This window comes from Euleptes europaea, chromosome 16, assembly GCF_029931775.1.
Source record: "Euleptes europaea isolate rEulEur1 chromosome 16, rEulEur1.hap1, whole genome shotgun sequence".
Taxonomy (NCBI): Eukaryota; Metazoa; Chordata; class Lepidosauria; order Squamata; family Sphaerodactylidae; genus Euleptes; species Euleptes europaea.
The window spans coordinates 47,962,391-48,250,748 of NC_079327.1; the positions used below are offsets into that span (position 1 = coordinate 47,962,391).

Sequence of the window (288,358 nt, forward strand, 5' to 3'; positions counted from 1 at the left end):
ACTCCAATTTTGATGTTAAAAGATGCCTTTAAGCAATTGTGCAGTATTTTCACTGTATTACACTAATCACTTGAGGCAATATATTGTCTTCAAAAACTTGCAATTCAACCAGTGCTGTACATCTACCCTGAATTTTGGCCTGCCAGGTACTTGACAACCTCCAAAACAAACAGTTACAGGGCTGGCTGGGCCTTATGGCAGGAAGAGAGAGAGCAGACATTCTTTGGAGATAAACAGGTTATATTAGGGCTTGTGAACTAATGTTCCCCGCCACAAGAAGTCTGCCAAAGAGCCTGGTGTGATTCATCCATTTTCATGTTAATATTATATTGGAAGATTTTAATAACCTTCTAAAATTGTAGAAAAGAGCAAGAGTCCAGTAGCACCTTAAAGACTAACAAAAATATTTTCTGGCAGGGTAGGAGCTGTGGCTCACGAAAGCTCCTACCCTGCCAGAAAATATTTATGTTCGTCTTCAAGGTGCTACTGGACTCTTGCTCTTTTCTACTACTGCAGACAGACTAACACGGCGACCCACTGTGAATTATCTTCCAAAATTGGTTTGGGCCACTTACTTGCCTGTCTCCTTTGTGACCTCTGATTGGTTGGTCTAGTACAGTGATGGCGAACCTTTTAGAGAGCGAGTGCCCAAACTGCAATCCAAAACCCACTTATTTATCGCCAAGTGCCAATACAGCAATTTTACCTGAATACTGGACATTATTGCTAGGGTTGCAAGGTCTCCAGCCACCACCTGGAGGTTGGCAGCCCTAGTAGGGGAAGGGGGAGGGATGGAGAAAGGAAGGAACTGGGAGAGGAAAGAGAATGAAGGAACTGGGGAAGAAAGAAAGAAAGGAACTGGAAAAGGAAAGAGAAGGAAGGAACTGGGGAAGAAAGGATGTAAGGAAGGAAGGAAGTGTCCTGGGTCGGGCCTCAAGCCCCACCCAGGACTTGCTCCAGGATGCACACCCGAAGTTCCCCCCCCCCCTTACCAGCAGCTCTGGGGAGGCGACGGCGCGGGACAGCGGAGACGTTGGGCCCCGGCGCGGCTGCATTGGGCACCTGCTGTCGGGGGCAGGGGAGGAGGGGGCAGCGAGGGTGAGCGCGCCAACACTTGTGACCCCGCCAGCCTGCGGGCAACCTTAGGGGGCGGGGAGGGAGAAGGCAGAGGCCACGCAGCCACGCCCAAGCCGGAGGACTCGAAGGTGGCTCCGGCTACCCCACAAGCTTACCGCAGGAGTCAGGGACGAGCGCGAACGGGGGAGAGGGGGAGGATGGTGGGAGATGGCAGGCCTTTCTCCGGCGGACGCGTGGCTGTTGAGGGGCCGCCTGGCCCTCCACGAGCGCCCAGAGGAGGAGGCGGGCGAAAACGGCAGGGGGAGAGGCGCCTGAGGAGGAGGACGATGGCGGCGGCAGCCTGGAGCTGGACTGCTGGGAGCCGCCTGAGGGGGACGAGGAGGAGGAAGGCGGTGAGGAGGAGCTGCTGCTGGAGCCTAGAGAAGGAGGCCCTGCCTCGTTGCTGCTGGCCTCCCCGCCGCCTATCAGCTGTTGCGGGGCAATAGGGGGGGAAGAGGAAGAAGCCAGCCGCGTGCGTGCGAGGCAGGAAGCTGACCCGCTGACGCACGCACGGGGGGGGGGGAGCTCAGCTGGAGAGGGAGGGGCACAGACAACCCAGGAGGCCTTTTGGAGCTCACCTACGTGTGCCGGCAAAGAGGGCTACGCGTGCCAGAAGTAGCACCCGTGCCATAGGTTCGCCAACACGGGTCTAGTACATGGGTTCTCAACAAGGGAGGAATTCCCCCCACCCCCGGAAAAAGAAGAAATGCAGGGTTCCAGGGGGTGGGAATTGGGACCCCTATTCAGCAAATACGCAAATTATTTGGAATGCACCTTTTGAGTTAAGATTATTTTGGGAAGGGGGGAATTATATTCTGAACGATGGTGAAAGGGGGGATTGGAGCAAAAAAAAAAAAAGGTTGAGAACCACTGGTGTAGTAAAAGTTTGAACTTGGCAAGCAACCCTGGCTGAAATGCAGGGTTGCAGCCTTCTGCTGCGGGGGGGGGGGGGGCAGTCAGTACAGCCTATAATAATAATAAATAATAAATAATAAAATAATAAAACAATAAAACTCAGGGGCGCCGCCTCCCTGCAACCCAGTGGCGGCTCCCCTCCCTCGGCAAAGCGCCTCTGTGGCTGGCTGGTGGGGAAAAAAAAAAATTTTAGGGTTCCAGGGGGGTTGGAATTGGGACCCCTATTCAGCAAATACACATGTTATTTGGAATGCACCTTTTGAGTTAGATTATTTTGGGAAGGGGGGGGGAAATTATATTCTGAACAATGGTGAAAGGGGGGGATCGGAGCAAAACAAAACAAAACACAAAGGTTGAGAACCACTGGTGTAGTAAAAGTTTGAACTTGGCAAGCAACCTGGGCTGAAATGCAGGGTTGCAGCCTTCTGCTGCGGGGGGGGGGGGGGCAGTCAGTACAGCCTATAATAAAATAATAATAATAAAAAACAGTAATAATAATAAAAAACTCACAGGCAGTCAGTACAGCCTATAATAAAAAATAATAATAAATAGTAATAATAATAAAAAATAAAACTCACAGGCAGTCAGTACAGCATATAATAAAATAATAATAAAAATAGTAATAATAATAAAAAATAAAACTCACAGGCAGCCAGTACAGCCTATAATAAAAAATAATAATAAAAATAGTAATATTAATAAAAAAATAAAACTCACAGGCAGCCAGTACAGCCTATAATAAATAATAATAATAAAAATAGGAATAATAATAAAAAATAAAACTCACAGGCAGCCAGTACAGCCTATAATAAAAAATAATAATAAAAATAGTAATATTAATAAAAAATAAAACTCACAGGCAGTCAGTACAGCCTATAATAAAATAATAATAATAAAAAACAGTAATAATAATAAAAAACTCACAGGCAGCCAGTACAGCCTATAATAAATAATAATAATAAAAATAGTAATAATAATAAAAAATAAAACTCACAGGCAGCCAGTACAGCCTATAATAAAATAATAATACAATATAGTAATAATAATAAAAAAATAAAACTCACAGGCAGTCAGTACAGCCTATAATAAAATAACAATAATACAATATAGTAATAATAATAAAAAAATAAAACTCACAGGCAGCCAGTACAGCCTATAATAAATAATAATAATAAAAATAGTAATAATAATAAATAATAAAACTCACAGGCAGCCAGTACAGCCTATAATAAAAATAATAATAAAAATAGTAATAATAATAAAAAAAATAAAACTTACAGGCAGTCAGTACAGCCTATAATAAAATAATAATACAATATAGTAATAATAATAAAAAAATAAAACTCACAGGCAGCCAGTACAGCCTATAATAAAAAAAATAATAAAAATAGTAATAATAATAAAAAAATAAAACTCACAGGCAGCCAGTACAGCCTATAATAAAAAAAATAATACAATATAGTAATAATAATAAAAAAATAAAACTCACAGGCAGTCAGCACAGCCTATAATAAAATAACAATAATAAAAATAGTAATAAATAATAATAATAAATAAATAAAACTCAGAGGCGCCGCCTCCCTGCAACCCAGCGGCGGCTGCCCTCCCTCTGCAAAGCGCCCCTGTGGCGGGCGGGCGGGCGGGCAGCCACCTCCCGCCCCGCTCCCCGGCCGCGCCGCCGCGGACTCCCTGGCTCCCTGCCCGGCCCTGCCCGGCCGCCCCTCCCTCGCTCCCTCGCTCCCTCCCTCGCTCGCTCGCTCCCTGCCGGGCTGTCCCCTGGCCACGCTGCGTCTCCGTGTCCCAGAGCAGCCCCGGCCCGGCGCGCGCCCGGCTCCCTCCGCTCCCTCCACCAGGCATGGCCCAGGGCTCCGGCTCGCTAGGGCGATGGCGGCGGCGGCAGCAGCGGCAGGAGCGCGGCACGGCACCCTCGACCTCCTGCTCAGCGCCACAGGTGAGCGGGGAAGGGGGCGCAGGGAACCCCCCCCGGCCCCCTCCTCTCCCCGGCCCCGGGCGGGGCGGCGCGCTCGCGGCATGCCCAGCCGCCCTCCTCGTGGCAAGGAGCCGAGCAGCGGCCGCTGCTCGGCTCCTTGCCACGAGGAGGGCGGCTGGGCATGCCGCGAGCGCGCCGCCCCTGCACGGCTCGCTTGCAAGGCCTCCCGGCGGCGGGCTGAGCCGGCCCAGGGAGCAGACCCCCCCCCCATATTCCCTTTCGCCGCCAACTCCTGCACCCTGCACCCCCCCTCCCCGTTTGCAATCCTTTCTCCCCCCCTTCGCGCGCGCGGCTCCTCCCCTCCAGGTGGGCAGAGCCCCCCCTCCCAATAGCCAGATTTTCTTTCCCCCCCCACCGTATTATTGCCCCCCCACCGTGCTTTTCCATGCATTTCCCCGACCCCCCCCCCCGCCCCAATATGGTCTGCGCCGTATCCCTTTTGCACCCCGGGAAAATGCTGCGCGGGGGTCGCCCGGGCTTGCAAAAAAGAAATGCTGTGCAGGGGCCGCCCGTGCTTGCAAAATGGACTTTCCAACGGCCACGTTGCGGTGGGAGGCTTTCACGCAGCCCGGACAACCTGCAAGAACCGATGCAACGTCGTTGGGGTTTTGTTTTTTTTGTGTTGCAAAAAGCATGCGTGCTGGGTTTTGCAGGGAGGGCTGCTCGTGCACGCTCGCAGGCCGCGTGCGTGACCCTAATCTGTCCCTTGGGCGGGTGGCTTCGCTTTGGGCCCCTCCCTTTTGCAGCCGGGGGGGGGGAGGTTTATTTTCAGTTTATTTTCTCCAGTCGCCCTGATGGCTGGGGGAGGAGATGGTCGATTGCTATGGGAAATTGGGGCTGGGGGAGAAGAACCCCCCCCGCGGTTAAATGGATGATCGGTAGAGGGTGTGCATTTTTCAATAATTTTAAACAATTAGCAGGAAGTGCCCTGATTTGTGAACTGGGTTAGCAATGTCTCTTGTTAAAATTGGGTGGCATTAAAGAAAACAGGAGCATGTGATCACTCCTCTCCCCCCCCCCCCAGGTGGTAAAAGAGCTGTGGAATGTGGTCTCATCCTGTATCTTGACTTGGCAGTGAGTAGCTTAATGCGCAATACAGGGAACTATCCATGTTAATAATAGCAGCCTGTATTTTAGATCTTCAGTACAATTTAGTTGGAATAGTTTAGCAACCATATTAGTTCCAGAGGACTGCATCTTACCTCCTCTAGAGTTTTAATGGCATTTGGGAAGTTTAGTCAATTATTTACTCTCTAGTAAAATGGCCTGGCCTGACCTGCATGGCCCAGGCTAGCCTGATCTCGTCAGATCTCAGAAGCTAAGCAGGGTCAGCCCTGGTTAGTATTTGGACGGGAGACCACCAGGGAATGCCAGGGTTGCTGTGCAGAGGAAGGCACTGGCAAACCACCTCTGTGAGTCTCTTGCCATGAAAACCCCTAAAAGGGGTCAGCTGCGACTTGACTACACTTTACACACACACACACACAAAATGGCCTGCATTATAATGACTGAGATATGTGTGGAAGGAGGGCCTGTACACCGTACCTGCTCCATGGGGTATGTGCTACCAACACGCATCCCCATGCCATAGGGTTATTTACCATAGGGTTATGGTAAAGCCTAGGCCACTTACTTCTATAATGGTGTGCAGGTCGTTGTCCCCTCCCCCTTTAAAAAAATCCAGACTTAATTTTTTTTTGCACATGTATGTGAAAATACCACTTATCATTGGGAAGTGTGAACTGCACCACAGTATAAATGGGACTTCCATTTTGCAATGTGCACATGTGCTTGGAAGCTACAGCTGGCCATGGCTTTCGAACATGAAGTGGATGGATCTCAATACTCAATGATTTTCATGCAGTTGTCCTTTTCTTTCTTTCTTCAGGTGCACAGGTTTCCATTAGCGTGAGAGACCATACAAATATACCTAGAATGAGAGGCCTGTTCTGAATCTAAAGAACGTATTTTAACCTGGATTTCTTAATAATAAGCACAATCCCCAACCTCAACTAAAATTGGTTTCTTAATTAATGACAAGCAAAAGAGACTGCGTATATCATCCTATAAAAGCACAAATTTAGGACGTCATGGGGGAGGGCTGTTCTACCATGCTGCGTGTCAGCGGCAACTGCAACAACTCAAATGATATCAATAGTATTAGCTGATACAATTTATCTATTGTATTTTTACACTGCTTTTTGTCCCAAAATAGGTTCCTAAAATGGCTTACATTAACCAAAAGAAGAAAAGGCACAAAAAGATTGGTGCAGTGGGCAAAACATGTTTATGACTCGCCCTATGTGTTTCGCCTGTACTTTATTAGGGGGCGTTGCCAGAACAGTACAGTTTCCCTGATGAAGCACGTGGGAAAAGCATCAAGTTTAATAAATGCATGTTTTGCCCACTGCACTGATCTTTTTGTGCCTTTTCCTGTTTTGGTGTTTGGTGGGGCCCCTTTTGCACTATTACAGTAACAGAAAATAGTACAAATTCCAATTAGAGAAGGGGAGAAAAGGTGTTCCAAGATGGAACAGTGAGGTCTCTCTACAGCACTGGTTCCCAGGGGTCCGCGAGAACTAAATTAAGGTCCGCAAAACAAAGTTATAAACCCATCATAAATTAATATTTTCAATTAAAAGTTTTCTATTATAAAAATATATTCAAATATTATTCTAAGTTTAATGTTTAACTAACAGTTATGATTAAATTTTATTTTCAAATTCTCAGAATTTTTATTTTGAACCTTGGGGTCCCTGCACTAAACAAAAAAGTCCTAGTGGTCCCTGGTCAAAAAAAGGTTGGGAACCACTGCTCTACAGGCACGATGAAGGGATGCCTTATTCTTCTCCTTCTTGTGTCTTGGGAAGAGGGAATCCCTCAACCAGAGTGGGATCCAAGCATGATGGGAAGGTGTTGCTATGTGTAATTGCAATGTCTCCAGGACCAGAGGAGCATGCCTATTATCTTAGGTGCTGTGGAGCCACAGGCAGGATGGTGCTGCTGCAGCCGTCTTGTTTGGGGGCTTCCTAGAGGCACCTGGTTGGCCACTGTGTGAACAGACTGCTGGACCTTGGTCTGATCCAGCATGGCTTTTCTTATGTTCCATTTTTATTCAGTTCTGTGCTACAAGATGTCTTTGTGCAGTGTTGCTGTACTTTATCTACAAATATGACTACTGGGGGTAAAGGGAAGATGACTGGGGAAGGCACTGGCAAACCACCCCGCAAACAAAGTCTGCCTTGGAAACGTCGGGATGTGACGTCACCCCATGGGTCAGGAATGACCCGGTGCTTGCACAGGGGACCTTTACCTTTACCTTTACAAAAAAAAAATCAAAAAAAGTACAGAGTTCATAATTTAGTTGAAAGAAACTGGGCGTCACTGCCTGTCTCTCTGTACCCATTAAACTGATGTCCTCAGTGCTGTCTGCTTGTGTTAGTGTTCCAGTGTGTATATAATGGAAAACATGTGCCTAGAACAAAGAGAAAGTAAGTTTACATCTTTTTCTGAGTAATTTTTTTGTTAATTTTCTGCAAGAAGCTTTTATTCTTGTGGATTCATTAGTTGTTGATCTTGTCCAAGTAAATTGTTAAGATTGGCTGAATGTAGAAAAACAGATTCCAATACAATGATAATGGATTCAACTGTCAGCAAAGCCAGTCAGTAGAGCAATGAGGGTTTATGACCATCTGACCTTTGGTTCTGCTCAGGGGCTCTTGCGCCGAGCTCAGTCTTGGGCTGCTGCTCAATCTGGAGCAGAATGGACATTGCTGCAGATTCGGCCTCCTTTTAACTGCATAATCAACATTTATTGGTGACGGGAAAACTTTCCCTCCCACCCTTTCCCTGTGCTGTGTGTTGTTTTTTAAAACAAGGATATATCATAAGATGGAACGGGAACACTGAGGCTGGTGTGAGTGGGAAAGCGGTTGTGGTGGGAAGGGGCAGACCAAGAGTGAAATAGTAGGTGAATCTCATTGTTACAATGCAGCTGTTAATCTGAAACACAGATGTGTGTGTGTGTGTTTTCCCAAATTTGTGCATGCTAAGAATATTGTTGGCGTGTAAGCAAATTATTCTTGTTTCTTAGCACCCTGTAGTGTATGTTTAGAATACAGCAATATTCTTGCATAAGGCTATGTACCCTATTTTTCCGTGTATAAGACGCCCCCTATTTTTTTTACCCCCCCCCCAAATAGGGGTCGTCTTATACATGGAGGCGAAAGAGTCTAGCCGGCCAGTGGCCAGCTGCTGGGCGGTTTGAACACCGGCCAGGGCGACCATCCTCTTTCCCCGCTCGCTCCCTTCCCCGCCTGTCAGCTGACGACAGGACTCTTTGGCCGCTCGCTCTCTTCCCCACCCGACAGCTGACGGGCGGAGAAGAGAGCGAGCTGGGAAAGAGGCTGGTTGCCCTGGCCCGCGGTCACCACCGGCCCGCTTCCATGTATAAGATGACCCCCAATTTTGGGGCATAATTTTAAAGAAAAAATCGTTGTCTTATACACGGCAAAATACGGTAATTCCTTGGGCAAAGGTGGTGTGTAGCTAAAGCTGACCGAATGAATTCTCCTGATAACAAACAAGACAGACTAGATTCGTAGTGGCTCTGCAGAAATAACAGCACTACAGATGTTAACTATACAATCAATGCATGCAGGTGTTGTCCTGAGTAAGCACAGATATGATACCTGCTGACTAAGTGAGTCAGCAGATACCAACCTTTTGGTTGAGTCACTTAGTTGAAGGCTGTCTGCAGTTATATAGCATAATTGTTTTTGTAGATCACGATGGGTAGCCGTGATTGTCTGTCTGTAGCAGTAGAAAAGAACAAGAGTCCAGTAGCATCTTAAAGACTAACAAAATTTCTGCCATGATTTGAGCTTTTGTGAGTCACAGCTCACCTCTTCAGCTACAGCTAGATCATATAGCTGTATCTGAAAAAGTGAGCCGTGACTCGAGAAAGCTCATATCCTGCCAGAAATTTTGTTAGTTTTTAAGGTGCTACTGGACTCTTGCTCTTTCCTACTGTTTTAATAGGTTTACTATGCTTTTGGAAGAATACATTTATTTTCTCAAGTAGAATATAGATACCTAGGCTGTCTGATTTTTTTTTTATGGTGACACCTTTCTAACCCTTCAGGGCAGCTTATAAAACATAAAAGCAACCGCAATAAAACCATACTAACCATATGAGCTATAAAACCTCCAAACCACAGACAGGTGTTTGGGACTGGCATTGTAAAATAAAGAGTAACTGTGAAAGTTATCAACCTCCTTTAAGAGATTGCTCTGACTTTGATTGATTTCGGGACAGGTCAACACCATATGGGTAATTCCTAAGTTACCATAAACCATGTGATTGATAGATCTGCAAAAAAGAGATAGGAGGGAGTTCTGTGAAAACCTGAAGGAAGTCATCCCAGGTTTGCAGGAAAAAATCTGAAATCTGAAAAAAAAGTACATCGGGGCATTAAAACTCCCCAAAATAATTGAAACATCTCCTTTAGCTTGAAGAAAAGAATGCCCATTGAGCTCTCAGTGGCCATTGTGAGATTGCTAGGGAACCACATCATTATAACTGAGCCTTCCAAGCACTGGCTTCTATAAAGCAAAGTGTGGGGGGAAGCAGGGGTAGACTTGAAGGCAAAAAGTCGTCCAGGAAAAGCCGTCTCCCTCCTCTCCCATGTTCCTGACGGAGAAGGACTCGCTGGGGACGGACCCAGAGGCAATCACTGGAAATTTACTACCTACCCAACTGGGCTCAGCCTAGCAGTGGCAGCCACTGTGCAGCTGGGCCTGGTGGCAGTAGCCACCATAGCTCAGCTAGACTTTTCCCAGGGAAAGACTTCCAGGGGGAGGGAAGGAGGGAAAGCTAAAGATGGAGGGTGCGACAGGTAGCTTTGCTGATGGGTGGGGAGGAAAGGAAGCAGGAAAAAAGGAGAGGCGATGGGAGGGCCCTACCAGGGAATGGAAAGAAGAAATAGAGGAGGAGGGGATATAAGGGGAAATGAGATGCCTCCGCCAAGTCCTTGTGGGTCCCCTAAGTGTAGCCTTCTCATACAAGATTACTTGTAGTAAGATGAGTAAGTTGATGGGAAAAAGTTTGCTCAGAGTGAGGACCATTTTTGAACTCTTGGCATTTTTATATTTGCCCTTTTGACATAGGTTAACTTAAGCTTTGTTTTACTTCATCAGCAGGTTGAGGTCAACATAGCTAAAATGCTTTCTGGTGCTGTCTGCAGTAAGCTTTGTTTTCGATAAATAGTGCATTGCTGATGTGTCAACAGGGTATGAAAATAAAATCTGGCTCATCACTGTATTCCAGGAACATGTGGTTTTAGAACAATCAAAAATAACTATAACATTATACATAGTAATATAACAGACATGAAAACGGTTTGAACAGATAGAATAACGGTTGAGTTCCTTTTTCCTCAAGTCCCTTCGTTTGCTAGTGTAGGCTGCAATCTTGAGAAAGATAGAAGGTATAAAAATGATATAGACATACCCAGACAATTGTTAGTTACATGTTAGAGCAGTAGTTTATTGTTTAGTCTTGTTAATGTATGTTTGTTTGTAATGTTTGTAGCGTGCAGTATGTATTGATTGTATTGTGAATTGGTGTCTTGTATGGTATTTTTAAATTTTTTAAAAAAAGTTAAAACATAAAAAATAACTATTAATGCATATTACTTGGTATCCTAATTTTTCACATTCTGTAATCAGTTCAGGACACACCTGAAATGTCCAAAGATCTTGTTGCACTATTAAGAACCTTAGCTTTCCCTCTTAGATATGGAGATGTTTACCCTTGTGAAGTAATTCATTCATGAGGGTATCAGTGTTATTAGGCTACTTCCATTGCAGATAAGAAACTGAACTTTGGTTCAAATGTAGTGCAAGGCACTCTGATGATTAGTAAGTCTGAAATTGTGTGCTGCAATCCTAAGTATAAGTACTCAGAAGTAAGTCCTATTAAGCTCAATGGGACTTAGTGCTTAGTAACTGTCTTTAGGATTGCAGCTTTCAACTCGCATTTCAGGTATAGACCATGGTTCAGAATCTGCATACAGCACCTACCAACAAACCATAGTAATTAATCAGCCTGCATTCGGACATTCCGCTAAAGAGGAGCTAAATCAGTTTAATGAAAATCAATATATGGCAAAGCTATATGGCTATGGAAGCAGTTTTTATTGCAGCCTTTTGCAAAATCATCTTGTTTATTGAGGCTGGCAAACCAACCAAACTTTGGGTGACTGCATCTGACTTGCAGATGAATAAAATTCAACCTTCAGATGCTGGAAAGTCTGATAAATGAGCTTCCTGTTGGTTTAATCTATAAATAGCTAAATGGATAGAAAACAAAGGTGTTTCCTGTTGCTATTTCTTACTCATGAATATGTTTAGAAAATGGTTCTAATGTTAGCATTTTGAATGCTTGCTACGAAGTCCTGATGTTTTAGTAGACATGATTCCACAGATGAGGAGTACACATCCATTTTGAAGAAAACTTTCAAAGAAATAATCAGTTTATTTTGCATACATATTGTGTCAAATAGGGCTTTGCATGACACTTCAGATATTGTGTGTATGTTGTATATGTGAATTATAATGTATGTGGAGGTATGCAGTCATGTGCCCAAACTGGTACACGGACCAGGGAGCAGGGATTGCCTATGGTCGTATTCCTTAAGAGTACGTAGCAGAAAACATTTTTTGCTACCACATAATGCATAACAGTATTTTTTCCTATTATGAAAGTACCTTGCCTCTGTTCAGAGCACTTTTATTTCTTATGTATTCTTAGGTTGTAATATTTCACAAAGTTATTCTGCTTGTATAGCACTGAGTTCAATTCAAGGAGGTGTGTATAGGATTGCCACCTTGAGGATGGTATTCAACTTTTTGTATCACAGATTGGTATATTAGCATATCATGTGACTCTGCTAGCTGGAAGACTGGCTTATATAATTTTATTTGTACAAGATAATATAATCTGGGTCCTGTCTAGCAGAAATGATATAAGCACCATTTGTCTATAGGCATTAGATTGGAGTTGGATTCAGTGATTAATCCATAGTATGATAAGAATGTAGAGTAATAAATCAAGTCTTGGAGATGGGAACAGGGATAACATCAGCAGGTGTACTGGAAAGTACCATATAGAATAATTGCCCCCCCCCAGCTATAATTGTGTTTACATTGAAAACAGAAGAGTTCATGAACAACAAGTACAAAATTAATGGTAAATATTAACTCACACCCAGATGAACATCAGACCATCAAGTCCGAAAGCCAAATGAATTTTTACTTTTTTCAGTAATCATAAATCACACAACAATATGGTTACATTTATGGCTTTCATTTCACCTCCAAGTTGCACCTCTTGTATCTGGGTTTGTGTTTGAATGTTTTAATTTTAAAAGAACAAGGAACACTGACATGGTCACTTTAATTAGACATGCTATGGTTTTCACTCTGGTTTTGTTGTAATAGACACTCAGTGCAGTCCTAAGGGGGGGGGATATTTGGGAGGCAGTGTGACCCTGGCGCCATCATTGCTGTTGCGGCACCAAAGGGGCGGGTTTGACAGTCAGCTCCGTGAGCCCTTTCGCCCTGGGAATGCCCACTTTTGCCAGCTTTAACTTACGCTGGCAAAAATGGTGGAACTACATACAGCAGTTCCATGGGCGTTGGGGGAAGCTTTCATTTTCCTTTTGTTGGCCGCGATGCTGCAAGTCACTCAGGAGGTGGCTCAGCTGCGTGACGGCTGTGCCATCCCTGGCAGCAGTGCAATTAGCCCCCCTCCCCATATTATTGTGCTGATTAAATCTTACCAAAGGCTAAGTAAGCTTTGCACCTATTTAGAAATTGCTTAAAGAACAATCCAGTGGTTTTAACTATAGACAGGCTGTTAAGAAAGTTTGGTATTGGAGAATTTTTGCCTATAATATTTGGGAGTTGAAAAAGCTAGTCTGATCAAAGATAGATTTGCACGGTTCATGAGTCTATATTCATGAAAGCTTTAAAACTATCAGAAGGATTATTATATTTGATGTCTGTATTTGTTGACTATTGGTCTCTGTCTTCTTTCACTTTCTAGTTGATTGTAATGCCATTTTTAAAGGTCTACAGTCCATCTTCCAAGAGCAGGAAATGACAGAGACTATTCATAACTGGGGAGATCTTGGTTATTTAGCAACGTATGTCAATAAAAATGGCAGGTGAGTTGAATTTTTGACCCATGATTTGTGAAGATCATAATGATTACCAAAAAGTAAAGATATTGTTGGACTATATATTCATTGAAAGCAGGTAAATTAATAGTACTTTTAAAGATTTTATTATTTTTTCATTGCAGATTCCTCACTAATTAGTTATTGTGAAAAATTGATTGCTTGCTGGTAAAATGAGATTGTACTGATGTGAGGCTTCAGTGTTCATTATAAAGCAAATGTAGGTTCTTACTCCTGGGCAATGTGCATGCCTTGCTAGATGAATATAGTTCTGTCCTGGGGCCAGGGTGGATTTGATTTAAACCATGATTAAGAGCCCTTCCTGGGTGGGGGGTGGGGGTGGTTCCGCGGCGGCTCCAGAGCCGCTTGCTACCAGTGCAGCAAGCCAAAAAAATAAAAATAAAAACACTTTATTTCAAGAACCCTGTGGAATTCCCCATAGAGTTCCACAGGGCTGTGTCATGATTTTGCAGGCGTATCTCGCCACCTGCAAAATGCCACCTGCAAAATGCCCCAATCACCAAACGTCCAGACAAAGTAGTCTAAGAAGCTGGTTTATTCAGGAAGCAGGAGGTGAGTAGCAGAAACTTACAGGGAAAGGTACGAAGACTCTAATGGGGGGGAAAGAGCAGGTTGGAACATATACAGAAAACCAAAGGCACAGTTGGATCCCAGGCCAAGCCTGGTTCTCATGGTAGATTACAGTTATCACGCAAACAGAGAGCGAGCAGACATAACAACCTTCTGAGTTACACAACCTTGGAGGCCAGCTGCACTCTCAGGCCTGGAGCTCACATTCTGCCCCCCCTATAGCCCCCCCTCTCGTCCGACGGTGCGGGCTTATCCGGGTGCGAGGCATGGAGCTGACGCAGTAGGCTAGGGGCAGAGACATGACGATGCTTAACCCATTCGTCGTGGGAGGGGCTAAAATGCTTCCAACAGACCAGGTACTCTAGCCCTCCTCTTGTATACGGGAATCAAGAATTTTGGACACCTCACAGTGTTCCTCCCCCCCCCCCCACCATTTCAGGGACCTCTAGGGGAACTGTTGGATGCCACTGAGGCGCCGGCACATACTGTTTTAGTAAACTAACATGAAACACTGGATGGATTCTCTTTAACGCTTTAGGAAGTTGCAATTCCACTGTTACTTCGTTAATGATCCGAGCAATACGAAAAGGCCCAATGTACTTCTCACTTAATTTTCTAGAGGGTTGCAGGGATCGCAGATTCTTGGTAGAAAGATACACCAGATCACCCACCCTGAAGGTCCAACCAGGAGTCCGATGCTTGTCCGCCTGGGTTTTGTATTTTCTTTTGGCCCGTTCTAAGTTTTTAGTCAACCAAGGCCATGTAGACTGTATGGTCTGAATCCAGTCTGATATCTCAGCACCCCCTCCTCCCCTGACACATCTACTGTCTGACCGACAGGTCCAAACTCCTTGCCATGGACAATGTGAAAGAGGCTGAAACCAGTAGATTGATGAACAGAATTATTATACGCATACTCTGCAAAAGGTAACAGGTCAACCCAATCATCCTGGTGGTAATTCACATAACAACGGAAATAACATTCTAGGACAGCATTAACTCTCTCGGTTTGTCCATCCGTTTGGGGGTGGAACGCACTTGATAGCCCTTGCTCCACTCCAACCAATTTGAGGAATGCTTTCCAAAATTTGGCCACGAACACCAATCCGCGATCGGAAATTATCTTGCGCGGGAAGGAATGATATTTGAAAACATGTGTCACAAACAAATGAGCCAGTCTTTGAGCAGAGGGCATGCCAGCGCAAGGGATTAGATGTACCTGTTTGGAAAAAAGATCAGTAACCAGCCACAAAACTGTTTTCCCCCGACTCAACGGCAAATCAGTCATGAAATCCATGGCAATGACTTCCCATGGTCCCTGAGGCACCTCTAAAGATTTTAGTAGACCGGTCGGCTTGCCGGTAGGGCGTTTTGCGGTGGCGCGTACTGGACAGCTGCGGATGAAGGAGTCCAGGTCTGAATGTAGTGTGTACCATTTTTTGCTGTTATCTTAATAGCAAAATAAAATGCCTTCCTGTGGGGAGGGGGGGGGCAACCTGTTGTTCTAATCTGGAACTGATTACTACCAAGCACTCTGCATGGAAACCTAACACAGTTTAATTTACCGTTGTCACAATTTTTGTAACGTTCAGATCATTCTGGAACATCTTTTCCAATTGTATTTTCTTTTGTATCCTGATGAGCTTCTGTTTCATGTTAACAAAACGTAACTCTATGCATACTTGAAGAATTCTTTTGAGAGTGGGGATTCTTTTTTTATATATATATATATAAATTTTTTATTGCATTTTTTTGATAAATCCAAAAAAGAAAAGAATAAAAGAATAAAAAAAAGAAAGAAAAGAAAAAAGAGAGAGTGGGGATTCTTGCAAGGTAAAAATAAAAGCTTGTGTCCTTGGTATATTATGTGTTGAAACCTTGGAAACGACTGGTAAGACTGCTGAAGCCAGGTGAGACTAGTGCTGTGTAAACAATTGGCTGCTCCCTGACTTATTTAAGACCGCCTTGTAAGGGGAGGGAAAAAGACTTGTACATATTTTTATTGATTTTATGTGTTGACTGTGATGCGCAGTATTTAGTCATTCCATTTAGTCAAAGGAAGCCTGGAGCCTAGCCCCCAAACCGGTTGCAACGTTTTGGTGTGTGTGAACCAAGGACTAAAAAGTCTTGTCTCCCTTGAACTAGAACCAAATCCCTAAACAGCAGAAGAATTGGGGTTCAGTTCAAGGGCAAGTGATTTGACGCTCACGTTCTGCTTCACAAAATAAACGCCCCTGAATTCGGTTCCTGTTCAGTTTGGTTTCCCAGCCACGGTGTTTTCCCATGGGAGTGAATTGTCGGTATTCATTTCTTGGGGCAAAACAATCAGAGCCTGGCACCTGGCAGTGAGGCTGTGAGGGAGCAAAGCCTGTACCAGCTGTGGCACCAGCTGGCCAAGCTACCACCAACTTGAGACCCCATGGTGGAAAGCAGCGCCCTTCTTCATTGTCCTGAACTTGTTGCTAGGGGGGCAGAAAATGGAATTTGTACTGATCATCCTGTCTCCGTGTCCCTGTGCCCGACTGAAAGGAGAATCTGGCTTACGGTCGTGGCAGGGGGAATGCTCCCATCTTCTCTCATGCGGAATAAAGAGAGAGTTCTGGAAAAGCAGCCTTTCTCTTTCTCTTGGGTCTTCTTGCGACCATGACATTAGAAATATATGGATGGACTCTATATACAAGTTCTTACTGTACAGTTTGTCACTGTGGGTATTGCAGTTGTTAGATTTTAAAAAGTATTTAAAAAAATACTTAAAAATACTTTAAAATACTTTAAAATACTTAAAATACTTAAAATACTTTTAAATACTTAAAAAGTATTTTAACAAAAATTTGAATGAGTTCTGTTTCTCTACTTGAGTGTGAGTGGTGAATTGGGAGGTTGGTAGATAGGGAGAAGATGAGGAATGAGTGTTAAGTCTTTTCCCCCCCTGATATATTCTTACCTGTATGAGCCCCGTGGCGCAGAGTGGTAAGCTGCAGTACTGCAGTCCAAACTTATCACGACCTGAGTTCGATCCCAGCGGAAGAAGGTTTCAGGTAGCCGGCTCAAGGTTGACTCAGCCTTCCATCCTTCCGAGGTTGGTAGAATGAGTACCCAGCTTGCTGGGGGTAAGGGGAAGATGACTGGGGAAGTGTCAGGCTGCTATCTCGGTTTCGTTATTGCCTCTGTCTCTGTGCTGTATTGTCTGCCCCCCAAGGTCGCATACCGAGGCCTGGGAACTCAGCTCCTGGGAAACTGTATTCATGCGTGTAATCTCCCGCCTTGCCTGCCTTATAATATCTCCCAGTTAGTGAGCCTCTCAGAGCTGTCATTTTATTCGTTTGCACTGTATGCCTATTTGATCAGTAAAAACCATCTGTTTGGACTCTATATGACTTTGTGGTGATTTCTGGTTCTGTGGGCCAAGGGCTGACATTATGACAGCTCACCCTCATCTTCACCGTTCTTCTAGCCAGGCTGGAGCCCAGGGGGGTTCGCCTGCCACTTGGATGGGAGCTGTGCAGCTCTCCAGGTGATCTACTACCCTGGAGCCCTTCTCAGAGGATCCTACTCTGTTACAAGACTTAATCGCTGAACTTTTCCGGACGACCCGAGAGGTTTGCCGCTTGAGGGAACTGGTACAGGCGCAGTGGCAATCTCTTACAGGACGTCTCTGGATGTTAACATCGGAGGATACTGATGCTCGTTTAGATCTTCAGGACTTGGATCAATTACTGGACGATGCCCGATTGGCGACTGAGGATTTACAAATATTAACTGGACTTTTGGATAATCTTATTTCTCGACAAACTCTTTCTACCATGGCGGGAGCCCCGCCGGAGGGTTTTTCCCTGATCCCGGATGCGGCCAGCTGCCAGGCTGAGGCCAAGCGAGTCGCTATTAGCACCGCTCTTCTCCTTGTGGAATGTACAAAGGACACCCCGGTAGCCACCTTGGCTCAAGTTTTGACCCCGACGTTTGGAGCCGAGGCATCCGCACTGGCGGTTCGAGTACAACCTCTGCTGGGCGGGGAACCTGACCCCATACTCTTGCTCCTCGAGACAGAACTTTTGCCGCGCATTACGGCAGAGGCTGCCCTAAGACTTGAGAACGCCAAAGTTCTTGCGGATCAGCAAGCCGCCGAAGCGGCTAGGGTCGCAAGAGAGAGAGAGGCGGCGGAAGCAGCCAGGGCGGCTGCAGCAAGGATTAGGAATCAGGCGAACGTGGACACGCGCCCCAAGGACTATGTACTGGGACTATCAGGTCTAACTTTTTCCCCGGCGTTTGTCCCGTCGCGTGCGACCCAACGCGCACGCCGTTTGGCTGGCCGACGTCGAGACTCAGATGAGTCTGAAGACGAAGATTTATATGGGGATAGCTCTCAATGGGCCACGAGCTTCCGAACCAGTAAGCCTCATCTTACTGGTGGCCCAAGTGAGGAGGTTCATCTTTTACGAGCCCAGAATCGGGAGCTCTCCGACCGTGTTGATCAACTCCAGGGAGTAATGGAACTTATGCTTCAAGAGAACAGGCAATTACAACACACCCTGATAGCTCAGAGACAGCCCGTTCCGATACCGGGTCAGGGGGTACCCGTACAACCACCCGCTAATGTGCCTGCTCCACCCTTACCTCCTGGAGCTCCTGTTGCTCCTCCGCCCGGACCACCCGTGCAACCACCTGCTAATGTGCCCGCTCCACCCTTGCCTCCTGGAGTCCCTGTTGCTCCTCCGCCCGGACCACCCGTGCAACCGGGTCAACCCGCGCCCGGCCCTTGGAAGCAACTCAAATTGAGGACTACGTATGACGGATCTCTTGAGACTTTGCCTTGTTTCTTGCATCAAGTGGACAGTTATATGCGAGAACAAGGTCAACTTTTCCCCACGGAAGATAGCCGGGTGCGGTACGTAGCTTCCCTCCTGACAGGCAAAGCGGCTGACTGGATGGTCCTCCAGTTTGACACCCGCTCTCGTGCGATTCGTTCCCTCAACAACTTCATGACTGCCCTGAGAAGGAGGTTTGAGGACCCCTTCCTGGGGGAAAGAGCCAAAACGGAACTCTTACAATTAAAACAAGGCTCTGCTACAGTTCGGGAATTTGCCGATGAATTTCAGCGACTGGCAAGTAAAATTGTAGGCTGGCCCGAGACCACCCTAATCCATCATTTCAGGGAAGCCTTGCATCCTGACATTCTGAACTGGTCTTACATGCGGGGCGATCCCGATACCCTCGAAGGCTGGATCCTATTAGCCGAGGAAGTGGAAAGCCGCCGCCGCTTTATTTCTCTCGTACGTCAAAAACACAAGGAGAAGGGCACCCAAAAGCCTCAACCCAAGGCACCACTGCTCGTCCCGCGAAATCCCCCACGTCCGCTCCAGGAACGTGAAGCCCGATTTCAGAGGGGTGCCTGTCTTACATGCGGAGAAATGGGCCACTTTGCAGCCGTTTGCCCACGCCGCCAGGAATTATTTCGTCCCAGCACGACAACCCGCGCCCGAGGTCGCCCACCACGCAGAGGCACCGCGGCCACCCGCAGCGCAGCTCCGGGAAGGTCCACACCCTCTGCACTCCATGCCGGGGACCCAGCCTCCCTGCCTGCTTCCAACGACCCCGCCGGGTCTCGGATTACAAGTGCCCCATTGGGGGACAGCTTTCCCTCTTCGGATGAGGAAAACCCTTGGATTTCTCCAGCCTTAAACCTGGAATCTCCCCTCGACTTGTCAAAAAACGGCTCCGGTCTGTGGTGAATGGAGCATCTCCACAGACCTCTCAGGATCTTCCTATCAAACCAAATGCTCCTACCAAAATCAAAGAAGTGGACTCCACCGTCTACGTGGATGCAGTTTTACAACAACTTAACGGAGGTCCACAAATCCCCGTCAAAGCACTAATTGACTCCGGTTGCTGTCGCACTCTCATAAGTGAAGCCACGTTTGCTGCACTCAGAGCCGACTCAGAGGCTTTACCCGCCCCCGTCCAGTTTGCTCAAATGGACGGGAGCCAATTCCAGGGGGGTCCAGTTGATCACCGCACCATAGGGGTGGCAATGGGAATTGGTTCCCACTGGGAACAAATAGACTTCACTATAGCCCCTATCCGATTTGAAGTGGTCTTGGGAATTAACTGGATTAAAGGACATAGTCCCAGTATTGATTGGGAAACAAACACTATCTCTTTCACTAGTCCCACCTGCGACCAGCATCGGCAAAACTTTGCTCTGCCATTTCCGCCCGTTCCAGCATTAACCTCTACTGCCCCAGTACCACCAGCTCTACCCGCTGTATACCGGGACTTTGAAGACGTCTTCGACCTTAGGGAATGTGATGCCTTACCCCCCCACCGGGCCTCAGACTGTGCGATTGAAGTAGTGAAGGACTGCACATTAACCAAAAGTAAGATTTACCCTATGAGCGCTTCCGAGCGCACTGTCCTCCGGGACTTTTTGGACAAAAACCTCGCCAGAGGGTTCATTCGCCCTTCGAATGCCCCAAACTCGGCCCCCGCGTTTTTCGTCCGGAAAAAAGAAGGCGACCTTCGCCTATGCATTGACTTCAGAAAGCTCAATGCGGTTACCCAGACCAACGCCTATCCTATCCCATTAATATCGGATATTTTGGGACAATTACAGGAAGGCCGTGTGTTCTCTAAATTAGACTTGGTGGAAGCCTACTACCGAGTCCGTATCCGCGAAGGAGATGAACACCTCACTGCCTTCTCTAGCTGTTTCGGAATGTATGAATTCCTTGTAATGCCATTCGGATTAAAAGGGGCCCCGGGGGTCTTCATGCAACTCATCAATGAAATCCTACATGACCTTCTATATCGTGGGGTGGTGGTCTACTTAGATGACATTCTCATTTATTCGAAAACTATGGACGAGCATGTGACTCTGGTCAGAGAAGTTCTACAACGCCTGCGTAACCATCAACTGTTCGCTAAACTAGCTAAGTGTGAATTTCACCAAAGCAAACTCACGTTTTTGGGATACATCATCTCCCACCAAGGTCTTCGCATGGACCCCGCCAAAGTCCAAGCCGTTCTCGATTGGACTCCCCCCACCAACCGTAAGCAAGTACAGCAATTTCTGGGATTTGCAAACTTCTATCGGGGATTCATCCCTAACTTCGCCCAAGTGGCTCTACCCATTACGGACCTGCTGAAAACTAAGGGAAAAGTAAGCTCGGCTGCCTTGCCCTCCGCAAAAATCCTATGGACTGAGCGATGCCAAGCCGCCTTTCTGGCCCTCAAACGCCTCTTCACTTCGGAGCCGGTGCTACGGCACCCAGACCCAAATCGAATGTTCATTGTGCAAGTCGATGCTTCCGATGTAGCCATGGGAGGGGCTCTCCTCCAGCAAGGACCGGACGGTCTTCTTCACCCTTGCGCTTACTTTTCAAAAAAATTTGCGCACGCTCAATTAAACTGGCCCATCTGGGAGAAAGAGGCTTCTGCAGTTCATCATGCACTGACTTTATGGCGGCAATTCTTGGAAGGGTCTAAAGTACCCTTTGAAGTTTGGACCGATCACAAAAATCTAGCTGCCCTCACGGGGTCCCATAAGCTATCGGCGAAACAACAACGGTGGGCGGAGTTCTTTGCTCAGTTCCGTTTCACCCTGAAGCACGTCCCTGGGAAGCAGAACGTTCTCGCGGATGCCCTCTCCCGTTTACCACAATATCCGGTAAAACTCGAAAGACCCACCAACTCTCTGTTCACCCCTATGCAACGTGGGGCCCTACCTATGCTGGCTGTGCAAACCCGATCCCAGCATCAGCACACCTTCCCTAACTCGCAAGCTCCGCCAGCCCAACCGGCTGCCCAGCCGCCACCGCAACAGACCGGAGTTCCCGCCCCTCCTACCCCTCCGACCGCTCAGCCGCCAGCAGTCTGCGCGCCGCCGCACGTAAGCACTAACCCTATAACTGTTTCCCAGATCTCCATGACCGACGGGGGGGCTCCCTCCAAAATCCCCATCTCCGAATCCTTTTTAACTGTCCTTCGGGACCAGTGCCTTTTAGAACGTTCCGCTCATACCCTACCTCCTGGTGTTTTGGAACAAGGGGGGTCCTGGTACAAAGACTCAAAATTGTATGTACCCAAAGCTCTCCGGAAAGACGTTTTACATTTAGCTCATGGAGCCAAAACAGCTGGGCACTTTGGGTTTCTGAAGACCCTTCACTTATTGCGCAGACAGTTCTGGTGGGGGGGAATGCGTTCCGACATTGACTCCTTCATCCGCAGCTGTCCCGTTTGTGCCGCTGCGAAACGATCGCAGGGCAAACCCCCGGGACTGCTACAACCTCTTGAAACGCCCAGCAGACCTTGGGAAGTGATTGCTATGGACTTCATGACTGATCTCCCTCTCAGTGGGGGTAAAACTGTGTTGTGGGTTGTTACTGATTTGTTTTCTAAGCAAATACATTTGATTCCATGCGCAGGGATCCCCTCTGCTCAGAAACTGGCCCGCCTCTTCGTGACGCATATCTTTCGTTTACATTCGTTTCCGCGTAAAATAATTTGTGACCGCGGAAGTGGTTTCGTTTCTAAGTTTTGGAAAGCTTTCCTCAAGTTGGTGGGGGTGGAACAGGGATTGTCTAGTGCATACCATCCTCAAACTGATGGTCAAACTGAACGTGTCAATGCTGTACTTGAATGTTATTTGCGTTGTTATGTTAACTACCACCAGGATAACTGGGTGGAACTGTTACCTTTAGCAGAATATGCCTACAATAATGCCATGCATCAATCCACAGGTTTTAGCCCGTTTTTTGCTGTGTATGGACAAGATTTCAGTCCCATCGCTCCTACAGATGATGTAGAGGGGGAAGGGAACCCCGACATTGCCTCCTGGGCACACGCCCTCCGTACCACTTGGCCCTGGCTCGTTAGCAACCTCGACCGGGCCAAGCGTAAATACAAAGCGCAAGCTGACAAACATCGCTCCCCCGGGGGTGATCTGCAAGTGGGTGCTTTGGTTTACCTTTCCACCAAAAATCTCCGTTCCACCCAACCGTGCCATAAGCTCAGCGCCAAATTCATTGGCCCTTTCCCCATTACTCGGGTCATAAACCCTGTCACAGTGGAACTGGCTCTCCCCAAATCCTTGAGGCGTGTGCATCCTGTTTTCCACATAAGCCTCCTCAAACCCCATGTTGCTTCTCCACGATGGCATCCGGACCCACCGCCTGCGCAACCCATCATGGTGGGGGGGGAAGAACACTTCGAAGTCTCCAAGATCCTTGACTCCCGTATTCACCATGGCAATCTGCAATATCTAGTTCGTTGGAAACATTTCCCCCCTGCCTATGACGAATGGGTGCGCGCACGGGATGTCTCCGCCCCCGACCTCGTCGACGCCTTTCACATTGCTTACCCGAACAGGCCAGCCCCCTTGCGAACTGGGAGGGGGCCTTGAGGGGAGCAGAATGTCAGGCTGCTATCTCGGTTTCGTTATTGCCTCTGTCTCTGTGCTGTATTGTCTGCCCCCCAAGGTCGCATACCGAGGCCTGGGAACTCAGCTCCTGGGAAACTGTATTCATGCGTGTAATCTCCCGCCTTGCCTGCCTTATAATATCTCCCAGTTAGTGAGCCTCTCAGAGCTGTCATTTTATTCGTTTGCACTGTATGCCTATTTGATCAGTAAAAACCATCTGTTTGGACTCTATATGACTTTGTGGTGATTTCTGGTTCTGTGGGCCAAGGGCTGACAGGAAGGCACTGGCAAACCACCCCGCAAACAAAGTCTGCCTAGGAAACGTCGGGATGTGACGTCACCCCATGGGTCAGGAATGACCCGGTGCTTGCACAGGGGACCTTTACCTTTTTATATTCTTACCTAATTGGTTTAATAAATTAGAACTTTGCTTATTTCTTGGAATTTGTCTTGTTCTTGCTTTGTAGTTTTGCCAATCTGAGAATATATCCTCACGGGTTGGTGTTGGTTGATGTTCAGAGTTACAATGACATGAAAAGAGAAGAAGAAACAGAGCAGGTATGTCTTTAACTTAATCAAAACACAAGGCAAAGTTCCAGGAAAATGGAAGTAGTGGTGCATGAAATAAACCCAAATATGCATATGAACTCCTTGAGATAAATGAGGTAAAAATGTGACTGATAACTTTTCTGGTTTAGAAAGGAATAATAATATTAGATTTAATTATTAATCTTCAGGAATAACAGGGTCGTGACGCGAAGGCAGGCACTGGTAAAACCACCTCTGAAGTCTCTCGCCTTGAAAACCCTACAGGGTTGCCATAAGTCAGCTGTGACTTGACAGCATTTTCCACCACCAGGAAGATACTATGCAAAAAAGAAGACAGGTTTTTCCTTGCACTTTTCTTTCCACATTCTTTAATCAGGTTGCATGTACAGTGAGCCAGCCTTTTGTAACAACATCAACAGTGGTTGCAGTTTGTCTGGATCTCAGCCTTGCTGGGAAAGAAATGCAGAGCTCTTCTACACCCTCAGAATAGCAAACAAAAGTGAAAATTTTAAACAAATGAAATGGTAACAGTAAAATAGGAGGCTATAGATATGTGAATGGCTACTACAGTTTTGTATGACAACCAGTGTGGTATAGTGGTTCCACCATGTTGAATGGCCTGCCCGTGGAGGTCTTCCGCACTTCTATCATCCCGCAGAAAGTGCAAAACAGAAATGTTCAGGAGGGCATTTCGCTTTTATTGCGCTGTCTTCTACTTTTGTAGTCTTCTCTGTACATTGTTTATGGTTTATCATGCTTTCGACAGTTTGGTGTTTGCATTGTTCTCTAAATCTGTACTGCTAATCCTGTTGCATTGCATATGGGATGTCTCATTATGTCTGAATTAATTAAAATATTTTGTAATCCTCCTTGAATTTCAGTGGGAAAGGTGGGCTATAAATGAAGTAAATAAGAAAATAAAACCTCATATTGCTCAGTGGGAGAACTTACGCTGCTGTGATGGTTGTTGTGAAAATATAAAAGGCAGGAGGAGATTACATACAGCAGCCTGAGTTCCTTGAAAGATTGATGGGATAAAAATTCAATAGAGATTGATGTTTGTTTCCTGGAAAATTGGCTTCCTCATAATTCACATCTTAGTCAACTAAATATTATTATCTGAGGGCTGGGAAAATCGTTTATTAGGAATGCCTATGGCTGCCCTAAGATTCGGAAATGCAGGATACATATAACCTGATAAATATAAATAGTAATTCAAATTCCTAAGCTCCAGTATAAAAATTTAAATTTTAAAAGTTAAGATTTATTCTTTGACTTAATAGTGAAGGACCTATATTGTGTTACTCTGTTCTAATTTCAAACTATCACTTTAGAAAATATATTGGAGCTTTTAGATTGTCTAATACTACTCACATTAGGTGCTTATTATTTCTGTATATGCGTTTTGTTTTGTAGCTTTTAAACAAGGTTGAAGAAAGAATGAAAGAATTGTTTAGCAAGGACATCAAAAGGGTGAAACGGTAAGAAATTTTGTACATCTAGTACTGAAACTTAAGATTTGATCAACAAAGTCTGTGTCGATTCACTGATGTGACTGCCTAAACGAATAGGAAGTAGTGTGCCCATAATAGCACTATGAAGTACTCACATGCATCACACACACATGAAACCCTTAACACATACTGATTAGCTTGATTCATACACTGAGTTCTCACCGGGTTAAAGGTGACATTGTATATGGAGTTCATTTTCGATCTTCTGTGCAGTCCCAAATAAGGACTGCACTTGAGCAGGCCTACCTTGGAGTAGTTGTAAGCTAAAACCCCCCACCACGGGTGCTGTGTGCTGGAGTCGACGGGAGCTTTTCCTGCCCAGCCATCACAAGCTCCAGCACACACGTGCCCCTTCCCTCAGTTCCTTCTTTTTGCCACCTGAGGATTAGGTAGTTCCTAACTAGTTCCATTGCGTTGGAATTGGTTCCTGGAGACTTCCAGCTCTTCTGCGTTGTCTCTGGCTATTTCATCAAGTGGAAAGAGTAGGACTGGAACCTACCTCTTTCTGCCATTCCCTCCACCATCATGTGGTGGGCTGCAGGGTTGATTCTATCAAAATGGCTCCAAAAGCACTGTTTAAAAAGTGCAAGGACTGCAAAGCCAAAACGACTCAGACTGTTGAACGTGATTTGTGCCTCTCATGTCTTGGTGAAGGTCATAATGTTTCAACATGCAGGGCCTGCCAACAATTCACTCCAATGGCTCGGAGTGATCCGGCTTCTAAGCTAAAAGTGGCCCCCTGGGAGAAAGCCATCCAATCTACTGAGACACCCACAAAACTCCTTGAAGTCCGTGCTGGTCTATGACTGTAACAACAATAAACTAAACTAAACTCCTTGAAGTCATCCTCATCAGCTTCTGTGTGATCGGTTCCATCCTTACAGCATTCTGAGCCGCAACAGTGCAAGTCCCCTTCTCCATCTGCAAAGAAACCTAAGCTTAAAACTAAGCATAGGGAGAAGCACAGACCGGAACTGAAGAAGCAGGTGTCAGTGTTGATACGTAGATGCCAAGTGTCCCCAGAGGTTGAGGAGATCATTGCCCTACCAAAAACATTTTTGTCCACATGGGTTCACCTAGGTTCTCATTCTTTGAGGGCGAGTCAGGGACAGAATGGAAACTGTCACCAATTCCGGTTCTGACCAGACTGAATTGGCACCTCCTGTTCCGTGGTGACAGGAACACCCATCAATGCTGTGGCCACCTTACCCATTCTTTATGTCCACAGTGTACGTTGCTGAGTGGGGTGATTACTGTAGTCCACCCAGATCGGATATGAGCAGGGGTCGACAGCAACACGGACCTACGTCCTTGGCCCCGGCCACTGTATCCAAGAGGATCCTATCTTCTGTGCCTGACGAGTCAGCACTTCTTCACCACAAGGTGAAGTGCCCCCACTTAACAGCATGGAGACTGCAGGGCAGTTTTTCCTCTGAAGTTAAGGCCATCTTACTACACACCCGTCTACCAGGTGGCTCTATCAATTCAGGTGGGAACATTTTTCAGCCTAGTGAGCAAACAAAGATGCTTCTCCTGTTGACACCACACTCCTGGATGTATTTGATTATTTACTGCCTCTAAAATGTGAAGGTTCAGCGCACTCCTATATTAAGGTTCACCTGGCAGCCATATCATATCACCTCCCTGAGACTGAGGGATATGAAGGTCATGTTTAAATTTCACAAGCTCCTATGTCCACTAGAGGTGCATGCCCACTCTACTTGGGCACATGCTTCTTCCACAGCCGTCTTTGACAGGGTCCCCCTGGTGGAAAACTGCAGAACAGCCACGTGGTCCTCAGTGGATATGTTCGTTCGGCACTACGCACTTGACCTGCAAGCCAGCAGAGAGGCACAAATGGGTAATGTGGTTCTACTGTCATTGTTCAAGTAGATTGACATTGAGAGTGTCACCCCACCACTTGGTGAGCAGCTTACTAGAATCCCTGTGTGGAGCGTACAGAAGATCGAAAATAAAAACAAAGTTGCATTTACCTGTAAATTCATTGAGTATCTTCTGTGCATGCACGCATTCCTTCCCTCCTGCCATGCTGTGAGCTCTCTGGTTAACCTTGTGAATGGCAGCTCAGAAAAGTGAGGGAAGGGGCGCGTGCATGGTGACGGCTGAGCGGGAAAAGCTCTCTTTGGCTACAGCACGCAGCGCCCCCCTAACGGGTGTTTTAAAACTTTAAAGTATATGTGTGTACACAGAAGATACTCAATGATCAACAGCTGCAAGTAAGTACAACTTTGTTTTTTCATGATAACATAGTTTAAATGAAACATTGGGGGAAAGATGCGGATGAAGTCATGTTGTAGTCTTCAGTGATTTCCCATTATTTCATGCCCCCCTTTTTCTTTTTTTGGCATTACATTTGCAGTGAGAGGCAAATGGGTGTAGGCAGAGACTGAGTTGGACCCTACTAACCTTTCTGTGAGTTAAAAAAAGGAGGAGCCCTTTTTGACCATCAGAAAGCCCATGCTAGTGATTGTGTGAAGCACATAGACTGCATGGGACAATGGCTGCAGTGAGGACTGGAATTGAGCAAATCAAGCAGAAAAATTAGTATGATCCAACCTAGCTTCATTTGGAAGAGTGACTTGACACTCTTCTTCATGCTTATGAATTAGTGGGAAGTGTAACAAGAACTCATCTAGGTATCCTACATGCAGTTCTTCATTCTTTTCTAATACTTCAGTGGTTGGCAGAGAGAACAGAGAGCTTTCTAGGTTTTCCTCTCTGTCTCTGCCTTCTGAAGGACCAGGCTGATGGATGATGAAGATTTCTAGGACTCCTGATGCACGGGCAGTGTCTTACAAGCAGTGGGAGGTGGGGTGTCAGTATATTTCAGTTAAGAGTGTAAAGAGGTTTTTTTAAAACAAATGCAGAATAGCGGTTGTGGACAAATTTTGATGTCAATACATTATGGGGTCCTGATGTTACGGCAAGATGCTGTCCAGGTAGGGGAAGAGAAGACAACCAGGCCTGGTAGCAAGTTGGCAGGAGTAAAACGTTACCGATAGTGATGATCCTTGTTTTCTACAGTGTTGTCTACTCTGAATTCAGTATAGCACACTTTATGCGGTAACAGAGAAGAAACATTCGCTTCACCTGTCTCCCGCTTCAACACATTTCTGACTCTTGTGGCCCCACTGTTGTGAAAGGGTTTTGTTTTCTTCAAGATAATTCCTGCTGTCAGGTAGAGGAGGCAACATTGGAAACAGTCCCAAGCAGGTCTACTCAGAACACTCATTTTATTCAGTTGGGATTACTTCCAGGAAAGTGTTGCTAGGATTGCAGCCGTAGTCCTGTGCTTTGAGGCTGCTGCTGCTTTGTCTTCAAAGTATGAGGAGGAGGGAACAACCCTTTGTTGAGCTACAGTGGCCATTCTTTGCTTAGGCAGCATGAAGGTGAGGATCAGTTGGGTAACAGTAGTGGGCTGAATAATGACAGTACAAACAATACACAGGGCTTTCCTGCCATACAGCCAGGAGAGAGGTAGTAAATTGTGTCTGTGGGATCACATCTGGCAGATGCAGTGCTTCACTCTGAGAAGCCCCCTCTGGCATCCCTCGAGTGTTCCTTGTTTCATGCCCAACTAACTACCTTGGGAAACATTCAACAATCAAGTTTCTACCCTAATAATGAATTAATCGTTGTGAAAAGTGGTTATGATGGAATTAAATGTTAAGATGTGTGTTTGTTCATCACAGTTTAATTTTTTTTACATTTACTATTAAGTAATTTGTCCCTATCTGAGTTCTGTATCTGTTAAGTACTTCAAGTTTCTATCCTTCTGTTATGCCTTCAGAATATGCAAAAGGCAGCTTGTAAAATATATGAAAACCTTGAAAGCAAACATAGATACCTGTCATTCTTTGTCAGTTTCCCAAGCTATCAAACAGTGTCTCTTGCATATATGTACCAGTCTAAAGATTTCCGATATGTATTTTTAGTATAATTCAACCAGAGAGTCAGTCTAAACAACAGAATGTAACCCTCTTTTTAAAAAATCGCTGGGTGTTGAAAGTCTCTTGTACTTGTATGATAAATAACTTTTTGGTAATATAATATATTTTATTTGGCTACAGATTTGTGGCTAATGATTAGTGACTCACAATTACCAATATTTTTAAAAGTTTTAAAAGAGCATCCTTTTTTTGCTTGGAACACTTGGATGTATGTGTGCAAGTTCTTCTAGGAGGTTAACATTTTGTAGACTTCTTGTCAACTCAGACGACTGTCCCTAGCATTCCAAAAACCAAACACGCTCAAGCAGGAGTTTCTTAAGCATGCTAGTTTATTAAAAGCAAAAAGGCAGTTTGTACAGAAGGTGACTGCCCGTGGGCAAAGAAGGGATCTAACGAAGCTAGGGTGAGCGTGATACAATTGAAAAAGCATTCTAGGCAACAAGCAAGATACAGTGCAGCCATAGTAACGTCCAGATAAGGAGTTTCTCAGAGACTTCAGACATAATAGGAAGACAGCGTAACACAGGCCTGGGAAAGTAACCTTGAACAGTAGCCAGGCTTGCACCTGGCCTGCAATTACCAAACTTCAACTCAAACGTAGCCAAAGGCCTGGCAGTGCAGCAAGGGCCAGAGTTCATTGCAAAGGATCTGTCATTGGAGCAAAGGCCTGACATTTATGATTAATATCTCCTTACTAAGTTGCACAAACTTAACTGTAAAACATCTGTTTCGTTCTCAGATTGCCAGCCATTGTGAGAGGAGATGCCATTGATAAATACTGGCCCACAGCAGATGGACGATTAGTGGAATATGACATTGATGAAGTTATTTATGATGAAGACTCTGCTTACCAGAATATAAAAATTTTACATTCAAAACAATTTGGAAATATTCTCATCCTCAGTGGGGATGTTAGTGAGTATTGTCTTATAATATGCAGCCGATTGGTATGGAGTAGGCTTGCACAACTTGCGTGAGCTGAAATACAACTAACAAGCCATGTATTGTGGCCTGCCAGGTGTTTAAACATTCCACCACTTCCTCTTTCTTTTCCTCTTTCTCTCAACAACAAAAACACAAGGTATCCATTGCTTGGCCTTACCTCCCCCCTAGTGGCTAAAATGTGACTTACAATTTTCTATATTAAAGATATTTTTTTTGAAAATCTAAAACAACTGGAACTGTGAAGCAAATAATGCTAATTTCTTCCACGATATTATGTTCAAAATTCAACCTTAATGGGGAACGCTGAATCGGATAAAATGCTTTCTAATCCACAAAAGCTTATGCTTCAATAAATATGGTAATTTTTAAGATGGAAGGAAAAATAATGGGTAAGAAGTGGCCAATTACTTTATACAGATTTCTTTTGTTAACGTAGGTGTATTAAATGACTATGTGTAAGAGTCCTCCCTCGACACTGTCACCCTCTTGTCCTCAGCTGTCACGTCTGGTCAGCTTGGGGCTCCCCAGGTGTCAGAATAGGAAAAGAGGGGGTTGGCTCAGGAGTTGCAGCACCCAAGTCCGTCCTCTCCTCCTGGAGTGAGGTCCTCTGGCTGAGGTCAGTGCTCCTTCTCACTCCTCCCTGGCCTGCTGTTGGATCCTCCTTCAGTGCTCTTACCCGACCTGCTAATTATCTGAGCTATAACCTGGGCTGGCTGTTGGAGCACCACCCCTTTTAGGTGCCCGTTCCTGCCCCACCTGCTGTTTCCCTCCTTCTCATGGGCACACTGCTGAATGGCTTCCTGCTGGGCCATCTCTCCCTCGCCCGCCTGGCGATCTGTCCAGCTGCAGCCTGGCCCATGTTCAGCCAAGGCTGTCCCAGCCAGTTTGTGGCTGGCTGCAGGAGGGGGCGCGGGTTTGCCTAGTGGCCTTTGTTGAGGCCTTTTCTTCCCAGATGCTATGACTGGCCCTGTAGGGCAGAGTGGTGACATCCCTCACTGTTGTCCCTGGCTCTGCAGCCTCAGAGAGAGATGACCTGGTTCTCTCCTTGCTGGGGCGTCTGGTGTGCTCACTAGATTCCATCCCAGGGACTCCATCTCTGCTGGGGGCCTCTTGAGGCATGAGGGGGTGGGTAGGGCCCTGTGTGGCACTGGAGTCATTGGTGGCAGTGTCAGGCTTGGTGAGGAGGCCACAGTTGAGTCCAGGATGGGTGTTGCTGGCTCTAGGCAATATGCCAATAGGAAAAACCATGCCATAATATTGAGGACTTTCAAGGCAAAAATTGTAATGTAGTGGTTGGTGTAGTGTTAAAATTCAATTGGAATGTTAGTACGGTATAAGCAGCATGTGGCTGAAAAATCTTGTAAACGTTTACTGCATTTTCGGTCTTACGTGCAGCCCCACGCTGGGACTGTACCTGTTTCCTAATGTGTGTCTGTACGAAGATCTCGATGAATAACAGTTACAAGTAATTGCAGCTTTGTTTTATAGTGCGCTGGTGGTTCTCGCTTTGTCACTGATAATCTCTGACAAGCTGATCACAAAGTAAAGCCATGAACTATCTGGAGACCTTTTAGGGAGAGGCAAGGGTTCCACTCTTGTCAAGAGCATGAACTAAAGTTGGTTTGATATTTTCTGTTAATGGTTTTGGAGGATGAAGGACTGGTTACCTTTTAGAATTTCTGATCAAGCATGTACAGAAAAAGAGGTGAACTCCATACAACAATAATCTCCCAGTGTTGGGGTGTTGGCAGAACTGTTTAGAAACGAATTCTGACGGTCTTAAGGTCTTTATTCAATTGTGAATAAATTCAAACAATCCTAAGCAGAATTACATTCTTCTAAGACCATTGATTTCAGTTGACTCAGAAGGGTGTATCTGCTTAGGACCGCCCTGTAGTTTTTGTGTGTAAATTTATAAACCCTTTTAGTGCACTACTTTTTAATGTGATTTATTGTGTTACTTCAAAATAATAATAAAAAGTCATTGGATTCTGTAGAACAGATTTATGAGGATTTATATTCTGATTTTTAAAAATTGTTTTGTAAGATAATCAGCTTCATATCTATTCTAAGTTACACAAAAGTACATGGCGATGTAGCTAGCATGCACACACACGTATATTTTTAATCCCTGTGCTTTTGAAGATCTTGCTGAGAGTGACCTGGCATATACACAAGCTATAATGGGCAGTGGAAAGGAAGACTACACTGACAAAGAAGTGCTCATTCTTGGAGGTGGTGATGGTGGAATATTGTATGAAATAGTCAAACTGAAACCAAAGATGGTCACCATGGTAGAGATATCCTTTTAACAAGTAACCTGGGATCTGTTTTTTTTTTTTAAATCATGATCAGTAGCAATGGATGGTGCTGGTATGTGGGGGGGGGATCAAGGCCCAGGGTATATGTTTTTTCATACCAATGGTAACATGCAGGTTTGAAGAAGAATAAGAAATGTTAAAGGTGAGGTAAACCTCCTTCCCCAAAGAAAACAACAACATTTGTGCATGTATCATGGGGAGAAAAGGTGAAAAAAATGTAGAAGATTGACTGGGGCAAGAGAACACCAGGCAAAGGTGGAGAAATGTGGGCTGCTAGACAGATGGTTAAGAGGGAAGAAAAAAGATTGGGCATATAGGAAACAATTGGATGAGTGAGGGTAGCAAAACACAACTGTGTGTGTGTGTGGAGGAGTGGAACTTGGTGATCGTGTAGGTGGGTAATTGGGTAGATGGTTAAAGGTAAGTAAAGGTAGTCCCCTGTCAAGCACTGAGTCATTCCTGACCCATGGGGTGACGTCACATTCCAACGTTTCCTAGGCAGACTTTGTTTACGGAGTGGTTTGCCAGTGCCTTCCTTCTTTAAAGGTAAGGAAACAAAATTAAGTCAGTAACTGGCAGGGAGAATACGGCAATCCAGCAAGTGAGTGGGGAAATAAACAATTAAAAATAAACTACCATAAGAAGCAGCGGCCAGAGCAGGGGAAATAGGATTTATTATCCCCGTAAGCCCTTGCTGGTAAGAACTGGGCTGATGTTGATATATAAAAGTTAAGATATTCACTCTCTATGGGTTGTGCAGCCTTAAAGTAAATTAAGTAATATGAATGTAATATTAATAGTATATTGTATGGTTACTTGTTGGAAAATATCTAGATTATTAGATTGAGTGCCTTTAGAGTTCTGTGCCACTGTAGAACCTACATGCTCTTAGACGAACATGTTTAAGGTCAATATGTTTTGGTATTTATTTATCAGTTTTGTATGTCTCGTTCTTTAAAACAAATATCACAATTGTCTATATATTCTGGAAAATATGGCTTGATTTAAATTAATGATGGTGATGGGACAAAATTGTTAATCAAGCACAACTACTTAGCACAGGTAAATAAGACCTTGTGTGAGTACAAAATCACATAGGTAAGTTCTTTTGACCTCATCTCTATCATGTTTAAATCAGACCCAAGTCTTGCCATTTAGAGGGAATGCTATAACACTATAGAACATAATAAGCACAACAAAATAATTGCTAGATTCTTAACTGTGATTAAAACATTGATCAAATGGTGATCGACGGGTGTCGAAAATATATGCGCAAAACATGTGGAGATGTCTTGGACAATCTGAATGGAGATTGCTATCAGGTAATATTTTCTTCAGAGCATTCTACGTGAGTGTTTTCTTTTTCACCAGCGAAAATACATGTTTGGGAGAGCTATTTTTGAAAATGTTTGCTTGATTTCTGTTATAAAATCATTATTTTTATGGTGCCAGGTATCCCTAATACTGTGGAGAAGAGTATTGATATAGTAATGTGAATTACATGAATTATATAAGATAACTCGTTTAAAAATCTTAGCCACATTATGAAGGAGCAGGGAACTTAAGATTTTGAAGCAATTTGCTTTCATGAAAAATTACCAAAATGTGATTTTTAGAAGGAGACTGCATATGTGCATCTTTACAAGTCAGTGGTGCCGAAATATTATTGGTAGGGTCTTTCAAAAACAATTGTGTAAATTTGTCCTTAAATATTGTATAATTTAGAGTTGCTCAGTGAAGAAGAGTCATCCTATATTCAGCACAAGCAGGCTGATAGATAACACAGATAATAGACATCAGAGGTAAATGTTACACGCACCTAATTATTACCGTAACTTTGTAGGCTCTTATGTGAGAGTTATTCCTACTGTGTGAATGTTAGGTTGAAGTGAGCCACCTTTGCATACGTATCCTACCCTTCCTCCAAGTTAAGTAACACTTTTTTGGGGGCAAAAGAACCACTTCAGTTGGAGGAAGCCTTCAAATGTTGCTGACTCAGGGATAAGGATAATGTTTAGGTCTCTGTGTATTCTGATCATTCTCTTTGTCATATTTAGCTTGACTATGATGGAAGAGATAGTCTTGCCTACTAGATCCCACCCTGCCCACTTCTGGAAATGCTGCGGCACCTCTCCCCACCCCCCAAGTACTACTACTTGACAGCTGTTGCCATAATAAAAAGCCAAAATTGCACTACCCTTTTCAGGTTCTAATAGAAGACTGTATTCCAGTACTGAAGAGGTATGCCAAAGAAGAAAGGATGTTTGATTATGTAATTAATGATTTGACCGCCATTCCAATCTCTACTTCTCCTGAAGAAGGTTAATATTTTTAACCATGTATGATCTTTGTAATGCAAAATCTTGCTTGCAGCTGCATCTGAATTAGAGAAAGTGCTGGATGGGGATAGGAAGTACACATGGTATCCCATGGGGGCGGGGGGAAGCTGGGTGTGTATACATTCATGGGTGCCCCAAAGGGGCTTGGAGGGCTTTATATGCCATAAAGCAATCCTTATCCAATCCCACGGCATGTGGGTGTTGTTTGCACTGGGAAAGATTGTGCTCTGTATTTGTTTAAGAAATGAACTGTGAATTGTAATTTAAAATTAGTGCTTGCAATTTTAGATTCCACTTGGGAGTTTCTGCGGATGATTCTGGACCTTTCAATGAAAGTCTTGAAACCTGATGGGAAATATTTCACACAGGTACAGCAGATAAAAGTAATTATTCTTCTGTAACTAATATCACCTCAGTGAAGTTTGAAACAATGCGGCAATTCAAACTGTAACTTGTCCTCAGGGTGAGATTTTGATTATCACTCACACATTGTAGTAGTAGTAGTTTATTGTATAATACCATAGGCCATTACAATCTAAAAGAATGTAGCAGCAATTTTAAAATGTACAAACCGATATCATTTTAAAAAATAAATTAAAATGTGCCCATTCAATCCTGTCCAGCATTCCATATTTGCTTCTCTGACTTTCTTGGCTGCCAGGATGTAAAGTGCCATTTTTTTTTAAATATAGGGATCCATATCTGATAACAAATGAATTAATTTATCAGCATCAGATAATGATTGTAATGCAGATAGAATGTTTGCCAAGAACTTATTTCGGGGTTCAATGTATAAAGGGCAGGCCAAGACGTAACACAGCTCCACCACATAGGTAGATATGTTGAGCCAGGTTTTGTTTTTGTCTTTTTGAGAAACGACCTGCAAGACGTTCCGTGGGCATAGTTTGGAAGTGCAGCGATGTAAAGGCTGCTCTAAGACTGTGATATCTGCCAGATAGGAGGTTCTAATGTGGCCTTTTTTTTATCATTTTAAACCATGGGACAATTTTTGTCTGGGAAATTAAATAGCTACCAATTATAGCATCTTCTTTGTAGAGCCAACGCCTTAGTCCAAGGTTTCTCCCCGAGGGCCAGAGCAAGTCATCTGGAATAGAATAGTGGGAGATGATGTTACTAAGGTAATTGGATCTGTCATTATCCTTATTTTGCAGTAGGTGGGAACTGCTTTTACTGAGTGTATCATTGTTTTTTAAGTTGTATTTTTTTCAGTGTTTTCAGTGTTTTCAGGATTGTAAACTGGACTTGAGCTTTAATTGACAGAAGGCCAAGTTCTGCTCTCATTAGGGTCACTGATGTTCCTTTTGGCAATGCCAAAATGCGCTGTATAACTATATTTTGGATTATTTCCAGATTGGATAAAATTTGTTCTTTCCACCCCCATATTTCAATGCCATACAATAGGTGTGATATAATCTTGCTAGTATAAAGTTTAAGAGCCGAGTCTATAAGCAATCCACCCCGGTGTAATAAAATCTCTTGATCGCTCCTATGATCTTTAAGACAGAGGGCCTAATAATTGAAAGGTGGGCATTCCAGCGCAGGGTTTCACTAAATGTAATGCCCAGATATTTAAAGTCTTTGCATTGCTCTATCTGGGATCCTTGTATGTTCCAAGAGAACTTTTTAGGTCTTTTCTTAAGTTCAATCCCCAGCATTTCCAGTTAAAGGGACTTAGGCAAGTAGGTGATGTGAATAGACCTCTGCCTGAGACCCTGGAGAGCCGTTGCTGGTCTGAGTAGACAATACTGACTTCGATGGACCAAGGGTCTGATTCAGTAGAAGGCAGCTTCATGTGTTCATGGCTTTACTTACGTTCTGGGGAGGGGTCATGGCTCAGTGGTAGAGCCTCTGCTTGGCATGCAGAAGGTCCCAGGTTCAATTCCCTGCATCTCTACTTAAAAAGGACCAGGCAGTAGGTGATGTGGAAGACCTCTGCCTGAGACCCTGGAGGTCTGAGTAGACAGTACTGACTTTGATGGACTGAGGGTCTGATTCAGTATAATCATGCCCCCCTTGATTATCACTCAGTATCACTTGTTCCATGATCCCCTTCTGTCTTCAAAGACAGAAGGTAATTTAGCAAATAGGGAAAATCTGTTTATTTGATTACAGAATCTATTAGGGGGTGAATACTGAGAGGTTTCCTGACTCGCTAGTCAACATCTGCATGGGAAAGGGGAGGGTGAAACATCTTTTTTTTGAGATAAGTATGTAATATCAAACATTCCTCATGTCAGTCATACTTCATTTCAAAACAAGTTGCTTGTCCCTTAATTATGCTTTCAGATTAATTTTCTTTGGCTTGTGAAAAAATGTAGTTAGGTTGTTTTTGGATTAGTTTGTCTTAATTTCTCTATTTTTAATTTAATAAAATATTTTTGGCTTCCCAAAAGTAAAAAATAAACAAACAAGAGCTGAAGTGAAGGGGGATTGCTTTGGCATGCATGTAGCAAACTTTCCTGTTCCTCTGTGTCAGCATGAAAAATCTTTCTTTTAAAACAACTATTATATATAGATAAAAACAAAGCCAAATATCTCTTTCTGCTGAAAAGAAGTACAAGACACTCATGGTCTGTGCTGCATAGATAAAGCTGTGCTGTTTTGCTCTTTACTGATCCGTGATAGTTTTTTTTTTAAACTTTTAAAATGCCATTTCTCTTTTTAAAGCATGCAAGTTACTAGTGTGTGCACTATACAATTCAACCACTAGAAGGAGCTGGATAACTAAGAAATGTAATTGGATTTTATACAATCCAAAGAATGTTGTTTACATATGTACCCATTACTAGAAGTTAGTGGAACACACAGGTTCCTTGACTACATCTGACAATCTTTGTAACTTTTTCACAGACTATGGGCTTAAAACCTTTTTAAAAATAAGTGTCATATAAACCTGACAATTACAAAATACAGTCCTGTTCAAATGGTTAGCTTTATTTCCTGTTATAAGAATTTTAAATGGCCTCGTTATGATTCTCAAAAATTAACATTTTCAGTGTTGGCCAGATTTTTAAGCTAAAAGTGAGAATAAAAATCCTGAAAACTGGAAACATATCCATGCCTTCATGGCCTAAAGAGATGCAGTGAGCTCTTGATCTGTACTGTTTTTTTTTTTGCTGAGAGCGTATATATTTTTCATGTGCATACTGCTTTTGTGTAAAAACAGTTTATCACAATGAGAATATACTCTCAATCTGAGAGTCCAGAATTCTGCATATGAAAGTTGTTTTTTAAAAAAAAAAAAATCTGAAGGTTTGGCAGACAGAACCAACATTCCCTTTTCCATTGGTAGCCAATCTCCTGTGTATCCTGGTGGTCTGGAGAGAAAGCTGGAAGCAACCAGTCAGAGCTACTGGAACGCATGGAGGGAGGAGGAGGAGCAGTGGGGAAAATAGCCGTTTAACAGAGGGTTGAATCAAATGGGGGTTAGATGTTCCTTAGGGATGCCTATGTCACTTGAGGCCTGTGTCTAGTCCCTTGAGGTGAAAGTGGACTAGTTAGTGTGGTGGCCTGTTGTGGAACACACTGGTCTATGGGTCTCATAAACAAATAACCAGCACGATGGCCAGTGTAAATAAATAAGCAATGTAATGTGCAAACAAACCAATTCAAAAAGATAAATCCATCAGTCCTCTGGTAAAGCTTAAACATATGAAACACCTGACTGGCTAGTAAAATGCAAACAACTGTGAAAAGTTCCTAGACATCCCACAATTGTCAAAAAACAAAATATCATATAATAAACAACCTCATGCGTACATCGATCAATGCATTGGTACAACAATGTGATGAGGTCAGTAACAAGTAGGTCCTAAATGATGAAAAACAAATTCTTATGCGAATGAATAGAGGAGCCTAGAACTAACAGCAAGTAGCTAAAGTTTATAGCCTGTTGCCCGTGGTTTACAGCAAGTAGCTAATTCACAAAGTTTGTCGCATAGTCTATAGCCAGTTAAAGAGATTACTTGTGGCTTTGAAGCTGATAAATGAAGAGGAAGAATGCTTGCAGCTTGAAGCTGATGGGAGAGAGAGATGGGACTCCGGAGTGTCCAGCGTTTCACTGATAGCTTCCTCAGTCCATATATAATTGACATAATATTCTGCTCTTGTAAAGTATGGAGAGCCTTTTCAGTCAGAAGCACATATAGTTTTCAGTCAGAAGCACGTATACAGTTTGAAGGTTGGAAAATAGCTATCTCTCCATATTTCAATCTTCCTCTCCATACTTTAGTCTTTATATAGAGGAAGACTGAAATATGGAGAGATAGCTAAGAACTGCTAACTCAGGTTTCTTTTTTTATATATTTTTAAAATATTTTTAAAACTTATATTCAACATACACGTAAAACAAAACATAGAATTTAACATACATCCTAACTGCATTCCATCTAACATAACATAGGAAATGCGCCTTATTATCTTCTAAATTGGCCAACTATTCCACCAGTTCTTACTATTATCTTCCTTTCCGTACTATCATGTTATAACATTGTCCATAGTTCTTATATTCTATTATGCAGCATATAAGGCTAATCATTAAAGTTATATTAAAATCTACCTTATATGGTAATAATGAAACTTCTTAGTGTACTTAACTTTCTTACACAACTATATTAAACTGTTAATACCTATATTTTATCCTCTAATAATAATAATTATTTGATATTTGATATGGATTATATATGTTTATGTTTCTCTTATCCCACTAAATGACTACTAAGTCTGTTACTTTTCAATAATAATATTAAGAAAAGCATATCAATTACACAGATAGCATATTTGCATAGCCACCAACTCAGGTTTCTTAACTCGGGACATTCAGGACCAATTGGTTCTTGTAGGTTATCCGAGCTGTGTGACCGTGGTCTTGGTATCCGGGTCACACAGCCTGGATAACCTACAAGAACCAATGAACTCTGACCGTGAAAGCCTTCGCCAATATTCAGGACCAACCTTGTACAACTGAAATGTGTATGCACCTGTCTCCAGTTTAGTTCCCCAACCCTTTTTCTTACTGTGTTCAGTCTCTGTTCTTCTCCTTGGTATTAAGGGCAGAAAAGGTTGTGACCAGGTTTACCAAGGCAGGGAAGAGGGTACATCAGGAAGTGTGATGTGGATAGTCTTCAGTTTATCCCAAAATCATTACATGCTACCATTATGAGGACAGTGGTGTTGGACAGTGTGGGTTTTTTCCCCTACCAATATATTTTAGTGACCATTCCTGCCACCCTAAACCTTTGATTTTTAAAAAGCAACATTTGGGATTACTTTTGATAGAAGTGTGAGATTCTGGGCTGGAGGGAATAAGAAATTAGAGTATTTTGGGAAGCATATGAGGAATGGCAGAATCCTATCTGAATTATACATGTCCTTTTCTTCGCCCACATAAAATATACCCTGCGCTCATCTGATTATTATTGTTTTAGGTCTTGTGGCTGTTTCCATTGAATCATTCGGTCTGTCTTACTTTAATTAAGATGTTATCCAGTGTTTGTCATCTTTATGCGCTCTTTCCTACTTCTTATACTATCACAGGGATGTGGAATTGTATAGTATAGCCCGATCTCATCAGATCTTGAAAACTGAGCTGGGTCAGTACTTGGAAGGGAGACCAAGCAAAACTCTGCAGATCACCTCTGCTTAATCACTTGCCTTGAAAACCCCATCCACCAGAGATCACTATAAGTCGGCTGCGACTTGATAGCACTTTACACATAACACACACTATCACAAGCCTTTTTCCCCTCAGTTATCTCCTGCCTTCTTGGGCCCCTCTGCCCAAATAGCATGTCGCTTCTTTCACTGCAAGACTCTGTTCTCTATCTTCATTTTGTCTCTTGGTTGGCTTCCCTTCTAGGTTATCAGCTTTCCAAAGGTCAGCTGCCTAGTCTCCCTCACTACCCAATTCCATTGATAGCCCAACCCCAATGGAAGACATGCCTTTTCTCCTTCGAGCTTGCTATAAAGTTCTTGTCTATTCACACCCACCTTCCTTCACAGCAGTTGAACTGATCATCATGCTTTGAGTAATGACTTTCCCGCTCTGAAGGAAGGGCATCTTGTAGTTTGGGTTTTCTTGCCCATTGTTTGGGGAGGCAGGATAACTTTTTCTACTTCCTGTCTCCCTGGAGGGAAAGCCTATAGCTTCCAGTTTCCCTCCTGCGTTGCTGGGGAGTGCACGCATGCAGTAGAGGTCTGCTGTGCTTTTTCTCTTAGGCTAACTTAGGGAGTTTTTTCTGTCTTCTCATTGTTCCCCCCTATTTCTTTACCTTAAAAAAATATTCTTTGTCTTTGCTCTATTCTCTTTCTCTGTCCCTCTCCTTATCTGTAATAGCATTGGCATCGCTTTAGGCAAAAGGGCGGCTGACACTCTCAGGGATCACAGAGAGGACGACCTCCTCTGAGAAAGCCTTTGACCCAGTTCTTCATCCCCAGGGGGCACAGAAAATCAAGGATACCCCCATCAGCCTTGCAGGCAGTCTCTCGGAAGGTACGGGGCCAGCCGTACCCGCTGCTGCAAAGATATGGGCAGCAAAAAAGGCAGGAGGCCACAAACGGCATCATTCCAGTATGCCTAGTGGAAAAGGCGCCAAAAAGCTGTGGGGCCCAAAGCTGAGCTTCCCTCCAGCAGTAGGCAAGCAGAAGAGTCGAGTGCAGGCTGGTGTCACCTCCTTAAGAAGACAACTGATGGTAACATACCCCCCATCGAGTGCAGTCTTAGGAGGTAGACCCGTTACTGCTGAGCAGGTGGTGGCCATGATTGAAGTGGCCTTCACCCAGAGGGAAGCCAGTCTAGCCCCTTCCTTTCACAATCCCCTGTTAGAGGGCCCCATTGCTGGTTCAGGCTTTTCTTCCTCCCACTCCCATCTGGGTAGCAAACCCTGCTGCAACCAAGGGCAAACACCAAAACCATAGCCTACTAAAGCAGCCATGAAATCAGTGGGCCACCATTCTCAGCCCCTTATGGACTACTATCCTTCCCTTGACTCTAACTCAGAGCAAGGTGACAGGGAAGAGGGAGAATTCACCTCTGAGGTTGAGGACCTTCCCACTGAGGAGGAAAATCAGCCCAGACTGTTTTCATCAGATGACTATCAATCTCTCCTATCTAAGGCCCTTGCAGCCCTAGAGCTATCTGAGGAGCCTAGCTTCGCAGAGGAGCCTAAGGTCCAGCCCACAGGCACCAAGGCATATTTTCCCAGAGTGTCTTCACAGAATAAAAAAGTCCCTCTGCCAGAGTATTTTGAAAGACTTATTAGGATTGAGTGGGATAAACCAACATCCAACAGTTCCCTTTGGCCACTAAGAAATTATACAAGATGTCTGCATCCGCTAAGGAGCTCCTCAGTCTCCCTTTAGTGTAGATGCTTCAGTGGCGGCCTTTCAATCTTCAGACGTCCTGTCAGAGGATGGGGTGGGATCCATCCAAGATCAGCTGGATCGTAAGATGGGAATTCTTATCCAGAAAGGTCCACAAGTCCTCCTCCCTGGACATCAAGGCCACTACCACAGCAGCCATCATTGCAAGGGCCTCCCTTGCCTGGTCTAAGAAGCTCTCGCATCTTCTTTCTGGTGCTGACAGGAGAATTGTTGATGGCATTGGAAGAGTTATAAAAGCTTCACAGCCTTTCTCGCCAATGCTTCCTTAGATACATAATCGTTCTTGGCTAGGTCTGTGGCATCCAGTGCGGCCATCCGCAGGGCCCTTTGGTTAAGGCCATGACAAGTTGATATAAAATCCAAGTCCATCCTCCTAGCGTACCCACTTCAAGGAGGTAAGCTCTTTCAGGATCGCCTAGATAAAATGCTAGCAGAAACCAAAGATAAACGTTCCATGCCAAAAACCTTCAAGAAGGAAACCAAAGGTTTTCCTCAGACTTTCCGATCCTCCCACACCCTTCCCCATTTTAGGCAGGATCAGAGTGCTCCTCCTGGACAAATAATAGTCCTTTCGGCGCCCAGGACATTGCAGTCATCCCTCTCAACAGCAACAATTCAGAGAAAACTAAGGGGACAAGTCCCCCAAGTCCGTAAAACAGTGACGCCAGTGATGCGCCTGTGGGAGGAAGGCTCCAGTTCTTCATCTCACAGTGGATAGACTCCCAGCCAGATGCATGGGTCTGCCAACTAGTCCAACAGGGATAGCTCATCAAATTCAGCAGCATCCCACCAGATCTATTCATCACATCCTCGAGTTCACGATCGACCACAAAGCGCCTAAGAATCCTGGACACCATGGATCATCTGTTAAAGATAGGAGCAGTAGAAGAGGTACTTGTCAAAAGAGCACTTTTCGGGCATGTGCTCAATCTTCTTCATGGTCCCCAAGAAGAACGGGGACTGGAGGGCCATTCTAGACCTGTTCATCAACAGGTATATACCTCCCAAGCACTTCAGAATGGAGACCCTTCAGTCCATCGTGGAGGCTCTACAATACAGATTCTACATGACATCCATTGATCTTCAGGAGGCTTACCTCCATATTCCAGTTTATCCCTCGCATCGACGGTTCCTGAGATTCTGCTACATGGACCTTCATCTACAGGGCATTACCCTTCCTCCTGGGCTCAGTGCCGAGGGTCTTCTTCCAGGGTGACTCATCCTAGAAGACCATGGATATCTCATAAATTGAAAAAAAAGTCAGCTAGTACCCCTGCAAGGATTTTTCACCTTGGGGTGATCATAGACACAGCGACAGATACCATCTTCCTTCCAGAAGTAAAGGCAGCAAAGATATCCCTCGTGACAAAAACCATTGCCAAGGCTCAACAGTCCCGCCTACTGACTCTATCCAGTATACAAGGACTGATGATATCCTGTATACCTGCAGTTCCATGGGCACGTTTCTGAGCTCGACCCCTACAATATCTTCTGTACCCCCACCAGCACCTCATCACTCAAAGAATCAACAAAGTGATTCTCTTGTCCCAAAAGGTAAAAAAGAGTCTGCTCTGATGAGGCAATCCTTCAAGTCTTCTGAATGGCAAGCAGTTCATCCTCCCAGACCCAACACAGATTTTACAGATGCCTCCCTATATGGTTGGGGTGGTACTGCCAGGAAGGAAATGGTTTAGGGCCTTTGGTCCAGTACAGAAAAGAGGCTACATATCAACCTCCTGAAACTGAGGGCGGTTCGCTTGAGCGTTCTACATTTCCACTCGGTCTTGCAACTCAAACATGTCCTCATCAGAACCGACAATATCTCGGCAAGGCCCACCTCAACAAACAGGATGGGTCCAAATCATCCTCCCTCCATCAGGAAGCCCAGAAAATTTTCTTCTGGGCAGAGAGGAATCTGCTACACCTCAGAGTCGAGTACTTCCAAGGAATCTGAAACATCCAGGCCGACTGGCTGAGCCTTCGCTCCATAGACAAGGGGGAATGGTCATTATGCCCACAAGCATTCCGGATGATAACAACCAGGTTTGATCTTCTGTAGGTGGACCTCTTCGCCTGGGGAACAAATTATCAACTGCCCAGGTTTTTCTCCAGGCTCCATCACCCTCAAGTGAAACAGGTCAACGCTCTCCTGTGTCCCTGGCCACAGGGAACTCTTTATGCCTTCCTTCCCATTCCCATCCTAATGAGAGTACTCAGAAAGATCCGAGCAGAGAGAGCAACAGTGATATTAATAGCCCCAGACTGGCCTTGTTGCCCATGGTACGCCTCCTTGACAGTGATGTCCATTCAGAGACTCTGGTGCCTCCCTGTCCTACCGAACCTTCTACAGCAGGGGAACCATGATCCTTCCCAATCCTGGATGATTCAAACTAACAGTTTGGATATTGAAAGGCTCAAGTTAGCCCGGCTTGGCCTGAGCGATGACATATCCACCATTTTAGCAGCCAGACATCTCTCCAACAAAAAGAATATATGACTACACCTGGAAAGCATTTGTTAGGTGTCAGAGAAAAGCGAAGGATCCTCTGTCCATCTATCTGCTATCCTTACTCACCTTCCTGCAAGACGGGGTAAAGCAGAAGCTCAGACCAAACACTCTTCACAAGCAGGTCTCAGCCTGTCATCCCAATCCTCAACGGTTTCCCATTAGCTGCTCACCCTCAGGTTGGAGCATTCCTCAAAGGAGTCACTCAATCCAACCCTCCTCCCATTCATAAGGAGCTCTGTATTTTTCATAAAGAGAAGGTGGTTCTACGACTCAACCCCACCTTCATCCCTAAAATTAATACTGTTTTTCATAATCAACAGGAGATTCAGCTGCCCTCTTTTTGCGCCAATCCAGGTATACCTAAGGAAAGGGAATGACACACTCTCGATGTCTGCAGAACTCTCAGGATTTACATCAACTGGACTTTTCAATTCAGAACTTATGATGCTCTCTTCGTGACCGTTTTGGCCTCTAATAAAGGGCACAAGATGTCTTGGCTCTCCTTGAGTCGTGCAGTTAAGCAATGCATAGTGGAAGCCTACCGCACTACTAAACTTCCAGTGCCAGATGGTATCACTTCCTATTCCATCCACAGCGCAGCAACTACTGTGGCCTCTAATAGACGCACCTCTGTAGAGGAAATATGCAGGGCGGCCGCCTGGTCCACCTTTGTTCGCCACTACCATATTAACACCTAAGCCTCTACCGAGGCAACCTTTGGCAGAAGAATCTTGCAGCACGTATTAGAGGAAGAGGATGATTAAATCCCACCTGGGAAATAGCTCTTGGACATCCGAAGCTACAAGATGCCCTTCCCTCAGAGTGGGATGTAGCCTTGTTTACTCACTGAGAGGGCTCTTTCCGCTCTGAGGTTGAAGGGCATCTTGCCCACCCAAAAATGACTAACAAACCTCGTGGGTGGCCTCCTCCATAGTAAGGGATGATCCATTTATTAGCTATCCTCATTCCTCATCCTATCTTAGAAAGTGCTGACACGTTAACTGTTATATATTTGTCTCGGTTCAGTTACGTGTTGGGAACTTATTTACATACCTTTTCGCTATCTCACGCTATTCTTAATGTTATAGTTGTTACACCTGTCTCTATTAGCTTGCTTTTGCAAAACTGGAAGACAGGAAGTAGATAAAGTTTAGTCCTGCCTCCCCAAGCAATGGGCAGGAAAACCCAAGCTTACAAATGCCCTTCAACCTCAGAGCGTAAAGAGCCTTCTTGGTGAGTAAACAAGACTACATTTTGTCAGTAGTTAGCCTGTTCATAAACACATATGGCGTCATAGCAGTCCAGTAAATGGCAGCAGCTCATAGATAAGCAACAGGTTTCTCTTCCAGTACCTTCCTTTTATAAAGAAGAACCTCCCTTTTGCTGCATCTCATGAGCACCATGACATCAAAAAAGAACTGTTACTAATCTAACTGCTCTTCATAATTGTGGAGTCAACAGTAGTTGGTTGGACACATAACTCATGGCCGACATAGTTATAAATCATGTTAATTAATTAATTATAAACAATAACAGGGTATGTATGTTTGGATAGCTTTGTAAAGATGTTAGGGTTGTGTAGTAAAAGAACTGTGGTTTTGGTGCAAATATTTGCACTGGTAGGAGTATGGAATGGGTTGAACAAATGGCAGATATGGCATATAGACATTCATATTCATTCCCATGATTTGCTTGCCACACTGTCTGCTGTGGAGACTAATTACCATTTGTGAAGATGATGAAGAGAGTTGAATACCCAGGACAGTCTCTAAAGTAGACTGCAGATTACACTCATACAGATGTTGGTCATGCCATTAAGCTACCTTGGATGTCCCATAAATTACCTAGCAATGTTTTCTATTTGTGATTTCTAAATTACATGCACAGGTTGTTTATGCACTATCCCATTCAATTTGATGCTGACAAAATTATATGCTTTGTAAAAGGCAGCGGAACCAAACTACTGCAGGGCTTTGGATAATAATAGATTACTAAACAAGTTTTATATGCTGCTCAATTTTTTTTACCTTGTCATTAACCTTTTCATTTCCACTTCCTGATGCTTACAGTATCTCTGTAAATTCATATCATTTGTGAAATACTAAATTCTTTTTTCATTATCTTACATTATCAAACATAAAAATCTACAAATCCATGTCATTTGTGAAATACAAAATTATTTTTCATTATTTTACAACATTATCAAAACATGAAAATCTATTAAGAAAAAGCAAACAGAAAATTAAGAACGATGAGAAATTGATTACCTAATATTTTCCCACCTCACCATTTATCTTAATTTTCATTTCTGTAATATATATGTGATCTATTGTGATAGTAACATACTTGGTTAATGACTTTGCTTTGTTATCCTGCCCCATGCTTTTTTTTAATTGCTAACCATTCTTGCATAAAATTGTTTTGTTCTTTTGTCTATCATGTTTCACCCTTACTTGTGGGGGGAAACTTATCCATAATTATTTTTCATCTGCCTTTCCATCTGAAGGCTCTTGAAATAGCTTACAACATTCTAAAAGCATGTAGAACAGTTTTGTTTAAACAGAATAATAAAACTCCTTGGCAACAAAAAATGGCGAATTTGTGGTGATGGCTAGATTGACTAGCTTGATGAAAGAGAAAACAACTGAAGAATTTCAATGGAAATGGGAATGCTATTTTGATTATGTTAAACAAAAGGGATAAACTGTTAGAAGTAAAAATCAGTTAATAAAACATAATAATTAGGATAGAAGGAATTCAATATCTAAAATGTAGATCATAATGATAACGTATGAGTTTTTTAATATGTAAGATGAAACAGACCCCCCAAAGGAGTATAAACTGTGTGAACGTATGTACATTTGTTTGTTTTGAAAATTTTAATAAAAACATTTATAAAAAAAGAATAATAAAACTCACTTCTGTTCTGAATAAATACTATTGATGAAATTGTGCTTTGATTTTTAGTATAACTGTGTATAGGTAATATTTTTTCCTTTGTCTTGAAGGGAAATTGTGTCAATCTGACTGAAGCCTTGAATCTCTATGAAGAACAGCTTGGCCGGTTGTATTGTCCTGTGGAGTTCTCAAAAGAAGTTGTGTGTGTTCCTTCCTATATGGAACTGTATCCTTGATTAATACAAAATCGTGCCATACAAGTAATAAAATGGTACAAACAAGCCTCATGAGTAAATAATATGACAAAAGAATTGACTACACATATATGCCTTTGTGAAACTTTTGTCTGTAAAATGTTGCATGGCATGGCAGGAACTCATGGAGTTATGAAATTAGTACAAAGTACTGTAAATAGTACAATTTATTAAAAGTATGTCTTAAAGTTTTAATGACACATTTATTTACGAAGTACAGATTACTTTTGTTGATAATCTAAGTTATGGGTTGGCTAATATAGGTGAAAACGATTCTTATCATATAGTAATTGTTTAAAAAAGTCAGAACCAGCTTTTACTGTTAATTATGAGAGCCAGTTACGGTAATTGTTTCAGAAGTCACGTAATATGTTCTTTGCTACTCTTCCTTTTAAGCAGTATGGTGACCAGATTCTGGATAATCTGTAGCATCTAAGCACTTTAAAAAGGCAGCCCCATGTAGTTTGCATTGCAGTAATCTAATCTGGAATTTGCCAGGACATGTATGGCAGTAAGAAGGCCCCTGAGTTGGATCCAGGCTAACTTTTCCACTCACATGTTATACTTTTGTCAATGGAACTTGATACTTCCTGTTCCAATAAAACATTTGTAGGTTATGCAACAGATGACGATGCACCATTTTCAGATTATTGTATTAGAGAAATGCATTTGAAAGTATAGTTATGAGAGAACTACATAATCCAGAAAGCATCATTGTTGTGCAACTTGTGTTTGTTTTAGTGGACCTTGCATGGAAATCTTTTGTAAGCCCCACTGGTTGGTGGAGTGTCCTTGGGTGATTCTCCCTAAACTGTTCATAGTGGGATTATTTCTGACTAAAAATGCATATGATTCAGCAGTAGACTTTTATTTTTATGCAACGTAAGAGCATAAAATTATGTTAACAAGATGGCTCCTTTGTAAGGTCCTTAGAATTTGCATCTAAATTCACTTTTAACCAAAAGAGTCACCTCTTGCACAGATCCAGAATTCACCTTCCCCTCTATCATGCTTTTCCAACATACCTGCTGCTGTACATTGGTGACAGAACTGCCAGCTGTGGACAAGAGGGAAGGGGGGAGAAAACAGAAGGAGTCTGGGGGCGTTGGGCATCCTGAGCATCATGTTTTCTAATATACACTGGTGGTCTAGTTGATGATGCAACAGGTGAGATGCTGGAAGAAGAGACAATCCCATTCCTTCCCTCTGTCTCAGCTGGTTGCGGCTGGCTAGTCTGCTGCTGTTGACACTGCCCCTGCAACCAATCAAAAAAGGGGATCAATGCTGAATGAAACCAGCATAACACAAGCAACAGCATAAGTGGCTAGAGAAACTGAACAATTTTGCTGGTAGCTGATATTGTGTGCTCAAACCAACAAAAATTACTTTGCAAGGTAACAACAGCAAGTCAATATACTCAGAAGTAGAATATATGTGCTAATAGACCAAGTGCAATATAATAAGTAACAATATAATAAGCGCCCCAGCATCATCATCATCATAAACCTTTAATGGCATAAAAATTATTACAATTGTTACAAAAAGGGATCATAAAACATAAAATCAGTGAAATAAAACAAAGAACAATATAATCAAATATCAGAGCTTGCAAGTTTTTGCACTTTCATCAGATCCACTAGAAAATTGGCAACACCCTCAGTAATCTCCGGTACTGAATCATTCAATAAAAATTGACATTTTACTTTATTAGACAGGTGATGTTTTGAATATAACCAAGTTTTTAACCATTTCCCCCGGGATGTTTTGTATAGAGAACAGTCAAACAGTATATGTTCAATTGTATCCAGGGAGTTGGAACCACAGGGACAAATCCGTTCCTGTATTGGGATTTGGTGGTACCTTCCATACAGCATCCTTGATGGAAAGGCATTGACCCTAGCAAGAGAGAATGCTCTACGGAGGATAGGGATATCCAGATTGTAGAAGAAGTGGGGGATACTGTCAAATTTTATTCATAAGACCCAACATTGCTGAAGAGCAAACATAAGGTTGGATTGGGTGCATCTTTTGAAGCTCCATATCTAAGAGACGTTGTTTAATAATTTTTAAAATGTGGGCTTCAGTAGTGGGAGCCAAATCTTCCAAAGAAACTCCATTAGATCTAATTTTGGTCAAAATTATACAATCCCGGGAGGTATTGTGAAGTTCTTTTAACAACAGTGATAAAAGGGAACCATGCTCAGTTCTAAAATATAGTTTTAGCCAATATCGAATAGTTAATAACCAAACCTTGGTTTCACACAAATTTTGGCCTAGTTCAGAGCAAATTGCAAAATGATAAACACATTTGGGGAGACCCAGAATTTGTCTAAAAAAATTTGCTTGAACAGATTCTAAATCACGATTAAAAGCATTGACCCAAATAGGAATACAATACAAAGTCTGGGGGTAAAATTTTGGAGTTGAATACCTTTACTGCTGCAGGAACAAATTGATTGCCCTTATAGAAGAAGAATGACTTCAGTTGACTTGAAGAGATCCTTCCAAGTTTGGCAGTACTATTTCTGTGTACTGCCCATTTAAGGTTATCATTGAAGGTAATACCCAGATATCTGTAGCTCTTTACCAGTTGAATTTTGGTCTTTCCAATGTGCCAACTAGAGGGTGACCAATTCTTTGAGAAAACTAAGACATTAGTCTTAGAGTAGTTAATTTTAAGAAGGTTTAGATGACAATATTTCTCAAAGGCCCCTAGATAACGTTTGAGTCCAATTTTAGAGAAGGATAAAATAGCGGTGTCATCGGCATATAAAAGGATAGGTACTGCTTTACCTCCTAGTTTTGGAGGATGACCATTGATAGGTTCTAAAGCACAAGCCAAGTCTGAAAGAAATAAATTAAAAAGAAGGGGAGCAAGGATGCATCCTTGCTTCACTCCTTTATTAGATGGGATTTTCTCAGTAAGTCCGCCCCAGCAATTAAAGCTTTTGTGGGGAAAGTAATACCGCAGTTGTTATATGGAATTGAGATCTGGGGGCAAAAACTGAAAATATTGCACAATTTGGAGAAAATCCAAAATAGTTTTATTAGGAAAATATTGAGTTTGCCCCAAGGGGTGCCTGCAGCATTCCTTAGAGTGGAGGCAGGCTTGCTGTCAGTTGCCATGAGAGCCCATGTAAGAATTTTACTTTTCTACCTAAAACTGAGAAAATCGACTAACTCAGAATTGGTGTATTACAGCTATATGTTCTATTCAAAGGAAAACCATTGAGATAAGGTCTTATACCCATCCTACAATTGTATAATTTGCCTTTGCTAGATATCTTAAACACATGGGATCCAAAAGATATCAAAAAATGGATTGCTGACAAAGAAACTGATAATGATATGTGCCTAATACACAAGTCCAAGTTCTCCCCATGGTATCCGTTATTCAAATCGAATAAGTTCTTTTCAAATTATTTAATGGAACTTTTGGACCCAGGGTTAAGGAGAGCATTTACTATGGCACGGTTCTAAATGATACCTTCAGCATTCACCAATTGTAGATATAAAAAAATTCCTCATAACCTAAGGCTATGGCCCTGCTCCTCAGGTTCAATAGAGGATCTCCCACATATTTTGTTTAGTTGCCCATTTTACAACTCCATTCGTTTTAAATTAAGCCAGCATATCCCAGATGTTTTAGACACAGTTGAGGGCCGAGTTAGATTTTTAATGGCAGACATTAATTCAAAGATCACCCTTAGTGTGGCCTTTTATATCATGTTAGCTTCTAAGCTAAGGAAGAAATTTGTTGAAAATTAGACCCCGAAGTTGACACAGAAAGAATAATTTAGGAGAACTATAACATTCAATTCAGTAATCAATATGTATATATGTGGCAGGCTGTAACATTTTAAAAATGTTATTCATGTAATTCTGGGTGTTTTGGGTTATACATTTGGTATGGTTTTAATCTGAACATTGTTAACGTCTGTGACTAAAACATTAATAAAATTGATTGATAAATATAATAAGCAGTATCAACCAGTTACCTTGCAAAGTAATTTTTGTTGGTACTGCCCCTGCAACAGCCATTAAGTTGGGTTGGGTTGGACTCAGGAATCCTGTGGCACTCGCAGTGAAGTCAGTGGGAGGGCTGTGGATTTCTAAGAGTTTGACTGCTCAGAATCAGGCTTGGAGTAACCCGGCTATGTGTCATTTCATTGCCTTATCAGTGCATCACTTGATTTATCAAGATGCTATGAGGTGATCCTGAGGGACAAGGAGTTCATTCATCTTGTGCTATATTCTGAAATGCTGTTGCTAACAGTGGATTCCTGCAGCCAAATCAGGTGTTTTCTTCACTGATGGTGAAGCCCAGTTGTGAAAAGTGTTCAGGGAACTTTTGCAAGGGATTGAGAAAATACCTTTGCTATACTTGAACTGTAGCATAAGCGTAATGCATGATGCAATTGGTAATAAGGCTGATATCTGTGAAACACTGTAGAAATAAAGATACTTTATCTATATTACATTACAAAGATAGTCCAGTGAAACACCAGGGAGTTTCCCATCAGCTAGCTATGACATAAGGGCAGTATAATGGAAACATTTGGGGGGATTTCTGTTTATCGTTTTCAATTATAATTAATAATTTTAAAAAGCCTTGGAAACGTTTCAAAAGGCAAGTGATAGATGTTCTGTTCTTATTCTGAGAACTAATGAATACTGGAAGAAGCTTTTGGAAACTGTTCTTGTGACATTGTACAAGATACTTATTTGGTTCCTTGACTCAGCTTTTGTTCAGATGGGTATTTTATACTGTTCAGAAGAAGACTGATGTTTGAAGCTCGAGGTCCCCCTGCCACACATGCTGCATGGAGCATGTAGGCTTGCCACGTGCTGTCTTGGCATCTGGAATATTAAATTATATGCTGTAGATGATCTGAAACTTAGTGAAACTATCAATTTTTGTGGATACTTTAAATGTTTTTATTATTATTTTAATTTAAAAACAAATGGAAAATGTATATTTTGATGAGGTAGGGTGTTATTTTTTGAAAGTTAATGTAGATGAACTAGCAGCAAAACTATAGCTGCTGAATGCACTGAACTTCTAGAATGTGATCATTTTTGTTGTTTTGAGTTTGTTGGTTTTTTCGTTCTTCAAAAATGGATTTAAGAAAAGACAATATTAGCATTTTAGTGTGGTCCTTTAGATTTTTTTCTTCCTTCAGACATTAACTAGTTTAATAGGCATGGTGCTTTAAATAGACTTAAGTATTTTTTTTAACAAATTTATCTTCAAAGTGCTTCCATTAGAGGAGAAAATAAGGGCAAATTTATTTTTTTTAAGGATACCCTCAGGCCCACTGTGATGCAAAGCTACAATGACACAACATTTTCTTATGGTAGACTTTTATTTTAAGTACCCCCTTAGTCAAGATTTGGTATTTAATTTTAGTCTGTCTTTGTGATGGCTCTTAACATATGCCGGCTCTTAACTCTACAAGGATTTGTTCAGAAGAAAATCATATAAAATTATAAGGAAAAGTTACTGTGCCATATCAAAACTGACATTAATTGCGTCCGCTCCTTGTTTTAAAAGGGAAGAAGCTAACTTGAGATTTTGTTCATCTATATCAAATTAGTCTTATTCTGCAGACTTTTCAAAAAGTTTAATGTTGCTACAAATAAGGAAGTTCAAAAAGTAGATCTGCTGAAGTAGCACGACTGACTTAAGTAGCCTAAGTGGCTAGTGAACTGTCACTTGTGTTACATATTTTATGGGTAGGGAGTAATGAACAAATACTGTTAGCACTATACATAAAACTGTAGCCTGGCCTGTCCCTGCCCTGCTTCAAGTTCATACAAGAAGCTGAAAAGTATAGTGAGGAATTTTTCTATTGGTCATACTCTCTTTTTTTAATTTTAGTGACAATGCTCCTCAAGTATGAAAAGCCATTTAAAAGGGAAATCAGAGAGTGTACCTGGAAATTTCACCAGCCCCATCAAAATGAATGGGAATAGTACTTCAGAACACAAGTCAAATCCCATTCAAGTAGTGCATGTGTGCAGCAGGAAGTCCGGGTGGGATTGTGCTCCTAAGATTCTTGTGCATCTCGTATTTGTATTTTATGCATGCCTATAAATGAGTATTTACTCAACAGAGATAAGTCTATCTGTGAACCTTGTGACTGACCTTAAGAATCACTACCCAATACACTATATCTACATGTGCATGTTGAAATATACATTAGTCCCTTTCTGCTTCTCCACATGGTGGTAAAATTATATTTTGTAAATTCTTTCAGTGTACTTACTGGTCTTTCCCTGATAATTTTGCTGAAAGCAAATCCTTATAAATAACTCAGAAATATAATTGTGTTCTAAGTTTGGGAGGTGGGGAGAGGATTAAATTGTACCATCTGGCCTTGGCTGTTTAAGGTATTGGAACAAAATGACCTTCCCCTGCCAGGATTGGTAAAGTTGGTTTTGCATTTAACTTCTTCAGAGGATATCTCTTTTTTTGTCACTACTAGACTGTGTGCCCAAAATCAATAAATATAATCACGAGGTTTATTTTGTTTCTTGCTAGCTCTTTTTTATTGTGACAAAACTCAACACATTCATACAATGTTGTTTCTCCATGGAGAATTTCTATTTTATTTGTAAAGACAGGCTTTCTCTGCTCCTTTATAGTATATGAAATAATTCTGCAATGAGGCACAGCATTGACTGAAATGTTGTGTTTTGTTGCACTAAAGCATATCTATGGCACCTTGGGGTTCTTATAATATTAACAAAATGGTCATATAAAACAGGTGTACTTATGACTCATAAGTCCTGAATTGTGTGTCATATAAATTGAAGCTACCTAATAAATCCTTCAAATCTGTATAGACATCAAAAAATTTTTAAAACTTTCTGGTCTTGCTGATAAAGAGCAGTTTTCACTAAAGGCAAGCAAAGTATTCCTACTCACTAAAGTCATTTCATTTTCTGCATATTGTTGCTTCCCTTGTTTGAGTTCCTAATTCAAATATAGGGCATGACTGAGCATTTACGTTGGGTCAGAAGTAGAGTACACATGGGAAGCTCAGACTTATCTTTCCCCTACTATTAAAAAGTGTACAACCGTGCCCCATTTATACTGAATTACCTTACCTCCTTTTGAGTTGTGCTCATATAGCATCTTATTTTTCTTCCTCTTATAAATTTACAACAGAAGACGAAGAACCATAAAATGTACATTAAATGGGGCACTTTTTTCCTGAATTTGATCCTAAGAAACTTCAATATGTGAGCTTCTCCAATGGAAGAACTATGTCCAAAGTGTATAAAAACTTGCCAGTACTTTCCGTCATAAATTTGGTATGCAGAATATGCAGTGCCCCTAATAACTGTACTGTTTTTTTTTTTTTTAAATCCAATTATATTACAATTTTGTAATCAAAACTAGCATGGTTTTGATGGAATTTCCCACATGAGTTAAGATAGTTACTGTACAGAGGCTTTATGAAGAATGGCCCAGATTGTCATATTACTTTGTGTTCAAAAAGAAAGAGTAAATAATGTGCTGAGTATCCTAAGAGTGGAGCATTGTTTTCTACCTTAGCTACTGACTGAAATAAGGTTCAATACACTGATGATGTTTGAGGAAGAAGACGTTGGTGTTTTCGTTTTTCTTGCATACATAGAGTTCATGAGCATAGTATTTAGGGCTAAAGGGATATTGTCTTGTTACCTCCCTGACACATTATAGCAAGAGCAAACTTAGGCTTGAATCTGAAGAACACCAAAAGAGAGAGGAGTGATATTGTTTGGAAAACTTACTTTAATTCATATACCATCCTCTCGGTGAAAAGGAAACTTGGGAGTAGCAAGTTAAAAAAATACACTTGTGTAGAGGCTCATTATAACATACCCTGTGTATGTAAAACAAGACTGGAATAACCTGATATCTCCCCTTACACACACACACACACACATACAGAAACTTTTCCTCCCTTTCCACTACTGCTTATAGTTAGAAATATTTAAATAAAATGTTGTCACTCTTTATTTAGATATAGTTGTTGCTATAATATGCAGTATGAAAATTCACTTTCATTTTTGGTATATAAAACCTGGGACCGACTAACATATTGTTATTTTATACACATGAAACTGAGTTGGAACATAGCTGTGAGTGCCTCACTACACATGCAAATTGATCCCAAAGATGGTTGGCATGGTGGTGTTTCTTTTTAAATTCTTTGCACTAAATACTGCTTCCATCTAGAAGTGAAATTTGCCTATTTATAAAAAGAAAAAAAGTTACTAATCTGACTTTTCTAAAAGAAAGTTGCTGGTGTTGTACTGACTGCGCTGGTACTGTGCATATATTCAAATAAAGGTACGCTGTTATGACCTGTGTTGCCTGGATTCTTAATTTCCATTTGGGTTCCAGATTTCAGTAGCTGAAAATGCACTTCTCAAGGAAGGGAAAGAGAAACTAGGGGGGGAGAAGGCCTTGGTGTAGGCGCCATATGACAACTACCACTGGAAACCAGGGCATAGTGAGAATCAGGGTGGTGTAGTGATTACCTTTTTTTACTTCATTTTCTTCATTTTTACCCTCCCTTTCTCCCCAGTGAGGACCAAAATGGTTTACATTGTTCTCCACTCCTCCATTTCATCCTCACAAAACCCCTGTGTGGTAGGTGAGGCCGAAAGTGTTTGACTGGCCCACAGGCACCCAGGATCTGGGAGATTTGAATCTCCACTCTGCCGTGGGAGATGGTTGGGTCACCTTGGGCTTCACAGGGAAGTAGGATGTAAGTCACGTTGGGTCCTCATTGGGAATAAAGGCAGCTGAGTATAAATCAGGAAAATAAAAGTAAATAAAAAATTGAGCTCTGTCACCACTACTTTGTGCATATGGTTTCCTCCTGATAGCTCATATGAATAGCACCCTATAGCATTTTTAGGTAGAACTCCTGTTCCTTTTGGCAGCTGTGAGTTCCTATTTATTTGAGGGTTCGGTAGTGATGTAGTGCCATTCTGTGATTGCTGGATCATTCATTTTCCTCTTCCAAGCACAGCCCATTACTGAAGCTCCTTAGGAGCCAGCATGACCCTGCACAGGCATAGTTGTGCCTTATCACGGAATAAGGTGGCATTATGGCAGCGCGGGGGAGAGCATGCGCTGGTACGGAGCTGCCGTTAGACAGCTTTCTCACCCCTTTCGCCCCGGGAATGCCCCCTCGTGCTTCGGCGGTGCTGCTCTACTTTTTTGGGTGGCGCAGCCCCGTTGGAGGCAATGGGGAATTTCCCCCCTTTTTAAAAAAAATAATTTTTTTGCCTGCATGGTGGCCGGGAAGCCTCTGTGGAGGTGGCACAGCTGCGCCACTCCTGGCTGCCACGGATCTGCCCCCCCTTCAGGATTGGGCTGCCTAATGTGGTGTTTTAATCTATAAGTCATGGGCAGTCCGTTCCTGAAGGGGGGAGCAGTTGGGGAGCGGCACAGCCACACCGCCTTCACAGAGGCTTCCTGGCCAGAATTAAGGTGAAAAATACCCATTGGAAATTTAAAAAGTAAGAAATAGCCGCATTGCCTTTAGCAAGGCTACACCAGCAAAATAGCCGCAGTGTGAGGGGGCATTCCCTGGGCCAAAGGAGTTAGGAATCCCTCCCAGGACGCTGGTGCCATTGGAATGTGTCTGAGTGCCACGCTGCCACCGGTGTCCTAGGGGGCTGGCAAAATGCTTCCATGCCGGCATAAATGCCAGTTTTGCACTTACACCGGCTCCTCTGGGCATTCCCCCCCCTTTCAGGATTGCACGCCTGAGATTATTCCAGGAGTCTCACTTTTATTCAAAAATTTATTTTTGCTTCTTTGGATATACTGGATGAACATAGAAAATGCAGTAAAAAAGTTCCTTTGCTCTAATATATATTTGTATTCTAGGGTAAGAATACAAATGGGTAAGTGAAAAGTGTAACTTTTGGGTAGAAGAAGTCATGGCTGTTCACACAATAGACATTTTAATTAGATTTGTCACACATTTGAGAGAAAAGAAAATTTGAAGAAGGCATTGCTGTATTCTTTGCATAGACTAGTATTCTTTTGTGCTTTATTTCAGATTTTAAAAAACGTTTTGGAAAGTGCCTAGGAGCATAGCAATTTGGTTTACCAGGATAATTATATTTAGTTCTTTAATGTTCACTTGTGGATTGTGTGTGTGTGTGTGTGTGTGTGTGTTTAAGGAAGGCAAACATTTAGCCTCATTGATTATATCCTGTGGGGCTTTATGTGGTGTTTTCAACTAAGAACCACCTTGACTATGGGAACTTCAACAATGGGATGCCTTCTGTATCTTCCTAAATGTCTTCAGACTGCAGATGATACCTCTGTACGTTTTTCTAATTCATTGGTCTTGAATAGATTATTCTTCGTTTTATCTAACAAGCTTTCAAATAGGAAAAAATGCAAACTATATATGGGGGGAATGAGGCATCCCTCAGGTTTACCAAGCCTCCTACAATCAGGAACAGTAAAGGTGGGCATGTTTCCTGAAAAAAACATGTTTACCTTTATTGTCGAAGGCTTTCACGGTCAGAGTTCATTGGTTCTTGTAGGTTATCCGGGCTGTGTAACCGTGGTCTTGGAATTTTCTTTCCTGACGTTTCGCCAGCAACTGTGGCAGGCATCCTCAGAGTAGTAACACTGAAGGAGAGTCCTTCAGTGTTACTCCTCTGAGGATGCCTGCCACAGTTGCTGGCGAAACGTCAGGAAAGAAAATTCCAAGACCACGGTTACACAGCCCGGATAACCTACAAGAAACATGCGCATGCGCAGTCCCAAGGTGGGACTGCACAGAAGCCTGTAGATGAACCAATGTTTACCTTTGTTCACTATTCTACTGAAGAAGAAGAATTCATTTATTTGTTTAGCCATAGGTCGTTACAAAATATCCTTACATATGTACAAAAAGCCAAAAAAGGGATAAAATTGCATCAGTATACATTGCCTGGATAAAAACTATTTCATACAAAATCTCTATTAAAAGAAAGATCGCACTCATTTGCTTTCCTATACAAAAATTTTCTTAATAGCTTCAAGAGCTCTAATCTTCCTGGCCGCAATAGCAAATTGAGACATTCTGAAGGTGACATGTGAAGCAGAGTCAGAGAGTAAAAATAACAATTTATCACTGTTCTACTGTGTAATTCTAAGGGTATGTTGTCGTGTTTCTAGAGCCAACTGTCCGGGACAATGCCAAAGCCAAGCAGGCATAACTAGATGCACACGAATTGTGTGCACCCTAGACAGTCTTCTGCAGCTTGCTGATTTTGGCAGCAGACTCAGTGGTTCCTGAGATGAATTGGTCTGGAAAGTTCCCCGAGCATAGTTCCTGAGAGCCACCAAAGTAGCATCTGGAAATGTGATCCAGAAATAAAACGGCATGAACATAAGCCACACTCCTTTAGGCAGCAGGTGCACATGTATTTTGGGACTGAGAGAAACAAAAATTCTTCACTGGCATAGTGAGTAAGCATCTGTAAGTTAGCCTGTAAGTAACCCTAGCCATCTTCTTCATAGAGTAATTCAAGTTTGGCATAAGAACATACATAAGAAAGGCCCTGCTGGATCAGACCAAGGCCCATCAAGTCCAGCAGTCTGTTCACACAGTGGCCAACCAGGTGCCTCTAGGAAGCCCACAAACAAGACGACTGCAGCAGCATTTATCCTGCCTGTGTTCCACTGCACCTAAAATAATAGGCATGCTCCTCTGATACTAGAGAGAATAGGTCTACATCATGACTAGCATCCATTTTAACTAGTAGCCATTAATACCCCTCTTCCCATGAATATGCCCACTCCCCTCTTAAAGCCCTCCAAGCTGGCAGCCATCACCACATCCTGGGGCAGGGAGTTCCACAATTTAACTATGCGTTGTGTGAAAAAATACTTCCTTTTATCTGGTTTGAATCTCTCGCCCTTCAGCTTTAGCAGATGACCCTGTGTTCTAGTATGTGTCAATACACACCTACTTGACCAACTCTTTATAGAGTGTAGACATTTTAAGAAGAATGCTTAACAGACTTGCTGGGGCCATTAATTATCTTAAAAAAGGAACTGGCTCAGCATCCAAGTATCAACCAAAAAAATTCCCAAATCCTATAGCAATACATTTGTTGTAGTTTTGAAAGTGCTACTCAACAGGTCCCCCCCTCCCCGCACAATTTCTTCTGTAAGCATTAGTTAGTTGGTTGCTTGTTTGAAACTACCACACCATTTTATGTAATAGCAAAATGAAGTGCATGAACATGTACAGAGTGCACTTACCAATGTACAGAGTTTCTTACCAATGTTCTTTCTGTGCTGATCTGCATCCACACACACACCCCAATCTTCTTCATGTGGATGGGCTTTCTCTTTGCTTCACAGAGGCAGCACCCAGGCTGCCATTTTAGGAATTGTTCTTTTCTTCAATAGATACCACCTCATCATTTAAAAATGAAATGAGAATTGAATGGCTGAAGTAGCCCCAGTCCCCCTACAATGACAACAATAACTGTTCTCAATCAAGAATACATAGACCCATCCTACACCCAGCAAAAGTCAACAACAGCAAGCAAGCAAGCAAGCAAACAAAAAATGCTATTTCAACAAGGAAACGTAGGCACTATGCTTCCCCAGTGTTCAGTTTCCAAAATACAATGTAATGATAACATAACTGAAAAGTAAAATAAAATAAGAGACTCACTTTTCCCTGAAATGTAAATTGGAGCCAAGCAAGTATGTTGGGCCCAACATAGGTCTGACTGTTGCTGCATTGAAAGCGGGTGAAGCCAGACAGGGGCAAGGACTAAGCTACTTTGTGTGGGCAACAGGAACAGGTCATTTAAGGCAGTGTATACATTCTTAATAAACATCTAAATAAAGGTAAAGGTCCCCTGTGCAAGTGCCAGGCCATTAGTGGCCCGTGGGGTGACGTCACATCCCAATGTTTGCTAGGCAGGCCATGCTTACAGGGTGGTTTGCCATTGCCTTCCCCAGTCATCTACCCCCAGCAAGATGGGTACTCATGTTACCGACCTCGGAAGGATGGAAGGCTGAGTCAACCTTGAGCCGGCTACCTGAAACCGACTTCCGTTGGGATCGAACTCAGGTCGTGAGCAGAGCTTTTGACTGCAGTACTGCAGTTTACCACTCTGTGCCATGGGGCTAACTCCAACACCCCATTACATACCAGCAAACAGGAACAAAGCCCCAAAGAATCAAGGAAATTATAATATGATACAAGAGGAAGGTAAGGCAGACCTGTGCTTCAGCTGCCATTATAACTGAGATGTGAGTGTCAATATTGCCTGGGGAGGCGGCGCTCGAGCCCCTCAGTCCCCCCAAAGTTTACACCTATGGACCAAAGGAACATTTTCAGTGGTAGTTACACTAGAAAAATAGCACTGAAGCAGGAATAATACACTGTATGGTGACTGGTTATTGAAGCAGGAATAATATATTGTGATTGTATGGTGACTGGCTGTCAAGAAGTTGAGGTCCCTCAATTCCTTGGGTTTCATGATTTCCTTGGTTCAGGCCTGGAGGCCTATGGTTTTTGTGGTATTGGGACTTTGTGAACAGTAAAATAGTTTCCTTTTGAAAGCTGCTTCTGGGGAGGAAACAAGATAGGCAACCAGCTGCTTCTCCTTAAGCCTTTCTCTCCCCTTTCTGGAATGCAAGGCCGTGCATCGGCCATCATGACGATGTCCAGGTGCAGGGAGTTCCGCAGGCTTCATCACCTGAACACGTCAATTAGTGAGTCAGCATTCTGACCAAGCGATTAATTAACAGCTAATCACTTTCGTTTTCTCAACTGGCCTCTATGAGCTCAAGCCATTGAGAAAACGGATATAAGGACAGATCAGTCCTGAGCAATGTATGCACGCTTTGGGGTACAGCAGGAGAGCTGTGCTGGCGGCATCAGAACCCATTTGATTTTGGCCCTTGAGGGGGAAACTCTGGTCCAGCTGACCTTTTGGAGAAACCTTTGGACAACCTTTTGAAACTCTTGTATGCTGAAAGAACTCTTGAAACTGGTAACTATTGGAACATTGCTTTTGAAAAAGCCTTGACAATTTTGTGAACCTTGGAAAACTGAAGTGTTGTATGAGTTAGCTTTGCTAAATCATTTTGTTATTTGCTTGCTTAAAACTTCATGACTTTTCTTTTCCTGTAACCAGCATAAATCTTATAAAATAAATCATTAGCCTTTTAAATTGGCTGCGTCTATGACTCTGGGATTCCAAGCTTAAATCTAAAGTGCCTTGTATGTGTGTGAGTGTGAAACCACCTACCAAAAACCTAAGACAGTTTTGGGAAGTGTGAACAGTCCTGGCTAGGTCTCAGCCTGGCAGGAAAAGTGTCACACTGAATTTGAAGCTTGGCAGGGGTTACTCTGGACCCCATGCCTGGAGGCATAACTTTTGGTCCAGAGTTGGTGGCAGCTACTCATTAAACTTGGGGTGAAGACCCGGAGTTTAATTTTTTTTTGGGGGGGGGGAAACTTTTGACCAAACTAAAGCAGCCCAACTGGTGGAGGCTGGTTGGAGCTCTTTGACACTGGCTGCTATGCTTCCATATATATTGTTTCACTTTTCTTAGTAAGAAAATCTGAACTCCACAGACATCTGTGTTCACAAAAATCCTGTGATATGCGACACCCTCTGATTTTTGGAGGTGATGATTTATGTTTCATCTGGAAACTTGTCACGCATGAGAGGTTCTTGAAGCAGAATAGTTTGCCCTCATCATCATTCCTGAACTGGTAATCCTTTATCTGGGATAAGTGATATTTTTTAGTATTCTGAATGTAATCTGATCAAATGGTGCTACAGAGCAGGGGTCCTCAATGTGGCACCCATGGGCACTATGGAGCCCACAACTCCTTTCCTGGTACTCATCAAGTGTTTAGAGAGTGGGCAGGACCTGGCAGGGTTTTTGCCCCATAGGGCTTCTGATTGGCCATTGGAGATCTGATTGGCTATACATTTTTTTTTAAAAAAACTTGCTTTGCCAGCAGCAACTCCCACAAAAAGTATCTTCACTGTGTGGCTAAAGGTAAGCTGTTGTACGCAAAAAGTAAAATAAATAAATGGGATGTTCATTTTTAAAAGGCACCCTATTAAACAGACATGTTGTGGTTGGCAGCAGCCTTTGTATGGTTGGCTCCACTTCCTGCAGCTGCCATTTAGTGGTTGAGCCCCACCTCCCTGTATCAGAATTCCAAAAAAACCTCAAAACTCAAAAGGGTTGGGGACCCCTGCTATAGAGAAAGCACTTCAAAATCCAGACTTCTCATTGTCCATGTTATATTAGCTTTGCTAAGGTCACATGAGGGACAGACCCACATCACTGAGGCACATTCCTCATCCAAGAGTGATGTGTAGCAGCAGCCACCTTTCTGGGGGAGGTAGTTGTGAATTTCCTGCATTGTGCAGGGGATTGGACTAGATGACCCTGGTGGTCCCTTCCAACTCTATGATTCTATGTCCTTTAAAAGAAAGAAGTCATACCATATCTTATAACAGTTTTCTGGTATATATTGATAATGGCCATGTGCAGCAATTTCTTTGGCAGTGGCTCCCCCCACCACCAAAAAAAAAAAAAAATCCTTCCATGCCACTGATACTACTATGGTGTAGCTAGGCAACACAAAGGACTAAGAATTGCAACTGGATCTTAGCTCCAGCTGGCTATTGCCATCTTGTTTTCTGTAAATATTGTAAATAAATGAATAATTATTTGGAAACTTCAGTGTGCTCAATATTTAAAGCTTTACTTACATCACAAGATACCATTCCTTATAGTTCTGTTCTCTGTGCCATGCTCCATGAAGTTCAATCGGTAGTTTGAATACTGTGAAGGTGAAATTTGTCTCCATATAAATAAAGTTCTCACATGCCAAGTAAATGTTAGTGCATGTGCCTATGAGCGTACATAGAAGTATATGCAGTGTGCTGCAATTCATACAGATCCTAAGATACAAGTCATTTTGCTTTGAAGCAGTAGCTGTTCACTGAGATCATACTGAAGAGTGAGTATACATGTCTGTTTTCCAGTGTGGTTATGTGGGTTGTGCTAAGGCATCAATGCCATCAAGAACACACCTATGGCGTAGTGTTTAGAGTATTAAACTAAGAAAAGAGAATTCCAGGTTCCAGTCCCTGCTGAGTCATGAAGGTCATTAGGATAATTTGGACCATTCACTTTTAGTGAATGGTCCAAACAACCTCTCGGACTGTTGTAAGGGTAAAATGAGGCATGAACAATGTATGCCATCCTGAGCTCCTGGGAGAAAGAAAAAGATAAAAATGTGAATGATTTTGCAGATGAATAAGGTTTCTCCGCATTCCAGATGAGAAAAGAGTCTGATTGTACAAGTTGAACTGTGAGTACAATGTCTGCTCAACATTTTCCAGCCAGACCTCCTGTCAGGAGTTCACAATATTAGGTTTATTCATCTGTTAAAAAGAAGAAGAAGAGTTGGTTTTTATATGCCGACTTTCTCTACCGCTTAAGGCAGAATCAAACCGGCTTACAATCGCCTTCCCTTCCCCTCCCCACAACAGACACCCTGTGAGGTAGGTGAGGCTGAGAGAGAATGACTTGCCCAAGGTCACCCAGTTGGCTTCGTGTGTAGGATTCCTAGCTGGTCTGAAAGTACTTGAAGCTGCCTCATTTTACAGAGTGGGGGTTAAGGTCTGTCTTACTGTACTGTACTGTACTGTACTCATTGTACTGAACCTTTGAGGAAAGGTTTGATTTTAGGGCTGGAGATTCGCCCTGAACCATGATCTGACCTCTGCCTGCTCCAAACCAAGGTCAATGTGGCTCCAATACCCTGCAGAACAGGGCCTTCGGTTACCAATGTGGCTCCAATACCCTGCAGAACAGGGCCTTCGGTCTACTCTTGGAGGCTTATAACTCCTACTAAATTCCAGAATAGGGGATTTTAGGATTCCAAATAGGTGCTCTCTTGAGGTCGCAGTAGAAGTGTGGAAGCTCCTTGAAGCTACTATTGCATCAGCTAGTTCACGGCCATCTCAGTGGTTTAAGGTAACATGGCATCTGCTGACTCCCAAAAGTGAGCCTTCATTGTATCAGGCCAAGACAATTAGTTGTGATACTTCTGCAAAGCTTTTTTTCTAATAAAATGTCAAGAATATGCTCTGATTTAGAAGCGGACTGTAACATAGGTCCACCAGAAAAAATGCCTAATAAACCACCTGTTCTATTAATGGACCACTTTCACCCAATTTCCATGAGGGATGTTGACAAGCTCCTGGGATCAGTGAAGGCCACCACTTGCACCCTGGATCCTTGCCCATCCTGGCTTCTAAAATCATGTAAAGACCGCACCAAGGAATCCTTAGGATCTGTTATCACTAATTCAGGGCACCTTCCCTTGACCACTGAAGGAAGTGGTTATCCATCCACTACTTAAAACAACAACATCCCTACAGGAAAACGATGGAGCCAATTATTGTCCTGTCTCTAATCTGTCTCTAAAATAAAATACTGAAGGCGCAATCCCAAACCATTCCTATGAGAAGGAAAAATGGGAGGAGCCTAAAGAGGCCAGGGTGGCTCCATAAACAGCTTTTTAAAGAGTTGAGAAATAAAAAAGACTCATTTAAGAAGTGGAAGGAGGGCCTTATAACCAAAGAGGAATATACTGTAAGCAAATAACTAGTGCTTGTAGGGAGAGTGTTAGGAAAGCTAAAGCTCAGTATGAACTTAGGCTAGCGAGAGATGCTAAACGCAACAAAAAAGGGTTCTTTTCCTATGTACAGAGTAGGAGTAAGAACAAGGACAAGATAAGCCCATTGCGTGGACCGGAGAGTGAAATTGTAACAGGAGATGAAGAAAGGGCAGAACTCCTCAATTCCTATTTTTCCTCAGTTTTTTCTCGTGAGGGAAGTGGTGCTCAACATTGCATAAACAGAACATGTGATGAGGGAAGGGATTTGCAGCCTAGAATTGGCGTTGGGGTAGTGCAAAAACACCTGGTTTCTTTAAATGAAACAAAATCCTCTTGGCCAGACGAATTGCACCCAAGGGTAGTCAAAGAACTTGCAGATGTAATTTCGAAACCTCTGTCCATTATTTTTGACAAGTCTTGGCAAACAGATGAGGTGCCAGAAGATTGGAGGTGGGCAAATGTTGTCCCCATCTTCAAGAAGGGGAAAAAGGAGGATCCAGGTAACTACCGACCCATCAGCTTGACTTCTATACCAGGAAAAGTGTTCAAACAAATAATCAAACAGTCCGTCCTTGAGCATTTAGAAAGGATGGATCTGATCACTAAGAGCCAGCATGGGTTTCTCAAGAATCAGTCATGTCAGACTAATCTTATATCCTTTTTTGAGAAAGTTACTACCTTGCTGGATCGGGAATGCTGTAGACATAGTTTATCTAGATTTCAGTAAGGCTTTTGATAAGGTTCCACATAGTATTCTAGTTGACAAATTGGGAAAATGTGGGTTAGATCCTATTATTGTTAGATGGATCTGCAACTGGTTGACAGATCATACCCAAAGAGTGCTAGTTAATGGTTCCTCGTCCACTTGGAGAGAAGTGACTAGTGGAGTTCCTCAGGGATCTGTGCGGGGCCCTGTGTTGTTCAACATCTTTATAAATGATTTGGATGAAGGAATAGAGGGGATGCTTATTAAATTTGCAGATGATACTAAATTGGGAGGGGTAGCAAATATGGTAGAAGACAGAGCCAAGATGCAGGACGATCTTGACAGGCTGGAGAAATGGGCTAGAACTAATAAAATGCACTTCAACAAAGACAAATGTAAAGTTCTGCATTGAGGTAGGAAAAATCAAATGCATAATTATAGGATGGGGGAGACTTGTTTGAGCAGTAGCGTGTGTGAAAAGGATCTTGGGGTCTTAGTAGACCAAACACTGAACATGAGTCAGCAGTGTGATGCTGTAACTAAAAAGGCAAATGCAGTCTTGGGCTGCATCAACAGACGTATAGTGTCCAGATCACGCGAAGTGATGGTATCGCTCTACTCTGCTCTGGTTAGACCTCAACTAGAGTACTGTGTTCAGTTTTGGGCACCACAATTTAAGAAAGATGTAGACAAGTTGGAACGTGTCCAGAGAAGGGCAACCAAGATGGTGAGGGGTCTGGAGACCAAGTCCTGTGAGGAAAGGTTGAAGGAGCTGGGTATGTTTAGCCTGAAGAGGAGCAGACTGAGAGGGGATATGATAACCATGTTCAAATACTTGAAGGGCTGTCATATAGAGGAGGGTGCCGAGTTGTTTTCTGTTGCTCAAGAAGGTCGGACCAGAACCAACGGCTTGAAATTAAATCAAAAGAGTTTCCATCTAGACATTAGGAAGAATTTTCTAACAGTTAGAGCGGTTCCTCAGTGGAACAGGCTTCCTCGGGAGGTGGTAAGCTCTCCTTCCCTGGAGGTTTTTAAGAAGAGGTTAGATGGCCATCTGTCAGCAATGCTGATTCTGTGACCTTAGGCAGATGATGAGAGGGAGGACATCTTGGCCATCTTCTGGTCACTAGGGGTGTGGAGGGGGGAGGTAGTTGTGAATTTCCTGCATTGTGCAGGGGGTTGGACTTGATGGCCCTGGTGGTCCCTTCCAACTCTATGATTCTATGATTCTATGCCCTTCCTAAACAAAGTTTTTGAGAGAGCAGTAGCAGACAAGCTCAAGATATTCTTGGATAACTCATCTTCACTAGACCTTTTTCAGTCTGGTTTCAGACCAGTCTGGTTTCAGAACGAAGACAGTTCTGCTGGCTTTAGTTGATGACCTCTGTCTCAATGTAAACAAAGGTCAGGCCTCCCTGTTGCTCCTGATGGATTTATCTGCTGCCTTTGACACAGTTGGCCATGCCATCTTGTTGAGGTACCTGGAAGCCGAAGTAGGTATCAGAGGTTGTGTGCTGGACTGGTTCAAATCATTCCTCACAGATGGGACCCAAATAATTGCCATTGGAGACCAGTTATAAGTGTGGGACCTATCTTATGAGGTTCCATAGGGCATAATGCTATCCCCCATGCTCTTCAATCTTTACGTAAAGCTCTTAGTTTTGGGGTTGCTTTTGTTGCAGTTGAGGTCCCAAACAGCTGCCTGGCTGCTCTGCTTAAATAGCTAAGAGTTAACAAATAGAACTGGAACCCCGAAAAGACAGCCGTAATACTGGTTGGGAAGGCAGAGGCCTTGAAAAACCCAACATTTTTACTGGAGAAGCAAGTTAATGCGGTTGCAAAAAAAGGCTTCCTTCCAACTCAGTCTACCTTGAAAAATGGCCCCTTACCTTGATATGGCTGACCTGGTTACCTGGGTCCATGCCATGGTGACATCGTGACTAGATGCACTGTGCATTGGTCTCCCCTCAAAATCAATTCAGAAACTCCAGTTGGTACAGAATGCTGCATCTCGGCTATTATCAGGAGCAAGATGGAGCATGCGTATTACTCCCATTCTACAGACCCTCCACTGGCTGCCCATCAGTTACCAGGCTCAATTTAAAATATTGGCTATCACAGTCCTTCATGGCCGGACCCTCATATCTGTGAGACCTTCTCTCCCCCTATGCTCTGTCATGACAACTTCAGTCATTTAGCAAGGCCTTCTGCAAGTGCCATTACGCAAGTGGGCAAAGTCTCTGTTGTGACCTCCACAAGCAAATGTGCAAGTCTATGTTGTGCCCCCCACCCCATGAAATGGCCTGCCTGAGGAGGTCAGGAAGGCTCCCGCTCCCCTGGCTTTCCTCAAACTATGCAAAATAGAATTATTCAAGAGGGTTTTTCTACACAGGCAATAGGGTAGCACTGTTACAAAAGTTCACAAGTTACTTGGATAAATTATTTGGGACTGTTGCCTGTACTATATGTATAGTTTGCTGTGGGTTGGCTCCTGTTGTGTAATTTTGCATCATTTAATGTGCTTTGCTTCATTTCTGTTTTTTAGGCTTTTGGTTGGATCAAATAACTCAAATCATATTTCGTTGAATGTTCCCTCTTGTTGACTGTATTTGTCTAATTGGGTGTAATCGAGCTTCAGTTCCAGTGAGAAAGGCGGACTATAAATAACGTAAATAAATAAATCTTGCGTAATCTTCTGTGCGGCTATACTTCAATTTGTTTCTCAAAGCCTTCACAGCACATTCAGATTGGAGTGATCTCTTTGTGCCATCATGGCTTTATGAAACAAATGGAACAAATCCGTTCCAGCCACTCTACAGTTCTGCACAGAAGAGGATCAAATTACAGCAGCAGAGTGGGCATTCTGTGATATTGCCAGGATCCTAAATGTTCTTGCAGACTGAGCCCAAGGGTCAATCATTACTACAGAACAGACAAAGGTGCTTTACAGGAAGACATTTCAGAGTCTGAATGTGCAGTTTGTCTGCAAAGCACAAGGTCTGGTTACACATGTGTGGCACATTTTTGGGCAGTACAGATGATGCCCTTATCTTCTAAATGTCACCAGTTAAAATGGAAATGCATCCGGGAACGCTCACTATTTAACTTTCCATCAACCATCGGCCAGCTGGTTGCCCTCCATTTGGATCTAAGTAGGAGAACAACTTGACAGGAGAGTGATTGCTGGAGAATATGCCTTGATGAAGAAGAGAGCCCCCAGTTTCACATGCTGCCTGCAGTAAATGTATGACACAGCAAGTTAATGTCAAACAGTTAAACTAGATATGAACAATTTCTTGACAGAAGCTATCCTGTTTATACTTTCATTTTATTTGAAAATAAGCACATTTTTAGATTTTCCTTCCCGATCATGAAAGAATTCTGGTATTTTAAGAAGCCAGACACTGTGTTCTTCACTATGTGGGACTTGCATGGAATTGTCCGTACTGCATGCCATATCTTCTCTCAGTCCCTGCTGGCTCACTGCTTTCAGCCTGGGAAGCAGGCCAAATGTAGTACTCTGTGCCACCCCACTGTAGAGGGAACACACCACAGAAGCTTCCTGTGTTCAGACCTTCATGCTACTGCTTTAACTTGATGCCCGATCTTTAAAATGAGAGAATCATAGAGTTGGAAGGGTCCATACTGGCCATCTAGTCCAACCCCCTGCTTAATGCAGGATCAGCCTAGAGCATCCCTGACAACTGTTTGGCCCGCCTCTGCTTAAAGACTGCCAGTGAGGGGGAGCTCACCACCTCCCTAGGTGGCTGATTCCACTGTCGAATGGCTCTTACTGTAAAAAAAAAAAAATCTTAATATTCCACCCGCAATTTAAATCCATTATTGTGAGTCCTATCCTCTGCTTCCAACAGGAACAGCTCCCTGCCCTCCTCTAAGTGTCAGCCCTTCAAATACTTAAAGGGAGCAATCATGTCCCCCCTCAACCTCCTCTTCTCCAGACTGAACATTCCCAGCTCCCTCAGCCTTTCCTCATAGGGCTTGGTCTCCAGGCCCCTGATCATGCTCGTTGCCCTTCTCTGCACCTGCTTGATTCTTTCCACATCCTTTTTGAAGTGAGGCCATGTACAGCGGAACTATGACATCTTGTGACTTGGATGTTATGCCTCTGTTGATGCACCCCAAGATCGCATTAGCTTTCTTTGTTGCTGCATCGCACTGGCTGCTCATATTTAACTTACGATCCACCTATGCATAGCTCAAGACCTTGTCCACACACTGCTACCCAGAAGTGTATCCCCCATCCAGTATGCATGTCCCTCATTTTTGTTACCCAGTTGTAGAACTCGGCACTTATCCTTGTTGAATTGCATCTTGTTCACACTTGTGCCACTTTTCCAGTGTGTTCAGATCTCGTTGAATTCTATCTCTGTCTTCTGGTATGTTTGCTGCTCCTCCCAATTTGGTGTCATCTGCAAATTTAATGAGTAGTCCCTCCAAACCGTCATCCAGATCATGTATAAAAATACTGAAAAGTACTGGGCTCAACACCGAACCCTGTGCTACCCCACTGGACACCTCCCTCCATTCAGATAAAATGCCATTGACAACTACTCTTTGAGTGTGGTTCTCCAACCAGTTCCCTATCCACCTAACTATACTAGAGTCTAGTCCATAGTCCTCTAGTTTACTCATCAGAACATCATTGGGGACCCTGTCAAAAGCCTTACTGAAATCTAGGTAAACAACATCAACCACATTCCTTCGATCCAGTAAGCTCATCACTAGATCAAAGAAGGAAACAAGGTTGGTCTGGACCTGTTGGGGACAAATCCATGCAGACTTCCCCGGATCACCAAGTTGTCCTTCAGATGCTCACAAATTGATCTCTTTAATATCTGCTCCAGTATCTTCCCTAAGACAGAGGTCAAACTGACTGGCCTGTAGTTTCCTGGGTCATCCCTCCTCCCTTTCTTGAAAATTGGGATAGTGTTTGCCCTCCTCCAGTCTTGTGGCACATCTCCCATCCTCCAAGAGGTCTGGAAGATGATGGACAAAGGCTCTGCAAGCTCTCTAGAAAGTTCTTTGAGCCCTCTTGGGTGCATGCCATCTGGCCCGGGGGATTTGTACTCATCCAATGCAGCCAGGTGCTTCTCAACTACCTCCTTGTTCATGTCAACCAGCAGCCTTGCCTACTATTATCTCTAGATGAGCCCATTCTCTTTTTCAGGGGAAAAACTGAGGCAAAATAGTCATTGAGCCTTTCTGCTTTCTCTCTGTCCTCTGTCAGAGTTTCTCCATTTTCACCCAACAGTGGGCCTATGGCCTCTTTTCCCTTGTGTTTGCTCCTCACATATCTGAAGAAGCTTTTCTTGTTGTAGCGAGCCTCCCTGGCCAGTATCAGCTCACTGTGAGCTTTGGCCTCTCTGACAGCTGACCTACAATTCCTAATAACCTGCAGAGACTCTTCTTTAGAGGTATGCCCTTGCCTCCATTTCTTGAACATTTCTTTTTCTCCCTTAACTCATCATGGATTCTCTGTTTATCCACACTGGCTTCTTGGATCCTCTACCATGTTCCCTTCTTGTTGGAATAGTGAGGGCTTGAGCTTGCAAGAGCTCTTGTTTTAGGAGTGCCCACCCTTCAATTGCTCCTTTCCCTTCCAGAAGTCTTGCCCATGAAATGATTCTCTGAGCTTATTAAAATCTGCCCTACCAAAATTTAACAGACATGTGTGGTTACGAACTTCCTTGGTCTCCCACAGCTTAAGGAATTCTAGGAGGATATGGTCACTTCTCTCTAACGTCCCCACCACCTTCACCTCATTTACCATCTCTTGCCTGTTGGTCAATATTAAGTCAAGTATGGCTGAGCCCCTCGTAGCTACCTCCACCATTTGATGAAGGAAGTTGTCAGCCAGGCAGGTGAGGAACTTGCACGACTGTGGTCGTTTTGGAGAGTTTGAAGATGACACAAATCAGGAGTACATAATGTTTACCTGTGCAGAGATTTTAAATACCAATGTAGTCCCAATTTTTCTAGGCCATAAATATCACTCCTTCAGGTATTTATCATAGAATATAAAGAACCTTAGTGATGCTGTTCATAGAGAATAACCTTTGCAAATTGTACTGTTGGGTAGACTGCCTTTTCAAAGTCAACTGGCCCAAGCAAAGCCCAGACAGAACTCAATCTCTTCTGCCTCAGGTAACAAAAAACTGTGTTAATGCTGCGTGGGGAAACTGAATGTGTAAAATCATAATGTTCATGGAGGTGCTTCATGAACCTGGACAAGTTTAGATCACCCAAGTCTACAGCAATGTATTCACTATGGGCTCAGTACACAAACAAATTATTTAATGGCAGGGAACTATGAAGTCATAACCAGAGTGTGGAAGTTTCCTTACCAATGTAATGTAATTCACCAGCAGATAAAGAATGTGCCTTGCCCTCAAAGAAAGACAACCTCCCCCCCTCCCATTTTTTAAACTGAACAGCAGATTTATTGAAAAGTATGAAAGTAAATAAGTTTTATATGAAAAGCAAACAGGCTAAAATTAGGCCAGCTAGGGGCAGCAGAAAGGTGAAGCAAGAATAATTTTTGCAATGGGATTAAGGGTGGTGTGAAATCCAAGGTCAGCTACTGATTTTGAGAACTTCAGCCAATGTCAAAGTGAATTAGACAGAATCTATTTTAAGAATTTGTTTTTAATCACCCTTTTCAGTGAGATGACCCAGAAGAGGAAGATAGCAGTGCCAGATCTTTGCACAAGCAGAATATAAGACAAAGCTGAACTCCAGAATCTAATTTCAATGCTGAGAATCATTCTTGGAATGTATAAAAATATTATGTGTGATACTTAACACTCACCATTATGTAAACAGCTACAATTTTTTTCACACATCTGGTATATAGGGTCTCAGCATTAAAGGGTGAGTTCCACATAATCTCGGTATCTTCCTCTGTCTCTAGATATGAGTCACTGGGAGGGAACCTGAACCTATTTGTTCCAAGTGAGATATTACTGTTAGCATCAAGCATTATTAAATGAAAGTAGGACGTTTTAAGCACTGTCAGAAACATTCATCATTACAATGCTGTTACTTTTGGATCCAGCCTTTAAAAATGTAATATTATTGAGACCACATATGTCTGAGCAGGGCCACTGAATTGGGTAGCCGACTAGGGGAGCCAGGGTAGGAAACCAAGGTGCCACTGGGGAAGACAGCAGCAACATACCTGTTCCCATAACAACATGTCATATCCAATGGGATATGGACCTCACCTTTATGTTTCTATGGTTCTGAAGCTACAACATTCAGCAAAAAACTGTGTTTAAGATACATTGGACACTACAGTGTAAAGTAAAGACTAAGTGGCATGTCTAACTGCAGGCATTGCAACTTATAGTATGCATCTCTTAAACATACACTTTGGGCGTGCCCACTTGTTCAGTCCTTTGGGGAAGAAGTAATTATTCATATCAATTTTGTATTAGAATATTCACTTATTTTTGAAGATGCTGATGTACTAATATTTTCCTGTCTCCTGAAGGCTAACTAATGGTCAACAAAAATGACCTTGCCCTTACTGTTGCTAAAAGACTTATATTGCAACTCTGGAGAGGTAAATGCCCACCTCCTATAACCAAGTGGATTGAGGACATACAAGCTTATCAACATGTGAACGTATGGCATATAGATGACATTTGTGTATGGACATATTTTTAGATATTTGGAAACCCTTTATAGATGTTTATATGTAGATTTGGCACCACTGTTTTAGTGTCCTCTTTTCTTTTTTGAGATTTGTAATTTTTAAAAATAAAAATAAAAAATCTTGTGTGGTTTCATAAAAATGCAAGGGACCCCAAATGTGGTGTGTGGAGAGGGGCTCCGGGAGCATCTTTCTCTGGTGATTCTCAGCAGCCGTGTCTGTGGGGGTCGTCCTCAGAGAGCAGAATTCTTTATTCGGTGCACTGTCCTTCCACTCATGCCTGCAGCTTTTCTGTCCTCACTTCTATCCTCACAGTGCTATGTTTGGCTAGGATTTGCAAAAGTACTACAGACACTAAAATATAACTTATGCATGTTTTTTTTTAAACCTTGTGTAGGTTGTCTTAATAACTGCTTTGCCCTGCACTTAAGCATGACTCTGATTTTTGGCACACGGTATAGTACACAAACTTCCCAAAATAAATATGCTCTAAGATATCCCAAGGAGTCCTTGCAAGCTTTAAAAGGGGATTTGTGCATAATGGTGATGTCTTTCTTCAATGAAGTCAAATGGTACAGCTGAGGCAGGAAGGAATTACGGTCAGCAGATAATTAGGTTTCTTAAATAGGTGGCAAGACAACACTCTTGTGAATTTAGCATCTGCAAAACTTTGTCAGAAGTTCAAGGGTTTTTTTTTTTTTTGTACTTTTTAAAAAAAAAACTGGATAGGATATTTTTTTAACCCTGGAAGTTGGACTAGCTAAGCCATCTGTTTGGGCAGCATTGTGAAATGTTTATGCCCTGAATTGCTGATAAAATGTGTCTGGCTAACAGAGGCTCATAGAGACTTCGCAAGAGGCAAGAGCTATAAATTAAATTGTCACTGCTTGGCTTTCCAAGCCCTGCTTGGAGGTGAAACTTAAAACTGCATTGGATGTGCTTCCCCACCCCCCATTTTGAAAAGACTGAAGGGCTAGGAAATGGGTCCTGACAGCAACTTTTGTTACAATAAGTAAAAGAAATTGGAAAAGTGTAGTCATGGTTGGGACGTCTTTGTAGCTGAACAGCAACAAACAGCAGTAGAAAGAAAAGTAGACTTCTTTCAGAGAGTTTTGTTAATCTGTCCTGATGGAAGGAGAGATAGCTGGGAGCTCGGTGCCAGCCAGCAAGACAGCAGCCAGCAAAATTATCCGGATAGTCCTTGGTGTGTTTGTGAGTAGCACAGTTGTGCTTGGCATCGCACTTTTCCTGGGTAAGTTTCAATATTTGTGGCTAGAATAAAGGCAGCTTTTATGAGGCTCTTCAAGAGCCTCACTGGAATTGCTGTTTATATACTGGGTTTGCTATGCTGATCACATTCTATTTTCTACCCAACTGGATCTATTAATGAAATTTAGATGGTGGAGGATCCTGCTTCTATGCAAAGGACGTTAGATGGTTTAGAGTCGTGGGTTCCCATCCTATTATTTTAGGATTCCGAGAATGCTGCAACCCAAGATTAATTTAACTGTTTTTATTCTGCAGAATGTCAATCTTGTACTGTTTAGATAGAAACTGGCATAACTGTGTCTCTCCAGAGTGCTGATTATTTATTTAAAACTTATTGATTATTTATTTAAAATATTTATGTCCTGCCCGCTGCAAAATCTGCCTGAGGTGGTTGTAGCATAAAACTTCTGAATAAAGGGGTCTAATGTCCCTTCCATGACAACTATGGAATTACAATGCATACATTTTGTTGACACATTGGGTTTTAAATTTAATTATGACTAACTGAAGGTACTACAGGTGGTCTGGATAGGGCATAAACACATTTCCTAACAGTTAAAAGATTGCTAGATGAACACTGGAAAGGATGTAGGATATCAAAAAACTTAAATGTCTAAAAAAGTAATGTTTCTTCTTTGATAGCTGGATGCTTTTGAACATGAGTAATGCTGAAAATACCGTATGGAACTCATTGCCAATATCCATTTATCAAATACTCCAATATATATATTAATATTATGGTCCAATGGGCTACTTATAAAAATAAAAATAATATAGTGAAATAATGCTGTGATTGTATCAATATATTTTCCCATACCCAAGATATCTTGGAACTATAGTTTGTGGACGGTGGGAAGTGGGCTGGGGGCATTACTATATGATTCTCAACATTCTCACAAAACCACAGTTCCTAGGATTCTTTAGGTGAATATATGGTAATTAAAGTGGTATAAAATCTAATTGTAATGCAGATAGCCCTGACACCATTCTACATTTAGGGGCGAGGCCGTGGCTCAGTGATGGAGCGTCTGCTCGGCATGCAGAAGGTCCCAGGTTCAATCCCCGGCATCTCCAGTTAAAGGGACTAGGCAAGTAGGTGATGTGAAAGACCTCTACCTGAGACCCTGGAGAGCCGCTGCCAGTCTGAGTAGACAATACTGACTTTGATGGACCAAGGGTCTGATTCAGTATAAGGCAGCTTCATGTGTTCATGTGTACTTAGCAGGATTTGGTGGTCAGTTGCCAAATACACATGAAGCTAAACCTATTAACCTTAAAAAAAAAAAAGGTTCTTGTGTGTTCACAAAAACTTAACAGGCAGTCAATCCAGGTGCTTTTACCAAATACTTGAACTCCTTTAACAGATTGTATAGATTATACACTGGGTATATATATTGTGCATTAAAAATCAAAATTAATTCTAAGGCTTATGCATACTTTTTTGGAATGTTTATACATTTTTGGAATGAGGCTTACTGCTCATAGTTGGATTTTGTGGGATTTTATGGTTTTCCATTTTGTTGTGGCATAAAGCTCTTTCCCCAATTTTAAGGCTTTATAATCTGCCCTCGTTGACGACTTTAAAATCCTGGGACCCAAAAGAAATTAGGAAATGTGTAGGTGTTAGGGAAGCAGCCCAAGACATATTGCCGACACAAAAAGCACAGTTTTCAAAGTGGTATTCTTTATTCAAATTGAACAAAGCCCCTTCCAACTACCTTAGTGAGTTAGTAGATCCAGAAATGAGGAGAGCCTTTACAGTGGGCACGTCTACAGATCTTTCCATCAGCAGTCATCTAAGGCAGATATGGAAATATTCCATGTAGTCAACAGTTTTGCCCCTGCTCTGATGACCAGATAGAAGACCTGCCACATATCCTCTTTCACTGTTCCCTGTATACTATAATACGACCAAGATTGATTCAGTGCATCCCACAGGTGCTGGTTTCAGAAGAAGCGCGAGTAAGATACTTGTTGGCGGATGTACATTTACTTGTGACACAGAGAGTGGCCCTCCTTTTTCACCATAGCATTCAAACTAAGGAAAAGTTTTTAACAGGCCTGATATAGGCAAAATATGGCTTGATATGGTCTGTAATATGCTGCTAAATGATTTTAATGGGGGGGGGGGTTAGTTGTTTAATTGGATGCGTGGCAGCATCCGGTAAAACAACATATGCTGTGGGTTGAATGTTTGGGGAGTAGCTGGATTGTTAAGGTCTGTGAGCACAACATGAATACAACTTGAACTTGACTTCATTTTGTTGTAATTTTGGAAAAATGTGGGGTTGGTGGTACAGGCAAAACAAAGTTCTGGAGATTAATGTTAGCCAGTAGGGCCATAGAAGCAGAAGATGGGGAGTAGGTACCCATAACACTTTGTGTAGATCCATTCTGGTTTCTGAGTTTCCACTAGCCACTGTGTCAGATTTCTAAGGTTATTCCACAGCCTTGAGGGACAGAAACTTGTTTTAAAACAAAATAAAACAAAGCTTTAATTTAAAAAGTGGCAAACTAAATTTTACATGATTACACAGAAGTCCAGCAAGTTATTTAATCATGAGGCAGAACTTGCTTCTGCAGATGCACAGAAGTGTACATCCATGAGTATGGTTAAATATGCAGTTGCTGTGGGTGGGGGGAGCTACAAAGTGAGACTGGTATAAAATATGATCCAGTTCAAAAGAGAAACCCCTTCACTGGTAGGTGTTAGTGAGAAATACTTCCAAGCTACAACAGTGAAGTGGAATAAACATGAAACCTAGTGCAGGATAAAATGAGAACTCCCACATACCCTTCCCCCCTTACAGTTGTTCATTTGTTCTACCATCTCATATCCTATGTTAGATGTGATGTTTATCCCACTGTTGTTGGTTGAAAGTGTCTCACACCTACTCAAGGTGGATTGGTTTCTCTTTTGGATTGGATTTTATTAATTCCCTGCAGCCCTAATAAGTATTCAACCAAATTTTGGGTGTGCACATCTAAGCATCTGAGTTAGTAAACTCTAACTCATGAAAACTCATGGTGAAATGGAATGTGTTAGTATTTAAAGTGCTACCGGACTCCTGTGTACGTTTGCTGCTACAGACTAACACAGCTATCCCTATGGAATTATTTAACTACACATACACACATCTACATTGCAAAGGGTGTAGAATTTTCCATTTTCCTGCTCAGATTTACCCTTCTGGCTGTTTTTCTCCTTGTGGAATATCAGATATGCATTTACCTTTGTAAATATGCATCTGGAAAGGTGTATATACCCCTACAACACACTTCTGCTGAAAATTGTAGCTTCCCAAAGCCGTTCATTTAAATAAATGGTTGGGGTTTTGTAAATACATCTCATTCCCAAAAACTGAAGTTGAACAGCAATATTTTTTTAAAAAAATCTGCAAGTAATAAAACATTTAAATGTACACTATGTATTTTTAAAGCCTGCCATTAATAAAAACTCCTTTTTTTATCCTTGGCTATTACATACTTGGAAAAACAGATCTTTCAGCAGTTCCAGAAGTTAGTCAGACTAGCAGTGCATTCCCAAGGAGAGTTACTCCAGTCTAAACCCATTCATTTCAATTGGCTTAGACTGGAGTAACTCTCCTTGGGAATGCGCTGTAAGTCACTACAACAGCTACTTCATGAGTTGGCAGTTACATCACATGCATACAACATGCAATCTTATTGTCTACAGTGCCAGAGTAATTGGCATAGGACAGCTTCTACACTGTATCATGGGGATGCAGGGTCACTATCCTTTCCTGGTAACATATATGCAGGTTACTGCATACACAGTAGGAAAATAAATATACAGCACTCTCACAGCTTCTGGGAATACCACAAGTACATGTAGTATGTGTATATACCTATGTATATCTATGTATAATGATAATAATATAATAATTGTGTGCTGTCACGCTGCAACTGACTCATGGCGAGCCCCGGACCATGGGCTTTTCAAGGCAAGAGTTAAACAGAGGTGATTGGCTATTGCCTTCCTCTGCAAAGCAAGGCCAGTCTTCCTTGGTATATGTGTGTGTGTGCATGGGCATTTAAAGCTTAGGAAATATATTTAAGGGTGCACAGCAACTGTTATATACAGTGGGAAGGGGGAACTAGGAGTACAAATTGGGCAGCAGTCTACCTGCTTCATCTGCTTTCCTGTGAGAGCAAGGAAGCAACCGGTCTAATGCCTGTTAGGCTGTGTTGGTTTTGAAGCTTCAGCAACAGCTAGAAACTTCTCTAGGAATTTAATGCAAAGTTATTTACCAGCAGATGTTACTTCCTTGCCGTTAAAAAGAGCAAACGCTAATTCTCATTTCTTTTCCCTTTTGCAGCTTGCCGAGGTCTTATAAAATTTCACCCTAAGCAACAGATTTGCTTGACTCCTGAATGCATTGAAGCAGGTAAGTGACATATTTCCTGCCTGCAATACACTAAAAGCCCAATGGTATGGAGAAATATGCAGTGCAGGTGTGTCCAGCAGTCTAAGAAGCCTTAAAACCCTCAATAAATTGTATTACTTCGAACATCAAAATGCAGCCTGTTCACGATAAATCTGAGATGCAGCTGCATCCCCGTGAAGCTAGTTTTTCTTTTTTTCAAGTCATGGCTGATGGAGGTGTGTGTTGCACAACTATCTTAGAGGTAGAAGGCTTACCTAAGTGCTAGTAGATTCAGGCCCCTGGGCTCAGGCTGCTTCTTGTCAGGAGCTTGTCAGGCCACTCCTCTTCAACGCAACTGACATGGGTCTGTAGTAGATAGGGTTGCCAGGTCCCTCTTTGCTATCGGCGGGAGATTTGGGGGGCGGAGCCTGAGGAGGGCGGGGTTTGGGAGGGGAGGGACTTCAATGCCATAGAGTCCAATTGCCAAAGCGGCCATTTTTCTCCAGGTGAACTGATCTCTGTCGGCTGGAGATCAGTTGTAATAGCAGGAGATCTTCTGCTATTACCTGGAGGTTGAGCAACCAAAATGAACACCTCTGCACTGTTACCAAAGGTAAAGAAGGGAGTGCAGGAAAGGCTGATAATAATAAACAATAAGCAAACTACACAATTGTGTAACAAAGTGTATATGGTGCACAAATTAGCATCTAAGTGTAAAAGACACAAAACTATATACAAAACTCTTTCATAGTCCAAAAAGGTACAAAAATCTGGTTTCTGAATCAAGTAGGAAGGTATTCTTCATGTAGAAGTCGCTAGGAAGACGATCGCTTTCTTCATCAGTTCCATTTAGTTAAGGTTTCTGTATATGCACATACAAGTATTCAAATTCAATCCAGTCTCTCATGGAGATAAGGAAACCAACTGTGTGAAATATTGATTTTAAAGTTCCAGTACAGGATACATCATTGTCAATACACAGTTGTACAGACGGTTTTAACAATTTGACTATTCCCAGGGGGATAATGCAAGTAACTTACTTGAGTTACTTGCGTTATCCTGCTGGGAATAGTCAAATTGTTGGTCTCCTTATCTCCATGAGAGACTGGATTGAATTTGAATACTTGATATAATGACTGCATTTTTTAAAAAAATTGGCACTAAAATATAATTATACCGATGTAATGATAGATTTAGGAGCCCCGTGGCGCAGAGTGTTAAGCTGCAGTACTGCAGTCAAAAGCTCTGCTCACGAACTGAGTTCGATCCCGACGGAAGTCGGTTTCAGGTAGCTGGCTGAAGATTGACTCAACCTTCCATCCTTCCGAGGTCGGTCAAATGAGTACCCAGCTTGCTGGGGGTAAAGGGAAGATGACTGGGGAAGGCACTGGCAAACCACCCCGCAAACAAAGTCTGCCTTGAAACGTCAGGATGTGACGTCAACCCATGGGTCAGGAATGACCCAGTGCTTGCACAGGGGACCTTTACCTTTTTAATGATAGATTTAGCAGGTTATTTGAATTCCCAGTTTTCATTTTTTTAAAAGTAAGTCTCTATTACCTTCTCTCACGGAGATATAAGGAAAAAAGCATATCTCCACAAGGGAAGAGGCTAGAGACCTACCTTTTTAAATAAAAGCTGGAAATTCAGAGAACCTGATAAATCTAAATTGTGTGCATACATGTGCTTATATTGATATAGTGGTTATATTTTTAAAAAATCAAAAAAGAAACAACTCGTCTTCAGGGTGGGGGGAAGAGAGGGTGTGGTTTGTTGTTGACAACAGTCCAGTCATTGAAAAGTGATCTGGAGGTGGGTGAGAGTGGGCAGGACAAAGAAAACCAATAGAAACATTACGTACAAGGAAAAAGGTGACTCAAAATTGGCTTCCAGAAAAAGATCAGGGTAAAATTGGTCTCCAAAGAACCAGGGAAACAAACAAACACAAAACCCCACAGCAAAAACTGAAGACACAAAAATGTGTGTGGAAATCAGGGGACAAACTGAAGTAGTATGAGGGCAGAACCAACAAGAAAAACACATGCGGAAAAAGTCCTCCTATTGTCATACCTAGTTCAGCTTAAGACAGATAAGCCAATTAAAAAATATATTTAGATATGCATACCTGCTTTTCTCTCCGATGGGTGATAGTGGTGGAAATAGCTTGGAAGCGGTTTTGAGGAGGAAAGTGCAAGTGTTAAGCACTCTCTCCTGCTTATGCTGCATTTCGGATCAAGCCCTCCCACCCCATTGCTTAAGTGGGACTGGGCTGCTCCCACCTCACCAACTTTTCCTCATAGTTCCCCTATATGCTTTTCACCTTTCTAAGCCCCTTGACTTCAGCATGGGTATAACTCTGCTTAGGATTGCACTGTTGTTCTTATAGTAAGTATTTCAAATCAGTCAGTACATCCATGCCAAAATTCTTAAGCACAGACACAACAAGGATGATAAATTAGGTACACGCCACATCCATTGTATGAGTGTGCCGCAATCAGAAAGTGCATGTGAATCATGGGTTTATAGTTTATAGGTGGCTGTAACACTAATGAAATCAAGGAGAGAAAGATGGGCAGCAATATCAAAACACCGGAGAGGTCAAGGAAAGCAAAGACAAAATGAGATTTTATTTATATATTTATTAAAACATTTATACCATGCCTTTCATTTTTGCTCCAGGGGACTGACAAAAAGCAGATTAAAACATTAAAATAGAATATATAACCCCCAAAACCTCCTCCCCAATGATGCTTGCTGTTTGTACCCCATCAAAATCCCTGACAAACAGTCAGGCCTTCCAGTATCTCCCAAAGACCTCCAATGAAGGGGCTCACCTCACCTCTTCAGGGAGCCCATTATAGAGTGGGAACCACAATGGTAAAGGCCCAGGCTTTGGCTGATGCTTAGTGGGCCACCATAAGTGAGGTGTGTGTGCCACCAGATGGCAACCTGAAGATTGCAGTTGATGTACCAGTCCTTCATATATGTGGTTCTCATGCCTGAAGGGCTTTAAAGGTCATAATATTGAATTGAACTTGGAAACAAACTGGCAGCCAATGAAGCTTTTTGAAACTGGGTAACATTTCCCCATTTCCTAGCACCTGACAATAATTGGGCTGCTGCATTCTGGACTAGCTGAAGTTTCTGTGTTGCCTTCAAGGAATTGTAGTCGGATTAAAGGACATCCAGATTGTGGAAGTGACCAGTATACGTTGGGATTTTGAGGGCCAAGGGAAGCTGTATTAGCCAGCAGAAGTATGAATACATCAAGGAAAGTTTTCTTAAGAATGGAAGGAATAGTAGCATATCTGAAAACAATTGAGAAGGAGCCTGAAGAAAGGGATTTACGGATGGTATGATGGAAGAGTTGATAACCAAGAGTTCAGAGGGCCTTTGAATGTCTCTTGCATAATCACATATAAAGTTTTGTAATGTGAAGATGTTTTATGAAATCATACGACTCTTTCCAGCTGCAGCCATCATGAGCAAGTTAAACACATCAGTGGATCCATGTGATAACTTTTACCGGTTTGCATGTGAAGGATGGATACAGAACAATCCCATTCCTGAAGATTCCTCAAGTCATGGAATTTATCCTTGGCTGAGGCACAATGTAGACCTCAAAATGAAAGGTAGGTAGTGCTTACTGAAAACCTCAGGAGTCTATAACATGGGGCGGGGGGGGGGGTTGCAATTCACACATAGTTGAATATTGTGCTATAGCAGTCATTCATGACTGGATTTTCCTGTTTTGGACAAGATGTCATGAGCTGTTATTATGGTCCAATGATAGGTCAATGTCCAGCAGGGCATGGATGCAGCCACTGGAGTTGCCATTGATAGGAATATAATTAGAGGAAAATCGAAAATAAAATTGAAATAAGAGAACTCTATGGTTAAAAAAAGGCCCCATGGGCACCTGTTTCTGCCACCAGGAATGTGGAATTTACTCAGCTGGCTAAGGTTTCATCAGCTAAACCCCCAAGGAGTTCTCCTGTCAGCAGTATTCCAAGACTCCCTAGCACAGTGATACCTCTTGTGGCTCTTCTGAACACTGTTCCCTAATGTGACACTTGTTCCTAATTTCAGGAAAGTGTGCAAGACTACCCAGTAGTATTGTGGTTGGCAGGTGATTTCCACCTTGATACTACCGTTGCTGGAAGAAAGGGTAAGCTGCAGGCTTCCCTGGGGTGTAGGCCTTATGCCAGGGCTAGGGTTGCCAGGTACCCCCCTGGCAACTGGTGTGTGTGTGGGGGGGCGGGGACTTACCAGCAGCAAACTGAGTCCTTGGCCTCTGTTGTTGACAATGTGTTGACATCACTTCTGGTGCACGCTGGAATTGATGTCATCATGTCGCCTAGTAACATGGAGACGATCTGATATTTGGGCAAAACCTCTATGGTAGATACTATTTCACCATAGAATTTTTGCCAAATACCAGAGCATCCACTTGTCACTGGCGATGTGAGGACATCACTTCCAGTGAGCGCCTGAAGTAACATCAGCATATCACTGCCGACAGAGGCCTAAGTCTCAGTTTGCTGCTGATGTTCCCCCTGCCGGCTGGCTGAACAGCGCTGGGGGAAGGACCCCCAAAATGGAGGATCCAGGATCTGGGAACTCTAGCCAGGGCTGGAAGTAAATGTGGCTCTTTTGGTTAGGGTTGCCAGATGGGTGATTTCAGTGGGCAATTGCCCACCAATCCATCTGGCGCGGCGACACGATGACATCACTTCCGGCCTCTTTAGCACTCAAACCCTCAGTCCTAAAACATCCTGTTGATCGGGAGGGGGGACCTGGCAACCCTAACCCTACTTTTGCTTGATGGTAATTGCCAAAGTAGCTATCTCTAAGCCATGGATTGAGTACCACTGCGCTACGACAACTAGGAGTATTCTTTACTGCCACCAACTAATCATTTACTAGAGGTACACTTGTCTGGTGACCTGCAACTAGGTTTGTTTCTGAGATTTTCCTTCATATCTAACTTGAAAGTACGGAAACTTTAGGGCATATTGGAACGAAGCAGGTTCTTCTTATCTTCTCTTTGAAACTTAGTAAGGATGAGCCAAGTTTAGGCTTTATTTGGGTGCAAAGACTCAATCTCTTCACCAATTTTCAGGGGGAAACATTTAGTTGTATAAGTAGCTATTGGTTACAAACAGCAAAAGCATATAGTTGAATTGGAACAGACACATCCTGTCAGCAAAGGAATATATAAACCTTGTGTTTTAATATTGTGGAATTATTCCCCATCCCATAAGGTTCAATCTAACCTCTTGATCCTATTCGGTTCTCCATTGGAGTCCACTTGAATGGATCCATTTTTGAGTGAAGGCACTGGAGCTAAGCTGGGCTGGATCTACATTTTTTTTTAAAGGGAGGCAAAAGTACAAAATGACACCCCCTGTATACTATACACATATTTTTTCTTTAAATACACGTATATAATCAACATATATAATATTCATATCAACAACTCTTTTAAACGATAGAATAAATTGTGCTGAACTCCGGCCCTGTATGTACCTGATTAAAATGGGCAAATTATTATTTTAAGATTGGAGGAATGTAGAAGACTTGGGGGCCTTTTGTTATAAGCACATATTCCATCTAAATGTAAGCACATTTTAAGTCCCACTGGTTAGAATGAAAGAGTGAAACACACTGGGACTTCAAGGCTTCAAACCTAAACACATTTACTTGGAAGCAAGTCCCATTGAACTCAGTGGGATTTTACTTTTTAGTACATGTGCTTAGTTTAGGCTGCATTGCCTCCAGTTATGTTTTTCACCTACAGTACTGTCATATCGAACCCAAAAGGATAACCTTTAGTTGGTAGGAAACATACAAGCTTTCTAGTTACACAAAATTATCAGGCAGAATGGAGAAATATCAAATTCACAGGTATAAGTAGAGCAAGGTTATTTTCTAATACTTTTTCTTCACAGCACTATTTGTTTAACAATGAAACACATTTAGCGCATTCCTCAAATAAAGCATAGCATTAAATCACCAGGGATTACAGAATGGCATATTCTGAGCAGGTTACAAACAGCCCCATGCAAATACAGAAATTGTTTGGGTGTTTTGCGCTGTTGATGCAGCTCTTTATTCTGCACCTTTATTCTGTCACTCTGGCGGGCTCCTCAACCTTTAGGAACAGCTTTTCAGGGGCAGGAAGAGGATCCAGAAAATCCTGGATTCCAGCGTTGCGTGCCTCAGTCCATTGAAATCAAGATGCTTATGTATGCTTGACTGAATTGTGGTCCTGCTCTTTAGACCATTATTTAATTGAGAGTATAATAATTTTAACTGATACATAGACTAGCTCTGTACATTGCTGAAAATGTTTGGATTCCAGCCAGTTAAGCTTATCTTTCCATTCTACCTGATTAAGAGATGAGTGTAAAACTTTTATTTCAAAGGGTGTTTGGTGGATGGTAAACTGGTTTGGGCAGATTCAGCTGTGCCATTTGTATTTTGTGATTGCTGTTTTTATGCATTTGCAGCTTGTTGGTGCTTCATTGGCCACCTTGACAGTTTTGCTTGTGGATGGAAACCCTTTTATGATTACTGGAATCAGGAGCTCCAGCTGGAATTTATTTAACAGTGTTAGTCTTTTATAGAAGGTGCCTTGAATTGGATTGAATTTTTTAGATTGCTAGTACAATTATGGACACATACTATTGTTAAGTTTCAGGGGCAGCATTGTTGAATTTGAATACAGTGTTTTCTCCCTTCCTCCCCCTTTATGTTTTGGTACAAAAATCTGGTTTATATTCTTGATTACTTAATGCTCCAAGTTATAGTTTTCTTCCTATGAGATTAAATATTTTTTTAAAAAAATATACTTTAAATAAATAAATGTTAGATGAGCAATAGAAGAACACGAGGAGACCATTTAATAAACCCAAGGTATATGCCAAGCTCATAGTGACTGGGAGGGGTTCTCCAAGGTGTCCAATCGGTCCTTCCCATCCTCTTTTCTCTGCAGAGATTAATCTACAGCTCCTCGGCCCAGCTTTTTACAAGGCAGAAACTACGTCTAGTATGTCTCGTGGGAAAAGAATAAAATAGGAGGTCCAGGGCATGTTAAAGACTAAGAAAAAATGCATTCCTAAAGTGGCACCACACCCCTCTTTTATCCTGCTGATACAGATGAACATGGAACTATTTTGTGGGAAAGGGGTTTAAGAAGGTGGGGAAATGGAAGAAGAAGAAGAGAACGGGCTGTATTGTGTGTAAAGGGCCATCACGTCGCAGGTTTTTGGGTTTTTTGGGGTTTTCATGGTAAGAGACTAACAGAGGTGCCTTCCTCTGCTTAGCAACCCTGGGTTTCTTTGGTGGTCTCCCATCCAAATACTAACCAGGGCTGACCCTGCTTCGCTTCCAAGGTGTGACAAGATTGGGTTATACCATGCTGCCTTCCCTACCAAGAGCTGTATTACCTCTACAAAATAGAAATCTTGCAGCACCTTAAAAACTAACAACATTTAGTTCAAGATGAGATTTCACCAGTCACAAGCCATTCTTCCAGAAAGAATCATAAAGGGAAAATCGTACTAAGAATTCCGGGTGCACACCCAGTTGGTGTGAATTATAGCACGAATTTTTCAAGTATCAATTCAAAAAAAGAAGGGGGTAAGCCCCACAATAAGGTGTCACTTTGGAAAAGATGCACGCTCCGTGAAGAAGACCGCTAAGGGCACAAAGCTCACCACGTATGGCCCCAGCTTCCCTCCAGCCCAGCCCGGGCTTCTTATCAGTGTGTCCCAGCAAGCTTCTTTCAGCAAGTTCTTGCCTCGGCTAAAAGGGGAAGGCGGGAGGAGGCAGGAAGGAGGAAGTGGAGGGGAGAGCGGCACTTTCTCCTCCACAGCAAAGGGGAAGGAATGGACGCCAAAGCCAAATGCAGAGGAGGCTGTGCATGCACAGTGTCATCTGCCAGGCGCAGTAGCGATGACCCCTGAATGCTGGGGGAGCAAGGCAGCTGAAGCGCTGGTGACTGCAGGCGACTGCAGGAGGAGTGGAGCCTGCATGGACAGTGGCTCCCTGAGATGGCATGCAGCATGAGACTTGAGGGGGGCCTACAGCTAGCTGCTCCAGCTGTGCGCCTTTCCCCATTGCGAAGATGGCTATCGCACACATTGCGAGTACGTCTTCTGTTGCCACTCTGCATGTGCTGCCCCCTCACCCCCACCTAGATCCAGCCCACCTAGATCCAGCCTTACTACTTGGGCCCATCACTTTTATTCCACTGGAGATTAAAAAGGAAAGAGCAGCTTCTGTGAGATGACAGAGGCCACAAGATAATTCTCAGTGGGTAGCCGTGTTAGTCTGTCTGCAGTAGTAGAAAAGAGCAAGAGTCCAGTAGCACCTTCAAGACTAACAAAAATATTTTCTGGCAGGGTATGAGCTTTCGTGAGCCACAGCTTACTTCTTCAGAAGTATCTGAAGAAGTGAGCTGTGGCTCACAAAAGCTCATACCCTGCCAGAAAATATTTTTGTTAGTCTTTTAGAGGCCACAAGGCGTTTGACAAAGCCCCTCACCAAAGACTCCTGAGCAGAATTCACAGTCATGAGATAAGAGGACAAGTCCTTTTATGAATTGGAATTGGTTGAAACAAGAAGCTGAGAATAGTAATTAAATAAACAGGACTGGCATGTTTAACTGGTATTAGGGGTTTGCAGATGACACTAAATGATTTAGGGTGGTTAAACGATAAATGGATTGTGAACAGCTCCAAAATGGATTGTGAACAGCTCCAAAATTATCTCTCCAAACTGGGGGAAATGGGCATTAAAATGGCAAATGAGTTTTAATGTGAATGAGAATAAAGTGATGCATAATGGGGCAAAAAATCCCAACTTCATATATACACTGATGTTATCTGAGTTGGCAGTGACAAAGAAAGTGATCTTGGGGTGGTAGTTGATAGCTCAATGAAAATGTCAACTCAGTATGTGAATGCCGTGAAAAAGGCAAATTCCATGCTGACCTTAATTAGAGAAGGAACAGGGAATAAAACTGCCATTATCATATTGCCCATATACAAATCTATGGTGAGATCACACTTGGAATACTGTGTGCAGTTCTGGTTACCACACCTGGAAAAGGATGTTGTAAAGCTTGAAAAGTTGCTGAAAAATCAAAATGATCAGGGGGCTAGAGCAGCTGCCCTATGAGGATCACTTAAAAAGCTCACAGCTGTTTAGCTCAGAAAAAAGGCAAGTAAGAGGAGACATAATAGAGGTCTTTAATCTTATGCAAGATGTGGATAGAGTGGACAGGGAGAAGCTTCTCCCGATCTCATAATACCAGAGCCCAGGTCATCCGCTGAAGGTGAGTGATGGGACATTCAGGACAGGCAGAAGTACTTCTTCACACAGTACATAGTGAAACTGTGGAACTCACTGGCCTCCAACTTGGAAGACATTAAAAGGGAGTGAACAAATTCATGGAGGCTGTTGCTAACAATGGCTACTAGTCATGATGGATGTCTAGTCCTTCCAATACCAGAAGCAGTGTGCCTCTTTATATCTGTTGCTGGGGAGCACAGGCAGGAGGATGCTGTTAGTCATCTAGTTTGTGTGTTTCCTAGAGGTAGCTTGTTGGCCACTGTGTGAACAAAATGCTGGACTACATGGGTCATTGGTCTGATCCAGCATGGTTCTTCTTGAATCGTTGTGTTCTTAAACTCAATGGTAATCTCAGACAGAAAGGGTGTTTGTTGAGATAGACTGCGATAAACCGTGATCTTGTGGATCATAAATTAGACACACACACAAAGTTCGAGACACATTGCTTTCTTTCAATAAATGTAGAGGTTTACTATATCAAAAGAGGATAAACTGGCAATGGAGAGAGCAGTGGTGGGCCCAGGGGCTGTGGTGGTAATGCTGAGAGTGACTATGGTGAGAGCAGCACCAAGCCCAGGAGCCTCAGTGGCAATGCTGGGAGCCACCATGGTGATAGGAAAAGCAGTACTAGGTCCATGGGCATCATAGTCAAAGCCAGGTAACATTGTGGTGGCCTAGCCATGGGCCTGCAACACTCCCCCCTCACACCAGCTCTAGCCAAAAAGCTTTGTCTGCACATGCACAGACAATCCTCCTCTGTTATCAGCCTGTATTAGTTGTCATTGTGCTTTCTTTTAATATACTTTTTAAAATGTTTTTAATATAGATATCAGTGCCTTAAAATAAATATATTTCTATACATAATCGATTTTTTCCCACCCAACCTTTGGGTACCTACCTTGATTTCGGGACAGAAGACTTGTGCTTCTGTTTTCTCTGTGCGTCCAAGAGGGCTGCTTGAATTCCTAAATTTCATCATAGGCATGATCAGCCATCTTACACATTACAGTGGAAATAAAGAGTTAAAAAGAATGAATAACTTTTTCCTCCGCTTCTCTGGAACTTATGGCTCTTGCCCTTTGGAATATTCCATATAAGCGATGACTGGATCATCCTGACTAGGGTTGCCATGTGGATTGACCAGGTGGACTGGAGGGCGGACTGTATGTCATCATACCCTGTGGAAGTCCCTCCCCCTCCCCAAATCCCACCCTTCCCAGGCTCCACCCACAAATCTCCAGGAATTTCCCAACCTAGAGTTGGCAGACATAATCACGACCAGATGACTGGAAAGCTTCTGCTTTTAACAAACTTTTTCACAACAGACCTATATTGTTTTGAACTGTTGGTTCTGTTCCAAGGAGCTTGCAAGCATTACTGTGAAATCTCTCTTGTATTAAAAAAAACCATACAACTATAAGTGACAACATAATTTGGTCATGAAGCCATTTTTTAAAATCGGCTGTACTCTTTGGTCATTTTTGCATGGGCATTTTACCTGAGGTTCGTTGCTGGCTGGACCCACACTTTCCTGTTGGGAATCTCTGCCCCAGCAGTCTCCAAGCTCAAATCAAGTCCCTCCCCTTTAAATGCTGCTTTGTAATTGGCTTACTTGTAGTGCTTATTGTGAGAGAAAATTCGCCCCCCAACCCAATTGCCACATAAAAAAGCATTTTTAAGAACAACAACATAAAAATGGAGCAATCTGAAAGGAAGCGGTGGGGGGGGGGGGAGAAATCCAAGCCTCGGTTTTAAAAAAGATTTTCTTCTGCTCAGAAAGAGCTTCCCTTGAAGCAGGAAGCAAGAAGTATTTCAGTCTTTGCCTCTGGACATGCTGCTTTGTAACTGGCTGTGAACGAACGTAAGCTTGTGTGTCCTGCACTTTGCCTTATGCACGGGGATTTCACCCAGGCTTTGCTCAGGGAAGGTGGAAGAGTCGGGTTAACAAAGGAATGGGAAGACCCGGACATTGCAAGGGCTGGCAGCGAGGTCATCTCTTCAAGACCATACCTGGAGAACATCCACATGCAAATCACAGTCCTTCCCTGGATTAACAAAATAGGCGAATGGCTATGGATAGGATTTGTGTATTGAGGACGGACAGTGAATAGTGGGCTGGGGGTACAGAAGCAGGAATGGAAAGTTTTATATCATTATTAGTGTAGACCAGATCAAATATTTTGCATGATATTTGCATCCAAAGATGTGCGCACTATTTCTCCTTGGTGTAGATGAAATATGATGACAGCCAATCATTCTCAAGTTAAGACAGAGAGTTGCTTTCGCTTTTGTTATCAGCAGCTTAGAGGCAGAGCAGTACAAGACATATCTAACTTTTTCTAGAAAAGAAGAAGAGTTGGTTTTTATATGCCGACTTTCTCTACCACTTAAGGGAGACTCAAACCAGCTTACAATCTCCTTCCCTTCCCCTCCCCACAACAGACATCCTGTGAGGTAGGTGGGGCTGAGAGAGAGTGACTTGTCCAAGGTCACCCAGCTGGCTTTGTGTGTAGGAGTAGGGAAACAAATCCAGTTCACCAGATTAGCCTCCGCCACTCATGTGGAGGAGTGGGGAATCAAACCCGGTTCTCCAGATCAGACTCCACCGTTCCAAACCACTGCTCTTAACCACTATGCTACACTGGCTGTATTTATCTTTGAACAATTTGACATGTAGATACGTTATTGGCAAACACCTTCCTTTTTAAAACAAATGTCTCTCTTATCGATGCTCCTTAGATATCAATAGTGAAGGTGTTCATATTGCAACTGTAGAATGGTCTCCAAATTAATATATATAATAGCTAGGAGGAATGCGATTTGACAGGTACGTATGAAGTCTGGTTAAGAAAAGCTTTGGTCTACTGCAGGAAGGTGACTCAAACAAGAATGTAGAAATTAGCAACAAACATTTAAGAACAAAAGCCAGGTTTCCACTCACTACTAAAAACAGCCTCAGAATCAGACTAATGATGATGATGTTTTGGGATGGTTTCAGTGTTTGCATAGTAGTCTGTCTAAAATGTATTTTTGGAATTTGATTGTGGGAAAGAGGTACTTAGGGAAAGTACTGGTATCAAGCAAAACACATGAAGTGGTAAACTGACATGTCAGCTTGACTTTCTGTGTGTCTAAAAGAAAAGAAAATATTTTGATCCTTCTGTTTGTTCAACAAAGGAAACCAATAATCTCCTTCCTGGACTATAGCCAGAGTTACTTACTAGGTGGGGTTGCAAAATTTCAGCGAATGTGTGGGCAGAAGGGGCAGCAAGTGGTGAAATAGCCGGTCAGTCAAGCCTCTGAATATCTTTTCTGGAGAGAATTAAGTCCATAGATGGAAGAACTTGGCTATTCTTGTTTAAATTCCCCCCATAGACTCTTTCAGTGCTTTGTTCACAGCCCTAGTAGCTAAAGGGGAGTCACAAATGCACACACATAACCACACCCCTGAAATTTACATGAAAGCATCTTCCCATCTTTAATAGAAATTGTCATGTCAGAAATTAAAATGTTATCTGAAAATGTATTGAATGCAGTAAAACAATGTTCCAGGTGGGGCAGTACATTCCACCTACCCTTTCTTCCTCTCTTCTTCAAGTACTATTTCTGGAAACTAAACGTATGTTTATGTTAGGTAATCACTTCCAGAGTGTTACTGAGTAACTTTTTAAAAGGTTAACTAATCATGAAAGAATTATATACCAAACTTTGTTATCTTTGAGAGTATGAAAGCTTAAGCCATTTCTGGGCTCTCCAGGAAGGAACACAGTGTTACAGAAGATCTTGCACAGAGTTTCACTAAGTCCATTTACATTTTCACTAATGCATTGCTAGATCCAAGACAATGGATACATAACTATGCCAAGAAGCATGCAGTAAAATTTCTCACAACCTCCCCCCACCCCCATACAAACAACCACACCCTGAAATACAAATCTAGATTCAGAATTCGGACTTGGATGATAACCAATACGTAATCAACAAATGTTTTAAAGTTTTGGAGTTGACATCTGTAGTTAACTACGGTAGTTTCTGGAATGCGACAGTTCGATTGTTTGATGTGTTGTTTGATGTGTATTTTACTTTTGTTCTTAGAAGAATGGGAATAAATGAATCTCTTGAAGAAGAATTCTTGTATGAAAAGAAGATCCTTTGCCAGCAACTAATTTTAAACAGGAGCTCTCTCCTCCCAACCCAATTTTATGTGAGCAGCAAAGAGGCTTTGGCAGAGTTCTGTCTCAGCTGTTACTATGACAGAGCCTGGTTGCACACTGGGGTGGCACGGTATGCACAAGAGGTGCGCTGTGAAAGCATCTGTTGTTATTTATACTGGGATGGAAGAAACTTAAGAGCTCTTTAGCTGTGTCTTGTCTTCCATAAGGTTTGCGCAAGAGAAAGTGGAAGAGCAGTAAAGAAAGGAGAGTGCTTTTCTTAAGAGACCCAGTAGGGATAGCAGCTAAGAGTGATAAAATACAATTGGGGAGACAAGAATTCTGTTGAAAGAGTGAGTTTTGTTCAAAAAGGACCCTGCTGGGAGGCATGGCCAGTTAAAGATAAAGTATTTATTTAGGGAAGTGTGGTCAGTTGGGCCTAGTTTACAAGGGGTACTGGGAGCAGAGACCACACACACCTTGCTGGTCGTGTTGGAAAGTGCCCTCTAGTCACTGCGGACTTATGGTTACTCCATAAGTTTTTCAAGGCAAGAGACAAACAGAGGTAGTTTACCATTGCCTGCCTCTGCATAGCAACCCTGGACTCCTTCCATCCAAGCTTCCAAGATCTGATGAGATTGAGTTAGCTTATGCCATCCAGGTCATAGAAGCTTGCTCGTAGGAACTAAGATTAATAATGTTTTAACCAACCTGAATTTGATCCCGACGGAAGTCAATTTCAGGATAGCCGGCTCAAGGTTGACTCAGCCTCCCCATCCTTCCAAGGTTGGTCAAATGAGGACCCAGCTTGCTGGGGGTAAAGGGAAGATGACTGGGGAAGGCACTGGCAAACCACTCCGTAAACAAAGTCTGCCGAGGAAACATCGGTATGTGACGTCACCCCATGGGTCAGGAATGACCCGGTGCTTGCACAGGGGACCTTTACCTTTTTGACCGTGCTCCCAACAGTCTGGTATAGTCTGGTATATATAGGGCTGTTGAAAAAAAAATTCGGTAAAATTCGGATTTGGCAAAATTTGGCCCGTTTTTATTCGGGAAATGCCGAAGTCTGAACTCCCCCACTTTGGGTCCGTGTAATTCGGCATGAGATCAGAGTTCGGGGAAAAATTCGGCCGAATAAAGCCATTAAAAACACAATCGCGCCTTTCCGCGGCTCCGGGGGGCATTTTTGGGGGTAGAGGTCCGAAACTTTCAGCGTAGCTTCAGAGGACCCTTCTTGCAAGAACCCCCAAGTTTTGTAAAGATTGGGTCGGGGGGGCTGAGATATGGGCCCCAAAAGGGGTCCCCCCTCCTTAATGTGCATCTCTGACAATGGGGGTTTGCAATTAGCAGAGCTTGCTGCCCAAGCCCAAAGCTCCCAGCCCCGACAAACAGCTGAGCTGTGGGGAGCAAGGGCGGGGCAGGTGCGAAGAAGATGGAACAGAAGACATCCATAGTAAGACCCATTTTTCTCTATAATTTTCTCTATAATTTTTCTCCTGTGTGTGTGTGTGTGTGGGGGGGGAAGCAGAGTCTGTGTGTGTGTGGGGAGGGAGCAGTTTCTGTGGGTGGGGGGAAAGCCAAAGGGGGCTTTCGCCTGTTCTGCGGGGGGGGGGGGTGCCCCCTGATGGAACAGAAGACATCCACAGTAAGACCCATTTTGGGGCTTTTCTCCATAATTTTTCTCCTGTGAGTGTGTGGGGGGGAAGCAGGGTGGGGAAGGGTGGGGAAGAAGACCCAGCTTGGCCACCGATTGGCCACAGGAGAATGCTGCTTACTAACTGACGGTTATGCTGCTGTGCGGAACCCCGAATTTGCTGAATTTATTCGCCGAACACCCCGAACTCGCTGAATCCGTCTCCCCGTTTTCCTGCCTTTTTTGAGTTCGGTTCCATCCGAACTAAAAACCGCCGAATCAGGGGAAATTCGGCTGTTTTTCGGTTCGGGATGAACCGAATCGACAGCCCTATATAGTGCCTGGCAGCCAGCAGGAGTCTGAGGGGAGCAGGAACATGGGGGGAGGCATTGTTGGCAATGCTGTGATGCCACTTATGGGAAAAACCTGGAAATAATGTCCGTTCTCTATTGGAATTACTGTGTTAAAACCATGGACTTCCTGGCGATTCCTAGAGACTGATGTCACTTCTGGGTTGATGCCACATCACCATTGCTGGTGGTTTAATTTTTTTTCTCCCGCTGGCTGCTGGAGTGCTGGCTGGCAATGGCCGCTGGAGGTGGAAGATAGGGTTGCCCAGTCCCCCATCCTTTCCGGCAGGAGCTTTATTTGGCCAGTTTAAACCAGAAGCGCCACATCGCATGGGACGCTCTAGTGCATTCCACCAAAATCTCTATGGAAACCAGAGTTTGGGGGAGAGCATCGCCAGCACTTTTGTGGTAAACCCGGAAGTGATGGCATCATGGCCTTGTGCGGATCACCCCCCCACCCAAGCTGGCCTACTTCCGCCCGCTGCCAGCTGAGGAACTGCGGGCAGCCCAGTGAGTTGACAGGCAATTGCCACTGGACAGTTGGAAACCCTAGTGGGAGACCACCTGCCTCCAGCAGGAACAAGGCAACCTTAGTCTGGTATATGTCTTGCAGAGCAGGATATGAACCCTTAGGTTACCATAGGAAGTTCCATTACTAGAGAGGGGGGGGGTCATTTATGCAGGGAAAATTTGTGTTTGGTTTGCTGCACAGTTTTATGCTCCGAATCCCCCCCTCAATTCCAGGAGTACCTTGTGATTAATTAGGCATCCCCAGTGAATCACGGAGCTTCTGAGTCCCCCCCCCCCGAAAACGCAGCCTTGTTGCACTTTACTTGGAGGGGGCAGGTAAGCTCTTAAAGGGACTGCGTGTGCTTTTGCTGGGTATTACTCCGCACATGCCTTCCAACCTTTACAGCCTCTCTTCAGTGTCTTCCTTCACATTTCATGATGGTTTAACTCCCTCTTTTGTGCTTTGCTTTGAGGGAAGGGGTTGGATGGGTGGGACAGACACGTGGGAGGGAGAAGCCAAAATGGGCGTGGGGAGAGAAACCCGAAGTTAAGAGCTATGCATGGAAATGGGGCGAATTTGCGTTGCTCTTGCCTCGAAGCAGTATTTAAATTTGTTCTAAAACAGGATCCTAGAACTGCTGGGGAAGAATGAGGCCACAGCAAAGTCACGTCTGAAGGTTGGTAAAATCATGAATAATGCAAAGGAAGCCTGGAAGCAGTTCAGCAGGGACTGCGAAGTAAATACTTCTGCATAAATGGCCAGAGAGAGAGAGAGAGAGAGAGAGAGAGAGAGAGAGAGAGAGAGAGAGAGAGAGAGAGAGAAGTTTTAAATTTCTAGTTATTTGGCTAACAGGAAGAGAAGAGTAGAAGAAGCAGGAAGTGAGCCTGAGATTTTCATTCTGGGATAAAACAAGAAAGCAGCTCAGCTAGGATTGCCAGGTCCCTCTTTGCAACCGGCGGGAGATTTTGGGGGTGGAGCCTGAGGAGGGCGGGGTTTGGGGAGGGGAGGGATTTCAATGCCATAGAGTTTAATTGCCAAAGCGGCCATTTTTCTCCAGGTGATCTGATCTCTATCGGCTGGAGATTAGTTGAATTAGCAGGAGATCTCCTGCTACTACCTGGCAGTTGGCAACCCTAAGCTCAGCAGGAAGCAAGCAGAAAGTACTCATATTCCTATCTATGCTCATTTGCTACCCCTTTCTCTTTTGTGCACTCTTGACATTGTACATTCCAACAGAATAAATTCCTTACACTAATAGGAAACTCCCTTGAGCTGGTCTTGGGCTGGTCGTCACTCTCTCTCAGCTTGACCAACTTCACAGGGTTGTTTGTGAGGATTAACTGGAGAGAGAAAACCAAGTAGGCAGGCAACCTTGAGCTTCTTGAAGGAAGAGTGGGATAAAAATTAACACAGTAGAAAATAGCAGTGTACATGTTTCTATTGAAAATGATTATTTACTAACTTTTGAGAGAGAGGGCAAGAGAGAGGTAATATATAAATGGGCTCCTTTTTTACTGTTACACTTCTCTGACTCTGTGCCTGATGTTTTTATGGCATTTAAGAACTTCTATTATCCCAGGATTTAAATACAAGTTATTTGCATTTCTCACAAAGAAATAACTAAATCAGTTCTTATAATCTGGCTGCACTTTGGCCAGAAGGCAAGCACTTAATTTCCCCTCTTCTCCAGTCTGTGGAACAAATGATATGCAACTGTTTTCCATATGGCTATTCAGGAAGCAATAAATTTGCGCTTGCATTCCTAAATCTCCGCGTTTCATAAGAGGTTATTTAGAATGGCAGAATACTTCTGCAAATGTGCATTCTAAGGCTTTTCAGTAAGGTTATGGTAGAGGGAGATGTTTATATTTCCATTGATCCTTAGCCTAAGGAAACAGTATTTCCAGACTGAATTTTTTAAATTCACTTTTAAATGAACTTTTCTCTTCACTCAGCTAAAACTTGGATTTGCTAGCCCTAAAGATAGGGTTTCACTTTCAACTAGCCCCACATTTAGATTTGCTAGCCCTAAGAAAAGGGTTGCCAAGTGAGGGGACTGGGCAGGGACATAGGGTGGTTGGCATAATGTTACTTTTTCTCCCACTGCTCTGAACTGGGGGTAGGGATGCCCCCCCCAAAAGAGGGGGGTCTAGTAACTTTACCTAAGGACTCCATAGAAATATTTGGCTTTCTCCATAATGGCCCACAACACTGAACTACTGAAATCTCTTGCTTTGCTGCTAGTGTTTTGATGCAGAGTTTCACCCTCCATTGCAATTAACAGGGCAGCCCTTGCATAGGGTTACCAACCTCCAGGTAATAGGTGGAGATCACCTGCTATTTCTACTGATCTCCAGCCGATAGAGATCAGTTCACCTGGAGAAAATGGCCACTTCGGCAATAGGAATCTATGGCATTGAAGTCCCTCCCCTCCCCAAACCCCGCCCTCCTCAGACTCCGCTCCCAAAACCTCCTGCCAGTGGTGAAGAGGGACCTGGAAACCCTACTCTTGCACAATTATGACCTTGTTCACATATATAGTGGGACATCATGGCAGAGGGTAGAATGTATTCCCTTCCCCTTTAGTGGAAGGCTCATGGAAAATCCCTTTTGGAATGCTTGAAAACTTCCTGCAAACAGAAAACTAGCAAAGATACAGAGGAAAACTTTCTTCTGCTGTGCTAATTTTCTGTTTGCTAGAAGTTTTTAATAGGAAAGAACATGCTGATCTAGAATCCACACTATCTACAGTTTCAAGTAGTAGAGTACAATCTGCCACCATAAGACTTTGCCACCTCATTTCCACCTAGTTCTCCTACATTTGTGAACAATCTCCATGGAGTCCTATGACATGTAGTTTGGTGAACTCAGAAATGGATTGATGTGCATATTATAGCTTACTATTGTTTGGCGGTGGAGCCAGGCAAGCTTAGCTTTGTGGCTCCTGTGGAATTTAGGCATTGGCTAGGAATAGGTAAGCCATTTGCCTGCTTAAGATGCTTATTCTACTACCGCTAAATCTTCTCAACTCATCTCTGGGGCCAGTGGGAGAACAGTGGTGGGTGGGAATGGTATTACGCTACTGATAGAAGTTATGTCATTTTTGTCCAGATGTCAGCACATCAGGTGACAGTCTGGTAACTCTGCGATAATAGTTTCTAGAGCGTTGGCTGTTGTACTAACCTGGATGTGATGCCAACATGTAGTATAATGTAATGTCTGTTCCTTGCCTTTTCTCCAAAACTCCCAGGGATGCCAGGTGGGGTCCTGGCATCCCTAGCTGGGAAACATAGTACAGGATGTGCAGGCTGGCTTTTTTTGCTGTCGTCAGAGCTGACTTATGGTGACCCTATAGGGCTTTTAAGGCAAGAGACCTGATCCTAAAAGGGGGTAACCTTAAGGTCCTCTGGTGACCCTGGTAAGACAGCCACCTTCAGGGCTGGCATGTTGACCATGCCCTCAAGATGGGCAGAACAGAGGCTTTCAGCCCTAAAACTAGTTCTCTTTCAATAGTTACCTTCAACAGGTGGGTTGGGGATGGTTCACTATGAGCAAGAGAAATGTTAGTAGTGCATAGTTAAGATGGTATATTGAAATTCATTTAAGCACATTTTTCTTACAATAGCTGAATGTGTGAAGCTGCCTTATACTGTGCCAGTCCTTTGGGCCATCTAGTTTGGTATTGCATTCTCAGAACTGCAATGGCTCTCAAGCATATAGTAGTCAGCTCTGAGTTGGGAAATATCTGGAGATTTTGGGGGTGTAGCCTGAGGAGGGTGGAGTTTAGGGAGGGGAGGGACCTCAGTAGGGTATAATGCCATAGACTCCACCCTCCAAAGTGGCCATTTTCTCCAGGGGAACTGATCTTGGTCATCTGGACATCAATTGTAATAGAGGGAGATCTCTGGGTGCCACCTGGAGATTGGCAACTCTAAGAAAGATAATTTAGAAACTATCCAAGATCAGTTAAGTGTAGCTATCTCAGACTGACTCTGGAATGTTCTGTGAGCAAAGCAGCCCTATCCCTTTGACTCCAGTTTATCCAACTGCTAGGATTGCGAGCCCAGTACAGGTACATGGTGAGAGACTGCAGATGAGTGGGGACCTACCTAATCAGTGGCATGCTGATGCTGTGATGTCACTTCCAGCACAAACTGGAAGTAATGTCATCACATAAGCACGATACTCGAGGATTCACCAAAAACTCTATGGTTAAACTGTAAAATTTTCTACTTACAAAAGCACACTAGAGTAGATGGTGAAGAAGACAGGAAATTGTGTAGGCTTTTAATGTTAGTCTGATGAGCTGTTGTTGTAATTACTATGTGGGAAACCAGGGATGAGTAAATGAGATCATTTTGGTTCCTGAGAGTGGTTTTTATGGTTGTACATCAACTGAGCCACAAGATTGCCATGGTGTCCTTTGGTCAGGAGAGAGACACCAACTTTGTCTTTTGAGAGTTCATGCCACTGGATCAGACAGACAGTTTTATTTGGCTCTGTGGTTGTATGCATTACAAATACTCATGGATGGTTTATACTGATCTTGTTTCTGTTCTTGAGTTCCAAAATGTACAAACAGTTTACAAAGCAACATTCATATTTGTCCCATGGCTGTTTCTATATTGCATAACTCCACCAATTCTCCTGATTTAAAAATGCTGATGGATAAAATTATTGCTTTCCCCAATTTTCCCCAGGGCACTGGCTATATAAAAAAAAAGCTGCCAATTTTCTGCCAGTTTTGTCATGGAACAATAAACTGTTTTTGTAGGTATTGTCCATCTGTCTCAATGTAGACCCAGCAGAAAAACATTTTTTTTGGCAGCACACAATGCTCCCCCTCCTAACAGTATTCATTTGAATAATAACTAACAGAGAACCAAGCAGAGAGCACCCTGGTTATTCAACTTGGGTGTCTAATCTGAATGAAATTTCATCTTTGAATTCAAAACAAACTAGGCCAGTTCTAGCTGTTTTTCTGATGGCACTGCAGCTTAACTCTGGTGTCAGTTTTCATTTGTCTCTGAAGGGCAGGAAAGAGGCAGCAAGGGGACAAAAAATCAGCAGATGTCTCCCAACAGATGCACAGCCAACCCAAAAACTTATTTCATGTTCACCCCATACAGTAACCCTCTATGCACAATATTGATGAAATCAATGTATGTAGTGGATATGTCCCTAGGGTTGCCAACCTCCAAGTACTAGCTGGAGATCTCCTGCTATTACAACTGATCTCCAGCCAACAGAGATCAGTTCACCTGGAGAAAATGGCTGCCATGGCAGTTGGTCTCTATGGCATTGAAGTCCCTCCCCTCCCTAAACCTTGCCCTCCTCAGGCTCAACCCCAAAAACCTCCCACTGGTGGTGAAGAGGGACCTGGCAACCCTATATGGCCCTGCCTGCCTAGGGTTGCCAACTCTAGATTGGGAAATCCTGGAGATTTGGAGGCGGGCTTGGGGAGGGGAGGAACTTCAGTGAGCTATAATGCGAAAAGTCCACCCCCTAAAGCAGCCATTTTCTCCGGGGGAACTGATCTTTGTAGTCTGAAGATCAGTTGTAATTCTGGGAGATCTTCAGGTCCACCTGGAGGATGGCAACCCACTGACCCCTGCCCATGCATAATTGCAAGCATGCAGTCTACTCATGTAGAAATTATACATGTATAAATTCCCTACCCTTGATCAGGAATGCTAAAAAAAGAAGCATTCCTCATCATGAGAAGGAAGCCTAAGAGTGTTCTAGGGTTGCCAGTTCCCCTGGAGAAAACAGATGCTTTGGAGGGTAGTCATTCTGAGTTCCAGTTCCAAAATCATGATGGCATTATATCCCACTGGGGCCCCTCCCCAGGGTCAACCCCCAAATCTCCAGGAATTTCCCAATCCAGAGCTAGCAACCATGGGTTCGTTTCGTATGCATGTGGCAGGGGGCAGAGCCAGCATCTCTCTCTAAGGCACTGGTTCCCAACCGGGGGTTCGCGGACCCCCAGGGGTCCGCGAGAATTAAATTAAGGTCTGCAAAACAAAGTTATAAACCCATAATAAATTAATATTTTCAATTAAAAGTTCTCTATTATAAAATATATATATTCAAATATTATTCTAAGTTTAATGTTTAACTAACAGTTATGATTAAAGTTTATTTTCAAATTCTCGGAATTTTTATTTTGAACCCGGGGGGTCCCTGCACCAAACAAGAAAGTCCTAGTGGTCCCTGGTCAAAAAAAGGTTGGGAACCACTGCTCTAAGGGCATCTATTTTAATATTCATAATGCAGTATGTAGAGGGCCAGTGTCTTTCCTGATTGGCATTTCATATATCTGTTATCATACAACAACAGCTTGGGGAGGACAATTATGCATGTTTCTGCCCATTCCCATGAAAAGCAGGGCAGAGGGTGGTCTATATAATTTTTATACAAAAATAGAACATGTAGCTGAAGAGGAGTGAAACAACTTGCTATATGAAGCACTTAATTTTCTCTGAGCAAGCCTGCTGGTTCCTGGATGGTGGTGGTGGAGCAGGAAGCAAGTTATGTTAGGCATGGGGAGAAAAATCCTGAAATGAATTAAGCTTTCCATTATTCTGTTAGTGCTGGGCCTAGCATCCCTCGTTTTAAAATAGCCCTTACTTCCTGCACGAAGATCCCAGGGGTGGGGAAGCACAAAAGGGAAAAAAAACCTTCATTCCACCTCCGAGTCCCGGTGCTATAAAGGATAATTTTAACAGCCTGGAAAAGGGAGGTGCTTTTCCCACTCTGTCTGCAATTTGTCTGGGAGGATCCCTTGGGTGAGAGGGCAACAATTCCTCAGAATTTTGTCCCTGTTGAATGGAGAAGAAAATTAGAAGTGGAAATGTATGGGATACTTCATTGTGTCTAGAAAGCGTTTTGCTATCTAGCTGAAACATGGAATGGAGACTCCCTTGGGGAAGGGGTACAATAGCTGACCATTGTATCCCAGCCGGGGATGGGGGAAGCAGATGTTGCAGATGTGCTTTCTATGGAAACCAACAGAAACAGCTTCTGAGTTGATTAACAATACTGAACACATGTGACATAACACTATTAAAGGCCCCAGATACATTTTTAAACAATAATAAACAGGGTTGCCAGGTCCCTCTTTGCCACCGGCAGGAGATTTTTGGGGCGGAGCCTGAGGAGGGCAGGGTTTGGGGAGGGGAGGGACTTCAATGCCATAGAGTTCAATTGCCAAAGCGGCCATTTTTCTCCAGGTGATCTGATCTCTATTGGCTGGAGATCAGTTGAATTAGCAGGAGATCTTCTGCTACTACCTAGCAGTTGGCAACCCTAATAATAAAACAAGCCAGATCTGAATAGAAGCATCTGTGCACTTGTGTCCTTTTTTTGTACCAAGGGAGAGAACATGGGGCCTGCTCTGTGGCTGCCAACCTCCAGGTGGTAGCTGGAGATCTCCCACTATTACAACAGATCTCCAGCCGATACAGATCAGTTCACCTGGAGAAAATGGCCGCTTTGGTAATTGGACTCTATGGCATTGAAATCCCTCCCCTCCCCACACCCTCCCTCCCCAGGTTTCGCCCCAAAAATCTTCAGGTATTTTCCAACCTGGAGCTGGCAACCATAGGCCCTGCTCCCAAGTCATAAAAAGTGTCCTTTAAAGACATGGTTACCTTCTAGGTTTGCCAACTCCAGGTTGGGAAATTCCTGGAGATTTGGAGCTGAAGCCTGGAGAAAGGATAGATCTAAGGTTTCCATGGAATGCCTGGCAACCTGTGACAAGGTTGTGGGTAGGGTTTCCAACCTCCAGGTGGTGGTGGCCGGAGAGCTGGAATTACAACTTATCTCCAGGCAACAGAAATCAGTTCCCCTGGATGAAATGGCAGGTTTGGGGGTTAGACTTTATGGAATCATACCCCTGCTGACCTCCCTCCCCTCCTCAAATTCTGCATTCCCCAAATCTCCAGGAATTTTGTAAGCCAGATCTGGCAATCTAGGTGTGTGTGTGTGTGTGTGTGTGTGTGTGAACAACAGCATCCCAGGAGAAAAACTGAAAAGAAAAATAATACCTTGTCTACTTATAGGAAGTTCTTATACCATAGAGTTCCTAGCAATTTCTTGAGCTATCCAGAATTTACAAAGGGTAGCTCTAGGAATCACCAGGAACTCTTTGGTAAAAACCTCCTTTAAGTAGATGAGGCCTTATTTTTATTTTCAATTTCCCCCCTGCTAACACTTCCAGGGTGGTGGTCAGTGGGATCTGGGAGCAGGAGATCTCTTGCCCTTACCAGGAGCTTGGCAACCCTAGACAAAGCAAAGCAAGGACATGATGCCATAAAGTCCACCCTCTGAAGCTGCTATTTTCTTTAATCTCTCATGAAATTGTTTGTATCTATGTGACGAACTGGGGAGCACGGATGTTATGAGTTTGTACTGGGCTTTGAGAAATAATGCTTAAGTCCTGATCATGAGTAAATTCTCTAGTAACTCAATGATAAGGAAAATAGACTCTGTACCTCCTCAGGTGATTTTTCACCATTCCTTTTTTAACATTAGTTGGTTGATTGGCATTCATAAGAAATCCCATGCTCAAATTGAACCTGATCCCTGGGTTTTTGCCAGTGGAACATGCAGCCAACCTTTGCTCTGACCAAAGACAACAGAAAGCTTTAAGACCTAACATACTTATTCATGGCATAAGTTTATGTGGTCTAATAAATTGGGCCAAATTCTAGAAATGTGCAACTATTTGTGTAAACAAATCTGTCTAATGACTAATTTCATGAAAACATCCATGCTACTGTGAACTGTGACATAAAATTTCTTCTTAAGAAAAATATAGAAATTTGGTTGCTATTATTATGATTGTTATCATTGTTTCTTTCCTGTAAAAAACCTGTTGTTTCTTGGGATATCAAATCAATTGCATTTGATTTATGGGCTTATATGTTCATAAAATCTCCATGGAAGTGCATATTAATTAAATCCTCGTTAATTGAACATTAGTACACATTGACTGATCATTGTTATGAATGATGGATCTATTGATAATGGTGACCTGTTTGTTTTCAAGTGTTAACATATAATCTAGGATAAAAAAGTGCATTTCAGGAGAGGGACATTTTCATACTGCCGAAGTTAAGTCTTCTTTACTACAATACTGCATGGTCTTTATGCAGTATTGTAGTATTTTGTCTGTAGACTGTACATTTGGTAGGCATATAAACTTCCAAAAAGCCTTGGTGGATCAGACCAGTGGTCCATCTTTCCCAACATCCTGTCTCACACAGTGGCCAGCAACTTGCCCTGAATGGTCAACAAAAAGGCATAAAGGCTAAGACCTTCCCTGATGCTGCCTCCTAGCACCGGTATTGACTTACAACATGTCGATTCCCTTCAGTTCTAGTTCAAAAGGAGTTCCAGTATGCAAATTATTGAGACGTAACTTGCTTATAACTTTTGGTATTTCTTCAAAGCGACTGTTAAATAATAAACTACAGGTAGAGTAACAGCCTTATCTTTACCAGACAGCAAGTCAAGTCGATTGCACAGCTTCTCTACGGTACTCAACTAGGACCTTGTGCCAATATATCATCACTAGAATGTGTGCAATCTAAGTTCCTGAGATCAGCCTTGCAAGTCCCAAAATATGTTTCTAATGCCACCTTACGCCTCAAAACAGGCTTCCCACGAGTTGAGGCCAGAGTATTGATGGCCACAATTAACAGCTGGCTTAGGCTATCCTGCCAACTACGAGGCCTTGCTCCCTTAATTACAAAGGATGACTTTCAATCGTCATGGAAACGAGTGGTGACGGATAAAATGTCAACATTAGGCTTTACACCACAGGTACTAACTGACAAGGGCTATGATCAGGCCAAGGCAACGATTAAACAGCGTATAATTGACACAGAGAGTCAAACAGATCTAGCCAAAACACCAAACTTCATTATTAGCGAATCCTGTAGGTACCTTACTACTCCTATGGAGTATCTAACCAAACTTGAAATTCCAAAACATCAAAGAGCTTTCACCTTGGCCAGATGCCAAGCCCTCCTCTCAGCCATCCAGGAAGGCCGCTACAGGAAGATGCCATATGAGGAAAGAAAATGCCCCTGTGGTTCTGGATACATAGAAACTTTTGAACATGTTCTTCTCCACTGTCAATATTACATAGCTATCAGAGAAAAGTTAATCTTGCCATTAATTCATAAATTTCCCAGATTTCATCTCTGTTACAAGATGTAAACTCCAACACAACGTTGCTAGATTCTGTGCCGCTGCAATTGACTTACGACGGAGGAGGGTCTGTGCTACTCAGCAGCCCTGAAAATGAAGGGATACAGTTTTAATTATATGTGCTCTCCTTTCTCGCCAAATGGTTTATCTATACCAACAAATGAACCAGCATGTTTTACTCAGATGTGTATTTTAGACTTATGTAAATTGGTACCTTACCTGTTTTACCTGTGCTGGTCATTGACCGTAATAAAGAATTGTCTTGTCTTACCAGACAGCAGATAAATTAAATCAGGGGTGTCAAATATATGGCTCGTGGGCCAGATCCGCCCCTTGAGAGCTCTTATCTGGCTCATGAGCCAGCTCCCCCCGCAGTTCTGATCTGGGCTGGCGAGCCTGCTGTGGGCTCATAAGCTGAGGTAACCACCTCCCCCAGTTCCGATCTGGCCTGGCGAGCCCACTGAGGGCTCACCAGCTGACGGCTACCACCCCCACTCTCCCAATCTGGGTTGGCTAGACATGGTCCAGCCTGACCAAGTGACATTTATGTCATATCCGACCCTCATGACAGATGAGTTCGACACTCCTGGATTAAATGATAATTGTGAGAACAAACAGGAAAGTGTGAAATCAATGGAGTAATAAGAGAAGATCTTATAGAAGAATATAAATTACAACTGAATAAAAAATGGGTAAGTGTTTCTGTCTTTGCCTTTCCACGCTGGCAGACTCTCTGTTCAATTGGGCTATTTAAGAATCTGCCAAATAATTCGTTGAGGGGTAAGGCATTGTGTCTGGCCAAGAAGAAAAGTCTTCAAAATAGTTAAGAATTCCTGATAGTCTAGAAAAGATGGCATACTCTGTTCCCAAAAAGTGTGTGCACATTTCCTTTTGGCATCACTACATAGGTCAAGATGGTCCCTACATTCCAAATCTGTAAGTATCTGTTTCATTACTACAGGGAGGCCCAGGGGAAAACTTGGATAGGAACTCTGTAAACTTGAAATATACTGTCTTTGACCAAGAGGACACAAAAGGGTCAAGCTCGGTCAGTTTTAAACTATCAGGAAGAAAGTCCTGATTTAATTTTTAAAAATCTGAATTTCACCACAGCTTTCCATGTTAACAGGGATATGGAGTTATTATGGCTGGTAGCCATTGATGAACCTCTCCTCCATGGATCTGTCTAATTGCCCTCACTATCCACTGTCAACGAATTGCACAATTTAATTATTAATTGAGCAAAGAAATAATTCCTTTTGTCCGTCCCAAATCAGATGCCCCCAGGTTCTGGTATTATGAGACAGGAAGAAAAAGTTATCTGTCTCCACTTTCTGAATGTATGTACCATATTTTTCTGTGTATAAGATGACCATTTTTCTAAAAGAATTATGTAGAAAAATAGGGGTCATCTTATACGTCTTATGCAGGGGGGAGGTTACCCTGGCCGGCCTCCGCTATTTCTCCCGACTGTCAGCTGACAGTCGTGTTACCAAACGGTTGCCATCTCCTGGACCGTGTTACATGGCAACCTCATAGGCATGTGCCGCCACCGTTCCAGACGCGCGCCCAGTCCTAAACGCAAAGGAAAGGTCTCATGCACTATCCAGCGAAACAGGCAAGGAGGAACCAAGGGCAGGCAGGCCCTCCGAGTGAACCAGAGGGAATCCATTTTCTGTGACCCTGCTCGAGTCCCATTTTGCAGAAGCCATTTTGCAAGGAACAACCAGACATGGAGCCAGCACCCCTCTCCATCTGCATGATTAATGGCTCATCAGAAGCCTCCGAGATATCAGCTCTGAGAGATAGCACCTCAGGCATCCAGGAAGTGACTCGCCCAGATGCAGCTGTTCGCAACTTTGTCTCTGACCCAATAATCCCATCAGCGATTGTCTCCCGAGTCTCCCGGAATTGGGCAGTCAATAGGTTTAGGTTAGCCTGTCTCAACTGCCCCCTTGCCCCACCTTAGCAGCTGACCATTAAGGTTTTGTCCACCTTTGTTTGCCATGGGAACCACGAGGGGATAAGCCCATCATCCCCCACCCCAGAAATAGTATATGGGGATGCCCGCATCCATAACGTACTTTCCTTTTCCCCTCTCATACTTGCTGTCACTCTGTTGGTTTGGGTAAGCGCTGCCCTGCCACGTATTCCTCCTGCCTTGCTGGTCAAGCCCCGGGAACCCCTTGCCCCTGTTTCCCCCTAATTTTAGCCGCACGGAACCCCGGACGTCCCCTTCTGGATCAGGTTAATATTACCCCTCTTCAAGGGGAAACTGCCACATTGGCGAACATCTCTACTTCTAATACCTTTTATTCTATAGACTCTGTGTGCATTTTGTAAGAATCTGTTTTGTTTGTGTGTGAACGTATAATCAAATAAAAACCTTTTAATTGAAATTCCATTGCTTCCGCCTTGTTTTGTGGTCACGGTACGGATTCTGGTATACATAGGTTATGTCCTGCTTAGTTACTTCATTTGCCAGTTATTGATTTGCTAATTCCCCATATAAATATTCATAACTGAGCAATTTGGCTAACAGTCGGGAGAAAGAGCGGAGGCCGGCCAGGGTAACCGGGCTCTTCCCCCCTCCCCCCCGCCTGTCAGCTGGCAGTTGGGGGAAAGAGCTGAAGCCGGCGGGAAGAGCTGGGTCACCCTGGCCAGACTCCGCTCTTTCTCCCGACTGTCAGCTGACAGGTGGGAGAAAGAGCAGAGGGAAGAGCCCAGTCACCCTGGCTGGCTAACGACTGGCCTCCCTAGGGTCCCTGCTTTCTTCCCATCTTTTATATTTTTTCCTGTTCAGTTAATATATTTCCATGTTGATCTTTCAGCATGCTTTAAATATCCCCTTGATTTCTTGGGTCTTGTGGATCTCTTTGTTGTTGCCTTCTATTTCTTTACACTGATCATTATCATAGTTCTGTTTGTATGTACCAGTCATTGGGATGTAACGTTTAGATTTCTAATTCTGTTTCTCTCACCATTTACTTTTGCTTCTTGTCTATCTTTAGCAATTTTAAGCATTTCATCAGGCAGCCTTTCAGGCTTTTCATTTCTTTTGACAACAGGAACGGTCTTTACACAGTCTTCCTTGATAATATTTCGGGTTTTAACCCATAGTTCTTCCAGTTCAGGTTTACTTGAGCTTAGTAATGCAAATCTGTTCTTTACATGGTCTTTAAACTCTTTAGGAATGTTATTTAGATTGTATTTTGGCACTATGAATGTTTTGGTGTTTTTCTTTAGCTTTATTCTAATTTTCAGTACCTTAGATATCTGTCCTAAAAAACAGCTTTGTTACTCCGTTTTTCTTATTTTTCTCCTTTCTTTGCAGAGTTTTGGAAAAGACATAAATGTCTGAATAAAAATATAGACCCTAATTTTAGAGGTCTGTGGCTGTTATATTGTTATTTTCAGCAAGAACAGTATATACTTAGCGTTTCTCATGTTCTTAAATACTCCAGATGTCAGTCTTCTGTGACTCGTATGCTTATTCCTGGAGGTTCCGGGAAAATAGAAATCAGATACTAGAACTATTCTCGAATCCTTCCTGGAATGTACTAGCGTAAAATTGCAACTCTGTAATTATGGTTTGTGTGTTTAAGTCAAGTCATGATTTCCTAGGATAAAAAAATCACAACTATGGCTTTGAGGGTTTTTTTAAATGCAGTTGGCCAGCTACCACTGAACAGAACAAGAACTGTGTATATGGCTCAATTATCTGAGATGGTGAGTGCATCAAACTGCTCAATATTTATTTACTTACTTACTTATTTATTTATTTATTACAAATTTCTAGTATCTCTCCGTATCTTTTGTTAAATGGTGATTATTATGGCCGGTGTGAGAAATAGTTATGGTTGGGGCCCAGAAACTCTTGAAGGCCCTCTGCTGATTCCCAGTATCTTCCCAGCTACTTTGTGTACATTGGCTGTGTCCTAGGAGTAGGAATTTTGGGTGTGATCCTAAAAATGCAATTTTGTAAATTAGAGATGTTACCTAAAATTAAGAGCCTTTGCCCTGGAAACTCCTTTCCTTTAATGTTAGATGTTTTGGTACTGCTTGTGGTGATACAGCAGTAATGGAATGCATTTTACATTTTCTCAAAGAAAATGCATTCTTTTTTTCATTTTGTGTGAGAGCCAAAGTGGGGTAAATAGATTTGACTACATAACAGATCTACCCCACCCCACACTCCAATCTCTATTTTGATTAACAAGGAAGGAGGAAAAAGAACAAATAATGTAAAGGATATCAAAACCATACTAATGGCGTCTTCGCCTGTAGGCAGGAACAATGGCAGGAGCCAGAAAGATTAAAGGTAATATTTACCACAGGTGTATAATTAGGTGGTTTTAAATAAGCTTATTTAAAAGAAAAAAACTGTAAGGGTTCTGGGATTTCATTGTAGGTTGTATTTTATTTAACAGAAGATGATAGTTACCGTTAGAGTGGTAACAGAACATTTTTGATCCATTTAGGCCATAGTACGATGAACTGTATTGCCAACTCCAGCTTAGGGGATTTCTGGAGATTTTGGGGCAGAGCCTGGGGAGGACAGAATTTGAGGTGGGGGAGGAGTACAGTAGGTATGTGAGTCCATACAATCTACCAGCCAAAGCTGCTATTTCTTCCCGCTATTACAACTGATCTCCAGGTGACAGATATCAGTTCACCTGTAGAAAATGGCTGCTTTGGAAGGTAGATAGCATTATACCCCATTGAATTCCCTCCCCTCCCCAAACCTGTCTTCCTCAGGCTCCACTCCCAAAATCTCCAGATATTTCTCAAGCTGAAGCTCTCAACCCTAAAGGAAACTGATCTCTGTAGTCTGGAGATCAGCTGTAATTCTGGGAGAACTCCAGGCCCCACCTAGAGGAGGGCAACCCTACTTAAGTGTCTGACTACATTACATACCATTCTGTTTAACTGAACCATGAAGAATCCCCCCCTCCTAAATTTCAGGAAGAACAGTGCTGGAACCTGAAACTGGGAGAATAGGTTTGCCAGCTCTGGGTTAGAAAATACCTGGAGATTTTTGGGGTGGAGCCTGAGGAAGGCAGATTTTAGGGAGGAGAAAGGCCTCAGTGGGGTATAATGCTATAGAGTCCACCTTCAAAAGTGGCCATTTTCTCCAGGTGAACTGAGGATGACTGCACAAGCAGGATGACTGCAACGGCATCTTGCCTTTGCTCCCCAGCTACTGATACAAAGGGGAATACTACCTTTGGCACTGGAGGGAGTAGATATACATCATGACTAGTAGCCATTGGTAGCCTATCCTCCATGAATTTGTCCACTGCCCTTTTAAAGCCTTCTAAGTTGATGGCCATCACCATACCCTGTGGCAGCGACTTTTATTGTTTAACTATACGTGCTGTGAAGAAATACTTCCTTCTGTCTGTCCTGAATCTCCTACCCTTCAGCATCAGTGCATGACCCCAGGAGAGGGAAAGAGAGGGAGAAGCTGTCCACTCTCTCCACACCATGCATAAGTTTATGGACCGCTGTGATGTCTCCCCTTGCTTGCCTATTTTCTAAGCTCAACAGCCCTAAGTAGTTTAACCAATCCTCATAGGGCAGCTGTTCCAGTCCCCTAATCATTTTGGTTGCTCTTTTCTGCACCTTTTCAAGATCTACAATATCCTTTGTCAAGTGCTGGAACTACAACTCTATACAATATTCCAAGTAGGGCTGTTGGGAAAAAAAATTCGGTAAAATTCAGATCCGGCAAAACTTGGCCCATTTTTATTCAGGAAATAACAAAGTCCGAACTCCCCCTATTCGGATCCGTGGAATTCGGCATGAAATTTGGAGTTCGCGAATAAATTCGGCCATTTAAAGCCATTAAAAACACATTCGCCCTTTCCGTGGTTCCGGGGGGGGGGCATGTTTGAAGGTAAAGGTCCCAAACTTTCAGTGTAGCTTGGAGGGACCCTTCTTGCAAGAACCCCCATGTTTTGTGAAGTTTGGGCCAGGTGGTCTCAAGTTATGGGGCCCGGAAGGGGGCCCCATTCTGCCCATTGGAATAAAGCCATTAAAAACACATTCGGGGCTTTCCGTGGCTCCGGGGGGGCATTTTTGGAGGTAGAGGTCCCAACCTTTCAGTGTAGCTTGGAGGGACCCTTCTTGCAAGAACCCCCAAGTTTTGTGAAGATTGGGTCAGGGGGTCCCAAGTTATGGGGCCCAGAAGGGGTCCCCCATCTGCCCATTGGAATAAAGCCATTAAAAACACATTTGTGGCTTTCCGTGGCTCCGAGGGTCCCTCCAAGCTACATTGAAAGTTTGGGACCTCTACCTCCAAAAATGCCCCCCTCAAAGCCGCGGAAAGGCGCAAATGTGTTTTAATGGCTTTATTCCAATGGGCAGATGGGGGGACCCCTTCCGGGCCCATAACTCAGGACCCTCTGACCCAATCTGCACAAAACCTGGGGGTTCTTGCAAGAAGGGTCCCCTCAAGCTACACTGAAAGCTTGGGACCTCTACCTCCAAACATACCCCCCCAGAGCCGCGGAAAGGCTCAAATGTGCACACGCACCCCCCCATGGGGATCTCTTTGTCACACAGACACTCTCTCTTTCTCTCCCCGGGCTGCACAGTGGCCGAGCTCACACACTCAACTGCGACTGATTGGCCAGAAAAAGACCCAGCTTGGCCATCGATTGGCCGCAGAAGAATGCTGCTTCGGGGGCGCCGAACTGGTACGAATTTATCCGGCGTCTGCCCGAACTCACTGAGTTCGGCTCGTCATTTTCCCGCCGTTTTTGACTTCGGTTCTATCCTAAGTAGAAACTGCCGAATCGGGGGAAATTCGGCTGTTTTTCATGTTGGATGGAACCGAATCGACAGCCCTAATTCCAAATGTGGTCTCACCATAAAGGCAGTATGATAGCAGCATTTATTCTCTATTTCTGTTCTAATTGTGGCCGGCATGGAATTTGCCTTTTTTTCACATCAGCTGCACACTGGGTTGACATTTTCATTGGTCTATCCACTACCACCCCAAGATCCCTTTCTTGGTCTGTTGCTGCCAGCTCAGATCCCACCAGTCTATATGTAGTTGGGATTATTTGCCCCAACTTTATACTTGCTCACATTAAATCTCATTTGCCATTTTAATGCCCATTCCCCCCAATTTGGAAAGATTGTTTTGGAGCTCTTCACAATCTTTAACTACCCTAAATAATTTGACATTATCCACAAACTTGGCCACCTCACTACTCACCCTTATTGCCATGGCAATTACGAACAAGTTGAAAAGCACCGGTCCCAAGGCAGATCCTTTTGGCACCCCACTCATTCCTCCATTGATAGAACTGACCATTTATTCCTGCTTTCCGCTTTCTTTTTAAAGCCAATTTCCAATCCATAAGAGCACTTATCCTCTTATCCCATGACTGTGAATTTTGCTCAGGAGTCTTTGGTGAGAGACTTTATCAAAACACTTTTGGAAGCCCAACCAATGTCCACTGGCTTATTCCTGTCCACATGTTTATCGACACTTTTCAAGAACTCTAAAATGTTTGTGAGTCAGGGCTTACCTTTACAGAAGCAATGTTGGTTTTCATTCAGTAGGACTTGCCCTTCTGTATGTTTGATAATTTTATCTTTAATAATGCTTTCCATCAATTTACCCAGTACAGACATTAAGCTAACCAGCCTGTAATTTCCTGTATTCCCCCGTATCCATTTTTTAAAAAATGGCCACTCTCCAGTCCTTCAGTACAGAGGTTGATCTTGTGGACATATTACATGTCTTAGTTAGAAGATCAGCAATTTCACATTTGAGTTCTTTAAGAACTCTAGGCTGGATTCCATCTGGTCTTGGTGATTTGTTAATTTGCAATTTGTCTGTAAGTTCTGGAACTTCCTCCCTTGTCACCACTATTTGCCTAAGTTTTCCTCAAAATCCTTTTTGCATCCCTAATTGTCCACTTGCATTTCCTCTGTGCAAGTTCATGCCTGTTTTTGTTATCCTTGTTTGGGAAAGCCTTCCAGTTTTTTGAAGGAAGACTTTTTTCACTCCAGTAACTTCCCTCACCCTGTTTGTTAGCCATGCTGGTGACCTCTTGGACTTTGTGTTGCCTTTCCTGACCTGTGGTATGCATTCTGAGTCTCTAGTATGGAGGTTTTGAGTAACCCCCAAGTCTTTTTGAGAGATTTGACCCTTGACTATTCCTTTCAACTTCCTTTTTACGGGATTGCTCTTTTTTATATATATATATAAATTACCTCTTTTGAAGTCAAATATGACTGTGTTGGGGTTTCCTGGCACTTTTCCACACACATATGAAACATATAATTTATTTTTGATGCCATTGTGGTCACTATTTCTAATCGGTTCGACCACATTGTGAGCTCTTGACCCAAAGAACCAGAAATCACCACAGAGACATTTAGAATCCAAGCAGATGGCTTTTACTGGTCAAATAGGCAATACAGTGCACAGAAGATAAAATGACAGCTATGAGTGTCTTGCTAGCTAGTTGGCAATATAAGGCTTGACAAACGGCGGGGGATTACAAAGCATCACCAAAGCCTAAACAGAGCACACTTTCCCAGGCTTTGGTATGTGGAGCTGTCCTTGAGGTCTGGACGGTTCAGCAAAGGAACAGAGGCAACATAGAAACTGAGATAACAGCCTGACATCCTGCTCCCCTTAAGGCCCCCTCCCATTCTGCAAGGGGGCTGGTCTGTCTGGGTAGGCAATGTGAAAGGCGTTGACGAGTTTGGGGGCGGAGACATCCCGTGCACGAACCCATTCGTCATAGGCAGGGGGGAAGTGTTTCCAGCGGACCAAGTATTGCAAGACTCCATGGTGTATGCGGGAATCCAGGATTTTAGAGACTTCGAAATGTTCTTCCCCCCCCACCATTATGGGCTGTTTAGGAGGCGGCTCCGGGTGCCATTGCGGGGAAGCAACATGGGGCTTTAGAAGGCTGATATGGAAAACGGGGTGCACACGCCTCAGGGTTTTGGGGAGAGACAGTTCCACCGTGACAGGATTTATGATGCAAATGATGGGAAATGGGCCAATGTACTTAGCATTGAGCTTATGGCACGGACGGGTGGAACGCAGGTTCTTGGTGGAAAGGTATACCAGGTTACCCACTTTCGGGTCCCCCCCGGGGGAACGATGCTTGTCGGCCTGCGCCTTGTATTTGCGCTTGGCTCGGTCAAGGTTGCTAACCAGCCAGGGCCATGTGGTACGGAGGGTGTGTGCCCAAGAGGCAATGTCGGCATCCCCCTCCCCCTCCAAACCTTCTATCGGGGTGATAGGACCGAAGTCCTGTCCATACACCGCATAAAACGGGCTGAAGCCTGTGGACTGATGTACAGCATTATTGTAAGCATATTCCGCAAAAGGCAACAGTTCTACCCAGTCATCTTGGTGGTAGTTGACATAACAGCGCAAATAACATTCAAGTACAGCATTGACACGTTCGGTTTGACCATCCGTTTGGGGATGGTATGCACTAGACAACCCCTGTTCCACCCCCACCAATTTGAGAAAAGCTTTCCAAAACTTAGCAACGAAACTACTTCCGCGGTCGCAGATTATTTTGCGTGGAAACGAATGTAGTCTAAAGACATGTGACACGAAGAGGCGGGCCAACTTCTGAGCGGAGGGGATCCCCGCACATGGAACCAAATGTATTTGCTTAGAAAATAAGTCAGTGATAACCCATAATACAGTTTTCCCCCCGCTGAGAGGGAGATCCGTCATAAAATCCATAGCAATCACTTCCCAGGGTCTGTTGGGTATTTCAAGTGGTTGCAGTAGACCTGGGGGCTTGCCTTGAGAACGTTTCACTGTGGCGCAAATAGGACAGCTGCGAATAAAAGAGTCAATGTCAGAACGCATTCCCCCCCACCAAAATTGTCTGCGCAACAGGTGAAGGGTTTTCAGGAACCCAAAGTGTCCAGCTGTCTTTACTCCATGAGCCAAGTGTAACACGTTTTTTCGGAGCGCTTTGGGCACATACAATTTTGAGTCTTTGTACCAAGAGCCTCCTTGTTCGATTACACCAGGAGGCAGGGTTTGATCTGAGCGTTCCATAAGGCATTGTTCCTGAAGGGACTTTAAGAAGGATTCGGAGATGGGGACCCCCCCCTTGGTCATAGTGGCATCAGGAGCAGTCATGGGGGTTGACGAGGGGGAAGCGCTTACTTGCGGTGGTGTGCAGACTGCAGGTGGCAGGGCGGCCGGTGGAGCTGGAGGAGCGGGAGCGCCGGCCATCATGAGTTTCGGTTGCGGAGGCGGCTGGCCAGCCGGTAGGGCTGGAGGAGCTTGCGCTCCGGTTATTGCGTGCTTCCGTTGCGGCAGCGTCTGGGATCGAGTTTGTACAGCTAGTACAGGCAGGGCTTCTCTTTGTGCGGGTGTAAATAAAGAGTTTGTTGGCCGATCGAGTTTCGCCGGGTATTGAGGTAACCGGGAGAGAGCATCTGCGAGAACGTTTTGTTTCCCAGGGACATGCTTCAGGACGAAACGAAACTGAGCAAAGAATTCTGCCCAACGCTGCTGTTTTGCGGACAATTTATGGGACCCCGTGAGGGCAGCTAGATTTTTGTGATCGGTCCAAACTTCAAAGGGGACTATAGACCCCTCCAGGAATTGTCGCCATAGAGTAAGTGCATGGTGAACGGCCGATGCCTCTTTCTCCCAAATGGGCCAGTTCAATTGGGAGTGCGCAAACTTCTTAGAGAAGTAAGCGCAAGGGTGAAGGAGACCATCCGGTCCTTTTTGAAGAAGAGCCCCTCCCATAGCCACGTCGGAGGCATCGACTTGCACAATGAACATTCGATTCGGGTCTGGGTGCCGTAGCACGGGTTCCGAAGTGAAGAGGCGTTTGAGGGCTACAAAAGCGGTTTGGCATTGATCAGTCCACAGTATTTTAGCGGAGGGTAAAGTAGCCGAGTTTTCTTTACCCTTGGTTTTCAGCAGGTCAGTAATGGGTAGCGCCACTTGGGCGAAGTTAGGGATGAACCCGCGATAGAAATTAGCAAAACCCAGAAACTGTTGCACTTGTTTGCGGTTGGTAGGAGGGGTCCAATCGAGAACGGATTGGACCTTGGTAGGGTCCATGCTAAGGCCATGGTGGGAGATTATGCATCCTAAGAACGTTATTTTGCTCTGATGAAATTCGCATTTAGCCAACTTTGCAAAGAGTTGGTGATTGCGCAGGCGCTGCAGAACTTCTCGGACCAAAACTACATGCTCATCCATGGTTTTTGAATAAATAAGAATGTCATCCAAATAAACCACCACCCCGCGATACAGCAAATCGTGGAGGATTTCGTTGATGAGTTGCATGAAGACCCCCGGGGCCCCTTTCAACCCGAAAGGCATCGCGAGGAATTCAAACATTCCAAAACAGCTAGAGAAGGCAGTGAGGGGCTCGTCTCCTTCGCGGATGCGGACCCGGTAGTAGGCTTCTACTAAGTCCAACTTAGAGAATATACGACCCTCCTGCAACTGCCCCAAAATATCTGATATTAGTGGTATAGGATAGGCGTTGGCTTGAGTAACTGCATTGAGTTTTCTGAAGTCAATGCATAGGCGAAGGTCGCCCTCCTTTTTTCGGACGAAAAATGCAGGGGCTGAGTTTGGGGCATTCGATGGGCGAATGAACCCTCTGGCAAGGTTTTTGTCCAAAAAGTCTCGTAGTACAGTGCGCTCGGAAGCGCTCATAGGGTAAATTTTACTCTTGGTTAGTGTGCAGTCCTTTACCACTTCAATTGCACAGTCAGTGGCCCGGTGGGGGGGTAAGGCATCACATTCTTTAATGTTGAAGACATCAGCAAAGTCCTGGTATACATCAGGGAGGGATGGCGGTGATGGGACTTCGGAGATTAATGCCGAAGCGGGTGGAGACAGCACCGCAACTTGCTGTCGGTGCTGGTCGCATTTGGGGCTGGCAAAGGAGATCGTGTTCGTGTCCCAGTCTATACTGGGACTATGACCTTTAATCCAGTTAATTCCCAGGACCACTTCAAATCGGATAGGGGCTATGGTAAAGTCTATTTGCTCCCAGTGGGAGCCAATTCCCATCGCCACCCCTATAGTGCGATGATCAACTGGGCCCCCTTTGAAATGGCTCCCATCCATTTGGGCAAAATGGACGGGGGCTGGTAAAGCCTCGGACTTGACTTTGAGTGCTGCAAATGTGGCTTCATTGATGAGAGTGCGAGCGCAACCGGAGTCAATAAGTGCCTTGACAGGCAGTTGGGGGCCCCCTTTATGGTGTTGTAACACTGCGTCCACATACACCGTACTTTCTACTTCTTTCACCTTCGTCGGTTTCGTAGGTTTTACAGGAGAAACTGCGGGGGTCTGCGGGGACGTTCCATTCACCGCAGACTGTGACCGGTTATTAGACAGGTCAAGAGGCGAGTCCAGGTTTAGCACTGGGGTATCCTGGAGATGATCCCTGTGCGAAGATGGAGAATGGTCCCCCACTGGGGCACTTATAATCCGAGACCCGGAGGGGTCTGTAGAAACAGGAAGATCGGGAGAGTCTCTGAATAGAAGTGCAGAGGGTGTGAACCGACCTGGCGTTGTACTGCGGGCGGTCGCAGCGCCTCCGCGTTGAGACCTTCCCCGGTTTTGTGAGAGGTCAGGAAGCGAGTCCAGGGTTAACGCTGGGGTATCCCAGGAAAGATCCCTGTCCGAAGACGAAGAATTGTCCCCCACTGGGGCACTTGTAATCCAGGACCCGGAGGGGTCTGCGGAAGTAGAAAGTGCAGAGGGTGTGGGCCAACCCGGTGCTGTACTGCGGGTGGCCGCGGTGCCTCTGCGTTGAGGTCGTCCCCGACCTGGCGTTATACTGCGGACGGCCGCGGCGCCTCCGCGTTGAGATCTTCCCCGGTTTTGCGAGAGGTCAGGAAGCGAGTCCCCCAATGGGGCACTTGTAATCCAGGACCCGGAGGGGTCTGCAGAAGTAGGAAGTGCAGAGGGTGTGGGCCGTCCCGGTGCTGTACTGCGGGTGGCCGCGGTGCCTCTGCGTTGAGGTCGTCCCCAAGCTCGGGGCAATGCATTCGGTCGAGGGAGTTCCAGGCGTTGAGGACATGCTGAAACAAAGTGGTTCATCGCGCCGCAAACGAGGCAAGCTCCCCTTTGGAATCGGGATTCGCGATCTCGAGGGGGCCGTGCTGATCTCTGCGGGCAGGGAACGGAGACTTCGGGGGGAGACTTTTGGTCTCCCCTCACCTTGGGTCGCTGACAAGGTAGTATCTCTGCCGAGCCGGCAAAAGAGATCTTCAGTTTGGGTAGTCTCCATGGAACTGGAGGTAGTACGGGTGCTGGTGTAGATCCAAGCAACGGGACCCCTGGACTTCCTGGGGGTGGCAGGACGGGAGCTCTGGGGTCCCCTGGCGCCACAGGCACTGCTAGAGTTACTGGCAACATGGGTGTTCCGCCCAGAGGTGCCGCAGGTTGCTGCGGTTGAGCCTGATCCGGAGACCCTGGTTGTGGAGCTGGGGCCGAGCCATCCGGGTCGGCTTGTATCTGCTGCAAGCAGTCGTTGTCGTGAAGCAAAACGTGCATTTGACCCTGCAAGTGGGCCACCCGGTCTATGTGCTGTCGGAGCAAAAACATATCCTTGCCCGCATCACCTAAGCGACGGGGCTGGCTGATTCGGAAGTTTGCAGTCCAGAGAGTTTCCTCATAGTGCAAGTCCTCTTTGGTTCCCTTACGATCCGCTAAAACTTGATCCGTTTCAAGTTTGGTGGTCAGGCTCGTGGTCACTAGTGGCAGAGCTTCCTGCTCCCATGCCGACATAGAGCCGGCTTGATCCGGAAGATCCAGTTGCGGCAGGACCTGAACCGCTAAGGTCGCTGCGTTGACGCCAAAGACGGGGGTTGACAGCTGAGCAATCCCGGCCATTGAAGCGGTGGTCGAGGTCATTCCGTGGAGGAGCGCAACCATCCGTTTTGCCAGTACTTTTAACCCGGCTCCGCACAACCGGGCCAGTTGAGCATCCTCCACTAGACAATCTGACACTAGGAGGTCGTGGCGGGCGCTGGCCTCCACGCTACGCCCTTACAAGTCCAGTCAGGCAACTACGTTCCACTTCTGCCCGATGAACGTAGTCTAGGGCGTCCCCAAAGGAAGGTATCAAGGAGGAGACCCTTCCAGAGCTCTGCTCCGGGGAACAGATCCACCGGGACCGGGCTCACTCGGAGAGCTCTGTCGTAGCTCCCATCCGAGCGGCAGGCGAGCCACACGGGGCTCCAGGCACGGTAAACTCACTCGGAGAGCTTTGTCTTAGCTCCCATCCGAGTGGCAGGCGAACCCTCCTGGGCTCCAGCCTGACTGATGAAAAGGGTGATGAAGGGGTTAGCTGTCATAATGTGAGCTCTTGACCCAAAGAACCAGAAATCACCACAGAGACATTTAGAATCCAAGCAGATGGCTTTTACTGGTCAAATAGGCAATACAGTGCACAGAAGATAAAATGACAGCTATGAGTGTCTTGCTAGCTAGTTGGCAATATAAGGCTTGACAAACGGCGGGGGATTACAAAGCATCACCAAAGCCTAAACAGAGCACACTTTCCCAGGCTTTGGTATGTGGAGCTGTCCTTGAGGTCTGGACGGTTCAGCAAAGGAACAGAGGCAACATAGAAACTGAGATAACAGCCTGACACACATCCACATCTCACAATAGGTCCTGGACTTAATCCACTTCGAATTAAGTCCAGAGTTGCCTTCCTTCTGGTCACTTTCCAAGGAACATAGGCATTTTCCAAAATAGTGCCCACCCAGGACTGGTTCATGTTAGGAAAATGACAACAAGTTGGGGGGCTGAAGACCATTCTCCATCTATGTCTGACTGTGAAAAAATGCAGTTGAAGCTTTTCAAGGCATTGGGGGTAAACAACACCACTAAGAAATAACATATCATTAAGCCTCTCTTAAAGGAACGGGGCATTTCTCCAGGCTTGCTAGCAACCCTACCACTGAGTCACAGCCCTTCCCAGCTCTGTGGCAACTGACAATGTATTGTTATACTTCATCTGCCTGTATTTTTGCCTGAGTCATAAAGAAATATAGCATCAAGACTGTTGTCATAAGAGCAGAGAATAAACGAAAGAAAGAAAGGACTGCATCAAGGACTGGCATACCATCAGGGACTGGGGATCAACAACTCTGGGACTGGTTATAGCCCACATCTGAGATGTCAAGAAGCATGAATGGTGAATTTAGCCCCTAACTTAACTAAAGATAATCGATGTATGGGGTTACACATGGTAACTGCTGTTAGATTGACTTTTGCCAGACACTGGAAACAAAAAACAACTCCAAAGATAGAGAAATGGTTGGTTAAAATTAAAGAAATATATGTATTAATTAAGTTAACAACACAACAGAAAAATGGTGATACAATGAGTCTAGATGAGCTATGGTTACGAGCTGTAAATAAAATGGAAAATCTTATATTCAAGGGGGAGAAAGGACAATGTGCAGCGATGATAGTCTAGCTATTTTACAGAGGACTAAACCGTGCATTCGGTGTGGCAGTATGAATGAGGATATTGGAATAAGTTGTAATATAGAAATTCTGTTATTTTTTAAAAGGTTTACACATATATAATGTATTTTAAACTATGAAGATTGTTATATGTTTTTGTTGTTGTTTATTTTATTGAATAAATATTTTTTAAAAAAGAAGAAGATGCATGAATGGTGAGTCCAGATTAGCTGAGAGAGTAGACCAACCTCATGAGAAGCATCTGTGCATCTTTCTCTTTCAGCAAGGAAGAATCAGGGCAAAACAAGTACAATTTCTTCCTGTTGGTGTCTTTGTTAGATGAAGGAGTGATTGGTTCATTGTAATAAAATTAACTGTATTGCAAGCCAGCCAATAAAAGTAGCACATAGGCTAATTACCCATATTGCTCAGTCACTTTTGAAACAAAGCACACAACTTCCAAATGTTCCAATGTTCATCCATTGGAAAAGAGTACTGAAGGTAGCTGTAGTGACCTGGGATTCTCTGAGCTTGTGTTGTGTTTAAAAATGTTTAACAGTAATTTCCAAACACACCTTTTTAAAAAGCTGTATATAGATTTCCATTTAAGATGAGGACAGAGAGATCAGAAAGGGAATGAGAAAAGTAGTTGCCAGCAAAGAATTAGTCCTGTGAGGACCTCTGGGCAGTGTACCTCAAGTGTTCTGTATATTCTCACGTATATTCTCCTTCCAATGAGGAGGGCAGGCTGAGTGAATGAATGGCTAGGTTTGTGTGGGGGCTACGCAGGCATTTGAACTTGCTTCTCCACACTTCGTCCAACTGTCTAGCTCAGTTCAGGTATTCTAAACCATATACACTATAAGTATTGAGAAAGGAATTCTGGCCCTGGACATCTGTGCATGCAGCCACACATCAGCAGTGACCCCTACGTGAGTGTAAGCATACATTTCTAGGTTTTGTACGTGTAATCAGGATGCTACAAAAAAACCAAACCTAGAGTTGACCACGTATACAAAGTTTATGCAAGTAAACTTGTACATCCTTAGGTTAGTTACAGATGCTTGGCTGTATGCACAGATATCCAGGAATGGGGCCATAGGCACAATCCAGGTTCAATCCAAAAACATTGTATGCAGTTTTGAATGCCTGAACTGGACTTCTAACCACTATACCACACTGGATTTTAATACTATATTGACTGAGCGATAGATCATTCTTGTCCATATTCATCTCTGTGTTCTTCTTTCACCTAGAGCTATCTGTGTTCATGATCTATGTACAATCTGTATTTTACGCTTCTAATGGAACCTTGGTTTAATAGCTGTTTTATATATCTGTTTTGTGCCCATGCCAGCAAGAGTCAGAGCATGATTTGATATGAGTGTTTCTGCTGAGCTAGGTCGGGGGCGGGAGGGAGGCAGCAGCAGCAGCAGCAGCATAAGCTTCTTTTTCAACTCTCCTGGCAGAAATCACTGAGTTATGGACACTAAAGCAATTCACTGAGTTGGGAAGGCTTAAGAGAGAGCATGAACACCTTGAACCTGCTCTGGAGTGCACAGATGACACTCGCTTAATGAGGCAAGTTATGGCATTCCATTGCCTTGGAGCAGCAGTTAACAACTGCCTCTGCCATCTGCTGTTTCCATTTTATATTTCAAGCTACACGTAAATCCTGCATTGAGACAACCTGGTTGCTCTTCAGTGGAGTGTATGTTGTAGCTAATTAGGTCAAGGGAAAACCAAGGAAGTGCCTAGAGGACAATTTTGAAATGATCTGAGAAAATGAAAATGGCGAATAACTAAAACATACTGCAATACGGCATTTACAATGCAATCCTATGCAGGTTTACTCAGAAGAAAGTCCCAATGTATTATATACTCCTGTGTGTGAGTGTGCCTGCCGTCAAGTCATAGTTGACTTATGGCGATCCCATAGGGTTTTCAAGGCAAGAGACGTTAGCAGGTGGTTTGCCATTGCCTGCCTCCACATTTGTGGGGAAAGTTTGGAGAGAACTGTGAATGGACCAGGGTCATCCAGCAGTCTTCATGTGGAGGAGTGGGGAATCAAACTCTGTTCTCCAGAATAGAGTCTGCCACTCTTAACCACTATACCACACTGACTCTCATTATATACTCCTACTCACAAATAACTATGCATGGGATTTAGAGATAGACCTGAAATTTAAAACACCCACTCTTCCATCAATGTGTAAAGAATGCCCTGTAATATATGTTCAGTGTTGCTACCTAGTGGCCTAGTTTAGTCATTGTGGAGGAAGTTCCAAGATGGAGGTCTGGCTGAGGCCGTATGTTGCACAATAAATATAGTTATACCCGCTCTGCTTGGCTGATTCGGACCCCTGCTTGGAATATGGCCCATATTCCAAGGCAGTTTGAGAAGGAACCTCAGAAAATTTTTGCTTGGCCTTATACCAACCAAAACAGGACTGTAAGAATGGGAGAGTATAGTAAGAATGGGGAAGCAACCCAAGGAATCCCTAGTGCAAGCCCATGTTAATACAGTATAAGACTATTTCTTTTTTCTTTACTATTATTTTCCTTCCTACATATAGATACTGAGGTTCTGTATCCTAGAGGCATGTGCAATCTCTTCCCCATTCCATTTTAAAAATATGAAATTGACAAGGTACCACGAAATCCTAGGAACCGAAAAGGATATAAATCTAAATAAACAGATAAACAATGTAGAAGCTCTTGAAGGAACAGATGACCAGACACAAAGAACAATCCAATCCAGCCCTCCAGCCAGGAAGGAACAAGATAGCACCCACTGCAAATGTAGCCTTTGTCTCAGTTGCGACATTCTGGGGGGAACCCACTCCCCCCCGCAAACTACCACCACACTATGTCCCTCAAGCTCAGATTTAGCTTTGCCAGCTCTGAGTTTAGCCTTTTCATAGCATGACCATGAATTATGGTTAATTACAGGAAATCTGATATGGTTTCTTTGGAAGTAGTTGTGTTTTATGGTTTTGGCCCAGAAGAAAAATAAGTTGGTTTGTTTAAATGTTCATCTGTGATTAAACAAAAACAAGACAGATGTTTCTTTTTCCTTGTTTTATTGGTGTAGTGCACATTTTTTATGTGAGGCTTACAGTGCAATCCTAAGAGGGGGGCAAAAGGCCTTTGGAGGTGGCGTGACCCCTCCGCCAGCGGAAGTGCCACTCACACCATCCAGACTGGCATGAATGCCGGAGTGGGCCACTTACCCCAGCGCCAGGAAGTGGTGCAGCAGTGTGAGGCATGGGCGCTGGCACAGCTTCACTGGCAATGCTCCCCCAGCATAGGGGCTTGGGCCGGGGCCAAAGAGGGCATTCCTGAGGGCGGGGCTGACTTTAGTCAGCTCCCTAAGCCCTTTGCCCTGGGACCAACCATTTTTGCTGTCATGAATGTATATCAGCAAAAATAGTGGTGTAACCCCATGGAACTGCATACAGTGGTTCCACAGGCGTTAGGGGAATTTTCCTGTATGGCTTGCTCTCCCCAGCACACCAAACTGCTCCGGAAACAGTCCGGCTGCTCCGTGGCTGTGCAGTTCCTGGCGAAACTACCTCCCCCCTTTTGGATTGCACTGCACAACTCCCTTGAGCCTTTCTCGATTGTGCAGTTGCTAGAGTGCTAGACTAGCACTAGACTAGATTGTGCAGTTGCTAGAGTGCTAGACTAGATTGTGCAGTTGCTAGAGTGCTAGACTAGCAGTGAGGTGACCTAAGACCAAATCCCTCCTTTCCCATCACTGGGTGCCTTGGGTGCCAGCCTCATTAATGTAGCTTAACCGTCCTCACAGGGTTGTTGTAAGAATAAGATGGAACGGCAGGAAAATTTATGCTGGTTTGAGCTTCTTGGAGAAAGTGCAGGATAAAAATGCAATAAACAAATAAGTCTTTACATTTTTATAAATGTACACATTAAATAGTTTCTTGATGTTCTAGCTCAGTGGTTCTCAACTAATCATTCTGATGGAGATGGTGGAGGTGGAGATGGGGATTGAGGGAGAGCAAATTCTTAGCAATTGTTATGAAAACCCTGCCTCCAGCCTAGACTACTTCTGCATTCTACCACTGGTGCACTTACCCCCAGTTGATAACCACTTCTCTAGTTGAGATGGTTCTTGACTTCTTTGAGTTTGAACATGACTGCTTATCTGAATGCTGAAAACTTGATGTACTCTGTCTTTGATATTCAAGGGCCATTAACGCACGGCCGCTTTGTCCCTCCCGGGAATGTAGCAAATTGGCGAGGTCTACACGCACGTGCTTCACCCAAGTGCATGTTGACCCCTCCCCCTTTTGCCACATCCTCGGGTGTTGCCATTCCTCTATTGTCGGAACTTAAATCGAAGGTGTGCAGAGTGGTGGCAGCCGCTTTCCCCAGCCTCCACTTGCTTCCATCTGGGGAGGGCGCGAAGGGGGAGCGCAGAGCGGCGGTGGCTCCTGCCAGGCTCTCCTTTGCTCCTCCATGCATTTACCTTTTGGGTTCCAGAGGGGAAAAAACATGTGACTGAACAGGGATAAGGGAGCCATGCGTTAATGGCCACGGATTTAGTCTGAGGGAGACAACATGGGCATAGAGCCGGCAACCCATCATTCATCCTAATGAAGGATTACAGATTTAATTGGTTATTGCCTGGTTGCTCTCCCTCACTGAAAGGATTGTGAAGACTTACAGGATCTGATAAATCATTACTACGAAAAAGGACTTTGGAATTCTGGGGGATAAGTGATACATGTACATCTTTGATTATTTACCATTTTGCAAATTGGTGCTAATGTCTTAATAAATTGCTGAGATGATGCCCTGCAGCCACGTACTCTGTATTTCATTCATACATTTGGTGTGGCTTAGCTACTAGGATTATTGAGACCCTTTGAGACTGAAACATATTTATGATTAGACAATCCAGATTGTTGACACTGCCACGCTTGGTATGCAGATATCACATGTGTGTGTTTTTTTAATCTTGAGATACCCTTTGATTTGACCTTTGCAGTAAAAATTTTGGAACTGATAAAGATATTACATAAGTTACATCTTTGCTGACTGCAGAAAGAATGTTCATGGCAAGGTCCTGGAAGTGAAAGAACCCACCATCAAAAATGGACTGGTACAAAAGAATTTGGAATGTGGCACTTGAATGGGTTATTACAAAAGGGATCTTTGTCAAATAGTTTTGTTAAAAATAAAGTTTTCTCAATAGGACATTGGAATACAAAATTATCAGGCGGTTTAAGTCCATCAGTGCAACACTTAGAATTATGTAGGTTTTACATGTATTCAGTTATAGACTGAAGAATGACTTTGTTTCATGGAAGAAAATCTTGTGAACATGTGGCTTAAAGGGTGGTGTTTGTAGTCTTATTCCTTTCTTTTTGCAGAGGGAAATAGGGATTAATTTGAACCAAGAACCTGCTTACAGTGGCTGGATTTTGCTCTAGAACATGCTGAGTAATGAGACTGTAGCATCTCTCTCACCAGTGTGAAGACAAAACCTGCACCGTTCCCCAAGCCTGAAGGAGTGATGCTCCCAGGGCCATAATGGTGATTTCCAGTTCGCCTGGAATCCTCTCAACAATGAGGTGTGCTAACTTTTCCTGAGTCTCTGTAATCAGGTGGGAAGATGATCCTGGCCAATATTCGTAGGTACTCTGTGATATTCTTGAAGACTCAAGGTTTACTTGGCAGCCCACAATATCCAGGGATTTGTTATTTAAAAACACACAATAAGCTGCCTTGTACTGAATCAACCCATTGGCCCATCAAAGTCGGTATTGTCTGCTCAGACTGGCAGTGACTGTCCTGGGTCTCAGGCGGAGGTCTTTCACATCACTTACTGCCTGGTCCTTTTAACTGGAGATGCTGGAGGATTGAACCCGGGACCTTCTACATGCCAAGCACATGCTCTATCACTGACCCACATCCTTTTGATGAAAAAATTTGAAGAAAATAAAACTCCAGAGTGGCTGAAGAAAAATGTTGTCTCCTCATTTTACTTTTCAGCCCTCCTTGAGAAACCTCTGAGCAAAAGGCGAGACAGTGAAGCTGTACAGAAGGCCAAAATACTTTATTCTTCATGCATGAATGAAAGTAAGTGATTCACTTTTATTTTCAGGGCTGTAGGTAAGGAACTGAAAATGTACAATACCTGGATGCAAATTTTTAATTTAAATTGTTTTCAAGAAATTGGACAATATGCAGGTTTGAAGATAATCCCACCTTTTTTTCTCATATCAAAGCATACAAAGAGTTTTGGGAAGATTAAATTTCGTAACTATTGCTAATGCTTTCTTCCCAGTAATCCAGTGGTTATTAGGCTACACTTTCAGGAAGGCGTCCTGCACTCAGAGAGTAATCCTAAACAGGTCTAGTAAGATCCTGTTCAGGTCTTTTCAATAGGACATTCCCAGGAAAGTGTTCTTGGGACTGCACTGAATGAATGAAATTTTATTTATACTCTGCCCTCCCCCAGCAAACCTGGGGTCAGGGCAGCTTACATCATAAATACAATACATACAATTTAAAACATTATATATTTTTTGAAAAATAACACTGAAATTAAAAACTGTATTAATAACAATGTGATAATTCCCCCCTGCAAGGACAGATGTTCTAAGGCAGTTGTCATTTCATTGTTGATGTCATGCCGGGGAGGAGACAGACAAGGAAAGGGGAATCCAAGATGGAGGGGGAGGGAGGACAATTATAGATGGATACCGTTGCTGTCCTCAACCATAGGCCTGGAGGAACATCTCTGTCTTGCGGGTCTGGCAAGTTATTCAAATATAAAGCCGTACCAGTCATTAGGGTTGGGAAATACCTGGAGATATTGGGGGTGGAGTAGGGTTGCCAACCTCCAGGTAATCACAATAAATACTTGGGCTGTATTTGAAAGTTACTTGCCACTATGGCAAAAAATAAAGCATAAACCGTTCTATAGTGTCTTCCACCTGGGGAGAAATCTAAGACACTATAGAATGGTTTATGCTTTATTTTTTGCCATAGTGGCTGTCTACATTCGAGTAAACTCCAGGTAATAGCTGGTAATCTCCTGCTATTACAACTGATCTCCAGCCGATAGAGGTCAGTTCACCTGGAGAAAATGGCCGCTTGGGCAATTGGACTCCATGGCATTGAAGTCCCTCCCCTCCGCAAATCCCGCCCTCCTCAGGCTCCACCCCCAAAACCTCCCATCAGTTGCCAAGAAGGACCTGGCAACCCTAGGGTGGAGCCTGAGGAGGGCGGGGTTTGGAGAGGGGAGGGACTTCAATGCCATGGAGTCCAATTGTCAAAGCAGCCATTTTCTCCATGGGACCTGATCTCTGTCACCTGGAGATCAGTTGTAGTAGAGGGAGATCTCCAGCCACCACCTGGAGGTTGGCAACCATACCTATCATAGAGGCCTGCTGTACATTTCTTCTGAGTGCACACCACAGGGTGACATCTCCAATAGATGAGTAATATTGACAAAGGTGAAGTTGTTTTGTGCACACAGTCTATTATTGTCTTCACACAATATGTGTTTTAATGGCCACTTTTAAATTGGGTTTACCAGGGACTTGTGCCTTACCATGCCTAATTTTTCCTCCCCAGATAAGATAGAGAAGGCTGATGCAAAACCTCTCTTAAACATTTTGAAACATTCTCCTTTCCGATGGCCTGTGCTGGAATCGAACCTTGGGCCTGAAGGATTGTGGTCAGAAAGAAAGTTCAGCATGCTCCAGACCCTGGCTGCTCTTCGTGGCCAATATAGCAATTCTGTTTTCATCCGACTATATGTGGGTTTTGATGATAAGATCTCTAATGAACACATCATAAAGGTACGGATAAGGAAGCCATGCAGGTAGGATGAAAGTTTTCACTGGCTCACTTGCAACGTCTAGTAGTTCACACTTAAGGAATAATCAGTGCATGCCCTAGTCAATGTTTCTCTCTCCTGAACTTTCATCATTGTTGGCCAAGTCATTGTACAGAGAATAGGAGGAGAAGAAGAAGAGTTGGTTTTTATATGCCAATTTTCTCTACCTTTCAAGGAGAATCAAACCGGCTTACAATCTCCTTCCCTTCCTCTCCCCACAACAGACACCTTGTGAGGTAGGTGAGGCTGAAAGAGTTCGAAGAGAACTGTGACTAGCCCAAGGTCACAAGCTGGCTTCATGTGTAGGAGTGGGGAAGCCAACCCGGTTCACCACATTAGAGTCCACCACTCCAAACCACTACACCATGCTTGCAACACACTTGGATAGGAGCCCTTGTAGCCTTGTAGATGTCATGCACATCATGCCTTTCTGGAGAACAAAGTTTTAAATAGGGGACTGGGTGATTTAATTTAATATCAAGTAAAATCTTTATACATAGCTGAAATGACTCTTTCCTATTCATGAAATGCAAAAAGAAGTCATTTTGAAATGACTTAAAAACTGTGCCTAACTCAAAATTATCCACCCTTCAGCTAATTTTCTTGATTAGAACTATCAGCCCTCTCCCACTATGTTCAACAACATCTCCGTGGAATGTGATTATTAGTGGGTGTGTATGTGAATGATTGAAAATCAGTGCAGCACATGTAACTATAGGGCACATTAAACCCATCTCTAATCGGATTAGCAATATGATTAACAGAACGTATATACCAGGATTCTGTTTAGTTACTGAATGATTGAATGAATTGCCAGACTGGATGCGCCAAACATTAACACATTTATACTTTGAGGAGAAATATGGTGGAATTTTTAAGTTACTAGTTGTCAGGCACAGGCTATTCTCTTCTAGAAAACAAAGTCTTGTCTTGAGGTTAAGCCCTAATATGATGTCTGAAAATGATAATTTAAAAATCATTTGTTATTTAATGAAGGGAAACAATTTTGTTTTTGATTTTTAGATTTTGATGTGTCTTTTTCTACTTATTCAACTTGCTAAGTAAGGTTGCATAGGTGAACTTAATAGGAAAAATATTGGGTTTTTTTGTATATTTTACATAGCTAGACCAAGCACCGCTCGCTTTATCAGCACGGGAAGACTACCTGGAAAACACAACAGAAGCTAAATCTGTGAGTATTATTTGCATTAGTGTCACTTCTGCATGAAAAATAATTTCTACATTAAGGTCTTTTATTTTCAATATCAATTTATAGGTCAATATTTTTTGAACATTGGTCACTAGTGAGCTTACAGCTGACCAAAGAGTTGATTCTCTTGACCTATCTTCATTTTAGCTGCTTCTCCTCTGTCTATGGATTTTGTCCTCTTTCCCATCCCCCTTAAATCATGGTTAATTCCTTACCAATTCTTCCATCCCAATCTTATGCCTTCAATGAGGACTGTAAAGTCTGTCTGGCTACAGACCATTTGCCTTCTGGCATATGTGCATAAAAATGTGGCACCTGTAACATGAGGCCCTTTCCATCAGTTCAGGATACTGCACCAGATGTAGCCCCCTAAGCTTGACTGCCATCCATGCTGAAGAGACACCTGTGTTTAGGTTCTGTAATATGGTGTACATTGGGCTACTTTTGAAGACTGTTTGGAAATTTTGACTTGTTCAGAATGCGGCAGGGACATTGTTAATTTGGATGTGCTGGTTAAAAGGCCTGCGCCTGCTGTCCGTTTGTTTCTGTGATCAGTTCAAGGTGCTGGCTTTGACATACCAAGCCCTGAATTGCTTGAGACCAGAGAACTTGAAGGACCATCTTTACCCATTTAAACTTGTTCCCTCTTTAAGTCCTTCTCCAGAGACAAAACCTTTTCAGTAGGGTTGCCAATCTCCAGGCGGTGGGTGGAGATCTCCCACTATTACATCTGATCTCCAGCTGATAGAGAAAACGGCCGTTTTGGCAATTGAACTTCAATGCAATAAAGTCCCTCCTCTCCCCAAACCCTGCCCTCCTCAGGCTCCGCCCCCAAAATCTCCAGGTATAGCTGGCGACCCTACTTTTCAGTCGTGGCAATCCATTTTTGGAATACATTTACCAGGCACAATTGCAAAACTCACTGCGTAATCCTAAACAGAATTATATCCTTCTAAGCCTGTTGATCAATTGTTTAGAAGAGTGCAGCTGTGCAGAAAAGATAGGTTTGAAACTTGGAGGTTCTTTACAGAACAGGCAGAAATCACTCCACTGCAATTTTAGTGTCATTGGGTTGAAAAAATAGCCAGTCCAGCCCTCTGGAAAAAATCCCCATAGGAAATAATGGCAGACCAATGGGAGGGGGTGGGGGTGGGAGTTTTGCAAAGGGTACCACTTTCGCTTTGTGAAAAGAAACAAACAGACCTCTAGAAGGAAGAATGGCAAATGCAGAGTTTTCAGTGAAAAAGTAAAAAAATTTTTTTATCATCACTCAGTCACTGTAAGAGTAGGAAAATGCAGACAGGGTCTTTATTTTTTTTAAAAACCATGGCTGGTCAGAATTCTCCTGCTGGGCTGAGCTTGACTGCCATGTTAGGAATCAACTGAAAGAAGTGCAGCTGTGCAGTCAGGTACTTTGGGGGTGGGTCTGTAAAATTGAACCCCTTTGTTCAATCTGCTTGAAACGTAGGGGATCTTTAGACCAGAGGGAGGACTGTGTTCTGTGTACATTTGGTGCCATTAGCTTTATAAACAGCTGCCCCAGGCCCTCATATAAATTCTTCACTGAAAATAATGATCCTGAACTCCAGAACTTGAAAAACCACATGGATTTGAATCCTACCTCAAAATAAGCAATCATGATAAAAATCCACTCCCCAAGCCCAGATCTGAAATTATAACAAAAAGTTTGTCAGTACACACCCCTACTTTTAGCTACCCTTCATGAAGAGGGCTGTTGGGACTAGGTGAACCTTTGGTCTGATCCATCATGAAGAGGGCTGTTGGGACTAGGTGAACCTTTGGTCTGATCCATCATTCTGCTTTAAATAGTGAACAGCCAAAGATGTATGGGAAGGTTACAAGCAACAGCTCTACCCCATTAAATGCCTCCAGCATAATATTCAGAGGTATACTGCCCCCGAACATGGATGTTCTATTTATCTATCATGGGCTAATAGCTGTTGATAGACACTTCCATGAATTTGACCAACCCTCGACCACGTGCTGGGGCGGAGCGGTGTGTGTGGGAGTGAGAAAGGTGAGCTCTGTTACGGAACTTTGTATCTTGGGTATTTGGGGCTGCATGAGATACATAACTGACTTTAACTTAACTTCAGTAGCAGGCATAAGCTTGCAGACGTTAAAGGAAAGTGTTTGCTGCCGAAAACTAATTGCTCAACCTTTGCACTGGATTGAGCAAGTTGCCCTCCCCCACCCTCTTTCGGACCAAAAGACAGATGCTGAGCTTTCCCAAGCTACAAACCAACAAGAAGCTAACTACCCAGGGAGGACATTGATAAATCACCCGGTAGTTAGAAACCTCTGTGCTGGGAAGAAGAGTAAGCGGGACTGCTCACACAGCAGTTTAAATAAGGAAAGTTTTAAAATGCAAAACAGCTCCCTTCTACATATATTGCTACTCTGGCTTACTTCTCTTAAAAATGTCCTTAAAAACCTTTGTGACTGTAAAACAACTCGGCGAGAAAGGAAAAGGAAAAGCTAAAGACTTAAAGAGACAGTAGACTAATCTATTCCTATTGCGGTATAAGTTCAAGCTAAGAACAATAAGACATAAAATGGGGAAGAAACGCTCATGCATAGCGCAAAAGAATAACAGTACCCCCCCCCCCAGAAAAACAAGCAAGAAAAAGCTCTAAAGAGATTATGGAGCGATGGATTAACAATCAAACATTACCATCCCCTTCTGATATCCTGGAATCTCCGAAAGTCACAGAAGGAAGGAATAGATTCAGTGTTTTAAACCCTGGCACTCCTGCTCCATCCAATAATTTGAGTGACCTTAAAAATCAGAGCAATACACAAAAAGATAATGAGACCAGCTTCGAACTCTTTAACAGAACATCAGACAAATGTCACCAAACAGAAACTAGAGAGAAAGCGGAAAATACAAGAGAGCAAGCCAAACAAACAGGAGAAATGGGAATAACGGAAAAAGATGAAAAAGAGGAGTACCAGCTGCTGGCAGAGCAATGCAACCTCATTGCAAACACAACACAACATCTTTTTGGCATCCTAAAAAATATGGAACGTAAAATAGATTCGCTTATGGAAGACCATCAAAAGTTAAAAGGGAAAATTATGCAAGAAGCTTCAAAACCAAAGGAATACCATAAACCAAAAGAGAGGTGTCTATCAAAGGTTAAAACCTCCAGAGTCCTGCAACGTCAGCAAATTGCCCTAACAATCTTACCATTAAAAGATTTCCTACCCAACTGGAGCTATAAAAGAATAATAATCAACCATTTAAGTACTATCCTAAATGTACCTATGAGAAACATTGACCTATTAGAAACACTCTACCTATCCAGCAACCAAGATAAGATACGACTGGTATTAAGCTTTAAATCTCAGAAGATTCCTACACTAATTGTCAGAAATAAATTTATTATGAATAACTATGGAATCTGCGTTCAACATGTTTTCAAAGATCAACAAGCCAGCCAACTACAATATGACTTAGGCAAGATGGATCTGTAATAATCGCAAAAGATCTGTAATAGATTCATTTGGCTAAATAAAAAGAATAGATTTAGAAACGATAACCTATATGAGATTAAAAGCAAAGGAGGGATAGGTATGCCAAATTTATTAATGCATTATCAGGTGACTAGGATAAAGTGGTTAAAATCATGGGTAGTAAATGATGAAAAGGAACCATATATCATAACTGAGCAGGACTTTGTTAAATTCCTAAATAGATGGCTTTGGGTTAAAAAAAACTTATAGGAAAAATTTCTACAACAAAGATAATAATTGCATTAATACCATTCTAAAGCAATGGGATGTGCTAAGAGAGAAACTAGCTCCAGATATTTCTCCAGTGTCTTCCTTTTTATGGAATATCTTAGCTGAGAACCCAGAATTCCAATTACCGCATAGAATAAAGATAGATAAACAGAATGAACGTAGTAATTGGATTAGAAATAATAATTTAGAACCTTTATGTAAAATTATGGATAAAAAAGAAATTAATATTACATTTTAAGAATATTTACAAATAAAAAATATATTGGAATAACGTAAAAGAAAATGACATATCCGAAATTAGAGATAAATCAGAATTTGAGAAGCTGATGTTACAAGGCAAAACTCCAACTTCAAAAATATATACAATTATACTTAAAGATAAATTAAATCAAACAACGGGATATCGGGATAAATGGAACACTTACTTAGAGAGAGCGTTAAGGGACCAAGAATGGGAACACATTTTCACAAAGGGATTAGATTTTACAGTCAGTATGCAAATGAAAGAAAATCTAATAAAGATGGTATATATATATATATGGTATATAACCCCACTTAGACTAAGTAAAATCCATAAATCAGAAAACGACAGCTGTTGGTACTGTGATAGAAAACAAGCAGATTTTAATCACATGTGGTGGAAATATATAATTTTGGTCTGAAATAGTGAAATGTCTAATGGTTGGAATGGAGGTTGATATTCCATGTAAACCCGAGATATTCTTGTTAAATCTGGTACCTAATCTAGCTAAAGATCAACTTTGTATGGTGTTACATATGATAACTGTGGCTAGAACAGCCTTTGCCAGTCACTGGAAACAAAAATCAACTCCAAAGAAGGAGGAATGGCTGGTTAAAGTTAAAGAAATACATGTTTTAGTTAAGCTAACAGCATATCAAAAAAACAGAGATACAATAAGATTGGATGCGGTATGGTCACATACAATAAGCAAAATAGAGAATTTCATAAATAAGGGCGGGAAAGAGGAATGCGTTGCGCTCAGTCAGGATGTAATGATGAATATGAAGACATAGAAATAAGCTGTAGCATGGGAGACTTGATCTTATTTTATTATGTAAAATTATGTAAAATATATATTGTATGTTAAATTACGAAGACTGTCAGTAATTCTGCTTTTGTTGTTGTTGTTATTGTAATTGGGTTTTTTCCTACTAAAATTAAAAAAGAAAGAATTTTTTTTAAAAAAAGAATTTGACCAACCCTCTACACTACATTCAGCAGAAGTGAATTCCATAATCCAACTCTACATACAAGACTATAACAATATGTAAAAGAACACGTTTCAATATCCTTTTCCATTTCCAAATATTGTATTTTCCATGCACGCTGATGGGTGGTCTGAGAATTCAAATAAATCTGTATTGGCTAAACGTGAACACCACTGAATAGGAGTGTTTTCCAGCCTCTGAGCATTGTTTCTATAGGGACTTGATGCAATTCTGCAAGGCCTGTAAGACTGAGATGTTCCACCAGGCCTATGGTTGAGGACAGCAATGGTTTCTCCCTCCCTCCCTCCTCTCTCTTTTACCTACTTTTTATTTATATTTTACCTATTTTTATTCCCATCCCTTCCCTATTGAGGGTATCGTGTTCTTTCCCTCCCTTATTCTTTCCCCTCTGGTTGGCTTCCACTATTGCAATATGATTTTAAGGTAGGGTTGCCAACCTCCAGGTTATAGCTGGAGATCTCCTGCTAATACAACTAATCTCCTTATTCTGGCTTTTGCCGTAAATAAATTTATTCAATTCAATTCAACTGATCGCCAGCCAATAGAGATCAGTTCACCTGGAGGAAATGGCCACTTTGGCAATTGAACTTTATGGCATGGAAGTCCCTCCCCTCTCCAAATCCCACCCTTTTCAGGCTCCGTCCCATAAATCTCCCGCCGGTGGCGAAGAGGGACCTGGCATCCCTATTTTAAGGGGTGCCATTGGAATTTTAAATAGATACTGAGGAGTTTAAAATTGCAATTAGTTATGTTTTAAAATTGCTGCTGGATTTTGCTGTAAGCCGCCTTAAGCCTGACTTGTTGGGAAAGGGTGGCATAAAGTCGAAGAAACAAACAAATACATAATTTTAAAAGCTATGTTTTATTAATTCAGTAACTTCCTACCACATAAAGCCATTCTAGGCATGGCCCAAGTTTGTCTTCTTGCTTGCCAAAATCCCAGGAGTACCTGCCTGAGTTGCACCAATATTTTGGAGTCGCTAATATGGAGCAGAATAGCATGAAAATAAGAAAATAGTATTCTGGTTGACTTTTGATTATTTACTTTTCATGTGTTGTTTGGTGTGCAATATGAATTGGGGGCAAAATCTTAATTTGTTTTGAACACTGTAAAAGTTATTGAAGTCTTCTCCCGTTACAGTACAGAGATGCTCTGCTGCAATTCATGGTGGATACTGCAGTGCTTTTGGGTGCCAATGCTTCGCGTGCAGAGATGGACATGAAGTCTGTGCTTAAGTTGGAAGTAAAAATTGCTGAGGTTAGTGCCCTTCTAAAATATGTGATTTCAACTAGGCTGGTGACAGCCAGGGTATCTGTAGGGGTTGGGAACAGGAAGACTTGAAGAGGTTGTGTGTGTAGATTCAGACACCTTTATTGGCATAGTAAAATAGCAACGAGGGAGCATAAATACACGCACCCGATGGGGAACTGTTTAACATTGTTCTCTTTCAGGTCACTAATGAGTGCAAGTGAATACATGTTTCAAGAAAAGCAGGTGTGGGTGGTCAGTGGCAGGCTGCTCATCTGTTTTGTTGTTCAACAGACACAACTACAGCTTTTGGATTACATTAAATTATACTACAAAAAGATAAAGATATTTTTAGTGACGACATTACCGCATTCTTTGGGCAGTGTAACTCCTATATTTTTGCTTTTTCTAAATGCAGGAATGTTTTATGCTCTAGCACTTAGTTTTTTAAAAAGGTTTATTTTCAGTGCTTATTTGAAATGTGCAATGAAAGAGGAGATGGCTTTGTGGGCCAGTCATGTAGTGTTGTTTAGTGCACAGCATTTGATTCAAGTAACTGAGGGTAAAGGGATCAAACCCAGATGTTATTAAAGATATGACAAACGTGACTGGAATTAAAACTGGTGCTAAGGTAGACTGGTAAGCTACTATGGATTTTAATGTTGAAAGTAGTTTGGGTTGAACCACAAAGAGTTTGGTATGTGGATAGGGGAAAGCCCTTGGCCACTGGTCAAGAGAAGAAGAGAATAGAGACAGCATGTGGAAAGCTCTTCAGGCCAATGATAAAGTGAGTCACTTAATCCCGCAAGCTAGTCAGAGGTTATGTTGTGGACCAGTGGTGTGGTATGACTGGTTCTTTCTCCTGATCCTTTGGATGATTTTTTGGGACAACCTTAACCCACATGGAAGTTGGAAGAGGGACTAATGACATGGACAATTATGTAAACTCTTGAAAGCAATTCAGAGTTTCATTTACTTCATGTTTTTCAACTGACTGGGTCTTTTGGCAGCAAGGGCAGCCATGTGCCACTGGCTCTCAGCGGCAAGAAACTTCATGGAGTAGGTTTCATTTTAATTGCATGCTAAATTAAATTGTGACAACAGCCTCTAATTTAAATTGTGACAACAGCCTCAATTGTTCAAAAGGATTCCTTTGCAATCCACTAGTCAGTGGGTTTTCTAGATCTAGAACTGACTGGCCCTATAATATATTTGAGGTTGTAGTGGATAGTGCTGTCAAGTCACAGCTGACTTATGGCAACACTGTAGGGTTTTCAAGTCAGTAAACATTCAGAGGTGGCTTGCCAGTACCTGCCTCTGCATAGCAACCCTGGACTTCCTTGGTGGTTTCCCATTCAAATACCAACTAGGGCTGACCCTGCTTAGCTTCCGAGATCTGATGAGATCAGGCTAGTCTGGACTACCCAGGTCACGGCGTATTTGAAGTAGTTGGGTATTACGAAGCAAGGCAGGAATGAATGGATAGATGGATAGATGGATGGATGGGTGGATAAATCCAGATAAAATGTGTTACATTTACTATAGAATTACATGGAGCAAAATGTATCTAAAATATTTAAATATGGAAGGGGATCTTTGCTACTGACCTAGTAACGAATTTAAATAATGGATTTTCTTTAAATCAGCAGTAAATTAATGCATTTAGGACATACGGTAGTTTCCAGAAAGTATTTATTAATAGATCTATGAAAGTTACCAAAAACACAGTAGATATCTCAAGGATGATAATAATTCGTTTGCATTTGTATTCTGCAGATAATCATTACACATGAGAATCGAACCAGTGAATCTATGTACAACAAAATGAACCTATCAGAGCTTAGCACCATGATCCCACAGGTTGGTTGAAGTTAATTGGAAAATGACTGTATTAATTCCTGATTGGACTGTGTAATTTACCTTTTCAAAATGAAAGGTGCTTCAGACGTGCATAAGATGGCAATTTAAATGAAATTAGTAGAAACAGGTGTTCACTATTTTAAATACAGCTGCATTTTTATTTATGTTCCAATATATGTGCAATGTTGTGCAGTGATCTTCTTGAAATTAGCAAAACTTTTGTCATTTAGCTAATTATAGGCAAGTAAGAATAGTAGGAGCTTTCTTTCCTAGTTGTAAGAGACAATAATTGCATCTTTATTTGTCTTCCAGTTTGATTGGCTGGGGTATATCAAGAAGGTGATTGACACTAAGCTCTATCCTCACCTTAAGGATATAGATGCTTCAGAGAATGTGATTGTTCGTGTGCCCCAGTACTTCAAAGATTTGTTCAGAATACTAGAAAGTGAAAGAAAAAAGTAAGCATTTCCGATACGTTGTATAACTGGTCTTGAATAAAATGTTCTTGTGCTCAGCCCACTTTTGAGGGTGGACTCCATTTCCAACAGCAACCTGATGCTCACAGTTATTTCTGCCACTATGTTCAAACAATAATTAAGTGGTGTGAATGGACAGATGAGGGAACTCCCTGATAATGAGCACATGCAACAAGAAGCAGTGGCTTCAGACTGGTTATTTCATACTCCTTGTATCATTATTTATGCCCCAGCTAACTCACAAATAAGCTGAAATCGAAGTTCTTTTTCTATTTATCTGACACTTTTAAGGTGCAAGGTACTGGCTTGTCATCACTATTACCTTCACTATTACCTTGCCATCACTATTACCATCACTATTACCACTATTATTAGGTTCTCAATGGGGACCCAGAATCGTTTAGACCATTCTCTTCCACTTTGTCCTCACAGCAATCTTGTGAGGTAGGTTAGGTTGAGAGTATGTGACTGGCCCAAGAACACCCAGCAAGCTTCTATGACAGACTGGGGCCTTGAACCTGGATTTCTTTGATCCTAGTCTAACACTCTAACTGCTACACAACACTGGGTCTCATTTTTTCATTATTTTTTTCAAAATTCTGTTCGTGGGACCAGGTGGAAGGAGATGAGAGAAAGGGACCGATCCCAGCACTTGGGTACGGGAGGCAGAGTTGCCAGGGTGTCTTGCACCACTGGCAGAAGGAAAGAGAGAAGGAGGCTGTGGGAACAGACCCCTGCTAACCTGTAGCATGTGGTCACCCCTTTGGGTCCTTCCTCTGTAGATGGGTACCTGTTAGAGTTCAGAACTGGGAGAACTGGTCAGCCATGGAGTGTGGACTTTACTGTCCCTGTGTTGGCGCAAAGTGCTGGCCAACTGCTAAGTGCCCTCTCTGTGCTGTTCCCGCCACCAAGGTTCCTTGGCACTTGCCTATGTCTGCTCAGCAAGGAGCTGTCAGACAGTCCTGTGCCACATGCCCTACCTCGTGACCTGTGAGTGTCCTAGCTGGGTTTTTGGTAGCGCATGATTTGGTGCTAGGGAGGGGGATTGGCTGCTGCAGGAGAGGGAGGTGACTGGTTGTTCCCTTAGCATCCTGAGCTGCTTGGACCCTCATGGGCATGGTCACTGCAGAAACTTGTTTTTTTCAGCTTAACAGGCACCTATGGGCTATGCCACCTTTTTTGTTGGTGCAGTTTTGCACTTCTGTCAGGGGGTGTTCCCAGGCTGAAAGGACTTTGGAAGTGGCCTAACTCTGGCCATGCCCCATGAGCCGCCCACTATGATGGCAGTGCCCGAGAACAGGGCAATGGCACTGGGGTCTTGTGCTGGCGGAACTGCCCCTTACACCAGCATATCTCAGAGAAACACCAGCATAAGTGTCAGTCTGCTCCCTGAGCCAATTTCCCCCACCCCACTTTTAGGATTATGCTGTCTATCATATGAACACAGGAAGTTGCCTTATAATAAATGAGTCAATTGGTCTATTTAATTCAGTTTTTTCTAGTCTGGCTGAAAATGGCTATCTAGGATCTCAGGTACAAAAAGTAATTTTCCAATACCGGCTGCTTGAAATCCTGGGATTGAACTAGGGACTTGAATGAACGCATGTGGTACTACTGAACCACAGCCCCTTACCATAGGGAATATGTAACTGCAAACTCTTTCTCCTTTGGAACTATAGATCCAATTTTCTCTAATTGAAAACATGCTGCTAAGACATTGAGAACTGTGAATGTTGCCAAGGAATGTCCTGATTTCTTTGGAATCATGATTCCCTTACAAAAAAGACATAATGAAAAATTATTCTGGCTCTTCCAAGTCAGAATTACATTTATGTTTCAAGAAATTTATACCTCAGTCAAACAGGAAACACCAAGAATTACATTACTTGTAAAGTTGCTAGTTTAGCTTTGCAGATAACATAAATATTGAGGTACCATTTTTTATTTTGCCTATATTATGTGTCATACACAAGGCTTAACGTAAGCCAAGTTCATGCTCATTGCAAATAAACTCTGGTTTGTTTGTGACACGCAAATGCAGTTTAAGGCTTCCTTGGAAAGGCTCCACAAAATCTCTTGCAAGTCTTCTCCCAATGGCAGACAAATCTTTCTGACGTGCTGAAGCTTGGAATGACTCCGAAAGCAGTGATACAGCTCACTGTTTTCCAAGACTTTCCAAGACTGAACACAAACATTGGGAACAGTGCCCAGTTAATTGCAGACGAATCTAACAATCTTGATTAAAATTAACACCACAGCCTTAAATGTTATACAGACGATAATCGTATTCTAAGCTGCGATATTTTTCTCAGGAATATGGGCGTAGTACTGTGCTATTAAATCATTACAAATAGCATCAGCTTGCTTGCAAAAATTTTATGGAGTTGATATATCATTGGATATCTTTCATTATGTGTAAAAGGCTAATGCTGCCAAAAAGCTTAGAGAAAAGTGTACTGTTTTACTGCCAGTGCTGAGTCTGAAAATGTGTTTTTAATGTTTCTGAGCATTAATGTTAAGAGATCCAGCTATGCTGAAGCTTCAGGTGAATGACTGTGAACTACAAAAGTGTCACTAGATTCTGCACAAATGGCCGTGTTCTCAGAAGCTTAATTTCTGAACTGGAAGATTTAAAACCCATTTGGCAGTCTCGTGTCTACCCCACCCTGGAAACTCTGATCCCATTTGTAGATAAATTTATGCTAGAATAAATCTCTTAGTTTTATGGTCTCACAAAACTGTTTGTTTTCCCATATGCATATGGACTGGTTGTGGTGACTCACTATTGAAGAGGCTATTATGTCAAATGGCTCTGTATCAGCTGAGGCTTAGCCCTGATGTTGCCTCCTGGCATAGGTTTAAATCCAGTGGAAATTTCTGCTAATGGAAGTGGTGTGTGTGATTTTTGCTGACTCCTTTCTCCTGTGGCTGATGACTGACCCCCCCCCCCATGCTGTTCCTTGGGGTCCCCCACCCCCAAGAACAGCATTTCAGTGTGTGTGTGTCTTGGTCTGCAGCAAGAGGATTGAGTGAAGTTTTGCTCTGCTAATGAAATCCCTTCTGGCACTGGGGATTTTGTGATGGATCCCATACAATACTTCCTGAATGTAATTGCAAGATCTCTAGTGATTCTTACTCATATTCTTAAACTACTGGGCAAAATTTTCCATGGATTTTTGTGTGTTACATTATTCCTGATTTTGATTGTTATTCTTGTTTTTAAAAGCAACAAGTACTCGGTGAAAAATCTCTCCTTGCAGAGAAGCATTATTGCCACATTGCTGCTCTAGATATTAAATGGTCGAAATATTCTTGAATGAATTATCCCAGCATTCAGTCACAGACCAAATGGCTGCTATCGTGCAATCTCTTCTGAATAATAGGTTTTTGTCAGTTTGGTCATTGTTCATTAATTTTCAAGGTGAAGTTGCTGCCGTCAGAGAGAGCACAATCATCTAAAAAAAACAAACTATTTGTGTATTCATCTAAAGTATCAGACAGCTGTACATTATGACACATGAGCTTAACTGTCTGACATAAAGATGTGTCTGGTTTGACAGGACTATTGCCAACTACTTGGTATGGAGAATGGTTTATGCAAGAATATTTAACCTCAGTCGACGTTTCCAATATAGGTGGCTGGAATTTTCAAGGGTAAGTATGAGATATTGATATTAGTATGTCATCTGTGACTATGAAACCATTGCCTGGAATTGATAGCCAGATGTCCCGAATTACCATAACTCCATTTGGCCCTTCTGCAGGTCAGACAATCAGACTCCTGTGCAGTGGTGGTGGAGATCTTTAGTCATAAGTCTCTGAGTTGTTTAGACAATGGAAGCTTTAATAAGGGTTAAACATTATCTCTGGCCCCTCCAGAGCTCAGGTCACCGGGAACCAGAGTGGGCTGTATTCCTGAAACATTTCATATCTCTGCTTCCAGGAAGTTAACAAAACTATCCTTTTTGTACATCCAAGCCTTTCTCCCTTAATTTCATAATCCTGTTTCTGTCAGGTGTGATTTTCATTTGCTAGTAGTATGGAACAGAGAGAATGGGCAAGGTCATTGGTTGGAGCTTTGTAATGTGCTGAATGCTGCTAGAAATGTATTAGAGATTGAAGACTTCAAATAATTATCAAAATTCTGAAGCTCTGTTATGTTCCATTTGTTTGGTAAATCCTGACATTCTTGAGATATCTTCAAAAGGTTTGTCAGAAAATGTTAAATATACAAATCTAAGAAATTGTGTTTCTCCCAACTTGTTGATTTAAAATTGTCATATTTGTTACTCTTATGGACATTAATCTCTCTGTCAGAGAGGATGTGGCTCTTTAAATGCATGAATGGTGAAAATTTGTGTTTATTTCAGTTTTGTGCATGTACTGGAAGTCATTATAGGAATAGGTCCCAATCCAGCTAAACTTAGTGCTGTTGACTTTTGGCCAAACTTTACATTATGATTTCTAATGAGTCGGGTCTGGGTTTCCTGGCCAAACATAGTGCTCCCCATGCCTCACTATGTTCCCTCACTCAAACTGTCTGATAAAAATTAGATGCCCACACCTCCACCAGTGCTTGTTTCATATGTGAATATGGCAGGCATGTGAACAACAGATGTGGCTGCTTTTACTGTGCCCCAAGTCTCACTGATGCTAATAAGACCCGAATTAGTTGTGATTAGCTTCTCCCATTGGTTTCAAATGGTGCCAAGCTATACACATTACTATTTCTAACAAATCTGGTCAAAGTTTCCTGGACCCGACATACTTTCCTAACAACCACAAAACCCTTCTCTGCAGGGGCCATTTCCTCTCAGGAGCCCCTCTTCCCACCATGTTGTGGTCACAGTTGAGTTGGGCTTCGGTGAGACTTAGGTCACATGTGGGATCTGCCACATATGTTATTCACATGCTTTCTATATTCCTTTATGGAACCAGTGCTGGTGGAAATGCAGGTATCTATTTATAAGAAAATATGACTGAAGGAAGATAGTGAGATATGGGGAACACTTTATCTTCCTTCACACATAAAATTTAGAATTGCCTCTCAATTTATAGGTTAACAACGCAGATACTTAACTAAACAAACATGGCTGCCACATGACATCTAGTTTGGCTCCTAATCACAGCTAATGTTAGCTGGATTGGGGGAAATGACTTCCTTCTGTACATTGTACATGCCTTTATGGTATAAACAAGGATATAGGTTAGTTCTTTGGTGGACCTTTGGCTAATTTCAGGCAGGTAAACCTGATGTTTGCTGAGATTTTTGTGAAGATTTTAATCTGAACCAGTTTGTCTGTAACCAAATACATGATTTTTAAAAAAATACATTGACAAATAATGTTTTCCTAAGGAAGCCCATTATGATTTACTAATCTTAAATCAAAAACAGATAATGCAGGGGACGACTTCATTAGAGCCTCAGTGGGATAAATGTGTAAACTTTGTGGAAAGCGCTCTCCCTTATGTTGTTGGCAGAATGTTTGTAGATCTTCATTTCCAAGAAGACAAGAGGGAAATGGTAAGTTCTTATGTATTTCATTGTTTTTTAAAAGAATGGTTCTATTCTTCCATAAAGTAAAAATTATGGTATGAACACATGGGATTAGACCTGAGTTATTGCAGGATTAAGAGCCTCTGGATTGGAAAGCAATTTGGGAAGAATCTTGCCAACAAAAAGATAGTGTTCCCAAAATGTGATACTGGTTTCAAGAGTTTAAAAAGATTTTTATATGTCAGTGTCCAGAGGGTAACACTAGAGATAATCAACAGGGCAGAAATATGGATCAATAACCAGAACAGAGTAAAAGTAGACATTAAATTTAACTTGGGGAAACAAGAAAAAGACCTAAGAGAAAGGGACAAGAGGGAGGAGGAGGAGGTAAGTGCTTAACCATTGGGTTGCCAACCTCCAGGTGGTGGCTAGAGATCTCCAGTATTACAACTGATCTCCAGATGACAAGAGATCAGTTCGCCTGGAAAAAATAGCTGCTTAGGCAATTGAATGCTATTGCATTGAAGTCCCTCCAAACCCCGCCCTCCTCAGGCTCCACCCCCAAACTCTCCAGGTATTTCCAAACCCGGAGCTGGCAACCCTACCTAACCAGGGCGCTGCTGATTCTCTAAAAGCAAGGGATTGTTCAGTTTTAAAGAAAGGCATGCATGTGTGAGGTGGAGCAACCCTGTCCCCAACTTGAGGAGTTTTTCTGGAAGCCATTTCTCTCTCAATGGTAATTTATTAAGTCTCAGAACTTCACAGAAAAGGGAAAGGCTAAAACATAGTTTGGATGGATCCTGGAAGAGTTCACCTCTGCCTTCCACCTCATGCATTGCAGTAGTAGTAGGCCCTAGACTGCATAATGTTTGGTCATATAGAATAAAGTTAAGGTTTACCTTACACACTAGCCACATACCTGAGCCGCCTCTAAAGACAGGAGCTTGAAACACATAGTCCGTCTTGAACAATGGCCTCTTGTGGTTTCTACTAGCCATCCAACTGAGAAATGGGTAAAAGTGTAAAGAAAAAAAAATCAAGCAGGAAATTTAACAAGCTTTTAGAACACTCCTTTTTGTGCATGTCTGTCCTATGCGCATCTAGCAGAGTTCTCAGAACCTTATTTGCTGTTTACACCCATCAGACTCACAGCTGTCCAATCCCATACTCAAATGTATGTAATTGCAACCATTCTGTGATCACGTCCTTATATACTTTTTCAGAACATTAGTTGGCAACTACAGCTGAAGGGGGCCTTGAGAGCTTCCTCACCAATATCTAATTCTTCTGCTTCTCGCCCTAGTCATAATTGAGTGTTTATATCCTAGTTTGTCAGAGCACCCTTCACGAAGACACAAGGACAAAATTGTGTGGGATGACATTTGTATTTATGAAGAGGACAATTGTTGCAAATTTCCAAGGACTTAGTAAGGAGGACATATATTGAAAGCCTGTTAGAGAAGGATTAGAACTAAATCCTGGTGCATGTACATAGGTTTGCACTCACAAACTCTCATACTACAAGGCTTAAGAGAATAGACTGTTTATCTAAGCAGGGTCTGTTTGTAGGTGCAACTCTCACAGCCCAGTCCTGAGCCTTAAGAATGAAAGTCCCTAGGAGGCCAGGAAGGGGCTGCATCGGTGTTTGGGCCCCCATCAGTGTTTGGGCCCCTGCCACTTACACCACCAAGGGTGGCACGGATGCCAGCGGGGGGACCCAGACGCCAACTTCCCGGCGCTGCCGTGGCAGTGCCGCCAAGGACACCGGCACAACCTCATGCCGGCGTCCTGACTGTGCACTTCCTTGTCTGTCCTCCTGGGGGCGTTCCCGGGGCATATCCCCATGCAACCCTATAGAGCAGTTGCACTGGTTTTCCAGGGAAGGGGAAGGTTTCGGCCTCAGTTGGAGGAGGAGCAAAACCTTCTTTGGAGGCAGCCCTACACCTCAGGAATTGGCTGTCAATCATACAGGTGGTTAATTTAGTTCAGTATTGTTGAGTGTCATCAGCAACAGTTCTCTATTATCACCTTTTTCAACTCTTCTATGAAGGCCCTTTAACAAGATGGCCAATATTAAACCTGTGACTTTATACATATGATGGATGTATTTCACTGCAGAACAATAGTCCTGCTCCTATGCATCTTCAGTTGTTTTGTAATTCTTCATATTACTTTACAGGTATTCTTCAGTGCTGTTTATTAAAATTCTGTTTTTTCAAATGGACTAGAGATACCAAATTACTTGCAGAAATTACAGGAGCTAGACCTTTAATTATTTGACTAATGACCTGACCATATGAATGTTTACTCAGAAGTAAATCACACTTACTAATATTGTAGTCTTTGGATGCAGTCAGTGAGATTTACTTGGGAGAAAATATGAATAAAATTTGAATTGTAAACTGCATACCATGTTGATTTCTTCCCCATCTAACATGTAGCATCTTTTGTTCATTCTTTCCTTTTCTTTTCATCCTGTTTTTCAGCAACATGGATATTGTCAAACACCCTTCCTCCCTTTCTAGTGAAAGAATTAATGAATTAATGATAAAGAAATAATGAATTATAGGAAGGATGGCGTTTTCAGGTTTAGTCACCGATGAGCTCATGCCCTGGATATCTTCTGGTCTCCCCTCCTTTTATCAAAGAGATATTATGTGTGTCTAAATATAGCACTGTTTTTTGACTCACAGTCTAGGCAGTATTTCATACACCTACGCCTGAGCAATTTTGATAACAACTCTGATGGTATGAATAGATTTCTTTCCTCTCCCCTACTGTTACAGCTGGTGCATAAAATCTCAAATATACACCAGGGTCCAATTGTACAGCTAGAATACGAACTGGCAGCCTCCAAGTACAAGGAGTTCACCTCATTAGTGTACTTAGTTAATTGATACAATATTCAGCCATCAATATTTTCTAAGTTCTGCATCCCTTGGATGCAGTTTACTCCAGACTGTTTAATGCTCGGCCATATTTAATGCCGAGTCTGTACTGATTTCTATATTGTATAAAACTTGTATAATATTAAAAGGACAGTAACTCTTCTTCCTCTTCTTCTAATAAATCATAATAATGAAATGCTATAATTGCCTCCAGTCGTTTAAGAAAAGACATCAATTCAGGTCAATATCAAAGCTTGCAGTCAGGTGGATGATTCACCTACCACTTATCTCATGCTACACACCTGAACATAACAGGCTACTGAAGAGCCGAATGATGTGGGAGAAGAAAAAAACAGCGCCTGCCTCTAACTCAAGCTTTCCTGGCCATTACTGACAAAGGGGAAATGAAACATTGCAAAATACAGGCATAAAAAACATGCAAAATATCTGGCATGTAAAAGAAATCAATGTACATGACAAAATACAACACAGAAATACACTTCAAAAAGTGCAAACAATACAATAAAAATAGTGGCACTAGCCATTTGGTGGGAGTTTCCTGTTTAGATTGAACCTTCAGCCTGGTAAAATTTATTTATTTAGGTTATCTCTATGCCACCTCTTCTGAGTCCTGCTTGAGATAGCTTACATTTAAAATAATGTAAACAACAATGTATAATGTATAAAACAACAGCCCTGGCTTGGATGGCCCAGGCTAGCCTGATCTCGGCAGGCCTCAGAAGCTAAGCAAGGCTGGTACTGGCAAGTACTTGGATGGGAGACCACCAAGGAATATCAGGGTTGCGATGCAGCAGAAGGCAATGGCAAACCAACTCTGTTAGTCTTTTGCCTTGAAAACTCTACTGGGTAGCCATAAGTTGGATGCAACTTGACAGCAGTTTACACACACAAAACAAAAAGTCATTAAAACAAGCCATGGGATAAAAATGATCCATAAAACAGACCTCAGACCAGAATCAGACCATTATAAAGGTGTTAAGATAAACCCCTAATTAAAAGACTGGGTAAAGAAAAATGTGCTTTGGCCTGGCACCTAAAATATAGTAAAGCAGGTGTCAGGTGAGCCTCAAAGGGGAGGTGCCATCATGTAAAATACCCTGTCTCTAGTCACAACCTGCCTACCTCTGAAATCAGGGGCACAGAGAGCAGAGCTTGAGAGGCAAATCTTAACTGGTGGGCTGAAAGAATGGGAGGACCGGATCCACAGACTCCATCAACCAGTAAGAGTTAAAGCCTTATGTACCACAAAACCTGACACTTCTGAGTCAGAGATGGCCAAAGTAACTGATTAGCATTTCATTAAGTACTGTGTTCTCCATTGTTGTGTTGGTTCTTTTCTCTCTCCCCCTCCCTGCACTTCAGAACAAAAGTAATGAAGAACACTTCTTGCCACATCCCCTTAATGATGCCCTGAAGTGTCTGATTCCCTGGCTTTGCTAGAAATACTTTGGGGAACATAATTCCTCAGCGTATATACCTTTCTGTCCTTGCTGAAGCAGGTTGTCTGCAATTATCAGTGGTTTGTCCAAGTTGAAATTGCTTTAGTTTCTTTTCTAGTAGCTAACCCTCTAGTCAGGGCTCCTTTTGTCTTTAGCTAGGCCATGTAGAAGATCAGTAACCTGCTTTGTAAACATTTACCTGTTCTAGTTGGAAGATGTTTTGGGAACCTAATATTTTATTCCAGTCCTAATATTTCAATTCCTTTGAACCTTAGTATGGTCACCTGTATAGTTCAAGATACCTGTAAACATTCCAGCAACTTTTCACTGCATGAGTGTTAATGTGCGTAGGATTTGCAATCTAGTTTAAAGACAGAAAGGCCTATGCAAAGAAGCAAATGTGACTCAACAAGAATCAAGCAGCAAGGACGCAACACATTTATACAGTTTCCCTCCTTTTCTGAGATAGAAAATAAACAAAAGATAGCAGTGGCAGTGATTCAAGTATCTTGATCTGGGTTGTGATGCCATATCAGTTTCTTACATCATCCCCTGATCACCTTAAGCTGGAATTTGTCAAATATTATTTTTTGTAAAGTAAAAAGTTGAATGCGATGTATTTGCAGGAACTTCAGTTGTACACAAGATCTCTTTAAAAAACAAGTTGTGTGAAATTTTGGAGTGCATCATATGCATTATAGACAGGAAACCTGACTCTTGGTCATTAGAGTTGACAATTCAAAGCAAAATGCAATAGACTTGAGCAGAAGAAGGAGAACAGGAGGTAAATAAAGGAAATCTGTAGGCTATGGAGCATGTTGTTTATATATTCATAGGCCTTGATCCACCTATAATTGCATACAGCTAGTGGCATCAGATGGGTTCAGTGGGATACAGATGAGCTCTGAGACGATGAGGATGTGAATGCCCATCTAGATACACAGTGACCTCTGCACTGGCTGTAGATGCTGATGTCCTTTGCTTAATAAGATCAGTATTCTTTATGACATTGCACATTCCTCAAGTTCTTATTTGTGAAAACCTTTGTTCCAGATGGCAGAGTTGACTGAAGGGATTCGTTGGGCTTTTATAGACATGTTGGAAAAGGAAAATACTTGGATGGATTTAGAAACACAAAGAAAAGCAATTGAAAAGGTAAAGTTGCATAAATGCATGCTTTTTAAAGATTATTTAATTCCTATCAGCATCCTATTTTAAATGACGTTGTATGATTGTATTGTAATGTAATACTTCAGAAATTCCCATGCCATTGTGAGCTCGTTGCAATCTACACCCAAAAAAGCCAGTTTTGTGTAATGGTCATACTAGGATCTGGAAGATACTTGGTCCTCCACACTGCTGTGAAGCTTGCTAGGTGACTCTCTCTCATCTTGACTCCACAGGGTTGTTATGAAAGAGGGGGGAGACTGATGCATGTTACCGTAAAATCTTAGGAGCTGTGGCAGGATAAAAATGCATGAAATAAATACCTCTAAAATTTGCTTGGCACTCAGTGGCTTGGCATCAGCTGTCTTATTTGCCAATTCCTGCCTCCCCTCTCCCCCCACACCCTATTACAAACTTACCAAGCTGTGAGAATGTGAGAAGGAAGAAGGAAAAAGAGCAACTAAAACTAAAGCAGCAGGCAGTTTCTACCTGTTCTTGCTAATAATAATTCTGGGAAGTATCTTTTAAAAAAAGAATCCTCCCAACTCATGGGCTGGGAGGAATAAGAGCCAGTTCCCAGAGTTAATCTGAAGAATGTTTGTCTTTACCCTGCATCAAAGTTTTGTTTAAACATCCTTAGAACCAACACTGGGCGAAAACGCATGGTCGCTTTATCCTCCTTTAATCCCTGTTTTAGCCAGGATCGAACGCATGCGTTCAATCGTGGCTGAATCCTGGCTGAAACAGGGATTAAAGGAGGATAAAGCGACCATGTGTTTTTGCCCACTGTTGACTCTGGGATGTGTAGTTAATTCTTTAGGTTTCCTGACTGATTTACCAGAAGGATCGAAAGCTGCAATTTCTAGAGTTCTAGACATGGGGAACTAGCAAGGCTGCCTGTGGTGAAGGTAGAGTTTTCCCTGAGTTGGGCATTTTTGATCTTCAGAGGATTCTCAGGGGAGAAAAATGACCTTTCCCCACAAATTCTCCAACAAGGCTCAAAAGATTCCTAAAGATCCACCCTATCTGTAACTGAGATCAGCTGGTTTTGTCCATCACTGATTATTACCAGAAGACTAGACTATTTCTCTGGTTACATCAATCAGCACTGTGTTTAAAATAACTGGACTGTCCTTCAAAGACTTGCAGTTGTTTGATTCGCTTTTTTATATATGGCTGTTGCTTTTCTAAAAAAACGTTTTAAGTATAGTTTGATATTCTTTTTAGGGGCTTATCCTTCTTACCTTTCATTTGGGTTAGCAGTCTCAGTAGTGGTTAGTGCACATCTTCTGAATATGGTTTACCAGAAACCTACAGTAATAATTATATCAAATGAAAAAGGATTATGTATAGCCTAAAAGTAAGTAAAGGAGTTGTGTTTATCATTAAGATTAGGAAGAGTATTTACCTGCTACATTCTACAAGGTACAACTCAGCTCAAAAACAGCTGGAGCATTTCTTCTGAGGCAGATTTTTTGCCCCTCCTTCCACAAGAGGGTCCTCCAGTTCAAGTAGACAGGATCCAGTCATTCTGTGTGGCTCCTGATAGCCATTTGAGTTGGACTTCACCCATTCCTGTCTTGCTCATTACTCTGCTGGAGTTCATAAACATACACTTTTCATCTTGGGGCCAAAATTATTTTGAAGCTTGGCATTGTCCAGGATAGAAGGACAGCCTTAAAGCACCTAGTGAGGTTTTTCCCACTTGGCTGGAAAATTCTCTCATCCAGTATGTGTCATACATAGTCTCTGAGGCAGCTGGGACTCTTTAGGTGTGACAAGGGACTCTGAAAAACAGGAGGGGGCGTCTGCCACACCCAAGGGCATGGGGGGGATGGGCAAGGAGGCAGACAGCCAGCTGGCTACAAAGAAATCCCATTGGGCCAAAACATGAGTGGCCCACAAACAAAGCAATACAGAACTGGATAAGACTGCCCAAACAACCACAGAGTGACATGGTAGGAAGTTCCAAGTACGTAATGTAACATAACATAATTTATTAATATGGTCACTGACCAGCAAAAAACAACAACAGCCACAATAAATAATAAGAAAACCACAACAACAGCTACTATTGCTACTACGAAGTTCCAAGTAGAGGTGCACTGAAAAAGACTGTGCTTTTTCTACATTTGAATCACGCCTCAGTCATAACATTTTCAATACTGTATGTGTTGTTGAAGAACAACAGATATGCAGTCTGTTTACAAATACCCAAAGATTTTGGAACAATGTTATTATAATCCTCCATTTTAAGCTCTCAGGGGAAGCTCATCCAAATGTCACGCTGCATGTAGAGTGACACTTTAGAAAATACATGCATATACAGAGGCACAGGGGAAGAAATGGCCTCTTCACCTTATTTGTAGAAGCGATTAGATACCATCTTACTGGCAAATGCCCTCGGTGACAGGACTTGTGCGGAGACTGCAGCTGCGTCATTTCCTACCTGCTGTGTTCTTATGAAAACAGGCATCATTTGAGATTTTCTCCCTTTCAGAAAGACAACTTCAAAGCTTTTAGATAATGCAGATGAGAAAACTGCTAGTAATCGGGAAATAGTTTAACACCAAGCATGTCTCATGTTTAAATTGTGCACCAGGCCGTCTATTTTAAGAATTTACTGAAAAGTAAAAAGAATCAGACCATTTTAAAGAAAAACTCAAACCAAGGGATAATAAAACATGGCAAGGGGATCTCAGTAACAAGAGTTAGCAAGTTGTTTTGCGACAACTGTTGGCATTGGCTACTTTGATTATGTCTATAAATGAAGGACTGAGGAGTTGGGGGTGGGTTGTAACCTTACTGATTCATGGACCAGGGCCTTGATGTGAGGACTGGACTTGACTAAAGTTGAAGACAAAAGGGCTTAGTGCCTCGTAACTTTGTCTGCTTGTTCCAGATCAATGCAGAGCCTATTCTTGGCGCAACTGGAACCTTGATACCTTGCTTCCCTGCCCAAGTTGTTAGAGGCAGACATGGCAATTGCTGAAGACAATTGCGTGCCTCTTGTAATTATAGTTTGGGAAGAGTAGCAAAGAAAGGAACTGCCAAGCACACAAGAGATGAAGCTAAAAGCTTCCCAGGAGCAAAACCCTCTAGCTGGCTCAGGGTTTCCCTCCTCCCTACCCCTCCTGACTGTAAACAGAAAGACCTCTGATATCTTCTGCAATTACAATTTATTCCTTTCCCCCAACAACCTGGGCAGGGTCAGCAAGAGATCTGTGACCCCTTCTGGGTGCATGTGGGCATTCTGCCAAATTGACTGCATTCCTACGGCTGTAATGATATGCAAGCTGACTTCTGCACTCAGTGGTTATTACTTCTGAGTTACCACTCACAGGTACGGTTGCCAACCTCCAGGTACTAGCTGGAGATCTCTTGCTATTACAACTTATCTCCAGCCGATAGAGATCAGTTCACCTGGAGAAAATGGCCGCTTTGGCAATTGGACTCTATGACATTGAAGTCCCTCCCCTCCCCAAACCCCATCCTCCTCAGGCTCTGCCCCCAAAACCTGCCACTGGTGGTGAAGAGGGACCTGGCAACCCTACTCACAAGATCAAAGAGGTTGCTGAGTGACAGTGGGTGTGGTAAACACTTTGCTTTGTTACAGAAGAAATGTCAAGGCATGATCTGGAACATCCCGTTTTGGTAACTATTTCCACTGCAAATGAACCATAGTCTGGTGCTGAATAAGAATCGACTGCCCTAATTGCAAAGGTTTATAAACTTCCTGAATTTATGATAGCGTAGGTAGAATTTGGCCTGAGACAGAGATGCTGGTGGTAGGGCACATCCATGTTAAACTCTTTGTTGCATCCTTGAGTGTGATCTTACTATAACAATAAGTCTAGCTCTCAGCCTTAAGCTGGAACATCATTTTTGCCTGAGTGAGAGGAGGGAACAAGGATGACTCTTGGCCATTGGGGCCCAGCATTGGCTCCCCCAAGAGGATGGTGATGGGTAGGAATAGCAGTTTGCCGCTTCCAGCCCGAATACCAGCCCTCTTTCCTTGGTTACCCCAACAGGTGGGTTGGGGGAGGTAATGACAGCAGTTGGGCTGTCATCTGCACCTGTTGTCCCCAGCCTATGCTGCACCAAGAACTGTGTGTGGTATGTTTTCCATCAAGCCACAGATGACTTATGACGACCCCTTACGGTTTTCAAGGCAAGAAAATTTAAATCCTGATTTTGCTTAGTCCTAGTTGTTGTGCTTTCTCGTCTTTGTACTTATTGTGAACATAGGCCAATACGGGTGTTGTTATTGTCGTTGTTAAGGCAAGATATGTTTGGTAGTGGTTTGCCATTGACTACTTCCGTGAGGGCTGAGAGGGTGCTGAGAGAACGGTGACTGGCCCGAGGTCACCCAGCAGCCTTCACGTGGAGGAGTGGGGAATTCTTCCCAGCACACTGCATATGTGTCCTTCTCTCCCAGCTCCTCATGGGCTGGTCCCCCATCCAGGCACAAGGTGAAGCTTTGTAGGTTTTTTTTAAAAAAAATCTGGTTACTTGGTGGCCACTGAAATGCGTATACATTAACTGGAGGAACAGTATGTTTTGGTACCTAGCTGAAAAAAATTAGCTGTAGGCTGAGCTGTAGCTTGCCCACCTGCTCAAACTTGTGGGTCTGGCATCTTGTATTGGCTTAGGGGAAATTGGATCAGACACTCTTCCAGTAGAAACAGTGCTGTCATTTATGTCGCGATTCTCAGTTTATTTTAAGCTTGAAAGGAGCCCGGGCAGTGTGTGCCTGCAGAGGCTTTCTCTGCTGTGGCTTCGTGAAGGCTGAGGGCAGTACTCAATGTCTGCCGATCCGGACCCTAGAGCAGACTTCCTCGGTGAAGACCTCCCATGATCTATCCAGATGGGTACATGAGGTATTCTTCTGCCAGGCTTCTGGTGCTGTTAATGACTGGTATATTTACATTATGTCTTTCAAAGCTTTTGGTTTGGTTTCTTCTGCTCTTTCCAGCAAGGGAGCCTATTTTTCTTCGCAGCATGCAATAAAGCGTTTGTATTTTGTTAAAATTGAAGAATAATGAAACCTACAACAGACATTTAATTAACTCAGCTGCGCTGAACGTTTTCTTGGCATTCGGCGCACAGTTAGCAGAATTAGCCGTAAATGGTTGGGATCTTGTTTTCTAGTTTTGAATGTGCAGTTCTCACATGATTCTCTGGGTGGAGCTCAAGGTGTTTCCATAGACAGTAGATCACTTAGTAACTGGTGCCCGCCACTTTGCATTCATATGGTTTGGATGTTCTGCAACTCTTTTTTAATTTATTTTTTTTAAAGAAAAACTGCTTTATATAGTAATCAAAGATCTAAGGAAACTGCACATTTGAATCCTTTCAGTCTAAGGGTGCTGTTATACCTAGTGGTTAGATGGGCTTTGCCGTACATGAGCCTGTAAGGCACATGCAAACCCTACATTGACTGCAACGTTTCCCTTCCATGTTAACCATATTAAGAACATTTGTGTGTAGCACAAATAGCATGACAGATGCTCAGGTATGCATTCAAGCCTCTGTTGTTTGTATAGATACCCCAGGAGCACTTGCACACAGGAAAGCCTTTCTATTTTAAACAACTTTTTTAAAAAAATGTCCTCTCCCCAGTGAATGTCATTCCATTACAGACGGGCTCCCAAAATATGCCACACGTTTTAACATTTAATGCATAATGTAACAAATGTCCTTTATTGACAAACAGTTCACTGAAAATTAGCAACAAGTAATACATTTACAGTTTGCAAACGTACCCATTAGATATTAGTCTTTGTCATTCCTGTGTGAATCAAGCAGAAGGCCATGTACCTAATTACATTTTAAATGTTCTGTGTTGAAGGAGCAACCTTGTGAGTGTAATGTCACATTTCAATCTCTTTTCCCTCCTTCCTTTATCACAGTGTTGCCTCTCCTTTGCACATGATACACTTTATGAATGACTTGGGAGACTGAAATAGATTTTTGCCTATAGAAGTCTGTAGTGCTAGTGTTAAAGCTACATTAGCTATAATGTGTTAAGAACATTCACACATGGCACAGACTCAGTTGTGTTTTTGAGAGTAGCGTAAAGGAAGGCTAAGATTTTTTTTTAATTACATTTTTTGTTTCTTGATCTATCACTTCCTATTAATAGCCTACATGAAATAATCAGCATTATTTGGATGCCTCCATTTCTGTGGGTGGGTCTAGCACTGTTCATGTGACATGCTCTGCAGCACATTATGTTAGCTGCTCATGAACATATTTCATCAATAATTCTTGTCCTGGCTCAGCTCTGAGTCACCCGGTATCCTAGTAGAAAAGCTGCTTAATGTAGAAAACATGCTTTTGAAAAGGGCTTTCCTTTGCTTCACAGCAGAGGCATAGATAACAGGCTGCTCTCTCAGTGAAACTATATTGAATGCCGCGTTCTATAATAAGCACTCTGCAGAGAAAAGAAATGGAGGTAGCCCAGGACTGAGACTATGTTAATGTGATATTAACATGGGTTCTCTTTAAAATGGTAATTTACTGTCATTTCCTCAAAGATTTTCATTCATTGTCAGATTATCATTGTGAGAAGAAAAAGATACTGCATTTCTGCTGCCTGACCATAATAAATTAATTTACTTCCTCACAGCCACGGAAGAGATTTCTAAAAATGATGCCAAGTGTGGGGAAGCAATAATACAGATGAGAGATATAGGAACTGTGTAAAAGGTTGGCCGCCACACTATATACATGGGATGATTGTGCTGACCTGGGGCACAGAAGCTGTGTTCAGATAGCAAAACAAACAAGTTTGGCCACAACTGGCCCCAAAACAGCATCTCTCCCCATTGTATCTCACATGTGGTGCAATTAAAGTTTCCCCACTTGGGAACACCTGAATCAAGGTTCAGTGTCTGACATCTGAATACAGGTGATGAAATGAGGTTTGTACCTCTGGCCTGGTTTCTAAAGTTGCATTAACCTGGGGGTGGGGATTCTAATCTGTCCAAGTGTCTGCATTTGGATGTCTCAGTATATTGGACCATGGTTCAAGATTTCCCAAACAAGAAAGCGTTCAATTGCTCTATGTATGTGTATGAGGGGTACAGCATGCTGGGTTCATGGACTGGACTTCGTTTCTTGTGATTTCTGGATGTACCATAGCTTGATTCATGGGTTTTCTCAGTGGTCCATCCCCCAATACAGCTAGTGTGGGGAAAATGGGGATAATATAGTTATATAAGTGGTTGCTACTATGCTATTAAATCCTGCTCTTTATGAGGTTTTTGTACTAAACTTGCACAACCACTTTAAAAAATCAAACACAAGTTAGATCCAATTGATTTTAACGCATCATGATTCCAAGTATTTCATAGTGTCTTATATCTGCTTCAAACCTGTGGCAAACAAATCTTCAGCATGTCTACCCCCATGTCCATGTGGTCTGCATAATAAAGTTTGAAGATGTGACCTGTATTTATTAGCAAACATGTTGGCAGACGTGATAAGGAGCTCAGCCAATGGAAATTTCCTAGAGCATGCCCACTTACATGTATGAAGATATATGTCTTTACAGATTTTTCCTTTAAGCATTACAATGCTTAAAAAAGGTAATGGTAAAAATAGTCCCCTGTGCAAGCACTGGGTCATTCCTGACCCATGGGGTGACGTCACATCCTGATGTTTTCTAGGCAGACTTTGTTTGTGGGGTGGTTTGCCAGTGCCTTCCCCAGTCATCTTCCCTTTACCCCCAGCAAGCTGGGTACTCATTTTTACCCCTCTGCACCACGGGGCTCCTTGCTTACATAATGCATATTATTATATGCCTTGTAATATAGATTATTATACTTGCACTTGCCACACAAAGCGTGGTCCTCGGTTTAAATTTTGACAGTTTGATTCCTTTTCTGTTCTGGCAATTAGGATTTCCCCTCAACATGCACTATGCAAATCAGAACACTAACCTTAAAACCAAGCACTTTTGTTTCGGGCTGTAATGAAGTTTGGCAAATGACAATGCATTTATTACATTATTTGACATTATTTATAGTTCACCTTTCTCACAGGGACTCAAGGCACATTATACAGAGTGAGTCAATATAATCAACACTATGGGAAATTCAGTAAACAGTGCAATAGGATTAGGGTGGTAGAGCCACCCAGAAATCTAAAAACAGAACTGAAGCAAAGCACAAATATTAATACGACACATTAAATGCTGCAGAATGACCTAGTAAGTTCCTACTTACAGCTGGCAATACACAGTAGTATGGATGACAGTCCCTAATCATTTATCCAAGTAATCTTGTGCATCATTTTGTACAGTGCAACCCTATTGCCTGCATGAATAATAATAATTTTAGGGATCCGCAAAAGCAAGCTGCTTCTTCAACTGTGGTGCATGTATCGACCAGGGGTGGGGGCTGTACCAGCCACTGCTGCTATATTCTCAGTCCAGCTAGGGAATCTGAACCTCATCTTATAAATTGAAAGTGCTTTCTAGAAATGGTGCCTTATAGGCTTCAGTGTCAATAGTATATATCAGGAAAACAGCCTTTTGAAATGTTTGTTCTACTTGACTATGGTGCAAGAAATGTACAGTGAGTATATACCACCTAACACATTGGTGCCCAACTTCCCATGGTGGAAGTGGGGCACGACCAGTGGCCTTTAAAAAAAAATCCAGTATTTCAAGCAGAAATAATCCCCTGCTCAATTTGTGTTTTAGGATATGTTGTACTAGAATGTTGTGGAATTTGCAGCATTTCTGTTAAATAGAGATTACAGCATGATTAGAATCTCTTAGCAATTACAGCACCACTGGAGAAGACTGCATTTAGTTCTTTCTTTGATAGGATTACAATGTGTCATGGTTGGAAAATGAACTCACCAAGATGGACTCAGAGCTAAACTGCCAACACATGAGGCAAAGATTAATTATAAAGACAGTCCTGGATTTTTCACCAGTGACATATTCCTATCTTGCCACTTTCTAGGGGTGAGTAGCTATATATCGCTGTAGCCAAAAGTCTTCCGAATTACCCAGCATTGGAATGGGTAGGCTATACCTGAGGCAATAAGAGTTTTCCCAGAACGGCTCCCAGATCTGTTAACATCATTATTGAATTGTCAGGACTTTAATGGAGCCTGCTTTTTTTTTTTGCCTTTCCCCCATTCCTTGGGAAACCGCGTTTCTTCCAGCCAACTGGAGCCCTGGGACTGTTCAGGAGAGTTGTCTTGCCAGTCATTCAGTCCTTCTTGGAGCGGAGGGAAATTTTAAACTGCAGCCATTGTTGGCCATTTTGTGCCATATGTGTGCATGCTGCGCTCACCGTTCCATGCATCTTGGGAGAGATGCCTTGCTTGGATTACACTAGACTCCAGCCAGACAGATCCTGGACAGATCTTGACAGACTGGTCTGATTAACTGATTTTTACCACTAGCTATTTTTACTACTCTTTTTTCCTGAGGGAGGGTTAGTAAACGGAGCTGATTTGGTTGCTGGGGGGAGTTCAGAAGAGGTATTATTTTCATTGTTGTTTTGAGTTCTTTGTGGTTTAATTATTTTCCTTTGATTGTCCTTTTTGTGCTTCTGAAGAGTTTGTTTCTTGTTTTTAATTTTGTGGGTTTTTTCTTGGTTTGTTTTCTGGTTGCCTTCAATTGGCGGGTTACTTTTTGTTTAACCTTTTCACAAATTATTTACTGATTTCGGGTAATATCAAATTTTTGTTGCTTAGGTTTGCATAGGTAGGCTCCCTTTCTTCCGGATAAGTGTTTACTGGGGTGAGTGGGTGCTTCACTAGACAGATGCTCTGGAAGGACTAATTTTACTCGCAGTTACTATGTTTTGTTAAAAGAAACTGCCCCAGAAAATCGGTGGGCATTTTCAAGTCTTTTTCCACTATGCAGAAAGGATGCTTGGGAGCATGTTATTCAAGGGGCTGTAAAAATGGACCCCTTTGTCCCATCCACTTGAAACTTGGGGAGTGTTTAGAAGAGAGGGTGGACCAGGTTACCTGATATTTTATTACCATTTTGAGAGGAAAAAACATACACCATCAATAATTAATCATGTAGTTTTAAAATATTTCCCCCCTCTTATAATAATCTGAATCTCAGTCAAAGAAAGAAGACTGTAAGATGAACTCCTTCACTGAGACAATTAGAGTAAATACTTCATTTGTACATGAAAGGAAATACTTCTTCCCATTCTTTCCCCCCTCACAACTACCCAATGAGATAGATTAGGCTGAGAGCATGTAACTGGCCCCACATCACATGGTAAACTTCTCCCCAGTTTTAGACAAACATTCTAACAATGATACTGCTCACATACTGGATACTCAATATGAATCGCCAAATGCATCTCAGAATCCAGAGAAAATAGTGGCTTTTTAGATACCCTGGCCTAAAAATATGGGAGCATTTATTTGGTTGAAGTAGGGTCCAGTGCAGCTGAATCACCTCACCTTCCATATTTGAGGAATCAGCTTTATCTCCTCCACCCATGCACAGATGCACACACAGAGAGAAAAGGCCAAAGACAGATATTCCCATCTCCTCCATTTCTTATTCTTTAAAGCTACAAGGATATCAAAATCAACTTAGCTTCTACCATTTGAGCCACAGGCCTCTGCTCACCCCACCCCCAAACACACATGACTAAAGACAGAAATATTTCCATCTCCTCCATTTCTAATTCTGTAAAGCTGCAATTCCCAGGGTACCAAAATCCACCTCCACCATTTGAGCAACAGGCCTCAGCTCATCCAACACACAATGTCTAACATTTGGGCAACAGGCTTTTGGACTCTCCCTCCAACACACCAGTCTGAATATAAAGTGGAGATGGAATCAAAATATTTCTTTATGTAAAGGAAAATATTTCTTTATGTAAAGGAAAACAAAACAATGGCCCACAGACCGGAAATGATCCATTTACATTCCAATTCCCAAGAAAGGAGACATCAAAGATTGCAGCAACTATCGGACTATCGCATTAATTTCTCATGCAAGTAAAGTGATATTCAAAATCTTACAGCAAAGGCTGTTACCATATATGGAATGAGAAATGCCTGATGTTCAAGCTGGTTTCAGAAAAGGAAGAGGCACTAGAGATCATATTGCAAATATATGCTGGTTACTGGAGCATACGAGAGAATTTCAGAAGAAAATCAGCTTGTGTTTCATAGATTACAGCAATGCTTTTGACTGTGTGGATCATGAAAAGCTATGGCTGGTTTTAAAAGAAATGGGAGTGCCACTACATCTGATCATTTTGATGTGCAACCTGTACTCTGGACAAGAGGCCACAGTTAGAACAGAATATGGAGAAGTGGAATGGTTTCCAATTGGCAAAGGTGTCAGACAAGGATGTATTTTACCTCCCTATCTCTTCAATCTATATGCAGAACATATAATTAGGAAAGCAGGATTAGATTTAGATGAAGGTGGAGTGAAAATTGGAGGGAAGAACATTAGTCATTTGAGATATGCTGATGACACTACATTATTGGCAGAAAATAGTGAAGATTTGAAACGACTACTGCTGAAAGTTACAAGAGAAAGTGCCAAAGCAGGACTACAGCTGAACATCAAGAAAACAAAAGTAATGACTACAGGAGAATTACACAACTTTAAGGTTGACAATGAGGAAACTGAAATTGTTCAAGACTTTCTATTCCTTGTCTCCACCATCAACCCAAAGGGAGACTGCAGCCAAGAAATCAGAAGGAGACTGAGACTGGGAAGGGCAGCCATGAAGGAGCTAGAAAAGATTCTCAAATGTAAGGATGTTTCACTGGCCACCAAGACTAGATTAATTCATGCCATCGTATTCCCTGTTACTATGTATGGGTGTGAAAGCTGGACAGCGAAGAAAGCTGATAGGAAGAAAATAGATTCCTTTGAAATGTGGTGTTGGAGGAGAGGGTTACGGATTCCGTGGACTGCCAAAAAAACAAATCAATTAACGGCAATTAACACACACACACGGCTTTGCAAAGCCATGATGAGTAGGCTTGTGGATGCCCCATCAGTGAATCAGTCTCCTGCCCAAGGTTTTGGCCACGTGTTAGCATAATTTAAGGAGAGCCTTGACCTCACATTCTCCAAAGGAAGGCACTGCTCTCTCCTAAAATGGATTTTAGACTAGATGGAACCTGATGAGTCTTCATGATATATCAACATTTCTGCTAATTCTTAAAACCACTACCCCTTCTCTTTTTAAAATTATGAATACAGAACTAAAATAATTTTTTCAGTGTACACCCCACCACTCATCTGAGACCATTTTTTTGTAGACAAAACTACCCAGAATTCTTACTCAACTCCTTACACAATATGAACCTTTGCAGGGAGTTGTTAAATCTTTGCTTTCATGGAAACAATAGGATACATTGGTGTGTGTGACAAATCTTGAGTGAGCACCTTTCCATATTGATCTGAAAAGCAGTTTGGAAAATGTCACTTCTCAGACACAGGTGCATTTTTCTGCTGCAAGATGAAAAATATGAAAGCATTTCCTTCTGCACTGAACTTCTTTTATGGTGTTCTCAAGGTTAAAATATTCTACTTTGAATATGTGAGGTTTATATCAAATTATACAAATACTGAATTATACAAAAGTCCACAGCTATTTACCTTAAATGTAGTATTAGGATGAGTAATGGTTTTTAAAACACTTGTGATTCCCTTTTCAAGGTGAAGACTTCACAGACACTTAAAATTTTGTAGAAGGGCAACATAGTAATGATAATTCAGTGCCTATACACAAACTTGTCATCAACTTTACAGTATCATGCATGTACGGCACAAGATTTTATTTTTTAAAAAATCCTTTTATCTTTCAAGTTTGAGCTGGCACATCTGCATGAAAAAGGTTGCCAGTATTCACTTACAGTCTCACTGAACATCACATGGGTTTCTGCACCATTGTGCAGAATAGCAGAGGGACAGTGTTGTTGGCAGAGTGGTTGATGACATTGTAAAGTTATATGCCTTTGTTCTCCTGACTTTTAACATGGAAGGAGTGGAGCTGGGAGAACAGATGCAGGCTGCAGAAGACTGGTAAAGAGTAATGTACCCAACTCTGCCATTGAACTGAGTGAAAAATGAGGATCTTTGGCTGCATAGTTTAAAGTTTAAAGAAGACATAGGGGAATAGAGTTGCCATATATTTGGAGGTTTGGAAATAGCTGTTTTGGTGGTTTGAATATTTTGAGGTTTTCGAGTTCTACCTTTGACTAACTAGTCTACTTCTGCAAAATGGATATTGCTGTAGCAAATGTGGGGTCAAAGGAATGGTTTGGTGCTAAGGGCTTATCTGTACCTTGTACACTGTTCACTTGTCTCCAGTTAGTCCAGCTTGCTGTATCTGCCACTGCCTAGCCAAATGTCTCTGGGAAGTTTACAAGCAGGGTGTAATGTCCCCTCATTGTGTTTCCAGTTTCTGATATTCAAAGATGTGTTGCTTCTGGGCATGGAGGTTATTTATCTTTCATGGCTGGTAGTAGAAGCTTCTAAGTGCAGAGATGGTGGAACAGCTAAGAGGAGAGTAGATTGGGTGGAACCAAAGGATGGTGTAGTGCGAATATCTAAGCAGATTCATCAGGATTTGTATCACCCACACTTTCCAAAGCTCTCAACCCTAAGTACAAAGTACAAAGAGAGTTTAATACGGTCCAAGACCAGCACAAAAACATACCAGGTATACATACATAACATAACACATATAAAAGTGCATCAAGTGTGAACCCCTATACCATCTTACAATCTCTCACTCATAAAAGCCGTTAAGCGCTTAATTAAAAATATTACATGTTTAAAATTAGTATAAATATAAATATAAAATCGCTCAACCATTAAGTTCAACCCATGCACGCCTGGTCCTCATTGCTTGCCACCCAAATTTGGCCACTTTAAAAGTTATCTCCATATCTTTGTCTGAGAGCATGTTAAAAAGACTAAAGGTTCTGGATCGCCCTGGGAGGTCCGATAATACAGAAAGAATGGCTTCTCGTATAACCCTAAGTATAAACCATAAAGTACATGTAATTTCCTGAGCAAAAATGGAGGTCCAAATGGAATATTCTCATAATCTGAAGCAAATCACCAAACCACATTTCTGTATCTTGTATCTTTTGGCATTGGATATGCTGATGTCAGCGTCTCCCTTGTTACCTGGCTGCTGCCAGTGTTTAGTCAGTTGTACAGGGATGTCAGTTCCATTAATAACCTGAGCGCTGCACAGACAGATTGTGGAGAACTGGTGAAGGGAAGGAAATTGTATTTAGTCCTGGCCTCCCAGCTGTCATTTTATTTCCCGATCCCAGCATCAGTCCATAAGGCTAAAACAATTGCACGAGATCTCGAATTTGTGACCACTCTCATATTTGACATGGAAAAGGAGGGGTAGACAAAGACAGTATGCACATAGAAGAAGCTTTTGCAGCCCACTTTATGTATTTATTTAACACATTTCTATGCTGCATTTCCACCCAATTCAGGGCCCTAAAGGCAGCAAACATTAAAACATTTCAAACATTAAAAAGAATTTAAAATACAAATATATTTAAAATATTTTAAACAATTAAAGCATACTGTAAACACATAAAATATTTAAAAACACACAAACAGGGAGGAGGACCAATAGAAGCTAGTGTGGCAATGCCAAACAAAAAATGTCTTGACCTACTTGCAGAAGACAACAGCAGAGGGAGACAGACGAACCTCCTTGGAGAAGGAGTTCCAAAGTTTTGGCACCACAACTGAAAAATCCCTTTTTCTGGCTGCCACATGTTTAATCTCAGATGGTGGGATCACCTGTAGCAGGGCCTCTAAGGATGACTAGAGTGGTTGTGTAGGCTCACATAGGAATAGGTGATCCTTCAAGTATGCTGGCCCCCAGCTGTATAGGGCTTTAAAGTTCAGAACCATCCCCTTGAATTGAACCTGTAAGTAAACTAAGACCCAGTTTGATGGGACAAGACTAGAGTGATATGGTTTCTATGACCCACTCCAGTCAGCATTCTGGCCAGAGCATTCTGTATAAAATGTAGTAAAAAGGCTTCTACCATGAGTTTTTGCCCAAATACCAGAGCATCCCCACATCATCAGCCACATGGTGACATCACTTCCAGTACGTGCCAGAAGTGACATTGACTCATCACTGGTGACAGAGGCCTAGCCCTCAGTTTGCTGCAGGTATGTCCCCGCCCCCCGCCAGTTGCCTAAATCTCTGGATGACCTTTCCCAGCAGCTACAGGTAGATATTTAAAAAAATACACCCAATGCAATAATGCACTCACTCACTCACACATCCTTAACCAAGTGGTTCCAACCATACTTAACACTAGCTGATTGCCTTTATTTTCCTTGCTTCATATTGACCTTGCCAGCCACACTGTTGCATGCCAGTCTCTCAAGAATATGGCTTGGGTCCCAACTTGCATTTCTGCAGGCACTAGGATTTCCTCCCACAAAACATGACTTTCCTCTCCTCTCCTCTCCTCATCCTCCTCTCCTCATCCAGTTTCTAGGGACTGCTGCTCCTTGGACAGCTGTGGGGGAGGGGGGAAAATCATATTTTGTGTGTAGAAATACTTGTGTAGAAATGCTTGCATCTACAGAAATCCTATGTCAATTTTTCCTCTTACTGCTCTATGAATGGTTTTTTACATGCTAAGATTTGTATTTCTAGATAAAATATAGTTAAATAATTAAGGAGCTAGCAATTGTTCTTGGTAATTTTGAGCTGAACAGAAATGGCTAGCTGAAGAGAAATACAATTGGATTATAGAGATCACAACAAAGGTAAATCCTTGAGTTTCAAAACATCTGAGAAGGATAGTGAGGATGATCTTTAGTATGGCAAGAATTTTTTCAGTCAGCAACATGGGCTTCTTATCATATTTTCCTTTTGGTAATGGGGTCTTATAGTGCAATAATTCTAATCAGAGTTATACCCTTCTAAACCAGATTTCTTCAGTGGTCTTAGAAGCATGTTACTCATTAGGATTGCACTGACAGAATCAGTTTTGAACCTTTTTTCAGCACAATGATGAGTTATTTTCATATTATAGTAAAATGTGGAGATTTCTTTTCTCAACGTTGAAGCAATGCTGAATGGAGGCAAGCATAGAAAGGGACTGTGGTTGGAAAATGAATGGGAATTTTCACATCACACTAAGCTTATATCCAGAACTAGCCAGTTACTTTGAGGTTTTAGGAATTCTTTGTATAGGCAGTCCTGTTCACAGCCATTTAACTAAAAGGAAAATCTTTACAGCATCCAATAAGAACTACATGTGCTTTGCAGAGATTTAAAAGATTTATCAGTTTGATTCAATGTTATTTTGACTGGGTTCACTTAAGCTGTGGATTGGATCGCTGATGACTGAATGTGATTAACTCCAAGTCAAAGTTTGAGTGGAGGATGGCTGTCCATTTAGATTCTTTTTGGTATTTAAAATGGATAATTTATCATCATTTTTTTTTAAAAAAAACCCCTTCTATGCCTTTGTTTTACTTTCTGCTGGTGACCACCACTCAGTTTTTTGGCAATGGCTAATTTTGTTTGCTTTTTCTCTTGACCAGTCCCTTTTTGTTATTGCTGTCAATCTACAATGCACACTTGTTGGTGAAAGAGAGACTTTCAACATCCACAAGATGTAACTGCTGTGTAAAACAAAATTAATCAGATCAGATTCAGATTTATTAATACAGCATAAGCCAGAAAACACACGTGTCATTTATACAAAAGGTAAAAAATTAAAGCAGTTCAACCAAAAAACATTCCAAATAATTTATAATAGACTAAAATTGACCAAATTATTATTTAATCTAATTACAATTGCCCAATATTAGGGGTCGAACTTTATATGCTATTGCACAAAATTTGGCTACCGGTTTTGCCATCTGGGCATTCCCTTCCCAGAGGAGACTCTTAATTCTCCCTTCATCTGAGCTGACTGTGATTTGGCTGAGCAGGGGAATGATTAGCTTACAACGAGCTTCCTCGTAGAAGGAGCATCTGAGCAAAGGGCACACCCATTCTGTTATTGGAAGCTTCTTAAATCTGCCTTGTAAATTCGCCGAAGGTAAGGCGGAGCATCTCGCTAGTGTGAAAGCTCTCCTTTGCTTGTTCAGCTCTATGAATGATAGATATTCAGCTGGTGCTTGAATATGTCTATTTCTGACAGGAGCCAAAAAAAGATGGAGAATCCTTAAGCTCCTTCTGACATTCCATATCACAAAGCCTTTGTCTAATTGTGTACCTTGCTTGATCTCTATTTAGTTCCAAGAGGGAGTGGGGGGAGAAGCTGAGGCCTCTAATTCTCTCTTCGGTCTGCTTCCACCACCTGGATTTAAAATTATCATGGAGAAGTAATGGCAGGAGCCCCTCTGTCACCCCATGCATCTTCAACCAGAGAAAAATAGAAGAGAGGCCAATCCTAGACTCCGAATTAATCAGGTCATGTTTATCAGTGGTTAATGAAAAATGTCTTGTACCTGCCTACCTGGAAAAATAGTCACCCAATACAAATAATTGAGAATTGAACTGGGTTGATTTAAAAATAAAATAAAAAGAGTAAAACCACAGATTCGTTCATTCTGGACTGAGAAGAGAGATTATTTGCATGACAGAAATATTAACTTGTATCATATGTAATCCACAAAAGTCCCCTCTCCAGAAGCCATGTTCTTATGCTTTCATAAAGCCTCAGATCTTGTGCAGCCTGAGAAGCACAGAGAATCTATGTCTGATATCAAACCAGAGAATCCAGATCAGGCTACATGCAATCAAGAGGACAATGTGCAAGGAAGCAGCCTGATTCCTCGGGGAACTCTGGCACACCCTTATCAAGACTCCTTTCTATGAGTCTCCAAGCCCCCCCCCCCTTACACCCATATCATTATTAATGGTTAATGTTTGCAGGACAGTATCTAAATACTCCAGAACGTTTAGGAATACCCTATACAATACCAACTTCTACAAAAATAATTGCTTAATACATAGAATAGAATAGGATAAGTTCATCATCATAATTAAATGGACTTTTGCATTGCTGTGAATTATACTTGCTTTCAAACACAATTTTATGCTGTTTTTTCCAATGGTTTTTATTCCTTAGAAACTCAAATATAAAAAGTGGTTTTTTAAGAAATAAGAAAGGAGTATATATGATAATGTTGCCTTGGTTATTTTATTTCTGTGGCTATCATAAAAGTGTTGTGGTAGATTCAACTCTTCATTGCACTGTGATGCATGCACCCCTCTTAAGTGATCATAATAAAATGTAATGTTTATTGCAATAATTTAGGTAAAGGCCTTTTAATACTTCTTTGAACATAAATCTAATTTATTACTTTAGCAACTATGAGGAGCCTTTGGATATAAGAATATTCTGATCAGTAACTGATCCTGGCATCGCTGAGCTCCTAAACTTGTAGACTGAAAATCACAAGAGGTGGCTATCTAAGCTAACATTTGGCTTTTGTGTCCACTTGTTATATTGGTCAATTTTGACACAGAAGTAACAGGACACTTTGTGAAAAATTGTGTTCTCTTTAACGAAACATTAATTACTTTAAAACATTCATGTTTCTTAGAACAACTTTGAATTAACAACTCAGACTGTAAATAAGGAAAGCAAGAACTAAATTTTGCATTCTTCTAATTTATGCTGTACCAGTCACTTTTATTTTTTACAGAAACACCACAAATAGTCTTTTTGTAATTTATAAACTTCGGCATGATTTTAATCTTTAAAAAAATATGAAATGACTGAGATAATTGTAAAAGAGCACGTTGCTCTCAGGGGCTTCCCATAGTCTTAATATGGATGAATAACAGGTTTTAAAATTAGCAGCACACAGCAGAGAAGGCTACTTAAAGAAATGAGAACTCCAAAAGAAATTAATAACTTGTGGAAACTCTTCTTAGTTGTATCTTGTGTAAATATTCAGAGGTGAGATGCTATCTTACAGTCTCAAATCTTTCTTCTCCTGCCATCTTACACAAAGTTGTAGGAGTCGCAGTGTTCTCCTATGCAGAGTTACACCCTTCTAAAACCATTGAGATCAATCAGCTTAGAGGGGGTTTAAGGATGGCACTGTCAGTAATGCTACAACAACCTTTGGCCAGGAAATCAATATGAATATTTAGGCTTTGGGTATGTGTGCATGTGTTTAGATTAAAAAAAGGTAGCCTTTCTGAGTTGCTTAGTACTAACAATGCAGCTGGCCTTTAGTCTACACATTTTCACTAAATATCATTTGCATATACTATAAGTATACCAATATAAAGTTCCTTTGTTAGGAGTGCTAATTTTATATAGTAATTTTTTGCTTGTGACTGGAGGGGCCTTCAGTGATGATGTTGCTTGCTTTCTGGGTGATAAAAAAGTAAGAGACGCTGGATTCGTTTTTGCCAGGCCCATATTTGACTTACAAGTATTTGTGTGTATCAATCATTTTTTGCTACATTATGATTTGGAAGCCAGCGTGGTATAGTGTTTAAGAGCGGCGGACTCTAATCTGGAGAACTGGGTTCAATTCTTCTCTCCTCTGCATGAAGGCTGCTTGGTGACCTTGGGCCAGTCACAGTTCTCTCAGAACTATCTCAGCCCATGCAGAGGCAGGTACTGACAAACCACATCTGAACGTCTCTTGCCTTGAAAACCTGACAGGGTTACCGTAAGTCAGCTGTGACTTGATGGCACACACACACACATGATTTGGAAGAACACTACTGTATTAAACTTGATAAGGAGTCAAGTATTCCTGTGCCTGTGGGGATATGGAATTTACATAACTGTTCCAGGTGCATATCACTAGGCCTTGTTGGGCCTTGTTCCACCACCATCACCATATGCTTGTACAGATGTGACAGTTATCTCTTCTGGAACTAAACCATTTAATTGTTGTCTGTTTTAAAGACTCATCTTAGAGTTAAGGACCCCAGGATTTTTCTGGACACCTTCCCTTGGGGAGTGCAGTCCAAGTTAGGCTTTGATGTGAGGCAGAGGAACCAAAAGAAAGTACCAATATCACAAAAAGAAGAAAATTAACTTATTGATTGACTATTAGCTAAGCCATTCATCAGAGTTCACTGGGTGTCTGAATGCCTAGCACAACAGCACACACAGATGAACAATCAGCTTTCACACATGCATTTAGTCCATGAAATTATAGCCCAGTGGTGCTTCTACACAGGCATCATTCTTTTTTTTGCAACCAGATTTAAATCTCTCACAAATGCCTTGCAAACAGAATTAGTTCTGACTTATGGTGACCCTTATGGTGAACCTATGAATTATTTACCTCCTATCATTAACAGCCTTGCTCAAGTCTTGCAAATTGAGGGCCGTGGCATCCTTTTTCGAGTCAATCCATCTCATGGTGGGTCTTCCTCTTTTCCTACTGCCTTCAACTTGTCCTCACATTATTATCTATTCGAGTGACTGTTATCTTGTCATAATGTGACCGATAGCCTCAGTTTAGTCATTTTAGCTTCTAGGGAGAGTTCAGGCTTGATTTGACCTAGAACCAATTATTTGTCTTTTTGGCAGTCCATAGTATCTGTAAAACTCTCCTCCAATGCCACATTTAAAATGAATCAACTTTCTTCCTGTCAGCTTCCTGCATTGTCCAACTTTCACACCCATACATAGTAATGGGGAATACCTTGGCATGAATTATCTTGATCTTGGTCACCAGTGACACATCCTTACCCTTAAGAATCATCCAGGCTGTCCCCATAGCAGGAAGAAACGTTCGGGATTGGGTGTTCAAATGTGATGCTGCATCAGACGGGCAAACAGTCTCCCAGTCCAAATTCTCACCATGGTATAAACAGTTTAAAAGGGATCATGTCAGAGCATCATACCTAGTCAGTATCCCCTTTCATAACCTCATAATAGCTTTTACCTCCCTCCGGTTTCAAACCATGCCAACAGCTTGGATAACTGGACGTTACTCCCGAACACTATGGGCATCTCGCTTAAGTATTTGTGGAGCTGCTCCAGAGGACCTAACTCATTACACCTTATTCTGTCCTCTTTACAAAGAGCCCAGACTTAAATTCCTCGGAGCAATTCTAAAGGGCCTAAATCTTTCTCCAGATTCAGAGAAGCTGATCTTTCTCCTATCAGATGCCAATCCTGATGTTACCTACAAAGTGTCACTCTTTGCTTTAGCAGATAAGAAAATCCAAGCTAAAGCTGTTTCTAATCAGGGAATGTAACATATTTAAATACCAGTTTCTTGTGGGTCAGACTGTTTTAAAGTTATTTTAATATTATTTTATAATATTTTATGTTATTTTAATGTTTTGTATAGTGGATTGTGATGGCCTTTGGCTGCAGACAATAAACTTTATCACCTTAAGAATCATCTCTAGCTCTTTCATGGCTGCCTTTCTCAGTCTTAATAGCCTTCTGATTTTCTTGGTTGCAGTCTGGTTGCAGTTGGTTGCAGGTTTGGTTGATGATAGAGCCAAGGAATAGAAAATGGTTAACAATTTCATTTTCTTCATCATCAACCTTCATCATCTCCAATTACAGATGATGATGTGTGGTAGAGCATGGTTTTCTGCATGTGTGGCTTTGCACAATACCATCCATGGGACTTGTAAGTTTTCTTCCATGATAGTAGTTTGTGGGTGTCATTGCCTCCCTTTTCACTCACAAATGGTTCAGGTACTTTTCATAAATTAAAACATGTGAGTTTGAGTCGTTCACACAATCCTTCCATAGTGGTGTCCAGTAGGACACATTTCTCTCCTCTCTTTTGGGAACACCATCTCTTCCTCCAGCAATACTTTAGTCAGCTCACTGGTTTCTAAAATTATTCATTCTATTTTTTTTTACATGTGTGTGTGTGTGTGGGAGATTTGCTGGCATCCCTCTGGCATCCCAGGGCCTATGCAAATAACGGGAGTCTTACTTTGCAAGGCAAGAAAGACCACAAGGTTGGGTTGGAGTGCACCATTGTATTTGAGCAAAATTAATGGGGAAGATTGCAGTAGTTTCCCTTCCAATCTGCCTTCTCTGTTCACTTGACTCGCTATAAGCACATCAATTTCCTCCAGTGAAGACAATCAAGAAAAACTTTATCTATAGTCTTTGAACCACCTGGAAAAGCTGTTTTAGGTTAACCTCAGACAATGAGCAGCATGCAAACTAAACATATCTTTTCCACAGCTATAGATTTGACTAAAGTGATGTGTTATTTGTGGACGTAGTGTTCTGTACATTTGACTCTGTCTCTTGATTTTGCTGCATGTTATCTTGTGGAAAAAGATATCCCATCTGGGTCCAGGTTTGGGGAATCCCATGGTTAGATTACTGTAATATGCTTATGTGCTGCTGACTCTGAAAACTGTTTAGAAATTGCAACTGGTTCAAGATATGGCAACCAAGTTGTTGTCGGGGGCTGGATACTGAGGTCATATCATCCCTGTGCTGAAAAATATACTCTGGCTGGCCATTTGTTTCTGGGCACAATTCAGAGTTCTGGTTCCTTCTTTAAAACCATACATGCCTTTGGGCTGGGGTACTGGAAGAGTACCCCCTCCTGTAGTGCCCAGCTTTCCAGTTAAGATCCTCTTTTTAAGTCATGCTGTCTGTGCCCTATGCCTGCAGACGTGAGATTTGGGAGCAAGAGACATGGCTTTTTCAGTGATGGCATCTCATTTCTGAAATGCCTTCTCCCATGAGGCTCTCCTGGCACTTCCCTTTCCTTTAAGTTCCAGGCTAAAATATATATCTTTACCCAGGTATTTGTTGGAAGTACTGTGACAGAAATCCCATCATCCATACACTGAGAAGGACAACATTGATGAAAGTGTATTGTTTCTGATCCTAAAGCTGATGGCAACTGTGAGATCAGACTGACTCATGCAGTGGTTTTAATAAACATAATTGTTTTCTGCTTCTGTTTCTTTCCAAAGGCAAAAGCTGTCATGGCAAAAGTGGGTTACCCAGAGTTTATAATGAATGACACGTATGTTAATGAAGCCATCAAAACAGTAAGTCATTATTATTATATTGTTGTTTGATACAAAACATGAACATAGTAAGAAAAAAAGTATGTCCATCTGCCCCAACTAGGCTCACAGTATAGGGATCACTTTTTAAAAAGTAAAATGCAGGGACAATAGGGTTGCCATCCTCCAGGTAGTAGCAGGAGATCTCCTGCTATTACAACTGATCTCCAGCCGATAGAGATCAGTTCCCCTGGATAAAATGGCAGCTTTGGCGATTGGACACTATGGCATTGAAGTTCCTCCCCTCCCCAAACCCCATCCTCCACTGTTTGCAAGCTACCTTAAAAGGAGGATTAATTCCAGGGTCCAGGCATGGGATAGGGGAAAGTGGAGAATTTTTGCACTGTCTGTTTTATTTGTGGCTTGGCAGTTTGAAGACCTTGCTTAGGAAAGGAGTAGTTTACTTTCCCTAGTGTGCTAGAAGAGCAGATGGGTATTCCTTCCCTCACCTTTACACCTGAAGGACCATATTAGCTGAAGTCCACAATGACTACCCAATTGTGAATGTCTTATTCATTAAGTTCTTCCCCCCTCACACAAAGCATGAGATGGATTTCCTTTTGATTGTCAGTGTGAATGACACCAGAGACTACATGTTCTTGGACTGGAAGGTGGAGGATGGATAGTAGCTGTCTCTGTCCACCAGCATATGAACAGGGCTTACTTTGTCTCACCTTCATCTTCTTCATTCTCTAGCGTATTTCTCTCTCTCTTTCTCTTACACATTTTCATTTTTCCTGTTGCACATTCCCTATCTCTTTTCTCTCTCCCCCCCCTCCAAGATTGACAGGCATAGTCTGTTTGTACAGCTACAATGGCGCCACTGGGGTTTTGTGCTTGTTCACAATTTCTATAGTTGTTCTTAACAAACACAGGATATGGCTTAGGGAGAAGAATTTAACCTCTTGAGATTCTCAGCTTTCACTTTTAAGAAACAAGCACGTCTGTCTGCAAAAACAGGCTTCAAAATATGCGGTCAAGACTAATTGAGCTCTTTCAGGCTGAAAAGGGTGAGGCTGAGTAGGATTTTCAGTTTCAGTGTCCTTCATACCTTCTTATTCTCCCCTCCACCCGCACGCATAATGGTTAAAAGCAGAATAAATTATGCACAATAGAGTAAAATATGCACACTGCTTAATGTGCATCATTTATCCCATTCACAGTATCCAGCCATTCTTGGGTCAAAGTTTGGTTTGTCTCTGTGCAGATTCTAACTATGATTTATAGTCATCCCTGATCATTACTTAGTATCATATTTCTAGATAACCAAAGGTGAACAATAGAATGTATTGAAATTAATATGTTTATGCTATATCCTTGAGAGAAAAAAACAATAAAACTGCAATAATGCTTGGCTCGAGTTTGATTTAAAATTGTAATTTGCTTGCAAATAACCCATGATTTTGGGATGTGTTGTCCAAGATATAATGGCTCACACAGGCAAATCTAATTCCTGGTGGAAGTAAAGGGATATTAACTTCCCAAGTGCTGTGTTTCTGTTCTAAAAATTTATGTTTTGCTTTCAGCTATAAGATTTTCCTTTGCTTTGTACATTTTTTTTTAGTTCTGCTTAATCTCCCACATTATTTACATGAGTCTTTGTTAAGTATCACATCTCAGGAGAATAACTTTTTTTAAAAGTTGAAATAGAAAATGAGTAAGTACTACAAGCTTTATTTAATCCATAAAAGGGAAGTCTTAATCGTGTCTAAGGTTATATTTATTTTGGCATATATGCTATTTCTGCCTTTAAGGTAAACAATGGTCAGCTGTGTCTCTGGGACAAATTAATGGTTTGGAGCCAGCTATATTTTTCATTCAATCTCACCAAATTCTGCTTCTTATACAGCTCCCATCCGTAGGGTTGCCAACCTCCAGGTACTAATAAATTCATTAACACCTATATACAACCTTACGCACACTGGGCAATTATAGATCCAGATGGTGGACACAGACTGTAAAAAAAATGGAGAGTCTTGGTTTTGCACCTCAATCCCTCTTAGAGCTTAAAAAAGAGCAAGCTAAGCTCCTGGTTAGACAAAAGATCTTTGATACAGAAAGACAAACAGAGCTTATGAGTTCCCCAGCTTACTTGGCTCCTATTAGAACACGCTATCGTTTAGCGCCAGCCGAATATCTGTCTGCTATTGAGCTAAATAAGCAAAGGAGAGCCTTAACCCTGGCTAGAGGGTCGGCCCTGCCCTCAGCAATCCTGGAGGGAAAGTACAAGAAGTTAGCAAGATCTGAGTGGGCATGCCCTTGCGGGTCAGGTGAAATGGAAAGCACTAGTCATGCTCTATTTAGATGTATCTTCTATGAGGGAATTCGTCAGAAGCTAATTCTACCTCTCATTAGCACAATGGAAGCCAATTCAGAGGAAGAGAAAATTAAATTCCTCTTATGGGAGGGAGACTCTCAGCGATCTTTGCAAGTACCCAAGTACTGCTCTGCAGCTATTAAAATCCGCTCGGAGAAGGGTATTAGTGACTTTTAATTGATATGTGCCTATGTGAACAAGGTGATTTTAATTGATATAATTTTATCTGTATTTTGTGTATAGAGATTTTTATTATGTAATCAGTTTTACTGAAAAGGTTTGTATCTTATCTGGCTATCCCCGTAATAATAAAATCAATCAACCTTACACGCACCAAAATACATTAACAAAACACCACCAGTGGCAAGATAATCATACAATAACAATCAGTTGTGGCAGTTGGTAATTAAGAAGGTCAAGTCCCAAAGTTGGCAAGCACTGAAATAACGCCCAAAGAAAAAAGCCGCTAATAAAGCGGGTTGGTCATGTGCAATAAAGCACTTGAAGACGATGCCAATAGTTAACGTGAACAGTCATGCGCAATGAAAACAGTTGGCGCAGAAAGCAAGAATTACACTATAAGGTTATGTGCAATAAGTAATTCCCAAAGTTGGCAAGCACTGAAATAACGTCCAAAGGAAAAAACTGCTGATAAAGCCGCTAAGAAAAAACAATTACGGCTGCCGGGCGAGTTGGTCATGCGCAATGGAGCCCTTGAGAACAATGCCAATAGTAGGCACAAACAGTCATGCGCAAAGGGACACTGTAGAGTATGTTGGTCATGCGCAGTAAGTCAATTGAAGTCAGCAATGGTAATTGGCAAGAGCTGTCATGCGTAGTAAGGAATATGCCTTATAGCTCTTCAAATTAGCCACGAAAATAATCCAAAATTAGCCATGGTGGCGATGGAAAGATCAAGTACATGGTTTCTAGATTATTTCTTCACGTTTCGCTTGGAGGGCTTCATCAGCCTGAAAGAGTGTGCTTAGAAAAACTGAACAGTGACTAATATATTTAGACAAACATTGTCATGTTACAAAGATTACAAAAATTATTATTTAGTAGTTATACATAAACAATTGCCGATATAAAAATACTTATTTATAACTTACCAATGGAATGAAACTATAATACAGACAATGCTGGTTTGAAAGTGACCCACAGGTTCTATGATCCATCTGAGATCTTTAACGATGAAATTGCCTAACCCATCTTAAATACTAGGTGTGATTCTGCATTGAGTTACTTAAAGGGGAATTTTCAGGGTGACTATAAAAGATTTTTTACTCCATTACAAAAAGCATGCTAGGTCCATTTCAGTATTCAGACCATATGGAGTCATGGTTTTAAACATATGAATAAATTTACATTCGTTTTGTAGTAAAATATGTTTCATATTAGTCTTATTGTAAGGGTGAGGTTTGTATTGCCATAAAAAACAAAAACGAAAAATCACTATCTCCACGTCCTTTCTCCAAAAAATGTGAGACTAGGGGCTCTTCAAGAACTTTAGCTCTAATGCAGGAGCGATGCTCTCCAGTATTTGTACGGATAGCACGTGTAGTTGAACCTGTGTACATAAGTCTACAACTACATAGGATCGTGTAAACTACGCCCCTAGAGGCATAATTGGAGAATTGTCTAAATTCAAATTTGAACCCAACACTAGTTGCACTCAAGTTTTTTATGGGCAAACTTAAGGGACACACAGAACATGCCCCACATTTATAGTGCCCTGGAGGAAGCGAGGTTGACAACAAGCATTGAGGAAAATGATCAGAGTGTGCTCTAGTTTTACGCAATCCGCAGTATAACATTTTCCACTAAGAGCTGATGCTGTTTTTTGGTTTAACCAGACATTTATACAGCACTATTGTTTGTTGTTGTTAACCTCCAGATATTAGCTGGAGATCTCCTGCTACTACAACTGATCTCCAGCCGACAGAGATCATTCACCTGGAGAAAATGGCCGCTTTGGCAATTGGACTCTATGGCACTGAAGTCCCTCCCCAAATGCTGCCTTCCTCAGGCCCTGCCCCCAAAACCTTCCACTGGTAGCAAAGAGGGACCTGGCAACCCTACCCATCCTATATGGCTTTTATCCGTGCAGGTCCCATAATTCCCAACATAGCTTTTTTGGTGGTCATTGAGGACTTTTCCTTTCTTTTTCATCCTCAGAAAAATTGGCTGGAACCACCCCAGTAACAACAGCAGTAATTTTAGAAGTCCTAATATTAAGCCTAGGTATACCTAGCTTCAAATCCCTACTTGCTGTAAAAGTCACTGAATGATCTCAGGCTGGTCACACTCTCTCAGCCTAACCTACCTCTCAAAATTGTTATAATGGAGGAGAAGGAGAAATCTTGTATGCTGCCTTGAGCTCTGTAGAGGAAGGGAGTGGGATAAAAATATAATAAACAAATGACTAGTAAATGTTCTATGATTTATTGTCGAAGGCTTTCACGGTCAGAGTTCATTGGTTCTTGTGGGTTATCCGGGCTGTGTAACTGTGGTCTTGGTATTTTCTTTCCTGACGTTTTGCCAGCAGCTGTGGCAGGCATCTTCAGAGGAGTAACACTGAAGGACAGTGTCTCTCAGTGTCAAGTGTGTAGGAAGAGTAATATATAGTCAGAAAGGGGTTGAGTTGAGCTGAATCATTGTCCTGCAAAAAGTATTAAAGGTAATGTGCTAATCATTGTCCTGTAAGTATCCAGATAATGTGCTAATGAGGGTGTGGTATGTTAATATGGAACTATTGTATCCTGAAGTGATCTGTTAATGTGTGAAATCCAAAGCTAATCTGCATGGCTATTGTTGACTGTATTGTTGACTGTAGTCTTTGTTAGTCTGGAGGTTTTCAGGACAGGAAGCCAAGCTTCTGATACTGACTTGGAACAGCCCAGTATTGACCCTTGAACTTCTATTTGACTACACTACCCACCTCTGGCCCTCAGTTCTGCTGGCATTCAGGACACTGGGGGCACTTTAGGATTCTCTTGAAAGGCTTGAGAAACAGATGGTGGAGGTAGACAAGGGATCCTTTTCCAGATTTCCCACTTCTGCCAGTGGATGAAGGCTTATTCGTTTCATTTGGCATGTCCTTAGTGATCCTCCTTCTTTGTTTCAATTTGCTATTTTATATATATGTATTGTTCTTAAAGTTGATTGTAATGCATTTTTAGCTGTTCACTGCCCTAACGGCCCTACCTAGGTGGATAAGATAGGGTACAAATATTTTAAATAAACAAACAGGTCTGGTTTACCAACTGCAACCATTCCGGAAATTTGCAGATCTGGCCTCAGTTACACATGCCTGCTAACATTCAGATGTACCGTGCTTGAAATAGGGGTGCCTTTGAAAATATTTCCAACATTTCAGCAAGTGGATAATATGGCAGCTAGAACATTAACAGGAACTTCCCATGGGAACAATGTATCTCTAGTTCTATATAAATAGCATTGACCTACCAGTTTGTTTCCAGGTCAAAGTGCTGGTGTTGACCTTTAAAGTCAATATGAACAAGATATCTGGGATTAAGATAGCATTTATGCCTGTCTCTTCCACCCAGATTTAAATTGTGAAAGAGGTATGGCAGGTAGGGTTGCCGGATACCAGGGAGCTGGTATCTGATATTAAGGGGGCTGCCCGCTGGCCCTCAGCTGGTGGGAGGAAGCAAGCCAATTGAAGGGAGGGTGATTAATGTCACTTCTGGGGATGCTCTAGCACATTCCCCCAAAAACTCTATGGAATGTGCTAGAGCATCCCTGTCACTTCTGGGTTTACACTGGCAGTGACATTATTGCACCAATCACCACCCGCCCACCCCACCTCAATGAAGCTCCCACGAGGGGGGACCTGGCAACTCTAATGGCAGAAAAGGATTTAACAGGGGTGGGAGCTATTAATCAGCCTTAAAAATCTGAAGATGTCTTTTATGTTATAGTGCTGTTTTACACAATGAAAAATGAGAGTCTAATAGTACCTTAAAGATTAGCAGATATATTGTGATATAAGCTTTTAAAACATTATATTATTTGCTAGTCTTTAAGTTAATTTTAAAAGATTACTTTTTTCTTCAGCACACTAACAACTTCATATGGGTTCCTCAGGTTTCAGAAATTGTTAAAAGAGCAGTAGTTTTTGTGTTCTATGCCAAAAGAAAAGCTTATCATTAAGCTGGGGATAGACGAGGAACATTGCAAGTGAACTTTGGCAGTCTGAAAAGAATCAGCAGCTTGGTATTATTTCCAGCCAAGTCACTAGCATCAATTAGATATTAACGATTTACAGTTCCTGCTAACAAGCTCTAAGTTTGAACCAGTGACCTAGATCAGCAGTCAGGTTTTGTAAATGTCTCTGCAATGCAATAAAATATTTATTGGCCCTCGAAGGGTATAATGTGAAAATAAATAAATAAACATGTAGCTGCTTTGAGTATTAAAATTCCAGGGGAAGATCAATTTATTATTTTGGGCATAGCTTGTAAATGTTTAAATGCATGCTTTGGCTTAGTGTCAGTTGTTGGAATTAACTCTTTGGGTATGCATGCTCTAGGCTAGGATTTAAAGAGTCCTTGCATTCCTGGTTTTTATTTATTACCTGGAATGAAAATTGTATCATGAATAGTGGCTGAATAGTGTGTCATGTTTTAGATACCTAGATACAGAAGGATGTGTAGAATAGCTATTTTAAAAAAACTTTCTAGCATGCTGATGTGGTGGTTTAATGAAGAAAAATTACTGATTCCAACACATGCATCTGCTTTGTTAGAAAAAATAACAGTTTTATGGTAGGAATAATGATTTTTCACACCTACCTAGATATCCTCTTCAGAACCCTTCTCTGTGTGCCCCAGTGGCAGAGATGTGATGAGTGGTCACTAGAGAAAAGGCCTTTTCAATAGCAACACCCCAGCTCTGGAATGCCCTGCCATTCACCCACTGCCCTCTGCAGCGGTGTTAAAACTGTGGTGTGCTTTCCTTGTTGGCTAGTGAGTGTTCTAATCTTTTTGCTGATGAAATTGATTTGGCTGACCTCATTGTTTCTGTTGGCTCATAATTTAGTATTGTTTTCATTATTTTACACTTTTACGTTTGTTCTAAGTCACATCCTGAGGATCCTACATAGATTGGAAGGGTAGGCTACAAATATTTTCATAAAAATTATGTTTGAATCAAACAGATTCCTATAATGGAATAATTATTCCAACAATTGCCATTAGTTGTTGTTATGGAAAAGGTGCTGACTTAGGAACTGCACGTTAACAGTCTGTCTGGAATATATGGGATGTGTGAATTGGGTTGCCAGGTGGGTGGTTTTGGTGGGCAATTGCCCACCAGTCCACCCAGCTGCTCTGGAGCAGCGATTGAGTGCAACGCGCAGCCGCACGCAATGACATCACTTCTGGGTTTATACCTGGAAGCACTGCATTGCTGCAGCTGCTTTAGCACTCAGACCTTGGGGGTTTGAGGGCTAAAGCAGCCACAGTGATGTAGCACTTCCAGTAGTAAACCAGAATTGATGGCATTGCATGCGTGCAGCTGTGCACACATGCGACCACCCCAGCTTCACCCTCTAAGACCTCCTGAGGGGAGACCTGGCAACCCTATCTGTGAGTGAATTCATATGCAAAATTAGTATGTTTTCATTAAGAGTTTGTTTGTTTTTGTTTGCATTATATTTTTAATTCTTCCCCTTTTTAATCCACTAGTAACTCTTGAATTCTGTTTCCAGATGAAGTTTTCAGAAGCGGACTATTTTGGCAACGTACTTCAGACTTACAAGCATTCAGGACAGTCTGATTTCTACTGGCTGAGAAAAGAAGTTCCAAAAACAGAGTGAGTGACAAGATCAGTATTAGGGGAGACTCAACGTGGTGCCTCAACTCACAGCTAGCATTCAATGAGAATCTTTGCCTTGCAAAAGTGGAGCACTTTTTAACCCCACTGATTTCAGTGAAGAGATTAAGCATGTACTGAAATTCTGCCCTTGAAATCAAAGGGATTTAGAGGAGATTAATTCTGGCTTGACCACAACTTAATATGTATTTTTGTTAAAAAACAACAACAACAGCCCTTTGATTGGAGTTTTCTTGGTAACTGTAGCAATTTGGAATTGTACAGAAAAAAATAATTCATAATTTTTTCATAAAAAGAAACTGCCTGCATAGCAGTGTTGTGTATTTAAGAGACAAAATTTTATTTTAAAGTAAAAATAATCATACTTAAAGTGGATGCCCATCTTCTCCATCAAAAACCTGATTGACCTGGCTTAGCTTGACCTGATAGACTTTGTGACGCTTTCAAATGGTAGTCAGGCTTCAGCCAGACTCCCAACACTATGTGGTTTCACCAGAGAGGTGGTAGGTCTTGTGAATAGGGTTGCCAACATCTCCGGTGGTGGCCGGAGATGTCCCGCTATTACAACTGACCTGCAGGTGACAGAGATCTTTTTTTCCCCCCAGAAGTGTTTTTATTACTCTTTATATCTTAACATTCTCATTCCAAATAATACATAGACTTCACTTTACATTTTACTCCCCCGTGATATCCACCCCCCCTGAACTTCTCAAAAAACAGTCTTTATACATGAGCATAACTTTTTAAGTTGTTGAAGTATATTTGGGTTGGCTTCTCCTCTGTTGACCCAATCCGCATACAAAGTCCATTTTACTTTAATCTCTTCAATGTTGTTCCCTCTAGTTGTATCCTTTATTATAGTTGCTACAATATCTGATTGAATATATTCAAATAAGTAATTATTCCAAAGATCGAGTCCATTTCTTCTGATCTTTCTATCCGCGTGCAATTACTGCCTGGGCTGATAACAACATAGCCTTGCAAAGTTCTTGTTTTGCTGGGGTTAGACTTAATTCTCCCCATACTGCTTTGAATAGTATATCTATATTAACTTGAATATTAATTTGCAGCATATTTTCCATTATTTTACTAATTACTTCCCAGAACCCTTTAACTCTATCACATTTTAACCACATATGTGAGTACCATCCCCTATGTTGTCCACAATGCCAACATTTGGGGGCTCTAGCCCCAAACATATATGCTAGTTGCACGGGGGTCCGGTACCATTTCCATATTACCTTTCTTCCTAATTCTTTATATTTCCATAATTTCACGCTTCGAATTCCTTTCTTCAATCTATCCAAGTAATGTTCTGTGAATTGTATTTCTGTGTGCCATTTACTTTGTAACACTCTTAGAAAATCCTGCTTATTAAAAATAAGCCATTTATAAATTGTCACTGATATACCTTTTTTTGTCTTTAGTATCTTCTTAATCATATCCCCCACTTTATCTTCCTCCTTCAAGACTCCTTCATTGATTACTTGTTTAATTTTATTGTTAAGACTGCAAACATTCAACCACTTTTTTTGGCCAACCTTTTCTAGTATTTTTGCTGGAGAAATTAGTTGTCCTGTAGAATCACACATATCTCTAATTCTGTATATTCCAGTCTCTTTAAGGTCATTCCACCATTCCTGATCCTCAATATTCTCTAACAATGATTCTATAGGGGTCAACAAAGAAGTCCCTGGGTTCAAATAATACTTCCATTTTCTCCATATTTTAAAAGCTAAGTTTCTGGGGCCTTTTGTATTTTTCCACACTCATTTTCCCACACTCTTGTTAAGATAGTCTTCTATTGTCATCTATCTCTTACTTCACCTCCTAACTCAAAGAGAGCCCTCAATTGAAAGGCTTCATAATAACATTCTAGGTTTGGGATCCCCCAACCTAGTTCATTCTGTGGGGAATATAATACTTTATTTGGCATTCTGGGTGATCTTCCCCCAAATATCCACTCTCTTATTTCTTTATTCCAGAGTTTTAATTGAGGTGCTTTTATTTCTACCGGGAGAACCTGAAACAAATACATCAATTTCGGGATTACGAATATTTTTACTGCATTTATTCTCACCATTATACCTAATGTTTTGCTATCCCATCCTAATATGCTTCCATTTAACTTTATAATTAGCCTCCATTAATCTGTTTAAATCCTTTGAAAGGGTAACCCCTAAGTATTTCATCTTCTTAACCCCTTTTCCAATCCTGTCATCCTTTCAATCACTCTTTGATCCACTTTAGAAATATCAAAATACATAATCTCCGATTTACTTATATTTATACCCAAGCCAGAATAGTATTCAAAAAAATTTAAAATTATTTCCAACTCTTTAATACCCGCTACTGGGTTTGTCATCACTAACATAATGTCATCCGTGAAAAGGTTTAGTTTAAACTGTTCCTTCTCTATCTTAAATCCTGAAATTCTTACTGCATTTTGGATTCTATCTACTAGGACCTGAATTGCTATGATAAAGAGTAAAGGTGATGCGGGGTCACCCTGATGTAGTCCTTTCTCAATATTTATTTTCCTAGACATAGCACCATTTACCCACACGATAGCAGTGCCTTTAATGCTGTTAAAAATGGTCCTTGTATTCCTCTTTTATATAATATATCCCACAGATATTGATGTTTAACTGTATCAAAAGCTTTGTATACATCTAACTTCAAAAGGGCTAATTTTTCTCTCCTTCTGTGATTTATTATATTTAAAATATTCCTTATATACCACTCTCCCTACACACTTGACACTGAGAGACACTGTCCTTCAGTGTTACTCCTCTGAAGATGCCTGCCACAGCTGCTGGCGAAACATCAGGAAAGAAAATACCAAGACCACGGTCACACAGCCCTGATAACCTACAAGAACCAATTCCTTATAGGGTTTGCTGTTGATCTGCCTTTAATAAACACATGTTGATCAGGTCCAGTCAAAGCTGACATATACTGTTCTAACCTGTTCGTTAAAATTTTGGTAAAAATTTTATAATCCTGATTAAGTAAATTTATAGGCCTATATGAAGATGGAGACAGGGTTTTTTTTCCAGGCTTTAAGATGACCACTATCTTAGCTGCCCTCCTCGACTCTGGAGCCTTCAGTCCATTTAAAATACTATTTAATAATTTCTGCATCTGCGGTATTAGTATTTCACTTGATGCCTTGTAAAATTCTACAGTATAACCATCTAGACCAGGAGCCTTAGCCTGTTTAATTTGATCAACCACCCCTTGAATTTCCTGTGGAGTTATTTCTGCATTAAGAACAGCTCTATGTTCATCATTTAAAACTCCTTCAATCTGTTCACTGCATTCCTCAGAGTTTCTTTGCTTATAGAGGTCTTGATAAAAGGTAGCGAATACTTCCCTTGTTTAGGCTGACTTAAACAAAGTCTTATTCTTGTCACCTTTTATTGCCTTTTTTATTTGTTTCTCTTTTCTCCTTTTAAGGTAGTTTGCTAATCTTTTAACTGAGGTTATGGAACTCCTCTGAAACTCATTCCTAACTAAGGCTTCCCTTTTCCATAATGAATAATAATCCAATTGATCAAGTTGCTTCCTTATTTCTATTATTTGGTCTTGAGTTTGTAAATTAAATTTCTTCTGCTGTTGTTCCTGAAGTGCTTTTAATTCTTTAAGTTTAGCCTGTCTATGATCAAACCATTTATTCTTAATCTGTTTTTCTTTCATAATACAATGTCCTCTGACCACTGTTTTCATTGCAACCCATAAAATTGTCGTTGAAACAGATCCCTCATTTTCCTGGAAATAGTACTTAAGTTGTTGTAAAATATAATCTCTATTAGTTGCCATAACTATATTATTATATCTCCATATTTTAACCTGTTTCTCCCCACTGATCTCCACCTGCATTGTAATTGAGGAATAATCTGATATAATAATAGGTTGGGTGTCCACCTTTATTTCAAGCTCCCCCGAATGTTTAATTAATATATGATCAATACAAGTATATTTCTTATATCTCTTAGAGTAATAGGTTGGCTTGGGTCTTTGCATTAGGATTTCATACACGTTCTTCAGTCTCCAGCTTTTGATGATCTTATTATCCTGACATAAATCCATATTAAAATCTCCCCCTATTATAAGTTCGCCTTGGTAAAATTTTTGTAACTTCTTGCATATTTTCCCTATGAAACTTTTTTGTCCCTTGTTTGGGTCATATATACTGACTATTGTAAATAGTTTACTTTCAGTCTTTGCTTTTAAAAAAACATATCTGCCTTCTGTATCTTTCTTTATCGCTAACACTTCTATGTTTAAATTGGTGTGGAGTAAGATTGCTACTCCCTTAGCATTTTTTGTACCACGTGACTCTGCTACGACCCCATATGACCTTGAATTTATCATAGGCCTGCAATCGCGCTTGGCCTTGTGTGTTTCTTGGAGGCATAGCACACCTGCACCTAGTGACCTTGCCAAGGTCATTATTCTATATCTCTTAGTATTTGAAATCAACCCATTAACATTAAGAGATACAATATTAATCAATTTACCCATTTTCTTTATCTATTTCCTTCAGAATATGCTCATGATTTATTGTTTGCTCCGAATCCCTCACCCCTCCATAAAGTGTGAGAACGCTCCTAAGAGCAACCGGGAGAAAAAGAACTCCCATTCTCCACACTTTTTTTTAAAAAAAAGGAGAACTGCGGTCCCAACTCCTCCCCCCCTTGGTTGTAGTCCATACATTTTAAAGAAAAACCTTAGCTCCGAAGGTATCCCCCATTATTTTTATTATTTGGATACTCCTTCCCTTCGGAGAGCATTTTCCCTTGCCAGGGTTAATGCCTTCCCATCTCGAATTTTGTACGGAAGGTTTCACCAAATTCCAATTCAGGATTGAATTTGCCCATGTGACTAACTCCCTGGATACGCTTGAACACATATTACTTGACTGCTCTTTATATGAATCACCACGTGAGAAATGGTTAGGAAGTAAGCTACATGCCAGGTCCCACTTGCCTAATAAAGTAAAATGCCAATTCTTAATGAATGATGTAACTCCAGAGATCACTGTGGACGTAGCCAAGTTTTTGGTTGAAGTGATGAAAATCCAAAATCTTAAAATCTTTGATATTTATGGTTCTCAGTTTTGATCTTATCGTACCGATTTTAAGATGTATGCTTTCTGTTTGTGATATTTGTCATAATGTCTATGCCATTAAAGGTTTATGGAATGGAATGGAATGGAAAAACCTTAGCCCACTGAACCCCCTGCTTACCCTCTCATTTAACTTTTCACAAGTTCATTTTTTCTTATGGTGGGGAGTTTGCAAGTCTGAGTCTCTTAACTTGCATCTGTGATGAATGTCCTTGTTCAGCATCACTTTGTTGTGCCTCCGTCGCATCCTGCTGCTCTGAGTTTGGATTTTTTTGAGGTCTTGTAACAACTTCTCTGCCTCAGCTGGATTCCTGGCCCGATATCTTTTCCCATTTCTGACCACCAGAATGATAGCTGGATGCGCCCAAGTAAATTTGATTCCTCTTTCAAAAAGTTTCGTGGCAGGTCCTGTCGAACGTATACTGCTCTCCCTCTGAACTGTAGGTCCTTCTGCTTTCTCAAGGCGTTATAAACTTCATCATGCCTCTTTTCTCTTGCAAAAGCCATTACCACTGCCCTAGGGGGCCCCCCAGGACCCCCAGGTCTTGCTCCACGATGAGTGCGTTTTATGTCCTCTTGCTCAATCTGAATGTTCAGACCTTGCATCCACTGTGTTAATTCTAGTTCCAGCTGGCTGGGAGGAATATCTTCCAATATTCCAAAAACCCTCAAATTTCTTCTTTGTCTAGAGTTGTATTCCGCCAGTTTCCTTGTAAGTTCTTGAATTTTTTCCCTATTGGCATCTGCCTTCTGATTCGCTGTATCAGCCGTTAGTTTTACAGCAGCCAGGTCGACATAGATTTGTTATACTTCTGTCTGGACAGCCTGAATTTTTGTTAGGATATTTTGCTCCATCGAGGCTAACATCTCTGAGAGCTCTTTAAAATTCCTTGCCGCCATCGTTCTTCGGCTGACCGACAGTTATCTGTAACCAGTGCAACAGACGCAAAACTCCCCCATAAATCTTCAACCTGCTATTTTTAAAGTTTCTGTTCGGTGTAGGCACCTCAGTACTTTCAGTTTCAGTTCTTTTTAGAAAACCTTAGGTTGTCAGTAGGTCATAAATTTTACAAAGAGACTGAGCGAGGGTTGAGACATCTTATCCAATTGAGCACATGCGCAGTCCCCCAGGCGACAGAGATCAATTCCCCTGGAGAAAATGGCCACTTTAGCAATTGGACTCTACGGCACTGAAGTCCCTCTCCTCTCCAAACCCTGCCTTCCTCAGGCTCCGCCCCCAAAGTCTCCAGGTATTTCCCAAGCCGGAGCTGGCAACCCTACTTGTGAATGAGTTTGGCTTGCGTGTACCTTCATTCTAATATAGCATTTCTGAGACTTGGAAAGGTGCTGGCAAGGTGCTTAAGCCTCCCATCATTCATCTTGTGCCGCAAAATATTGTGGCACAAGATGAACATTGATTATTTAATGTTGATTCCTGGGTTATAACCCCCTGTTCTGTTGATTAACACCTTGGTTTTAAGTAGTGTAATATTCTGCATGTAGTCTGTTAAGAAATGCAACTTCTAGGCCACTGACATTAAATTCTCTGAATGGTCTTCTACCAAAAAGGATTCTAGATATTGCCTACAATACAGTGAGCTAGATCTTACTGTGTGCAAAAGAGCTGCTGTCTGGAAGAAACACCTCTTAGGTGCAACATACACATAGCACCAGGGGGTTGTGCACCGTTAGTTCACTACCAAATAAATGATGACTGCTGGATGTGTTGAAGCATCTCTGTCCTCTCTGTAGGTGATGGACACTGGCTAATGTTTGCAGATGAAAGTGCAAGCAGCAAGCAAAAAACCCTCTGCTGCATGAGAAAATTCTGAAATGGGCCTTTGTCTCTCCAACTTATTTGTTACCCTATTCAGGAACCGTAGCAGCAATGTTGTAAGTGTTGGGCAGATGTATGCTGAAACTGTAAGATATAGCCCTGAAGGAATCATTTTGAGGTACTTTTGTGTTATAGATCAGCAAAATACATTATCTTTAGCTCACCACCAGTTTTTAGAGCAGTAAAAAAAAAATCCTCACTTTTCTTTGTGAAAAAGGAGATAAACACTCTTGATCTTTCATTCTTGTGGAAGTGGCTATTAGCTGCACTAATATACCCTGAAGAGGATCTTAGTATGATGGAAGATGTCACCTAAGGTGAAATTAACTGGTAGGTAATCCCTGAAATTTACAACTTTAGGGGTGTCTCCTGTGAATCATCTTGCATCACTGGAATACTTTAAAATGAAGGGAATTATTCCTTTACCCAGCAGGAGGGAGTAAATGCAGTTCATCTTATCTCATTTTCCCTCCTTCAGGAACTACTTAATGCCACCTGCCCCCAGCCTATCTTCATATTTATGAGTCTGATATTTGTCGGCCAGCAGGCACTGGGAATGTAGCAAACACTGCACATACAACATGAGTATGAATTGTAAGGGAAGGAAGCTGGCCCTTGAAGGAGGGGCTGTTAATGAAACATGAGCAAATAAGTGCAGGCTTCACAACCTAGTGAGACAACTTTACATATGGGAGTGATGGAGGCTACTCCCACCATGTTTCTTTTTAATTAGAATTGTCAGTTACTTTCAACATTAAAGAAAGAAAGAAGTCCTTCGGGTTGCAATTACTGTGATATGACTGATTCTTGTTGACATGAGCTAGGTTATGTTAGAACTGTTGGTGTGGGACTGCCATTACTCTTCTTGAGTATGAACACAGGAAGGTGTTCATTACTTCTTATCTATGGAAGCAAGACACACAGGAACCATGAGAAGAATGCGTTCCAACCTTCATACTCAGGATGGTCTTATAAGTCTCTCATACAGTAAACCTGTAAACTTAAACCTGTAAAGCCCAGCTCTATGTTTTACAGTACCTGGCACAATGAGTATAGGGTTGCCAGGTCCCTCTTCACTACTGGCGGGAGGTTTTGGGGGTGGAGCCTGAGGAGGGCAGGGTTTGAAGAGGGGAGGGACTTCAGTGCCATAGAGTCCAATTGGCAAAGCGGCCATTTTCTCCAGGGTAACTGATCTCTATCGGCTGGAGATCAGTTGTAATAGCAGATCTCCAGCTAGTACCTGGAGGTTGGCAACCCTAAATTAGTACCTTGTGTGTAATGAAGCTAGTATTGTAAAGGAACCAATATATCTTACAAACATAAATATGGAAGAACAAAAGTGAAACTTAGTCTAATGCACTCTTTGTTGAATATGCTCTACTGTCTTTAATTTTGAATTTAGTGCCAGAGAATTTCCCTTCATAAAATATTTTGAAGGCCTGATTTAGAATCCTGCAGTAAAATACTGAAAATATATCCATCCAATTAGGGCTGCACAAATAAATCTTTTTATATTTGCTGCTTGTGCTGTACCAAACTAGGCATTTAACACAATTTGTCTGCAAACTATGTTTAAAAATCTGTCCATGCAAAAATTTTCCGAGATGCTTTCCAATCCTAATTATATAGGAAAGCAAGCATAAAAAATGAGAATTTGACTCTGTTTTGAAATCAGAGATAAAAGCTTCAGTGTACATCACTGAAAGATATTTGTGTTAGAGGGTTTCTTCTCATAAAACATTCCTTACACAGATGTCACTTCTGTATATGACACAAAATTTGTTTTTTATTGTACACTTACATGCAGTCCAATATAGCTGTGTACTCATCACATGCACTGAGTGTACATGTTGGGTTTAGTTTCCATCAATAGGGTCAAAATAACTGAAACCTTATCAGTATTATTGCAGTCCCCCTCCCCCTTCTCTCATTGACATAATGGAACACTGTGCAAGACTTCTGTATCTAAAGTTACTACCAGTAGTGTACGATAAAACTTTAATGTTGGAATAAAAGCCTGATCTAACCTTGTACTAAATCCCACAAGTGTTGTACCGAAAGCCAGCATGGACTTTGTAGAACATCAGAGGCCACAATACTGTTGCTTCTTCCACCTACAACAAGCCAGCTGAGTGTAACTTTGTAAACTCATGCCTTTCCAACAGATAGAAATCAGTCACAGAGAAGAAACAGCATGAAGAATCAATGTACTGAGAAGTCAACTTGGAAGCTCTTAGCAAGAAAGAAAAATTCTGACAAATTCTGATATCTCCTCTAAACAATGTAAAGCTGCAGTCACAAATGCCCTTATGTGGTATTAGTCCCATGAAATTTAATAAGGGAGGTGAGGGCCTAAAGAGGAATGTTCTTTACTATCTGAAGATATGAGTTCTAGTCCAATAAAACTGATGCTGGAACAAAATGTTGTCAGCCTTTAAGGAGTCACCTAGTTATTCCTAAACAGCAGTCACTGGTAGGGATGTGCATTCTGGCATTCTTGAGCTGAAAATATACATGAAAATCACTGTTTCAGGTTGTCACTGTGATTTCCCAGAACAATTATACAAATCCGGGATTCTTTGGTTTTAGGACCCCCCCCCCCCCCAAATAAAAAAATCATTGTAGTTTTTTGGGATTTGGGCACTTACCATCAGCAGAAGCAGGCAACTTGTTTTTCTTGTTTGGGATTGCAGACATCATTCTGGCCACCAAGCAGGGGCAGTCTTAGCTCATGTGCAACATGGTCAGTTGCCCGGGGTGCTAGTTGGGAGGCCCAAACACCCATGGCCCCACCTCCCAAAGGAAAGAAGCAGAAGATTACATCTAATCTACATGTATTCGCTAACCAATAAAACATTAAAGTGAATAGTTTGTTTAAAAATGACAATTGACTTTGTCTCAATTTTTTTTAAAGTCAATTGTCATTTTTAAACAAACTATTCACTTTAATGTTTTATTGGTCCGCGAATTAAGTATTACTGGTGACTGTCTCCAAAGGCTTTAATGTCTTTTAGTTAAATTTGGTGAAAACTTCAAGCGTTAAGACTTGGGCAGCAAGAGCTTTGAAACAGTTGGCACATTTATGAATAAAGACATGAAGTCAAAGTTCGAGACCATGGTACAGACTTGAAACGTGCAATGGCATTTTAAATTTCCAATAAAAATGTCCATTGTCTCAAATGTGTCCCTGCAGGTCACTGCAAAAGTCATTCAGTTTGTCCTGCATAAGGGCACCTCTTTCTAAGTGGCTCTGCTGCTGTATTTCAAATTAGTTTATTTGGCTGCTGCAATAAATGACTCTGAAATTGGAATGCAGTCAACCCTGCTAAATGTTTTCTCCTGACTCCTCGGTATAGATGTCAGTTGTCTGCTGGCTTGTATTATCTTACAAAAATGTATTTGCCATCATATCATTTTATTAGAAATCCTTTTTGGGGGTGGGTAAAGGGGAAAAGGAAGAGGTATTGCTTCTCCTAAATAAATTCCATGGGAAGAATCACCTTTTTCCAGTAGATAATGTTGAATGCTTAAAATATGCATATTGTTTTTTATGCTTTAATTGATTAGTCCTCAGTGTTCTTATTTAGCACAGAAACAAAGAGAAAGAACATTTTATAAATATCGGGAAAAGATTAGTAAATACCAACAAAAACATCAAGCACACTGTATTTTAGTGTTGTTTTACAGTAAAGACTCACAGGGATGGAATTTGGTGAGGGGTGCTTGGGGCTCTGCATATATAACGTCTCAGCATACCTCTCAAAGTAAAAAAGCGTACCTTACATTAAATTTGACGTTCTTGAATTATTAGAGGTAATTTCATTTCATTTTTGCTTTCAAATTTTAGTTTTCATTCTTTTTTAATTTCCCTTAAGTTTCAGTGGGAAACACATACAGTTAGGTGGTTATTGTTTTTCTTGTTTGTTTCCCATCCAATTAGGATGACATTTTCAGGGATGGTACCCTGCACCTAAGGAATCTGCTCTGCCAAATTTCTTACAGATAGGAAAATGTCACAATTTTAAGCAAAACATGCTCACTTGCAGAATGGACAGGAGACATTTTTGTCTCCCAGAAGCAGGTAGCAATATAGAGGGGCAGAGATAAATGTTTGGCACCCAGACAAAGGCAGATAACACTGTAGAGCTATCACCCCTGCCTTAATCTTAGGTGCAACTCCTTCTCTCTTGCTCTTTGTTTAGACTGGGTGTGTTTAAAAGTAAAAAAAACACACCAGAGGAGTGACCACTTAACTGTGTTGGTGGGCTGCTTACTTTGAGGACCATTGATGTCCAGAAGTAAGTAGAGTCAACCTTCAGCAACTCTGCCAGTGCCTCAGAGGCTTCAGCTTTTCTGAGACATTGGTGATCAGTGTTAGCCTCCTCCAGTACTGCTACTAGGTTGAGGGAGTAGGCAGTGAGTGAGCTGAAGCCCACTGTTGGTACTGCTGGTCAGCTGTGAGCTGAGTGGCTCCCTGAAGCACTGATTTGTAGTAGGGTTGTCAGTCATTTATTTATAATAATCACAATAATGAATGGAATTAAAAGAATGTCCATGTCAAAAACCATGCATTTCCAACCTCATAGTAAAAGCCAAAATCTTAAGCTACTGATATAGTAATACTTAAAAAAAAAAAAATCAGTTGACCAAGTAGTAAAAATTGAATTGCTTTTAACAGGTATTTTTAAAGTTCATGTTAATTATCACAAGCTACTTGTTTCTTTATCCCATCACTTTCTCAAAGTTACTCTTCACCATAAGCAACAGGGCTGAGTCAAACAGGTGAGGTGAGAACTTTGTCCTAATATATACATTTTGGAGAATTTCAGCTTCAAATTTACCAATTCAATAGCAGTTAGTTTCTAAAATTCCTTTCCCTTCCTTAAATGATCTTACCTAAGAAACACAATCTCCAGTGATGCATCAAAGCCTGGCTAGGAACAGATAGGTTTTGAGCTTAATTTCTAAAAACAGAAGTGTTGGGAATCAGGCCTTTATATTAGAGGACATGCTGTATGTCCTCTAATATAATATAATATCACCAAATTTCTGTGGCACTCTACATCAGTTGATGCATTTGAAGAGTATCCAGAAACTTTATTTGGTCCTAAATATAGGTGCAAACCAATACAGAGGAGTATATTGTTCCCAACTGCATTCATTGCCAATTTGTCTACAGATTCAATTCAGACTACCGGCATTGACCTATAAATGGTTCAGGACTGAAAATCATTTCCTGTGAGCCTTCCCATGTTCAGAGTCTGCCTTTGATACCCTGCTCTGCAGATCTGTATCAGCTAGAGTGAGGATGGCTAATATATGGGACAGAGCATTTCCAGTCATGGTGCCCTATAACACAATTTACTATTAACCTTTGTACAGTTAATAAACTCACAGGATTTAATAACATGTTCTTACTATTTCAACAGGTGGTTTACTAGTCCAACTACAGTCAATGCCTTTTATAGTTCATCTACAAATCAAATCAGTGAGTACTTGTATTTCTTCTCCATTTAATGAGTTAGATGGGATAACATCTTTTACCTACTGAAGGTGGCATCTTGTTTTGAAATATGAAACCTCTGTTCCTCCATCCCCTACATTTTCTGGCAGCATTCTGCAGTAGACAAGTGAGTGATGGGACAATTTTAAAAAATCACTAGTATGTGCTTTTTAATGTAAGGACATTATCGCTTGGGAGCTGCTTCTGCATGGTTGATGACTATGCCACACTGGGAATGTTTGGGCACAGGAACCACACTGGATGGGCAGATAGTATAGTTATTCCACCTACTGATTCTCCCAGTGAAGGGTATAATTGTAATGGGAAGTAACTACGGCATCTGCCCCATTTGGTTCCTTCACAGACATTATCAAGTGCAGCCTGGAACCTAATTTTGTGAAATGGTCATGCTTTATCACTACTACAGCTTTCCTCCTTGTTTTTCTGTAGCTTAAAGAGTTTGTTTTCTGTGAGGAATGTGAGGTGTAGTCAAACTGGAAATGAAATACTGAGCTCAGAGGTAGTTCTTTTTTAAAATTAAAGTGAAGAATTCAAGGATTCTGAAGTTTTCTTTCCCAAGAAAATTGACCTGTTAGCAGGGTTGGTTTAGAATACCATATAGTTTTATGGGAGTTTCAGCAAAATCCAGCTGATTAGCATCAAAGGTAAACATCAGTGTGCAAGCAGTGTGCCTAGAGCCTTGGGAGGGCAGCTGCACTCCTTGCAGCAGTGATTACATCCTGCCATCTACCCTGGAAGGATGGTCATACCCATCTCTTCTCTGTCCCTTGAAGTGCACAGTACCACCACAAATGGAGATGGCAGCTCTTTTTCTTCCTTCCTTCCTCCTCTGCCAAATAGTCAGAAGGCAGACAGCAGTGGCTACTCCATGCCGCTCTAAATTTGCATCTGCCTGAACATTCAGGGATGGCTTCTAGGAGCAGCAGCCACCAACCTCAGAATGAAGCCTGGTAAGCAAATGGCAGTTGTTGCACATATGCTCAGGCAGGTGAGTGAGAAGCCGTGATGACTAGGATAATCTGCCACAATTTTCTTGGTGCCCTTTCTAGCTATGTTATAGCCATTCCTGGGAAGGGGGTGTCTGGGTGGCATGTTGTCAAAGCCCCCCCCCCCCAAAAAAACCTGGAACCATCCCTGCAATCCAGCTTAATCACTGATTTGTGGATCCTTTAATAACTTCTGTAAACCACTCCCTCCCCTGAAATTTAGTTCAGATACATGTATCCTCCTCATTTATGTTCATTGTTTAAAATATTCTACCAAGAGGATGGGTTGGATTCAAGACTACAAACAGGAGTCATGACTTAGAAAAGGAAGTCAATGGTTGTTGGAATTTTGTTGGATATTGAAACCCCATGGCCTTAGACTGACAAATCATTTAGTTTTAGTGAGGTATAGTGTATCTGTTCCTAAGTTAGTTCCAATAGCTAGGCAGGAAGGAATAGCAATATTTAGCACTAAACTAATTTGTTGTGGCCTTCTGAATTGTCTTTCCTTTCCCCCACCCTATTTTATTCTCTCACGGCACTATTTTTTTTTTTACATCCAGAAAGTAATTTAAGACTGATTGTACTGTTTTATTAACTGCCATATAGTAGAACAACTGCTTTTCCTAACGAATTCAGTACACAATTCAGTGTAAGAACAGCATTTCCATACTATTCCTCATTACCAAATTCTGGAATATGATGTATTAACCCTTTTTGCATCTCTGCGTGTGTCCGATTTCAGAACTACCATATGGATTAAACAAAACTAAAGTCAAGGTTTTCAATGTAGGATTTCATACTCAGCTGTGTCTAACAGAATTATGAAGCCAAGAACTGTCTAACAAAGCCTATCAGTCATCATGGGCATACAAGCAATTGTGTTTTGTACCTCTCCAACTGACCTTTGTGTATTGGTAGATTGTGATCTTGGTATCTTGCTGCTTATTGCCTTTTAAAAGCTGTTTTCAAGAGTAAACATATTCACTGTGCATGACCTGGTCTTGTTTAGAAATGGCATGCCACTGCATATAAGTAATCACAATGGCATAGATTTCTGTGTGATTATTTACACCAAGATTCAAGTCCAGTAGCACTTTAGTGACCAACAAGATTTTTGGGGTATAAGCTTTCAAGAGTCAAAGCTCCCTTTGTCAGACTCGAAAGCTTATACCATGAACATCTTGTTGGTTTCTGAGCTATTATTGGACTTGAATCTAGATGTTCTACTGCAGACAAACATTGCTACTCTCCAAAACTATTTACCCAAGTTGATTATAAGTTCTTGTCACTGTAGTACCGCTCAACAGTTAAAGCACTGGCTTGAAATGAGATGAACTGGGTTCAGATTTCACTAACCAAGACACTGTTGGCCTTAGACAAGTATATCCCATCTCACAACATTGATGTGATGATAAAATGAAACCACTGTGTATACCATCCTGTATTCCTTGGAACATGAAAAGCAAGAAATAATGTAGGAGCTGTGGTACTAAGTTAACATTAGGGATGACTGAAAATCCTATTAAGGTGTAGTTTATGGCTGATTTTCACCATCAAACTTTTTTCTTTTCTTTTTTAAACTTTTTTTCTTTTTCAAACAAACATTACAAAACATACAGACATACAAACATATAAACATACACATCAGATTCTTACAGTATATTGGTACTTACTCTATTATGTTGTACCTTTTTTGAATATAATAATTACATATTAAATGGCGTATTTCTTAAATTTTTATGTTCTATTATTTTTATCAGTTAGCAACTATATCAAGAAATACTTTCCATTTTTCATAAAAATCAGAGGTTGATCTTATTCACTTAAGATAATAATGTAGCCATAGTTGCATATTTCGCTACTTTATTTGTCCATTTAGTTACATCTAGGTAGTCTTCTGCTTTCCACTTTCTTGCATACTCCACTCTTGTCGCTGTCACCATATAATTAAATAATTCGTATTATCTGGCAAAATATTTAACAACATACTTTTTGGATCTGGCGCAAATTTGATTTTCAATATTCTTTGCATTTCATCATGTATCATTTTCCAATATTTTCTTGCTTTAGGCATTATATACCGTCTAAAATACATTTTATACCAGTTTTCTCTAAGCATTTGACATTAAGTTTTGCATCCATTTTGTCATACGGTCTTTTACTTGTTCTGTTTCAGTTTCACATTGTAGCAACTGTTTATAGATTTTTCTCTAACAAGCAACCTGAATCTCCCATTATTAGACATTCAAAATGTGTCTTTTCTCTCAAAAGTCCACCTTCTTTTTTAAATTGTTCTTTCATGATTGAGACCATTTGGTAATAACAGCCATTGAGTATTCATTCCTTCACCTTTAATCCTTAGCTAGGCTTTTATCTTGCCCCCCCCCCATCCATCATATCCTCAAAAGTTATATAATCTGTTTCTCTTCCTATAGCATTGTCACCATGCACCCTCCACCGGCACCGTCAGTGGCGAAACTGGTGGGCTGATCCTGTTTCTGCACTGAAACCATATTCTAAATAGTCTATCTCTTAAATATGTTTCCCATCTTGCTTTTGGATTGTTTTTGATGATTTCTTAAACCACAGATAATTATGAATTCCTTCTTGGATATTGATTAGTTCTATTTTCACATTTCTACATTCTGGATCTTTGATCCAATCTAGTATCCATGTCAGTGCTGCCACTTGCCATCAGACTTTTTTCTGATGAATGGCTGCTCATTGACAGGATAAGAGTTTCTACATACTTGGGAAACTCCCCAAATATGAAGAAACATATGACTCTGTAAGCTAACAAATAGAAAAAAGATATCTTCACCTTACCACAGCTTGGAAATGAACATATTCCTGGAGGAACAAAATGCGAAGAAAAACAGGAACATTTAGAGAAAGAAGAAAAAAAGAAACAGATAGGGATGGGCTGCTGAAGGGCCTGGTAGTTCATAGACATTTGGAGAGGGACTTCCAGTGGTTTATGGGTATTTCTCACCCCCCCACACACACACTTTGTCAAGTGCCTGTCAATAGTGCAGGACCACCCACAGACGAGACTGGAGTTTCTGCATACTTAGGGAACTTCTGAGTCATTCAGAAAAATATAGTAAATTAAAAAGAAGGGGAGCAAAGATTCTGAACAATCTGATAAGCACTAAACATGCTTTGTGAGCCACATAATGTTGAAGATTAGGTAAAGGAGGCTAGGAGAATGGAGAAGTGAGGAGAAAATGGCTTAACAGTTCCTGGAGGAGAACATTTTGATCAGGAAATAGGTGTGGGTATGAAGAGGCACATCTTTCACACACATATCCCTACCAGTTCAGGATGCTATAAAGTTTTAAGGGCTATGGATGCAAACAGTTCTTTGATAGTTAGGGTTGCTAGCCACCAGGTGGGACCTGGAGATCTTCCCAAATTACAGCTGATCCTTGGATGACAGAGACCAGTCCCCGTGGAGGAAATTATTGCTTTGAAGGGTGGACTTTATGGCATAGTACCCTACTGAGATCCCTCTCTTCCCAAACCCTGCCCTCCCCAGGCTCTACCCCAAAAATTTCCAGAAATTTCCCAAGCCTGAGTTGACAATTCTAGTGGTAGATGGGGGGTGGGTGGAATTAGCATTAGAGGAAAATTAGGACTGGAGGCAAAGCACTTTCACCAATCTTGATGGTTAAGGTGCTTTTTAAAAACATATATCTATTTGGGGGGGAAGGCTATTCATTATTTTAAGGTCTTAATATTTTTTATAAAATGTAGTTCTGTTTTAAAATAGTGAGAAAATAAAGTAATTTTTCTGTATAATCCCATATGTGTAACAGATATTGAGCATAGTTATTAAAGTCTTATAATTAATTCCTTGTTATGTCTCCAGGCACATATCAAACCAAAACCCCTCTTCAGAGAGACCCCTATTCATGTATTTATTGGATTCAGATAAAATTAGCTAAAAATGAATGTCTGCTCTAAGAAATTAAACATTGGTATAACATTTTTGAAGCTTTATATAGGAAATTGTGGATGGAGTTTTCTGGTATACTTGGTATCCAAATGAGAAAAAGCAAGATAAAATTTTCTGGTATACTTGGTATCCAAATGAGAAAAAGCAAAATATTTTAGAAAGCTGCCAGATTTTTCTGCAGGAGGTCCACCCCCCCCCAAGTGTCTATGTAAAAAAGAGTCTAGCTAATCAGAAACATATTAATGAGAAAGCACTTTTAATATAGCCCACTAGCTTTCTGATGGGTAAGAGCAGAGTTGTTCTGGAATTTACATGTTCAAGTAGGCTTGCCAATTAAAAGCCTCAATCTGTTCTCATTTTCCTAATGGCCAATGCTTCTTTTTCTCATTACTCATCATTTTGTCTTTGTACAGGTACAGATTTATTGTATATAGCCAAAGGCCATTACAATCAACTAGACAAAATCAAATCAGATTCAACACGAAAACAGTTAAAATCAAGTACAAATAATGTTGTCTTTGAATTTAATCTTTATTCCTTCCCTTAGACTTTTCTGCACCTTTAAAAGTGTTTATCTTTTCTGTGTCTTTGTAGTGAGTAGGGACGGAGGAATCAGTTCTACTGGATTAACGTAAATTGATTCAAGGAAGGTGTGTAGTGTAACCTAGTGGTTAGAGTGCTGAACTAGTGCTGGGGTGTCCCAAGTTCAAATCCTCACTTATTCACAGAATTTGTTGGGTCACCAGTCACTTTCAGCCTATCCTACCTCAAGCGAGTTGTTGCGAAGATAAAATGGAGGAGGGGAGAACTATGTACGAGGCTCTGTGTTCTTTGATGGAAGGTTGGGATAAAGATGTAATCGATAAACATTGCTGCTATAAAAATTTACAGTCTAACCTTTTTACCTACTTCTGTTTTTTCAATTTTTATGGCTGTACTGACTGATCCTTTTTGAGACACTGTTTCATTTCCACTCCTTGTAATACTGTTGAAGGGCGGTAGTGCTAATCTCTTTGGGACAGTTTTGGTTTCCTGTGCAGTACAATCCCTAAATATATTTATTCAAACATAAGCCCTCTTGAATTCAATGGGACTTGCTCCCTGGTAAGTTTGCTTACAATTGCCATTCTAAGCAGAATTATACACCCTTTTAAGCCCATTTAAATTAATGAGCTTAGAAGGGTATAACACTGCTTAAAATGGTACTGTAAGAATTGTAGCCTCCGTATCCTTTGTAGATCATAATGGAATCAGTATTACCTATTTAATGGAAGCTGCTCTTGCACAGTGACAAAGAGCCCTAAGTTATGAGCTAGGAAATCCCAACTGAGATCTCAATTCAACTATGAATCCACTAGAAGGCCTTAGGCGAGGCCTCTGTCTTGCAGCCCTAGTCTGCAATATTAAACAGATTCACTTTACAGTGTTGTTTTAAGGATTATTGAGATAACGCACTTTGAAACACTTTGAACCCTAAGGAGGTGTGCTATAGGAATGCTAAGTGTTGTTTGAAATCAGTTTTTGAAGGACTGCAGCCTTTGTTGCACAGTATAACCTTTCCCCTAATATCCAAAAGTAATATTGCAAGGTAGCTCCTGCCTTTTCTTTTGGAATATGCAGAGACAGCTGAGCTATGGCCAGATTACTTGTATCCAGGTCTGGTAAAAACCATGCTTCTCAAACAGCATGGCTAGACTTGTTGCATCCTATTGCCAAAAAAATGTATTAAACCAAATAAAGACAGGTTTTAACAAGTTTTTTCTTAGCCTGAATCTAGACTTAATTCTTTTGCTCATGCAGGGCACTACTGCCAGTGGCCCAGAACATTCCTGTCTGCCCCCTCCCTCCTCTGCAGCCCACTGATCTCATTGAAATGCATCTTCTGGAGGACAGAGGACCTACCAGAACTGCATGAGGGTCAAACTTGGGATCTGCAGCAGGACGAGGGAATTGGTAGACATTTATTTATTTGTATTTATTTAAAATCTATATATTATTACTGAATTCAGTAATAATTCAGGCACAACATTCAGACACTTACTGGTGTCATCCACAGATGGCTGAAGGCACCATGGAAAACATTTAACATGCATTTTTGCTAGGAAAAAAGATATTAATTAGGAAAGAAAGACAAGAAAAGAAAAGAAAGGAAAGGAAAGAAAAAAGGAAAGAGAGAAAGAGAGAAAGAGAGAAAGAAAGGGCATCCATTCTATGCATTTCAGAGTTCATAGATGTGACCAATGTATGTTTCTCCACTGCCCTAGTTATCAGCCACTTAACAAGTAATGGAACTTCTCAGAGTTTCTCCTTGGGCTAAGGCTTTGTGAATACCCTCTCCATTCCAGGGCTAGGGTGGAGATGACAAATCAGTTTGAGTCCTCTTTGAGCCCTTGAGTGCGGCTCTTTCCACGTGCGGGCGCGCAGGTACGCGCGGGGTGTGTCGGTCGGTCGACAGGAGACGTGGCGCAGGCAGGCTGCAGTTGCCAGGGCAACCCAAGGGAGGCATCTCCTCTTTCCACCGCCCCAAAACACTCTCTCACACCCCCTCCCCGCCCCATAGCTTGTCCTTAGTTGAAGGTTACCCGGTGATGAGCATGCTTGCCCTGGAGCCGCCGCCGCCCTCCTGAACCGGCCCGTCCAGCACGCTGACACAGGCCGGCATGGGGAAGAAGGCCCGGCCTCCCTCCTGCTGCGCATTGTTCCGTGTCGCCGGTTGCCGGGCGAGACGCGGAGGCTACAACCCCCAGCCCGGCGACCTCCTCCTCCGCCTGCTCTCTCCATGTGCCCTTCGGCGGCTTTTGCAGGTAGGCTGGCCGGGGAGAGGCGAGGGAGGTCAGGCATGCCTTGCAGGCTCCCTCCCTGAGCGGCGGCTTGGGCGACGCTCCCCTCTCCCCCTCCGAAGGCAGCCCTTGGCCTGCTCGCCCTCTCGCCCCCGGCAGGCTCCAACTTGGCCCCGTGTGAGGCTGCCAGAAAGCCACGGAGGGGAACGGGGGGAAGGCCCGGGGCCCAGCGGGAAAGCGTTTCGTCCCCGGCCGGCCGCCACTTTCAGCTTGCAGGCCCGGGTTTGAATGCGCCCCACCAAACCCCACCGGAGCCTTCTGCCTGGCATGCAGGGAGCATTCAGGTGTGCAACTGCCCCCCTCGAAGGCCTGGGAGCTGCCTGAGGGGATCGAGGGGGAGGAAGGCAGCGAGGAGGAGCTGCTGCTGGAGCCTGGAGGCCTGGCCTCGTTGCCACTGGCCTCGCCGCCCCCGCTGTCATCCCCCAGGCTGGCCACTGGCAGGGGCCTTCGAGGGGGCGGCAGGGAAGAGCGCCAACACAACACCTTTACCCCCCCACCGTGCACGCGTCAGCAGGTCTGAAGGCTTCGTGCCTCGCACGCACGCGGCTGGCTTCTTCCTCTTCCCCCCCTCTCGCCCCCCAACGGCGAGGGGAGGCCAGCAGCAACGAGCGGGGCCTCCTCCTCCAGGCTCCAGCAGCAGCTCCTCCTCGCGCCTTTCTCCCCCTCGTCCCCCTCAGGCGGCTCCCAAAAGTCCAGCTCCAGGCTGCCGCCGCCATCGTCCTCCTCCTCAGGCGCCTCTCCCCCCGGCCGTTTTTACCCGCCTACTCTTCCCCAGTTCCCCAGTTCCTTCCTTCTCTTTCCTTCCCAGTTCCTTCCTTCGTCTTTCTTTCTCTCTGCCCCTCCCCCACTCTTCCTTCCTTCCTTCCTTCCTTCCTTCCTTCAATCCTTCCTCCTTTTCATCCTTTCTTCCCCAGTTCTTTCTTTCTTTCTTTCTTTCTTTCTTTCTTTCTTTCTTTCTTTCTTTCTTTCTTTCTTTCTTTCTTTCTTCTGCCCCTCCCCCTTCCTTCCTTCCTTCCCCAGTTCCTTCATTCTCTTTCCTTTCCCAGTTCCTTCCTTCCTTTCTCCATCCCTCCCACCTCCCTTCCTCTACTAGGGTTGCCAACCTCCAGGTGGTAGCTGGAGACCTGGCAACCCTAGCATCTCCCCCCAGTGTTCCTGAAGTGTCAAAACAGCCACATGGAGTTGCTAAATGAGGATCTTCTGTTTTTATTATGTTTTTTAAGTTCACCGCACACACAAAAATTGCATCATGTATGGTCTGACCCCTAGAAACTGAGAGTCTGAAAAGTACAATGAGTATTTGTTTACTTTATTTATACTCCACCTTTCTCTCTGAGACTTAAGGTGGATTACATGTAATAAACAGTGTGCCATCAGAGAAAATAAAACAACCAATGCAACAGGACTAGTACAGAATTACAGAACATTACTAACAATAAACTATCTAAGACAGGCATACTATATATACTACAGAAAGTGTATTGCAAGGTAAAAAGTGGGTGATACCTACAATGATCACTACAGTGTACTATTCCATTATAAAGGTGCCCTCCTGGACTGTTCATACTACCACAGTTCTAATCTCTTTTGGAAAACGCCCTCTTGAATACTATGGTTTTGGACATTCTGGTCCTTTATGCATGGCTGTTTTCCTCGCTGTCAGCCCTCTTTGGGGCTTTGTGTTGATTATGCATGCCATTTCCGACCATCAGAGGTCGCCTCGCTCTCCCCCTGTGTTTCCCCATGTTTTGCCCACGTTTTCAAATTTGAGATAAAACAGGTCTCTGAAAATGTGGGCAAAACACAGGGAAACACAGGGGAGAGCGAGGTGACCTCTGATGGAAATGGCATGCATAATCAACACAGAGACCTGAAGTCAATGGAGGGCTGACAACGAGGGAACAGCCATGTATAAAAGACCTCTGTGGAATGACAGAAGTGTGAGAACTTTCTCAACCTTCCCAGTCAGGCCATCCAAAATGTGAACGGGCAGCTGCTGGTCTTACCCATTTGCAGGGTGGAACCATTAGAAGGCTTTGCTCAGATTGTAATTTTAAAGAGATTTCTTTATACTTTATTTCAGTTTTTGTATGTTCAGGTCTTCACTTTATTTCATGAACATTTATTCCACAATGTATTTGTTAGCCGTTACAATTTTGCAAGACTATCTGTTCCTTTTGCTGGAACAGAATAACACTGCTGCCCCTCTAGAACTTTCCAGGTTTTTACTTGATCCTTCAGTGTATGTAAAATGCCCTTCAGCTCACCCATACTGGTGGTTTTTAGTATCCACCTATGGAGCAAGGTTAAGAAAAATTACAAATATATGTAATTATCATCATGTCCCCATCTGTGGATACTAAAATCCAGATATTGGAGCCAAGAACAGACATGACAGATCTTTCTACAAACCCATGAAAAGCCCAGGTTTGCAGAAGAATCTGTAATACCCCCCCCCCAAAAAACAATAATAGAAGTGACACCTGCATCTGTCAGGGTCTGTCCCTAGCACCCCATAAGCAAACTCATCCAGACAGGTAGCTCTGAAGCAGTAGTACTTTATTAGGAGCAAAAAGACAGATTAAAGAACTGACTACCTACAGGCAGGTAAGGCTGATAATGGCAAACACAGGCAAGTTACATGCTTAAAGGCACTACGGGCTGAAAAGGTAAACATCGCTAGGCAACCCCGAGATAGCTGTTCCCAGGAAGACAGACTGAACAATACCACAGCTGCAGTAAACAGGATGAGCGAAACTGTACACAGACGTTCACAGGCATGAGAACCAAGGACTCAATGTGTAGCCAAAACCTGGCCTAACTCATGTCAAGAGCCTTTACTCCAGCTAAAAGGCAAAAGGCCTGACATTTCTTTAAGAAATGAATGCCCTGGTAACTCAGTTGCCACTGTGAGGTAGCTAGGCAATCACAATAATATTGCCAGCCTTCAAACCTTGGTTTCTGTTAGTAAAGGCCTAGAAAGATGGGGGCTGGGCCATTTCCAAGGCTATTTTGGCCTCCCAGTCCATCCCTGCTCCTCTCCCTCCTCTCCTGGAAGGAAAACTCATCAGGGCCAGACACAGCAGCAACCCTGGGTAACTTGCTTCCATGCAATTTGAGCAGTTCTCACAGTTGTGGCAGTGGCTACAGACAAGCTGATGCCACCCAAGTCACGTGGGCCCAGTGGAAACTTCCACACAACTTCCACAACTTGACTGGCCCCAGCAGTGGCCACAACAGATTCACCTGAGCAACTTGCTAACACGCGACTTTTGCAACTTGGCCACACTTTTCCCAGGGAGAGGCTGCCAGGGGCAGAAAAGGAGGAATAGCTGAGGGCCATTGTGGTTAGAATTTCAGACTAGGATCTGGGAGAACTGGGTTCAAATTCCCACTCTGCTATGGAAGCATGCTGAATGAATCTGGGCCAGTCACTCTCTCTCAGCCTAACTGACTCGGAGGATTGTGATGATAAAATGGAGGAGAGGAGAATGATGTAAGCTGCTTTGGGTCTCCATTGAGGAGAAGTAGGAGTATAAATTAAGCAAATAAATAATAATGAAGCTGATGACTTGGGGGCAGATAAAAGAACAGTTGGTGGGTGGGTGGGAATGAGAGAAGGAAGCAGGGAAAGGAGAGAGGATATGGAGTATGACCCGTACCAGCCAGCTTCATGGGGCCTGGGAGAGGGGGCCCAAAGTGGTGGATTCCTTGTCCTCAGTGGGGTCTGGCAACCCTAGGTCTGCTAGGAGGACAGTAAGAAGAAATAGTGAGAAGGAAAAGATACAGGGGGAAATAAAGTAACCTCTGCATGTCCTTGCTTTTTCCCATTTGTCCTTTTCTATTATATTTGATGAAATATACCTCTAAGCAACAGTGGAATCTCTCAATAAGATTATTAGGATCATTTTAACTGTGGGGATGCATATCAATGAGTGCCCTTTTGATATTATTGGCCATTATGCAATTTGCTCCTAGACCATCCAATCATCCTTTGATGCATCCAAGGAACCAGATTTGGGTAATGGGGTGACCTACCTATGGAAAACATTCTTCAAGCCACCGCACAGATACGGTGACGCTGCTAATGTCTCTATGTGTGATCGAATAAGCCATTCACTTGAGCATTCACCCAGCTAGTTGCTTTTAATTGCTACCTATTTTAGAAAAACATTTTGCTAATGCTTTTAATAGCTGTGTTTAATTTTTGCCTGTCTGGTGATATCTGGCTCATTTGCAAGGGCATGTTGTGCTTCTGATTCATATACATAATGTGAACTATTTGATTAGCCCTGTTGAACTTAAGTGGGAAAAGAAAAAAACCCTACTTGGACCCTACTTTCTAGAAATGTCTTAGAAAATTCTTGGCTGTTATTATTCTGAAGCACTGAATTTACTTTTATGCTTCATATTTTTGTTATTACAGGATTCCCAGCAGGAGAACTCCAGAAGCCGTTCTTTTGGGGAGCAGGATATCCTAGGTAAAAGAAAATAATCCTGTAACTGAATATGGGTGCAAGAAAAGAAAGCAGGAAGAGAAATAATTTGACAATAGTTTGATATGCTGGGCCAGCTCGTATTATTTATGGTACACAGTAGAAAGACTCAGAGAAAGCTGGCAACTGTAAACCCTGAAGAAATGTACAGTTTATGTTGTGTTGCTATTTTTGTACTTAAATACAGAACGATATTTAAGGATGGTATGCTTTATTCCCAGAGCACAGGATGGATGTCTACATACTAACATAACCACCAATTTATTTTGAAAATTCATAATAACTGTTTCTGTGTTGCTGTGGTTTTCACTTTGTGGTGTGAAATCCAATGTCTTCATGGAAGCAGGACTCAAGCAGCCTATTATTATTTGTTTGCAAAACCTCCCCACCTACAACAATTTGGGCTGAATAGAAATCTCAAGGGAGCATTCTTCTTATATTAGCCAAACAGCCTCCTACATGCTACCATTCAGCACAAAATACTAACCAAAATCACCACCGAATATCACTTCAGTGGGACATGAGGCAGAAACAATTGCAGGCTAATTAGATAGGTTTTTTTGCTTGTTTTGCATTAACAAAGCCCTTATACAGTGTTTCATAGTCAGAATCATGTTTGCGCCTCAAAATCCATTCGGGTCAATCGAGTGATAGTTTCAGTGAGCACTGGATTAGGTGTATGAGTGTTTCATGTCTTTGAGGCTCTAGCTCTCAAAGCACAAGGCTAGTTACTACCCTGGCTAAGCCTTATCTGTAGGATTCAGCTGCCACTGATGCAAAAGGGGATGGGAACAATCCCCCCCTTTTAAATGTACACTTGGGCATAGTTTTATCATCCTTGCTCTATGGTGTATTCAATTTGTCAGGTGGCGAGGGGAGAGAAAAAGGTACAGTAGTTACAAAAATAATATGTATGGTTCTACCTTGCATCGCCCAGGACAGTTGTGGAGGGCTACTCTCTCTTCTAGATATTGAGTTGGATCCTATAGATCCTCTACATCATCATCATCATCATTACCTTTATTAGGCATTTACATCAGCATACATTAACAGTGGAACTTTTCTTCAGTGCAGAGAGCCTTTCTCAATCAGTGCAAGAGCTTCTTCTGCAAGAGGAAAGTTGCTATGCTTGATTCAAGTTCCACTGTTAGCAGAATAGTTATGTAGGACACAACCCATTGTACAGTACATGCAGTGTTCTGTATCTGATGCCCTTTCAGCATTTCTTCTTTCTATGGATATCGGGGCCCAAGGCTCTGATCTACTACTACGACTGGTAAGCAAGCGTTGGGATCCCAACTGCCATGGAATCTTGCTGGATGACCTTGGACCAGTCACGTACCCCCTAACCAACCTTACACGGTTCTTGTAAAGATATAATACAGGAGAGGAGAACAATGCAAGCCTTTTTTGAGTCCCCACTGAGGAGAAAAGTGACATATAAATGAAGTAAATAAATAAATGAATGAATACCCCTCCACGTGGTCTGCCTGCCTCTACATATTACCTGACAACTCCTCATCTCTGTAGAGCTTTTTGCTTGGCTAGATTGAATGCTAACCCTTCTATGGTAATGCAGGGCAGAATTCTGAATATACCATACTCAGACAGGATCTGCCCTTGCTTTTCTGGCTCTGTTGACTCATGAGCCCATGCCCTTTTGGAATGCCACTTTTACGAGGAACTTCGATCGCACTATATTTCCCCCTTTTTAATATACAAATCCAATGCCTCTGTGACTGACGTAATGCCTTTTTTACTAAGCGACAGGGACCCCAAGGCTACGTTGTCAGTGGCAAGATTTGTTTCAGTCCTTATATCCCTCCAACACTAGATATATGCTGCTCAAGATCAATTGATCAAGGAGCTTCTAAGGGATAAATGAATGAATAAACAATGACAGGCCCTAGAAAGCTGCAGGCAAAGACTCGGGTGATTAGTTCAAATCAGTGTATGAAATTCAATTCTGACTTCACTCATATTATTATCCCCTTTTCTTTTTCTCCCAGAAACTGAATTGCAAACATTCTGGCAGCATTATTTTATGACAACTTGAAATGTTCACCGATATTTCATGACATTACACCCACTTAAGTACCGTCAGAAGCTTCATGGCTACAAGTTCTGATTTTATGTTACACTTCTCATGCAATATATGTATTGTTTGTGACCTGGGGAGACAATGGCTGAGAGGATCATACATATAGACAATGCAATCAAAAATCTGAGCAGCCTTCCTCTGAAGACCATACTGCATATCACACAGTGTAATATTAAATAATAATCTTGACATTTAAGGGTATTCTTCTATATTCTTCTATTGTTGAAATGTGTAATTTTAACCTTCAGTCTATAATGGAAGTTTGGTCTGGTAGCAAACAAAAAGTCAGTAGAATTTTTTTATAAGTTTATCACATATAATGTACTTTTTGTGGAAGAAATAGCAAAAGAAAATGTTGCCATGACTCAGGGAGAAGTTAAATCTTTTCTTGTAACAGAACTTGTATATATTGGAACAGAACTTGTATATATTTTTCTTGTAACAGAGCTTGTATATTTGACTAAAGATTATGTTGCCTCAGCTAACTATGAAATGTTTAAAGTTCCAGAAGAATGGAATAAAACACATACAAATCTGTCTGGAATGAACACTAGCAGATGGAACCCGATATATTCTGCACTGGACCTTAGCTTCTGCATTTTTCTTGTGCTTTATTTAACATTCTTGACTTGCAAATAATGTCACTGTTTTGCCCCCACTTCTCTTAAACCCCAAACGATACCTTTCATTCCCTGACTGAGCTTTCTCCCTTGCTGTTCACTGTTCTTGCATGTTTTTAAAAATCTCATGGCATTCACCTCTTCGCTACTGTATTTGCAGTTGCAATGCTAAAAACACTTTCTCATCAAATAGACCTGAGTAGAATTCTAAGTAGACCTACTTGGGATGACCTTCCTATGGGTTTTTGTGTAGGCTGTTTAACCCACTTTGACTTCTGAATGAAATGGATTTTTTAAAGGTTTCACACATCTTAAAGGTAAATCACTGTCATCCCACCTTAATTCAGATTTTCAAAAACTTGTTTTGCTCCAAGGTTTTTTGGTTTTTTCTTTTTGCACTGCTGAGTCACAGAAGACTCTCAAGTGGAAGGTCTGTCATGCTTGTAAAAGCACCACCCCTCTTTTTCCTTACCTTCCCCCTGCCTTTTTTTTCAGCTGAAAGGGACATTTCTTTACAATGACAAATGGACGAATCAACAACTAAATTCCATTCACAGCAGGTATCTTCCATTTTGTCTCCTAAGAAGGAAATGAACATCTTCAAACAGGCAGGCTGAATGAAGTGAGGGGGAAACACTCCACCTTTTAAGAATATGGGGTGAGAAAAAAATCTCTGAACCTCACACTCTAACTGCGCTGTTGTCTGAAAAGGAAACAGTCTGTGTTGGCACCTGCTGCTTCTCAGCATTCCCACCTCACATCAGAGAAATGTGAGGCAGCAATGGATAAAAACCAGGATAAAAGTTCTGGATAAAAGGGGATCCTAGACATCCTATAAAAACTCATCACTAGAAAATTGAAGGGATTTTTTATTTCTGCCTTCTCTATTTCTTTTCCCTTTTATGCCTTTGGCTAACTCACACTGTGAGCCTGGGGACAGGGGTCTGTGTTGGCACCTGCTGCTTGTATCACTAAATTAAAACAAAAATGCTCATTAAACATAACCAACATAATATTTTGGGATGCTTCCATTTCCCACCCTGGTAGATCTGGCAATAAATAATTGATGCATTTTATTTATAGTGTGCCTTATTCTAAATTTAAGGTAATTTATAATCTTTAGCCTTTCTGCACTGTTGCCAATGTGAAAAGAAAAAGTACAAACTGCTTCTGAGAATGTAATTAGCTGTCATCCTATTTTATCCTTTCTTTATCTCTTGTGGTAAAGGAACCTGTTTCTTTTGCATCCCAATGGCACATGTGAGATTTAGCTTCTTGGGATTTTCTGGAGTGGGGAATCAAGAATGAATGATAACAAAGGTTCTTTTTGAACTATTGCAAATTTACCATTCAAATGTTATTTGTCTACTAATATAAAATCTCCAATAACAATTTTAATTAAAATATTTTCAGTATTTCAGACATTTATATGAGGAGCATGTGTGTCTTTCAGTCCTTTGGTATGCCTTCTTGTATATTTCTGCAGTACTTCTATTTCTATTTCTTTGGTACAATCTAAGCTGTACAATGAGCTACTATTTTGATATTTCATATTATTAGCCACATTTTTCCTAATAGCAATAATTTTCTTCAATTGTTTCTTAAAGCAAAATTTTTCTTCCTCCCTCTTTTGCACTTATTGAACTAAACATCTTTGAGTTTAAATTTTACATGTAAAAATAAGCTCCACGTTATTCCACTGTCTCTTCAGTCTGTTTTGAAGTTCTTGAGAGTGTGTATTTTGAAAGAAGGTGTTCCTTTATGTTACAGGTCTTTAAGCTATGGTGCCATTGGAGTAATTGTTGGGCATGAGTTGACCCATGGATTTGATAGTAATGGTGAGTAACTGCCTGGGTGGATTCTTCTTCTTTATGGCTTTATTGAAAATAAAATATTACTTTAGTCCCAATCCTCTTTGAGATGGATTTAGATAAGTAGATGTTTTATTTCTAATATGAGTTTGAAACATTGGCATAATTACTGTTTTGTTTGTTTATAATGATTACCAGATAAATTGCTCTTAAGTACAAAATTGATATAATAAAATTAGGAGAACGTGTTTTGTAGTGATGTCCATTGAGATCCCATCCTTTTATTATGGTTTTAATAACAGCAGTAGCAAGTATGGTAGGGTTGCCAACCTCCAGGTACTAGCTGGAGATCTCTTGCTATTACACTGATCTCCAGCTGATAGAGATCAGTTCATCTGGAGAAAATGGCTGATTTGAAAATTGGACTCTATAGCACTGAAGTTCCTCCCCTCCCCAAACCCCACCTTCCTTATGCTTTGCCCCAAAAACCTCCCACCAGTGGTGAAGAGGGACCTGGCAACCCTAAAGTATGGTAAGAACTACACATCATATGGACTGTGGATTGTTCAGTGAATTAAAGATTTAAAAATAATAGGAAAGGGTTATTCTGATTAATTATGTATCCTGTTTGCAAACATTAAATCAAGCAAACAAACCCATGGTTGCCATCTATATAATAATTTACTAATGAATTTGTGGTGTTGACTCTGATGGTGATAAAGCCTCTGGAGAATTTAATTAAACTATCCTAATATCACAAACAGAGTTGGAAAATTACCGTTAGCTCTTATCCTAAGGCAGGGGAGGAGTCGAAGGCCCAGGTGAGGGATAGTTAGAAGAAGCAGGGGACTTGAAAAGGAGAAAGCAGGGGCCTGAAAATCAATGAGAATGGAAACAAGAGAGCCTAACAATGGAAAATAGATAGAGTTGCTGGCAACATTTAGGGTGTGAGGACTGGCACACTGGTGTCACGCAAGCATGCTGATGTCAATTCTGGTGAGATCTGGAAGTGACATCATGGGATTCTCCAGAATTCACAAAAACTCTATGGTTTTTGCCAGAAGTGACATCAGTGCACTGGAGTGATGCTGGCACATGTCCCCTGTTAGCCGAAATGCTCTTTAAATGGGGAAATTAGCGAGCAAGTGGCGAATTACAATATTTATTTTTATAGCGGTATCGCAACCTTTGTATACCAGAGCTGGTATTCTGTGACCTTTAGAATGACGACAGAGACAATGGAATCCAAATTAAAAGAGTTTATGTTTTCAAGCATTCAGTGGCGCAACACAAACACAGAGAATCTAAGAAATCAAAAGGTAGTAGAGTAAGGACGGATGCCAATGAGGCAGGAGATCGTTGGTGGGGAAATACTACACCTTTTCTAGTAGAGGAGTTGTCCCAAGTTCCAGTAGACTAAGACAGCAGAAAATAAAGAGAGGGCAAGGGGTTCCCGTAGACTCGACCGGCGAGGCGGGAGGGAGCGTGGTCAGGCTGCGCAAAACCTTAACCAACAGAGTAATGGCAAAGATGCCAGGGAAAGACCTAAGGTAACATTATGGCAGTGGGCTACCCCAGATATACTGTTTCTCTGGGGGCGGGGTGATAGGATTACCCCTCCGAGGTTCCCAGGTGACAAAAGGTGACAAAGGACTTAATGTCCGGTTACTGGGGTGTGGAGATTGGAATTTGGAAATCTATTCTAATTCCAGTGGCTTGTGCAACCCAAGAGGAACCGGGAGATTCTCGCTGATGGGCTTAACGATCCTACAACAAAAGGCGCGATCATAATAACGTCCAGAGATCACGATCTCACATAGCTGGAAGAACGAGTCATCTTAATGTCTCTGAATGGCTTAGCTTAAGCAGTTCGATGTTGCAAGGGAGGGGAAATGCAGATGCAGGCTACGTGCTTGTGCGCTTTCACTGACATAGCTTCTGCTGGAACGGAGATGACCAGGAACATGGCGTCTCTCAGGCTCCCTGGAGGTTGCTCTGGCCTCGGTCTCTCAGCTGCCAGCTGCTCGGAACACACAGGAGCAGACTTGTCAGTTTCACTGGCGTGCGCGCTAGCCTTCCCTGTAGTGTTAAGGGCAGGTGCATGGCTGGAACAGGGCGCACATGTAGACTGTTTGCAGGTGCCATGACCAGTCTGGGAGATTGGCACTCATGGGCTGTCAAGGAGGTCCGGCCTGCCCTCCAGCAAAACCGGTACCTCCTTGGGTCAAAAGTTGCCAAACTCCCCACTGGGCTTCAGGACTCTCCCTAAAGCACAATGCGGATAGACTCTGCTACCTTGTCAAGGAGACTCTGTCTGCTCTCCAGCAGGCCGATTCCTCTGTAGTTCAAAGTCACCAAATGTTTCCCTAAGGAAACCCAAATTCCTTACTGTGCTCCAGGATTCCCCCTTTGAGCGTAGTACAGGTATTTCGCTACCAGCTCTCAATTCCAAAGGGCTGGCTTTCCCAGGGATGAGCTGAGAGCTACTCTTCCCCAGCCAGTTTCCCAAAAGTCAAAACAAGCAAAAACCGTCCCTGCAGAGTAGAGCTTCTGCCAGGGGAGGCTTATTGCCACAAAACACTAGGGTAGGTGGTTTCTCACACACACACACACTCAGGCACTTGGATTTAGCCCTGAGACCCAAAAAAGGTTTCTCAGACTTCAATATAAAGTCTATAAGTTTATTTAATAAAATGTGCTCGTTACAGAAAGGAAATTATTTGTGAGAGCAAAATAGCATGAAAACAAGAAAGTCTAACAATTGTTAACTACACAGTAATTCCTAAGCAGATAGGCGAGGCTTTGCAAGAGGTTATAAAGACAAAAGGACTTGTAGCCAAGTCGTTACCAGATTTCCAATTGTAAGGATTGTTCCCATCTTGCCCCTTCTCCCTGGGGCAAAGTGATGCAGCATGAGGCCATGTCAGCATGTCCCCAAAACTCCATGAAAACTATATCAGAAGAAGTTTATTCTTATACCTTCCGAATTCGTCAGCTGGTGATCAAGCAGCCAATGAATTCCTCAGGAAAACAACAAACCAATTTCATATATGTCATGTCACTAGCCAACTCTTTGAAGACAAGGGATAAATTGCATTCCTGCAGTAAATGCAAATCATCAGGAGACCCCAAGAGTCAGCGAGGGCTAAGGTGTGACAGGATGTATCACCTTGGAGACAGATGGGCCATCAGTGAGCAAGCTTCAAAGGGAAGGGGGTTTGAGAGAGTTCCTTCCCCCCCCCCCCGCTCTCACAGATTACAAACAGAGCTTTGAAATGCATTTGCTAGGGGTAACTAGGCCGCAGCCTGAATTAAAGTTTGAGCCAATGTTGTGCAGTATTGTAGCAAAAGGAAATGCAGGGTGTATTTCCTTTACATCTTTCCCCTTGGGGAGATGAAACTACAGAAGCAAGCTGAGTTTCATCTTAAGGAAGGCTTAATCTACCACAGTCAAGTAAAACCACATAACTTCTACATTGGGACACAAAACTACTACCTAAACACACGTGAGGTACATTGGTCTTAGAGCAGCCTGTATACTCATGGCTGCACACTTAGTCAAAACACATACAGGCAAAACACATACAGAAAGCAAAGCAGGGTTAAACATCAGAATCCACATAAGCTCGGGAGAGAAAATCAGCAATCTTATTATCCTTCCCCTTAATGTGTACAATGTCAAAATCAAAGTCCTGCAGAGCAAGACTCCATCTAAGCAGCTTCTGGTTTGTGTTCTTTACCCTATCCAACCAGCACAGAGGAGAATGATCAGTTTGCAACTCAGATTTCTGTCCCCACAAGTAAGGTCTCAGCTTGTTCAGGGCCCAGAAGATAGCTAAACACTCCCTTTCGATTACAGCCAGGTTTCTTTCTCTGGGGAGTAACTTTTTGCTCAAAAATACTACAGGCCGCAGTTCTCCCTGAGGGTCTTTCTGAAGTAACACAGCTCCAATTCCGGAATCTGAGGCGTCGCTTTGGACAAAAAACTGTTTATCAGGATCAGGAGCAAGCAGCACAGAAGATTGTACTAGAGCTCGCTTGAGCGCATCAAAAGCTTTCTGGCACTCCTCAGTCCACACAAGCCTAATGGGCTGCTTTTTCCTACATAGCTCAGTCAGAGGGGTGGCCAGAGTGGAAAAGTGGGCGATGAAACGTCTGTAGAACCCCACTAGGCCAAGGAAACATTGGAGTTGCCGCTTCGTTTTGGGCCTAGGCCAGTCCTGAATACTTTGGACCTTGGCTTCAAGGGGTTGAATCAGACCTTTTCCCACAACATGTCCCAAATATTGTACAGAGCCCAGCCCGAATTGGCACTTCTGGGCTTTCACAGTTAGGCCTGCAGACTTCAGCCTCCCCAAAACTTGTTCAACGTGAACCAGGTGGTCTTCCCAGGTATCGCTGTATATGGCTATGTCGTCTAAGTAAGAACAGGAGAATTCATTGAGTCCATTCAGCAGAGAATTGACTAACCTTTGAAAGGTCGCCGGGGCATTTCGGAGACCAAACGGGAGAGTAACAAATTCATAGAGTCCGAGGGGAGTAGCAAAGGCAGTCTTTGCTATGGACTCGGCCTCCATGGGTGTCTGCCAAAACCCTTTAGTCAAGTCTAAACAGCTGATGTACTGGGCCCGCCCCAATCTCTCAATCAAGTCATCGATGCGTGGCATGGGGAAGTGGTCAGCCACTGTGAGGTTATTAAGTTTCCTATAGTCAACACAAAACCGTATGGAACCATCAGGTTTGTTTACCAGTACCACAGGAGAACACCAGGGGGAGGTGCTTGGTCTTATAACCCCCATGTCCAACATCGCTTTTATTTCTTCAGCAATAGCCTTCCCCTGCTGAGGGGACACTCTGTAGGGTGGCACAGCTACTGGGAAAGCATCACCAGTATTAATTACATGTCTGGCCATCTGGGTCTTTCCTGGCAAGTTAGAAAAAGTGTCCCCAAATTTACTCAAAAGAGCATAAAGTTGTTCTGCTTGTGTGACACTCAACGCTGGACTTAGCAGCAGCTCCTCTAAGCCACCAGGCTGTTTGCATGCGGACAAGAGATCAAACGGCTGTTCGTCAATCTCGGCTTTGACCGCAAACATTCCAGGGGCCCTCTCATAGTATTTCTTAAGCGAATTTACATGATACAGGCAGGGCTTGGAATGTTCCTGGGGGCAGTCCACCAGATAGTTAACCTCATTTTCTCTCCTGATGATTTCACCAGGCCCGAACCAAGACAGCGTTTGCTTATTTGGCTTCACATGCCTCAAAATGAGTACTTTGTCTCCAGGTTCAAATTCTCTGACAGCAGCAGTCCGGTCATAATACTTTTTCTGAACCTGTTGGGCACTCTTCAGGTTCTTCTGGGCAGTTTTCCACACATCACTCAAAGTATTCCTGAGTTTGCTCATATATTCGCACACAGAGCGAGGCCCCACCTCCAGGGTTCCCTCCCACTGCTGCTTTAGCAGATTCAAGGGGCTGCGCATTGACCTGCCAAAGACCAACTCATTTGGGGAGAAGCCCAGGCTTTCCTGCACAGTATCCCTATATGCACACACCAAGAACAGCAGGTTCTGATCCCAATCAGCTTCATGATCCAGAGCATATTTTTTCAGCATAGTCCCAATAGTTTTGTTTAATCGTTCGATCAAACCATTTGACCAGTGAATATAAGCAATGCTTACACGATGTTCAATGTTAGCCATTTCAAACACTTGCTGCACCAATTTAGACATAAAAGAGCTTCCCAGGTCGCTCGCTATGGTCTTAGGGACCCCATAGGAGCAGCAAAGGGTTAACAGGGCCTTAGCAATGCTGGGAGCTGTTATGCTGGCCAGGGGGATGGCATCACAGAAATGGGTGCAAAAATCAACCATGGAAAGTATGTATTTTTTCCCTGTTCTAGTGGGTTTATTGAAGGGGCCTATGATATCGATCCCCCACTTTGCAAATGGTTCCCCTTCGATGGGGGAAGGCTGCAGGGGGTACCTGGCATGATCTCTGTCATGCCCCACCATTTGGCACACTTCACACCTTCGCACATACAACTTTACATCATGATACACATCAGGCCAATAAAACTGCCTGGAGATCTTCTCCAGGGTATGCTTGATTCCAAAGTGGCCCCCAAAGGCACATTCATGGGCCATCTGTAGCACACTTGCCCTGTGCACCTTTGGAACTACCAGCTGTTTTCGTGGAGAGCACTCTGCTGCCAACTCTTTGGGGTGAAATTCTCTATACAATAATCCCTTGTCAAAGTAAAATCTCACCCTCCTGTCTGAAACAGCTCGAGGCATTTTCTTAGCCTGTTCCCTGCAGGAGTGCAAAGAGTCATCATCCTGTTGAGCTTTCACAAAGTCAGTTTGGTCAGAGTCAAAAGGCAAAGCTGTGGGCAGCCTCCCTCCCCCCTCAACTGCATCATCTGCATTAGAAAGGGTGGTAGCAGCTTGGCTTTCTGCTTGAGGAGAGGGCTGTGACAACAATATTGGGAGAGGAGCTTTCCCCCCCCCACCTTCGTTTCCCTCAGAGTCTTGTTTATCAAAGAGAAACTGTTTGTAAGCCAAATCATTTCCCACCAAACACTTATGTCCACAGTTCTTGTTGTGCACCAAGACAGGCAGAACTCCTGACACATTTTTATATTCAATTCTGGCATAAGCGATTTTGGCTTTGATGGGCTCACTTGCATACGGTGTGACCCAAATCTCACGCCCCCCCTTTAGTTGATCAGGTTCTATCAAACTTTCACGAACAGAAGTAAGTTCTGACCCAGAATCCCTTAACCATAGGACCGTTGTATCATTCACCTTTAACTCACAGCTGAAAGTCATATTGGACCAGCAGGGTTGTCTTGGGTCGATGAAAGCCATCCTCACCGGCTCCATGGTAGTTGTCAGCTGGGCAGGAGCAGGCTCGCGTTGTCCTTCCTCCGGTCTCAGTTGATCCTCGGGGTTACTTGAAACCGCTGCTGCCGGTTCACACCTGTCAGCGCTGATCTCTGTTTCCCTGTGCTCCGCTGTAGGCTGTCGCGTCGCTTCCACCAGCCGGACTCGAGGAGCAGGGGTGGGGGGTGTTTTCTTTTTCTCCCGTTCCCTCAACGTAGGGCAATCCTGTTTCTTGTGGCCTTTTTCTTTGCAGTAAAAGCAAAGGCCCGACTCGACGGAGACCCGCTGGTGGACGGCGGCAGCTGGGGGGTTTGCTGCTGGCTTTCCCGCAGGTCGCTCTCCTCCCCCCGCCTTCTTCCCGTGGTCCTGAGTAGGCCCTCGTGAAGGCGCTCCTGTGTTGCTCGGCTTCCCAAATTGCTTTTGCCGATTCATTCGCATCTGGTCTGCGAGACTAGCCGCCTCTGTTAAGGTCGCCGGGTTTTTGTCCTTCACCAAAGCTGTCAATTCTTCCGGAAGCAAACGATAAAATTGCTCCAGAAGAATTAACTCCGTAAGTCCCTGGAACGTTTTCACATTTTCCGCACTTATCCAGTGTTGAAAGTTACGGGATAACCGCGAGGCCATGGCTGGGAAGGTGTCTGTTGTGGACCGGTCTATTTTCCTGAAAGCTCGGCGGTAGGCTTCTGCAGACAGGGCAAAATGTTGCTGTGCAAGCCTCTTGAAACTGGTATAGTCCTGCATTTCATGGGGGGGGGCAAATTACCCATGAGGTCGAGGAGATTCCCAGAGACTTGACCCCTCAAAACCCTCATCCAATGTCTCATAGGTATACAAAAATCCAGGCAAAAATCCTCAAAGAGGGAGAAATATGCGAGGAGGTCGTTCCCATCTTTGTACGGCGGTAGCAAAGATTTGTTGGCTCTCCAAGTTGCAAGAGAGTCCCTTTGGGATCGGGCCCGGTAGGGAGAGAAATCCTCATCTTCATCCGAAGTGTAGTAGTCTCTCCTTCCCCTCCTCCCCCGCTGTGGGCGTCTCGGGGGCTCAGAGTCTTCCCTCCCTCCGTCAAGGCCGCCCCTCCGCTGGTCTTGGTGCCGCTCTGGGGAAGGCGTCCTGCGGCTGGGGCTCTCCCCCGCCCTTCTATAGGCCAGGGGGTAAGATCGCTCCCGGTCGGGGTGAGGGGAATGTTTCCTCTCATCTTCCCTCCGAACATAGTCTCTCTGGTGGGGCCGCCCCCTCTCTTCCAGCTCCCGGGGTCGGGTTGCAGGGGAATCCGCTTGGAAAGTCCTTCCCTTCCCCCTCTCGTTCTCACCGGTGTAGTCAGCCGGGCTGTAATGGGTCACCTTCTGTTTCCGAGGCTGCCCCCATTCGCGTTCCCATTTTGATTGCATTTCTAGCCATAGCTCTCCGTCTTGCCTCTGACTGCGCCGGGGTTCCTCCTCCAGCGCGTCTGGGTGCTGCTCGCTGGCCAGAGGGTCAGGGTCACCGGCCCTTGAGGTATCAGGGAAGAGGGCAAAGGTGTTGGGCAAAGGTTGCTCACCGATGTTGTTATCGGCATTCAAACGCAGTCGCCTCTCCTTCCAGCGGCTTGCCCACTCTTCCTTCGGGTAAGTCCAAATAGTGGGTTCAGCTACCGTTTCTTCCAAAAGGCCGGTCTGGTCGACCGTCTCCAGGCTGCTTTCCTCTCGCCTCTCAGGTGGAAGCTTGCCTGTCGTCATTGTCAAATCCTAACTCACACTTCCAAAACAATAAACACTTGCTATTGCTCCACGCTGTAATTTCAGCACAAAATTAGTTCAAAGAAACCTTTTAGGGTCCCAATTCAGATCACGCACGCTGCCACCATGTCAAGGAGGTCCGGCCTGCCCTCCAGCAAAACCGGTACCTCCTTGGGTCAAAAGTTGCCAAACTCCCCACTGGGCTTCAGGACTCTCCCTAAAGCACAATGCGGATAGACTCTGCTACCTTGTCAAGGAGACTCTGTCTGCTCTCCAGCAGGCCGATTCCTCTGTAGTTCAAAGTCACCAAATGTTTCCCTAAGGAAACCCAAATTCCTTACTGTGCTCCAGGATTCCCCCTTTGAGCGTAGTACAGGTATTTCGCCACCAGCTCTCAATTCCAAAGGGCTGGCTTTCCCAGGGATGAGCTGAGAGCTACTCTTCCCCAGCCAGTTTCCCAAAAGTCAAAACAAGCAAAAACCGTCCCTGCAGAGTACAGCTTCTGCCAGGGGAGGCTTATTGCCACAAAACACTAGAGTAGGTGGTTTCTCACACACACACACACTCAGGCACTTGGATTTAGCCCTGAGACCCAAAAAAGGTTTCTCAGACTTCAATATAAAGTCTATAAGTTTATTTAATAAAATGTGCTCGTTACAGAAAGGAAATTATTTGTGAGAGCAAAATAGCATGAAAACAAGAAAGTCTAACAATTGTTAACTACACAGTAATTCCTAAGCAGATAGGCGAGGCTTTGCAAGAGGTTATAAAGACAAAAGGACTTGTAGCTAGGGCTGTCAATTCGGTTCGGTCCGAACTGAAAATCAACCGAATTTCCCCTGATTCGGTGATTTTCAGTTCGGACGTATCCGAACTCAAATCTGGCGGGCAACCGGGGGGGCCGAATTCAGCGAGTTCGGGAGTTCGCGAATAAATTCAGCCAATTCGGCCCCCCCTTCAGGGGAGCCCGCTGAAAGGCGCGGGCTGCCCTTTAAACTGATCTGCGCCTCCCAGCTGGGAGGCTCAGATCAGTTTAAAGGGCAGCCCACCTCCCTTCAGCGGGCTCCCCTGAAGGGAGGCGGGCTGTCATTGAAACTCATCTGCACCTCCCGGGCGGGAGGCGCAGATGAGTTTCAATGACAGCCCCCCCCTTCACGGTAGCCCGCAGAAGGGAGGCGGGCTGTCATTGAAACTCATCTGCGCCTCCCGGGCGGGAGGCGCAGATGAGTTTCAATGACAGCCCCCCCCTTCAGGGTAGCTTGCAGAAGGGGGGCGGGCTGTCATTGAAACTCATCTGCGCCTCCCGGGCGGGAGGCGCAGATGAGTTTCAATGACAGCCCCCCCCCTTCAGGGTAGCCCGCAGAAGGGAGGCGGGCTGTCATTGAAACTCATCTGCGCCTCCCGGGCGGGAGGCGCAGATGAGTTTCAATGACAGCCCCCCCCTTCAGGGTAGCCCGCAGAAGGGAGGCGGGCTGTCATTGAAACTCATCTGCGCCTCCCGGGCGGGAGGCGCAGATGAGTTTCAATGACAGCCCCCCCCTTCAGGGTAGCCCGCTGAAGGGGGGCGGGCTGTCATTGAAACTCATCTGCGCCTCCCGGGCGGGAGGCGCAGATGAGTTTCAATGACAGCCCCCCCCTTCAGGGTAGCCCGCAGAAGGGAGGCGGGCTGTCATTGAAACTCATCTGCGCCTCCCGGGCGGGAGGCGCAGATGAGTTTCAATGACAGCCCCCCCCTTCAGGGTAGCCCGCAGAAGGGAGGCGGGCTGTCATTGAAACTCATCTGCGCCTCCCGGGCGGGAGGCGCAGATGAGTTTCAATGACAGCCCCCCCCTTCAGGGTAGCCCGCAGAAGGGAGGCGGGCTGTCATTGAAACTCATCTGCGCCTCCCGGGCGGGAGGCGCAGATGAGTTTCAATGACAGCCCCCCCCTTCAGGGTAGCCCGCTGAAGGGGGGCGGGCTGTCATTGAAACTCATCTGCGCCTCCCGGGCGGGAGGCGCAGATGAGTTTCAATGACAGCCCCCCCCTTCAGGGTAGCCCGCAGAAGGGAGGCGGGCTGTCATTGAAACTCATCTGCGCCTCCCGGGCGGGAGGCGCAGATGAGTTTCAATGACAGCCCCCCCCTTCAGGGTAGCCCGCTGAAGGGGGGCGGGCTGTCATTGAAACTCATCTGCGCCTCCCGGGCGGGAGGCGCAGATGAGTTTCAATGACAGCCCCCCCTTCAGGGTAGCCCGCAGAAGGGAGGCGGGCTGTCATTGAAACTCATCTGCGCCTCCCGGGCGGGAGGCGCAGTTGAGTTTCAATGACAGCCCCCCCCCCTTAAGGGTAGCTTGCAGAAGGGAGGCGGGCTGTCATTGAAACTCATCTGCGCCTCCCGGGCGGGAGGCGCAGATGAGTTTCAATGACAGCCCCCCCCTTCAGGGTAGCCCGCAGAAGGGAGGCGGGCTGTCATTGAAACTCATCTGCGCCTCCCGGGCGGGAGGCGCAGATGAGTTTCAATGACAGCCCCCCCCCCCTTCAGGGTAGCCCGCAGAAGGGAGGCGGGCTGTCATTGAAACTCATCTGCGCCTCCCGGGCGGGAGGCGCAGTTGAGTTTCAATGACAGCCCCCCCCCCTTAAGGGTAGCCCGCAGAAGGGAGGCGGGCTGTCATTGAAACTCATCTGCGCCTCCCGGGCGGGAGGCGCAGATGAGTTTCAATGACAGCCCCCCCCCCTTAAGGGTAGCCCGCAGAAGGGAGGCGGGCTGTCATTGAAACTCATCTGCGCCTCCCGGGCGGGAGGCGCAGATGAGTTTCAATGACAGCCCCCCCCCTTCAGGGTAGCCCGCAGAAGGGAGGCGGGCTGTCATTGAAACTCATCTGCGCCTCCCGGGCGGGAGGCGCAGATGAGTTTCAATGACAGCCCCCCCCCCCTTCAGGGTAGCCCGCAGAAGGGAGGCGGGCTGTCATTGAAACTCATCTGCGCCTCCCGGCTGGGAGGCTCAGATGAGTTTAAAGGGCCCCCGCGCGCCTTCAGGGAATCCCTGAAAGCGCGCTTCGGCCGAATTTCCCCCCGAACTCCGGATCCCCCCGAATTACCGGGGATCCGAAGCGGGGGAGTTCGGACTTCGGCACGTACCGACCCCACAAGGGTCAAATTCGGCCGAATCCGAACTGTACCTAATTTTTTTTTTGACAGCCCTACTTGTAGCCAAGTCATTACCAGATTTCCAATTGTAAGGATTGTTCCCATCTTGCCCCTTCTCCCTGGGGCAAAGTGATACAGCATGAGGCCATGTCAGCATGTCCCCAAAACTCCATGAAAACTATATCAGAAGAAGTTTATTCTTATACCTTCCGAATTCGTCAGCTGGTGATCAAGCAGCCAATGAATTCCTCAGGAAAACAACAAACCAATTTCATATATGTCATGTCACTAGCCAACTCTTTGAAGACAAGGGATAAATTGCATTCCTGCAGTAAATGCAAATCATCAGGAGACCCCAAGAGTCAGCGAGGGCTAAGGTGTGACAGGATGTATCACCTTGGAGACAGATGGGCTATCAGTGAGCAAGCTTCAAAGGGAAGGGGGTTTGAGAGAGTTCCTTCCCCCCCGCTCTCACAGATTACAAACAGAGCTTTGAAATGCATTTGCTAGGGGTAACTAGGCCGCAGCCTGAATTAAAGTTTGAGCCAATGTTGTGCAGTATTGTAGCAAAAGGAAATGCAGGGTGTATTTCCTTTACATGGGCTTACACCCCATTTCTCTCCTCCATTTCCTCCTGCTGGCCAGGAGGTCTCTCATTATAGCAGGAGAACTGACAACCCTAACAGTGGAAAGAGAATGTTGTCTAGAGGGAAAGGCAACACAATAGAGGATTGTTTCTTGAGAGGAAGACTGACAGGTAACGAGAAAGGAGGAGATATGCACATTGTCACAAGCTGTGAGATGTGTCCTATTTCAGTATGTCACAAATTTCACATGAGTTAAAGAATGCAAAATTCTTCTACATGAGACCATCCTTCAGAGGCATCTGTTGATTCTGAATATTGGCTCGCTATTTGCTAACAAAGATGAGTGGCCAGGATTAGGTTCTGCACTTGCTGCTGCCATTTTTAAGACAAACAAAGGCACTAAGGAGTGTGGTCCTGTGTATCTTAGAGAACCACAATACTGCTGCGACTATAATACTTGAATCAGGTGTTTTGTTTTTGTCTTTTGGGTGATGTAATTCATCACCCAAAATTCATATACTATTTTCAGATCTGTGGCTGTTTTTATTTGATCAATCCTCATATTTTATATTAAAAATTACAAATTATGTTAAAACAATCCTTTCTTTAAAAATATGCAGGACGTAAATATGACAAGAATGGAAATCTGGATCCTTGGTGGTCTTCAGAATCAGAAGAAAAATTTAAAGAGAGATCAAAGTGCATGATCAATCAGTACAACAGCTATTACTGGAAGAATGCTGGCTTGAATGTATGTTTTTTAAAATTCCTGCATATGTCTTTCATTATTCTTTTCCAGTACCATGGAAATAGTTGCATGGGGCAGGGGTAGAGTTGTCAGCCAGCAGCTTGCACCTGGCAGGAGACTGAGGTGCAGGAAATAAAGGGCATTGCTGCATTGATGGTATGATGCCATTTCTGGGCTGAAACCAGAAGTGGCAGCACGCCGCTCTTGGGTTCAGCAGAATCCTATAGTGTCATGAAATCACTTCCAGATTCAGCCCAGAAATGACTTTATGGCATCGCTAGGATGGCAGTTTTCTCCCTCACCCCCCACACTGGCCTGCTGAGCAGCAGAGGAGGATGGGGGGGGGGGGTTGCTGGTGGGAATTCTCTTTCAGAAGCCAGAGAGTTGACAGGCCATGGCAGGGAGCAGTTATGAAGCAAAAGGTAGGAAAATCACTTATAATTATTTATTTATTTTAATCCTTCAGATAAAAGGAAAGAGGACATTGGCAGAAAACATTGCAGATAATGGCGGTTTGCGAGAGGCTTTCAGGGTAGGCAGCTCTATTGCTTCTAATCTCACCAAAAAATTTAAAGCACAATGTTGCAGTAACAAGGGCTGGTAAACTTCATACCTACTCAGGTGCTCTCATTGTACTTGTCATCAGGCATACAGGAAGTGGATTGAAGAAAAGAGACAAGGAGAGGAAGAGGCCCTATTACCCGGCATTGACTTCACCCACAATCAGCTCTTCTTTTTGAGTTATGCTCATGTAAGTAGTAAAATATGGCCTTTCAGAATGGATGTGCATATTTAGCTGTTCGCTGTGCAGTGAACAGACAATTCTGCTTGATTACAAAACTGTATTAACTCAGACCTTGAGTTCAACTTACTTTTTTGTAACTTTCACCTGTTTCCTTTCCTTCTGCCAATTCCCATTGTCTGTTCCTGAAAGTAGATAAGACCATGACTGTTATTAGCCCTGGAAGGAAACAGGTGATTTGTAGCAGTTCAAGGAGGGTAATGAAGAGCCATTTGGGTTATGGTGCTCCTCATTATGATAAACTCATAATGTGAAATGTAAAAAAAAAAAAAAAAAAAAAGGGGGGGGGGGCTCCCTGTAAGAATGCAGAGTGCAGATGGCACAGAGGAACCTGTGCTGCTGCTGAGGAAATAAAGTTCACACAGATCCTTTTTATCTCAATAAACTAATATGAATCCTTCGTTATAAGGAATTCCACTCTAGACAGGATAGAGTACAGATAGCATTCTAAACTAACTAGCTAAACTAGAATAGACACAGTAGATGAAGAGAACTTTGACTCTCGACAGCTTAGCCCCTAAAACTCTTGTTGGTCTCTAAGGTGCTTTTGGACTTAAATCTAACTGTTCTATACTTCACACCAACACAGCTACCCTCTGAAACTATCTCCCTGAGCGTAGCAATCTATACATCAAAGGGACAGCACCTGATCAGTGGAAAGGAAGGGTCCTGACCTCTCTAGCTCACTGGATCTATAGTTTTCCTCTGAAGTATGAGACTACATTGAAAAGTCCTTCACTTCCAACACTAGCTAAGAGAGACTATATAAAAGTCCTTGCCCAAGTCATTGGGTTAAAAATCTCACAAAACAAGCTTGAGAATTATATAGGCCATTAACGCATGGCCATAATCAAATTTATTTGTCCTCGGTGTATCTCACGTTTATGTTCTTGCATTCAAAAAATTGAACGCACGGGGACATAAAACAGGGACAAACAAATTCGGCTGCTTTTCCCCCAGGTAGAAGTCACTGCCCGGCCCTGGCCAGGAAAGCAGCGGCGGCACCTTTTCCTCCCCCCCTCCCCCCCCCGGCCGGCGTTTGAAGCTCACCTCCAAGCAGCCTGCTGCCTGGATCCCTGCTGTCAGAGGGCAAGAGGCGGCAGCCCCCTTCTGGCGCGCCAGGTCTGCGCACTTCCCGCCGCCACAAACCTTCACCGGGCAGGCTGCTCGGAGGTGAGCTTCAAACGCCGGTGGGGGGGCAGTGTGGGGAGAGGGGGAGAGAGAGGCGGGAGTGGGGGGTTAGGGGAGGAACAGGAGCCGCCGCTGCTGCTCTCCCTGCCGGGGCTGGGTAGTGTCTTCCTCCCGGCAGGGAAAGGAGCCGCCGCCGCTGCTGCCAGGGCCCAGAAGTCTCCCGGTGGGGAGTCGATCCGGGCGCCTGGCACGCACGGGCGAGCTCCTTCCTCTGTTGCGCGACATTCATTTAAGTCGCAATAACAGAGGAATTAGTTCTCCCGGGAATGTAGCGAAAGGCAGAGGGGTCAACGCGCGCTTGTGGAAAGCACATGCGTGGGGACCTTGCCAATTCGCTGCATGCCCGGGAGAAAAGAGGGAGAAAGCACCCATGCGTTAACGGCCATAGTGTCTTCCCTCTTTCAAGACTGTGCTGCTTTTCTTGAATTGTGTAAAATTTCCTAGTACCTGGTTTTTTTAAAAGCACAGTTTGGTTTCTTGCATAGTTGAGCGGCAATTAATGTCTATGGGCTTTTCTGCACCAGGTTTTTGCTGCTGCTCGGCTTCTTAACTGCACTGATTTTTCCTTTCCCTTACTTGTCATTTGTTGCCCTCCCAGTTTTTCTTGGGAGTTTTTTCCTGTGTGTTTTTTTCAGACTACCTTTGCAACAAAATGATATTGTATGTAGTAAAGGTAGTCCCCTGTGCAAGCACCAGATCATTACTGACCCACGGGGTGACATCACATCCCGATGATTACTAGGCAGACTATGTTTTACAGGGTGGTTTGCCATTGCCTTCCCCAGTCATCTACACTTCACCCCCAGCAAGCTGGGCACTCATTTTGCCGACCTCAGAAGGATAAAAGGGCTGAGTCAGCTTTGAGCTGGCTACCTGAAACCGCCTTCTGTCGGGATCGAACTCAGGTCGTAAGCAGAGCTTTTGACTGCAATACTGCAGCTTACCACTCTGCGCCATGGGGTTCGGTTGATATTGTATGTAAGGGAGAGGAAAAACTGATGCAACCAAGCAGCAGCGAAAACCCAGTGCGGAAAATCCCACTGATTAGGACAGGGAAATATATTTTTAAAATAGCATATTCTCAGTTTAGACTGTGGGCCAATTTAGAACTCATGATAAAATTATGATGCAAGACTGGGGGAGTTTTCCATTTATTTATTTGTTTGTTTTAGGTGAGATGTCATTCCTTTAGACCAGAAGCTGCCAGAGAGCAAATCTACACTGGAGCTCACAGCCCTCCTCAGTTCAGGTATTTTAAGGGTGATTTTTCCCACTTGCAGAAAAGCAAACATCTGGAAATATCCTATAAACCATTTACCATAGTGCATGTGCTTTAATCTTGCTCTGAAACCGCTCATTCTAAAACATTTTGAATGACAGTTACTCTATTCATAAATAGATTTCTCAATCGTGCACATTCCTCAGGTTCCAACCAAATATTTTTATGTATTTATTAAAATATTAGTTTGTTTTACTATTATATCGCACGCAGAATAAACAGCAAAAGGTGATATTAAAATAGTAAAACAGCAGTAAAATATCCATGATAATAAAATAGCAGCGAAAATGACCTTAAACCAACCAGTTGTTGTCGTAAATAGGTCTTCACCAATTAATTATTCAGACTGTGCCATCTGCGTGTAAATTTCTATTAATGTAGGGCAGGAATTGTGGATGAACACTTTGAGCTAAAGGGGCTCGGATCCAAACAGCTACTTTAGGCATACCCAGAGGCTAGTGAGCACACGGCCCTCTCAAGTTTTTTGTGCATTTTTTTCTTTAAACGGTCATACCATAATTTGCTTTTCAAAGTCCCCTGAGTTTCAAAGCAGGTTGCTGTGTAATATGAAATAAAACCCAAAGCCCAAAAGACCCTCCTCTCCCTCCAAGCATGTGAAACTAGAAACAGTTGGGATCCCAGCCCAGGAGTTCAGGATATATTGATTTAATCCATGTCAGATATATTTTGATGGTGGTCCAGCATGTTGCATTTCCTGCTGGAAATGGAGAACACCCATAAATGTGGCTGTTGTGCTTTTTTCCCATGCAGAAGTCTTCCTGCACCCACATCACAAATGTTTTTTAAGATTTCCATTTCAGCAGTGCTGTTGGAACCAGTGTGATGTGGTGGTTGAAATGTTGGACTAGGACTGGTGCGATCCATGTTTACATTCTTACATAGCTGTGAAGCTCTCTGGGAGACCTTGAGCTGGACACTCTCTTTCAGTCTAGCCTAACTATGTGAGAAAAAAAGTGAATGCTAACCTGAGCTCACTGGATGAAGAGCAGAAAAAAATCTTAAAGTATAACAACTTGAAGTCCTCTGGATCTCCACTTTTATCTATAAGTGACTCTGGTGTCCCAACAAACTGATTATATTACTTGATGGCACAGTTCCTTTCACCAGGAAGGTGACAGGACTCCCCTTTCACCTTGCTTATCTATGCTCTCAAAGGTTGAATTCCCAAAATGTCCACTTCCTGCAGAATGAGGGAGACATGAGATAGAAAAGGTTACAGTACCTCAGTGGATTAGAAAATTCAAATTTCAGTGATACATGCTTTCTTCAAAGAGTCAGGCAGTGAAGCTAAACGGCAAAAGCTAGTTTTAAAGGGGGACATCAAACAAGACGGTGAAAAGATGGAGAGGCAGCTGACCAAAGGTGTTAAATGAGCTGCTCTTTCTAGAAACCACACATAGTGAATGTGAACATAAAATACAGATTATGATCACACCAATAGTGTGATCATAACAGCAACTCAGGAAAAAGATCAGGATAAAATTACAGGTGCCACTGTCAAGATTTCTGTTTAATATGCCACTGCATGCAATGAACAAGCAAGATATCATAATGCAGAAAAAGCCAGGATGAAAAATAATACGGTGGATTACAATACCATTATACAAAGTAATGAAATAACCTCGTCAAGAATATTGTGTGCTTAATTGGTCACCCCATCTCCAGAATGAAATTGCTGATCTGAAGGCAGTTCTGACAAGGGGTGACTAGCATAATTAAGAGAATGCATAAAGAGCAGTGTGAAGGGGGATTGACAAGATTAGTGTTATTTACTTTAGGAAGCAGATTAATAAAAAGGAGACTAGAAGTATATATCATTATGAATGCTGCTGGGAAGACACCCTCAAGCTTCTCTTATCTGTACTGCATCATCAAAGTGTTACAGGCATGGCTGTGCAGTTGCTGTGGTTTTACTTCTTTTATCAAAGGCAAATGCTTGCATAACCTGCCCCTGCTGGGGTAGGGAGTAGGGTAGACAGGGGCACAATTTCAGTAGTTTGTACTCCCAGGGAAAAAGTTATTTACAGCCGTGCTTATTTTGTTCTCCTCTCCTCATTACAACTGCTCTGTGAACTACTCGGCAGGAACAAACAAAATCTCCAGAAATCCAGCTATTGTGAAGAACCTTAACTCCTATGTCACTTAACTCACGTTAACGTTTATCTTATTTTTCTCTCTCTAGAGTTATTGGTGCCATGAGTAACTTTGAAGAGTTCCAGAAAGCTTTTAGCTGCCCAGCAAATACTACAATGAATCGAGGTGCCGACTCCTGTCGGCTCTGGTAGCTACTTCTCTGGAATCCTGTGCTGAGATCATTCCCTCCTTTCAGCCATGCCAGACTGTTGATGAGCTCCTGCTGCTTCAGAGCACTGTTGCCACCTATGAACAAGTTTTGCTTTTTATGTGCCTTGTGATCTGGGTGGCTAACCAACCTGCCCAATGTAATATTTGCTTGTTTAAGATGTAGGCACTATTTAAAATATAGGACATAGGAAAATGACAGGCCTCATTGAAGAAACATATAAAGATGGGGGCTCCTTATGGATTATTTTAATAATAAATTCCAGTCCTTGCCATACACCCTGATTATTGTGTATGCATCTTTAGACATCTTAAATGACTGTGCCCTCGAACAGTTGGTCATAGACCCAACCAGAGGGGAGCCAATCCTGGATTTAATACTCTGTGGTGCTGCCAGTGACTTAGTGCGGGATGTGGATTGAGCCAGTTGGCAATAGTGATCACAATGGCATCAAATTTAATTTATATGCAAGTGGGAAAGTGACTGGGAAATCTCACACAATTACCTTTGACTTTAAAAAAGGGAACTTCTCTAAAATGAAAAAAACTGGTAAAGAGGAAGTTGAAAGGAACAGTTGAGAGGGTTAAATCTCTTGAAAAGGCTTGGGGGGTTACTCAAGTCCACATTACTAGAGGCTCAGCTAGCTTGTATACCGCAGGTCAGGAAAGGTAGTAATAAGTCCAAGAGGTCACCACCATGGCTAATGGGTAAGGTGAAGGAAGCAATTAGAGAAAAAAAGTCTTCCTTCAGAGACTGGAAGGTTTGCCCAAACGAGGCGAACAGAAGCAAACACAAACTTGCACAAAGGAAATGCAAGCAGATAATTAGAGATGCAAAAAAAGATTTTGAGGGGTATATTGCTAAACACATCAAAACAAACAATAAGAAATTTTTCAAGTATATTAGGAGTAGGAAACCAGCTAGGGAAGCGGTTGGACCACTGGATGACAATGGGAGTAAAGGAACTCTAAGGGAGGATAAAGCGATTGCTGAAAAACTAAATGAATTCTTCTCATCTGTCTTCACTGTTGAAGATACAGGGCAGATTCCTTCTCCTGAACAGAGATTTTGGAGAGGGGAAATGAAGAACTGAGGCAAATAGTGGTAACAGTTTGTCTAGAACGTCTAGACAAACTGCAAACTAAAAAGTCACAGGTGTCAGGCCCTGCCTCTCAGCCTTAGCCTGACCTTGCTCCCTGCTGGCTCCTGATCCGAGCAGGCCAGAGTTTGGCTCGATGTCAAGGCCCTGGTCACATGCGCCTAGTTCTCATGTCTTTGTATAGTAGCTGTATCCCGCTTTCTATGCCCAGTATGATATGTCTATCCTGTTTACCTCAACTACCACAGCTGCATAGCCATGTTATGTCTTCCTACCATGAGAAAGCTTATCATAATTTCTACTTGCCTGTTTACCTTTGCCTGTCCATCGTTGAAGTCTGCTATGCATTTTAACTATGTATCATTGCCCTGATTCCTTATTAGTAGCCTTGTATGCCCAGGAGGCAGTCGGCTTCTTACTTTGTCTACTTTTGCTCCTAATAAAGTCTAAACTGCTTCAGAGCCTTTGCCTGGCTGCGTTTTGCTTGAGAGATGCTGAGGACAAACCCCTGAGTCTGACAACAGGGACCAGACGGTATTCATCCTAGAGTTCTTCAAGAACTAAAATGGGAAATTGCTGAACTTCTAACAAAGATATGTAATATGTCCCTTCGATCAGCCTCTGTACCTGAGGACTGGAGAATGGCCAATGTAACACCCATTTATAAAAAAAAAAGGTTCCGGGGGGACCCAGGAAATTACAGGCCAGTTAGCTTAACGTCTGTTCCAGGTAAATTAGTGGAAAGCATTATTAAAGATAGAATTGTCAAGCATATAGAAGGGCAAGGTCTGCTGGGCAAAACCCAACATGGCTTCTATAAGGGTAGGTCCTGGCTCACTAACCTATTAGAGTTTTTGATAGCGTCAATAAGCATGTGGACAGGAATGAGCCTGTGGATATTGTGTATTTGGATTTCCAAAAAGCTTTTGACAAAGTCCCCCACCAAAGACTGCTAAGCAAACTTCATAGTCATGGGATAAGAAGACAAGTCGTCTTATGGATTGAGAGCTGGCTGAAAAAGCAGAGAGTAGGAATCAATGGTCAGTTCTCACAGTGGCGGGATGTGAGCAGTGGGGTGCCTCAGGGATTTGTGTTGGGACCGATGCTTTTCAACCTGTTCATCAATGACCTGGAGTTGGAGTTAAACAGTGAAGTAGCCAAGTTTGCAGATGACACCAAATTATTTAGGGTGGTTAAAACAAAATCGGACTGTGAAGAGCTCCAGAAGGATCTCTGCATACTGGAAGAATGGGCATTAAAATGGCAAATGAGATTCAATGTGAGTAAGTGTAAAGTGATGCACATTGGGGCAAAAAATCCCAAGTTCACATATGCACTGATGGGATCTGTGCTGGCAGCGACAGACCAAGAAAGGGATCTTGGGGTGGTAGTGGATAGCTCAATGAAGATGTCAACCCAGTGTGTGGCTGCTGTAAAAAAGGCAAATTCCATGCTGGCCATAATTAGACAAGGAATAGAGAATAAAACTGCTGCTATCATACTGCCCTTGTACAAATCTATGGTGATACCACACTTGGAATACTGTGTACAGTTCTGATCACCACACCTAAAAAAGGATATTACAGAGCTTGAGAAGGTGCAGAAAAGAGCAACCAAAATGATTAGGGGACTAGAGCAACTGTCCTATGGGGAGCGGTTAAGACGCTTAAAGCTGTTTAGCTTGGAAAGAAGGCAGGACCTTTCTTATGTTCTTATGCTCTTATGTTCAAGATGGATGCCAGGAGATTCATGTCATCCCTGGCTACACAGTACTGTGCCAACCTTGCGCACCAGCTGTGACTCTGTACACCATGTGTGTGGGGTGTCCCAGGATTGCCAGGGTCTCGTTGGAGCCCATAACATTGGGGAGAGGAAGGGAAGGAGATTGTAAACCGGTTTGATTCTCCTTAAAAAGGTAGAGAAAATAGGCATATAAAAACCAACTCTTCTTCGTCTTCAGTTTGGAGAAATGCGAGTAGGAATAGAAGAATGACAGCATGTAGTGAGATGGCTTAACCCCTTTTTCTCCGGCACCCTTTCTGCTCAAATTCCTACTAACCCCCCCCCCCAAAAAAATACCCACCTGTTTCTCTCTCCATGCATCCTACCTATTTTAGGCTTTAATCATGCAGGTTCTTTTTCTTTCTTTCCTCTATGAATGTGTGTGGAAACAGGTGCATCTGTGCACACACTATATCTACTCCTTGAGTAGCAACTTGGAGACAAAAACCACTACCAGGATAAAAGAAAATCCTCCCTCATTTTCTTTACTATTATTTTTCACACAGCTTTAGCTTGCCCCTTAACTAGACCACAACCCTAGCTTGCATGTACCTACTGGAGTTGAGAACAAAGCAAAACTAGACTGGTTTCTTCAGCAGTAGGAACTGCTGTAACAAGAACACACATTAAATCTCTAACTGTACATACAGTTCTTTCACATGTGTACATCTCTGGATTTGAGCCATCATTTGTGTGCAGACCTTTGATGAGATCCTAATTAAACAAAATAACTGTGAAATATATCATTCTGATTCAGGAAATGTAACCTTCCTGATTAGGGATGCCAGTCTCCAGGTGGCGCCTGCGGATCGTCCGGAATTACAGCTTTTCTCCAGACGACAGAGATCAGTTCCCCTGGAGAACATGGATGCTTTGGAGGGTGGGATCTATGGCATTGTACCCCACTGAGGTCCCTGTCTTCCCCAGGCTCCACCCCAAAATCTCCAGGAATTTCCCAACCTGGAGCTGGCAACCCTATCCCCGCCTACCCCCGCCAGTGGCCAGGGGGTCCCGTAATGATATCCTAGGCCTTATGTACATTTACTTTTAACAGAGTGGTGCCACTGTCCCTGCAATTTCTCCCAAACTGGTCTGGGTATGCCCAGTACATCCAGCATAAACATTCTGCCCTAGGAGTACAAATACATTCTCAAGCAGATACAAGACCTCAAAAAGGCTGAGGATGTGGCTTCTATATATAAATATGGCATCAGGATGGACCTCATAGTCAGAAGCATTTGCATATCTGGACTGACTGACATGGAACCTAGATGACGAGCCCAGATCATCATGGAGGGCGAAAACGCATGGTTGCTTTATCCTCCTTTAATCCCTGTTTCAGCCAGGATTCAGCCAGGATCGAACACATGCGTTTCGCCTAATGTGCGTTCGATCCTGGCTAAAACAGGGATTAAAGGAGGATAAAATGACCATGCGTTTTCGCCCGGAGTCACTTTGGAAGTAACATCACCCCTTTGGCCAAAGTTATGTGTAAAAGTAGTCCTTGCTGGATTTTTATTGTCCCTGCAATTTACTTTATTGCATAAGTGGCAGAACTGTTTTGAGAATAATATTTCAGTATAAAAGCAAATGCTTTCAGAATTGTTGCATACATTTTTGCACATTTATATGGGAAAGCATGTTAATGCTAACCTGTTTAAATACAGGAATTTTGTAAACTATGTCCTATAATAAAAGCTTTTCAGAGCATCTGGACCATTTATTGCGGAGTCCTAGTCAATATTTGCTATTATTTTCATCGCAAAAGAATGATTAACACTTCATCTTATTTCTTGTGGAGCCGAATCAGAGGCTGACATCACATAGCTAAAGCCAGGACCAGCCAGATTTGCTTTAATAGAATCATAGAATCATAGAGTTGGAAGGGACCACCAGGGTCATCTAGTCCAACCCTATCTAACTGGCTTCTTGATGCCCCCTGCAGGGTCTTTTCTCTCCTTTGTACACCAGACATTGCCTATACAGTCTGTGAAAGCCACTTTCACAGGCTTTGTGACCAACCTTTGGGTCAGGACCCACAGATTGGGAAACACTGCTCTAAGAGCATGAACCAAAATGTGAAGCATAGAGGGGGGGTGGGCATGCAGCAAACACAGGGCAAAGGTGTGGATTCACCAACTTCTTATGGTAGTTTCAATCTCCTCAAACTTGCACTTTTGATATACCCTAATAACCTGGTGGTATGAGACTATTTCTTTAAAAATTGCCTCATTCTGCTTTTGGTTAGAAGCCACAGATAAGGTTTCACAATATGTGGGTCCCACATGGCCTACAGATTTACAAATCCCACCTGTGTCTCTGCTAGGCAGAGTCTCTCTGTCTATGTTAACAGTCAAATAAAAGACCTGAGCCACACTAAACTCCCTTTGTCAAAGATGAATCCCTTTTGTATTAGATGATATAACAAGTTCATGCAGTCAAGGAATGGTATCAAGAATTTGTTTGAGTTTCTTTCTAACAAGGGATAGTTACAGGAAGCTTGAACACTGTTGGCTAACTCAGGGAAATTATGACTTTAGTTTAGCCATTCTATCAATACAGGTAGCCAGTATTGCCAGTCAGATTTGGGTACAGGAAAGCTCAGGCTTAGATCACAGGGAAGGCAGAGAACAAGTGGGAATTTATTCACTTTAAATATTTAGAGACTGCTTTACAAATTAGCTCAAAGTGTTTTCCATGAATAATCCATAAAACAGAAAACCATGAAACAACATGAACTTTGCATTTTACAGATGCCAAAATACAGCAATGTTTACCAGAACCAAAAACACATTAAATTTCCCAAATGCCTTTTTAAGTAATTCTGCCTTGCAACTTCTACAAAACACTGGCAGAGATGACAATGTGCACTTCCTTTGGCAGGCCGTTCTACAGGACTGGTACCGCCACCAAGAAGGTCTTTTTTTCAAGCTGAAAAATTCTCTCCTTCCTTGGAGTTGAAACAATGAGTACTTCTTGCTCTGATGAGCATAGAGCCCTCAAGGCTCATCAGAGGAAATACACTAAGTATGTGGTTCCAAACAATTTAGGGCTCAGCACAAGGAACTGAACTCTGAAATGCATAGGCAACCAATGTAGATGTTCAAGAATCTCAGTAATATGACAGGTCTTACCTATCATACTTAAGCATCAGGCTGCTGTATTTTAAATTAATTGAAGTTCTGAGCTGTCTGCAAGGGCAGCCCTACATATTATAGTAATCTAGCCCTGTGGTTACAGTGAAATGGATCTGTGTGGATTGTCTGTATCCAGAGCATTTTCAAGCTAGAATGCCAACCTGGTTCTCTATCAAAACACATTCAGGAACAAAGTATAAGAATGGACCCCATCTTAGAGACTGCCAAGCTCCCATCTTCTGCTAACCCATAGAGACTCCATCTTCTGCTCACCTAACTTGTGCATATGATATGATGATACCCGATCTCCAGGCCCTGAAACTAGGGACTTAAATTTCACATCCTATAAACTTATTTTGTTCTGTTTCTCCTATACTTTCATTTTTATAATGGAGGCTTTTGGGACTGCTTAGTCTTCCAGTCCTCCATGAGGGCAATGCTTGGACTCAGGGTGGCACCTGACGTTCATTTGACCTGTTATGAAGGCATTATGGGGCTTGAAGGGACTGAACGGTATGCTTGATTAAAAAAAAAATTTAAGGTGGTTTTTAATTTTAGCTGTTTTAACTTTTAACGGGAACAGCACCCAAACCCCATCTATCTTCAAAAGACCCTAATGGACTCCTTGTTTAATCAGCAGACTTCCTAGCCCTTATCCCTCCAAAATCTAACAACCCACAGCTCTCTCAGTTGGCCAGCAGTTAAACTGCTAGACTCCTTCTTTTTCTTTTCAGCATTCCAGTCCACCGTTTGAAAGTGATTGGTGAAAGGGCTGGAAGGTGGAACTTGAAACCATCCCTCCCAGATTCATGTTCTCATCAGTATTTGCAGTATTTGCCGTCTTAATTCAAGCCCTGTGTGCTGGCTGGATGAATATTTTGACTCACTTGGGATGCACAACAAATTGCCTGGTTGCACAGCTGGGTTGGGAACTAAATTCTTTATTCATGCACTTGCGTGCAGCTGTAAATGCATGTTTACTCAGAAGTAAGACTCCCCTGGTTCAATTAGCTTATTCCTTGTGGTGAGTAGGATTGCAGCCCTACTTTGTTTTAATAAGGTCATTAATAGGTTCTGAGATAAAGGGAAAAGAATAGGCTAAAACCAAACTGCTGGATAAAATGACAATAGAGAAGACAGATTTTAGAGTAATTATATGAGGCTGTTCATCTGTAAATTTTCTAGAGGGTTTTTAATCAACTGTTAACATTGAGTAACAAAAAGGGTTTTACAGAAGCAAGAGAGACTCAGTCAGGCAATAAGAGACTGAGGGGGTATTTTCCTCCCTTAAATTCCCTTCACATGATTTCTTCCTTCTCATTGTACTAATGAAAACATAATATTATTTCACTTTAATTAAAATCCTGCCATGCAATTCTTTTGAAAGAGAAGCATTTCTAGTCTTTACCCAGTTAAATCATTTAATGAAAGATTTGCTAAATGTTAGCAGGATCAGCACTGCTGCTTCTCTTTGATTACCATCAGGTGTAATAGTTTCTCCAGCTGCTAGGGAGGGGGAATCTCTTCATTCACAATCTGATAGGCCAGCACTTTCCTATGGAAAGCTGAAATCCCATGCAGAAATTGGTTGTTGGTCTTGCTCTCCACCATGAGGTAGTCATTTCTATGTTATCAGAGTCCAGAGAAAGTGGTGTATGCTTGAATGCTTAACAATGTTGACTTAAGTTCCCTTGAACTTAAGGGAGTTTACCCCGTATTTCTAACATATACATTTCCTTGGGGCTTGCTTCCAACTTCCAAAGCTGCAATTTCTTGCAGGGATAACTGATGTAGCCTGGAGATCCCTTGTAATTCTGAAAGAATTCTTGGCCCCACCTTAAGGGTGATGACCTTAATTGCTGCAGCTGCCCCAAAATCATAGATCCTTGTACAATACATGCTAATTTATCTATAATACTAGAGTTTTCATGGAGCCCTATGCCTTCAACAGCAATGCATTTTTACCATTTGTAGAGGAAGGAGATAATTGTTAAATTAGTATGTGGTAATCTGGTTTTAAATTTGACAAGTTTTTATACCCTATTTTATTTGAAATGTTGTAAGATTGTTACATATAGTGTGTATTTATTGGTCTTTGAAAGCAAATAAAATTCAATCAATCAATCAGACAGGCCATTCACATCCACATTTTTCTTTAAATGACATAGATGTCTTCCACATGGGTTGTCTTCCCCACATTCAATGCTTTTAGAAGTAGGCTTCCCCCCTGCTCCCCCACAGTATTGTGTGGCATTTGTTCACCTACTGGGTTTCCCTGATTTTCCTCTGATCTTTTTCAAACCTTCTTTTCTCCAAAGTTTTGTGAAAGATTGCATTAAAGCCTGGATGACTGCTGTGTGGGTGGGGAAATTTGCATTTTCTGGCCCACACAGCAGCTGGGGGGAGGGGGGTTTAATTTTTTTTAAAAGTCAGCACTGAGATATCATTATATTGATATACCATTGTAGTAATAGTATAGTATATCATAATAGGTGTAGCAGGTTCTCAGAATTCCTAGCTTTTGTTTTAAAGAAGTAAGTCTTTAGCCCTTTCCCTTGTGGAGATGTAAGGAAAAATTTAGCCTAGAACTATACTAGCAGTTATTACCCAAATCGCCCCAAATGTGCATATACCTTGACCAAAGGAGCAGCCTCCCTGTAAGGGGACAGAAGCCTATACACATCTGTGCTTAGGGCAAATCTTATTGGGTTTGTATTACTGATGTATATAAGGGCCCAAGGTTTGATGTAACATCTCATAAGGATGTGCATATTCTTAGAATAAAAAGAGCAATGGTTTAAAGTTAAGGAATTATTCACAAACACTAAAGAAATGTTCTACAGACTCTAAATTCTACTAGATCCTAAACCAAACAAAGAGTATGAACTTTTAAGAGAGTCTAAAGAGAAGTTGGGGCGGGGGGGAGTCAAAGAGAAAGATATACAAGCTGGACCAGTGAGGGCTTGAAGTCCAGTAAGGTTTGCCAATGAAAGGAGAAAGCAAAGCCAGCTAGGTGAAAAACAAAGTTGGAAGAGCAAAGTGGGATCTATACAAAATGCCTGCATTGGGATGGCAGAGCTGATGTAATCTCACATGCCTTCCCCCAAGACATGTTTTCACTCAGGAGTTTGGAGCCAGTAGCTGGAGCCTATTGCTATCAAAAGCTGGAACACCTCTGAAATTCTTGGGGCTAACTTTATATCCCAAAAGTGTACAGATTGAAGGAGAAATAAGATGCTTCTCAAAGCAGATTGGGTTGGAGTAAAAAGATCCAAACCTCTTTGATTGATTAGTAAGACAAGGGGTGGGGTTGGGGGTATTAATTACTCCTTTGCTGAAGTTATGGCCCAACTGGAATAACAAGATTAGTTATATGGTGCCCATTTGTTAGGGTTTAATTCTGCAGAAGACACAGTGGGGGAATACATGCATCAAACTCAGATTTATGAGTTGATGTATCTGATCTAATGATAAGGCAGATCATGTTTGTGGAATGCTCAATGTAATTACCTTAGAATGGGGGGGAGGGGGGAGCTTCCATTTGTCTTTTCTCCAAGCATGGTCTCTCTTTGAAGTGGTGTGAGATTGCTGTGCAATGTTTCCCTTCCAGTCCCCAGATTAGAGAATACATTCCAATCCACTATTCCAAACTTTGGTAGAGGCCAAATTCAGAAATAAAATAAAAAGGATCCCAGCTATGTACTTTGATATGAGACCCCTCCTCATGGGGTAATCTTAAAATAGGTGAAATATGAATGCTCTGGCATCAACATATGGTCGTCTGTGTGTCCATGAGGGTCTCTCATTATCCAGTTGAAGTTCGTTTGTGACATCTGAATATACCCATTGAGTTTTTCCTGCCTATAATTATAACACTTCATGCAAACTAAGAAGAGAGTGAGACAGGCTGCTTCTGAACTTGCTACAGTAAATAATACCTTGCTATTTCCTCTAAGCTCTTACAATATGCACAGAGTATCAATAAGGCAGTTTTCCATTTTCTCAAAAGAAAATCTAATGCAAATTTTGTTTCTTCAGTCTTGATCTGAGGTCATAAATTGATGGTAGGTAGCAATTTCTCACACTCTTTCTTCAAATGATAACACTCAAGCAAGAAATCGTTCTTTCATGGGAACAATGTTGTGCTTGGCTGTTCTCATGGACCTCATTTGATGCCTCACATTGTTCTATGGCATGTCTGGGCCTGGCAATAATATCTGACTGCTGGACAGATAGAACTACCGTATATCTGGGGGCAGGACTTTCTGGCTCTGTTATCCGGATATACTATTTAAATACCTTTTAATCCCCTTCATCATTGTTCAGAAGGGCAAATAGCCTTTGTGTGTCTTCATCACTGCATTGCATAACTCTTCTTTCATTTGATACATAAGCACAGCTTTTTTTAAAAAAATATGCTGACACAGAGGGCATATTATTGTGGTTAATGGGTCTATCCTGAACATGGATATTTATTTGTTTACTCCATTTACACTTTGCTTTTCTCCCTAATGGGGACCAAAAGCAGTTTATGTTGCTCTCATCTCATAGAATCATAGAGCTGGAAGGGGCCACCAGGGTCATCTAGTCCAACCCCCTGCACAATGCAGGAAATTCCAATTCTCTGTTTTATCCTCAAAACAACCTTGTGCAGTAGGCTAGTCTGACAGGGTATGATTGGCCGAGGTTACCCAGCAAGCTTCAAGGCAGAGTGGGGGTTTGAACCTGGATCTCCCAGCTCCTAGTCTGACGCACTATCCACTACATCTGTGAAAAGACACTATTCAACATGGGAGGAAGAATCAAAATGGCAGGCTCTGCCCAGCCAAGCACACATGTACATACATATGGCCTACATCATACACATGAACATGCATATGGCCCTCTCATGGAATCTGGAGCCCTGCTTAGAGTATCTTGTCTTGTGTGTGCACACTTGAATATACATCAGCTCTAAAGAGGGTGGTGGGTGGGTGAAACATACCAACACTATTCTATCCCTCTCATTGTGTAATCAGGCTCCACCTTCAGCATATCCAAAAAAGGCTACCGTATATACTCATGTATAAGCCGACCCGCGTATAAGCCGAGGTGCCTAATTTTACCCCAAAAATGGGGAAAAATTAGGCACCCGTGTATAAGCCGAGGGTCGGCTTACACAATGCCCCTGCCCCAGGTCGCCCTCCCGCCCGGCCTCCCGGGCCCTCCAGACCCACCCCGACCCCAGTGCCACCCCCTCCCGGGCCCTCCACACCCACCCTGACCCCAGCGCCACCCTAGGGGGGAGGGAGAAGAGCCCCTGAACCCCTTACTCACCGGGAGGACGAGGCCTGCTGATCAGCTGGAGGTGGCGGCAGGGAAGGCACGCAGACCGGAGGCGGCAGCGGGGCCCTGCCTGAGCGCAGGCAGGCCCTGCAGGCCTCAAAAAAGGCGCGGGGGGGGGGCGGGGGGGCGGGGGGGCCTGCCTGCACTCAGGCAGGCACTGCAGGCCTCTCCCAGGCCGCAGAGAAGGCGCGGGGGGGGGGGGCCTGCCTGCACTCAGGCAGGCCCTGCAGGCCTCTCCCAGGCTGCAAAGAAGGCGCGGGGGGGGCGGCGGGGGGGCGGCGGGGCCTGCCTGCACTCAGGCAGGCCCTGCAGGCCTCTCCCAGGCCGCAAAAAAGGCGCGGGGGGGGGGCCTGCCTGCACTCAGGCAGGCCCTGCAGGCCTCTCCCAGGACGCAGAGAAGGCGCGGGGGGGGCGGCGCGGGGGGGGGCGGCGGCGGGGGGGGGGCGGCGGCGGGGCCTGCCTGCATTCAGGCAGGCCCTGCAGGCCTCTCCCAGGCCGCAAAGAAGGCGCGGGGGGGCGGGGCGGGGGGGCCTGCCTGCACTCAGGCAGGCCCTGCAGGCCTCTCCCAGGCCGCAAAAAAGGCGCGGGGGGGGGGCCTGCCTGCACTCAGGCAGGCCCTGCAGGCCTCTCCCAGGCTGCAGAGAAGGCGCGGGGGGGGGGGGGCGGCGGGGGGGGGGGCGGCGGCAAGGGGGGGCGGCGGCGGGGCCTGCCTGCATTCAGGCAGGCCCTGCAGGCCTCTCCCAGGCCGCAAAGAAGGCGCGGGGGGGGCGGCGGGGGGGCGTCGGGGCCTGCCTGCACTCAGGCAGGCCCTGCAGGCCTCTCCCAGGCCGCAGAGAAGGCGCGGGGGGGGCGGCGGGGGGGGGCGGCGGCGGGGGGGGGGCGGCGGCGGGGCCTGCCTGCATTCAGGCAGGCCCTGCAGGCCTCTCCCAGGCCGCAAAGAAGGCGCGGGGGGGCGGGGCGGGGGGGCCTGCCTGCACTCAGGCAGGCCCTGCAGGCCTCTCCCAGGCCGCAGAGAAGGCGCGGGGGGGGGGCGGCGGGGGGGGGGCGGCGGCAAGGGGGGGCGGCGGCGGGGCCTGCCTGCATTCAGGCAGGCCCTGCAGGCCTCTCCCAGGCCGCAAAGAAGGCGCGGGGGGGCGGCGGGGGGGGCGTCGGGGCCTGCCTGCACTCAGGCAGGCCCTGCAGGCCTCTCCCAGGCCGCAGAGAAGGCGCGGGGGGGCGGCGGGGGGGCGTCGGGGCCTGCCTGCACTCAGGCAGGCCCTGCAGGCCTCTCCCAGGCCGCAAAGAAGGCGCGGGGGGGCGGCGGGGGGGCGTCGGGACCTGCCTGCACTCAGGCAGGCCCTGCAGGCCTCTCCCAGGCCGCAAAGAAGGCGCGGGGTGTGTTGGGGGGGGCGGTGGGGCCTGCCTGCACTCAGGCAGGCCCTGCAGGCCTCTCCCAGGACGCAAAGAAGGCGCGGGGGGGCGGGGCGGGGGGGCCTGCCTGCACTCAGGCAGGCCCTGCAGGCCTCTCCCAGGCCGCAAAAAAGGCGCGGGGGGGGGCCTGCCTGCACTCAGGCAGGCCCTGCAGGCCTCTCCCAGGCTGCAGAGAAGGCGCGGGGGGGGGGGCGGCGGGGGGGGGGGGCGGCGGCAAGGGGGGGCGGCGGCGGGGCCTGCCTGCATTCAGGCAGGCCCTGCAGGCCTCTCCCAGGCCGCAAAGAAGGCGCGGGGGGGCGGCGGGGGGGCGTCGGGGCCTGCCTGCACTCAGGCAGGCCCTGCAGGCCTCTCCCAGGCCGCAGAGAAGGCGCGGGGGGGGGCGGCGGGGGGGGGGGCGGCGGCGGGGGGGGGCGGCGGCGGGGCCTGCCTGCATTCAGGCAGGCCCTGCAGGCCTCTCCCAGGCCGCAAAGAAGGCGCGGGGGGGGCGGGGCGGGGGGGCCTGCCTGCACTCAGGCAGGCCCTGCAGGCCTCTCCCAGGCCGCAGAGAAGGCGCGGGGGGGGGGGCGGCGGGGGGGGGCGGCGGCAAGGGGGGGCGGCGGCGGGGCCTGCCTGCATTCAGGCAGGCCCTGCAGGCCTCTCCCAGGCCGCAAAGAAGGCGCGGGGGGGCGGCGGGGGGGCGTCGGGGCCTGCCTGCACTCAGGCAGGCCCTGCAGGCCTCTCCCAGGCCGCAGAGAAGGCGCGGGGGGGCGGCGGGGGGGGCGTCGGGGCCTGCCTGCACTCAGGCAGGCCCTGCAGGCCTCTCCCAGGCCGCAAAGGAAGGCGCGGGGGGGGCGGCGGGGGGGGCGTCGGGGCCTGCCTGCACTCAGGCAGGCCCTGCAGGCCTCTCCCAGGCCGCAAAGAAGGCGCGGGGGGGCGGCGGGGGGGCGTCGGGACCTGCCTGCACTCAGGCAGGCCCTGCAGGCCTCTCCCAGGCCGCAAGAAGGCGCGGGGTGTGTTGGGGGGGGCGGTGGGGCCTGCCTGCACTCAGGCAGGCCCTGCAGGCCTCTCCCAGGACGCAAAGAAGGCGCGGGGGGGGGGGCAGGCCCTGCAGGCCTCTCCCAGGCCGCAAAGAAGGCGCGGGGGGGCGGCGGGGGGGCGGCGGGGCCTGCCTGCACTCAGGCAGGCCCTGCAGGCCTCTCCCAGGCCGCAGAGAAGGCGCGGGGGGGGGGCGGCGGCAAGGGGGGGCGGCGGCGGGGCCTGCCTGCATTCAGGCAGGCCCTGCAGGCCTCTCCCAGGCCGCAAAGAAGGCGCGGGGGGGCGGCGGGGAGGCGTCGGGGCCTGTCTGCACTCAGGCAGGCCCTGCAGGCCTCTCCCAGGCCGCAGAGAAGGCGCGGGGGGGCGGCGGGGGGGCGTCGGGGCCTGCCTGCACTCAGGCAGGCCCTGCAGGCCTCTCCCAGGCCGCAAAGAAGGCGCGGGGGGGCGGCGGGGGGGCGTCGGGGCCTGCCTGCACTCAGGCAGGCCCTGCAGGCCTCTCCCAGGCCGCAAAGAAGGCGCGGGGGGGCGGGGCGGGGGGGCCTGCCTGCACTCAGGCAGGCCCTGCAGGCCTCTCCCAGGCCGCAGAGAAGGCGCGGGGGGGGGCGGCGGGGGGGGGGGGGCGGCGGCAAGGGGGGGCGGCGGCGGGGCCTGCCTGCATTCAGGCAGGCCCTGCAGGCCTCTCCCAGGCCGCAAAGAAGGCGCGGGGGGGCGGCGGGGGGGGCGTCGGGGCCTGCCTGCACTCAGGCAGGCCCTGCAGGCCTCTCCCAGGCCGCAGAGAAGGCGCGGGGGGGCGGCGGGGGGGCGTCGGGGCCTGCCTGCACTCAGGCAGGCCCTGCAGGCCTCTCCCAGGCCGCAAAGAAGGCGCGGGGGGGCGGCGGGGGGGCGTCGGGGCCTGCCTGCACTCAGGCAGGCCCTGCAGGCCTCTCCCAGGCCGCAAAGAAGGCGCGGGGGGGCGGCGGGGGGGCGTCGGGACCTGCCTGCACTCAGGCAGGCCCTGCAGGCCTCTCCCAGGCCGCAAAGAAGGCGCGGGGTGTGTTGGGGGGGGCGGTGGGGCCTGCCTGCACTCAGGCAGGCCCTGCAGGCCTCTCCCAGGACGCAAAGAAGGCGCGGGGGGGGGGGCAGGCCCTGCAGGCCTCTCCCAGGCCGCAAAGAAGGCGCGGGGGGCGGCGGGGGGGGCGGCGGGGCCTGCCTGCACTCAGGCAGGCCCTGCAGGCCTCTCCCAGGCCGCAGAGAAGGCGCGGGGGGGGGGGCGGCGGCAAGGGGGGGCGGCGGCGGGGCCTGCCTGCATTCAGGCAGGCCCTGCAGGCCTCTCCCAGGCCGCAAAGAAGGCGCGGGGGGGCGGCGGGGGGGTGGGGGGGCCTGCCTGCACTCAGGCAGGCCCTGCAGGCCTCTCCCAGGCCGCAGAGAAGGCGCGGGGGGGCGGCGGGGGGGCGTCGGGGCCTGCCTGCACTCAGGCAGGCCCTGCAGGCCTCTCCCAGGCCGCAAAGAAGGCGCGGGGGGGGCGGCGGGGGGGGCGTCGGGGCCTGCCTGCACTCAGGCAGGCCCTGCAGGCCTCTCCCAGGCCGCAAAGAAGGCGCGGGGGGGCGGGGCGGGGGGGGCCTGCCTGCACTCAGGCAGGCCCTGCAGGCCTCTCCCAGGCCGCAGAGAAGGCGCGGGGGGGGGCGGCGGGGGGGGGGCGGCGGCAAGGGGGGGCGGCGGCGGGGCCTGCCTGCATTCAGGCAGGCCCTGCAGGCCTCTCCCAGGCCGCAAAGAAGGCGCGGGGGGGCGGCGGGGGGGCGTCGGGGCCTGCCTGCACTCAGGCAGGCCCTGCAGGCCTCTCCCAGGCCGCAGAGAAGGCGCGGGGGGGCGGCGGGGGGGCGTCGGGGCCTGCCTGCACTCAGGCAGGCCCTGCAGGCCTCTCCCAGGCCGCAAAGAAGGCGCGGGGGGGGGCGGCGGGGGGGCGTCGGGGCCTGCCTGCACTCAGGCAGGCCCTGCAGGCCTCTCCCAGGCCGCAAAGAAGGCGCGGGGGGGCGGCGGGGGGGCGTCGGGACCTGCCTGCACTCAGGCAGGCCCTGCAGGCCTCTCCCAGGCCGCAAAGAAGGCGCGGGGTGTGTTGGGGGGGGCGGTGGGGCCTGCCTGCACTCAGGCAGGCCCTGCAGGCCTCTCCCAGGACGCAAAGAAGGCGCGGGGGGGGGGCAGGCCCTGCAGGCCTCTCCCAGGCCGCAAAGAAGGCGCGGGGGGGCGGCGGGGGGGCGGCGGGGCCTGCCTGCACTCAGGCAGGCCCTGCAGGCCTCTCCCAGGCCGCAGAGAAGGCGCGGGGGGGGGGGGCGGCGGCAAGGGGGGGCGGCGGCGGGGCCTGCCTGCATTCAGGCAGGCCCTGCAGGCCTCTCCCAGGCCGCAAAGAAGGCGCGGGGGGGCGGCGGGGAGGCGTCGGGGCCTGCCTGCACTCAGGCAGGCCCTGCAGGCCTCTCCCAGGCCGCAGAGAAGGCGCGGGGGGGCGGCGGGGGGGCGTCGGGGCCTGCCTGCACTCAGGCAGGCCCTGCAGGCCTCTCCCAGGCCGCAAAGAAGGCGCGGGGGGGGCGGCGGGGGGGGCGTCGGGGCCTGCCTGCACTCAGGCAGGCCCTGCAGGCCTCTCCCAGGCCGCAAAGAAGGCGCGGGGGGGGCGGCGGGGGGGGCGTCGGGACCTGCCTGCACTCAGGCAGGCCCTGCAGGCCTCTCCCAGGCCGCAAAGAAGGCGCGGGGCGGCGGCGGGGGGGCGGCGGGGCCTGCCTGCACTCAGGCAGGCCCTGCAGGCCTCTCCCAGGCCGCAGAGAAGGCGCGGGGGGGGGGGCGGCGGGGGGGGCGGCGGGGCCTGCCTGCACTCAGGCAGGCCCTGCAGGCCTCTCCCAGGCCGCAAAGAAGGCGCGGGGTGTGTTGGGGGGGGGCGGCGGGGCCTGCCTGCACTCAGGCAGGCCCTGCAGGCCTCTCCCAGGCCGCAGAGAAGGCGCGGGGGGGGGGCGGCGGGGGGGCGGCGGGGCCTGCCTGCACTCAGGCAGGCCCTGCAGGCCTCTCCCAGGACGCAAAGAAGGCGCGGGGGGGGGCAGGCCCTGCAGGCCTCTCCCAGGCCGCAAAGAAGGCGCGGGGGGGGCGGCGGGGGGGCGGCGGGGCCTGCCTGCACTCAGGCAGGCCCTGCAGGCCTCTCCCAGGCCGCAGAGAAGGCGCGGGGGGGGGCGGGGGGGCCTGCCTGCACTCAGGCAGGCCCTGCAGGCCTCTCCCAGGCCGCAAAGAAGGCGCGGGGGGGCGGCCGGGGGGCGGCGGGGCCTGCCTGCACTCAGGCAGGCCCTGCAGGCCTCTCCCAGGCCGCAAAGAAGGCGCGGGGGGGCGGCGGCGGGGGGCGGCGGGGCCTGCCTGCACTCAGGCAGGCCCTGCAGGCCTCTCCCAGGCCGCAAAGAAGGCGCGGGGGGGCGGCGGGGGGGGGCGGCGGGGCCTGCCTGCACTCATGCAGGCCCTGCAGGCCTCTCCCAGGCCGCAAAAAAGGCGCGGGGGGGGCGGCGGGGGGGGCCTGCCTGCACTCAGGCAGGCCCTGCAGGCCTCTCCCAGGCCGCAAAGAAGGCGCGGGGGGGGCGGCGGGGGGGGCGGCGGGGGCCTGCCTGCACTCAGGCAGGCCCTGCAGGCCTCTCCCAGGCCGCAAAAAAGGCGCGGGGGGGGGCCTGCCTGCACTCAGGCAGGCCCTGCAGGCCTCTCCCAGGCCGCAGAGAAGGCGCGGGGGGGGCAGGGGGGCGACGGGGCCTGCCTGCACTCATGCAGGCCCTGCAGGCCTCTCCCAGGCCGCAGAGAAGGCGCGGGGGGGGGGGGGCGGGGGGGGCGGCGGGGCCTGCCTGCACTCAGGCAGGCCCTGCAGGCCTCTCCCAGGCCGCAAAGAAGGCGCGGGGGGGCGGTGGGGGGGCGGCGGGGCCTGCCTGCACTCAGGCAGGCCCTGCAGGCCTCTCCCAGGCCGCAGAGAAGGCGCGGGGGGGGCGGGCGGGGGGGGGCGGCGGGGCCTGCCTGCACTCAGGCAGGCCCTGCAGGCATCTCCCAGGCCGCAAAGAAGGCGCGGGGGGGCGGCGGGGGGGGCGGCGGGGCCTGCCTGCACTCAGGCAGGCCCTGCAGGGCTCTCCCAGGCCGCAAAGAAGGCGCGGGGGGGGCGGCGGGGGGGCGGCGGGGCCTGCCTGCACTCAGGCAGGCCCTGCAGGCCTCTCCCAGGCCGCAAAGAAGGCGCGGGGGGGGCGGCGGGGGGGGCGGCGGGGCCTGCCTGCACTCAGGCAGGCCCTGCAGGCCTCTCCCAGGCCGCAAAAAGGCGCGGGGGGGGCGGCGGGGGGGCGGCGGGGCCTGCCTGCACTCAGGCAGGCCCTGCAGGCCTCTCCCAGGCCGCAGAGAAGGCGCGGGGGGGGCGGCGGGGGGGCGGCGGGGCCTGCCTGCACTCAGGCAGGCCCTGCAGGCCTCTCCCAGGCCGCAGAGAAGGTGCGGGGGGGGCGGCGGGGGGGGCGGCGGGGCCTGCCTGCACTCAGGCAGGCCCTGCAGGCCTCTCCCAGGCCGCAGAGAAGGCGCGGGGGGGGGCGGCGGGGGGGCCGGCGGGGCCTGCCTGCACTCAGGCAGGCCCTGCAGGCCTCTCCCAGGCCGCAGAGAAGGCGCGGGGGGGCCGTGGGGGGTGGGGGGGCCTGCCTGCACTCAGGCAGGCCCTGCAGGCCTCTCCCAGGCCGCAGAGAAGGCGCGGGGGGCGGCGGGGGGGCGAGAGAAGGCGCGGGGGGGGCGGCGGGGGGGCGGCGGGGCCTGCCTGCACTCAGGCAGGCCCTGCAGGCCTCTCCCAGGCCGCAGAGAAGGCGCGGGGGGGCCGTGGGGGGTGGGGGGGCCTGCCTGCACTCAGGCAGGCCCTGCAGGCCTCTCCCAGGCCGCAGAGAAGGCGCGGGGGGGCCGTGGGGGGTGGGGGGGCCTGCCTGCACTCAGGCAGGCCCTGCAGGCCTCTCCCAGGCCGCAAAGAAGGCGCGGGGGGGCGGCGGGGGGGCGGCGGGGCCTGCCTGCACTCAGGCAGGCCCTGCAGGCCTCTCCCAGGCCGCAAAGAAGGCGCGGGGGGGCGGCGGGGGGGCGGCGGGGCCTGTCTGCACTCAGGCAGGCCCTGCAGGCCTCTCCCAGGCCGCAGAGAAGGCGCGGGGGGGCCGTGGGGGGGTGGGGGGGCCTGCCTGCACTCAGGCAGGCCCTGCAGGCCTCTCCCAGGCCGCAGAGAAGGCGCGGGGGGGCGGCGGGGGGGCGGTGGGGCCTGCCTGCACTCAGGCAGGCCTTGCAGGCCTCTCCCAGGCCGCAGAGAAGGCGCGGGGGGGGGCGGGGGGGCGGCGGGGCCTGCCTGCACTCAGGCAGGCCCTGCAGGCCTCTCCCAGGCCGCAAAGAAGGCGCGGGGGGGCGGCGGGGGGGCGGCGGGGCCTGCCTGCACTCAGGCAGGCCCTGCAGGGCTCTCCCAGGCCGCAAAGAAGGCGCGGGGGGGCGGCGGGGGGGCGGCGGGGCCTGCCTGCACTCAGGCAGGCCCTGCAGGCCTCTCCCAGGCCGCAGAGAAGGCGCGGGGGGGCCGTGGGGGGGTGGGGGGGCCTGCCTGCACTCAGGCAGGCCCTGCAGGCCTCTCCCAGGCCGCAGAGAAGGCGCGGGGGGGCCGTGGGGGGGTGGGGGGGCCTGCCTGCACTCAGGCAGGCCCTGCAGGCCTCTCCCAGGCCGCAGAGAAGGCGCGGGGGGGCCGTGGGGGGGTGGGGGGGCCTGCCTGCACTCAGGCAGGCCCTGCAGGCCTCTCCCAGGCCGCAGAGAAGGCGCGGGGGGGCCGTGGGGGGGTGGGGGGGCCTGCCTGCACTCAGGCAGGCCCTGCAGGCCTCTCCCAGGCCGCAGAGAAGGCGCGGGGGGGCCGTGGGGGGGTGGGGGGGCCTGCCTGCACTCAGGCAGGCCCTGCAGGCCTCTCCCAGGCCGCAGAGAAGGCGCGGGGGGGCGGCGGGGCCTGCCTGCACTCAGGCAGGCCCTGCAGGCCTCTCCCAGGCCGCAGAGAAGGCGCGGGGGGGCCGTGGGGGGGGTGGGGGGGCTGCCTGCACTCAGGCAGGCCCTGCAGGCCTCTCCCAGGCCGCAGAGAAGGCGCGGGGGGGCCGTGGGGGGGTGGGGGGGCCTGCCTGCACTCCGGCAGGCCCTGCAGGCCTCTCCCAGGCCGCAGAGAAGGCGCGGGGGGGCCGTGGGGGGGTGGGGGGGCCTGCCTGCACTCAGGCAGGCCTTGCAGGCCTCTCCCAGGCCGCAGAGAAGGCGCGGGGGGGGCGGGGGGGCGGCGGGGCCTGCCTGCACTCAGGCAGGCCCTGCAGGCCTCTCCCAGGCCGCAAAGAAGGCGCGGGGGGGCGGCGGGGGGGCGGCGGGGCCTGCCTGCACTCAGGCAGGCCCTGCAGGGCTCTCCCAGGCCGCAAAGAAGGCGCGGGGGGGCGGCGGGGGGGTGGGGGGGCCTGCCTGCACTCAGGCAGGCCCTGCAGGCCTCTCCCAGGCCGCAGAGAAGGCGCGGGGGGGGCGGCGGGGGGGCGTCGGGGCCTGCCTGCACTCAGGCAGGCCCTGCAGGCCTCTCCCAGGCCGCAAAGAAGGCGCGGGGGGGCGGCGGGGGGGCGTCGGGGCCTGCCTGCACTCAGGCAGGCCCTGCAGGCCTCTCCCAGGCCGCAAAGAAGGCGCGGGGGGGGCGGGGCGGGGGGGCCTGCCTGCACTCAGGCAGGCCCTGCAGGCCTCTCCCAGGCCGCAGAGAAGGCGCGGGGGGGGCCGTGGGGGGGGTGGGGGGGCCTGCCTGCACTCAGGCAGGCCCTGCAGGCCTCTCCCAGGCCGCAGAGAAGGCGCGGGGGGGCCGTGGGGGGGTGGGGGGGCCTGCCTGCACTCAGGCAGGCCCTGCAGGCCTCTCCCAGGCCGCAGAGAAGGCGCGGGGGGGGCGGCGGGGCCTGCCTGCACTCAGGCAGGCCCTGCAGGCCTCTCCCAGGCCGCAGAGAAGGCGCGGGGGGGGCCGTGGGGGGGGTGGGGGGGCTGCCTGCACTCAGGCAGGCCCTGCAGGCCTCTCCCAGGCCGCAGAGAAGGCGCGGGGGGGCCGTGGGGGGGTGGGGGGGCCTGCCTGCACTCCGGCAGGCCCTGCAGGCCTCTCCCAGGCCGCAGAGAAGGCGCGGGGGGGGCCGTGGGGGGGTGGGGGGGCCTGCCTGCACTCAGGCAGGCCCTGCAGGCCTCTCCCAGGCCGCAGAGAAGGCGCGGGGGGGGCCGTGGGGGGGTGGGGGGGCCTGCCTGCACTCAGGCAGGCCCTGCAGGCCTCTCCCAGGCCGCAGAGAAGGCGCGGGGGGGCCGTGGGGGGGTGGGGGGGCCTGCCTGCACTCAGGCAGGCCCTGCAGGCCTCTCCCAGGCCGCAGAGAAGGCGCGGGGGGGGCCGTGGGGGGGTGGGGGGGCCTGCCTGCACTCAGGCAGGCCCTGCAGGCCTCTCCCAGGCCGCAGAGAAGGCGCGGGGGGGCCGTGGGGGGGTGGGGGGGCCTGCCTGCACTCAGGCAGGCCCTGCAGGCCTCTCCCAGGCCGCAGAGAAGGCGCGGGGGGGCCGTGGGGGGGGTGGGGGGGCCTGCCTGCACTCAGGCAGGCCCTGCAGGCCTCTCCCAGGCCGCAGAGAAGGCATGCGGGATGGCGGCGGCAGCAGCGGTAAGTTCCCCCTCTCTCTATCCCTCCTCCCCCCTCCCCCCTCCCCTCGCCTACCGTATTGACCCGCGTATAAGCCGAGTTGGCTTTTTTCAGCCCTTTTTTTGGGCTGAAAAACTCGGCTTATACGCGAGTATATACGGTACCCTGATTTCTTACTTATATCTATTAGCTACAAGTGTATGAGCTATGCTGAAGCATCAAGGGTAGCATGGCCTACCATTAAGCAACTCAGAGGAGCTTGTGGAGGAACATTTGTGTCAATGTAACACTGGGGATTGCAAAACACAAGACTAATCACAAGGAGGTTTGTTGGCAAGGTCATTGCCAGGGACATTTGATGTTAATAAATCAGAAACAACAGCCCTAGCTAGGCCATTGTGAACAAGGTAAAATCCCCAGAAACATAAAAAAAAAACAGTAAATGTAATAATCCATCATGGTTAGAAAGTGGCACAGCTTAAAGATGAGGACAACTTCTATGTCTTAAATGTCTTTCTAAGTTGCTACTTAATTGTAAAGTAATGAATTGAATCTTGGATATACCCTACAACTAAAAAGAACTGGCTTCAACAGCTGCTCACATCAGCATGCTTCCAAAGGAGACTTCCTTACCCGTGCAGATGAGCTATCTTCTTCAGACAGCCCCTGTGGTCAAGACTTTGGCTGGCTCCGATATCATCCCCCCCCACGAAAACCTGCTTTCAAAAAGAAGGTCGCCCTAAGTAGAGGCTTCATTTCCCCACACCGTGACCATCTCTTGAAATCAGATTTTGATGACTATAATAAAGGACTGTTCACAGGATGTCATTTGCCACCCAAAGAAATGTTTTCTGTGCCTTATTTTTCTTGGATTTAAGCCCTATCCCTCAGTTTGGAAGCAAATTTGCATGGACGTCATGCTATGCGCCCCAGATATGAAGGGAGCCCCCAGACTTTGAGGTGCCAGCCTGCTAATCTGCTCTTTCCGTCAGTCCTCAGCAACACTGAACTTCTGAACCTGAAAACCAATGGACAGCACAGCTTTCAAATGCCTGGAGGATGGGGGGTGACCTCTTTGCTGGCCCATAAAATTGGACCCTTTGCTCCAAAGTTCACCAAACTTCGGTGACCATCTAAGGAGTATCCCTTGCAGCTATGCTGCAAATTTGGTGACTCTACCTCTATAAATCCCCCCACAGGTGCTTCGAACAAATCCCCATTGACTGTAATGGACCTGATTTTTTTTTTGTAAACCCCCAAATAAGCCAAATAACCATATTTGGGTATTCAGTTTATTTCAGGTTTACCAAAAAAAAAAAAAAAAAAAACGGGCTGAATAAATCCGAACCCGAAATTTACCAATTTTTTTTGCACGACCCTACTCCCCACACATGTATTCATCTTTCTTTTGCAGCTGCTTGTAGCCCTCTTGTTCTTCCCTCCCACCCCTGCTTTTTCTCTGGTGTCATTTTCCTCTCCCAGCCGTGCATCATGCAATGAGTGGGAGATCATCGAATTGATACACAATCAGATTTTGCTGTAGAGCATCATCACTCAGGCAGCCTAAGCAGCATTGCCCACATGATGGTGAGCATGTATCTTCCCATTCCCATTGCCAAGGCAACCAGGCAACAACCTGTCTTTTGTGCAGTGCTAGAAAGGCTCATTGAATCTTGCAGTTCTGCATGGTAAGATTGGGAATGTAAAATTATGCGGGGTAAGAGACCATGCAGGACCATGCCACCTGCCTTCCCCTGTAAAGGTGGTTTCTTTGTGCTTCACAAGCTCTGTTCACATTATACATATACATATACATGCATGCATCTGTAAGAAAGAGGCAACATGCTTTCACTTTACAAATGTGTGGTTTCAATCACATGTTTAGCTGTACTTGTGTTGAACGTAACATGAGAATAACTCAATGCACGTTTAAAAAAAAATCAAGTGTACACTGTACACAGATGGTGCATGCTTTCACTGCAACTTGTGAACAGGGCTACTAACAGACAGCATCACATAATTGCCACAGCAATGTCTTCCAAGACAATTGACAGGTTTCCCTACCAGCTAATCTTTACATACTGCCAATTATTTAAGGTGCAAACGCCCACAGAAGTGTGTTGGTTTGTTTACTAGGCTCTTGAATATGAAAGAATTGTGACAGGATTTTATTGTATCCCAAAAGATTCTAGATAACAACCTGCAAAGTTGCTTAAGTCTCTGGTTTGTGTATATATTCAGGAAAATGAATGAGAGATTGAATGACTTAGAAAGAACAAAGGCTTTCCCTGCTCTGCTTCATCCCGGGATAAGTGATGTAAGCCAAGTAAATAACACAAGATTTGTTATCCCTCATGAATGGAGCTCAAAATTTCATAGAAAACTCTGATTGCACAGTCAGGAATATTGGAACACATGCCTAACATGCCCAGGTAGCTATTACTTCAGAATAACAATGGACAGCTAAAAGGTTCAGTAGTTGGATTGTGTAAGCAAATCCCAGAGAAGCACTAATGAATACTGAACCCATAGCATCTGCCCTGTAACATCATGAGGCCACTACTGTGGTTGCACTCATTACTTCTGGAGCTGTGCCATGGAAGTATCATCCCATGTATGATGCATCATTCCTGGTGTTTCATATATCTACAGCTCTTTTGTCTCTTTCCCATTGATCAGGAGCAATTTCAGCAGACAGTGCTCATATAACAGTGGATATTTTGGTACAATAATTCCATTATCATAATGGGCCACTACTGTATATGGAAGCACTGGCTCCCAGTAAAACATCTAAAGCAGGCTGTGACTTGTTTTGTATGCACCAGCCCTTTCACCATTAAAACATGCCAGTCCTGTACTCCTGACATAATGCCAATGATCTATGATACCGTTATGATACAGTTATTGCTACTTCCTTCCTAAAACTCCTTTTGCTGGTACAACTGGAGAAGACAGTAACTTATAGATTTGACTGAGCCATGGTCTGACCACCACCTACTTAAAAACAAGGTGAATGTGGCCCCAATACCCCATATGAGACAAGGCCCAGTAAAAATAATCCCCCATAGAGGCTCATGAATCCCGCTGGATTCCAAAATGCTCCGGGGATTTTAGAATTCCAAACATGTGTTCTGTTGAGGTCGCAATGGAAATGTGGAATATGAAGCTCATTGAAGCTATCGAGAAGGTTGCCCTTGTCCTCTCCCACCTGTGGGACAAAACCCAGCCCCCTGGCTTACCACAGAACTGGGTGATCTGAAAAGGGCTGGGAGATGTCTAAAATGGCATTGGCAGAGAACTCTTACTGAATCTGACAGATCTTGCTATAGAGCTCAATGTAAGACCTAAGAAGTGGTGGTGATGGCAGCAAAGAAAGGTTACTTCTCTACTATTCATTCATCAGCACGTTCATCTCAGTTGTTCAATGTAGCTCAGCAACTGCTTATGCCTAAATCTGAGCCTCTAATGTCCCAGGCACAGACAATTACTTGTGATACTTTTGCCAAGTTTTTGCTGATAAAATATTGAGAATATGCTCTGATCTAGATGTCAGCTATAACATAGGTACACCAGATGAAAGGCCTAATACACCTCCTGGGCTATTTATGGATAATTTTGACCCAGTTTGTGGACAAGATCCTTGGATCTGTGAAGGCCACTACTTGTACCGTGGATCCTTACCCATCCTGGCTGATAAAATCACGTAAGGACCACATCAACAAACCCTTAGCATCTATTATAAATCAGCCACTAACTCAGGTCACCTTCCCTTGACCCCTCAAAAAGGCAATTATTTGTTAATATTGATAATACTGTTGTGGTTGCCTAGCAATCAATACAGGATGAAAACATTTGTTTCTTAAAGCTACAGGCAGTGCTTCTATTGTGTTGGGGTTTTTTCTTCCCCCAATGTACATTTTTTTAATATTTCAGATTTTTCTGCAAACCTCGAGCTTTTCTCAGGTTTGTAGAAAGATCTGTCTTGTCTGTTCGTGGCCCCAGTCTTTGGGTTTAAGTATCCATAGATGGACCATGTTGAGAACTAGATTAATTGATGTAGAAAGTGCTGCTTATAATTAGTTTTCTTGACTCATTGCTTGTACCATTGTTTCCAATATCAAGGTGAAGCCTGGAATTCTCCTGGAGCTAAACTTGTCTTCAAATTACATGGATCAGTTCCCCAGAGGAAATGTCAGCTTTGAAGAATGGACTCCATCACATCCCTGATGTAGGGTTGCCATAGAGGTTGCAGCGATTTTAAGACTGATATCACTTCCAGGAAAACCAGTCTTCTCTTGAAATCGCTGAAAACTCTATGGTTTTACCATAGATTTTCTGGTAATTCCTAGAGAGGTGTGGTTTCACTTCTGAGTTTTCCTAGAAGTGAAACCACACTGTCAGCCCAACCGTCATTTTAAAAAAATTATTTTTCTCCACCACTCTGAGAAGTGGTAGGAAATAGGAGCTGGGGACTGAAGAGTTAGATGATGCTTCCCTGAAACAGATGTCCAAACAGATGTCAAAAGAAAGATGTAGTAGTAATGGGCAATTTCAGTTATCCTGACATCTGTTGGAAGGCTAACTCTGCCAAAACAACTAGGTCCGACAAATTCCTCACTTCCCTTGCAGACAACTTCATAGTCCAAAAAGTAGAAGAAGCGACAAGGGGAACAGCCATTTTGGATCTGATCTTAACCAATTATGATGACTTGGTTTATGGGGTAGAAGGAGTGGGATCGTTAGGTGAGAGTGACCATGTTCTCCTGGAGTTTATTATACAGCAGAAAGGAGAAGCAAGAAATAGTCAAACATGTACTCTAGACTTTAAGAAAGCTGATTTCAATAAATTTAGGGAACTATTGGGTGTGATCCCGTGTGTGAGAATACTGAATGAGAAGGGAGTACATGAAGGATGGGAAATTCTTAAAAGGGAGATATCGAAGGAACAATTTCAATCAATTCCCATGAGGAGAAAAAAAGGTAGAGATTTGATTAAACCAGGGTGGATGACTAAAGAACTTTTGGTTGAGATAGGATTTAAGAAGGGCATGTACAAGAAATGGAAAAAGGGAGAAATCAACAAAGAGGAATTCAAACAAGTAGCCAGCACATGTAGGGAGAAAGTCAGGAAGGCTAAAGCGCAGAATGAGCTCCGGCTAGCCAGGGAAGTTAAAAAAAAAAAAAAAAGTTTTTTGGTTATGTCCTTAACAAAAGGAAGATCAAGGTAACGATCGGGTCATTGCGTGGAGAGGATGGTGAGTTATTAACAGGGGAGGCAGAAAAGGCAGAATTACTTAACTCCTTTTTTGTATCAGTCTTTTCCAAAAGGGAAATAGTGCTCAACCTGGGAATAATGGAGCAGAGGATGCAATAGGGGAATTACAGCATAGTATAGACACTGAGATAGTACAGGAATACCTGGCTACTCTTAATGAATTCAAGTCTCCAGGGCTGGACAAACTGCATCCAAGGGTGTTAAAAGAACTGGCTGAAGTGATTTCAGAACCACTGGCAATAATCTTTGATAATTCATTGAGAACAGGAGAAGTTCCAGCAGACTGGAGGAGGGCAAATGTGGTCCCCATCTTTAAAAAGGGGGGAAATGAAATCCCAAACAATTATCGCCCAGTCAGCCTGACATCAATACCAGGTAAAATACTAGAGCAGATAATTAAACAGACGGTCTGTAAGCACTTAGAAAGAAATGCCATGCTAACTGACAGTCAGCATGGGTTTCTCAAAAACAGGTCATGCCAAACTAACCTCATTTTTTTTGAAAGAGTGACAAGTATGGTAGATGAAGGGAATGCTGTAGATGTAGTGTACCTTTATTTCAGTAAAGCCTTTGATAAAGTCCCCCATGATCTTCTTGAAACAAAGCTTGTAAAATGTGGGCTGGACACTGCTACTGTTAGGTGGATTGGTAATTGGTTGACCAACCAAACCCAAAGGGTGCTCATTAATGGCACAACTTCATCCTGGAGAGGAGTGACCAGTGGGGTACCTCAGGGGTCTGTCCTGGGACCGGTACTATTTAATATTTTTATAAATGACTTGGATGATGGAATAGAGAGCATGCTAATCAAATTTGCAGATGACACCAAGTTAGGAGGGGTAGTTAATACTCCCGAGGGTAGGGTGAGAGTTCAGAATGACCTCGATAGACTGGAGAGCTGGGCCATAAGCAATAAAATGGATTTCAATAGGGAGAAGTGAAAAGTACTTCACCTAGGCAGAAACAACATAAGGCACAGGTACAGGATGGGAGATAGTTGGCATGACAACAGTACATGTGAAAGAGATCTGGGAGTCTTAGTGGACCACAAACTAGACATGAGTCAACAGTGTGATATGGCGGCTAAGAAGGCCAATGCAATTCTGGGCTGCATCAATAGGAGTATTGTGTCTAGATCAAATGAAGTAATACTACCACTGTATTCTGCATTGGTCAGACCTCACTTGGAATACTGTGTCCAGTTTTGGGCTCCACAATTTAAGAAGGATGTTGACAAGCTGGAGGAGGGCGACCAGAGTGTCCAGAGGAGGGCGACCAGAATGGTCCAAGGTCTGGAATCCATGCCCTATGAGGAAAGACTTAGGGAGTTGGGTTTGTTTAGTTTGGAGAAGAGAAGGTTGAAAGGAGACATGATAGCCATGTTTAAATATTTGAAGGGATGTCATGTTGATGAGGGAACTAGCTTGTTCTCTGTTGCTCCAGAGACTAGGACACGGATTAATGGATTTAAATTAATAGAAAAGTGATTCCACCTAAACATTAGGAAGAACTTTCTGACAGTGAGGGCTGTTCGACGGTGGAATGTGCTGCCTCGGAGGATGGTGGAGTCCCCGTCTTTGGAGGTCCTTAAGCAGAGGCTAGATGGCCATCTGTCGGGAGTGCTTTGATTGTGGGATCCTGCATGGCAGGGGGAGGGTTGGGGTAACTGGGGATGTGGGGGGAGGTAGTTGTTAATTTCTTGCATTGTGCAGGGGGTTGGACTAGATGACCCTGGTGGTCCCTTCCAACTCTATGATTCTATTATTCTAATACCCCACCCTGGAGGGCTGGCAACTCTACCCTGATGAACTCCCTCCCCTCCCCAAACTCTGCCCTCTCTATATTGTCAGGAACGTCCAAGGGAGAGTTAGAAACCCTATCTGTGTTACTTATGCTGCCTTGTAACATAAAAGTAGGCGTGGAGTAAGCAGGCTGGAAAATTGTGTATTTTTCTGTTAGGCCATATCATCAATCCAAAATGAAAAAAGATATAGTGCTGTAAGATGGGACCCCCAGGTTGGGTGGCACTCAATCTGCTACTGGGGTAGAGCAGAGAACAAGTACGAGTAGCACTGTTCTTTATTATGCGAGTGGACTAAAGCCAAAAGGACATTCAGTAGTTGACATGAATAGATGCAAAGGGAAAGTCTGAAGCTGTTCGACGCATATAATAGGAACATGAAATGTGAGAAACATGAATCAGGGTTAGCTTGAAATTGTTAAACAAGACGTATGGACATTTCAGTCCTGGGAGTAAGTGAATGAAAGTGGACTGGATTAGGACATTTTCAATCAGAAAATTGCAAAGTGTTTTATTCAGGGAATGACAAAAAGAGAAGAAACGGAGTTGCTTTAATAGTGAGGCAAGATGTAGCAAAGGCAGTCAGGAGCTATAATGCAAAGTCTGACCGAATAATATCAATCAGACTTCAGAGAAAGCCTATCAACATAAGCATCATTCAAGAAATTGAAAGTTTTTATGCCAGTGTTCAGGAAGAAATTGATCATACACCTAAACAAGATATGCTGATAATCATAGGTGATTGGAACGCAAAAGTAGGAAACAAAGCAGAATCAAATGTTGTTGGCAGATTTGGGCTAGGAGCACGGAATGAAGCAGGAGAACGCCTTGTAGAATTCTGTGAAGACAACAAATAGACAACCAAATAGACATCACCAGACGGCCAGTACAGAAATCAAATAGATTGTATAATTGGAAGCAGAAGTTGGAGGAGCTCTATTCTCTTGGCCAAAACAAGACCAGGAGCCAACTGCGGTACAGACCATGAACTGTTAATATCGAAAATCTCCAAAAATGCCTCTTTCACAAAACATATCACATTCTAGGCAATTGCGGCACTTCATTCTTCTTTTCTTCCCTTTTTTAAACTCAAGAAAGAAAACAAATTGATTTCTTTGGGAATCTTGGAAGATGTTGGTCAGTCCATACAAGGTGTAGGTGGAATAACAAATGCAAAGCCTGTAAGAATTTTTATCTCTAGTCAAAAGAAATAGTAATGCTGAAGCTGTAGTTGCTCCCCTGAGAAATGCAGTGAATAGGAATGAATTTCAGAAGCCGTGTCTTTGGAATAGTCAGGCTAGATTCAGCAAGTGGTAAAACTTTTCCTTAATTGAATCACTTCAGACTGTCGATGGAGGTGAGCATGCCTAAAAGTTTCCCCCCATGAAAAACACTTTCTGCAGAGACAAATAGCTTGACAGAAAAAAAGGTTAGACTGAACTTTTCTCTCTCTGGCATGGTAACTGTGTTTGTGCCAGAACTTTTAAAGACTGTGCCTGCAGCCTGAAGTTGGTAAAGTTCATGAAAAACATTAGATCTTAATTATTCTGAATTTTAAAAATGGCTCTACTACAATGGTTTCTTCTGATCCAAGAGCTCCAGAGCTATACAAAAACAGCCCAAGTCTTCAAGTCATGCAGCATTCATCTCAAGATTCCCAAACTCTCACTCTCTCTGACAATGGATTTAGAAAGGACACTAGCAGTGCAATCCTATGCAGAGTTACCCCACTCTACACCCACTACAATCAATGAGTAACTTTACATAGGAGTAACTTTGCATAGGATTGCACTGTAGATCAGGTCCAGTTAAAATGATAACACCTGTTGCAAATGAATGACAAGAGGTTGTGAAATTCCTTCCACAGCCAGCAATTTCTGAAAACACTTCCTCGAGGAATGGTAATTGGGTGAGAAGACTACTTCACCATAACATGATAGAATTATGACGAGAGTGATGAAGATATTTGTGTGTCATCAAGTATGTGCCTTGCTTTATCTAGCAGATGAGTCTTTACAGAAATAATGTTTTATAATTTGGCTATCTGCCTTTGTTGTAGGCTGATTTGGTAGTTTGTGGATCCTCCATATTTAAAAGTATTTTTGAATGTCTTCTAGAGACAAACAGCAAAGACATTTGGCTGCTCCCTGTTAGAAACAGAGTACTTGAGTAGCCATAGAGTAAGGTGTCAAAACTGAATACAAGCAGAAATGGGAGTTCCCCAACAGCAAACCACTCTTTTGCTGATGCTGCTAGAGTATCCAGTTAACAAAAGGTAGATTAGCAAAACAAAGAAAAAGTAAAAGGTAAAGGTAGTCCGTTATACAAGCACGGGGTCATTATTGACCCATGGGGTGACGTCACATCACAAAGTTTACTAGGCAGACTATGTTTACTGTAGGGCTGTTGGGAATGATGTTAGAAAATCCCCCCCCCACCTCACACCGGGATGCACTTTTTTGCCAGTCAAAAGTAAATATGGAAATGTTCCAGCCCTCGCTTGCAATTGTGAATTTAGGAGAAACCTCTTTTTAACCCCCTTTTAATTGCTGTATCGATCTAATTAACATGCTGGAAAAAAAATTGAAAGGAGTATTAAATATACGATAAAATTAAATAATCCATTTGCAGTTTACATCTTACATGTGGGAGAGCAACAGCCACTCACGAGTAAGGGGGTATGGGTTGTGGGAGGGCACCAGCGGTCAGTACACATGACATCGCTAGGAGAGCGGTGACCAATAGGGAGTAAGGGGGATGAGCTGGAGGAGGGCACCAGCAGAGACTCAGGAAGGGGTGGCTGAAACCACTCCCACACTTCCCCGCGTTTTTTGCTGGGGAAATCTACATTGGGACGGAAACGGAATGGCAGACTCGTGGTTAAACAGAGGCATCCAGCACCAGTGCATATTGAATTTGGAAATCGGATTAGAAAAGTGTGAGTCAATAGAGCATCGAACCCAAGGTAAAATCAGAAAGCATAATAGGCCTCTGTCTCACACAGGCCAAATAATGCAGTTTCAATCCACTTTCACGGCACTTTTTTTTTTTTTTTTTAAGATTTTATTTATATAATTGGAAGGGTACAGGGAAAAAAAGGAAGGGATGAAGCATTATAAGTATAAAAACAATACAATATTAAAAAATATACTCAAATACATATTGTAAGACTTTATATTAATAAAAAATACAATTATTACAAAACGTCATTCGATTATTCTACTTATATTAGTATTCTATTATGTAAAAATCTAAAGTTACTTACTAGTTATTTGTAACAAGTTAAGTAATACATAACCATCACATTTCATTCAGTTAGTTAGAATTAATATAATTATAGAATGACACCCACTTATCATCAAATTGCTCTGTAGATTCACTGGATTTTAAGTTTATCTCAAAAGTCATCTTGGCCATGCTGGCATATTCCAATAATTTTTCTTTCCAGACTTCTATTTCGGGTATAAGGGTTTGTTTCCAAGTTCTTGCAAGAACCGTTCTAGCTGCTGTGGTAGCATATTTGAAAACATCATGAAATTTCGAAGGCAAGTTAGGTGGCACTATACTGAGTAGATAGAATTTAGGATCAAATGTTAACTTGTTATTGAACATTAACTGAAGTTCTTGATGGATTCTTTTCCAATATGTTTGTAACTTTGGACATGTCCACCAGACATGAAAATAGGAACCATCAGTGTCTTGGCATTTTCAGCAGGCACCTCTTTTTCCGGGAGAAGTCATCTGGGAAAGCATATTAGGAGTCAGATACCATCTATAGAATGTTTTATACCAATTTTCTTTCACTTCTTGAGAAACGGTGTATTTCATTTCGGAAGTACAAAGTTTTTCCCATAAATCCATATTGATCATTTCTCCAAAGTTTTGCATCCATTTTATCATGTTGGTTTTCACTTGTTCTTCTTCTGTTTCGTATTTCAGAAGAAGCTTGTAAATTTTTCCTAATAAGTGTGAATCATTTTTAGATATTGTCTGCTCAAATTCTGTTAATTTACGGAATGGCTGGGGATAGAAACAGTCTTTATGTAAGTTAGACCTCAGTTGTAAGTAAGTCAGCCAATTCAGTTTTTGAAAGTTTTCTTGAAGATTGGTCAGGGTCCTGTGGGCTCGATCATTTGATTGTAAGTAAGATGGACGCCCGGTTTTAATTTAACGTTGTCGTGATAAGCTTCAACTGGTGACAATATGGATGGTGGAGAAGGACTTATTCTCTTTTTGTATTTTTTCCATACTTTCAATAACGCTGTTTTAACATCACAGTCTTCTGGTGCTTTATCTTTTTGAGTTTTTGTTGAAGTGTCCCACAGAAGTTTATGGAAACCTTGTCCAAGGTCCGCTCGTTCCAGAATGAGATGTCTGGTTTTCGGATATTTTATCCATTCTGTAATCCAAGTCAGACATGCGGCATGATGATATAATTTAAGATTGGGTAGTGCTAATCCTCCTCTTTTCTTTTCGTCTTGTAACACTTTAAATCTGATTCTCGTTTTTTTCCCATTCCAGACAAATCGGTTAATTTGTTTTTGCCAACTTGCTATTGTTCTATCTGGAATATCAATCGGCAAAAATTGAAACAGAAAATTCAGTCTAGGAAGTACGTTCATCTTTATCACCGATATCCTACCCAACCATGAAATGTTCATTTTTGACCATAAACTCACACTTTCACGGCACCTTAACGATCGTTTGCAAGTGGATTTTGCCAGTTCACACAGTAAAATCCACCTTCATAGTGCATTGACAGTGGATTGAAAGTGCATTATTTGGGCTGTGTGAAAGTGCCCTTAGAAAACCAGAGAAGACAGGTGCAGCAGAACGTTCCATAGGAAACCACAATAGAAGTAGTAGCTAGACTGCAAGGGCATGCACAGATAGCTGTTTTCTGAACTTAAATTAACCTATAGCTCGTTAAGGCTAGAATATTCATAAGTGCACATCATTATAATCTCATTATGAAGTACATGCGATGTATGAAAAAGTATGTTGTAGGCGGATTGTGGTTTGGAATGGAACCAGACCCTCTCCACCAATGGGAGGTGAAGGAGGGGAGGGGTGTTCCTGAGAGGATAAAAGAGAGGACTGCCCTCTCAACATATTGAGTTGCTTAGATGTAGCTCCCGCTTGCTGCAGCAACTGTAATAAAGCTTCTTTGAACCAATTCCTCTCGCCTAAGATGGTTGATGTCTGTAAGGGAATTTTTCCTACAGACTGACGCTCTGATTTGGTATAAGACAACTTCATGTGTGTTCAAGTGGGGCTCCAATAAAGAAAGTACATAGGGCAGCCAAGGTCTCACCTCGAAGGAGGGAAAACCCATAGAAATGATCAGTAGTGTACACTGATACTTGGTGGGAAAGTGTCCTCATGATAGCATAGGATACTGTGTGGTCTGTCACGGAGCCTGTGTGTGTGTAAAGTGCCTTCAAGTCGCAGCTGACTTATGGCGACCCCTTTTGGGGTTTTCATGGCAGGAGACTAACAGAGATGGTTTGCCAGTGCCTTCCTCTGCCCAGCAACCCTGGCATTCCTTGGTGGTCTCCCATCCAAATACTAACCAGGGCTGACCCTGCTTAGCTTCTGAGATCTGACGAGATCAGGCTAGCTTGGGCCATCCAGGTCAAACATATTTTAAAATCTCCTTTCAGCCCAATCTTCTTACCTCCTTTCTCTTTTTATAGGGGTCTCTGACAGGTTACAAACAGCCATGATTTTAGCACATTGCCAAATACCACTCTTCTCAGCAGTCTAACCTGGCCTAGTGGTCAGCTTGCCCTCAGCCTGTGTACAATGTAGCCTGGGTCTTGAGTTTTCTAGATGTGTTTTCCTGCAAGACACAGATGTTTTATAGGCCTCTGCCAACCTGGCTGTCCAAAGCTTCCTCAAATGTGTGTTAGGATTTGTTTCCCTTTCTTTTTAAGGGAATAAAAATCCTACTTTTATCCTTGGCTTTTAAAAACATTCAAGAAATTGGGATGGGAAATGGACTAAAATCATACATTGTTCAAGCTAGCCTATTTATACTACCAGTGTGTTTCAAAAATCATTGTCAGCAGTAAATCCATGTATCCCAATCCATGTAAATGCATTCATTCCAATGCTGAAATATTGGTGATTTAAGGAGAGGGCCGAACAACCTTTCAGGATGAAATAAGGCACACCATTCTTTTGCTGCACAGTCGGTTGCTATAGGGATTTTGCTCAATAAAAATGATCATTCAGGGAGAGCTCTATCCACAACACTGAAGGAATATCACTAGGAATAAATGCCTTATGAAACAATTTCCTTCCCATCATTTGCACTTTTGCTGCATTCACCCTGGCATCGAGATGGATGGTGAAGAGAGTAGCACAGGTCACTCTGTTCATTCTAAGCCACCTGAAAGTGCTACACAAATGTGATGCATTCATTACATGACTTGTTCCCAAGCTGGACAAGCATGCAAAAGCAGCATTATTGATTTCCCCCTTGTTCATAGTAGCCTCACATCCACACTAGTGACACTCTGTGGTCAGAAAAGCAGGAAGAGAAGGAAATCTACTGCTACATTGCATTTGATCTTGGATCAGCCACAAGTCAGAAAATACAACAAATTCGCAAGCTATGCACATGAGGCAAAAACAGTAACAATTTATTTACTCTGCAAAATTTATATCTTGCCTTTCTGCCCTTACAAGAGTCATCTACTCGGGTAACAAATTAAAATATACATGATAAAATCCCATTTTTAAAGCATTAAAATCTACCCCCCCAAAAAACACCCACATCATTAAAACAATTAAAACAGTGCTAAAAACATGTACAAAGGCATAAAACAGCAATTAAAACATTGGCCAGGAATTAGGGATCACTGAGGGAATGCCAAATGGGAAAGAAAAACCTTTCCCACTGGCAGAAGATGGCAACAGAAGGGAATAGTCAAGTCTCCCTGGGGAGAGAGTTCCAGAGTTTTGGTGCCATGACTGAGTAAGCCCTCTCCAGGTTGCCATCTGCTTAATCTTTGAAGGCAGGGACACCTGCCAAACAGCCCCCCCCCCCAAATGGCTGTAGTGGTTGGGTGGGTTCGTAAGTCAGCAGGAGGTCCTTCAGGTATGCTGGTACCAAACTACATAGGGCTTTGAATGCACATTCTCTGCAGCATTGATGGCAGCCATAATTTGAACTGGGAGCCAAATTTGTCATGACACTAAGTTGCATGGTTTTTTAACCTTATTTTTCATTTAATGAAAAGCAACCTTGGAAAGTGCAACTGGAGTGGAAGTGTGAGGGGAAAGGGCAGGGGCTGCTTATCCTTTTTGTCTTCCAGCCATATATGTGTTAAGTATTACCTTGCTTCTCCTTGCACACTCCCAGTTGCACCTTTCAAGGCTGCTTTTAATTAAATAAAAAATAAAAATAAAAGAGGCATGCAACTCTGTGAGAACTTCTCTCCCCATGGGTTAAAATACTCACTTTCCTTAAATTAGTTGACAACTGCATTTGGGGAATAAACCCATTTTGATCAGTTGAAACATATTTCCCAATAATCTGTTTCAATCTGTTGGAGAGAATTGTGGTATTTTATTGTGGTAAGTATTTACTGCAGCTTAACACTCTCCGTGGCGCAGAGTGTTAAGCTGCAGTACTGCAATCAAAAGCTCTGCTCACGACCTGAGTTTGATCCCGACGGAAGTTGGTTTCAGGTAGCCAGCTCAAGGTTGACTCAGCCTTCCATCCTTCCGAGGTCGGTCAAATGAGTACCCAGCTTGCTGGGGGTAAAGGGAAGATGACTGGGGAAGGCACTGGCAAACCACCCCGCAAACAAAGTCTGCCTTGGAAACGTCAGGATGTGACGTCACCCCATGGGTCAGGAATGACCCGGTGCTTGCACAGGGGAACTTTACCCTATACCTTTTATTTTATAATCAGTATTTAATAGACTAATCTATAGGAGTCCGGAGAAGTGGGATCCTTATCTGGTTTCAAGAAGCCAACCACCATACTTTCTGATCAAGAACCAGGGAATTTCCCCTTTTTAAAAATATCTTTGATTGTATTCAATACTGGATTTTTAATTAGATGGGAAAAAAACTTTATAAAACTCTGAAATAAAGCCATCTGGGCCCGGAGCTTTAATTTGTTAACTGCAGATTCCAATTCCTGCATACTTATCTCTTTATCCATTATTTCTCTATCTTCTTTTGATAACTTAGGAATTTTAATTTTCTTAAAAAACTTTTCAGTTGTGTTTTTATTCGGCTGATTAGAGTTATATAAGGTCTGATAATATTGATGAAATGTTTGTAAGATCTTTTTATTATCATAACTAAGCTTTCCATCCCCTAAATCTGTTTTTGTAATATTTTGTCTAGCTTTAATTTTCCTTACTTTATTTGCTAATAATTTCCCAGCTTTATCTCTATTCTCAAAATATTTTTGTTGTGTAAATAACCAATGTTTTCGGATAGATGTAATATCCATTTGTACTAATTTCAGTTTTTCTTTTTTAATTTCCATCATTATTTCCTTATCTAATTGTTTTTTTGTGCTGCTCCTCTAACCATCTTATCCTCTGTAAACAATTTTGCCTTTCTGTATTTCTGATTCAATTCAAATAGGCTGATTCGCTTATTGCCAGACCACTAAAATACGCTTTGGCAGCCTCTCAGATACTTAAAGCAGAACTTTCTGGTTGTTTATTTATATCAAAATAGATTTGGAGATCCTTTTCTAATTTCCCTTTTACTTTTTGATTATTCAAAAGTTCTTTATTTAATATCCAAGAGCATTGTTTCCTATAATCTGTAGTTAGGCTTAAGTAAATTGGGGCATGATCAGCGTAAACCATATTACCTAATAGATGCTTCCTTAACCCTATTCATGATTGAATTAGAAATCAACAAAATGATCTATCCTTGAATAAGACTCATGAGAATTTGAAAAAAAGGTATAACTTTCTCCATAGGGTTGTGTTCTCTCCACACATCTATGAGTTGAAATGTATCAATACTGTTACACATCAATTTACCCAAGGAGGTCTGCCTTTTAGTGTTATTTTGACTTTCTTTAGATCTTTTATCTTCTAAATTCATTACAGCATTACAATCCCCTCCTAGAACAAGTTGGCCCTCTACAAAGTCTATCAGTTGCTTATGTAATTCATTATAAAATTGCTGCTGTTGATGGTTGGGAGCATAGATGTTACCTAATGTTATATTTTCCCCAAACAATTCACCCTTAATAAACAAAAATCTACCTTCCTTATCTTTTTTTATCATAAAAACCAGCCATCTTCTACAATCTTAGTTAAGCAGAATTAAGGATCAAGTATACCAGTATAGAAAATTGGGGTTTTGTATACCCTTGAATTCTGGCCCTTCTCATTTGAAAAATTCAGCACTGACCAGTTTGCAGCCAAGCTGTGAAGCTGGAAGTGATGTTTTTGTTAATGTGAGAGCACATATTGAAGTTCTGATGTTGTTATACAGAACTCTTCATAGCTGAGAACACTACAGAACCCTACAGTTATTCAACGATTGTCCAAAAATTGTCTTACGTACCATACGATCTATCAATCAAACTTCTATTACATCTGCCCTCCAAGAAGCATGCATGTTGTTTCATTCCTATTTTATTTTATACTCATACAACTCTATATGGTAAGCTTGCCTGTGAGTGACTTGCCCAAGGGCACCCAGGGAGTTCCATGACAGCTTAGGGAGTTGATCTCCACTCACCTAGTTTAACACTTTAAACCACTACACGTTATTGCCTCTGATTCTGTTCCATTTTTGTTGTTGAGTACTTCTACTGATCTACACTTCATCCCATGATCAGTCACTGGACTATACTTTCTTGGGATTTCCCTCTCCTGCCAAAGCTTTTATTTATATAACAAGTCAGTCAAATTTCTATCTTGCCTCTACCCAAGGGCTTGGATGGAAAACAACAGTTAAAATAAAACAAAACACATAATAACAATTAAATTAAAGCATCCTTGCCAGCTTAATCCTGGCCTCTGAGTAGCACTGAAAAGAGGGAGGTCTTACAATTTGCTGTTGTACTTCCTGCTTCCCTTCCACCAGGTCACCTGCCTCAGGAAGTGAAAAGCAGCCATTGCCTCACCCTCATTCTTGCCTGTCCCCCAGCCTTATGCAGTGCACGCAAGTGCTGCATGCACTGCTGGAGACAAATCTTAGTTTTGAGGAAGTGCTGGCTGGGAGTATTGCAAGAAAGGGTCATGTGTCTGCAGGGGCAATACCCTCTAAGAAGGGTCTCTCCCTCTCTGTCAACAAAGGCTGTGTCTCTGGAATGGTGCAGACAAGTGGCACATAGGGTTGCCAGTTGGCTTGGAATGGCGGGCAATTGCCCGCCAATCTATCTGCTGGCTTACAGCAAGGATCAGATGCGCGTGTGGCCACAAGCAACATGATCCCATCACTTCTGGTTTACTTCCAGAAAGCTGCAGCATGAGGGGATGATGTACCTCTCAAATGGGGGGTTGAGTGGTTAATCATCTTGTTGTGCTGCCGTGCTTCCAGAAGTAAACCGGAAGTGACGGGATTGCATTTCTCACAGCCATGCATGTACGATCCCCTTCCCCAAAATCTCCTGCTGGAGGAGAGGGGGTACCTGGCAACTCTAGTGGCACAGCTAAGGACAAGACAGCTGGAAAAGCCCATTTAGAGTTCCCAAGAGCAAAGCAGGTGATCTTTACTTTCTCATAGCAGGTGGGCCATATTGGCTGTTGCTGTAAGGTTTCCACCTTTGCCACTAGCCTACCCAACTGTACACTCTGAGAGCAAAGAGAAGGAGGAGCAGTAGTAGCTGCTGCCCAAACCAAGGAGTGCACACAGATATGAGATGCTTTGTTCTAGTGGCACACAAGCTGCCTACCCAACAGCACTGGATATTGCAGTCATTTGCAATTAGACTATCTGGTCAAGACAGGAAAATTCAGCTATGAACAACTGCAATAATGGAATGATAGCACAATACCCAGCGAAGGGTGGATGTTGCCACAGATTCAGAGGTGCTTTCTCTTGATGACTTCAACCAAAGGATTAGAAATTTTGAACATCAACAGTAACAAGGCAAAGTTGCTTGATTTTTCTGGTGTAACTGAATTTGCCCAAAGAAAAGCATGTAAAGTATCTCTGAATGTGAAGTAGTGATGGCCATTTCTGAGCCGAAATTCTGAATACAGAATGTACTATTGTATTTACTGCTTCTTATTGTCTTATATACATATTGAATAAAGTTGCTTGCCATTACCTTTTCTATAAATCATTCTAGTTCTTTTATTATGTTCTGTTACTTGTAAGTACATCATATACACTACATGCACACGTATCTACCCATACATAAATCATATGTCTTTAGCACTGTTTACAAAAATACTTAATAAGCAGTTTGAAATGGGCCCTACATTTCCCTGTCTGGCCTGGGCCTATTATCAGTTTTGCATGGGCCCGCTCTTCTCCATCGACTTTCTCCCTTTATCACAACTTTCTCCTTTCTTTCCTTTTAAAAAGGCAAATTCATGTCATTAAGTCACTCGTTTAACACTTTGTTAATTTTGTCAATTTCATGAAGTAAAACCTATGTGGTAAGCTACTTTTTACCTGTTTTTGTTTGGGGAAACACTGGATTCTCTACTCCATTGGCGTGTATTTCATGCTAGTTTATGATTTTGAGTGGAAGACCACAACCAGGACTGAAGGAACCTCGGTGAAAAGGGACTTTTATCGGAACCCCTTTTCTTCGTTAGTTGGTCTTGCTACAATTTTTTTCTACATGCTTCTACTTCCAATTCAGGATGTTTATATAGCGCTGGAACCTATTGGGTCACTATGTGTATGCTTATGGATTTTGTCAATGTCAATTGCATTTTGCAAAGTTGTTTGCTATAATTTGTGTATGCTTGTGTGTTATTTGTTGTAACCTTACATAATAGCGTGATTTTCTAAGAGCACTTATATTGCATGTTTATGCAATATGTGCAGAAGTGGTTTTATTATATATTTTTTGTTATAAGCAATGATAGAACAGTTTCCATTTAGTCATTAGTGCTACTTATTTGTACCTTCTCCAATGGGTTTAACATTAGTTTTTGTATTTATTAGCGTTGGTATTACCACCGGGAGGTTGGCAATCCTATTCAGTGGTAAGGTGGACCACAACCAGAGATAGGGCTTTTTTGGGTGTCCCTTATGTCCCTTGTTGCTTTCCTGGTTGTTACTTTCTTTTAGGTGCCAGATCAGAACATTTTTCTTTACCCAGGCTTTTTAACTAAGGGGTTCCATTTTTTTAGCTGTTTTACTGTTTGTCCCAGCCTGTGTGTTTTATAAATGCCATTTTAAACTACACTGTTGATTTATGTACTTTTATGCCTTTGCTTGCTTTTAGTGGTTCTACTTCTACAAAAGGTTTTTGTTGTTATGAACTGTTTTTATTGTATGCTTGTATCATGAAGGTTGCTCACACAATAAGAAACCAAATGTTGGATTTCTGTGCACCCTCTGAAGTCCAATGTAGGTGTGACAAAGGCTGATCCACTTACAGCGCATTCCTGAAAGGAATGCCCGCGCCAGGCTTAGGAGGCAAACTGGCTGCGTTGCCTCCTAAAGAGGTTTCAGCGCCAAAAACCCATGCAAGATATGCCAGCTAAAAGCTGGTGTATCTTTCAAAAAATAAAAAGGGGCGTTTCCAAGCCGAAAGCGCTCAGGAGGCCGACTAATGTTGGTCCCGCCCCACAGCTGGCGCTGTTACACCCTGGGAAAGCCTCCCGGGGCGCCAGAACGCCTCCCGGCTCGCCACCACTGCCTGTGCCAGAAGTCATTGTCGGTGGTCAGGGAGCAGTGCCCAGCACTGCACGCCAGCGCTGGGGCCACTAATGCCGGCGTGTGCCTTCCGGGCGCCGGCGGTGTGGACCCCTGCGCCGGCGGAGGCCATAGCCTCCTAAGGGCTTTGGGCCCATTTTTCAGGAACGGGCCCTTATTTATACATGGAATGACTTGGAGTTGCCAACTCCAGGTTGGAAAATCCTGGAGATTTGGGGGAAGAGCCTGGGGAGCAGAGGAGAAGGATTTCAGTGGGGTATAATGCCATTGAGTCTATCCTCCAAATCTGCCGTTTCCTCTAGGGAAAATGGTTGCTGTAGTCTGGAGATAATCCAGGAGATCTCCAGGCTCTATCTGAAGGTTGGAAACCCTATCAATCATGCAGAAATCAAGTGATTAGAAGAGTAGAAAATAACCCTACCCATGACTTAGTTCCCTGGAGCTACTCTCCCTGAATGCTTTTTGGAAGAGCTACGATAGTGGACATGTGTTCAGCTGGGCAAAAGACATTTGGAGAGGTAAACTCTCCAGCGTGGTGTAGTGGTTAAGAGCGGTGGTTTGGAGCGGTGGAGTCTGATCTGAAGAACCGGGTTTGTTTCCCCATTCCTACACATGAAGCCAGCTGGGTGACCTTGGGCAAGTTACAGCTCTGTTAGAGCCCTCTAGGCTCCACTTACCTTACAGGGTGTCTGTTGTGGGGAGGCAAAGGGAAGGTGATTGTAAGCCAGTTTGAGTCTCCCTTAAGTGATAGAGAAAGTTGGCATATAAAAACTAACTCTCCTTCTCCTTTTTCTCAGCTGTGGTTTCCAGGAGGGTTCAGTGTACCTCACCTGAATGTACCCTTTTCTGTTTAAATAAGACACTCACCCTCTCTTTCTATGTGATTGGGAGAAATTCTATGCTTATTGCTGCCATCCCATTTAGTGAATGTGGTTTAGCGGTCCTGCTGATAAGCTCCTTGTCCTCTGGTTGTGGAGGTTATCCTTCTGTTTCCAATCTGTTGCAAGAGATTTGTGGGTAAAGGGGAAAGGGAGGCTGTTTTTAAATTACTGTAAATATGTCAACGGAAACAGCTGAATCAGTTCTGCAGCTTGAGGGAAAGAAAGGAAGGATAGTTTGTTTTTTTGGTGAGGAACTTGGCTAAATTGTTTAGATTAGGATTTACTGGACTTGCAAGCTGCAGAAGAAATAAAATGAACACCAAGATGTTTTGACCAGACGGCAAGAGATAAGATGGGCTGTTCTGAAAGGAGTGAGACAACAGTATCTCTTCCAACCATTTGGTAACCCAGGAATACCTCCCTGTCAAATTACATTGTAATACTGTTAGCAAGTGATTCCTTTTCAAACTTTTGGGCATTTGGATTGAGATTTGCAGTTTAGAAAGAAGCTGAACTTAAAAAGAAACAAAGAAGAATCTGAGGTCAGAACATATACCCTGTGTCCTACCCTCTACCACAGGAGGTGTTGATACAGAATGTGGCTTCAATAGGCTTAGACTGGAGTTACTGTGCACTGGATTGCACTGTTAGTGTTTCAAGAACATTTATCCATCATATCCCAGTGTATGTAATATAGACAGATCAAATTTAGCCACCCACAGATAGCTTGTAAGCTACAAAAAGTGCATTTAGACCAATACTTCCTGATTAATACTGCACAACAACAACAACAAACAAATAAGATTATCAAATGACCTTTAATGCCACAGCTCCATAAATCAGAACATCAGACTGTCTTTAGACCTAGTTATGGGCTAAAGATAGCATTAATGATCCTATGGATGACCTATGCAGCAATACTGGGGAACATTTCAAGTTGATTTCACTGGAACTCTCACAGGTTTCTGGTACAGTCAGTTATTTGATTCTTTGGGGCTTAGAAAGAGTTATACGGTTGGCCCTCCAGTGGTTTCATACATGTAAGAATCAGAGAGTTATTGGGATTGCTGAGTCATGTGTAGTATGCATTTTTATCTATTAAAATGCTATCACCCTACTCAACAAAAACAGGACTTAAAAAGGTAAAGGTAAGTCCCCTGTGCAAGCTCTGGGTCATTCCTAACCCATGGGATGACATCATATCCCAACGTTTACTAGGCAGACTATGTTTACGGGGTGGTTTGCCATTGCCTTCCCCAGTCATCTACACTTTACCCCCAGCACTTTACCCCAGTAAAAAAAAAATCATCTACAGTTTGTTGTATTATTAGACCAGTTACATACAAAAGGCATTTTAAATTATACTCATATGCCACAAAAATCTGTGTGGCTTTGTTTCTTAAAGGCAACAGATAACATAATGGCTTCAAAGAGTTTGCTAATAGTTGGTTAATTGTTTTGCGGTTGTTCTTGGTGGGGGTTCCATTGTGTCGTATTATCCCTTAGAATTTATTCTCTCTTTTGGTTATACCCTTAAATCTAATTTTGAGTACTTTTCAAATGTTTCCTATAAATACACATCATTTTTGTATTGTCCCTTGAAGATATGCATTTCATTTTTATTAGCTGATCAGAGTGAGTCATCCAATTAATTGGCATTAGAGACAAACACACCATCAGTCTGGCCTTTGCAGAGAAGCCTATGTTTAGAAGCTGAATGAGCTTGCAGCTGGGTTATATAATGGTGTTGCTATTTTTAGATCTCCATTATACCTAGAGAGCTGTGTCCTGCCATGTGATCTGTTAACAATGAGCTGACTGAAATGTGATTATTGATTTCCTCATTGTATTGTTGTCCCCCATTCTTTCCCGGCCTCTAGAGACTCAACATTTGTAGTATTTTATGAAGATGCTGTCTGCAAGGTAAGCACATTTGAAATTAAGGCCGCATGAGACTGTAAACCTGTCCTGAGAAAAAAATGGAGTGAAATTGATGAGACTTACTTCCAAGTAAATATGCTTGCTGTATGAAACAAGATGGACCACCCAAGCCAAAATGTGCATTTCCTTTTAATCCCATCCTCAATATAAAAGGAACAGAAGAGGCATACAAACATCTCATCTGGTCATTAATATATATCAAAATATCTCCTCCCACAATTGTGAAACTCAGATGTCATCTCCTTGTTGTGAGCCAACATGGGAATGACCTGTTTATAACTGGGGAAGAGGGGGATACAGATCTGATTGACTTACTGTGCATTCCTGAAGGGGGGCCTGAGTCGACTTAGGAGCCGACGTGATCCCACAGCAGTGTAAATGCCTAGTTATCTTGGGATAATGGGCACTTACATCACTGTGGAGGGCATCCCCACGAGCCCTGGGATGCCACACCATGCTGCAGTGCAGGGCTTGGGTGCTGGCGGGGCCTTCAGCCAGCATTCTCCCGGTACAAATCTCTGCATCGGCATCCTGGGAGGTGTTCCAGGGGGTGGAGCTGCCTTTAGGCAGCTTCGACACCCTTTTCACCCTGGAAATGCCTCCCGAGATGCCAGCGGTCCTGTGCCACGTTTTAAGGTGGTGCAGTCCCACTTTCCCCTATGGGGAAAAAGTCTTTTTTCCTGTTTTTATTTTGGAAAAGGGCTTTCTCCCCCTATGCAGCAGCCAGGAAGCCTCTGAGGAGGTTTCTCAGCTGAGCCATCCCAGCTGCCACAGTTCACCCCCCCCCAAGGAAAGGGCTCTATTGGGAAAGAACAGTAGACAAATCCAATATTTTTCACACTATGGAACCAAAAAAGAGAAAGCTCCTAAAGGAGGTTTGCCTCCTCCAGATGGTACCCAGACTGGCCTACCTTCAGGGCAATGCACTATAGGCCCTAGCCTTTGAGTTGGTTATCTGGAATGCTGGCAGAGGCAAAGTCCAGAGGCAGGAAGCATAATCAGGAAAACAGTCCAAGGTCAAGTCCAACTTCTAAGCAGAGGGGCAATCTGAATTCAACATCAGGTTCAGTTCCAAGGTCAGGGTAACAGAGGTCCAGGAGTCCAGATAACAAGAGACACACGGTGGCTCCAAGCAAAGGATTTGCCTCCATGTAACGCTGAACTCATTGCCTGCCTAACTAGACCTTATCTTAATGCAGGCCAGCTGTCACTCATTAGGCATTCAGGCATTCCCAGTTTCATCATCGCTTAGTGCTCTATGCAAAGCCTGTAACCTTGTACTTTTCTGACAGCTGTCTATCATGGCCCTGATCTTCTGGCATCTCTGCTCAAGTGGTCTTGGCAACCCTCCAGGCAAGGCCACTTGTGGCTGAAAGCAGACACAGCTGGTTCTCCTGAGCTGCCAAGCTGAAGACCCAGTGAGACTTCCTGTTCTTTCACTGTCTTCTGGGACTGCTAGGGTTGTGCATTTTCCCTATCTTCTTTTTGAAATGCCTTTTATTTCATTTTCAGTGGCTGGGAAGTTTCTGTGGAGGCGGCATGGCTGCACTGTTCCCAGCCACTGCCTAACTGCCCCTTTTTCTGGAATGGGCTGTAATAGTTTGGATAACAAGCTTCCTTTCCAGTCAGCACTTTCAATCTCCTGGGAAACAATTTCCTTGGCTCCAAAGGGCCAGAGTTGTCAACAAACTCCCATAATCTTCTGGGACTACTTAATCACTGGGCAGTGGGGGAAGATTCCTGTAACCATTAATGTTGTTAATGGTTTTATGGGGAAAGGAACTTACTACCAAGTAAATATGGTTTGGGTTGGGCTTGTAAGTGCTGAGAATTGAATGTGATTTATTCCTGATTAAGTGTACATGGGATTGCAGCTCACAATACTCTAAAATACAGTGGAGTTTACCTAGAAATTCTTCTGTGAAACTCCATTAAAATGAATGGGCCTTGTATTAGGATTGCCAACTCTGGCTTGGGAAATACATGGAGATTTTAGGGTAGTACCTGGGGAAGGGCAGGATTTAAGGAAAGCAGGTAGGTCAGTAGGGAAGTGATGCTATAGACTCTGAACTCTGAAACTGTTGTTTCCTCCTGGACAACTGATCCTTGTAGTCAGGAAATCAGTTGTAATTCTGGGAGTAGGGCTGTTGAAAACAAAAAAGTTCGGTTTAATTCGGTTTCGGGTTTAAATGGCCTTTTTTATTCAGGAAAAGCCGAATGCCAAATTCCCCTATACCGGTATAGGTGGGAATTCAGCTTTAAATTCAGGATTCCCGAATAATTCGGCCATTTAAACACATTGAATGCATTTTGCCGCTTTTTGCAGATCCTGCGGGGGCATTATTGCAGGTAGAGGTCCCAAATTTTCAGGATAGCTAGAAGGGACTCTCCTTGCAAAACCTCCAAGTATGGTAAAGATTGGGTTAGGGGGTCCGAAATTATGGGGTCTGGAGGGGGTCACCCCATCCTTTTCCATTCAAGTGCACTGGCAAAGTAGCTGTGTTCAGACTCTTTAATGTGATGTTTGCAATGAATGGAGAAGCTGGGCTTTAAACGGTGCGTATGTTCACCCCATACCTCCATAGAGACAAAGGTCATTTTTTTCACGGAGGTTTGGCACGGTTTTGCCCTTTTTTTGCACCGCTGCAAATTTTTGATTTTTTCATGAATGCTTCGAGCTTTAGCAGAAAAACCACGTCAACTCCACGTCTTCTCAAACCTGTGTTGGTCTGTTCTTTGTGGTTGCTACGGGGTTTTTTTCGCTCCATGAAAAATGTTTCTGCGTTCGGACCAATTGCCCCCGCCCATGTAAGCTAATTTCTCCTCCCCTGTGAACGGAGATTGGCTGGGAGAGTTTCAAGTCTGGGGGACAGCCTCCCTCCAAGGCAGGACAGATCTCCCTCCTGCAAATCCAAGCCAAAACCCCCGTCACCCTTCTGAAGAGGGGCAGCAAGTCTGCTCTGGGTCTCCCTCCTGCCGGTGCGATCCTGTGTGTGTGTGTTGGGGGGGGGCACCCTGAGAATGGCAAATCCAAGCCAAAACTCCTGTCACCTTTCTGAAGAGGGGCAGCCAGTCTGCTCTGGGTCTCCCTCCAGCTGGTGCGATCCTATGTGTGTGTGTTGGGGGGGGGCATTCTGAGAGCGGCAAATCCAAGCCAAAACTCCTGTCACCCTTCTGAAGAGGGGCAGCCAGTCTGCTCTGGGTCTCCCTTCTCCATCTGGATGGAAGTACCTGGCAATGGATGGCCGGAGCTGTGGGGGGGGGGGCACAATGATAATCGTCTGTCAAAGTCTGGGAAAGGGGGGCGTGGCCAAGTACATTGGGGAAATGGGGAGCATGGTAAATAGAAAAGTTACATAAGGAAACCGGAGGCACTGGTGCTTTTTTTGGCTGGGGCTGTGTCCATAGAAGTGAACTGCACTGGGTAATCCACTGGGCGGAGCTGGGGTGGAGTTGGGGGCGGGCATAAACCATGAGCTTTTCAGAAGGGGACAGACCAAACCGTTGTAGAATATTTGTTCCCATGAAAAAGCAAAACTACTTCTGGATTGACGGGGATAAAAAACATGAATTTAAATCGCGCCCATGAAAAATAAATTTAAATCGCTTTTTTTTTTGCTCCACGGCAAGAGAGCATCAAAATCTTCTGTGAAAAGTGGGCCAACTTTTCCACCCACCGTTTAAAGTCCAGCTTCTCCATTCAGATATATTGGTAAGATCATATTAGAGAGTCTGCCAATGCATTTGAATGGAGGAGGATGGGGTGACCCCTTGTACATAAGAAGAACCCTTCTGGATCAGACCAGTGGTCCGTCTAGTCCGGCATCCTGGCTCACACTGTGGCCAACCAGTCCCTCTGGAGGACCAACAACAGGGCATAAATGTCGAGGCCTAGCCCTGATGTTGCATCCTGGCAATGCTATTCAGAGGTTTACTGACTCTGAATGTGAAGATGCCCTTTAATCACCATGGCTAGTAGCCACTGATTGATCTATTCTCCATTAATCTGTCTAATTCCTTTTAAAGCTGTCTATGCCTGTGGCCATCACTACATCTTCTGGCAGTGAATTTCACGTTTTGATCACTTGTGGTATAAAGAATTTCCTTTTGTCTGTCCTGAATCTACTGCCCATCAGCTTCATTGGATACCCTTGATTTCTAATATTTTGGAGGAGGGAGAAAAAAGTTCTCTTTGTCAGTGCTTTCCATCCCATACATACAATTTTATATACCTCTATCATATCCCCCCTTAGTTGTCTCTTTTCTAAACTGAAAAGTCCCAGACTCTTCAGCCTTTCCACATAGGGAAGGTGCTTCAACCCTTTACCATCTTGGTAACCCTCTTCTGTACTTTTTCCAGCTTTGTAATGTCCTTTATGAGGTACGGAACTGCACACACTATTCCAACTGAGGCCACACCATAGATCTATTCAGGGACATTATAATATTGGCTGTTTTATTTTCAATTCCTTTCCTAATAATCCCCAACATAGAGTTCACATTTTCACTGCTGCAGCACACTTTCATTGAGCTGTCTACTACAACCCCAAAATCTCCCCCCCCTTCAGTCTCAGCCAGTTAAGACCCCATTAGTCTACCTGGAGTTGGGATTTTTTTGTCCCAATGTGCATCATCTTATACTTACCAACATTGAACTTCATCCTGCACATTGTTTCAGAGAGCCAGCGTGGCGTAGTGGTTAAGAGCGGTGGTGTGGAGCAGTGGACTCTAATCTGGAGAACCTGGTTTGATTCTCTATTCTTCCACATGAGCAGCAGACTCTAATCTGGTGAACTGGGTTGGTTTCCCCACTCCTACACATGAAGCCAGCTGGTTGACCTTGGGCTAGTCACAGTTCTCTGAACAATCTCAGCCTCTCCTACCTCACAAGGTGTCTCTTGTGAGGAGGGGAAGGGAAGGTGCTTGTAAACTGGTTTGATTCTTTCTTAAGTAGTAGATAAAGTCAGCATATAAAACCCAACTCTTCTTCCTCCTCCTCCTCCTCCTCCTCCTCGGTTTTCACCATTCTGAACAATTTTGTGTCATCTGCAGACTTGGCCAGTACACTACTGACTGCTACTTTCAGATCCTTTATAACAAATTAAATAGTACTGTCCCCAATACCAATCATTGTGGGACCCTACTGCTTACTTCCCTCAATTGTGAGAACTGTCCATTTATTCCTCCTCTTAGCTTCCTGTCATTTAGCCAAATTTTAATCCAAAAGAGAACCTGTTGTAGCCTAACGGGTTGCCAATCTCCTGGACTGGTCATGGCAACCCCGGCAGATGCGTGCAGCAGCCTTTCCAGACCAAGTGGCAAGCCTGTGCCGCCGTGGAAAGGATTCCTCTTCATCCCGCAAAACCGGCAGTCAAAGAGCAGCAGCCAAGGCAGTTACTCCAGCGAACCAGAGGGCATCCATGTTCCTGTGTATCCTGCTCCAGTGAAAGCCATATTGCAGGGAACACGTCCAGGCATGTAGCCTGCACCAACACCCCCCCCTCTTGCATCATCGGACTGCTTAAGCAAAGCCATTCAGAGACATTAAGATAACGATCCCCGGACGTTAGCAAGACTGCACCTATTGTTTTAGATCATTAAGCTCATCAGCGAGACTCCCTGGTTTCTCCTGGGATTGTATAAGTCACTGGAATTAGAATAGACTTCCAAATTGTCACCACTCCACCCAGGCAGCCAACCATTAAGACCATTTGTCACCTTTTGTCACACTGGGAACCACCTGGATAATCCAATCAGCCCCCACCCCCTGAAAGAGTATAACTGAGGTCCCAAAAGTCTAGACGATCCCTTGGGACTCCCCCTCCATACTGCCTGGCACTCTGCTAGAGTGGGCATTCATGCTTGAACACACAGGGAGTTCTCCCTGTCCTCTGTTTATTCCCCATGACCCCTTTTCCTTCATCCTTCCTTCATCCTAGAATTCAGGACGGACAACTCTTCTACAAGAACGGTGCAGTATATTTCCTCCTTTGCCTACCACATGGCAAAAGTCCCTTCCTACCACCTTTTATTCCTAGCCTCTTTGAATGTATGTGTGTGTTGCTGTAATGAATGCTTGACTACATAAACTCTTTTAATTTGGAATCCTTTTGTCTCTGTCTTCATTCCAAGGTCACAGAATATGGACTCTGGTATAGCTGGTTGATCTCACTATATAAATATTAAAGTTACCGATCTGCTCAGCTAATTCCCCAATTAAAGAGCATTTCGGGTAACACTGTCCTCTTATCACATGACTCCCGAGTTTACTCAGGAGTCTTTGGTGAAGTACCTTGTTAAAAGCCTTTTGAGAGTCCAAGTACATCATGTCTACATACTTGTTCACTATCTCAAAGAACTCCAAAAGGTTGCTGCAATGAGTTTGCCATTCATACTGCAGTTGCTACTCACTGGCAGCAGAGAAACGAGGATTTCCAAGGACACACTGATTAGTTTAAGTTGTCTACTGCACTAATTTGCATAGTTAACTAAACTGTGGTTTAAACTTATCATGGTTAAGCATGGTATCTGAATGTCACCTAAATGAGTTTCTTGCTGGGCTGAGATTTGACATGTCTAAGTTCTGGCCAATTCTTCATGATCACTGTGTTAATCTATCTTCCAATTCTTGAGAAAATGTCAGCCACACCAACTCGTGTTATGAGTAAAGCACACACATATAAGAGCAAAACTACTCCTGGCACTTTAGCCTTTTAACCAGAGAATCTACCTATTACAAATCAGGATTCAGTTTTAGTTCTAGTTCATGTTCATCTGTGTTTTTTAAACTCTCTGGTTCTGTTCTGGTTCAGACACAAACTTTAAAAGTTGGCTCTGTAACAACTTCAAGCTGAGTTCCTTTATTTCTTAATATCATCTTCCCTATTATGGGGAGGGGCTGTGGCTCAGTGGAGGAGACTTTACTTTGCATGTAGAAGATCCCAGATACTATCCCCAGCACCTGCAGTTAAAAAGAACCAGACAGTAGGTGATGTGACAGTCCTGAAACATTGGACAGCCATTGCCAGTATGAGTAGACAATAGTGACCTTGATGGACCAATGGTCTGGTTCAGCATAAGGCAGCTTCATGTGTAGACTCCAACTACTTTTATTTCAAGAAACTCCATTAATTTAGAAAAAAATAAAAGAACTTACTCCAGTTGGGATGAAAGGTAAAAAGGCAGCCAGGAGGAAGTGCAGAGCAGCCTCAGCTCAATAATTCTACAAACTGAGACCTTTATTCTAGACAACAGCGTTTGGGTAGACAAACCTCTCCTTTAGGACTATCAGTCCTAGATGGACTTACCATTCTTTAATGGTCTTCCCCCCTTCTCCTTCTCAAATGGTTTTCTGTAGTCTTCTCCCAATATAGCTAGAGCTGAGAGAAGTCTTTATGATCCCTAAAAAGGTCTCTCTGATAGCATTACTAAACTACTTCTTTTCAGCTGGTTACCACTTTTGTTTAGGGATTCCCTTCCAGTTCAGGTATGTTTCACAAAAAAACAAACACCTTTCTGACCCAGTTTTTTTTTTAACATGTGCTTTTAACACCAAATCATCTTTTGTCCCAGACATTAGGGGTAACTACCCACCTCAGGTGCACTTTTCTTGCAAAAACTCAGAAATTAGTAGGTGTATTATTTTGCCATTTTAGGACATTGTTGTTGCTGCTAGTCTGTTGCATGAAAGCCCCAAAGGAAGTTTAATTAGCATTTATTATTTCCTTTACCCAAAAGAAAAAAATGGAAGTTAAGTATTGGGGTACAAGTTACTCCAGTTCTTTCATTAGATAAAATTGTTTGAAGTGAACTATGTCCAGTAGAATTGTTACTTTTATAATTCTATAGAAGAAACACAATTTTGATCGGTTACTGAATGTACACATAGGGTACACACATTTACCACAAGACATAAATAATTTTGTGCAGGATTTGTGATGGTATATATTGTATTGTGACACACACTGACTTCTATATTTAAATACAATTACATTTCATGGGTGTTCATTTGTAAATTCCACTAAACTAATCTGGAGTAACCAGTCCCTCCATCCCCATCAACAAATGCCTTTTTTCCTGTGTTAACTACAAGGATTTATTCTCACAAGTGAAATATGCATAGAGGAGAACATTTATGAAGTGTTAAAACTACAAAAGGAGCCCCGTGGCGCAGAGGGGTAAGCTGCAGTACTGCAGTCCAAAGCTTTGCTCATGACCTGAGTTCGATCCCAACGGAAAGTTGGTTTCAGGTAGCCGGCTCAAGATTGACTCAGCCTTCCATCCTTCCGAGGTCGGTGAAATGAGTACCCAGCTTGCTGGGGGTAAAGGGAAGATGACTGGGGAAGGCACTGGTAAACCACCCCGCAAACAAAGTCTGCCTAGAAAATGTCGGGATGTGACATCACCCCATGGGTCAGGAATGACCCGGTGCTTGCACAGGGGACCTTTACCTTTACCTTATAAAACTACAAAATTCACGACACAAAAAACTTCTTGGTTAGATTTGCACAGCCATCATTTCCTATCACTTACCACCGAACAAGATTTAACATCCAAAAGGTGTTCAGAGGCACCTTCATTAGTAGGCCAGCTAACATCCAAGAAGTGCATTAGGAAATGAGTTACTGGCATGGGCATTAAAAGCAGGCACACACATGCCAGGGCGATTCTCCATAAGGTGACAAAGAAGATGTGGGTGGATATCACTCTCAAAAATGACCTTGCAAGCTGTTGTTAAGATCGCATATCACTGTGAGGTGTTGGCCAGGCTCCTTTCAGGGAAACTGTCACAGCTCAAAATGTGATTTGGACATACTATGTAGCAAAATGATGGTAAGGAGCTGCGGTACCAAATATAATTGCAGTGAAACTTTGCTAGGTGAGTGTCATGGTGCAGGCAAGGAGCAAGGGCTGGAAGCGTAGTCTGGGGAACAGTCCAAGGTCATTCACAGTTCAGGCGAAGTCCAAGATCTCAATACCAGCAATGGAAGTCCAAGGCGTTAGTCAAAGCCAGTCCAAGAAGTCAGGATACCAGGAATCCAAAGGATAGCAGGGGAACAAGGCCGATACACAAGGAGGTTGGTGACAAGTTGTTTGCACAACAGCCAAGCTAACTGATGGCTTAAATCCCTTCCCCTGCTGCTGTAGCAGAGCCAGCTGATGCTGATGAGGCTGAGTTCACAGGTGGTGCTTCAGCCCTGCTCTTCCTCATCACTGCTACTGAGGAGGTTCCTCTGTAAAGCCTTCAGTCTAGCACTTTGCCGTCTCTGCTGCATTGCCAGAGGGACCTGTTTTCTTCTCTGCTCCAGTGGCCTTGGCGAGGCCTCTGGAGACTCTGCATGTTGCAAGGTGTCAGGTCCAACTGGAGTCCTTGAGCTGGCAGGCTGCAGGCATGGTGAGTCATCTCCTGACTTTGGCTGATCCTCTATTCTGGCAGGCTGTAGTCCCTGTGGTTGTTCCTGTAAGACTTCTGCCTGAGGATGCCCCTCTGTTCTGGCTTCTAATTCCCCTTCGTCAGAGGAGGTCTCTGCAGGCTGACTCATGACAGTGAGTTCCTATAAGGGCTTGAGAAAAAGAAAACACTTTGGTCCTTTATGCATAGGTACTTTGACTCACATTCGTCGCCGGACTGACTCAGTTGTTCCTTGGAGTTATGCATGCGTTTTCTGTCTCTTAGAGATAACCTCACACCCAGCCTTCACAATGTCTGGGTCTTTCCAATGCTGTTAAAACCGGATTCTTCAATCTCCCCTGAGATTAGCCTAGGTCAAATCATCTTCATCTCCACGCATAGGCCAAAGCGCAGGACAGCGAGCTGGGGTGGTGGTGACATTTTTCTCACAGAAAGTATTACAGCCAATTACAAAGCATTGTTTCAAGGGGTGGGGACTCAAATGCTTCCTGATTTTTGTCTCCCTCCCAGAGTTCTTTCTGAGCAGACATTTGTCACATAAAAATGGGTTTTAAAATGACACTTGGGTGTCTCCCCCCTTCCTTTTAAAGAGCTCTGTTTTGTGAAATGGTTTTTAATGTGGCACTTGGGTTTCCACCGGGAGAGAGGGGAACTGGACATTTTTCTCACAGTAAGCACTACAGCCAAGTACAAAGCAGCTATTCAAGGGGTGGGGTCTCAGAAGCTTCGGGATTTGAGTTTGGTGATCTTGCTGGTGCATACATTTTTAGGATTCACAACAGAAAAGCGTGGGTCAAGCGAGCATCAAACACCAGGTAAAACTTCCATGTATAAACGTAGTGGAAACTGCGGAAGACCATTGTATTACGAGGAGGTAGATGGTGATCAATGCAGCCCTTCCCCATGTGAGAGCAATCTCAGTTCATTAGGGAGTTAAACTTTCACTCAGCACTGTAAATGATGAGCACCTGGTGATGGGGGAAAAGGTTAGTTTTCACTCTCTGTTAAAAGAAGGGGAGGGCTTCAGATAAGGAGCCAGCCAGGAGGAGGGCGACTGGAGAACCAGGACGGCTGCCAGAGAAGAAGTGGCTTGCTTGCCTCCCAGGAGACAACTTCCCATCCTTATTTCAGACTCAGCCTGGATAAAAGGTTATTTTTGTTGAAAGATTACTTAGCTTGGGTAAAAGGGTGTGTTTTTTGTTTAATAAAACTGCATACTTTGTTTTCCCCAACACTTGCCTGTTGGAATCATTTCTTTACCGAACCATGGGTAATACAATAAAAGACCTATAATTCCTGGTGTTTTTGTTGCTCAAGCCCTGATAACATCACCCAGACTGGAATCACCCAGATTCTACTGGAATAATATGTTTCGTAGCACAGCACCTTGCCTTCTTTTTTGTATATAGTGTGTCCAATAGTTTTCAGAGCTGTGACAATATTCCAAAAAGGAGTTTACAAATGCTGCAGATTGATATGTGACTCTAAAAATTACCTTGAAGGTCATTTTTCACAGTGGCATCCACCCACATCTTTTTGTCACCTTATGTAGAAATGGTATGTCATGGATGTGTACCTTTAACATGCCAATAAGCCATTTTTCTGAAGCACTGTTTGGATATTGATGGCCTACCACATGTCACTGTGGGGAGAATTCTGCAAATTCTCTCCCTTGAGCTCTTTAATGTTTGGACTCCTCTGCCTGCTACTTACCAAAGCAAAGCCAGAGAGTGTAATAGGAAACCACAAACTATGTTCTTAGGACAGTCTCAGACCACACATTTATAGCAGTAAAACATATAGGTTTTATTGAACTTACAAAGGTTGTAAGACATAGAGAAGAATAATACTTAGACAGATTTAACAATACCCCACATAGAGACTGATACACAGCCAGACAATAAACAGACACAAACAGAGCCACTCTGGGTCATTCCAAAGGAGAGAGAGAATGCTTTCTCCCTGGGAAGGACAAAGAAAGGATATTTGGTCTGTTCATTTATAGAGGAGAGGGTCTCAAATGACCCCTCCCTGTCACATTCTTTGGAAATGAGTTTTCTGCAAATCATGACTAGAAATATCTTGTTCCATAATAATTCTTTCAGTGTCCGGAACTGCTAACTGATTGTTCTTTCCATCCATCACTGTTCCATCCGTCACTGTTCCATAACAATCTTCTCCCTTGATTTGTTGTCTGTTTTAATAACCTTGCATAAAATTTGGGCATCTGATGTGCTTTGGGTGATTAACTGTGAGCAATGCAATTTCTTATGACCTTTTAGGTCAGAGTCCTGCTTGGAGCTGATGTCAGCTAAAGGTCTGCTTTTAAAGGGTCAGGTATTATTATTTTTGTGTGTGACTTATAGGTAATAATGGTAAGGTAATCATGTGGTCATTTCTAACCCAAACTCATTTAATATAAATTAATAATATATTTAATATGAACTAATTAATGTTCAATACTGAAAATTCTCGCGACAGTCACAAATTCCATGAGTTCCTCCAACAGATTCTTGGGGTCAGTGCTTTGTACACACCTGGATTTATTGAAATATTTCTACTCTACCTTTCCAAAATTGCTCAAGACAACTAAGTCCAGCATCTCAAAATACAATACAATTCCTTAATAAATCTTCCAATAATCTAGTCTAAAACCAATGCCACTGACTTGAAAGGAAGCCTGCTACCTTCCAGATTCATAGTTCTCTTCCCAGCCCTATTCGTTCATTGATAGGCAGAAATAAGCCCATGGGGAGCTTTATTTTATGCATATATATTGACTGATCATAATTACAGGAAAGTAATCTGAGTACCTGGAGGTTCCTTTCCAAGCAAGCACCAGGGTCCACTGCTTGTCTAGTAGGAGGCATGTTCCTTTCAGGTACTGCATATGACCTCCAAGGATTGTTTGTCTTTTCTTTCCTAGTTATACTAATCAGCTAGTTGAACTATTGTTAAACTAGTACTATTTTTTTAAAAAAATACTCAGGTTTGGCAGATATGAGTGATGAAAATCATGAACCTCTTAAATGACATCCAGAGTATGTCTTCATGGGAACTACCTCATTCCTACTTCAGTTCCAAAAGAAATGAAATAAATCAAAAGGAATGGCAAGAAAAAGAAAAAGGGAATGGATGTTGTGCAGGGCTTTGCCTTTCTTACCCTCCACATAGACTCTGCCAGCTGCATTAATCACAGCATTTCTTCTCCTATGTAATATGAACTATGGGAGGGGAAGGAGAAAGCCATGCAAACATAAATCTGCAAAGTGAAATAACATTAAAATAATAATGATGAACAAGCCTTACTTTCACTCATTTAGAAAAAAGCTCTCTGTTATTCATGAGGTTACACTGCTGTAATAACATAAATTAAAATGTTTTTCCTGGGTTGGTTTGACTTTGCTTCAATTTCTCAGGCATACTGACTTTTTGCTTGTGCTCTTATGCAAACCAAGCACAGGCATGAGAATGCAGATATGGTTTAAAAAAAGGGGGGGGGTCTGAAATGTACAAAGAATGATAGCCACCTACCAAGTCCATTAAATTTACTGAGCAATTGCCATTGGCTTCTGCATGTACATCTGACAGGATCAACTACAAAGCGCATTCCCTGGAAAACAGATAGCTTAGGTACAGGTGACATAAATAGGATGTGAGTTTTGCATACAGGAGGGAAAGAAAAAGGATTCTGATGGCTAAAGATGCTTATCTTTCTTACCACAGGGAAAGGAGCCTGCCACTATTTGGCAATGACAGTATCTAAATATCAAGAGAGGCCTCTGAATGTCAGTTAGAGATAATCAGGGAGCCCCCAGTTCTTATGCAGAAAAACCTGCCACAGACTCAGAAATGGGGGAAAAAAGTTAGAAAGCGTTTTGTATAAAACAACACTTTCTGTGGTGAATATTGATATAAAATGTTTGGACTTTGGATTATCTGTTATAGTGCCTATAGAGCTAAGGATGCAATAAGAAGCCATCAAGATTTCACTGTATTAGTCCAGGGGCTTTGATAGCCATGAAAGGTTCATTCTCAGAGCCTTACTCGGAGTACCTCGCTGTATCCCAAATGCCCTGCTTAGATTAGAAGTAGGGCTGATGTCTCTAGAAACACATGCTTGGTTTCAAGCTATACACATTTGGCTTAAGCTAAACCTTGCTCCACCTGGGCTAAATTCATTAATTCCTGCTGGTAGTTTCCATCAAGGTGGCTGAGAGCAATAGAGGACCAACTCCATCATCTCGGCTATAGTAGTACAGTTTTATTACAGCTTGGGTACCAAAGAGCCAGAACATTAATTTAAAAAAGGCTCTGGGATACTGCCCATCAGGCTAATAGATCACAGGCTCACTCCTTTTCAGCAGTAAAGGTTCGTACTAAAAATTTTGTTCCTTCAAATTATCTTTATATATTAGAATTTCCCAAGCAACAAAGAGCCTTTACCTTAGCCTGATTTAATGCACTCCCATCTGCCCTTATTGAAGGGAGATATGCACACATCCTTGATGCACAGCGCCTCTGCCCCTGTCAGTCCGGCAGGGTAGAATCTATCGAACACGTCCTATTACACTGTTGCTTTTACCAGGAGTTCTGAACCAAGTATATTAACCCAGTTTTGCTCAGCTATCCAGGAAGACTAGGGCTGTTGATTCGGTAAAAACTGAACTGAAAAAATACCAAATAAATGCCATTTTGGTAAATTTCTGGTTCGGGTTTACCAAATCAGCAAAATCCGGGAGGTTGGCAAAGCCAAATTTGCCATTCCCAAAAATTCAGTTTTATCAGGAACGTTTTTCCGCGGCTCCTGCGGGGGCATTTTTGCAAGTAGATACAATATATCTATGCCCCCTCAGGAGCTTTGCAAAAAAAAAATTCCCATTGCTTATCACTGGTGAGAAAGAACTCATTAGCATTTCCCCCTTCACTTTACACCTAGCCTGAGATCTGGGTCACTGCAATTAAGCTGCCAACTTTTTTTCTCACCAACTTTTTTTTTCCTCCCCCCCTGTTCTGGCCTTAAGTTGTTAGCAGGCAACTACTGTGTTTTCGTTAGCTTACTCCCTACGTCTACCAGGCGCTCTTATCTCGTCGTTCTCAGGCAGCTCAGCTCTGCACCTGGGATGACTCCATGCTTAGTTATGCTTTGTAGTTTGGTTTGCCATTAGCAGCTTTGACCCTGTGTGTTACTCATGCTGTTCCTATGGCTCTTCAATAAAAGTTTACCTGCTTTGGACCTGCACGTCTGAGCGAGTGACTTTTTGGGATTGCCTAGAGGGGCTGGAGAACCTCACAGGTTTTAATGGAAGAAGGGAGGCAACACCTTCCAGACCCCATAACTCCAGACCCCGTGACCAAACTTCACCAAACTTGAGGGTTCTTGCAAGGACAGTCCCTTCAGGCTGCCCTGAAAATTTGGGACCTCTGCCTGCAAAAATGCCCCCCCCCAGGAGCCGCGGAAAGCCACGAAATGGGTTTAATGGGTTTAAATGGCCGAATTTTTCAGGAATCCTGAATTTAAAGCCGAATACCC

The 288,358-nt window shown here is 43.8% G+C and overlaps 2 protein-coding genes across 2 annotated transcripts; both read left to right on the plus strand.

Moving 5' to 3' along the window:
- The first annotated feature begins 3,915 nt into the window (after window positions 1-3,915).
- Window positions 3,916-52,820, plus strand: SMS (spermine synthase). Its single transcript, XM_056861802.1, has 11 exons — window positions 3,916-3,982; window positions 13,131-13,251; window positions 23,737-23,827; window positions 25,235-25,299; window positions 30,043-30,218; window positions 32,394-32,548; window positions 33,802-33,891; window positions 34,776-34,890; window positions 35,197-35,276; window positions 47,827-47,942; window positions 52,724-52,820. Exons 1-11 carry the CDS (start codon window positions 3,916-3,918, stop codon window positions 52,761-52,763), a joined length of 1,116 nt encoding a protein of 371 aa, XP_056717780.1. The 3' UTR covers window positions 52,764-52,820.
- Window positions 52,821-74,818: 21,998 nt separating this feature from the next.
- On the plus strand, window positions 74,819-229,377 carry PHEX (phosphate regulating endopeptidase X-linked). The gene is made up of 22 exons (XM_056861762.1): window positions 74,819-75,302; window positions 79,660-79,728; window positions 83,178-83,339; window positions 127,427-127,513; window positions 129,017-129,243; window positions 130,405-130,473; window positions 136,652-136,768; window positions 138,536-138,619; window positions 138,932-139,077; window positions 142,656-142,749; window positions 144,491-144,619; window positions 149,994-150,095; window positions 173,045-173,122; window positions 181,192-181,295; window positions 193,714-193,772; window positions 206,022-206,076; window positions 210,583-210,650; window positions 223,554-223,684; window positions 224,148-224,213; window positions 224,328-224,432; window positions 226,847-226,923; window positions 229,157-229,377. Exons 1-22 carry the CDS (start codon window positions 75,179-75,181, stop codon window positions 229,257-229,259), a joined length of 2,256 nt encoding a protein of 751 aa, XP_056717740.1. The 5' UTR covers window positions 74,819-75,178; the 3' UTR covers window positions 229,260-229,377.
- The last annotated feature ends 58,981 nt before the right edge of the window (window positions 229,378-288,358 follow it).

Coding starts and splice junctions, on each gene's coding strand:
- SMS (XM_056861802.1), top strand. CDS start 3,916: ATGGCGGCGGCGGCAGCAGCGGCAGGAGCGCGGCACGGCACCCTCGAC. Junction 35,277..47,826: donor ATGGGAAATATTTCACACAG/GTACAGCAGATA, acceptor TTTGTCTTGAAG/GGAAATTGTGTCAATCTGAC. Junction 47,943..52,723: donor GTTCCTTCCTATATGGAACT/GTATCCTTGATT, acceptor GCTTTTGTTCAG/ATGGGTATTTTATACTGTTC.
- PHEX (XM_056861762.1), top strand. CDS start 75,179: ATGGAAGGAGAGATAGCTGGGAGCTCGGTGCCAGCCAGCAAGACAGCA. Junction 139,078..142,655: donor CTAGAAAGTGAAAGAAAAAA/GTAAGCATTTCC, acceptor CTGGTTTGACAG/GACTATTGCCAACTACTTGG. Junction 142,750..144,490: donor GGTGGCTGGAATTTTCAAGG/GTAAGTATGAGA, acceptor AATCAAAAACAG/ATAATGCAGGGGACGACTTC.